This window comes from Bufo bufo, chromosome 4 (genome assembly GCF_905171765.1).
Source record: "Bufo bufo chromosome 4, aBufBuf1.1, whole genome shotgun sequence".
In the NCBI taxonomy this organism is placed as follows: Eukaryota; Metazoa; Chordata; class Amphibia; order Anura; family Bufonidae; genus Bufo; species Bufo bufo.
In genome coordinates, this window is record NC_053392.1 from 88041113 (window position 1) to 88329470 (window position 288358).

General features: G+C 45.3%; 2 protein-coding genes and 1 long non-coding RNA gene across 4 annotated transcripts; 1 reads left to right on the top strand and 2 right to left on the bottom strand.

Annotated features, from left to right (window-relative positions):
- The first annotated feature begins 5575 nt into the window (after window positions 1–5575).
- KIDINS220 (kinase D interacting substrate 220) lies at window positions 5576–170141 on the top strand. Of its 2 annotated transcripts, XM_040427504.1 has the most exons (30): window positions 5576–5700; window positions 31622–31747; window positions 41490–41588; window positions 48378–48476; window positions 49095–49193; window positions 51124–51225; window positions 59102–59200; window positions 59365–59562; window positions 62794–62892; window positions 62998–63096; window positions 64322–64420; window positions 64594–64771; window positions 64920–65084; window positions 65895–66074; window positions 73188–73353; window positions 74391–74542; window positions 86808–87097; window positions 87736–87876; window positions 91123–91366; window positions 93507–93595; window positions 98534–98678; window positions 99793–99955; window positions 136559–136737; window positions 140666–140889; window positions 142432–142545; window positions 144610–144666; window positions 164872–165009; window positions 165266–165364; window positions 166393–166623; window positions 167567–170141. In XM_040427504.1, the coding sequence occupies exons 2-30, from the start codon at window positions 31655–31657 to the stop codon at window positions 168794–168796; spliced, it is 5271 nt and encodes a 1756-aa protein (XP_040283438.1). In that variant the 5' UTR covers window positions 5576–5700; window positions 31622–31654; the 3' UTR covers window positions 168797–170141. The 2 variants fall into 2 exon arrangements, with proteins under 2 accessions (XP_040283438.1, XP_040283439.1); XM_040427505.1 differs by lacking the exon at window positions 144610–144666.
- On the bottom strand, window positions 153943–161109 carry LOC120997425. Its single transcript, XR_005778170.1, has 2 exons — window positions 157578–161109; window positions 153943–154382 (listed from the first exon to the last, which is right to left on the bottom strand). It is a non-coding gene; the product is annotated as an uncharacterized LOC120997425 (long non-coding RNA).
- Window positions 170142–191480: 21339 nt separating the features above from the next.
- ID2 (inhibitor of DNA binding 2) lies at window positions 191481–193767 on the bottom strand. The gene is made up of 3 exons (XM_040427508.1): window positions 193331–193767; window positions 192795–192859; window positions 191481–192133 (listed from the first exon to the last, which is right to left on the bottom strand). Exons 1-2 carry the CDS (start codon window positions 193676–193678, stop codon window positions 192803–192805), a joined length of 405 nt encoding a protein of 134 aa, XP_040283442.1. The 5' UTR covers window positions 193679–193767; the 3' UTR covers window positions 191481–192133; window positions 192795–192802.
- Window positions 193768–288358: the final 94591 nt, after the last annotated feature.

Consider the following 288358-nt stretch of genomic DNA (forward strand, 5'->3'; position numbering starts at 1 on the left):
AGGGTGTGCACACTTATGCAACCATATTATTTTATTTTTATATTTTTTCTTCCCTCTACCTAAAAGATTTCAGTTTGTTTTTCAATTGAGTTGTACAGTTTATAGGTCACATTAAAGGTGTAAAAAGTTCTGAAATGATTTATCTTTGTCTCATTTTTTACATCACAAAAACCTGACATTTTGGGGTGTGTAGACTTTTTATATCCACTGTATATGTAGAGAGCTAAAATGTGTCTATTGTTATAAGAAGAGGGCTGGGACACAGCTGCCACAGGACAGCCCGGGTGGCCACAGTAGGTGACAACGCCACAGACTCGCTGTGGGTGCCCTGTAACTGAGGCAAATCCACTGCTCTCTCCTATTCCAGTAAATGGGGTGCAGTACTCGATACTGGGGGTGATTTATCAAACTGGTGTAAAGTAGAACTGGCTTAGTTGCCCATAGCAACCAATCAGATTCCACCTTTCATTTTCTAAAGGCGTTCTGAAAAATGAAAGTTGCTATGGGCACAGGGCCATCTTTAACGCAGGGCAAAAGGGGCAGCTGCCTCTTGAGCCCCGCTGGCCACTGGTGACGTGGGGGGCTGCGGCAGGGCACAGGGAGATGAGCACTTCCATTGTGGAAGCACTCGTCTTCATAGTCATCTGTATCGCCGTCCTCAGGACAGCGATACAGATGGAAGAGCTGCGGCGGGGCAGGGGAGGAAGAGGCGTCTCCCTTCCCCATTCCTCTGATAGGCTGCAGGCACTATCCGAAGCTGGTGCAGGCGGTATCGCGCTGCCTGAGCTGTACAGCACGGGAAACAGGCCGGAAGAGGACTGCATCGCATCACTGCCAGCCTGATGGAGGTAAGTATAAGTGTTTATTTTTTTTATATGGTACTACTACTTGCACATGATTGGGGGGCATCAATGGGGGCACCTAGTACTGGCACATGATTGGGGGGCATCTATGGGGGTACTTGTTACTGGCACATGATTGGGGCATCTATGGGGGCACTTGTTACTGGCACATGATTGGGGGGCATCTATGGGGGCACATCTTACTGGCACATTATTGGGGGGGCACTGTGGGGGCATCTATGAGGGCACTTACTGGCACATTATTGGTGGCACTTTTTACTGGCACATGATTGGGGGGCATCTATGTGGGCACTTGTTACTGGCACATTATTGGGGGGCATATCTTACTGGCACACTATTGGGGGGCACTGTGGGGGCATCTATGGGGGCACTTGGCACATTATTGGTGGCACTTTTTACTGGCACATTATTGGGTGGCACTATGAGTGCATCTACTGGGGCCACAAAGAAGGGGTATTTTATATGGGGGGGCTCTGTATAGGGTTATTTTATACTGGGGCACATTATAGTGGGTAGTATGGGGAAAGGCAGAGAGGAGTACTATGGGCTCATCTATAGGGGGCAATAAGAAGGGGTATCTTATACTTGCAAATTATGGGGGACACTGAGGGCATCTACTGGGGCACTATATATGGGGCATTGTATACTGGCACATTATGGGGGCACTAGGAAGAAGGCGGAGAGGAGCACTATAGGGCATTTACTGGAGGCACTATATAGGGGTATTTTATACTGGCACATTATTGGGGCACTATGGAGACATTAGCTCAACCTGGGGGCATTAAAAGGGGGTATAAAAGAATTATTACTACTGGGGGGGCATTATGATGGGCTTTATTACTACTGGGGGTCTATGAGGAACATGATTACTAGTATGGGCACTATGGGAGCATTATTAATTTTGGGGAACAGTGGGGACATGTTGGGGGCACTGTAGAAGCACTATTACTACCATATGTACTCTAGCAGAGAATTATTACTACTGGTGGGACTTTTGGGAGCACTATTACTGTGGGGGCACCTTGGCACAGTATCAGCTTACCACAATTATTTTTGGGGGACATTGTGTTTACACTATTAGTGTCAGGGGCACTATTTGTTGGGCACAGTCATTTTAGGGCACTGTGTGCCAATAATTATTGAGGGGCACTATCTGCATGGTACTACTATTATAAGGGGGTTTATCTCTTTCTGCAGTATAGTATTGGGGAGCACCGCGGCACAGTATTGGGGGTGGTAGGATGATTTGTCCAGAAGATGGGAGGATGATGGAAAAGTAGTAAACTAAGATTTTGTTTGTCAAACTGCAGAGACGAGAAATGGCTGAAAAATGGTAGTCTGGTCTGAAAGGAGAAGATGAGGAAAGAGAACGTCTACATCAAAGAGATGTCACTGGATGTAAGAGGTATGGGGCGCTGTATTACCCTGTATGTAGGAGTGGATGGAGGGGTTAGTAGTACAGTACTATCTGCACATTGTAAAAATAAATAAAAGTAATCTGCAAAATACTATATATTTGTGTCAGAAGTTGTGCTTTTTTTAATTTTTTGAATAATGATACAGCCATTTTATTTGATACTTTTGTGCTTATTCTTTATTTTTTCTCTATATTAAGGGACACTATAGTCACCAGAACCACAACAGCTAAACGTAGTAGTTCTGGTGTCTATAGCATGTCTCTGCAAGCTTATTCAGAAAAAAAGGCAGTATTTACATTACTGCCAAGGAACACCTCTAGTGGCCACTCATCATTGTAACGGAACGCCTAGCACCCCGAGGGTACCTCCGTCGATAGATGCTCCTAGTGCTTCCAGAGGACTCCAAGCACTCCACTCGACACCATCAGCACTGCAGACCCCACGAACCGCCGAAGCTTGGTGGAGGTCTCGCCGTCTCCTACCCACCCTGGACCTACGACAAGGCTCTAGTGGGTGAACCTCTCCTAAATCCAGAGACAGGAACCAAGAGCAAGCTCTTACAAGAGCTTATACTCAGGGGAGTATTATGATATAGCAATCCCCAAGAGTGTAGTTATCCCATGAGCCAAACATGAGCCAAGACTTCATGAAGGTATAAAACAGGAACTCACTGTACTTCACGTACAGCCTCTTTTATTCACAAACCAAAAACATAGTACTGCCCACAGGGTTTTGAAATACAACCAATCAATATATTACAACACATACAATGTAAGTACAGCAACCAATCGTTCACGCCCCTAGGGGACCAGAAGGGAGACTGCGACACAGGACAGATATGTAGCAATTCAGGATACAGACACAACACATCCCCACAATGCATCATGGTTTCCTCCTCTCTGTCCTGGAGACAACCGGGGAGTAATCCAATTATCTCTCAGGACAAAGGGAAATCGCCAATACACATGTGGAACAACAGGACAGGAATCCCCACCCAAACACACAAAATCCTCCCTTCTGTCTGTGATATAATTATGGATTAACATAACTATCACAGACAGTAAAAATACAGTTTTTAAACATACTCTATAACTTTAAAACCATACATTCCATCTCCATAAAAATTACATATTTAAACTCAGCATACATCAAATATAACCACTATCAAAAAATAAAACACAAATTCCTCCAGCGGATCAAAAGTTAAGTGGAAGTCCTTTATGACCGACCGCAAGCACAATTTCCTGCCCAAAACAGTTCCATAGATTTGGGCTGTGCGGTCGGTCAATTTCATGCAGGAAAACGACTAAGTCCCATCTTCGAACGGGACTTAGTCTCTGGAGCTGAAAGTTCCGTATGGAAGAAGGTAAGGGTCAGCGGTGTTCGTGTATTTGCGCATCCGATTTTAGTTCCACAGAATCTTTAGTATACACCGCTGACCGCGTTCGGTCCTATTAACAGTCCAGACATGCGGCATAGTTCTGTTACACTGTTCTTGAAGGGTAATATGTCCCGGGGCCATAGTCGTAGGGCAAGAGGCTGGTAAACAGGCCTCTCCCAAACCCAGTGGCGAGGTTGGTTTCGCCACAATCATTATTAACGTTTACTACTCTACGAGGTGTGTGGATTTGTTTTTTTGCGTTTGTGTTGTGGTTGGAGGTCTTGATTGCATGCTAGGGTGTGGGAAGGCGGGATCCAGGGGGCCCAAGTAAATTCTCACCCAATCCAATCAATATTAAAGACGGCCCTGTATGGGCAACTATGCCAGTTATAGACTCCTCCATTGTTCCTATGGTCACAACGGAGGGGACGTAGGCAGGGGCGTAGCGTGGGGGGGCCCGTTGCCCCGGGCTCCAAATTGCCTATGGCTCCCGTCCCCTCCATTATGCCTCATAGGCTTCAGGCCACTAGACCTGAAGCCTATAAGGCAGTAGAGCGACGCAGGACTCGGTCACGAATCGATTACCTCACTGTGACCTCCTGCGTCAGATCTTGCGAGATGACGTGGTGCGGGAAGGCACAGTGAGGCGTTCGTGACCGCCTGCGCCGGGACGCCACAAACTGTGATGGAGACAGGTAAGTATTTTTTTTTATGTACCCTACCCTAATTGCAGAGGCACTGGGGGCACTATGGGGGTGGGGGAGGAGCAGAAAGAGGAGGAGTACTGAATGGCATAGTAATAAGAGTGGAGAGGCGGCCATTATATTAATAATAAAAAGGGGGACATTATAATATACAGGGGGAATAATATTATGGGGAATGGGGGACTATCTGTATGGCTCTAGCACAGTATTGGGGGGCAGCAGGATGACAGTGTTGAGACACCAGGAAGGAGAGGATGATAGTAAAGTGAGGAACCTAAAAAAAAATTCTGTGAAACTCTGCAGAGACGAGAAGCGGCTGAAAGAAGGTATCATGGCGGTCTTATCTCTGAATGATGACGTGGAGGAAAGTCTACATCACAGGAGACGTCACTGGATGTAACCGTTATGGTGCGGTATTCTACTGTAATAATAATGTCCATCCACATATCTGTTTCATGGTAGGGTTGGGGGAGGAGATTGAGAATTTTGGCCCACCCTGCTGCATCCTGGCTATGTGCTCTGAATTCTGGGGCCCCACACCCATCTACTACGTTATCTGTACTCAGAGAGTTATTACTGTGTTATCTGTGGCGTTACATAGGACTGCTAGTGATCTACTACATTATCTGTTAAAAGGGGTGTGCTCGGGGTAGGGGGGGGGGGGGGGGGGCGCAATTTTTGGCTTGCCCCGGGTGCTGGCAACCCACTCTACGCCACTGGACGTAGGTCTCGCAAGAATGTAGCAGTCACGTCCCCTAACCAATCAATGACATCACAGGAGACCCCTGTTATCTGGCCCAGCCTCATATGGGTTCCCTATGTATGTCATCTTTACGGGTCACGTCGGTGGCCATATGTTACCTCCATTTTGATACCAAAAGTCGGATTTCAGCAGACTGTCAATATGGCAGTGTGAATGGGACCTAGGCGTGGTCCTATAAGCACAATAGGAAGAAGAAATACAAAGTAGAATGAGCACCCCCCAGACCACCCTCACACACTGTGACAGAGCACCAGCGTGCAGCAATGGCAGCTCTATCCCAATGTTACACCCCGGACTCCCTTACACAAAACCCTCAACTGTTACCATGGTAACCAGCTCACGCTCTGACCGGGCAACTAGCCCAGTAATCCCACCCTGAGACCACGCCCCCTTCAGCCATTGGCCTTTCCCTCCACCAAGAACACGCCCTCCCCGCTGCTGAACGTCTCGCTCACTGCCGGGTCACGTGATCTATTGGGCTAGTGAATCGGGGAGAGAAGATGGCTTCCTGCTTGTGAGCTCGGCTGTGACGTTTTGTAGCTGAGGACCGCGACGGAGCCCGGTGTGCTCGGTGAGGGGGAGGGTGACCGGCAGAGGGGTCCTGTGAATAGTGGGCGGGTCCATTGGTGTTTACAGGGGAAGCCTGGCTGACTGACACTGTCCGCTATGGCTGACGGATTGGTGATATATTGTGTTGTGTTTCTCCATGTATCGTGTATTTATATGTGACTGTGTGTGTATATATTACACATTATATGTGTGACTATAGGATATGACTATGTATGTGTGTATATATATCTCTCTGATTCTATAGCTGACTTCAGACTTACTGCTGGTTGTCACCCTGATGCTCTCCCCATGTACTGACTGATGCAGGGCCGTGTTTAAAGGGTTTGTCTAGATCAGAGAATGTATCTGGGGCCCTCACCTATCTCTAGATTGCCCCCCTCATCCGGCCTGTAGTGGTGGTAACTATGGAAACAGCTGATCGGGCTGCACTGTGACATCTATAGGAGAGGATGGAGGGTCTGTGAGGGAGCTGCCTCCTCTGGCAGTGAGGGCCAGGGCCGTCTGTAATATTGACTGGACCCTGGGCAAGAATTTACTTGGGCCCCCTGGATCTCTCCTTCCCACATAAAACATGTAATACATATAATATAGCTTACAGTTCTGAAGACTCCAGCTGGAAGTGGGCACCGCTCTGGAGATCAGGGCTCTGGGCTGGAAGTGGGCACCGCTCTGGAGATCAGGGCTCTGGGCTGGAAGTGGGCACCGCTCTGGAGATCAGGGCTCTGGGCTGGAAGTGGGCACCGCTCTGGAGATCAGGGCTCTGGGCTGGAAGTGGGCACCGCTCTGGAGATCAGGGCTCACCCTAGCGTTGCAGTGTGTCCGCGTAACGTCACGGCGCGTCATACGCAAAGGGCAGGGGAGGTCGGGAGGAGGAGCAAGTACCGTATTTTTCGCTTTTTATAAGACGCACCTGATGATAAGGGGCACCAAGGTTTTTGAGAAGGAAAATAAGAAAAAATAAATATTTTGAACAAAAAGGTGTGCTTTTGGTGGGTTTTGAACTAATGGTGGTCTGTGGATGTCACTCTTTTAGGGATATCTGTGGATTTACATACAGTGGGATGCGAAAGTTTGGGCAACCTTGTTAATGGTCATGATTTTCCTGTATAAATCGTTGGTTGTTACGATAAAAAATGTCAGTTAAATATATCATATAGGAGACACACACAGTGATATTTGAGAAGTGAAATGAAGTTTATTGGATTTACAGAAAGTGCGCTATAATTGTTTAAACAAAATTAGGCAGGTGCATAAATTTGGGCACCACAAAAAAGAAATGAAATCAATATTTAGTAGATCCTCCTTTTGCAGAAATTACAGCCTCTAAACGCTTCCTGTAGGTTCCAATGAAAGTCTGGATTCTGGTTGAAGGTATTTTGGACCATTCCTCTTTACAAAACATCTTTAGTTCATTCAGGTTTGATGGCTTTCGAGCATGGACAGCTCTCTTTAAGTCACACCACAGATTTTCAATGATATTCAGGTCTGGGGACTGAGATGGCCATTCCAGAACGTTGTACTTGTTCCTCTGCATAAATGCCTTAGTGGATTTTGAGCAGTGTTTAGGGTCGTTGTCTTGTTGAAAGATCCAGCCCCGGCGCAGCTTCAGCTTTGTCACTGATTCCTGGACATTGGTCTCCAGAATCTGCTGATACTGAGTGGAATCCATGCGTCCCTCAACTTTGACAAGATTCCCAGTCCCTGCACTGGCCACACAGCCCCACAGCATGATGGAACCACCACCATATTTTACTGTAGGTAGCAGGTGTTTTTCTTGGAATGCTGTGTTCTTTTTCCTCCATGCATAACGCCCCTTGTTATGGCCAAATAACTAAATTTTATTTTTTATCAGTCCACAGCACCTTATTCCAAAATGAAGCCAGCTTGTCCAAATCTGCTTTAGCCCACCTCAAGCGGCACTTTTTGTGCTTCCTCTGCATCACTCTCGCATACAGCATCTCCTTGTGTAAAGTGCGCCGAATGGTTGAACGATGCACAGTGACTCCATCTGCAGCAAGATGATGTTGTAGGTCTTTGGTGGTGGTCTGTGGGCTGACTCTGACTGTTCTCACCATTCGTCGCTTCTGTCTATCCGAGATTTTTCTTGGTCTGCCACTTCGAGCCTTAACTTGAACTGAGCCTGTGGTCTTCCATTTCCTCAATATGTTCCTAACTGTGGAAACAGACAGCTGAAATCTCTGAGACATCTTTCTGTATCTTCCCCTAAACCATGATGGTGAACAATCTTTGTCTTCAGGTCATTTGAGAGTTGTTTTGAGACCCCCATGTTGCTACTCTTCAGAGAAAATTAAAAGAGGAGGGAAACTTACAATTGACCCCCTTAAATACTCTTTCTCATAATTGGATTCACCTGTGTATGTAGGTCAGGGGTCACTGAGCTTACCAAGCCAATTTGAGTTCCAATAATTAGTTCTAAAGGTTTTGGAATCAATAAAATGACAACAGTGCCCAAATTTATGCACCTGCCTAATTTTGTTTAAACAATTATAGCGCACTTTCTGTAAATCCAATAAACTTCATTTCACTTCTCAAATATCACTGTGTGTGTCTCCTATATGATATATTTAACTGACATTTTTTATAGTAACAACCAACGATTTATACAGGAAAATCATGACGATTAACAAGGTTGCCCAAACTTTCGCATCCCACTGTATATAGCATCTTATGCTATATATGTATCATCCACAGATTCCCCCCCCCCATAAGTGTCCCTGTGTAAATAGTGATCCCCAATACAGGCTGGCAACTAATCGCAGCGGGGTCTTTATATGTAAAGGCTAGTACTCACTATCAAACATTCAAACTACCGTAGCAGGCCGGCCGGCAGCGTGACGTCACTCACTCCGTTACGGTCTGCTACGGTAGTTTTCGCCGTGACACGGAGCCGGCGGAGCAGATCATGTCATTGTGGCTGTGGGCAGTGTCCAGCGGGGCTCAAGAGGCAGCTGCCCCTTTTGCACCGCGTTAAAGATGGCCCTGGGTGGGGGTCTGTACTAGAAATGTCTGAGAAGGGAATACGCCTTCACTTGGATTTGACTGTAATATCTCCCCGCGTTTCCTCTTTATCTGACATGTTTAGGAGGGTTCATATCACGTTTTTGCCATCCGTTTAATGTATACGTTGTGGAAAAAACGGATTCAAAAGCATAGCACACCGCACTTTTTTTTTTTTTTCTTTTCCAGTCAAACTCTATGGTGAACATGTGCCACTGTATGACACCAGTCTGAGGAATCCGTGTACGTTTTTGTATATGTTATGTGGATGGGAAAAACGTGATGTGAATCCAGCCTTAAGCATTTTATGAGAATAATTCCACAGTATCTATCTATCTATCTATCTATCTATCTATGACCGTTTTTGTATACAGTATGTCTCTCTATATATGTCCCATGTGGTTCACTTTGGGTGTTTGATGTAGTTTACAGTCCACTGCCTCACAATGTAAGGGGTTAATTGACGACTTCAGCTCTGCTACGTCTGTGTAGTCCTGCATTGGCTGTTGTGGTGTCTGGTCCTGGGTGTGTCCTCTCTGTATTTTGTATATATTGGATTATATTTAGATTTTGGGTTCTTTGGTACCCTTAGTAATGAGAGCGGAGGCGGCCGCCGTACCCCGGGCTCAGGTCACGACGTTCAGAGCTGGGGGTCTTTGTGCATCTGACGCATTTCAATATTATCGTAGACAAAGGCAGAGGAATGGCCGCTGACTGCTTTGTCTCGGAGGTGACATTGCTAATCCTGTATTCCTCGGTCTATTAGCTGCTCCATGGCCGGCGTCCCGGGGGAGGCAGAGCCTCGTGTCCCATCTGAAAAAGCCGTCCTTGACAGAGGAGAAGGGGGAGCAGCCATGGTGGGTGTACTGGGTGGGAGGCAGTGTCTTCTTCATACCTCCCGGTGTCCTCTATGTTCTGCCCAGAGTTACGGCATTTACAGGGTTTTTTCTTTTGTTCTCGGGGGGTGGGGGGGGGGCGGCTACTGCCAGAGCTTACTACAATCTTCCTATTAAGATAGTTATATGCTTGGCTGTGCTGAGCCTGTCTGTGGGTGGGGGTCGGAGAGGATAGCTGTTGGCTGAACAAATCTATGGTGTATGGCCGACCTTGTACATGTATGCTGGGGACCCCCTCCAAAGCCGGCCATACACATGAGATAAGCTATGTCTCCCGATTATCCCATACGTTTGCATGCCCTGCTTGGCCAAGGATGCATCAGGGGAGAAAGCCGCTGTTTATCGAGTGCCCCCCGTCCTTTTCTCCCTGGCATCAGTCAGTATGTCACCGTCAGATGGCTGGCCAGGGCCACCGAAATAAGATAGGTCATTAATTGCAAATCCCACACAAGCATTTTAAAGGGATATTGGCTCTTGCAGGGTGGAGGGCCCATATAGATGTGTGTGGCTCCCAGTCACGCGAGTGATCTTGATGTGTGCTCTCCTCTGTGTACACATGGAGGAACTAAGTGAAGAGCATCCATGGCCGCAGCAGCGGTATTGCAGCCCCCTCAACAAATACATTCCCATAATAGGGTGGAGTTAAAGCAATTTTTAGATACCCCATTAGAGAATTCTGATTTTAGGCCTCCTGCACATGACAGTATCAGTTTTGAAGTCCATGTCAATCCCGCAATTTTCACGAGACCCACTTTAAAAAAGCGTATTCTTGTCCGCAAAACAGACAAGAATAGGACAGGTTCTATAATTTGCGGTCAGCTCACGGATGACAATCGTGTGTGGTTGTGTGCAGGAGGCCTCAGTGTGCATTTACATGACCGTATTTTCGTTCCGCATCCAATCCGTGAAAAATACGGACAGCACATGGATGTCATATCTTGTATGTTCTGGCGCAGTAGCCGGATTACTTGGCACTGGTAGGTGGGCACAGATGTGTTTTGATCAAAATATATTGGCTGAGAGTATCAGATTTTATCATATCAGAGTGAGGGCTTAGTCTATCTATTGTGTTAGTGCATTATTTAATTAAAACATTTTTTGTATTTTTTTTTTTTTTTTAGAAACCATAAAAAGCACCAAAAAGTCCACTTGTGAAACCAACTTTAAAGCGGGTCGGCCACCACCGTGGTGCGTTTTAAACAGTCCCCAGTGCGCTGTAGTACATACTACCTTTCCCATACATACTTTTATGTGCCGGTCCTCCTGGTTTTTGTGCCTGATTAAAAACGTTTTAATCAATATGTAAATTGGTATAAAAGGGGCAAAGGCTACTTTCACACTTGCGTTGTTATTTTCCGGTATTGGTATCTAGCAGAGGATCTCAGTACCGGGAAAAAAACATTTACGTTTAGTTCTCATGCATTCTGATTGGTAACATCCGCTCAGGATGTCTTCAGTTCCGTCAGAATTACGGACACAAAACTGCTGCAAGCTGCGGTTTTGCGTCCAGTCATAAGAACGGAAAAAAACTGATCCGGCGCTGAAAACTATGTAAGTCAATGGTGACAGAGCCATTTTATTAGGAGCCTACAAAAACGGATCCGTCACCCTTTGACTTTCAATGTATTTAGTGACTGATCCGTTTTTTTCTGTTTTGATTTCACATAACCGCATCCTATCGGAACTGATGCATCCTGATGTGAAAATCAAAACGGATCCGTTTAGTTCCAGTATTGAGATCCTCTGATTTGATTTGACTTAATACTGGAAATAACAACGCAAGTGTGAAAGTAGCTTAAAGGGGTTCTGCAGTTTGTTTAAACTGATGATCTATCTTCTGGATAGATCAGCATCTGATCGGCGGGGGTCTCCAGCAGCGCCGCGGCCTTCTCACTGTTTACCGCAAGCCCAGTGACGTCACGACTAGTATCAACTGGCCTGGGCGGGGCTAAGCTCCATTTAAGTGAACAGAGCTTAGCCCCGCCTAGTCGTGATGTCACTGGGCCGGCGGTAAACAGTAAGAAGGCAGCGGCGCTCCAGGAGCGCCGCTGCTTTCTCAAAGCGGATCGGCAGGGGTACCGGGTGTCGGACCACCGCCGATCAGATGCTGATCTATCCAGAGGATAGATCATCTGTTTAAACAAACTGCAGAACCCCTTTAAGCCTATTTACAGCAGAGCACAGCCGCACCCATTCGAATCGAGCCCTGCCCCTCCCTTCCTCGGCTTTTCTCCACCTCCCTCCAATTCCACGGTCATCAGGTCTCCATCAGAAATTTTGTGCAGGCGCACATCTCATCCCGTCTGTGCTCTTCGTCAGCTGAACTGTAGATCCTTCCTGCTCACGTGCAGTTCAGTTGATGAAGCTGCTGCCCACCGAAGGGCGCAGATATGAGATGCGCGCCTGGCGAGTTTTCCAGTGGAGCTCTGAGGGCATTGGGCGCGAAGGGTGGAGAAAAGTTAAGGGAGGAGTGGGGCTCAATTCAAAAGGGCATGGCTGGACAGCTCCTTGGGTTCTTTACACAGCCGTTGCCCGGGCCATTCAAGTTGAATAGGTCTCGATCTGTCCCGGCCGCCGCACGGATGTTGCCCGTGCATTGGGGACCGCAAATTGGCGTGTGTGTGAGGGCTTACGCTAATTTTCACATTGATTAAAAGCTGTATTTCTGGGGCAGCAACCAGGGAACCAGCACATAAAGGTCCGCGCTGCCCGAGGTGATCGCCTCACCTCGCCTGCACCCATTTGTCAAACTATACATTTCCAGGAGGCATAAGAGGTGAACGGCACAATGCAAAGTTCTAAGAAACCATGCTGCAGAAGTGTCAATGGGAATACAGTAACAGACATGTCCGGAGGGGTGACCGATCCTTTCATTCTCTAGTGCAGCAGAGGGTAATGGGAGGGGTACGTGTATGTGAGTATATACAGTGGATATAAAAAGTCTACACGCCCCTGTTAAAAAGTCAGGTTTCTGTGATGTAAAACAATGAGACAAAGATAAATCATTTCAGAACTTTTTCCACCTTTTACTGTGACCTATACACTGTACACCCTCTTATAACTGGGGATGTAGCTGTGTTCAGAATTAAGCAATCACATTCAAAATCCTGTTAAATAGGAGTCAGCATACACCGGCCATCATTTAAAGTGCCTCTGATTAACCCAAAATAAAGTTCAGCTGCTCTAGTTGGTCTTTCCTGACATTTTCTTAGTCGCATCTCACAGCAAAAGCCATGGTCCACAGAGAGATTCCAAAGCATCAGAGGGATCTCATTGTTAAAAGGTATCAGTCAGGAGAAGGGTACAAAATAATTTCCAGGGCATTAGATATACCATGGAACACAGTGAAGACCGTCATCATCAAGTGGAGAAAATATGGCACAACAGTTACATTACCAAGAACTGGACATCCCTCCGAAATGGATGAAAAGACGAGAAGAAAACTGGTCTGGGAGGCGACCAAGAGGCCTACAGCAACATTAAAGGAGCTGCAGGAATATCTGGCAAGTACTGGCTGTGTGGTACATGTAACAACAATCTCCCGTATTCTTCATATGTCTGGGCTATGGGGTAGAGTGGCAAGACGAAAGCCTTTTCTTACAAAGAAAAACATCCAAGCCAGGCTACATTTTGCAAAAACACATCTGAAGTCTCCCAAAAGCATGTGGGAAAAGGTGTTATGGTCTGATGAAACCAAGGTTGAACTTTTTGGCCATAATTCCAAAAGATATGTTTGGCGCAAAAACAACACTGCACATCACCAAAAGAACACCATACCCACAGTGAAGCATGGTGGTGGCAGCATCATGCCAAGGGGCTGTTTTTCTTCAGCTGGAACTGGGGCCTTAGTTAAAGGGGTTCTGCACTTTGTTTAAACTGATGATCTATTCTCTGGATAGATCATCAGCATCTGATCGGCAGGGGTCCGACATCGGGGACCCCCGCCGATCAGCTGTTTGAGAAGGCAGCGGCGCTCCAGCAGTGCTGCGGACTTCTCACTGTTTACCGCAGGCCCAGTGATGTCACGACTAGTGTCATTGGCCTGGGCGCGGCTAAGCTCCGTTCCCTTGAATGGAGCTTAGCCCCGCCCAGGCCAGTTGATACAAGTCGTGACGTCACTCGGCCAGTGGTAAACAATGAGAAGGCCGCGGCACTGCTGGAGCGCCGCTGCCTTCTCAAACAGCTGAACATGCTAGGAAGCTGAACATGAAGAGGAACTTCATCTTTCAGCATGACAACGACCCAAAGCATATATCCAAATCTACAAAGGAATGGCTTCACCAGAAGAAGATTAAAGTTTTGGAATGGCCCAGCCAGAGCCCAGACCTGAATCTGATTGAAAATCAGTGGGGTGATCTGAAGAGGGCTGTGCACAGGAGATGCCCTCGCAATCTGACAGATTTGGAGTGTTTTTGCCAAGAAGAGTGGGCAAATCTTGCCAAGTCAAAATGTGCCATGCTATTAGACTCATACCCAAAAATACTGAGTGCTGTAATAAGATCAAAAGGTGCTTCTACAAATTATTAGTTTAAGGGTGTGCACACTTATGCAACCATATTATTTTATTTTTATATTTTTTCTTCCCTCCACCTAAAAGATTTCAGTTTGTTTTTCAATTGAGTTGTACAGTTTATAGGTCACATTACAGGTGGAAAAAGGTCTGAAATGATTTATCTTTGTCTCATTTTTTTTACATCACAGAAACCTGACATTTTAACAGGGGTGTGTAGAGTTTTTATATCCACTGTGTGTGTGTGTATGTATGTGTATATATATAAGTGGCAGAACCGTCTATTAAGAAAACAGGGGGGTGCAACTGGCCCAGTTAGGATCAAGCAAATCCAATGTATAAAAGTCAAAAAAGTGGGCAGCACTCCATAAGATAAAAAAGTACAAAAATCTTTATTTACCCAGACAGGACATGCAACGTTTTGGCTCTTTGCTGGAGCCTTTCTGCAGTATAGAGCCAAAACGTCACATGTCCTGTCTGGGTAAATAAAGATTTTTGTATATATAAAAATTTAGACTAGCACATTCATAGTCACAGGTGCATAACCATCAAGCAAACATGGTTGATAAAAAAAATGGCTGCACACCATTATACATACAAACAATAGAGCTGAGAAATGGTGATCATTCTAAATGAAAGTGTTATTATACCTACTATAAATGGAAAAATAGAAGCTCTTTGCACACATTTTTGATCAAACGTGTGTCTGGCCCATCTACCAGGCGTCAAGGTGGCTTCCGCAGATGGGTACCTAAAACTAATATACCGCCTCTCTTGGACTTACCTAAGCTTACAATATTCAGGGCAGTGTAGGAACCAGCTACATTTATACTCTGCTCAGAATATATATATATTTCCCCAGTCGTCTCCATGACGGCACATCCTGAGACTGACTTCCTCTGATAGGGCAGGAAAAAGCTGGAGAGGTTTAAAAACCCCACCCCTTCCCCTCATCGCCAGTGGTTTTTCCTGTCCTGTCAAGGACCAAAATACCCCATTTTTTAGGTTGGTCTCTTTGAGCCACCAATTCAGGGAATTCTTCACTTTTTGATCTAAAAATATTCGTTTTTCTAGAGTCGTTTGGGATCTGTTCCACCTGCTTAAAATGAATTTTTGAAGTGGTCTTAGGTGAAATGGTGCCCAGGCCGCTGCTGGGATACATGCGGAAAGGCTTCCTAACACCTTCATTGCCTGTCAGATGGAACAGAATTTTACTTTCTTGAAGTTCCTCAGCGTTGTTTGAAGTTTCTTTACTTTTTGAGGCGGAAGAAAGGATTTTTGGGAGACTGTATTTAGAGTTATGCCTAGGAATATCTTTTGCCTGTTCGGGATTAAATCAGACTTTTCCCAGTTGATTATCCAACCTAGGCCCTGGAGATGGTTCAAAACTATCCGGAGGTGGACTTCTAGAATAGCTTTGTTGTCTGCAACTACTAACAGGTCGTCCAGATAAGGGATCACGCAGATTGCTTTTTCTCTTAGACTTGCTATAGCTTCCGCCATTACCTTTTGTAAAGGTTCTTAGAGCTGAGGAGATCCTAAAAGGGAGACACTTGAATTGAAAATGTTGAATGTGTCCCTTAACCACCTCCGGACCGCTGTACGCACAGACGCGTCCTGGAGGTGGTTGATTCATTCCTCCTGGACGCATATACGCGTCCTCTCGCGAGACGCGAGATTTCCTGTGAACGCGCGCACACAGGCGCGCGCGCTCACAGGAACGGAAGGTAAGAGAGTTGATCTCCAGCCTGCCAGCGGCGATCGTTCGCTGGCAGGCTGGAGATGTGTTTTTTTTAACCCCTAACAGGTATATTAGACGCTGTTTTGATAACAGCGTCTAATATACCTGCTACCTGGTCCTCTGGTGGTCCCATTTGTTTGGATCGACCACCAGAGGACACAGGTAGCTCAGTAAAGTCCCACCAAGCACCACTACACTACACTACCCCCCCCCCCCCGTCACTTATTAACCCCTTATTAGCCCCTGATCACCCCTGATCACCCCATATAGACTCCCTGATCACCCCCCTGTCATTGATTACCCCCCTGTCATTGATCAACCCCCTGTAAAGCTCCATTCAGATGTCCGCATGATTTTTACGGATCCACTGATAGATGGATCGGATCCGCAAAACGCATCCGGACGTCTGAATGAAGCCTTACAGGGGCATGATCAATGACTGTGGTTATCACCCCATATAGACTCCCTGATCACCCCCCTGTCATTGATCACCCCCCTGTCATTGATTACCCCCCTGTAAAGCTCCATTCAGACGTCCGCATGATTTTTACGGATCCACTGATAGATGGATCGGATCCGCAAAACGCATCCGGACGTCTGAATGAAGCCTTACAGGGGCATGATCAATGACTGTGGTGATCACCCCATATAGACTCCCTGATCACCCCCCTGTAAAGCTCCATTCAGATGTCCGCATGATTTTTACGGATCCACTGATAGATGGATCGGATCCGCAAAACGCATCCGGACGTCTGAATGAAGCCTTACAGGGGCATGATCAATGACTGTGGTTATCACCCCATATAGACTCCCTGATCACCCCCCTGTCATTGATTACCCCCCTGTCATTGATCACCCCCCTGTAAAGCTCCATTCAGACGTCCGCATGATTTTTACGGATCCACTGATAGATGGATCGGATCCGCAAAACGCATCCGGACGTCTGAATGAAGCCTTACAGGGGCATGATCAATGACTGTGGTGATCACCCCATATAGACTCCCTGATCACCCCCCTGTCATTGATTACCCCCCTGTCATTGATCACCCCCCTGTAAAGCTCCATTCAGACGTCCGCATGATTTTTACGGATCCACTGATAGATGGATCGGATCCGCAAAACGCATCCGGACGTCTGAATGAAGCCTTACACGGGCGTGATCAATGACTGTGGTTATCACCCCATATAGACTCCCTGATCACCCCCCTGTCATTGATCACCACCCCTGTCATTGATCACCCCCCCTGTCATTGATCACCCCCCCTGTCATTGATCACCCCCCCTGTCATTGATCACCCCCCCTGTCATTGATCACCCCCCCTGTCATTGATCACCCCCCTGTCATTGATCACCCCCCTGTCATTGATCACCCCCCTGTCATTGATCACCCCCCTGTCATTGATCACCCCCCTGTAAGGCTCCATTCAGACATTTTTTTGGCCCAAGTTAGCGGAATTATTATTATTTTTTTCTTACAAAGTCTCATATTCCACTAACTTGTGACAAAAAATTAAATCTCACATGAACTCACCATACCCCTCACGGAATCCAAATGCGTAAAATTTTTTAGACATTTATATTCCAGACTTCTTCTCACGCTTTAGGGCCCCTAGAATGCCAGGGCAGTATAAATACCCCACATGTGACCCCATTTCGGAAAGAAGACACCCCCAGGTATTCAGTGAGGGGCATATTGAGTCCATGAAAGATTGAAATTTTTGTCCCAAGTTAGCGGAATGGGAGACTTTGTGAGAAAAAAATAAAAAATATCAATTTCCGCTAACTTGTGCCAAAAAAAAAAAATTTCTATGAACTCGCCATGCCCCTCATTGAATACCTTGGGGTGTCTTCTTTCCAAAATGGGGTCACATGTGGGGTATTTATACTGCCCTGGCATTCTAGGGGCCCCAAAGCGTGAGAAGAAGTCTGGTATCCAAATGTCTAAAAATGCCCTCCTAAAAGGAATTTGGGCCCCTTTGCGCATCTAGGCTGCAAAAAAGTGTCACACATCTGGTATCGCCGTACTCAGGAGAAGTTGGGGAATGTGTTTTGGGGTGTCATTTTACATATACCCATGCTGGGTGAGATAAATATCTTGGTCAAATGCCAACTTTGTATAAAAAAATGGGAAAAGTTGTCTTTTGCCAAGATATTTCTCTCACCCAGCATGGGTATATGTAAAAAGACACCCCAAAACACATTCCCCAACTTCTCCCGAGTACGGAGATACCAGATGTGTGACACTTTTTTGCAGCCTAGGTGGGCAAAGGGGCCCATATTCCAAAGAGCACCTTTCTGATTTCACTGGTCATTTACCTACTTACCACACATTAGGGCCCCTGGAAAATGCCAGGGCAGTATAACTACCCCACAAGTGACCCCATTTTGGAAAGAAGACACCCCAAGGTATTCCGTGAGGGGCATGGCGAGTTCCTAGAATTTTTTATTTTTTGTCACAAGTTAGTGGAAAATGATTTTTTTTTTTTTTTTTTTTTCATACAAAGTCTCATATTCCACTAACTTGTGACAAAAAATAAAAACTTCCATGAACTCACTATGCCCATCAGCGAATACCTTGGGGTCTATTCTTTCCAAAATGGGGTCACTTGTGGGGTAGGTATAATGCCCTGGTATTTTAGGGGCCCAAATGTGTGGTAAGGAGTTTGAAATCAAATTCTGTAAAAAATGACGAGTGAAATCCGAAAGGTGCTCTTTGGAATATGGGCCCCTTTGCCCACCTAGGCTGCAAAAAAATGTCACACATCTGGTATCTCCGTACTCAGGAGAAGGTGGGGAATGTGTTTTGGGGTGTCATTTTACATATACCCATGCTGGGTGAGATAAATATCTTGGTCAAATGCCAACTTTGTATAAAAAAATGGGAAAAGTTGTCTTTTGCCAAGATATTTCTCTCACCCAGCATGGGTATATGTAAAAAGACACCCCAAAACACATTCCCCAACTTCTCCCGAGTACGGAGATACCAGATGTGTGACACTTTTTTGCAGCCTAGGTGGGCAAAGGGGCCCATATTCCAAAGAGCACCTTTCGGATTTCACTGGTCATTTACCTACTTACCACACATTAGGGCCCCTGGAAAATGCCAGGGCAGTATAACTACCCCACAAGTGACCCCATTTTGGAAAGAAGACACCCCAAGGTATTCCGTGAGGGGCATGGCGAGTTCCTAGAATTTTTTATTTTTTGTCACAAGTTAGTGGAAAATGATGATTTTTTTTTTTTTTTTTTTTTTTTCATACAAAGTCTCATATTCCACTAACTTGTGACAAAAAATAAAAACTTCCATGAACTCACTATGCCCATCAGCGAATACCTTGGGGTCTCTTCTTTCCAAAATGGGGTCACTTGTGGGGTAGTTATACTGCCCTGGCATTCTAGGGGCCCAAATGTGTGGTAAGGAGTTTGAAATCAAATTCTGTAAAAAATGACGAGTGAAATCCGAAAGGTGCTCTTTGGAATATGGGCCCCTTTGCCCACCTAGGCTGCAAAAAAGTGTCACACATCTGGTATCTCCGTATTCAGGAGAAGTTGGGGAATGTGTTTTGGGGTGTCTTTTTACATATACCCATGCTGGGTGAGAGAAATATCTTGGCAAAAGACAACTTTTCCCATTTTTTTATACAAAGTTGGCATTTGACCAAGATATTTATCTCACCCAGCATGGGTATATGTAAAATGACACCCCAAAACACATTCCCCAACTTCTACTGAATACGGAGATACCAGATGTGTGACACTTTTTTGCAGCCTAGGTGGGCAAAGGGGCCCACATTCCAAAGAGCACCTTTCGGATTTCACTGGTCAGTTTTTACAGAATTTGATTTCAAACTCCTTACCACACATTTGGGCCCCTAGAATGCCAGGGCAGTATAACTACCCCACAAGTGACCCCATTTTGGAAAGAAGAGACCCCAAGGTATTTCGTGATGGGCATAGTGAGTTCATGGAAGTTTTTATTTTTTGTCACAAGTTAGTGGAATATGAGACTTTGTAAGAAAAAAAAAAAAAAAAAAAAAAATCATCATTTTCCGCTAACTTGTGACAAAAAATAAAAAGTTCTATGAACTCACTATGCCCATCAGCGAATACCTTAGGGTGTGTACTTTCCGAAATGGGGTCATTTGTGGGGTGTTTGTACTGTCTGGGCATTGTAGAACCTCAGGAAACATGACAGGTGCTCAGAAAGTCAGAGCTGCTTCAAAAAGCGGAAATTCACATTTTTGTACCATAGTTTGTAAACGCTATAACTTTTACCCAAACCATTTTTTTTTTACCCAAACATTTTTTTTTTATCAAAGACATGTAGAACAATAAATTTAGAGCAAAATTTATATATGGATGTCATTTTTTTTGCAAAATTTTACAACTGAAAGTGAAAAATGTCATTTTTTTGCAAAAAAAAACGTTAAATTTCGATTAATAACAAAAAAAGTAAAAATGTCAGCAGCAATGAAATACCACCAAATGAAAGCTCTATTAGTGAGAAGAAAAGGAGGTAAAATTCATTTGGGTGGTAAGTTGCATGACCGAGCAATAAATGGTGAAAGTAGTGTAGGTCAGAAGTGTAAAAAGTGGCCTGGTCTTTCAGGGTGTTTAAGCACTGGGGGCTGAGGTGGTTAAAGGGACACTGACAGGCCAAAACAGCATATATAGTTAGATATATCACATTACAGGTCTTATACAGTCTTTTTAAAAGCATATAACTATCCCCCCTGTCCACCTTATAAAGAGCGAAATATAAAGTTTTATAACCTGCTTCTCCTGTCAGCAATCTGCCCAAGGGGCGGCGTTTCATGTGAAAATGCGCCCAGCCAGCCTTCCCAACTGCCGTTCTTAAGCCCCGCCCCCTGCCGTTCTTAAGCCCCGCCCAGCTCATCATTATTCACTTCGCTGGGCGGCGGCTAGAACTCTCCCCAGTCCCGATCCTGCGCAATTCAATCCTCCGGGCATCATTCATGCCTCGAAGACGCAGGCTGGTGTGTGTACGCAGGCGCGATCTAACGGCACGGCGGGGCGCAGGCGCAGAAGATTGGGCATGAACGATGCCCGGAGTATTGAATTGCGCAGGCGCAGGATCGGGACTGGGGAGAGTTCTAGCCGCCGCCCAGCGAAGTGAATAATGATGAGCTGGGCGGGGCTTAAGAACGGCAGTTGGGAAGGCTGGCTGGGCGCATTTTCACATGAAACGCCGCCCCTTGGGCAGATTGCTGACAGGAGAAGCAGGTTATAAAACTTTATATTTCGCTCTTTATAAGGTGGACAGGGGGGATAGTTATATGCTTTTAAAAGACTGTATAAGACCTGTAATGTGATATATCTAACTATATATGCTGTTTTGGCCTGTCAGTGTCCCTTTAAGACTATTGTGGCCATTACCGCGTCTTTTTTTTATAAGCTTTACTGCTGACTTACATTTAGAATTTTTGGTACTTGACGAATCTGTTTAGGTATTTTAAGTTTATTATAACTCTGGATTTCCCGTTCGGTTTTTTTTATAATAAAGAGACGGGAATAGAATCCTAGTCCTATCTGGTCTTCTGGGACAGGTTCTATTGCGGCCAAGCTTAACAAATCTTTAATGTCGTTTTTTAAGGTACCAATTTGACATGTAGGAAGGGTAGTAATAACAAATTTTTGTGGAGGGGGAGAGAGTAGCTCTATTCTGTAACCCTCTTCTACAATGTTTAATATCCACGCATTGTTTGTTATGTGCTCCCAAGATTTTTGACAGGAGCTGAGCCTTCCCCCTACTGGTATGGCGTCATTGTTTGTATTGGTGGAGAAGGATTCTGCTCGATTCGGGTTGAAAAGGAAATTTCTTCCCCTGCCTCCCTTTGCATAGCTCCACCTTCCGGACTTCCCTTTATCTTTCTTATTTTCGGGTTGATAGTGTCGGTCACGAAAAAACTGCCTTTTTTGTTTGTATCTTTCTTCTGGGAATCCCCTTTTTCTATTAGTAGCATTCTCTAAGATTTTGTCAAGGTCCGCTCCAAAGACGTATTGACCGTGGAAGGGGAGCGCGATTAGTTTAGTTTATTTTTGGAAGTAATGTCTCCTGACCAAGCTTTAAGCCATAAAGCCCGTCTCGCCGTGTTGGATAAAACCGCTGTCCGGGCGGACAGTTTGACAGACTCTGCTGCTGCGTCTGCTAAAAAAGAGGTTGCCATCTTCAGTAAGGGCAAGCTCTCCAATATCTGGTTGCGTGGCGTTTTATTGACTAGGTGGATTTTTAGTAGCTCTAGCCATAAGTTTAATGTTCTAGCTACGCAAGTTGAAGCTACTCCTGGTTTGAGAAGGGCCGCTGTTGTCTCCCAGGTCTTTCTTAAAAGACTTTCTGCTTTCCTATCTAGCGGATCTTTTAGTTGTGCTGAATCCTCAAAGGGTAGAGCTGTATGTTTAGCCACCTTAGCTACTGGTGCGTCTACTTTAGGGATGGTTTCCCAGTCAGTGCAGTCATCTGGGCTAAACGGGTAACGCCTTTTAATCCCCCTTGGAATAAAGGATCCTTTGTCTGGTTTCTCCCACTCAGAACGTATCATCTTCTGGACACTATCTGGAACTGGAAAGACCGCGTTTTTCCTTTCTCCTAGGCCCCCAAAAATCTCTTCTTGTGTTGACCTAGGTGTCTTTGGCATTTCCATTTGAATGGTAGCTCTGATAGCTTTGATCAGCTCGTCAATGGCGTCCGAATTGAACAAAAACCGTTTGTATTCGCTATCTTCATCTGAGGATGCGAATTGTTTTTGTACTGATTCAGAGTCCGAAACTGCCAGACCTTCGGAGTCTGAGTCAGAAATAGGTAAACGACTACTGCGGATGTCTTGAGAAGGAGTAATTTTTGGGGGTGTTGGTTCCTTAGATGTTAAGGCCAGCTGAGCGTCCTCTTTAACTACTTTTCTAATATCTTCAAGGAAGCTGAAAGATTCTGATTTAACGACATTGGATGTGCATTCCTTACAAAGGGGTTTAGACCCTGTATTGGACAGTCGTTTATAGCAGATACCACATTTTCTGACTTTCTTAGTGGTAGTAGCTGAATCCTTTTCTTCCTGAAAGGTAAGGGAGGGAAGGATGAGCAGACCAACTCAGCATTATATAAACATGTGCCTGAGATCAGGCTACTCACAGTCCCTGGATTTGTTGCAGGCTCGGTTCCAGAGCCCGGCGTGAGGTGGGTGCTTATCTTGACTCCCGACCGCTTCCAGGGGTGCACTTCTAATAGGAAAAAGCCACGCTGTGCAGGGCGCCATTCTGCAGGTCCTGTGGGTTTTTATAGTCTCCTTTGCCCTTCCAGGACCTGCGGCGCATGTTGATGTCAGGACGCTTTGCTCCGCCCCCATCGTCTGACGTCACCCACCTGCCGGCCGGAAGGGACACATCCTAGTGCCGATCCGCCATAATCTTCTTTCCCCTCTGCATTAAGTCCCCCTGGACCGCCGCAGAGGGGGGTCTTCGCAGGGGGGCATATCGCAATGCGCCCGAGCCCAGGCCTAACCCGGAGGAGGGAGAGCTGCCCTGCAGATCCGACCTCGGCCTGGAAGAAAACAGGGGAGCCCAGCTAGAGCTCCATGCACCTCTCCGGCTTCCTATCCTGATGGGACAGGAAAAACACTGGCGATGGAGGGAGGGGGTGGGGTTTTTAACCTCTCTGTGTTTTTCCTGTCCAATCAGAAGGAAGTCAATCTCAGGATGTGGTGTCATGGAGACGACTGGGGAAAATCAAATTACCGGTAAGTAATCATCATTATTCCCCATTGTTCCTGGTTCGGAAATTGAACGGCAAATTCCAGACCATTATAAATCTGAAGCCACTAAACGGACACATAACTTATTGCAAGTTCAAAATGGAAACTGTCAAATCCGCCGTGAAACTCATCAAAAGGGGGCTATGATGGCCACAATAGACCTCAAGGACGCCTATTTTCATGTTCCAATCCATCCCCTATCCAGAAAATATCTGAGGTTTGCAGTGAAGCTGAAAGAGATGATTCATCACTTTCAATTCAACTGTCTCCCTTTCGGAATATATTCTGCTCCTCGCTTCTTCTCCAAGATTATGGCAGAAGTAGTGGCCTCCCTAAGCCAAAAAGGAATATTAATTATTCCATATCTGGACGATCTGTTAGTTATAACAGAAACCTCGGATCTCCTACAAGCTCATCTTCAGGTGGTCCTCTCTCACATTCATAACCTGGGCTGGATAGTAAACTGGGAGAAATCCAATCTTATCCCAAACCATCAAAAAATATTTTTAGGCATCCTCTTGGATTCTGTCCTCCAAAAATCCTTTCTTCCATCTCCAAAGGTCCAGGATCTAAAGTTAGAGATCCAACAATTCTTAAGAAAGCCTATTTGTTAGATCAGACAAGCCATGAAGATTTTAGGTCGCCTATCTTCTTGCATTCCAGCTGTCGCCTGGGCCCAATTCCACATGAGGCCTCTAGAGGACCTCATCCTCAGGAAATAGAACAGATCTCAGTTAACCCTAGACCAGAGGATGTCCGTAACCAAAGAGATAAAGACCTCCTTACAGTGGTGGCTCAGAGACAGGAATCTGGAGTCAGGAGTCTCTTGGAGCCAGGAGGAAGTGCTATCGTTAACGACGGACGCCAGTTCCTGGGGCTGGGGTGCCCTTACTGCCACAGGTTCCTTTCAGGGGACTTGGTCCGAAGCTCAGAGGAGGATGTCGTCCAACTACAAAAAACTTCGGGATATATGGGAACGCCTCAAAGCAACTCAGACCCAATTTAAGAACGGTCATGTACTAGTCCACTCGGACAATTCCACAGCTGTAGCCTTCATCCAGCATCAGAGAGGTACAAGGCATGGAATCTCTCCAAATAGATTTTTCTATGGGCAGAGAAGAACCTAAAATCTCTGGCTGCGGTACACCTGAAGGGTTCTCTCAATCTTCAGGCAGACTTTCTCAGTCGTCAGAGACTGGATCCAGTCGAGTGGTCCCTATCCCAGTCGGCCTTTTTAGAGGATCCAAAATTATTGGAGCGTTCCGAGTCTAGATCTGTTCGCCTCAAGAAGAAACCAAAAAGTACTGCATTACTTCTCGCTCAATCCAAGGGATCCCTGTGTCGCAGTAGACACCTTAACTCAGGTCTCTGGACATTGGGACTGGTTTCCGCCTTTCCCCCAATCCCGATTATACCAAAAGTTCTGCAAAAATTCCAATCCGAAAGATGTGTCCTAATCCTGGTCGTCCCCTTTTGGCCCAGAAGGGGCTGGTTCGGTCTCTTAAAATCTCTCAGCCATGAAGATCCAATCCTGTTCTCCCCAAGGAAAGATCTTCTAATGCAGGGTCCAATCTCTCATCCGAACCCCAGTCTTCTTAAGCTGTCAGCTTGGTTACTGAGGAATCCATCCTCTTAGGTCTAGGTCTATCACAGAGGGTTGTAAATACCATTTTGCTCAGTAGAAAATCCAATACCTCAATGACCTGGTGTGGTGTTAGGTTTAACCAATCTACCCCCAATATTCCTCTCATCCTGGAACGTCTCCAGGATGGTTTGGATATGGGTCTCTCCCTGAATACCCTTAAGGTACAGGTTTCCGCATTAGGTGCCCTATTTAACACTAGTCTTTATGAGGTCTCCTGGTTGTCTAGGTTTTTAAAAGTGGCTGATAGATTGAAACCCAGAATTAAAAATATGGTCGCTCCATGGAACCTCAATACTGTTCTTACAGGTTTGTCAGATTCTCCATTTGAGCCTCGACTCCCTGACTATTAAGTGGCTTACTCTTAACACCATTTTCTTAGTGGCAATATCCTCTGCGAGAAGAATTTGTGAGCTTCAGGCTTTATCTATCCAGGAGCCCTTCCTTAGAGTGTTTAAAGATAAGCTCATATTCAAATTAGATCTCAATTTTCTCCGTAAGGTGGTTTCTATACTCCACAGGTCACAAGACATTGTTATTCCCTTGTTTTGTGCCAACCCCAAAAACGAGCAGGAAACAAGATAATTCATAAATTCATATGTTAAAAGAAGTGTACTTCATTCTCTAGATGTCACCAGAGATTGGCATATAGATAAAAACTTATTTATTCAGTTTTCAGGCCCAAATAAGGGTAAAAAAAGCGGCAAAAAGCTCTATATCCCGCTGGATTAGGTGTGCCATTTCTGAGGCCTATAGAGCCTCTGGTAAGGAGGCTCCTCCGTCCCTCAGAGCCCATTCAGTAAGATCCGTGTCTACTTCCCGGGCCGAGAGAGCCTCTGCGTCTTTAGAACAAATTTGCAGAGCGGCCACTTGGAAGAGGGCTCACTCCTTCACCAAGCATTATAGGGTTGATGTATTTGCCAATGAGGACATGGCCTTTAGACGCAAGGTCCTAGGTGCTGTTGCGCACCCCTAAAGTTTACTTTGTTAGTTCTCAGGATGTGCTGTCATGGAGACGACTGGGGAAATGAGTATTACACTCACTGGTAATCCGGTGTCCTGGAAGTCTCCATGACAGCACATATATTCCCACCCTTTTGTTGATAATTTTACTTTAATTTCTGTTCTACCCCTTTTTCCTGGTTCCGTTAATATACACTGGCATGGAGACTTCCAGGAAACAGGATTACCGGTCGGTGAGTGAAATAAATAAATAAATAAATATATATATATATAATATATATAATATATATATATATATATATATATATATATATATATATATATATACTGCTCAAAAAAATAAAGGGAACACAAAAATAACACATCCTAGATCTGAATTAATTAAATATTCTTCTGAAATACTTTGTTCTTTACATAGTTGAATGTGCTGACAACAAAATCACACAAAAATTTAAAAATGGAAATCAAATTTTTTAACCCGTGGAGGTCTGGATTTGGAGTCACACTCAAAATTAAAGTGGAAAAACACACTACAGGCTGATCCAACTTTGATGTAATGTCCTTAAAACAAGTCAAAATGAGGCTCAGTAGTGTGTCAGGCCTCCACGTGCCTGTATGACCTCCCTACAATGCCTGTGCATGCTCCTGATGAGGTGGCGGACGGTCTCCTGAGGGATCTCCTCCCAGACCTGGACTAAAGCATCTGCCAACTCCTGGACAGTCTGTGGTGCAACGTGACGTTGGTGGATAGAGTGAGACATGATGTCCCAGATGTGCTCAATTGGATTCAGGTCTGGGGAACGGGCGGGCCAGTCCATAGCATCAATGCCTTCGTCTTGCAGGAACTGCTGACACACTCCAGCCACATGAGGTCTAGCATTGTCTTGCATTAGGAGGAACCCAGGGCCAACCGCACCAGCATATGGTCTGACAAGGGGTCTGAGGATCTCATCTCGGTACCTAATGGCAGTCAGGCTACCTCTGGCAAGCACATGGAGGGCTGTGCGGCCCTCCAAAGAAATGCCACCCCACACCATTACTGACCCAATGCCAAACCGGTCATGCTGGAGGATGTTGCAGGCAGCAGAACGTTCTCCATGGCGTCTCAAGACTCTGTCATGTCTGTCACATGTGCTCAGTGTGAACCTGCTTTCATCTGTGAAGAGCACAGGGCGCCAGTGGCGAATTTGCCAAACGTCCTGCACGGTGTTGGGCTGTAAGCACAACCCTTACCTGTGGACGTCGGGCTCTCATATCACCCTCATGGAGTCTGTTTCTGACCGTTTGAGCTGACACATGCACATTTGTGGCCTGCTGGAGGTCATTTTGCAGGGCTCTGGCAGTGCTCCTCCTGTTCCTCCTTGCACAAAGGCGGAGGTAGCGGTCCTGCTGCTGGGTTGTTTCCCTCCTACGGCCTCCGCCACGTCTCCTGATGTACTGGCCTGTCTCCTGGTAGCGCCTCCATGCTCTGGACACTACGCTGACAGACACAGCAAACCTTCTTGCCACAGCTCGCATTGATGTGCCATCCTGGATAAGCTGCACTACCTGAGCCACTTGTGTGGGTTGTAGACTCCGTCTCATGCTACCACTAGAGTGAAAGCACCGCCAGCATTCAAAAGTGACCAAAACATCAGCCAGGAAGCATAGGAACTGAGAATTGGTCTGTGATCTCCACCTGCAGAACCACTCCTTTATTGGGGGGGTCTTGCTAATTGCCTATAATTTCCACCTGTTGTCTATCCCATTTGCACAACAGCATGTGAAATTGATTGTCACTCAGTGTTGCTTCCTAAGTGGACAGTTTGATTTCACAGAAGTGTGATTGACTTGGAGTTACATTGTGTTGTTTAAGTGTTCCCTTTATTTTTTTGAGCAGTGTATATATCTATCACACACACACACACCCATTGAGACCTCTCGCCCCGTGACCAGCCTGTCCTTTTCAACACATGCTGATTTATAGAGGAGCATTTCCAGGTTCGTGAGTCTCATGCTCATTGATGGACAGCTGTTCCTATAAGACATATTCCTCTTATCAGTTCACCCGGTATAGGGCTGCAACGAGTACTCGATTAAATCCTGCATTGAGGATTCGTTTGTGTCACGTGACCACGGAGCGGGAGTGAAGAGCTTGCTATTACTCCCGCTGGCCCGCAATACTCACCTTTCCAGCAGGGGGCTTCCGGACACTCCACGACACGTCCATTGTCCCACACTGCACTGACCTCCTGACGTACACACGCCGTGACCTGACGCGCTGTGTGACGTCAGGCCCAGAGCAGTGCGGAACAACGGAGTGTCAGCGGCGCCCCTGCTGGAAAGGTAAGTTGGTGACAGCGAGGGGGTGGGGGCGCGACTAAGGCCGCGCGCCCCGGAGTGCACAGCGTCATAGCAACCAATGACGCTGTGCACTCCGGGTGTCAGGAGGAGGGCAGGCTGCATGGACAGGCACAGCTCTGGGTGCTGGGACAGAAGCTCTGTGTGGTAGTTGCAGCTCCAGCTTTCCGGGGGCCTGTCCTCGAGATCCCAGAATAATACAAGAAAGGAAGTAAAGGTGCCCATAAATAGTGCCAGCCAGGGTCAGAGTGCTTCTATCACTAGTGCCAGTTTGTGTCACCATATATGATGGCAGCTAGAGCACCCTTCTGTATAGTGCCAACCAGAGTGCTCCCATGACTGGCTCCAACCAGAGAATCGCCATGAATAGGTCCAGTCAAAATGCCACCAGGAACAGAACAGTGCCCCCACAGTAACCTCATCAATAGTGCAAGACAGTGCCCTCATCAATAGTGCCAGTGGCAGAGACGATGGCACAAGGTGGGAGAGGCAATGGCACAAGGGGGGAAAAGCTGATGGCACTGGGTGGGGGAGAGCTGATGGCACTGGGGAAGTGGAGCTGATGGCACTGGGGAAGTGGAGCTGATGGCACTGGGGAAGTGGAGCTGATGGCACTGGGGAAGTGGAGCTGATGGCACTGGGGGAACGGAGCTGATGGCACTGGGGGAACGGAGCTGATGGCACTGGGGTGGGGGGAGAGCTGATGGCACTGGGGGGGAACTGATGAACTTGGTCTGATCGCACAGGGGGGAACGAAGGGTGTTGGGGACTGATGGCAGGGGGTCTGATGAGTTTTTATAAAGGAAAACAGTCTATTAATTCATTTTTTCTTATTAGATTACTCAATTAATCGTAAAAAATAATTGATAGAATACTCGATTTCTAAAATAATGGTTTACTGCAGCCCTAGCCCGGTACAAGCATTACATCCGTGCAGGCAAATGTTGGCCGGCCACTTATCACTCCAGGAAAGTAAAGCTGGCCGGGGCCCAGCACTAAGCCTGCTGTGTGCGGCCTCTGTGTACCTGATGGGTTTGGGTACGGGGGTCCTGTGTGTACAGGTGCAGGGGGCGCATGATGTATCCACCAGATTTGACCAAAGGTTTTCCTATTTTTTTCTTTATGACCTTTTAGAATTTATTTATAGGGCTTATATGAGAGCTTATAGAGTAGGGATCAGCAACCTTCAGCCGCTCCAGCTGCTGTGAAAGTTTGAAACTACAACTCCCAGCATGCAAACTTATTTGGCTGTTTTAGTAACTCCCACAGAAGTGACAGGAGGATTCTGGGAGTTGTAGTTTCAGAACATCTGGAGTGCTGGAGGTTGCTGATCCCTGAGATAGAGGAACCTTTCTGCTTTTACAGCGCCTCTCTTGTGTGTGGTGCCGTCTGGTATTGCAGCCCAGCATTTATAGACTCCCCAGCTCTGTACAGACAATGTCATCCGTCTCCAGTGGGGCTAATAATGTAATTTCCTTACCTGAAGCCAGTCATCCGTCTCCAGTGTGAGAGGTAACTGTAGAACCTGGAGGAACCCCACCCAAACACAGTGAGAACATAGAGACTCCATGCAGAGGAGGGCCATCACCTGCCATTGAAGTATCTGACCCTTATCCATTAAGAGGAGTGTCTAAAATAAAGATGGCCGCTCCTCATTGCTGATGTGAAAAGTGCTACCTGAATGACGTTATAACCCTTCCTTTCCTTCCTCTAGGAGGAAATACTATGCCCACCCTCCCTGCTTGCTGAATAGGAGTTGTAGTACTCCTGACATTTATTTTAGTACATGTATTCTTGCAGGAACAATTGTGGAGCAGCTTAGAACTCTTCATTGTGCTGTTCCTCTGTTATCCCTCTTTGAAATGTGTAAATAGGTTCACAGCTGGGGGCATAGCCGTACACCATACAGGTTAAGACCATGTGGTGTGGCGGAACGTACACAGTCGTGCTCCGACCATTGGCCGCCACAGGTGGGTTAGCTGCACCGTGTCCTGACAGTGGCAGAAATTTCCAGGAGAAACGGCGCAGCTCACGGAGGGAGGTTATTAAAACTGGTTTTATATGCAGCCTGGTACTGGGACATGCACAAAAATATGCATGCGATTTTATAAGTTACCCTTATTTAGTTTTTTTAATATATGCAAATGAGCCTCTGGGAGCAATGGGGGCGTTACCATTACACCTAGAGGCTCTGCTCTCTCTGCAACTGCCGGACCCTCTGCACTGTGATTGAAAGGGACATGTGTTATGATGTTTTCACTGCCTGGTCCTGTCAGGTAAAGTGCAGAGGGCTCGGAAGTTGCAGAGAGAGCAGAGCCTCTAGGTGTAACGGCAACGCCCCCGTTGCTCCTAGAGGCTCATTTGCATATATGAAAGCATCATATTTCTCAGCAATGCGGACACATATGAACATGGGACCAACACAGATGCCTTCAGCTGCCAAGCGCACATGTAACAGGTCAGCCAGTGTCATGGGTACAGATCTGCTGACAGATGGCCTTTAAAAGCGTATTCCTATCTGGGACATGTATGGCAGGATGTGCTATGAATGTCCAGCAGGTGTGAGACCCACTCCTGTCTCCAGAACAAGGCCCCATTTTGCCTGGCTGGTAATGGAGAGGTGGCCGGCCACAGTGGGTCTCGTTTTTGAGATAGGTCTGAGTCCCACCCACTCCTATTGGACATTTATGGCATATCCTACTCATCAGTGGCCCAGTTCGGAAAACTTATTTAATTTATATGAAGAAAAATTCTTCCGACTTTGTGACTACGACTAGAAATCAGCAATAAGTCATCCCAGTGTTCCAGGGCTTCTGTATGATGTGACCTTTGGGGAGGGCAACGCCATGGCGGGAGAGGTAGAAACCTCCTGTAGACTACATGCCCACGTGCTGAGGTTTACAGATTCTAGGGGCATCGTAGCCGGCTGCCACTGAAGACCGGTTCTGACCTCTGGGTAATGAATAGAAAGTTGTACCCTGTGGCATTCCTGCGCTGCCCGTTGTGATCCTCCTGTTGACCTATATTCTTCTCCTTCTTGTCTCAGGTTCCCTTTTGATCCTAGACCCACCCGTTCACAATGGCAAGCCTGCTATCCTACGTGGAAGAGGGCAACATAGCCGTCCTGAAAACTCTCCTGGAGAAATACAAGGATGTGGATGAAAGAAACGAGGTATGTCCTTCAGAAAATAAACCGCCTCTAGTCACAGGAGCCATTTTGCAAAATTTGCAGCAGTTAAAAATGGACAAAAGTGTTAATGCCTCCTTTAGGCTAAATGCACACGATCAGGATTGCGTGCGGATTAACATGCGGAGAATCCGCCCTGTAGGTCATGCACATTGTATTCTATGAGAATTCGAAATTCTCATACACGATGCGGATTTTAAAGTCCGCAGCATGTCAATTTATTTTATTTTTCCTGACCAGATTTTCTCCATTCACTTCAATAATGAGAGTAAGATCTGCATGTAAATCCGCACCAATTGATGCGGTTTGTCCGCATGGATTTCCCTGCGAACACCTGCGGATTCTCTGCATATAAATCTTGTCCATTTACCCTGACAAGATGCCGTATGTGGTACCAGGTACTTAGGCAGTTGCTGACTCTCATATTATAGGTGATATTGGCATTTTTCTCTTGCTTGCACGACATTATTAGTAAAGGAAACGCAACCGTATCGCCGTCAGGCTGCTCTACAGTCATCACTTTGTTGCTCACTCATGCTGAACAAATGACAGCAGGGCGTCCCTTTCTGAGAAGCGAATTTAAGGCTGCCTGCACACGCATTTTTTTACGTGCAGATTCTCGTGCGGAATACAGTACCAGCAAATTGCATGAGATTAGTCACATTTCATGTACACTTAGTTTTTGATTTTTTTCCCTGCGAAATTGACCTGCCGTGCAGATTTTCAAATCCACAGCGTGTCAGTAAGATCTGCATCAAATCCTCAAGTAACACATGTGGTTTTTGGTGTGGAAACACACATAAATAAAAAAAAAAACTCGCCCTTGTGAAAGTAACCTATGGGTACATTCACACACTCCATAAAATGCTGCAGAAATTGTAGGTCCATTTATGTTGCAGGTTTTTTTATTTCCAGCACATGGATGAGGTTTCTTAAACTCCCATCCACTTTGCTGTTAGTGTATTTCTAACTCCCAACGTTACCTGTACGTGTGAGCGTAGCATAAAAGTGCAGACCTAAAAGACTGCGCTCCGTGCTGCCACAAAGCAGAAAGCAAGATAATGTAAGCTATAGAGCTAGTTTCTGATTAAAGGCTATATACACCTTCGGAGGCAGTTTTTTGTTTACGATTGCATTTTGCTAATTTTTGGCTAAAAAATCATATTTTCAATTGGCCTTTATTAAAATTATTGAGCCATTCTGTCGCAAAGGGTAACTGTTTTTCTACCTGTGTGACTGGTACTTTCACTTTCATTTTGTGCCTATAAACCAGGCATGTCAAAACTGCGGCCCTCCAGCTGTTGCAAAACTACAACTCCCAGCATGCCCTAATAGCTGTAAGCTGGACTGGAAAAGCCGCCCAGCGCAGTGAATAATAATGAGCTGGGCGGCGCTAGGAAACGACAGTTGGGGCGCGGCTGGGCACAAAGGTAGGAGAAAAACCGCCTCTTAGGCACAAAGGCAAGTGATTGACATATGAATATAAAGTTGTTTTTACATGGTTTGAAATGCGGGCTGGGGGTACTCTTATATGATTGGAATACACTTTAAAAGACCTATGACTGCATAGGAATATCTAAATATGTTTATAGGGCCTGTCAGTGTCCCTTTTAAGGGCGCACGTGGATGACTATATTTTTATTTAGCGTGCTATTCACTGACCCATTCCTTTCTATGGGGCCATGCACACATCCATTTTTTTTTATGCAGGTTAAGGTGTCCAATCTGTAAATCTCAGCACAGAGCCTATTCAGATGAGAACAGCCCTATCTGTTGATGGGAGTGAAGAAATTCGGAATGCAGATGGAAGCGGTCCATATTTTGCGGATCCGTTTTTGCGGACTGCACTAGGAACACAGCTGTGTGCTTGTGGCCTTAGGAGCGGCAAGCACATGGGTTTCTGTAAGCCCCATTCAGGTGAATGGAAGTGATGTTCAGTCTCAGAAAATTCTGCAACAAAATCTGCAGCGTGTGAAGGCGTCATCATGGAGCAGCTGACGGTGTACAAATGATTGTCGCTCACTTAATGGGCCCTTTCACACAGCCTGAGACAAAGTGAATGGCGGGCGAAAGATTGTCATTACAATTGTTTGTTCCCTATTCCCGTTGCATATTATCAGCAGCACGTTCCCGATACAGGGCAATGCGATGCCGACAAATGACGGTCTTTGGTGCTGCAAGAAAAAATACAATCACTCGACAAGTGAGCTTTTTCACTTGTTTGTCGGGTGATCGGCGGCACATTTGCACAGGGCAGTTATTGGGAATGAGCTTCTGTATCCAATAAGGGTACTTTCACACTTACGGCAGAGGATTCTGGCAGGCGGTTCCGTCGCCGGAACTGCCCGTTGGATCCGACAATACGGACGCAAACTGATGGCATTTGTCAGATGAATCAGGATCCTGATCCGTCTGACAAATGCATTGAAATGCTGCATCCGTCTCTCCGGTGTCATCCGGAAAAACGGATCCGGCATTTATTTTTTTCACATTTTTTGCGGTCTGAGCATGCGCAGACCGCAATGCAGGATCTGTTTTGCCGGATCTGGCATTAATGCATGTCAATGGGAAAAAATGCCGGATCCGACATTCCGGCAAGTGTTCCGGAATTTTGGACAGAGATAATACTGCAGCATGCTGCGATATTATCTCCGTCCTGAAAAGGCAAAAAGGGAACGGAAGACATCCTGATGCATCCTGAACTGAATGCTCTCCATTTAGAATGCATTAGGATAAAACTGATCAGTTATTTTCCGGTATAGAGCCCCTAGGACGGAACTCAATGCCGGAAAATAATAACGCTAATGTGAAAGTACCCTAAGTTGCCTATTCACCTACAGGTTTTAAAGGGCCCTTATGTATGGCCATTGTTACCTTTTGAGCAGAAATATTCTTTGTTTCAGACCTCTCGATGGTAAGCAAGGATTTTCAGCTTCTGCCTGTAAGGGTACTTTCACACTAGCGTTTTTCTTTTCCGGCACAGAGTTCCGTCCTGGGGGCTCTATACCGGAAAAGAACTGATCAGTTTTATCCCCATGCATTCTGAATAGAGAGCATTCAGTTCAGGATGTCTTCAGTTCAGTCTTTTTGACTGATCAGGACGGAGATAATACCGCAGCATGCTACGGTTTTGTCTCCGGCCCAAAAAACTGTACACTTGCCTGAATGCTGGATCCGGCATTTTTTTCAATAGGAATGTATCAGTGCCGTATCCGTCCTTCCGGTCTGCGCATGCACAGACGGGTAAAAATGTGAAAAAAAAAACAAAACTGATCCATTTGTCCTGATCAGTCTTAAAATGCATTCAGTTGGCATACATTTTGCCGGATGACTCTGCCGCAAGTGTGAAAGTACCCCAAGCTAGAAACGTTCCATTCACCAGCTGCAATCAAAGGTCTTGAAAATGTTGAGAAATCCAAAATACATTAGAATAACATCTGCTTGTGATTTGAATGGGGATGAGCTGTAGTGCCAGGCACAGCCCATAGATAAGAGAGGCGCTTTTCCTGGAATAATAAAAAAAAAAAAAAAATTATTTTTTTCTAAACCAGGACAAATGGATTAATTGTCCCTTGTTTTACAGGTCACACAGCTTGTGCTTACGAGTACATTATAGTGATGTTCCATATGGCGCAGGCTGTATGTGCTCTTATGTATCAGATTCTGTTTTAGCTGTAGGGTAAAACTGCTCGCATGAAATAATCTTACCCGAAGTGAGTAAGAATATTTCCATGTGAGTGTGGTCAGTCTGACTGTCATGTGGCACCGTGCACCCAGCGCCAGTCATCCTGTGACCTCAGCCACACTTGCTGCTGCTAGGAAGTCGAAAATAATATTTAGTGTTTGCCAGTTTGAATGGAGGAAAATACATATAAATGTTATATTTTTCCATGTGAGGGCATCTTGGGAAGCTTGTACACGACAGATAATAATCTGATTGAGCATAGCTGCAGTGTAAAGCATAAGTAGTAATCTTCGGCCTCAGTGATTTGGTCGGTGCTATCCATCAGTGATTGTGAACCAAAACCAGGTGCAGGTTCAAAAACCCAGGAAGTGTGCAAATATTTCCATTACGTCTCGTGCCCACGACCGTGTCCGTTTTTCGGTGCACGAAATACAGATCCCCTCTGTGTGCAATCCGCGTTTTTCTCACTAAAAATGACTGTTCTTGAATACAGACAAGAATACGACATGTTCTGTAATTTGCGGAGCAGCTGTACGAATGTGGACAGCACCCAGATGGCATCCATGTTTCTCGCCCATTTTCCTTGAGGGACAAAGAAGACCTTGGTATAGCTCAGCTCCCTAGGAGGCGTGACACTAAATGAAAGCTGTTAAGCCCCTCCTCTAACAGCTATACCCTCAGCCTGGAGAGAGAGACTGCCAGTTTTTGCTTAGTGTCCAAGGAGGCAAGACACTCCCTGCTCTGCAGGGCTGTTTTTCTCCTTGTTTAAATTTTTCTTTTTCTTCCAGACCATCAGGGACAACAGACGCACTAGACCTCTCTGTTTCTTCCGGGGTTGAGCTGCGCCAGTGCCTGTCACCAGCACTGCTGCCTCCCCTGCAGAAGGCAAGTTGGACCAGGGCAGCCTAGCTCCCCTACATCTCGCCAGCGCAAGGGTCGCCCGCACGCCAAGTCCCTCTTCCAGTGTCCTGTCACTACGGTGCCAGTAGCTGAAGGGGTGACCCTGCTGGAACGGACAGAGGGTGAAGACGGCTGATGGTGAGAGAGTGGTTTCTCCAGCCCTACGTCTGTATGCATGCCCCCTTCCATAGGCGGCATGTCGCGCTTCCCGGCTGCGGCGCTGGTCAGGTGCATGTCCCCCCTTCTAGGCGGTTTTCTTGCTCTCTTCCAGGATACGGCGCTGGCCAAGTGCATGCGGCCCTTTCTATAGGCAGAATTCATCAACCTCTCCAGTTATGGTGCCTGCCATGTGCATGACCCTCCTTCCTAGGCGGAATACGGCACTCTCCCTGGCTGCGGGCTGGCCTTGTGCATGACCCCCTTCCATAGGCGGAACGCGGCATTCTCACTGGATTCTCTGCCGGCCATGTGCACGACCCCCTTCCATAGGCGGAACGCTGCACTCTCACTGGATTCGCTGCCGGCCATGTGCATGAACCCTTCCATAAGCGGTATGCTGCACTCTTATTGGTTTCGCTGCCGGCCTTGGGCATGCCTCCTTCCCTCAGGCGGCATACATACACTCTCACTGACTGGGGTTGTTCTCTCGCCGGTAGGTTGCTGGCCATGTGCATGACCCCCTTCCATGGCGGGGTGCTTGCACTCTCACTGGATCCGTTGCTGGCCATGTGCATGACCCCCATCCATGGCGGGGTGCTCGCACTCTCCCTGGTTGCGATGCTGGCCATGTGCATGACCCCCCTTTTTGGGCGGCATATTGCACTCTCACCGGATACGTTGCTGGCCCTCTAACATGGGTGGAATGCTTGCACTCCCATTGGATACGGCGCTGGCCTTGTATATGACCACCCCTCATTCCATGGGCGGAATTTTGCACGCTCCCGAGATTCACGGCTGTCCTTGTATATGCGGTGCTGGACTGGTAGACGTCCCCCTTCATTGGCGGAGTAGTTGCACGCTCACGAAATTAAATTCGGTGTTGGGTGGATTATTTCACAATCTCTTAATGCTAGGATAACCCTGTGCATGCCCCCCTTTCACTAGGTGGACCTCCTGCGTTCCTGCCGGATACTGTGCGGCCATGTGCATGGCCCCCTTCTGGGCGAAATATGGTATGTCCTACTTCTCTGAAGTGGGTACTGGCCTTGGGCGTTTCCCCCCCCCCCCCCCCTTTTTTGGGCGGGCCTTTGCACTCTTGCCGACTGCAGTGTTTGCCAGGTACCTTCTTCCCCCTTTCTGGGTGGACTGCTTGCGTTCCATCGCATGCCTGTACTAGTCTTGTGCATAACTCCCTTTCGGGTTGCACTTTGCACTTCCGTAGATACTGTGGGACTCTGTGGCTGGCCCTCTTCGCTGAGTGACTATTTTTGCAGTGAGCGGACGTTCTTGTGCGCTCTGTGCGTTGTTTGGGCCGTGTATGCCTTCTCCTCCCGTAGGTGGGTTGGCCTTCTCACTTCCTACGGGGCTGCTAGTACGTATGCCTCCCTTCCTCCTGCGACATACTTTTTTCTCTTGGGATACGATGCTTGTCGCAAGCCTTGCACTCTTCTCTGAAGAGATCATTCTGTCCACCTGTATAATCCTAAGGTGTTTTCAAACAAACAACAAATGAATGCCCAATGTATTCAAAAATATATACTTTATATATCAGTAGACGGGCTCTACTTGCTCTCTACTGCACCGAGCTGGGTGGTACTCATTCTCTGGTTTGGATTGTATATTGTGGTCCCGTTGTGACGGCATCCACCATGTTCGTTGCCCCTTCCACCTGGGGAGTGTTCGTTGTTCCTAGATGCGTACCCATTCGTCCTCCCGCGACATTGCTTCCCTGCGCAAGCGGTCACGGTCGAGAGCTCTTCTCGGGTAGGTCACCCAACTTCTCTTGGGTGCTCGATTATCCAGGTCCGGGGGACCTCCACTTTGGGTTCTTCAGGGTATTCGCCTTCTGCGAGGCGGTGAGCAGGGCGTCTCACAGAGTAGTGGGGATTCTGCTTTTGAGCTGTCCTATGGCTTCCCTGTTGCCCACTCCTCCTTTCGGTTGGAGGGTGTTATGCCGGCCTCTGTCTCGACAGCTTTTCCTCGCCGGCTCTGTTTTGGCTCCCGCTCGGGGTATGTCACTCCGATGTGGCTTCTGCCCGGGCCAGGCTTCAGAGGCTGTTCCTTCATTACCCCCCTCCCCTCGGGGGAGAGCATGGTTGTTCCGGTGTTCATTGTGGTCTCGTACCATCTCCCTCGTTCTCACTGGCAGTACTAGCTATGTGCCTATTTACCGGGTCTACCGCGTTCTGTCCTCCCGCTGGGTGCAGATTGCGTTTTCCATTCTGGGCAATGGTCCTGCTGCGGACTTACCTTCTCGGTAACTTGGGAGGACTATCCTTCGGTCAAGATTGTCCTTAGATCTCCCACACCGGGACTGTAGAACACCTTCCTGTGGTGGCTATGTCGACATGGACTTTAGCCTGTCTTGTCCTGGCATCTGTCGGATGCTGGCCGGACCCTTTCGGTTCCTTCCGTCTGTCCTTCTGCTCCCCCACTCCGGGCTAGTGTTCGCCCCCCCCCCCCCCCCCCCCGGCCGTGATTCGTCCAGGATCTGTTGTTGGACTTAGGGTTCTTACCTAGGGTTCTGTGTGAAGCGGGGCATTCCCCCACTCTGCCTTTCTCTCCCCATGGTTCTGTCTTTCTCCAGTCCGGCCTGGACCTGGGACTGGGACTCTGTTACTTGAAGTGTCAAGTGTCGGCGCTGTCCTTTCTCTTCCAGCGTTCCCTGGCCCTCCTGGGCTTGTCAAGACCTTCTTCCACGGAGTGGCTCTTTGGTTCCTCTGTACCGTTTCACGGTACCGCCCTGGGAACTGCATACTGAGCTCTCGGCGCTCCAATCTTTCCCTTGGAGCCGTTACAGAAGTTCTCCCTACTCCTTCTGTCCTGTACAGTTGTGTTTCTTTTGCCATCGTGTCTCTGACTGGTGTCTGAATGGCGGCCCTTCTCGTTCCGAGCCTCCTGTCCTTTCCCAGGACAGGGCTGTTCTCCATCCCGTCCCTTCCTTCCTTCTGAAGGTGGTATCTGCCTTCATTTCAGCAAGGCTATCGTCCTCCCCTTCCCATCCCCGGGAACGGACACTTCACCGATTGGACGTTGTTTGGGCCTTGCAGTTTTACTTGGAGATCTCCGACTCTTGTCGACGTTCTGTCTCTTGTGTTTCCAGAAGGGTCGCGCAACGGTTTGACGGCCCTCAGGGTGGCTTTCCTCCACTTCATCAGAATGGCTATTACTGAGGTTACCGCACCAAGGGCAGGGATCTGCTTTTGGTGTCACCGTTCATTTCACCAGAGCGGTCGGTGCCTCCTGGGCCGGAAGCATTGGGCTTCGGCCATGCAATTGTGCAAGGCGGCCACCGGTCTTCCTTGCACGCCTTACCATGTTCTACAGGGTGCATGTTTGGGCTTCGGCGGATGCTGCTTGGGCCGCCTGGTTTTGCAGGCGGCGGTTCCTTGATGCCTTCGGGTGCTCTCGAACGTCCCAAGGTCTCCTGTGTCCCCCAAGAAAAATGGGCGAGAAAACAAGATTTTTGTATAACTTACCAGTAAAATCTCTTTCTCGCTCTTCCTTGGGGGACACAGCACCCACCCATTCGTTGTTTTTTTGTACACTGTTTCCGGACTTGGTTTTACCCCGTTGGGTAGTTGGCTTGTTGGTTCCTCTTTTTGGACATTGCCTTTCTCACTACTTGGACACGCAACTGGCAGTCTCTCTCTCCAGGCTGAGGGTATAGCTGCTGGAGGAGGGGCTTAACAGTTTTCACTTAGTGTCACGCCTCCTAGGGAGCTGAGCTATACCCAAGGTCTTCTGTGTCCCCCAAGGAAGAGCGAGAAAGAGATTTTACTGGTAAGTTATACAAAAATCTTTTTTTTTTTTTTTTGTGGACCCATGGGTCCATGTGCAACCCGCAAAAAGTGTGGATCAGCCACCGATGCAAAATACGGTCATGTGCATGGATACGACTGTATGTACCCGTGGGTCTATGGTCCATGCTATTGTCCAAGATGCCGGGAGAAGAGTCCAGGACTGTGCTGAGAAAGCGGAGGACGGTTTTCTCACTGCGCATATGCCTGATGTGCGATCCATGATGCGACAAGGATGTGTCCTGGACTCTTTCCCCGTTAAGTTCAAATTTCATTTACTATTTTTCGGGGCACGGATGGATTTGCTATTTGGGACCCTAAACTCCAGCGACATAATAATAGGCTGATGGTTAAAGAGGACTTTTCACTAGAATAAAACATCTAAACTAAGTATACAGACATGTAGAGCGGCGCCCAGGGATCTCCCTGCGCCGCTCCGTTCTCCCGTTATAGGCTCCGGTATCTTCATAGTTAGGCTCCACCCAGGGGAACCTCCAGGCATCTTATTCTCCCATGCTGTAGCGCTGGCCAATCGCAGCGCTCAGCTCATAGCCTGAGAGGCTTTTTTTTTCTCTCAGGCTATGATCTGAGCGCTGTGATTTACCAGCGCTTCAGCATGGGAGAATGAGACGCCTGGACGTTCCCCTGGGTGGAGACTAACTATGAAGATACCGGAGGCTATAACGGGAGAACGGAGCGGCGCCCAGGTATAACAGTAAGTGCAGGGGGATCCCTGGGCGCCGCTCTCCATGTCTGTATAGTTAGTTTAGATGTTTTATTCTAGTGAAAGGTCCTCTTTAAGTGACCCCCAAACCAGGTGACAGGTTACCTATAAAGGGATATCCTAAAATATGCCATATGTCATCATAAGTAATCCACGGGAGTGGGTGGTGCCGGAAGCATAAAGGCGCCCTTGGTCATACACTTTACAGGGAGATATGCAGCTCAAGTCTTGTGAGTGATTGTATTTTAGCCCCCAGTGCGGCGGGTGGCCAGGAACATCCGGGTGCTGGAAAATTGAGTTGCAGTTCCTTAGCATTGCTACCCCTTCATTCTGAGGATTGTCAGGATCCTGGAAATCACATCCCCTCTTATGAAGAAGTGGTGGCATATCCAAGCAGTATGTGATCCCTTACTGTCATGGCAGTACCCTCTCTACTGATGTGTGGCATTTGTCTTTCAGAACGGGCAGACTGCCCTGATGCTGGCAGCAGAACAGGGCAACCTGGAGATTGTGCAGGAGCTACTTCAGAAAAGAGCCAACTGCAACCTAGATGATGTGGTGAGTGCCTCCCAGCGTTATGTGGTAGATTTACTATGTCTGCGGCTTCATCTCTCGTCATGACTCCCATCGTTTCTCTCTTCAGAAAAGCTTTAATCATGGCTGATATCAGGATCTATGGGGAACTGACTGCTGTTAGACTATCCACTTTTTAGGTGGCAGTTGGTGGAAAACAGTAGAGCGTAATTTGCCGCTCTGCCCAGGGCAGGGGGCAAATAATTTCCTGGAAAATTATAAAGCTATTGAAGCAACGTTTTAAGGATGGATGAGCCCAAAACCTAAGGTTACTTTCACACTAGCGTTTTTCTTTTCCGGCACTGAGTTCCGTGCTAGGGACTCTATACAGGAAAAGAATGATCAGTTTTATCCCCATGCATTCTGAATAGAGAGTAAGGCTAGTTTCACACTTGCGGCAGGACGGATCCGACATGCTGTTCACCATGTCGGATCCGTCCTGCGGCTATTTCGCCGTGCCCCCGGGCCGCCGCTCCGTCCCCATTGACTATAATGGGGACGGGGGCGGAGCTCCGGCGCAGCACGGAGGTGCACGGCGAAAGCCGCCGGACTAAAAAACCTGACATGCAGTAATTTTAGTCCGGCGGCCTTAAGCCGTGCACTGCCGTGCTGCGCCGGAGCTCCGCCCCCGTCCCCATTATAGTCAATGGGGACGGAGCGGCGGCCCGGGGGCACGGCGAAATAGCCGCAGGACGGATCCGACATGGTGAACAGCATGTCGGATCCGTCCTGCCGCAAGTGTGAAAGTACCCTAATCCGTTCAGGATGTCTTCAGTTCAGTCTTTTCGACTGATCAGAACAAAGATAAAACCGCAGCATGCTACGGTTTTATCTGCGGTGAAAAAAACAGAAGACTTGCCGGATCCGGCATTCAAAATACCGGAATGCCACATGCACAGACCGAAAATAAGGTGAAAAAAAGAAATGCCGGATGACACCGGAAAGATGGATTCGGCATTTCAATGCATTTTTTTGACTGATCAGGCATTTTTAAGACTGATAATTATCCTGATCAGTCTTACTAATGCGATCTGCATATGTTTTGCCGGATCCGACAGGCAGTTCCAGCGACGGAATGCTTGCCAGCTCACTCTGCCGCAAATGTGAAAGTAGCCTAAGCCTTTTTGTTTAATCCCTTAAAGGGGTTGTCTGGGTTCAGAGCTGAACCCGGACATCCCTCCATTTTCACCCCGGCAGCCCCCCTGACAGGAGCATCGGAGCAGTTCATGCTCCGATGCTCTCCTTTGCCCTGCGCTAAATTGCGCAGGGCAAAGGCATTTTTAGGAGTTCCGGTGACGTACCGTGGCTCTCAATGGGGCTGACAGGAACCCCGGTGACGTCACCGGCACTGATGGGCGGGATTTAGCTCTGCCCTAGCCAGTAAAACGGCTAGGGCCGAGCTAAAGCCCGCCCCTCAGAGCCGGTGACGTCACCGAACACACTGCCAGGCGGAAGTTACCGCCCGGCAGTGTGTTATTGAAAACAAAAAAGCCTGTGCCCTGCGCGATTTAGCGCAAGGCACGGGAGCGCATCGGCGCATGAGATGCTCCGATGCTAGCAGCCTCAGGGGGCCTGTCTGGGTGAAAAAAAGGGTATGTCCGAGTTCAGCTCTAAACCCGGACAACCCCTTTAAGGACCTTGCCATTTTTCACCTTAAAGGGGTTGTCCGAGTTATTAAAAAAAAATTATATAGCACAGAAAATCTGATCGGCAGCAATATATAACTAAGCTAAGCAAGTTTTATGCAAAAAATATATATATATTTCCTCATTTCCCTGGTTCTTTTCTGGCCCTTTGTTTACATGCAATGAGGGAGTGCTTTACTGCTAAGGGAGTGGATACAAATGCTGCCCTGAGTGACATGTCTTCCTGCTAGGGAGAATCAGCAGCATCTTGTATGTGTAGAACTACAAGTCCCAGCTGTACAATGACACTGCTAAGGGAGTGGATACAAGAGCTGCGCTGAGTGCTGGGAGAATCAACAGCAACTTGTAAGTGTAGAACTACAAGTCCCACCTGTATAATGACACTGCTAATACACACAGGAGCTTCCCCCTACCTTCTTGTGCAATGCTCTCTCTAGTCTGTCAGCTCCTGTGCCCAGAATTGTCACTGCTGCAGCTACCCAGTCTGTGCAGCGGAAGGGGTTAAGAATCCTAGGAGAGCAGACAGCCCGGCAGTGAAGGGGGGCGTGGCCAGCACAGTGACTCTCGTTTACAGTCTTGTAAACAAACTTTATCAGAGCAGGGAGAGAAGCTGACATCACAGGTCATGTGACCCTCAGTAAAATCTGAGAAACCAGGCACTGGAGATAAAGTGAGTTAATTGGAAAGCTGTTACATTTGCTTAGTTAGGAACATAGAAAGAACAAAAAAATAACTCTGACAACCACTTTAAGGACCAGGCCATTTTTTGCAAATCTGATATGTCACTTTAAAACACTTTTTCTTATCCAGGCCATTCTGAGATTTTTTTCTCGTCATGTATTGTACTTCATGACAGTGGTAAATTTGATTCAAAATATTTCATTTTTATTTATAAAAAAAATACCAAATTGACAAAAATTTTGAAAAATTTGAACTTTCAAAATTTCAATTTCTCTGCTTTTAAAACAGATAGTAATACCTCCTAAAATAGTTATTACTTTACATTTCCCATATGTCTACTTCATGTTTGAAGCATTTTGTAAATTACATTTTCTTTTTTTGAGACGTTAGAAGTTTAGAAGGAAATCTTAAAATTTTTCCAAAAATTTCCAAAACCCACTTTTTAAGGACCAGTTCAGGTCTGAAGTCACTTGGTGGGGCTTAAATAATAGAAACCACCCATAAATGGCTCCATTTTAGAAACTGCACCCCTCAGGGTATTCAAAACTGATTTTAAAAACTGTTAACCGTTTAGGTGTTCCACAAGAATTAAAGGAAAATGGAGATGACATTTCAGAATTTCACTTTTTTTGGCAGATTTTCCATTTTAATCCATTTTTTTCCAGTAACAAAGCAAGGGTTAACAGCCAAACAAAACTCAATATTTATTGCCCTGATTCTGTAGTTTACAGAAACACCCCATATGTGGTCATAAACTGCTGTACAGACACATGGCAGGGCGCAGAAGGAAAGGAATCCCATATGGTTTTTGGAAGGCAGATTTTACAAAGTTGCCATGTCACATTTGAAGCCCCCCTGATGCACCCCTAGAGTAGAAACTCCAAAAAAAGACCCTATTTTGAAAACTACCAGATAAGGTGGCAGTTTTGTTGGTACTAGTTTAGGGTACATATGATTTTTGGTTGCTCTATATTACACTTTTTGTGAGGCAAGGTAACAAAAATAGCTGTTTTGGCACCGTTTTTATTTTTTGTTATTTACAACAGGGCTCGACAAATCCCAGGCGCCAGGTCGCCATGGCGACCAGGAATTTAGTCCTGGCGCTTGGGTATTTGTCAGCCCGTTTTCAAAGGTGCCCGGGCGATGGGTGCGGAGCTGCCGTTCTGTCCGGAGGCAGCACTGTGTGAAACAGCTCCGTCACAGCACACAATAGCAGAGACGCTGGCAGCAGGGAGGGGAGGGGCTCGGGAGGAGTGTAATCTGATCCTAGAGTGGAAGCTGCTTCTGCCAGTCCCTCCCCTCCCCGCCCACCAACCAATCAGAGCTGAGGCAATGCAAGCACTAGCAGCTCTGAGTCACTGACACAAGTACAGGGAGAAAGAATCGAATGAGTCTCAGGTTAGAATCTAAAGCTCCTTAGTGACTCATTCGATTCTTTTTGAGTTAAAAGAACCGTCAGTCAGACTCTAGAACTGATGCTTTTGCAGCAGTGATAAGATTAAGGGACAGGAGCAGAGAGATGAGAGAAGTGACAGGACAGAGTTTAGATTAGTTTGAATTAACCCTTTAGGATCAAATTGGCTTCTCAAGGAGATCTATATGTTAAAAGGCACCCCTTCTTCTGTCTCATTCAGTAGCTATATAACTAAGGCTACTTTCACACTTGCGGCAGGACGGATACGGCTGTTCACCCTGTCGGATCCGTCCTTCCGCTGTTTCGCCGGACCACCGCTCCGTCCCCATTGACTATAATGGGGGCAGAGCTCCGGCGCAGCACGGCAGTGCATGGTGAAAGGCCGCCGGACTAAAAGTACTGCATGTCCAACTTTTTAGTCCGGCGGCCTTTCACCGCGAACTGCCGTGCTGCGCCGGAGCTCAACCCCCGTCCCCATTATAGTCAATAGGGTCCAGGAACGGAGCGGCGGTATATGTAACATGGTATACAGCATTATTGGGGGGCTCTATGGGGGCACCTACTGGGGGCTTTATGACGCGGCTCCGCCTGGCTCCTAACTTTTTTAGCTGGCTCCTAGATTCCAAGGAAATTTGTCAAGCCCTGATTTACAACGTTCATTTGACAGGTTAGATCATGTGGTATTTTTAAAGAGCAGGTTGTTATGGACTCGACAATACCAAATATGTCTACTTTCTTTGGTTGTTTGTTTCAGTTTTACATAAAGCATTTTTGAAAAAAAGATTTTTTTTAGTGTCTCCATATTCTGAAAGCCATATTTTTTTTTTTTTTTGGGCGACTGTCTTATGTAGGGCTAATTTTATTCTGTATGAAATGACTGGTACTATTTTAGGGTGCATATGACTTTTTGATCGCTTGGTATTACACTTTTTGTGACCTTTTTATTAAATTCTTTTTTTACGGAGTTCACCTGAGGGGTTAGTTCATTTGATTTTTATACAACAGGTTCTTACGGATGTGGCGATACCTAACGTGTACTTTTTTATATTTATTTAAGTTTTACACAATAACAGCATTTTTTAAACAAAAGAAAATAATGTTTTAGGGTCTCCATATTCTGAGAGCCATAGTGTTTTTTCTGAACAGCCCCATTGAAGTGATATGGTCCGGATTCAGTGCGGGTGCAATGCGTTCACCTGACGCATTGCACCCGTGCGGAATTCTCGCCCGTGTGAAAGGGGCCTTAGAGTTCTGAAATCTATTGTATTACATTGACATGATACTGTCGGTGTAATACCAAAGACTCCAGAACTCTAAAGGCCCTTGCAGACGAGCGTTGGTCACTCTGCGAGTCCACAGCGCAGCACCCGGCCTGAACTCCCAAAACTGCTGGGGGTCACTTAGCATTATATTAATTTATGATGCTATGTAACCCTTACAGTTCTGGAATGTATTGGATAACACTGGCAGCATTATGTCAGTGTCATTTAATGCATTTCAGAACTGTAAGGGTTACATTGCATCACTATGTGACCCCCGCCAGTGCTGGGAGTTCAGGCAAGGTGCTGCAGGTCCGCGCAGCGTGACCAACGCTTGTCTCCGAGGGCCTTTAGAGTTCTGGAATCTTTGGTATTACACAGACAGTATCAGATCAATGTAATACAATAGATTTCAGAACTCTTAGGGTCCATTCACACGTCCGTTTTTTCTTTCCTGATCTGTTCGGTTTTTTCAGGAACAGATCTGGACCAGATCTGGACCCATTCATTTTCAATGGGTCCTGGAAAAAAACGGACAGCTCAATGTCTGATTTTTTTTCAGGACCCATTGAAAATGAATGGGTCCAGATCTGGTCCAGATCTGTTCCTGAAAAAACGGAACAGATCAGGAAAGAAAAAACGGACGTGTGAATGGACCCTAAGGCCCCATTCACAAGTCCGCAATTTCGTTCCGCATTTTGCGGAACGGAATTGCGACCCATTCATTTCTCGGGGCCGCACCATGTGCTGCCCGGATACGGAATTGCGGAACCGCACTTCCGAGTCCGCAATTCCGTTCCCGAAAAAAATAGAACATGTCCTATTCTTGTCCGCAAGTGCGGTGTGATGTGTGGTGTCTTTTTTTAAAAAATTTTTTAAATTTTTTTTTTTTTTAGATTTCATTCTGGTTTCTCCTGCAACTGGGGCTCACATAGTAGCCTCAATTACAGGGGTAGGCTGTACAGCATCACTGAAGAGCTGATCTGGGTCTGCTAAGACTCAGCAGCTCGTGCAGACTCCTGTCCCCTGTTGGTCACATGACCTCTGTGATATTGCCACTTCCTGATCTTTATAAACTGTGCTCCCTGAGAGCTATGTATGCAGAGATAGAGAAGGCTGGAACAGTGAAAAAGTATAGGGAGCCCCGCTGTCACTGGCAGCCGACTAGCCTGAAGCTGCAAACTTTGTGCAGAGAGATGTACTGACTGCCCAAATGTGTATAGCATTTTTGGTGAATCTGCACAAGGAGAATCAGAACCTTTTTAAGACCTAAAAATGATTCCTGGAATGCAGCCATAGGCCCCATTGACCTGACAGATGGTAAACCAGTGCTCTTTTGGCCTTCATCTGGGTGAAATGCGGTGAAGTGCAGTATATCTTTCTCTTTAGTATGCCACTGTAAAATATGTATACTGTGTGGTATAGTTTTTTTTTAAAACCATTTTTACCTAATGACTGATGTATGCCCCTGCATGGGTATACAGTGGTGTACGGCGAGTGATGCCACCCCAAACGAGATGTGAACAGAGCTCTCAGTTGCTCCTACACAGGGCATCAGGTTTGTAGAACCTATAATGTTCTCAATAAATATGAATACGTGTTTCCCCTTTTTAAATAATGGAGATTATGTAAGAGTGCCCGCACCCTGTAATTGAATGCCAGAGGTTTTAATTTGCACAGTTCTCCTGTGGAGACATCTACAAACCCCCCTGGTAGGTTGCCATGTGTTGTATGGCTTCATCTCCTAACCTTGGGTCTTTTTTTTTTCTTCTAGGATAACTGGACTGCGCTCATTTCTGCTTCCAAAGAAGGGCACGTGGAGATTGTTAAGGAGCTACTGGACTCCGATGCCAACCTGGAGCACCGTGACATGGTACAGTCACCCAACGTTCCCAATGTCGATAGATGTGACACCTATCTACGTGTTTGTTCAGGTTTTGTGTAATTGTAGGTCCGTCAGCTTGGAGTATCCTTGAAATATACAGATTTGATTCTACATGTTTTCCTTCACTTTTTATCTGGAACTTGCCCCAACCAGCCCATAAAAAGACATAGGGATAACTGTTAGACCGGTGTGGGTCCTGGGACCCCCACTGATCACGTGGGCCTGCGGGGCCCCCTCGAAAAGAATGGAGCAGCAGGTTCAGCCAGAAATAGCCAAGTCCAAAGCTTACCTGTTTCTGGCAGGTCCCATAGAGATGAATAGAGTGGCAGTGCGCATGCTTGATCTGCTGCTCCGTTGATTTTGTAGGGCCCAGCTGGGCACAGGGCCCCCGTGGCTAGGTACCGAAATACCCCTTTGTGTTCTGAAGGGGGAAGTGTGCCCTAGAGATATTTCCTTGGCGGACACCTAGCTATTTGCCATCTTTGCCCCAGTTTCCTGAATGGCTGAGAAGTCTTGATCCTGCTTGTTCTTGAACATCATAGTCTTGTATATGTAAAACGTCTTGATTCCTGTCTGTGATTAACTCGGATATTTTCCCTTTTCCAGGGAGGATGGACTGCCCTTATGTGGGCTTCATACAAAGGGTCCACCGAGGTTGCGGAGCTGCTACTCTCTAAGGGAGCAAACCCAAACATAACCGGCCTGGTAAGATGTTCACATGTCAGCATTAAATCTAATGTGTATTTCCTCAGCAGACATCTTGGGATTATACTCTGATTTCTGCTACGGATCTGTTGCTATGCAGAAGATCTGCATTGGGATTCAGTGGGGCTAATCCGCAGCTTTTCCGTGCAGTATGCGTATCATGCTACTTAATTTCATGACGATTGTTTTCTGCAGTGCAGACAAAAATCCATGTGGAAATTTTCCTTTGCGTGTGAATGGGGCTGCGGAAACCTCATTCACATGCATTGGATGCAGATTGTTGCTGCATTTGACATCATGTGAATGGACCCTTATTGTGGGGTGTGATGTTTTTTAGTTTTTTACTATACTTGAATATTCTATAAATGGAGTACAACACAAGGTATTCTGACATAACTGCTTTTACCACCATAGACATTCATAGCACACAAATCTGATCAGCTGTTATCTCGTAGAACTACAGAACTACACCGCTCTGTGTACTGGACAAAGCTGGTAACGGGAGCGCTGTTTCACTGACCATAGACAGTAGCCATGGACAACCCCTTTTAATGCAAACGATGGCGTCGGTGCACCAAGGGACAAAGTCCCTAATGTCCCCATCTGTAGAGGATATGTGAAACCCAGGCATAACTAGTCTCGTTGGGACTCCTGGGTGGGTGATATTTCTAGCCTCATTTAAAGGATAACTGTCATATTTTCACTCAAGATTCAATTTTTATATATGGTGCTGCTGTGGCGTTAATCCATAATCACTAATTATTGTGTTCACATACCACTTGTTTAATAAGATTCCACCCATAGCAACCGCTCCTCACAAGACTTCTTTCTGACTATCTTCTCAAGATGGCCGCCGATGCCCTTACCCTGAGGCTAAGACCTCCCTCCCTAACTACCCAGAATTCATTCGGCTCATCTCGGGAACGCGCAGCCTCACCCCAACCAATCGGCTTTCTCCAGACTTAAACACATCCTCTTCCTCCTGAGTAATCACAAATTTTTATCGCGAATATCGGCACTATCCCGGTCCGACGGGAGCGCGCACGCAGCGTTCGGGACTGCCCACTACTACATCCTCCGTCTTCTGTATATAGAAGATAGGAGACGGAGGACACCTAGCAACGCTGTTTTAGCCACACCACTGAAATGCAGCATGTTCTTTCCTCCCCCAGGCAATTACTAGGTAATTCAATACCTATACAATAGTATTAACTAGGGAACTAAGGTAAACTTAGTCAGACCAATCCAATTACATTTAAAAAAAAGACAGTTACCCTTTAAGGAATGCTCTGCTACTGCGACAGGAACTCTCTCATAGAAGTCAATGAGGCCCCTCCAGACCATTGTGTCTGTGGACCATGTGTCTGCTGTAAAGCAATTTTCTTTATGCTTTCTAAATGCTGTTAAGAACAGCTCAGGCAAGATGGCCGCCCCCGTAATCATGTTCAGAAAATAAAAACAGTCAGAAAATAAAAACAGATTATACAAAAGGAGATGTGCTGCTGCCTGCTTTTAACTGGCAGAGGAAAGTGGTAGCACAGAATTATACCAAATTATTATTATTATTTTTTTTTTATTAATGGGTTCCCTTTTCTGTCTCTTTGAAATTACGTGGTGCTGGGTAGTGTTCCCAGGACCACACTTTGGGTTGGTGGTTATAATTTTTAATCTACATTATGCATTTACTGGTTTTCTTATAACATGGCTTTCCATTATCCCTTTCTCTTGTACTAATAGAACCTGGTGATTATGTGACTGAGTAACTCGAATTATTAAACCGTTTAAATGGGGAAACACTTTTGGGTAAACTTTAATAATTCTCATAAGGTAGACAGACTGCCTTTGTTTAATTATAGGTTTCCATCAGGATGCGATATTTGTGGTTGAGCTGCTTTTAAATATTGTTTTACTTTCTTCTCTCCTGTTTTAGCAATACAGCGTGTATCCGATTATTTGGGCGGCTGGGAGAGGTCACTCTGAGATTGTCAAGCTTTTACTGCAGTATAGAGCCAAGGTCAACTGTTCAGACAAGGTGGGTACTTCAGCTGAAAGACTGTAAAAATTGTCATTGAGATTGACCAGTGTGGACATTTAGTGGACCATTCCTACTGAAGGTAGGCAGCAGGGAGGTTAAATGGGGTTATCCAATAGTATAAATACCCCCCACAATGTCTGGCCACGCCTATAGACAATACTTACCCGGTCCCCGGAATCCACGTCCCTCTGTATCACTGCACGGCCACTGCTGCATCTCCCTTTAACATCTGGCGACGGGGGAGTGTAGCCAATAGCAGGCCGCGATGGTGACCAGCCTCTCTAGCGTCACCCAAAATGACGGTTGAATCACAGTTGTGGCTTGTCACGTGCCACACCACAACCGCATTGACACTCATTAAAGGCAGTGTCGCCATGTAGGCCCAGAGTGGAAGGTCACTTACAGCCTGGTGGCCTGTCCATGGCCTGTTTATATTTTTTACAGCTGACCTTAGGATCTCCCGCTGTATACCTCCAAACAGTGCAATATGTTCCTACTAGTCTCCCACTGGGAACAACAATATTGATTTTTCGTAATAAGATATTCCCCTGGTGGTAGCCTCAAACTGTTTGTTCAGGGCTCTTTCATAATAATTTTTTATTTTTTTTTAATCTATAATCTGTCCCTGCATAATGCCTCTCTGGAAAAGAGAAGGCAATCTAATCTCCTTTCAAAAAGGAAAGGAAAACAGACAGACAGGAACCCAGCTCTTTCTGAGTAACTACCCTTTAACAGAGCTGAGCAAAGAAAATTTGCTTGGCTGCCTGAGAGGCCTTGGTTGGGGTACTATTTCTCCTTATGTAGGGTACTGAGTATGCATGAGGAGTATCAAAAGCCAGTCGATGCTCCTCTGGGCTTCTGGGAAAAATCTATGAAAATTAGCACATCTTATATCTAGGGTTGCACTGGGTATCGATACCCAATCAATACTTTTAGACTTGAATCGATACAATACTAGGCTGCGCTACTGCGCGGCCTAGTATCAGTTAGAGAACATGGCACAGGCAGCTCTTGGCGCACGCCATGTTCTCTTCACTAGCACAGTGGAGAAGGAGGGAGTCCCCCCCCCTCCCGACTGTGATGCGGCTGCCGCTGCCACCAATGGGAGGATAGAAGGGAGCAGGAGGGGAGGGGCTGTGGCCACTGCTCCACCAATGAATAAAAAACACATTCAAGTATAGGCAGTGGGTGCTGGCGGCGGTATCACAGACCCGGCACCCGGCCTCAATAACAGGGCATGTAATCCGCCGAACCGCGGCAATTAACCCCTCAGGTGCAGGTGTTATTGAGGCCGGGTCTGTGATACCGCTGCCTCCTATACTTGAATTAATGTGTTAATTACATTCATTGGTGGCGTAGTGCGCGCCCCAGTATTATAAATTAGAATCATTGGTGGCGCATTGGCCACAGGTGCTCCCCCATTTTTATATTCATTGGTGGCAGTGGCCACAGGGTCCCCTCCTCTTTATTGGTGGCAGTTCCGATCGGAGCCCTAGCAGTGTAATCGCGGGGCTCCGGTCAGTTACCATGGCAGCCAGGATGCTGCTGAAGCCCTGGCTGCCTTGGTAATCTCCCTGCTGCTGTGTGTACTATGCACAGGGCAGCAGGGACAGTGTGAAGTCCTATTCACCCTAATAGAGCTCTATCAGGGTGAATAGGACAAGGGTTCTAGCCCCTGTAATGCCGTGGGCTCCTATGACCAGTTGTAAAGACAGGCAGGGACACAACAAAGTCACTTCTTCAATACAGTTTATTGCTTGTTCCAGCCAACTTACAGTTCATTTCAGCCTGATCGCAGCCAGTTCAAGTCATCCACAATAAAGTCAAGCAGTCTCGGGGCTCCTTTAGAAGCATCCACAGGCCAGTGTTTGCTTCACACGCACCTTGCAGGGTGTGTTTTTCAGCCTCTCACACAAGACACACCCTGCCTCGTGCTGCTGACTTTTAAATGCAATCGTGGACATGGGCCACGTATAATGGATTGTGGATTGTGGGGAGTAAGCACCCACCCAACTCTTTGCTTACTCCCAGTAAAAGCAAGGCCCGGATCAGCTGTTACCAGCTAGACTAGGTAACAACAGTGTCCACTATCTATCTTAGTGGACACTCTAGCTTCTGGCTTCCACTCCACCAAGGTGGGTACCTTGGTGGCACGTCTCAGGTGCACCACAGCAAATGACGATATGCATCTCCTTAATAGGTTTCCTGCACCATTCTGGGAGATACATACCTTCCTTCATATATGAGGCCTGTCACTGCCTCACAACCCTAAGGGGGCTAATATTTAGTAACTAAAAAGTAAAAAACAAAAAACAAAAAAAACACCAAAATACTAAGTTTAAATCGCCCCCTTTCCCAATTTTACATATAAAATTTACAAACAATAAAAAATAAACATATTACATATAGCCACTCCTGAAAAAGTGTGAACTAGTAAAATATTGTAAAAGATTTCCTATGCGGTGAACACCGTAACAGGAAAAAGAAAAAAAAAACCGTGCATTTTTAGTCACCTTCTTTCCCCCAAAAATAGGATAGGACTATTCTATTATGGGCTGGATGTTCCATAAAATATGGGATGCACACTGCTTTTTTTGTGTGTGTGTTTTTTTTTTTTCACATGGTATCGAGTATTACAATACTTTGTTATCGAAATTGAATCAAAATTTCTCTTTCTTTGACCGCCTTTGTGTGCATACCCTTTTTTGTAGCCTTTTGGAGCTTTTTTCGCTTCCCAGCATCCTGCAGCTTCAGTCCGCCGGGGGTGCCTCATTTTTGGCTACACTATCTACTGTAGCCTCTGACTTCTGCTGGGTTTAGGCCAAACTCTTTCCTGACATTTTTTCTGGCTTCCTGTTTTTTTTTTCTAGGGGTGTTGCCTCCCTCATGGCCTTCTAGAGGTCTCTGCAGGGAATTTCCGGTGGGGGGATGAGATGTCCTTCTTCCCAGAGGGTGCTTTCCCCATCTTCACAGTGCCCCCCGCCCGCATGTAGCGTCATTGGTGGGACGTATTATCTTTGGCCCCTGTTCAGTGGTTCGTGTTGTGGCAGGTCCCCTTGCCCTCCATCCCTCCCCCTGTGTTGCATCTGCTCCTGTGGTGGCTGGGGGCTGCTGTGCTATCGGCCTGCCTGGCCTGCATGCGGTGACTGGATCCTGGGCTCAGTCGGGTTACCCTAAACTCTGTTCAGGGGTCACCTTCTCATGTGGGTCCCTCACCTCCACCGTAGCCTGCATCCATTCTCCGCTATGAGGATATTATGGCGTTCTTCCTTGCCCTCATACGGCAGCATCGGGCCCCCCGGCAGTCGTTTGCTTCCTGCCTCGGTCCATTTCAGGGTTCAGAGTCCAATCCCCTGCATCCTGGTTTTCTCCCAGGACGGGACTAGCACTGAGGGAAACACCTCAGGTTTCTTCTGCCTCATCGGGGGACTCCTGCACCGATTCTGACTCGGAACAGAGCATCAGGCGGTCTTCCACCATACAGAATCTCTTTGGGTGGTCAAAGACAAATGTCCACTGAGGAACCTCTCCTCTCCAGGGTTGGTGCCCCCTTTAGTGGATTTTCAGATGGCACTCCCCTGGTTGCACAGGTGATTATCCACACAGGTAACTGAGCTTGCCGCCTTTCCAGTAGGTGGTGTTTTACCCGCCACCGTGTTTAGCACGCCGGCACACCTATGTGGTGTCCCAGGTACGTATGCCTTCCCCTTCACAGGGGGGTACTGGTACCACTGCCAAATGCTGTATCCGGCAGACTTTCCTGGTTCCAATGTATCTCCTTTTCAGCTGGAGTAATTTCACTATTACCAAGGGCTATATTCAACACACCCTCCTAGTCCGAGAGTGGTCCAGTCCACCGTATTACTTCTCCAGAGGCTGTAGCCAATGCACCATCCTGATGCTAGTTTGCACCACGCAACCATATTGCTCCCTTATCGAGCGGAGTACCTATACCGTCTTCACATGCTATAGCCATTTCACCTGTCTGGTTCTAGTGTGCACCATGCAGCCACATTACTCCTTTAGCAAGCGGAGTACCTATACCATTTCCAGATGCTGTAGCCATGTCTCCGCTCTCATTATAGTGTGCACTATTAAGCCAGATTACTCCCATTCTCAGGTGGAGTATTTGTGGTATCTCCAAGTGCTGTGCCCTATTGGTACAATCTGAGGCCCATACTGCTCCTGCATTGCTCTTTCCTGGCTCTAATGTGTGCTATGCAATCATGTGGCCCCTCTTCATGCCGAGTGATGGTGCCATCCCCAGACGCTGTATTCATCATTTTATTCTCGTATGCATCTGGCACCCCATTACCCAAGTCCTCGGCGGTGTACTTGTACTATCTCAAGGCGCTGTATCCGACAAACCATCCGGGTTGTAGTATGTACCTGGTAACCATATGTTCCACCCCTTCTTGGCGGAGTAGAGCTGCCAGTATATGGCTGGCCTGGTCAGATCTGAAACCCGGTGCAGTACCTCCTGAACCAGGCCCTCTGAGTGCACCAAGTCTTCTCATTGCCCCTGAACTAGGCATTATTTTTACTGTATTGCTTGACGCACTATTTAACAAGACTTCTCAATCCTGTTATGCTCCAGACAACCACACTTCATCCTCCATGGGCAGGTTGTTGGCTATCATTCTAGGTTTGTTCTTTGTCAACCCTATAAAGTACTACTGTATTCTGCACCGCCACTTTACACCATTTCATGGATGGAGTACTTGTGTTGTTGTTACTGCCTTTTTGCTTTGTTTTCACAGAGTTACATGGCCCAGTCCTGGCAGAGTACCTGGATCTCCACTGGATGTTCTATCCTGCAGGGATACGAAGCATTGTGAGCACCAGCCGCTGCTGCAGTTTTCGGGTCATTGCTGGGCGTCCTCTCTGATATGGCTGTGACAGGACTAGTGAGCGCCACACACCTACTTGGTGGGTGGAATTTTCCGCTGCTCGCTCTGGTATCGGACATGGTTCCGTAGTTCTTCCGTGGTCTGGGCGTTCTGGGTACTCCCTTATGTTTTCTGATTAGTTGTGCTACATGCCGTTCACTTGGGCCTGTCAGTTTCTTCCCCCTTCCTTGGGGGTTTCATTGTGCTCTGCTGGTAGCTGGTTTGTACATGTCAGTGTAGTCTCTCTGGGCTTCCCCAGGCGAATTCTGCATCCTCTTCTGACATACAGTATGGATGTCTGGCAATTCTTTTACAAAATCCAGGGTGCTGTAATTGCCCCTTCTGGAGCAGTGTTATACAGTATGCTAGTCACTACACTTGGGATGGTTGGTTAACCATGGCTGATGTGTTTTTTTTCATATGGTTGCTACATTTCATTTTTCCTTTGATAATCTGGCTATTATTGTCCTCATGTGGTCCAGTTCTGTGGACTCTACTTGAGCCTCTGACTGGGTAATCCTGCTTCGGAGTCCCTGCCCCAATGATTCTTTGACCATCTAGCTGGCTGGTTCCCTCTGGGGAAGCTACTCATGGCATCTCTGACCACACATGCTCAGTATTTTCACAGCTGCTTCTTTGGGCCCGGTTTGGTTCTTTCCCTCCTGGGTTCCCATAGGCTTGTTTCCCTCTTGAGATTCTAACCTCTGTTCCCGTCTCCCCAGGTTCAGGTCCTGGTACCTGGGAGTTTGTGCTCTGGTTTGCAATTCATTTTGGCCACTTCTGGGATGGAGCTTTCCCTCGATTTGAGAACTGTTCCTCATTAGGCTGTTGGGAGTCCTCTCTCTTCACTTGTATTACCAGGGCCTGTGACTTGTTCCTTTTTTCCTGAGAGTTCATGTGGCCAGGGATTTCTATGGTCTTGCATTTCACAGTGATATTTTGTTCCAGTTTTTCTGAGGCTCGATTCTCGCCTCCTTTGTGTGGGAACCATGTCTTTACGTTCCCTTCTCCTGGCCATTACCAAGGACCTCCTTCTCCCCCAGAGGTTGGCTGCTTTCTCTGGCAGCATGGTGTTTCCACCTTCTTTAGGGTGTTTCTCTTTTCCCACCTGCCTTGCAGTGGAAGGAGGCTTGCTTCTCTTCCCATAGTGAGTCTTTGCTATTCTTTCTCTCAATTGTTTAGCCTCCATTGCCTCCTGTTTTTTTTTCTGTATCCTGGCCTTCACATGGTGTTTGCCACGGACAGGCAATGTTTTTGGTCTGAGACAATTTAGAGTTTTTTCCTTGCCGGGTCTTACTGGTCGGGTTCCTTTGCTTACAAGCCTTATGGAATCACCTTCCTTTTGCCGAAGGGTGGTCCACAGGGTCTTCCTTTAGCTTGTCTCCAGGAAGTTTTTTCTTTGGTTCAGGACTGCTCCTGTCCTTTCCCAAGCACTTTCTCTCCTGCCAGGTTCCCTTATAGTCTAATTTTTATTGTTGGGTCTGTCCTATTATAGATTCTCCTCCTGGAGCATCCTTCTATATGCAGAGCACTAGGCCATTACCAACAGATGCCTTCCGGTTGTGCTGCTCTCCTGTTTCTTCAGGGGGAGCCCTGGTTCTTCCAGATCCTTCCTCGGGCTCTCTAGTGCACACTTGTTCAACTCTCTGTTCTTGCGCAGGACATCTAGCCCTGCTCCCTATTCTCTAGCTTCTTTATTTTTCCCACCTTGGGTGGAGCTGGATGTTTCTCTTTGTTCCTTTCTTGCATATGGCCTTTTTTCCCAGGCACTTGTCCTTGGGATCCTGGCCCATAATTTTTTTTCTTTGGACTCTTCCTGGTCCTGGAGCCTCTCGGCTCACTTCCTTAGTTTTCTATCTACCATTTCATGCTATGGCCTCTCCTGGTCCTGTTGGGTCACATGGTTCTCCTGCACCTATGCGCCCAACTTTTTACATGACATTTCCTTCCCACCCTCTGGGACTGCTTTGGGACGTCCCATGATGCTGTGTCCCCCCAAAGAAAAATTTGATTTTTGTACTTACTGTAAAATCCCTTTCTCGTTCAATTCATTGGGGGACACAGATCCCACCCTCTGTTTTCATTTCTCTGTCACCGGGCTGCTGTTCTTCCTTCCCCGGTCCAGGACATGTTGGTTCTTTGCTTTTGTTTTTCTCTCCTACTGCTATTGGTACAAACTGAATAGCCTAGTGCAGGGATGCTCAACCTGCGGCCCTCCAGCTGTTGTAAAACTACAAATCCCACGATGCCCTTCTGTAGGATGATGGCTGTAGGCTGTCAGGGAATCATGGGAGTTGTAGTTTTGCAACAGCTGGAGGGCCACAGGTTGAGCATGCCTGGCCTAATGTCTGGGTGGAGCCAACCTTTTTAATATCTAGTGTCACCTCCTAGTGGTAACTGGGCGTATACCCATGGTGCTGTGTCCCCCAATGAATTGAACGAGAAAGGGATTTTACGGTAAGTACAAAAATCATATTTTTGGTATCGTGACAACCCTACTTACATCTGCTAGCATCATATAGGCTTAGAAAGGCTGCCTGGCCTACAATACTGCGCACACGTATTACACATACTAGCCGCTCTCTATAATGAGAGAGCACCCCTATACAATGCTACACTCTGTCTCTTTTTGGGAAATTTGGGACAAATTAGGATCCGGTAGAATTAATTTGTGCATCCCTTAAATAAAAAAAGAAACTGTATATATTTTAGTCTATGCAGTGGTATTCTATACTGCAAAAAAATGGTATAGTGACATATACTGGTCTGACTAGGGCTAAAAGGGCCCTCGTTTGGTCTCTGTTATGTGAATAGAGCCCTATGTATTGGGTATATGCCGGGAGCTTCTCCCTTCTTATAAACGGAGGCTCTTTATAGATCTAGGATACTACACTTTTATACAGGAATTCTCACTACCCTCACTTGACCGCCGTCGGCTGCTCTAACATTGGGAATATCCATGATTTTATTTTCTCCCTCTGTAGTATGGCACCACTCCTCTTATCTGGGCTGCAAGAAAAGGCCACCTGGAAAGTGTGAAGTCCCTGCTGCAGAAGGGAGCTGACGTTGACCAAGAAGGAGCTGTAAGTTTCTTCCATCCCCCCCTTTTCTTGTGTGTTTTAGATTAAAAGACAGCAGATTTTCCCATAATTCTGCTGGTTTCCAGGAATCTCTTGTGGAGCTTTTCATCCATTCACTTAAAAAAACCCCTATAACAATAGGTTGATGACGCCAATTCTTGTTGCAGAATTCTATGACTGCTCTGATTGTGGCAGTCAAAGGCGGATACACCGACACGGTCAAGGAGATTCTGAAGAGGAATCCCAATGTCAATCTGACGGATAAAGATGGCAATACCGCCCTCGCTATTGCAGCCAAAGAGGGTCACACTGAGATTGTGCAGGATTTGCTGGATGCCGGTACCTACGTCAACATCCCTGACCGGGTAAGGTGCTTTCTTCTTTTTCTTAAACAATAGGAATGCAGAATATAAAACGCTTGAAATACAACCCATAGGTGCAAAATATGTCGATTTAGAATATGTTTCTCCCAGTTTCATTAAGTTACTGATTTAACATTCCATGCTAATGTCTGGCCAATTAGTGTCATCATCCTGTTACTTGTGGATGCGCGCTGGAGTTGATTTTATGGCCTGTACATGGTGTAGCGCGCATGCGGGCTACAGCTAATTGCTGGGCCGCCCCTGTATTTGCATTTAACGGGGATCCACATGAGGATCCCCCGTCTGGGCCCTTTGTACGTGCTAGCGTGGAAAATAACACAGACATGGTGAGAACATTGTGAGGACTATTTATTTGTGTATGTGCCTAATTACCTGTCAGCAGATTTGTATCTATCACACTGGCTGACCTGTTACATGTGCGCTTGGCAGCTGAAGGCATCTGTGTTGGTCCCATGTTCATACGTGCTCGCATTACTGAGAAATATGATGTTTTACTATATGCAAATGAGCCTCTAGGAGCAACGGGGGCGTTACCATTACACCTAGAAGCTCAGCTCGTTCTGCAACTGCTGCGTCCTCTGCACTTTGACAGGGCCAGGCAATGAAAACATGATAATGCTTGGCCCTGTCAATCAAACTGCAGAGGGTTCGGCATTTTCAGAGAGAGCAGAGCCTATAAGTGTAATGGCAACGCCCCCATTGCTTTTAGAGGCTCATTTGCATATATTAAAGCTTTGTTTTTCTCAGTAATGCAGACAAATATGAACATGGGACCAACACAATGTCTTCAGCTGCCAAGCGCACATGTAACAGGTCAGCCAGTGTCATAGGTACAGATCTGCCGACAGATGCCCTTTAATAAAGGGGATTATTTCACTAAAAGTATGTATCACCTATCCACAGTATGGCTTCTAAATGTTAAATCGCATGTGGTCTGACTACTGGCACCCCAAGCCATCTTGAGAACAGAGGGTCCCCAAGTTCCCCCTCTGAATGTAGGTATAGTGCAGATTGGTCCACCTCTCCTGTGGGAAATTAAATATCGTAGGAGGTTTTGCTGTTTTCTGCCCATATAACATTTCTGTTTGCTTTGAGCCATATTGTCTGAGACGTAGCTGAACCCATCCATGTTCAGTACTGAGGGAAGTACATACTGCATGACATTGGGCAGACTCCCAATGTGAGAGGACTGAAGTATCTGTTTACTAGCACATTAAAGCCCTGTTATCGCATATGTCTCGCCCATCTGCTCGCGTCACCTAGCCAAAGCCCTGGTGTGGCAGCACTGGACAGGAGCAGATGGACACTTTGCTCTATGGGATTTGGTGTAAAATCTTCCAAGTTTAGCTATTAAATTTGGGTGCCCCTGGGCCTGGTTTTAGAGAGAAAATTGTCCTTCTGCAGTAAACATGCAGTGAGGTTCAAAGTAATTTTGTGGGAATATTTTGGGGAAAAAAAGTTTTTTAGCTGGAGAAAAATTTCCTATGGAGACATTTCAGAAAGGGTGGCTCTGTGACAAAGTCAATAAAAAAATAAAAATAAATTCTATGTACCGATTAAGGGTGCATTTACACAACCGTATGTATTTTGTGGTCCGCAAAAAATACGGATGCCGTCTGTGTTGCATCCGTGTATTTTGTGCATCCATTGTGACAATTCCTATCCTTGTCTGCAAAACGGACAAGAATGGGACATGTTCTATCTTTTTTTGCGGGGCTACAGACATACGGATGCGGACAGCACACGGTGTGTTGTCTGTATTCTTTGTGGACCCATTAAAATAAATGGGTCCACATCCTATCTGCATTTATTTTTTTACAAAGGTTTATGTACCTGCGGGGGTATACTTGCGGCAAAGTACTGTTTGTCATTCTGATCACATGGGCACAGGATCTGACTTCCTGCAGCTACCACCAGGGGGAGCATAGTACATAATGTGATATGTTGGACTCACTTATTACTAATATTATTTATTTGAAAGCACCATTAATTCCATAAAAGTACAATAAATAGGAAAGTATTAACAGACTGGTACAGAGGGGTAGAGGACCCTGCCTGCAAGAGCTTACAATCTATAAGGGAAGGGGAGCCACAGTAGGTGAGGGTATAGGCTGCCCATGTGGCTGAGGGGGCAGCATGCCCATTACAGATGGTAGGCTTTCCTGAAAAGGTGGGTTTTCAGGTTACTCTTGAAGCTTTGGGTGTTGGGGGGAGAGTCTGCGGTGTTGGAAGCGAGTTCCAGAGTAGAGGAGAGGAACACATGAAATCTAGTAGGCGAGTGTGTGAGGAACAGATGAGACCAGAGGAGGAGGTCCTGTTTGGAGATGTAAGGGGGGACATGTTGCGGACAGCCTTATAGGTAGTAGTAAGCATTTTGAACTGAATTCTCTGGACAATGGGGAGGCAGTGAAGGGAAATGACTGAGGGGCAGGCATTAACCGGGCAGCGAAGTTGAGAATAGATTGGAGGGGAGCAAGAGTGTCAGATGTGAGGCCACAAAGGAGGCTTGTAGTCCAGGCGGGAGATGACGAGCGCACTAATAAAACCTAATGTAATGTGCTCCTCCTAGTGGTGACTGCAGGCAGCCATAATGCTGTGCTTTACATCCGTGTCTATGAAGGTCTAAATCAGATTTTCCAATGGCTAACGAGATATTAACGGATTAAGCCAGACAGGATTTTTTGACCTACACTGGCCTTATGCTTCCTATGATGATAGGCCATCATTGCGTAATCCAGGAAAACCTCTGTAAGGCTACTTTCACACTGGCGTTTTGGCTTTCCACTTGTGAGATCCGTTCAGGGCTCTCACAAGCGGTCCAAAGCGGATCAGTTTTGCCCTAATGCATTCTGAATGGAAAAGGATCCGCTCAGATTGCCTCAGTTCCTTCTCCATTCCGCTCTGGAGGCGGACACCACAACGCTGCTTGCAGCGAAACTGAGCCAAACGGATTGTGTGTCAGGACGGATCCGTTTTCTCTGGCACAATAGAAAACGCATCCGTCCTCCACTGACTTTCAATGGTGTTCAAGACGGATCTGTCTTGGCTATGTTAAAGAGAATACAAACGGATCCGTTCTGAACGGATGCAGACGGTCATATTATCTGAATGGATCCGTCTGTGCAGATCCTTGACGGATCCGCGCCAAATGCGAGTGTGAAAGTAGCCTAATATAAAAGTCGGTATTACAGCACTTCTTTCTTTGTGTTACAGAATGGAGACACTGTTCTGATTGGAGCTGTCCGCGGTGGCCACGTTGAGATTGTCCGCGCCTTACTGCATAAATACGCTGATATAGACATCCGGGGGCAGGTAAACCATTTTCTTATTTTCGCGTGCTTCAATTGTGACCTGACGCCTGTGCCTATATACATATCAAGAGTTTCTATCCTAACTTAATATTCTTCTGGTCCTCAGGATAACAAGACTGCTTTGTACTGGGCTGTGGAGAAGGGAAACGCCTCTATGGTTCGGGACATCTTGCAGTGTAACCCGGACACCGAAGTCTCTACTAAGGTAAATGCCACCAGTCAATAAGGTCTTATATTCAAAATAGGAGTTTACCAAAAAAGTATTAGGGTATCATAGTTTTATCTCCATGAAGAATTTTCATTATTTATTTATTTGAAATTTTAAATTTTTTTGCTTTTTTTTTCCATTTATTTTTCAGTTCATTTTTATTTTGTCTGAAACCACATCCAACCGGTATCTTTTGGCATTATGGGTTTTGATTGATTCTTTGTTAAAGAGGGCCTTTCACCGGTCCTGACATTACAATATAAGGTCCTGGCAGTGTAGGGCATGTTGAGGCGATGTCCTCCCGCTTTTTTTTTTGTTTCTGATGGGCTGCTCCGTTACACGGAGGATGAGACGGCTGCGTTTCTCAGGGGCAGTCTCCTTCTCTCTGGCTGTGCCGCGGTCTCAGTGGTGCACGTCACAGCCAGGGAGTAAAAGTAGCTCGCCTTCTCTCTGGCTGTGCCGCGCTTGGCTGCGATTGGACCGCTCACATGTGTAAGCATCCGAGGAATCCCCTATAATGCAACCTTTGCCCATAGAACATACAATGGGCAGAGAGTTCAGCATCCATTGATGTCCCCTAGGACAGTCTTTTTAGAATAGCCATTTGCTGGGGCATACTTATGAAAGCCGTAGAAGCTGCCTGTGCATTTAAATGGGCTGTCTCACATCAGCAAGTGGCATTTATCATGTAAAGTTAGTACAAGGCAGTTACTAATGTATTGTGATTGTCCATAATGCCTCTTTTCATGGATTGATTCATTTTTTCCATCACATTATACACTGCTCGTTTCCATAGTTACGACCACCCTGCAATCCATCAATGGTGGTCGTGCTTGCACACTATTGGAAGAAGCGTTGGCCTCTCTAGTGGTTGGGACCGTGGGACCGCACATAGGCTGGCGCTTTTTCCTATAGTGTGCAAGCACGACCACCACTGCTGGATTGCAGGGTGGTCATAACCGTGGAAACACGCAGTGCATAATGTGATGGAAAAATGAATGAAGCCATCAAAGGAAGCAATATGGACAATCATTTGTATTAACTTTCTGTACATAATAAATGCTATTTGCTGAAGTTAGACAATCCATTTAACACAAAAGGGTAATATAATATAAATTGGCAAGTGTGTATATGGCAGTATAATATAAAGTAGATAATAATAAAAAATAGACGGCTCCCTGAATTCCAAAACTAAAAAGTAACATATGGTATTTGCCTTAAGGATGGAGACACCCCATTGATTAAAGCGACCAAGATGAGAAATATAGAAGTGGTGGAGCTCTTGCTTGACAAAGGAGCAAAGGTTTCTGCAGTGGACAAGGTAAGAGGATTGTTTAACCCCTGCTTTACTGTGCGACATGTGGATAGTTTTCATTTTTGCTAGTCTGTCTACCCTATTTTTCAGGAGAAGGTGACTTTTGTCCACCTTACTCGTTAGGGCTGTCATTTCCTTTTATTTGTTCAGTATGTGGTTTGTGCTCTGGATCTTTTCAGAAAGGAGACACTCCGCTTCACATCGCGATCAGAGGCAGAAGCCGGAAACTTGCAGAACTGCTCCTGAGAAACCCGAAAGATGGCCGATTGCTGTACAGGCCCAACAAATCTGGAGAGACCCCCTACAACATAGACTGCAGCCACCAGAAGAGTATTCTTACCCAGATATTTGGTGCCAGTAAGTGACTTGGTTGGTTATTGTATGTCTGTCTCCATACCAATCCCACCTGCAATATACACGTGCTTTGCTATTCATTCTTTTTGCTCTTCTTAATTGAATTTGTTTTATATTTAATGTTCATTTTATTACCTGCGGTCTTTTGCAGGGCATCTTTCTCCGACCGAGTCTGATGGTGATATGCTGGGATATGACCTGTACAGTAGTGCTCTAGCTGATATACTCAGCGAGCCCACAATGCAACCCCCCATCTGCGTCGGACTGTATGCTCAGTGGGGGAGTGGGAAGTCCTTTTTGCTCAAAAAGCTTGAAGGTAAGGTTACTACCAATTGTGTCACAGCATGTTTATGACCTCTGTACAACATATATACCTATACAGTAAATGGATGACTCTGATGCCATGCTGTGAAAATTGCCTGGAGGCTTTCATTGCAAAAAAAAATGTGTGTTTTAATGCACACATTTCTTTACTATATGCTACTGCGTAGAACAATGCGGTCTACTTCGCTATTCCAACCAGTATGTTATACAGTATAGTGACACATACCAGCCAGAGGGAGGTCAGGAGGACACTTGCATCTATGGGCTGATGCACACGACCGTTGGTGACCCGTGCCCGTGCTGTGGACTGCAAATTGCGGTCCGCAAGGCACGAGCACCTTCCGTGGGGCAGGCGCATGGGGATCGCAGAGCCATTCACTTAAATGGGTCCGCGATCCCTCCGTTCTGCAAATAGAGCATGCTCTATCTTTTTGCGGTGTGGAGGCACGGAACGGAACCCCAGGAAGCACTCCGTAGTGTTCCGATCCATGCTTCCGTTCCACATCTCCGGATTTGCGGACCCGTTGAAATGAATGGGTCCGCATCCATGATGCGGAATGACAACGGAACGGTGCCCGTGTATTGCGGATCCGCAAATGCGGTCTGCAATATGGGCACGGGACACCAACGGTCCTGGACATGAGCCCTATCTCTGCAGACATGTCTGTAAGTGCTGTACGTGATGTGACCATAGCCTTAGTATTTAGTAGATCTGTAGGGGGTATATAGATGACTAAATGATATTTGCATTGCACATCCTCCAAAGCTTTTCTAAGACTTTTGCTTTCCTCCTTTTCCGTAGATGAGATGAAGACCTTTGCTGGCCAGCAGATTGAGCCGCTCTTCCAGCTCTCCTGGGTTATTGTGTTCCTCATTTTCATGATGTGCAGCACTGTTGGTGTGCTTCTCTCATTCACCGTGAATGTCAAGCTGGGGATATCTGTGTCACTCAGTTTGCTGGCCGTTCTCTACATATTCTTCAGTGAGTAAAGTCTTAGTGTGAAGTAGAAACAAATCTCAAGTTTTTTATGTATAATGAATAGAGTGCAACCGCTTTAATGACCCCTGTGCCCCAAAATGGACACTAATTTTACTGCTAATTAATTTTTTTTATAGCATGCTAGACATGAAGGTAAGATCAGTCGGTGTCCGAAAAAACTGATCCTTTTAACACAGAGGTCCCAGTCACGGTTCTTGCTGAAGCGTTGGCTGCATGTGCTCTTTTATTTTCCCTCGAGATGAATGGGAGAATCAGAAATCGCTCACTCAGTGCAGCTGAGCATTCAGAAACGGAGGGGACTCTGACTCCCGCCGAATTGTTATTGATGACCTATCCTGTGGATAGGTTATCAATATTGTTTACCGGATAACCCCTTTATGGACTACTATCTGCAGTACTGCAGCAGTCTGGACAGTTTATTTCAGAGGAGCTCTGCCAGGGCACAGCGGCAAAATGAGGGGCAGTATGGAAATGAGAAGTACCAATCTTGACTCCTTACCTGTAGTACTTCTCGTGTATGATGACAAACATTTGCATTGTGCTTTCTCGCCCATATTCATTGGGGGACACAGAGACTGTGGGTATAGCTATGTCCTCTAGGAGGCGTTGACACTAGATAAAGCTGTTGGCTCCTCCCCTGGCACCTATACCCCCTCCAGCCTGGAGAGAGAGCTTCAGTTTTTCTAGTGTCAATAGGAGGCAAGACCTCCCTGCTCTGCAGGGATCTCCTGAAGATTTTTTATTTCCTTCTGTTTCAGATGGGAAAACAGTGGACGCCTCGCCTCCCTGTTCTCCCGGGGTCGAGTTGCGCCAGTGCCGGTCGTCCGCACTGCTGCCTCCCCCACAGAAGAAAGGTGGACCAGGCAGCCTCGCTCTCCTGCATCCCGCCAGCCAAGGGGTCACCCATCCAAGCCCCCCTTTTCCAGCGTCCTGCCACTACGGTGCCATTAGCTAAAGGGGTGACCCTGCTGGACCAGAGGAGGGATGAAGGTGGCGGCAAGTCAGAAGATGAGGTGAGTACACGGGACTAGGTAAGTATGTCCATTCTGACGTGGATTAACCCTCCTGGGTCGTCTGGTCTTCTCCCTCCCTCTTGGTGGCAATAGATTCTACAGGCACAGGGTTTTTAGCAAGCCCAGCACCTCACTCCCCCTCTGGTTCTAACCCCTGGCACAGGTGCTCATTGTTGTCCTCCAGGCGGGACAACTGCACATGAGGGGTTAATACAGGCATCGCGCTTCGGCTCTCAAAATTGCAGGAACATGCTGAGAAGGGAGCTCAGAAGGCTCCCGATCTCTTCCTGGGGCCGTCATCTTCCGCCATTATGCACCCCTTTCGGAGCGGACACCGGGCGCGCCGCTCTGGAGGGGGTTAACCGCCATGCGATTCGGCTGGCACCGCATCGGTGCCGGCCACAATGTTATTTGCCACCCGCGCTGTGTTCGCCCACGGGATGGAGACGCCGCTTCCACCCCCACAGGAATCTTCCTGAGCGGCACCTAACACATTACCACCCCTTTCGGGAGCGGACGCCGGCGCGCCGCTCCGGAGGGGGGTTAACTGCCATGCGTTCGGTGTTCCGGACGCGATGTTGTTTGTCCAGCCCGCACTGGTGTCCGCCCGGCCCGCGGGTGCAGTCGCCGTCCGTTTTTCGTGCTGCTCCGGTCTCTGTGGCCGGCCGATGCAGGAGCTAGCAATGCCCTAATCGGCTGTGCGCAGGGGCTCCGTTCGCCACTTTGCGGCCTGCTAGGCCGCAAACTTCGTCCCCTGGGGGGGGCACTCTGGCACAAATTCTTCCCGCCCTGCTCCCCCTCCCCCAGAAGCATGCTGAGCCCGCCCCGGTCCTAAAAATGGCCTTAACCCTTTCATGCACAGCCACCTCTTTAGGCCGGCATATCTGGGGATCCACCCCTGTGCATGCTGGTAATGCAGAGGATTTTAACCCTTTCCTGCCTCTTGTGCGCTTGAGGCCAGCATCATTTTTAAAATAAAATAAATAAATAAATGTGCACCATACGGGTCCCCCTCCTCAGCCCTCACTACCGCGGGACCAACCTGTCTGTCTCGGATAAGGAGGACCTCTCATATTCCCAATCCGCCCTCCAGGGCCGTTTGGTTGATAATTCTCCACCTTCGTAAATCCTGTGGAGGACAGTTGAAGTATTCCCAATCCATCCTCCAGGTCGTTTGGTTGATGATTCTCCACCTGCGCAATCCAGTGAAGGACCACTGCAGGATCCCATCCATCCTCCGGGGCCGTTTTGGTTGATGATTCTCCACCTGCGCAATCCAGTGAAGGACCACTGCAGGATCCCATCCATCCTCCGGGGCCGTTTTGGTTGATGATTCTCCACCTGCGCAATCCAGTGAAGGACCACTGCAGGATCCCATCCGTCCTCCGGGGCCGTTTGGTTGATAATTCTCCACCTGCTCAATATAGCGGAGAACCTCTGGAATTCCCGATCCACCCTCCGGGGTCGTTTGGTTGATAATTCTCCACCTTCGTACATCATGTGGAGGACAGCTGAAGCATTCCAAACCCACCTTCCGGGTCGTTTGGTTGCTAATTCTCCACCTGCGAAATTCAGCGTAGGATCTCTGCAGGATTCCCAATCCGTCCTCCGGGGCCGTTTGGTTGATAATTCTCCACCTGCGCCATACAGTGAGAACCTCTGGATTCCCAATCCACCCTCCTGGGTCGTTTGGTTGATGATTCCCCACCTGCACAATTCCAGTGGGTGACAACTGGAACTTCCCAATCCCCTCTGGGGTCGTTTGGTTCATCATTCTCTGCTGGCGCAATTTTATACAGGACCCCTGTTCCCAATCCACCCTCCCGGGTAGTTTGGTTGATGATTCTCAGCCGGCGCAATTTTATACAGGACCTCTGTTCCCATGCCACCCCCTGGGTAGTTTGGTTGCTAAGCCCCCTCCTGCGCAGCCCGCATCTGCCAGGGGCGAGATTCTGAGGGGCAGACCTGCGCGCTAGAGGACCACAGCAGGTCATCTTCTCCTCGAACATCTCCGCACCCCCTCCCTCCCACCCCGGGTCACGCTCGGGCGCACCCTCTCTCACAGGAGCTGGTCCGTCCGAGGGGGGGGGGGGGGGGAGAGAATCACTGATTCAGACCCTGACATGAATCTGACTGAAGCAATCTCCTAAGATTGCGTCTACGGTGGCCAGCAGCACTTGTCGTAGGCATTACCCTCTTCCTTAGGCGGAGTAATTGCACTACTTTGGGATGCAGTACTGACTTTTATACATATGCACTAGTTCTCGCTGTGGGCATTAACCCTCCTTTATAGGTGGGATATTTTCCCTACCACTGGCTTAAGTATTCAGTACGCATTCCACCTTCCATAGGTAGGGTAATTGCACCACCTTTGGATACGGTCCGACTGTCGCGCTATCCTCCCATAGCCGGAGTGTTACACATGACTGTGCTTCCTGCCTGCCTTGCTCCCTTTCGCAAGTGATCCACTAGCGGGGGAATAACTGAATATCTTCAGATACGGCAATTCAACAGTCGGTACTCGACGGTGCCCGGTACTCTTACTCTAGTGCTATATGAGTGCCGCCAGTGGATACGGTGGCTATGCTCATTGTGTTCTTTTTGGTACTGGTTTTGGCCATGATTATAACTCCTCTGTCTTCTCAGGGGGTTTACTAGCATCACTTGTGTCCTAGAGACTCCCATCTCCATGGGTCTTCATTGATCCAGTCGGTCATGATATTGTCCGCATCAGTAGTAGTGCGTACACCATTGCACATATATGGTGAGTACGTTCCAACGAGTCGAGTGCTTCACTGACCGTATTCTCTATCCACCACTCCTCCTTCTCTGGGACAGTGGTTATGCTGGCGCTCTGGTAGCAGCTACAGCGTGTTTTTCCTCCACAGGTGCAGCCTTTCGCTAATGCTTGAGTTCATGGTCGCTGCAGTGGGACATCCCCTCAGGTAGGGGCCCTACCCTGGCGCCAGCTTGGCAGTTGCTCCCGTTCAGCGCCTTTCCAGGTAGAGTTCTTAAGGTTGCTCTACTTAAACTGGGGCAGTATGGTACGTGGCTTCTACGGATAGTCTCAGGCCTCCCTCTCAGTTTTTTGCGCTGATGGGGCGAGCACTGGCTACTACTGTGGGAGCGGTATTGCATACCACTACATACTTGGGGTCTGTCTGTTTAGTTTTTTCGTCAGGTCATGGACTCTTCTACAACTGAATTCCTTGGCTACTTCTGTATAGCGCCAGTCTCTATGGGAAATGGGCTTGGACCTAGCCTATTCTTCCCCTGTCCCTTGCCTCCTCTTGATCATGATTCATAGACACCCCGCATGCCTTGGTAGTTCCTATGTTACTACCTTCCCTCATCTGCATCTGCACGGGGTATTCTTTTAGTGGCCTTTCATTCCAGGCACGCTCCGGTCCCAACTGGTGGGCTGTGGCGCCCTCCACCTCCCTCCTTCTATAGGGACTCCTTCCATTGGTCTGGGTGTGCTAACTGTATACTACACGAAAGCTTCCCACCTTCTCTCCCGAGCAGGAGTTCCGGAAACATACGACATGGATGCCCTGACATCTCCATGGCGGTAGTTTCTCCCTCCTTACGTGTTTCTTCTCTCCTACCCAGGGTTCTACGGAGGATCAGATGGAGGGCATTCCGACAAATCCTAGTCGCTCTGGATTGGCTTCGTCGCGCGTGGTACGCCGATCTCGTTCTCCTTCTAGGAGATGTCTCTTGTCACTGCCACTCAGAGACGACCTTCCTTTAGGGTCTTGGTTGACGGCGTGGCCTCCCCTGGTGCCCATGGAAACCTTCTTTCAGGGAGTGGCACATACGGTTCCTCCGTACCGCCTTGGGATCTGAATATAGTTCTCTCAGAGTTCCAGTCTTATCCCTTTGAGCCCTTGGGGAGATATCTCTCTCAGGCTCCTGTCCTAGAAGGTAGTTTTTTTCTTGTGGCTCTCATCCATCAGATGGGTGTTTCGAGTTGGGGGTGCTTTCTTGCAGAGAACCCTTCCTGGGTCTTCACAAGGATAAGGCGGTTCTCTGGGCCATTCCTTTTTTCTCCCGAAGGTGGTCTCTGTCTTCCACTTCAATGTAGGAATTGTCCTTCCTTCACTGTCCCTCTCCTTCACGCCCTAAGGCAGGGAGCTACGTCATTATTGGCAGCCTCCAGTCCCTTCCGGCGTACGGAACCCCTTTTTTTTTGTCATCCGGAGGTTCCACGGAAAGGATTGGCGGCCTCCGAGGGGCAATTGCACGATTGATTCGGTCTGCAAATGCCTTACCGTTCCGCCCTTAAGTGTCACCGCTCGCTCCCCTGAGCAGTGGACGCTTCTTGGGCTCTGAGGCATCGCGCCTCGGCTGCGCAGTTGTGTAACGCGGCTTCCGGTCCTCCTTACGCACATTCAAAAAAATTTCCAGGTGCATTCTTATCCATCTGCGGCCGCTGCTTAGCCCGCAAGGTCTTGCAGGCGGCAGTTTCTTAGCTACCAGCAGGGACGCTTGCTTCCATGGGTCTGTGGTTTTTCCCTCCCCGTGGACTGCTCTGGAACGTCCCACGGTTCCTGTGTCCCCCAATGAATATGGGCGAGAAAAGGAGATTTTTGTATAACTTACCAGTAAAATCTCTTTCTCGCTCTTCATTGGGGGACACAGCACACACCCAGTATTGTCGTTCGGCCACAGTGTGGCAGTTGCTGGTTTGAACCCCGTTGGGTTTTTGGCATGGTTGGTGTTCCATGTTTTTTCGTTGGTTTACTTGCTTCTCCTACTGCTTCTCACAAACTGAAGCTCTCTCTCCAGGCTGGAGGGGGTATAGCTGCCGGGGGAGGAGCTAACGGCTTTATCTAGTGTCAACGCCTCCTAGAGGACATAGCTATCTATACCCACGGTTTCCGGTGCCCCCCAATGAAGAGCGAGAAAGAGATTTTACTGGTGAGTTATACAAAAATCTCCTTTTTCTCAAAGGGACTCAAAGCGCAGGGGTAGTTGTGTGACTGGGGCGACTCCCTGGGAAGTCAGTGGCTGCCATGTAGGTGCTCGGCCCCAACAGACACTAGGATTCATTTCATGGGAGCCACTTTGCCCATTAGTATATTATTTGGAGTGTGGAAGGAAACCGGAGTATAAACTCACACAAACACGGGGAGAACATGCCAACTCCATGCAGATGTTGTCCTTGGTCGGATTCAAACCCAGGACCCCAGTGCTGCAAGGCACCAGTGCTAACCACTAAGCCACCGTGCTGCCTGTAGTACTGCAGACAACAGTCCTCACTCCGGCTGACGGACTTCCTTTAGTCTTTATAGATTTACAGGGGTTTTCCAATGAAATAGCCTTAAAATAGGTGACAAATATTGGATCCACTTCTATGGGACTGAAATGTGCATTACTTCATTCAGAGAGGAAACTTTCTGAGCCCTTGTTCTCTCAATTGTGGGGGGTTCCAGTGGTTGAACCCCCACGATCTGACATCTTGTGGATAGCCGATACAATTTATAACCCATATAAAACGTGAAATCTCTTTCTACGCAGTATCGCACAGTCAGTGATGTTCTCCTTACGTTTGTCCCTACAGCTGTTTTTGAGACTGAAATCCAATTTTGCTGACAAGTCTAGTCTTATTGCTTTGACCATGTATTCACAACCAAACTTCACACTTGTAATCTTAGGCCAGTTGCAGAACGTCATTTATTTAGCAAGCCTGCTTCATTGGCATACAACAACCTTGGACTGTACGTTTCCAGTAACTAACATGTTGCGCCAGTCTCCTAGGTTGACCGCAATTCTCTCCACCGTTCCTGCATCCACACACTCGAGGCTCCTTCTGAACAAGGCTGTATAGTGATTGCATTCCTTAAATGTTCTTATTCCTTGCCGGGTAAAAGTAAAACATCTCAACCAGGGAGGTTAGCTGAATTTGATTTTCTCCACTGTCTGGTTCTTAAAAAGGTTTCCTTTGGAAAATTGGTGGTAGGGATTTTTCGGAAACCAGAAGAATGACCATGGTCAACACAGCTGGGTTGTTAAAAGGAAAATGATCTGTAAGTGATCTAATGTGGGACCTTGCTGAAAGCTCTTTTCCTATTTACAGCTGTGGTGTATTTTGGTGGCCGCCAGGAAGGAGAGAATTGGAACTGGGCCTGGGTGCTGAGTACAAGGCTGGCCCGACATATTGGCTACCTGGAATTGCTATTGAAGTTGATGTTCGTGAATCCTCCTGAGCTCCCAGAGCAGACCACCAAGGCACTGCCAGTAAGGTGAGGTTTTTGTAGAAAAAGTAAATTAAAATCGATATATCCTGAAGGATTTGTCCTGGTTTTTAAATATAGAGTAATTTATTAAGAAATATATGCCACTTTTTGGCGTAGTTCTTGCAAAGATTTTGTCGCAATGGGGGCATGGTGTGGATGGAGAAGAGGGCGGGCCCGGCCTGTCTCATTTACCATTTTCTACGCCAGTTTATGGGGTGGACAATGGTCTTAAACTACGCTGGCAAGGACGCTGGCGTAGTTTAAACCATGTCGCACAGCTGGTGTAACCAAGCGCCAAAGCTATGTAAAGACTAGTACCTGGGGAAAGTTTCTTGTCTATCTCCCTTTTTGCAAGAGGTAGTCTACAATGTAAGTAATATGTAATATTTCAATGCTCATATGCAGATATTGGTAATAAATTTAACTGGTTTCTGACCAGTGCCGAAAATGTGCGTTGCAGCCGGGAGCTATTTCCCGCTCTGCAACATACAGTTTTAGTTGCACTGACCCTATGGATGCGGTAAGTGCGCACACCATGGCAGCAGCAGATCACTCCGATTCCAGCAGTTCTGACCACATGAGCCTATTAGGCACTGGAACAGGCAGGTAGACTGCTTACCATTACAGTCTATGGGAAAATCGTTGTGTTCCAATTTAGCACTGCTTGTGGGGATAGGATTTTCTTAGAATTAACAATCACAGGCCAGGGAACCCTCAGATATCCCAATGGGTGGAGGGGAGGTTGGGGGAAATGTTTGGTCAGCACGAGCAGCTTGCTCCAGGTCAATGCCCACTGAGATGCCGTGGTCACAGTTGACCATGCAGCCTGAGAGGTTAAAAGTCTGTGATCAAAGTTTTCTACTGTCTAAAAGAGGAGACGCCCGTCGGCCGTTTTTGGAGACTCTACAACCACTTATTTTTACCTTTTGAATAACACACTGCTGAAATGAGCTTGTCTGTGCGGCAGCATAAAGTCAATGACCGGTTCCCTTTATGCTTTGATTATTGTCGTACTGATTTTGTGTTGATTTCTCTCTGTTCAGGTTCATGTTTACAGACTACAATAGATTATCCAGTGTTGGGGGAGAGACCTCCATGGCAGAGATGATAGCCACGTTGTCTGACGCTTGTGAGAGAGAGTTTGGTTTTCTAGCAACTCGACTCTTCAGAGTGTTCAAAACTGAAGAAACACAAGGTACCTGTTCACATTGCCTTCTTCTCTAGAGATAGAAAGGTGATTTAACACCTTTGTGCTGTAAACCGTTTTCATTTTATTCTCACTCCCTTTCAAGAGCCATAACTTAGTTATTTTATCATTCTTGTAGCCATATGTGAGTTTGTTCTTTATGGGACAAGTTGTACTTTCCAGTGGCACCATTTAAAGGGCTTCTGTCACCCCCCTAAAGTCATTATTTTTTTTGGGGCTCCTTAAAATCCTTATGCTGCGATTTATCAATATATAGTGCTCTTACTCATTTTCGTTCAGTAGTTTCTTAAAAAAACGGACTTTTATAATATGTAAATGACCTCTCTACCAGCAAGTAGGGCGGCTACTTGCTGGTAGCAGCCGCATCCTCCTTTCGTAATGACGCCCCCTCCTCATGTTGATTGCCAGGGCCAGCGAACGCGCTCGTCCTCTGGCTGGCCCTGTCTGCGTTTTAAATCTCGCGCCTTCGCCGTACCGGTCTTCAATGCGCCTGCGCCGGGTGTAGATGTGACGTCATCGGCGCAGGCGCATTGAGGATGGAGCGACCGAGCGAGCGTCCTCCTCTCAGTGCGCCTGCGCCGACTGAAGACAGGTACAGCGCAGGCGCCAGATTTTGAACGCGGACAGGGCCAGCCAGAGGACGAGCGAGTTCGCTGGCCCTGTCAATCAACATGAGGAGGGGGCGTCATTATGAAAGGAGGATGCGGCTGCTACCAGCAAGTAGCCGCCCTACTTGCTGGTAGAGAGGTAATTTACATATTATAAAAGTCAATTTTTTGAAGAAACTACTGAACGAAAATGAGTAAGAGCACTATATATTGATAAATCGCAGCATAAGGATTTTAAGGAGCCCAAAAAAAATAATGACTTTAGGGGGGTGACAGAAGCCCTTTAATGTTTCATACAGTGAATTGGGAAGCTGGAAAAACATTATTAGTATAGTACCCAAATAGGGTTCCATACAGTTGCCTAAATTTGCACCACTACTAGGCACTGCAGAAAATAAGTAAATGTGATAGAAGTTGTCTCAAAGGGGTTGTCTGCTTTTTACCATTGATGATCTATCCTTGGGATAGGCATCAATATCAGATCGTCAGGGTCCTGGATCCCGGCACCCCCGCTGATCAGCTGTTTAAATAGAAAGCACTGCCTCATAAGAGCACTGCCTTCTATTTAAATAGCTGATCGTGGGGGTGCCGGGTGTTGGACCCCCGCCGATCTTATATTGATGACCTATCCTGAGGATAGGTCATCAATAGTAAAAAGCAGAGAATCCCTTTAAATTAACAGCACCACAATGCACTACTAAAAATAAGTAACTGTGATGCACAATGTAAATATCACCATACAGTGATCATACAACAACCCAGTATATACAGTGATATACTGCTGTGCAGTAAGATCATGCCATCTTACTCTTTCCTTTCAGCAGGGGTATCTAATGTTCCCTGCCCAGGTCATACACCCGTGTGTTGCTATTTAGAGCATTACGTTCTGTAAGCTGGAACATTGCTCCTGGTTACTAAACTGTAATACTCCGGATGTAGTTTTGGATTTAAACCCAGGATGTAACTTACAACCAATAGAAGATAAGTAAAGCTATGTATTGGCAAATGCTCTATATAAGAATTACTTCATGTGGCAGTAAATACACCAAGGATGCGCGGAATTCTGATTTGGGTCAAAAATAAAAATGTCTCCATCAGTGTTGAGCTCTCTTTTGACATGGGAGCACTATCTGTTGGAAGTCGTAGCTTGGTCTTCACAGGTCTTCTTGCATGGGTCTAGTCAGACTGTGCCAAAGCAGTGGCATACCTGAACCATCAGGGGCCAACTCTAGTTCTGCCTGGTTTGGAAGTAAATTAGGTTTTCACTTCAGGTCACTGCATTTGAGAATAACATTGGGCATCAAAGAGGGGGGTTCTTTACTTTGGACCCAATTTAGAGTCCAGAACCAGAGATCCGCTCTGTAAGGGTCGAAAAAACAAAACAAAACTGAAAGCAGACCGCATTGTAAAACAATTTGCATGCCTTTAAAAATTAACTGCTAAGGGAACTTTCACACTAGCGTTTTTCTTTTCCGGTATTGAGTTCCGTCACAGGAGCTTAATACCGGAAAAAAAAACTGATCAGTTTTATCCGAATGCATTCTGAATGGAGAGTATTCCGTTGAGGATGCATCAGTTCAGTCCCTCTTACGTTTTTTGGATGGAGAAAATACCGCAGCATGCTGCAGTTTTCTCTCCGGCCAAAAATACTGAACACTTGCCGAAATGCCGGCATTAATTTACAATGAAGTGTATTAGTGCCGAATCCGGCATTAAGTGTTCTGGCAAAACCCATCCGGCATGCGCAGACCTTTTAAAAATGCAAAAAAAATGAATACCGTTTTTTACGGGAGAGACGGATCCGGTATTTCAATGCATTTGTCAGACTGATCCGGATCCGTCTGACAAATGCCATCCGTTTACGTCCGGATTGCCGGATCTGCCAGCCAGAATCCTCTGCCGCAAGTGGGAAAGTAGCCTAATTATGCCCATAAGTCACGCCCTGCACTTTTTGCTTTCTCCCTTCATGTCAATGGGATAAAACTGCTTGATAAAAACATGGGAAAATTGTGTCATGATCCCAAAAGCAGCGGGAAAACTGCGTTTTGGCTACTTTTGCTAAAATCGTATGAATTTAATTTTTATTTGCATTTTCCATGGCATCAGACACAACAAACTAACTAAAACCTCAACATATGAGTACAACTTAAAGGAGTTATGCCATGATTAAAGTAAAAAAGTGAAAATCAGACATCATATAGTACATGACGATCTCTTTCTAACAAAGCTAGAACCAGTCCTGCTCCTCACATGGATCCAGAGATCTCCACATTCGTTGCTCCAATTGTTCTGCTAGATTTATTTCAGGCTGGCAACTCAGGGGCTGTGTCCTTTCTGCTGCAGCTCTCTGCCTATTACAGCGCAGGCGGAGGGGGGTCTTTCCCTGTACCTGCCACAGCTTCTAACAGACGATATGGCTGGTGATGATTGAAAATTTAAGCTGAGCATGTGTGACCACCTCAATTAAGGACTCTTTCACACTTGCGTTGTTATGTTCCGGCATAGAGTTCCGTCGTCGGGGCTCTATGCCGGAAGAATCCTGATCAGGACTATCCCCATGCATTCTGAATGGAGAGAAATCCGTTCAGGATGCATCAGGATGTCTTCAGTTCCGGACCGGAACGTTTTTTGGCCGGAGAAAATACCGCAGCATGCTGCGCTTTTTGCTCCGGTCAAAAATCCTGAACACTTGCCGCAAGGCCGGATCCGGAATTAATGCCCATTGAAAGGCATTGATCCGGATCCGGCCTTAAGCTAAACGTCGTTTCGGCGCATTGCCGGATCCGACGTTTAGCTTTTTCTGAATGGTTACCATGGCTGCCAAGACGCTAAAGTCCTGTTTGCCATGGTAAAGTGTAGTGGGGAGCGGGGGAGCAGTATACTTACAGTCCGTGCGGCTCCCAGGGCGCTTCAGAGTGACACACGCGCCACACGCGCATGGATGACGTGATCACATGGACACGAAATCCATGCGCATGGGGCGCTCTGACGTCATTCTGGAGCGCCCCGGGAGCCGCACGGACTGTAAGTATACTGCTCCTGTGTCTTCTTTGTGTCACTCAGTCATGATGATTAAGCTGTGCGGCCGGGGCTGGCAGGAGGCGCAGCACAGCGGTGTGATTAGGCCATACCCGGCACACCCACTCGAGCCCTGAGGCGGCCGCGCTGAGGCGGCCCGGCCCACTGGGCAAATGCCCGGTCTGCCCTATGGCCAGTCCGGCCCTGGCTCCCCCGCTCCCCACTACTACTATGGCAGCCAGGACTTTAATAGTAACACTGAACGCATTTTGAAGACTGATCCGTCTTCAAATGCTTTCAGTTCACTTGCGTTTTTCCGGATCCAGCGGGCACCTCCGGCAAATGGAGTGCACGCCGGATCCGGACAACGCAAGTGTGAAAGAGCCCTAAGTGGACAAGAAATAAGGAAAAGAACAAACAGGAAGTGGTACTATACATTAAATAGCTCAGTGGCTAATATTCCCTGTGTTAAAACTAGTAAATATTTGGGGATTAGCATCTCACCTCGTCTGGAGGACCTTGAGGAGCTGAATTTAACACTGATGCTTGCTAAGTTTAGACACAAGACCAGTGTGTGGTGGGGAGAGTTAACCTTCTAAAAATGGTCATGATGCTTCCACTACTGTATGTTCTACATAAATCCCTGGTCTGGCTATCACTAGATAGGTTCAGAAAATCAACTCCATTTTCAGGGAATTGGTATGGAGGAGAGGTCACCCTAGAATTAAACTGGAAACTGTACAGCGTGCGAAGTCAGCGGGTGGTTTGGCACTGCCCAATCCCTGGATATATTACTTGGCAGCACAATGTCAACACTTTATGGGTTGGATAGATCCTGACACAACGGACATGACTGGCCAAATATTACGTCATAAAATGGGTGGAAGGGAGCTCCTGCGGGTGCTAGAGGGGTCTGGAATACTGCTAGTGGATGAGCGTAATCCACTTGTGTGGCTGATGAGGAAAGTATGGGAAAAGTCTAAACAGTTGAGAGGAGCTATCAGAGTCAAGGAATAACCACATGCTTCCTGAATTTATCCCTTTTGAAGGGCTTCCAAATTTTGCAAAACAAAGGAGTGACCAGATTGGGCGACCTGTTAGACAAGGGGATGCTTACCAACCAACAGGAGGTCTATGGTCTGCCAAGAGGAAGCTTCTATCAATACTTGCAAATAAGGCACGCGTTTAATGCTATGGTCAAAAACGGTAGTGTTGTGATCCATAGAGACACCACCTTACAGTTAATGGTCGGGAGAGTAGATAAAAGGGGACTAATATCCACAATTTATCAAATGCTCTTAGATATATTCCTGGAGTCACATCCATTATCCAGAATGAGAGGGTGGGAGAAAGATGTAGGTGAGATACCCAAAGAGCAATGGGAGGACATCTTGGAGGCCATACCAAAAACATCACTGAGTGAAAGTGGGAAATTAACGCAATTATTTATCATACATAGGGTTTATAAAGCCCCCAGTGTTTTTACATCGTTTACGTATCAGAGCGGATGCAAAATGTCCCAGATGTCAGATGGAACCAGCAGATTTATTACACATGCTGTGGCAGTGCCCAAGACTGGATACTTTCTGGATGGGTGTACTAGATCTAATTCACAGAGCCTTCTTAATACGAGTCCCTCGGGAGCCTAAAATATATGTATTTTAGGATATATGACTGAGATTGGAGAGGATGAGACAGATAGGATAGCAGTGGAAAGGCTATTATATGTAGCCAGAAAACTTATAGCATTACATTGGATTCAAGCATGTTCCCCGAAGTTGGATGAGTTCCGAAATAGAGTAAAACAGGATGCTGACGTATGAGAAAATAATCTTTCTCGCCCATATTCATTGGGGGACACAGAGACCGTGGGTATAGCTATGTCCTCTAGGAGGCGTTGACACTAGATAAAGCTGTTAGCTCCTCCCCCGGAAGCTATACCCCCTCGAGTCTGGAGAGAGAGCTTCAGTTTTTTCTAGTGTCAATAGGAGGCAAGACCTCTCTGCTCTGCAGGGATCTCCTGAAGATTTTTTATTTTAGTTTATTTTTTACCTTCTTTTTCAGATGGGAAAACAGTGGACGCCTCGCCTCCCTGTTCTCCCGGGGTCGAGTTGCACCAGTGCCGGTCACCCGCACTGCTGCCTCCCCCACAGGAGACGAGGTGGACCAGGGCAGCCTCACTCCCCTGCATCCCGCCAGCCAAGGGGTCACCTAGGTCCGCCAAAGATAAGACCCTCCCGCCATACCAGACTCCTTCCACTCCGGTGCCAGCTGCTGAGGAGGTGACCCTGCTGGAGAAGGTGACCTTATGGGCCCACTTAGGGAGGTTGAAGAGAAGAGAAGGAACATGAGGTGAGTACACGGGACGGCGGCTTCGGTCTGGCGCAAATTCTTCCCGCCTTACTTCCCCCCCTCCCACAGTAGCCCGCAGAGCCCCGCCCCCGGTTTTTCAAGGCAGTTAACCCTTCCTGGCCAGCTATCTCTTGAGGCTGGCGCAGGATTATGCCTAGCTGCAGGGCAATGGGTTTAATGCCGCTGATTTAACCCCTTCCTGCCCTTTTTCACCTAAGGCTGGACATCCCAGTTTTATTTAAAAATAAATAAAGTTCATAAAAGATTCGGGTCCTGCCCCATCAGGCCTCATTGCCGTAGGACTGCCCTGTCTGTGTCAGACTGGGCCCGTGTCCTAGCACGGACAGAGGAGGACCTCTCAGTTCCCAATCCACCCTCCGGGGTCGCTTGATTGGTATTCTCCACCTGCGTAATCCAATGGTGGACCTCCGGACCTTCCCAATCACCCTCCTAGGTCGTTGGGTGGTATGGCACTACCTGCGCAATCCACTGGTGGACGCCTGGACCTTCCCAATCACCCTCCGAGGTAATTTGGTTGATAAATCACTATCTGCAAAATCCACTGATGGACCTTTGGACCTTCCCAATCACCCTCCAGGGTCGTTTGGTTGATGAGCACTGCCTGCTCACTTCAATGGTGGATCTCCAGACTTCCCTATCTCCCTCCGGGGTCCTTTGATTGATAAAGCACTGCCTGCTCAATCCAGTGTGTGAACCTCTAGAAGTTCCCATTCCACCCCCGGGTAGTTTGGTTGATAACTTCCATCGGCGAGCCTGTGACTGCCATGGCAAGATTCTGGGAGGTAAGACTACACACAGCGGGCCAGAGCAGGATATTTTCCTCCTCGGTCGCCTCCACACCCCCACCCTTCCTCCCTAGCGTCACGCTCAGACGCACCCTCCCTCCCTGGAGAGGTACGGTCCGAAGGGGGTATCAGTGGTTCGGTCTCTGCCATGATTCCAGTGCGATCTTCCAGGATGGTGTCCGAGGTAGACAGCAGTACTTGTATGCATTACCCCCTTCGTTAGGCGGGGTATTTGCACTACTACTGGATGCAGTACTCCCTTGGATATTACCTCCCTCCATTGGGGTCTACTACACTAGAACTTTTCAGTGCCGGCAGTAGGCGTTTCCCCTTTTAGTAGGTGGCGGAACTGCATTCCCACTGGGGACAGTAATATGTGGATTAGCCTCTTCCATAGGTGGCGCTATGGCATTATCCCTGGTTCAGTGTTTACTGTATTTCTTACCCCCTTACGTAGGTGTGGACTCTCCATAGGCCTTGCCCTTTCCGTAAGAGGCGTATTCTCTCTACTTGGATTCGGTTCCTGCTAGATGCATTACTGCATTGCCACACTTCATGGGGGGCATGACAATGACAACCTCTCTCCTCGGGGGTTGCCCAGCGTCACTCATGTGTCCTAGCGTCCCCCATCTCCATGGTCCTCCACTGTTCCAATATGTGTCTTCAACAATATGTAGTGCGTACACCATGGCACGTAATATTGTGATTACGTTCCAGTAGGTCGAGTGTTACACTGACTCTATATTCTCTTTCCACCATTCCTGATGTGGGAAGTGGTTGTGCTGGCACTCTGGTTTAGCTTTGCAGCCTGTTCTCCTCCGCTGGTGCAGATTTTACACTACACTGGTACTAGCGTCGCAGTCACTGCAGTGGGGCATTCCCTCAGGTAGCGGTTCTACCCTGACGCTGGCTTGGCGGTTGTTCCTGTTCAACGCCCTTCCCAGGTGGAGTGTTTAAGGTTAGCTCTCCTTCCCTGGGGCAGTATGATACCATGGCCTCTACCGGATTCCTCTACTCTGCCCCTCAATTTTAGCTGGTGGGGCACGCTGCAGCTCCTACGGTATGGGGGTCCTGGAGTAGCAATTACATACTCTGGCTCCTTCTGCACAGCTCCTTCATCCGCTATCATCCGTTATCTACTTCTGTGTAGTGCCAGTCTCGGATTGGGAATGGGCCAGCTCCTTGGTAGCTCCTACGTTACTACTTCCCCTCATCTGCGTTGATGCAGGGTATTGGTTCTGTGTTTTTTTTCTTGCAGTCTTGTTCCGGACCGACTGTTGGGCTGCGACGTTTTCCGTATTCCTCCTTCTACAGGTGAATCCTACCCATTGGTCCTGGGTGTACTACCCGTATCTACAACTACCTCTCTTGAGACTTGACTAGTGACTGCCATGTCAGTCCGATGTAGTCATGCTTTTTCACTGCAGATTCCGTGGCTAGACTACGAGACTCCCCACGCCAGTCTGAGCAGGGGTGCTGTCACGACTGTTGATGGAGTTTCGTTCCTGTAACGGAACACCCCTTCTATTCTTCCTCTTCGAGACAGGAGTTTTTTTCTCTCATCTTGGTCTGGTTGAAATTTCCATCGAGCAGTGTTGCTACACCGTCAATACACGGTCGCTGACGGAACGCCACCGCCGGTGATTCTCATATCTTCTCTACTCTTACCTATCCAATGAGTTGATTCCTTGGCTTGCGGTTGGACATGCCTCATTCAGGCGTTCTTTTCTCGGTAGTTTATCAGCCAGCTTCTCAGTCTCCCCACAAACCTCTTTGGCTCGGGGGACATTGGTGGACCACTTACCGTTTTCCGTGGAGCATTTACCTTTAGCAGGGGTGGATGCTGCGGTCCTGGGTTTTTGGTTGGCCACTAGTTCCTTGATGGGTCAGGTTCGGCGCTGTATCCTTTCCAGCGTCCTCTGACTCACCCGGGGCCCATAATACCTTCCTTCAGGGAATGGCACATAAGGTTCCTCCATGCCGTCCTCCTTTACCGCCTTGGGATCTGACCTTGGTCCTTTCAGCTCTCCGGAATTCTCTCCTTGAACCCTTGCGGGAGATGTCACTCCGACTCCGGTCCTGGAAGGTGTTTTTTTCTTGTGGCTATCACATCCATCAGACGGGTGTCGGGGTTGGGGCGCTCTCTTGCAGAGAACCTCCTGGTTCTGACAGGGATAAGCGGTTCCCCGCCCCGTTCATTCCTTTTTCCCGACGGTGGTCTCTGATTTCCATTTCAATGAAGAAACTGTCCTTCCATCACTGTGTCCCTCCCCTTCACACCCTAGGGGAAGGGAGTTAGGTCATTTGGACGGTGTCAGGGCTCTGACTATTTATTTGCCAGCCTCCAGTTCCTTCCGGCGTACGGACTCTCCTTTTTTGTCATCCCGGAGGGTCCTCGTAAGGCATTGGTGGCCTCCAGGGTGGCAATTGCACGTCTGCATTTGCTTAAGCATGCTGCACCCGGGGCAGGTTTCCGCCCTTCGGTGTCACGGCTGACTCCACCAGAGCGGTGGGTGCTCTTGGGCTCGGAGGATTCAAGGTTCGGCCGCGCAGTTGTACAGAGCGGCTACTATCCTCCTTATGCACATTCACTAAATTTTGCCAGGTGCATACTTATGCATCGGCGGGCGCCGCCTTTGGGCTGCATGGTCTTGCAGGCGGCAGTTCTTAGTTGCCTGCAGGGGCGCTTGCTCCATGGGTCTGTGGTTTTCCCTCCCTGTGGACTGCTCTCGGACGTCCCACGGTCTCTGTGTCCCCCAATGGATATGGGCGAGAAAACAAGATTTTTGTAAAACTTACCTGTAAAATCTCTTTCTCGCTCTTCATTGGGGGACACAGCACCCACCCAGTATTGTTGTTCGGCCACGGTTGTGGCTGTTGCTGTTTGGAACCTGGTTCGGTTCTTGGCATTGTTGCTGTTCCACATTTTTTTTTGTTGGTTTACTTGCTTCTCCTACTGCTTCTCACAAACTGAAGCTCTCTCTCCAGGCTGAAGGGGGTATAGCTGCCAGGGGAGGCGCCAACAGCTTTTACTAGTGTCAACGCCTCCTAGAGGACATAGCTATACCCACGGTCTCTGTGTCCCCCAATGAAGAGCGAGAAAGAGATTTTACTGGTAAGTTTTACAAAAATCTTGTTTTCTTGAACGGGGTTGTCTTCAAAATTTTGAAAAGCTCTGTAATCGATGGCTGAACCATATTGGTAAATTCTCAAATGGTCGATCAATGCTGGTGTGGGGGAGGGGGGGGGGGTGTTCAGGTGCTTTGGGAGTTGGGTTTTAGGGCTCTGCGATAATATATTTGTAATTGTGTACACATTCTGAAGGAGGTTTATTCTTGGTATTCATATGAAAACAATATGTAGACACAATTTGTACTTGATTGTATAAAACGTACTTTAATGGTATATATCAAAAGCTATTAATAAAAATGATTGGATTTTTAAAAAAAATAGCTCAATGGCTATACTAAATGTTTAATTACATGCAATTACAAAAGTATTTAGATCCAGGTGCTTGTTTGAAAAATGAAGAATATGTTTCGTGGCAAAACCTCCTCGCATTCACAATAGAATTAGAATTAGAAATAATCTCCCAAAAATGCTGCTTTTTTTTTGTTGTTGTAGATTTTTAATGTGACTGGAGTAAATCTTGTTGGCGCACAACTCGGGGGACACAATTGCATTTTTAATCCCTTAGTAACATACCAGTAATTAATTTTAGCCTAAAGGACCAGTAATATGTTACTTGTTTGTGTTCCAGCAGTCATAACTTTTTAATTTTTCCTTCTAATCTTTTTATTTTTATTTTGCGGGATTAGTTGTAGGTTTTTAGGAACCATTTTGGGGTGTATATATAGTGCACTAAATAACTATTATTATTTAATTTTAGGGGGATAGATAACACAGCAATTATGGAGTTCACTATGTGGTGTAACTAACATAACTTTATTATGTGGGTCATTACTGATGATGCCACAATTCTATATATTTTTGCTATTTTTCCTTTCCTCCTGCAGGCTGTCAGCTCTGCAACTGCGCCCCTCCCCCCTCCTTCTCCGGACTGAAGGGGAGGGGGGAGCAGCTGCTCACATCTCTGGTTCTGTAGCAGCTAGAGGGATGGCATTCAAAGCTTTCACACAATGCCAAAATCACAGCATTATCTTGGGAAGAAATCACTGTTCAAATCGAGATGCACATGGGAAGAAATCACTGTTCAAATCGAGATGCAGTGAATGCAGCTTAAAGTGAAAGTAAAAGCAGGTTTTACCGCAATTCCTGATCAACATCTCTAACAGCGATATCTCCTGCTGATGTTCTGCTAATGCTGTTTGGTCTTGTGTGAAAGCTTGGAATGCCAACTTTCAAACAAGACCAGGCACATGTCTCTAGCTGCTACTAATCAGGAGATATGAGCAGCTAAAGCAGCCCCCCCTCCTCTTCACTTCTGCCCGAGCTGGACTCGGCCAAAACAGAGCACCTGGCTCCAATCTGTGGCATGTCAGAAGGATATAAAAGCTAGATTGAAATTAAAGTTTTTATAGCCACATGAAACCTCAGAAATTGGATTGTCATTTTCAATGCCTCCTGTTTGTGGACGTGTCAGTTATCACCACTTGTCTCAGTCTGAGAGGGACAGAATCCTTGACCTTAGAGACCTTGGTTTATCACTCCTGCAGATCACTACACATCTAGGCTGAGATTTCTGTTCTGTTCATTGTTGCATGTCCTGGTGCTTGGGAGAACTGAACATGACAGCAAGAGGTGCACAACGGGGAACACCTGCATGGACGGATCGTCTGATTAGAAGAATGGCGTCTAGTGATCCATTATGTACTGCAGTTGAAATTAGACGTAACATCCCAAGCCTAGGGTGACAGTGTCTACACCAACCATCAGAAGGCGTTTTTACGACATTGGACTTCACGTCAGACATCCAACTATAGGTGTTCCATTAACCTCACACCATGCTAATTTTGCACAGCAAGACAGCAATGGAGGTCTTTCCTCTTCAGCGATGAGTCCCACTTTTGTCTCAGACACAATGATAGCCAGAGATTGGTCTGGAGGGTTTGAAGAGGCCTTCAAAAAGGAATGTCATACTTGTCCTTCTCCTGGGATTATTGTGTAGGGTGGCATAATGTTTGGTAGCCGGACCCGTCTAGTCTTCATCTCCGATTCACTAACAACTTGCCGTTAGAATGATTTGATTGTGTAACCAGTGGTACAGCTATTTCTCCAAAGTGTCCCAGGAGGCATAACATTCCACAGACAACCAGTAATAACCTCACTGATAGCATGCCAAGGTGTATTTCTGTGCGTGGCGCTCATACTGGATAAATCAAGTTTTTTTTAATATTTTGTTTCCATTTCTTTTATCATTTGCATATGATTTAAACATTTTATATATATCGGCATGTCTCTGGTGAGACATATAATATTAACCTTTTTTTTTTATTTTATTTTATTTAGGCAAAAATAAATGGAAGAAGACTTGTTGCTTCCCATCATTTGTGATCTTTATCTTTATAATGGTGTGCATCTTTGCTGGAGTTATTTTGCTGGCCATCTTCAAAGTAGATCCTAAGAACATGACAGTGAATGCTGTCCTCATCTCTGTTGCCTGCGTGGTCGGCCTGGTCCTAATCCTCAACTGTCTTACGTGGTGGCAAATCATGGACTCCATACTGAACTCTCAGAGGAAGCGTCTTCACAGTGCAGCTTCCAGATTGCACAGGCTAAAGAGTGAGGGGTTCATGAAGGTAACTACCAGAGGGGACCAGTGTGGGTATCTTCTCGATACCAGCTTTCATTAAGCAACCTTCCCTCACCAGTGCTGAACTGAGACTGCAGACGTGAGAGGAAGAACTGGTGTAATGAAGGAAGATGTTCTGCCTGTTCTCATTGAAGTCTAGGTGAATCATTGGGACAAACTAAGGATTGTATACTGAAAGCAATTCAGATTTGCACTCCTTTTAGTGGCTAGGCTTTACTTTCCTGCTTTCCCAATGCAGACATAGAAATGGGGGGAAACAACTTCTGCAGGCATTTGCCTCTTTTGACAGGTCTTCTGGTACATACAGATTTCAGTGTGAGAAGATATCGGAACAGCGCTGTAAAGCCAAGACCGCACCAAGAAGGGACATGTCTCTTCTCGGCGCGGCTGCTCCGCATTCTTCAGCGTTGCCTCCCATTCAAAAGATTGTGAGGCGGAAACATAGCCGCCAGCAGAATTTTAGCGTTGGTGTCCATGCCAAAATTCTGTGGGACAGAGTGAATGCCGAGTGAACGGGTGCTAAAGTAGAGGATATTTGTTTTCCTCTTTCAGTAGATGCATAGTAGTTGGCTCTTTTATGTCTTTCACCGTTTTATAAAACATCTATTATTATATTTGTTTCAGGTTCTGAAGTGGGAAGTGGAACTGATGGCAAAAATGGCCAAGACCATTGACAGCTTTACACAGAACCAGACAAGATTGGTTGTGATCATAGATGGCCTGGACGCCTGTGAGCAGGACAAGGTTCTCCATATGCTGGACACAGTACGTATTCCTTTTATGCGTTTACATGGGATACTAATCATTATTGGGGTAAGACTGCATCTTCTAGATTCCTCAAATTGTCACCGATGCAGCGTAAACATGAGAAGTGATTAGCTCTGTTAGCCGGGAGAATTTTCACACTTTTTTGACATGTAAAATCATGTTATGCTCTTTGTACCTATAGTGTCCATATATAAAATGCCACACACTCTACCTTTCTAATCAAAGAGGTGGTAAATCTGGTTTTATTGGGAACCTAACAGCTCATTTACAGTCAGGTCCATAAATATTGGGACATCTACACAATTTGTAACATTTTTGGCTCTATACACCACCACAATGGATTTGAAATGAAACGAACAAGATGTGCTTTAACTGCAGACTGTCAGCTTCAATTCGAGGGTATTTACATCCAAATCAGGTGAACGGTGTAGGAATTACAACAGTTTGCATATGTGCCTCCCACTTGTTAAGGGATCAAATGTAATGGGACAATTGGCTTCTCAGCTGTTCCATGGCCAGGTGTGTGTTATTCCCTCATTATCCCAATTACAATGAGCCGATAAAAGGTCCAGAGTTCATTTCAAGTGTGTTATTTGCATGTGGAATCTGTTGCTGTCAACTCTCAAGATGAGATCCAAAGAGCTGTCACTATCAGTGAAGCAAGCCATCATTAGGCTGAAAAAACAAAACAAACCCATCAGAGAGATAGTAAAAACATTAGGCATGGCCAAAACAACTGTTTGGAACATTCTTAAAAAGAAGGAACGCACAGGTGAGCTAAGCAACACCAAAAGACCCGGAAGACCACGGAAAACCACTGTGGTGGATGACCGAAGAATTCTTTCCCTAGTGAAGAAAACACCCTTCACAACAGTTGGCCAGATCAAGAACACTCTCCAGGAGGTAGGTGTATGTGTGTCAAAGTCAACAATCAAGAGAAGACTTCACCAGAGTGAATACAGAGGGTTCACCACAAGATGTAAACCATTGGTGAGCCTCAAAAACAGGAAGGCCAGATTAGAGTTTGCTAAACGACATCTAAAAAAGCCTTCACAGTTCTGGAACAACATCCTATGGACAGATGAGACCAAGATCAAATTGTACCAGAGTGATGGGAAGAGAAGAGAATGGAGAAGGAAAGGAACTGCTCATGATCCTAAGCATACCACCTCATCAGTGAAGCATGGTGGTGGTAGTGTCATGGCGTGGGCATGTATGGCTGCCAATGGAACTGGTTCTCTTGTATTTATTGATGATGTGACTGCTGACAAAAGCAGCAGGATGAATTCTGAAGTGTTTCGGGGAATATTATCTGATCATATTCAGCCAAATGCTTCAGAACTCATTGGACGGCGCTTCACAGTGCAGATGGACAATGACCCAAAGCATACTGCAAAAGCAACCAAAGAGTTTTTTAAGGGAAAGAAGTGGAATGTTATGCAATGGCCAAGTCAATCACCGGACCTGAATCCGATTGAGCATGTATTTCACTTACTGAAGACAAAACTGAAGGGAAAATGCCCCAACAACAAGCAGGAACTGAAGACAGTTGCAGTAGAGGCCTGGCAGAGCATCACCAGGGATGAAACCCAGCGTCTGGTGATGTCTATGGGTTCCAGACTTCAGGCTGTAATTGACTGCAAAGGATTTGCAACCAAGTATTAAAAAGTGAAAGTTTGGTTTATGATTATTATTATGTCCCATTACTTTTGGTCCCTTAACAAGTGGAAGGCACATATGCAGACTGTTGTAATTCCTACACCGTTCACCTGATTTGGATGTAAATACCCTCAAATTAAAGCTGACAGTCTGCAGTTATAGCACATATTGTTTGTTTCATTTCAAATCCATGATGGTGGTGTATAGAGCCAAAAATGTTAGAATTGTGTCGATGTCCCAATATTTTTGGACCTGACTGTATGTTATAGAAACTGCCCGCAGTACCTTTTCCATTTGGTTATGTTGCTCCATTATATGCGGTCACTGATGGCCTTCATTAGGCCCCCAGCTGTCATATAACACACTTGCACTCTGCAATCTCATTCGTGGCAGTGCCGTTGCCTGTGAGAGGGAGCCCCTCCTTCTAATCTACTTTGATGGTGCTGTCGCTATTGACTGCAGCATCAAAGGGGTTAAACAGCCTGGATCGGCGGTTTTTGCCGATCTGGGCCGTTAGAGCAGGAGCCAGGCTGTCATGTGAGTGCCGCGCTTCTGCTCTCTGCTGCATCGGAGGACTTTGCAGCGCTTGGACAAGGCCAATTAGCCTAAGGCCCCTCAGTGACCACCATAAAAAGGGGCATTGGCGGTCACTGAGGGGTTTGCAGAAAGTGGAGTATTTATGAATGTATGGTTGTGGATTTATTCTGTGTCATTGATCCCGCTTTATCCGCTGTATTAAATGTGTAGCTCTTGCTGGTATCTACCTCCTTTGTAAATTCACTAAACAATAAATTATACGTTACACCCTTGATATAGGATGATCTGAAGACTTTGTAGGTAACACGCGAGCCCCCATTGTCTTTTAATTACAATCTGTGAAATCCAGTTTGTAGCTGTTGCTGGATACATCATATTACGCCTGTTTTACAGCCGTAATTAACAGCACTGGAAGTTCTGCAAACGATCTACACGACTATTAATTCTATAATGATAGCCGATTGCTGGGGATTTTACAACCAGCTTGTGAATTTGTGCCCAGAGGGCTGTCAGAGAGAGTAGCAGAACCTGTAAGCACAATAGAAGAGAAATAAATCTCTCGGTGGCTATCTGTGAGCTGGCTGTTCCCCGAGTATGGCAAAAAAATTGCATTGCTGCAGATACTACCCTTGCATGAGTGGTCATTGTGCTATATCGCCACCTGCTGGAAAGTTCTAAATGTGCGGTTGAAATCCAATTTATTCACGGCACCACTTGTTTTATTTCATGTGATTTATGCAAATTGCTGCCATTACTAAAATGGCTCATTAATGAACAAATAAAACAAGTTCTGCCGTTCATCTTTGTGTCAGTCTAACAATAAACGTATGACATGTAATTTTCCTATTACAGCCTCCGTTCTTAACCTACGATAATGTGTTTACTGGAATGAGAGTGAGAGAACATATTATTTTTGTCCTGCTTCCTTATTAAATTCACAGGCAGATTGTCACGGAGAATAATTAGCCAGGAAAATAATCAGCAACAGACTAAAGGAAGCTAATTAATTTTCAGCGTTTTTTTTTATTTTATTTTATTTTATTTTAGGTGCGGATCTTGTTTTCGAAAGGCCCTTTCATCGCCATCTTTGCTAGTGACCCTCACATTATTATCAAGGCAATTAACCAGAATCTCAATAGTGTTCTAAGAGATTCCAACATTAACGGACACGATTACATGCGCAATATAGTGCACCTTCCCGTCTTCCTGAACAGCCGCGGATTAAGCAGCGCTAAAAAGATGTGCGCGGCAGGAACTACAAATGGCGATGTGCCGGGGGTAGATAATCCAGGTGGGTGAGGTTTCTGAACAGGAATGGACCTACATATTTATGACACATGTAGGTTAGTGAATCGTCTCCCAGTGTTCTCATGGGTGGAAATGTTCATTGATTACTTGCTGTCCTGGTCGTTTGCTGATCACAGGGGTTCATGGCTTGTTACAATAAGGTTATCTGGACTGTGTCCTGTAACAAAACCTGCGCCTGTGTCCATCAAATGAGAGGACAGGTTATAATAGCAAATGACTGCAAGCAGATATTTTGAAAACTGAGATGGTAATAGAGACAGGACATTTATAACCTTTAGCTGGAAGTCGCTCTGTGCCCCACATAGAATAATTGGTAGCTTTATATATCTTTTCTTTGGGCCTTGCCGCTGTGGTGGAGTAAGCAGTGATGTCAGCAGCCCATGCCCTAGGAAAAGCTGCTGATGTTTTTGATTAGGCCCCAGCACTTGTCAATAAGAAGCGTTCCTATGCATTCTTAGGCTATTTTCACCCCCGTCATGGACGGATCCGTTCAGATAATACAGCCGTCTGCATCTGTTCAGAACGGATCCGTTTGTATTATCTTTAACATAGCCAAAACGGATCCGTCTTGAACACCATTGAAAGTGAATGGAGGACGGATCAGTTTTCTATTGTGTCCGAGAAAACGGATCCGTCCCCATTGACTTTTGGCTCCGTTTCATCAGACGGACACCAAAACACTGCAAGCAGAGTTTTGGTGTCCGCTTCCAAAACGGAATGGAGACTGATCTGATGCATTCTGAGCGGATCCTTTTCCATTCAGAATGCATTAGAATGCAAACTGATCCGTTTTGGACCGCTTGTAAGAGCCCTGAACGCATCTCACAAACGGAAAGCCAAAACGCGAGTGTGAAAGTAGCCTTACACTGCCAGCACTGATTGGGCATGTGTAGGGACACACCCCATTGACCAGGAGGAATTGTCAAATTGTCAAATCTGTTCATACGTTTCCAGGAGGAATAACTGAACTGTCCCTCTGAGTAGTTAAAAACAATGGCGGTCCAGATTTGTTTCATGGGGAATACAAGAATTAATAAGACAGTGGTTGGAGAGAGTACAGATCCTTTTCAAAGGGGTTAACCCAAGAATAGCATTTCTCACCTATCCGCCGGATAGGTGATACATTTACAGTATGATTGGTGGGGTCTTACTGGGACCTTGACTGGTCACCAGAATGGGAATATTCTATGTGAGTGGGGTTGTCTGTGTGACCACTGCTGCAAGCTCCTCTATACCACTATAGGAGATAGCCAAGTTGTACCATAGGCTGGGCATTGAGCAGTGGTCTTCATTCACACAAGGGACTCTGGGACTCTCGTGATCCGTGGGGGTCCCAGGGGTTGGATTCCTAGCAGTCATCATTGTATCTACTATCCTGTGAATTGGTGATAAAGGTTATCCCTGAGCCGACCCCTTTCAGTGTCTTAAAGCTGTTGTTCACCCCTGGGGCCCCTTTCTGCAGACCCACCTCCCCATGCATGACCGGACTTGCAGTGGGAATCAGACCTACCTGATCCCCACCACTGTGTTCTGGCTCCATCACTCCCCCTCGGGCGTCATCGGGCTCTATTCTCTTGTTCACGTGACGCATGGGGGACACGTCATTGGCTGCAGCGGCCATGTGACCCATGTCAAGATCTGAGACCTGCGGCGCCCAAGGGGAAATGATGGAGCCGGAACACGGTGGTGGGGATCAGGTAAGTATGATTCCCGCCGCAGGTCTGCCCATTCTGGGGGGGGCGGTCTGCAGAAAAGTACCCAGGGGTTAACAAGCCCTTTAAGTTAATACTTATTGTTTTGTGATGGAAGTAAAAATAGTGTACATTCACCAGTACATGAAGCAGAAGCCTGTGGTAACAGGGTGAGGGCGGTGTATGCTGTAACCGCATTACTCAGACTTGCTCCCCAGATGGCTGATGGGTTGTCGCAGTATAACTTGGCTTCCATTCCATCCTTTTTATATATATTTTCAGAATATAAGGATTTGCAATTAGCAGCTCTGCATATGGAGTGTTCCTTGTTTGCAGCAAAGCGGCGTACTGAGTAGATGCAGAGAGGTGCACGCGTATGTTTCATGGAGGAATGTGTGTGTGACTTCTGTGTATATTTTGTTCCCTCCATAGGAGGCCATGAAGATACGGATCGTCGAGTCTCTCAGCACAGTCTTGCAGATACGGCAAAACTTGGCAGCAAAACCGCCTTGAACAGACGGGTAAGAGGGAAAGGATAAGTCTTACAATTAGATGACATGACTTTTAGAAGCCCTCAGATACTGTGCTGGATGTATGCGCCGTGTAGAGATGGAGAAGTGAACAGAAGTAAAGAATCTCCAGCTTGGCACCACACGTTGTCTCGCTCATATTCCAGCAGAATTGGAGGGGTGGTCCTCTTCTGACGTGTCTCACAATGCCTGGTTTACCACCCAAGTTTAGAGAATGTTGTCCCTAATAAGCACCCGGCTCTTTTCTTCTCCACCCAGTGGCCATGCGTTACGGATTGTAATCTGGTTTGTATATGTCACATTTGGTGAATTCCGAGATCTGTCAACTCACGAAAGCTGACACTGGTAGGTAAACTGCCTGTGTCCAGAGATTTCTAGCTGCCCAGGGATGACTAATATTGGTAATCGATTTCAACATGTCTTAGGCCTCTTTCACACGGGCGAGATTTCCGCGCGGGTGCAATGCGTGAGGTAAACGCGTTGCACCCGCACTGAATCCGGACCCATTCACTTCAATGGGGCTGTGCAGATAAGCAGTGATTTTCACGCATCACTTGTTCGTTGCGTGAAAATCGCAGCATGCTCTATATTGTGCGTTTTCCATGCAACGCAGGCCCCATAGAAGTGAATGGGGCTGTGTGAAAATTGCAAGCAAGTGCGGATGCGGTGCGATTTTCACGCACGGTTGCTAGGAGACGATCGGGATGGGGACCCGATCATTATTATTTTCCCTTATAACATGGTTCTTAATACAGAATGCATAGTACAATAGGGCTGGAGGGGTTAAAAAAAATTAACTCGCCTTAATCCACTTGTTTGCGCAGCCCGGCATCTCTTCTGTCTTCATCTTTGCTGTGCACAGGAAAAGGACCTGTAGTGATGTCACTGCGCTCATCACATGGTTTGTCACATGATCCATCACCATGGTAAAAAGGTCATGTGATGGACCATGTGATGAGCGCAGTGACGTCATCAAAGGTCCTATTCCTCAAAGAAGAAGACAGAAGAGAAGCCGGGCTGCGCGAGCAAGTGGATTAAGGTGAGTTAAATTATTACTATTATTTTTTTAACCCCTCCAGCCCTATTGTGCTATGCATTCTGTATTAAGAATGCTATTATTTTCCCTTATAACCATGTTATAAGGGAAAATAATACAATATACACAACACCTAACCCAAACCCGAACTTCTGTGAAGAAGTTCGGGTTTGGGTACCAAACATGCCGATTTTTCTCACGCGCGTGCAAAACGCATTACAATGTTTTGCACTCGCGCGGAAAAATCGTGCATGTTCCCGCAACGCACCAGCATCTTTTTCTGCAACACCCGTGTGAAACCAGCCTTAAGTTTTTGTAACCACTAGACTCTGGGGGGGAAAAAGGAGCACTGTCTGCCTAGTTTCCAAAGTTTCTTATTTAAAGGGATTTCTTTGTAGTCGCAAGTAAATATAAATATTAAATTATGAAGGAGAGCATGAACTGGCTGCATGTTCTGATTCTCAAAACCACTGAACACTACACTTTACATATAATATGAAATGTAGGATCATTTGGAAATCCATTGCTTGTATTGCTGATTTAGATTTCTTTTTGCATGCTCTGACATTCCCTAACGCTGCTTGTTCAGTGTCTGGATAGGACATGCTTACCATTTGTATTCTTTGACGTGTAGTCTACTCATCTGGCTCTGTATAGCAACCACGGTTGTGGAGTCTGTAAGCCAAAGTGTCTAATCTGACTCGGGCTTCTTCATAAATGGCCAATAATTTTAGTAATAACAAATTTCCTGTAGTAAAATGGTAACATTGGTCTTTTTCTCAACATTATATAATCAATCAGGCTACTTAGGTAGAACATAAAGAAGATTTATTGGAATACAATAATAACAAATGACTTAAATCCCTGTAAGTAACTATACAATGGAAAACTTTCCTATGCACTTAATAATAAGAAATCTCCTCTACTTTCTGTGTGCAGTGGACCGCAGCTAGTCTGCTCCCACCATGTCTGAGAGAACTGCAGACTAGATATTCAGCAAGCACTGAGAAAAACTTCTAAAATCTGCCAGATACTAGTGATATAGTGGCCAGAGTTTTATTCCTCATATACACACTGTACTACTGATTAATGCAAAGTTTGTTGAAAGGTTAATACTTACTGTCTTTCTATCCTGTCTAGCACTTATCGGGTGCCTGCAGGCATGCCCAGTTGTGAACCTTCTTCCTCTGCTCCTTAGAGGAAGAACTTGCTACTGAGCATGGGCTGGACAGTTTCAGGCATTATAACTAGGGGCCTAGGGGCAGCATGTAGATAGCTAGTATAAGGGACAGGGGAGATCACTACTAGAACACCCTGCTGATCACTGATTATAGTATAAGGGCAGGAGAGGACATAGGAGAGGTGAGAACTAATTATCTATCCCCACTAGAACACCCTGCTTATCACACTATATTATAAGGGACAGGAGAGAACACATGAGAGATGAGACAGGAGAGAACACATGAGAGGTGAGAACTGATTTTCTATCACCACTAGAACACCCTGCTTATCACTTTTCATAGTATAAGACCAGGAGAGAACACAAGAGAGATGAGTAGTGATTATCACCACTAGAACATCCGGATTATCACAGGTTATAGTATAAGGGCAGGAGAGAACACTGGAGAGGTGAGAGCTGATTATCTATCACCACTAGAACACCCTGATTATCACAGTTTTTTTTTATAAATAAGGGCCTTAGATTGACAGAACATAAAATATATACTTAAGATTAACATTTCTAAGATTCCTATGAAAGTTACATTAATTATACAATATTAATAAGAGATTTTTTTCTAAGCTGGAGTCTGTAAATGGAGACTGCAGCTAAAACCAGCTCCGACTCCAGGACTCCCTACTCCACAGCCCTAATAGCAACGTGTAAAAACATGACAGTGTGAGGATAAATTTTTTTGCAGGGAGATCTATAAGTGCTATTGATACGATTTTGAAGTGTGTATGACTTTTTGATCCCTTTTTATAAATTGAAGTTTTTTGGGATTTGAAACTGTGAATCGGCCATTTTTTCTATTACACCTTCCATTGTATAGGTTAAATACAGGGTGGGCCATTTATATGGATACACCTTAATAAAATGGGAATGGTTGGTGATATTAACTTCCTGTTTGTGGCACATTAATATATGTGAGGGGGGAAACTTTTCAAGATGGGTGGTGACCATGGCGGCCATTTTGAAGTCGGCCATTTTGAATCTAACTTTTGTTTTTTTCAATAGAAAGAGGGTCATGTGACACATCAAACTTATTGGGAATTTCACAAGAAAAACAATGGTGTGCTTGGTTTTAACATAACTTTATTCTTTCATGAGTTATTTACAAGTTTCTGACCACTTATAAAATGTGTTCAATGTGCTGCCCATTGTGTTGGATTGTCAATGCAACCCTCTTCTCCCACTCTTCACACACTGATAGCAACACCGCAGGAGAAATGCTAGCATAGGCTTCCAGTATCCGTAGTTTCAGGTGCTGCACATCTCGTATCTTCACAGCATAGACGATTGCCTTCAGATGATACGAGATGTGCAGCACCTGAAACTACGGATACTGGAAGCCTGTGCTAGCATTTCTCCTGCGGTGTTGCTATCAGTGTGTGAAGAGTGGGAGAAGAGGGTTGCATTGACAATCCAACACAATGGGCAGCACATTGAACACATTTTGTAAGTGGTCAGAAACTTGTAAATAACTCATGAAATAATAAAGTTACGTTAAAACCAAGCACACCATTGTTTTTCTTGTGAAATTCCCAATAAGTTTGATGTGTCAAATGACCCTCTTCCTATTGAAAAAACTAAAGTTGGATTCAAAATGGCCACCATGGTCACCGCCCATCTTGAAAAGTTTCCCCCCTCACATATACTAATGTGCCACAAACAGGAAGTTAATATCACCAACCATTCCCATTTTATTAAGGTGTATCCATATAAATGGCCCACCCTGTAGATTTATATTTTAATAGCCTTTTGGGACATGGCGGTGCAAATTATCTTTATTGTTTTTTAATGTTTATGGAGAAAGGAGGATTATTTGAAATATATAATATATAACAATATGAATGAGCAAGTGGATTGTTTTGTGACTTGTGGCTAATAGTTTTTTTTATTAGCCACAAGTCAAAAAAGATGCTGAAAGTGGTCCCCGTTCATGTCTGTGCATCTTTGGGCACGTCCGATTATGTTGGCTGATAATATTTGCAGCTCTTCAGCAATGATTCTGCAGAAGGAAAAATGTCCTGCTTTTTCCAACAAGATGGGGCAACATACCACACGTCACTGAACTCACTGGCACGGGTTCATGAACTGTTTACAGAGGAGCAAACTGTAAGCAAAGGGTTATGGCCACCACGTTCCCCAGACTTGTCCACTTGCGACTTTTTTTTTATCTGTAGGGAAATTTAAAACAGAAAGTGTCCGCTAACAATCCCCATCCCCTGGATGAACTCAAGGAGAACATCACAACTAGTATCAGCCAACAGAATCCGACGTGCCTAAAGATGCAGAGGCCTGAACGGGGACCACTTTCTGCATCTTTTGTGACTTGTGGCTAATAAAATAAATAAAAAAAAGAATCCACTTACTTGTTCCTCTTGTTATACTATCGCTGGAGACAGGCTACTTTTTCGTGGGCCACTGTGTATATATATTTACATTTTTAGAAACTTTTTTTGTTTACGCTTATATTAAGTCCCATTAATCATTAGATTGCTTGTCCCATGGACTGCAATGAATTAACATTGCAGCCTATGGAAGTCTCTTTATGCTCTCATGGAGGGTTTCATAAGAACATCACTGTGGTAAGCAGAGGTCGGGAAGGGGTTAAAGCAGATATTTCAACCTATAATGTTCGATTTTAAATTTAGTAATTTTCATTCTCCAGGATACATATAGAAGGCGGCAGCTGCAGCGTACGATCACCCGTCAGATGTCATTTGACCTCACCAAACTGCTGGTGACTGAAGACTGGTTCAGTGACATTAGTCCACAGACCATGAGAAGACTACTAAACATCGTGTCCGTAACAGGTAAGTCTTCATTAACACTGGCGTTTTGGCTTTCCGTTTGTGAGATCCGTTCAGGGCTCTCACACGCGGTCCAAACGGATCAGTTTTGCCCTAATGCATTCTGAATGGAAAAGGATCCGCTCAGAATGCCTTAGTTTGCCTCTGTTCCATCTCCAAAGTCCGCCTCCAAAGCGGAATGGAGACGGAACAGAGGCAAACTGATGCATTCTGAGCGGATCCTTTTCCTGAACAGATCTCACGCTGCTTGCATCTGACTAAACTGAGCCAAACGGATCCGTCCTGGCACACAATGTAAGTCAATGGGGACAGATGCGTTTTCTATGACCCATCTGGCACAATAGAAAACGGATCCGTCCTCAATTGACCTTCAATGGTGTTCAAGACGGATCCGTCTTGGCTATGTTACAGATAATACAAACTGATCCGTTCTGAATGGATGCAGACGGATGTATTATCTGAACAGATCCGTCTGTGCAGATCCATGACGGATCCGCATCAAACGCAAGTGTGAAAGTAGCCTAAAGGAGTTGGTGGTAAACATGAGGTTAAATCAGCCCATACGGACTATAAGCCACTACTAGATGCCTCTGACGGCAGCTTATCTTCCCAGAGATTTGAAGGATCCCATACACCCCACACCCCATGTCTTCTGGGACTTGAACATTGAGGGCATGACCTCGATGGGTGGGGGTTGGACCACTGGCACGCCCAACCATAAGAATAAGAGCTCATGCACACGATCGTATTTTCTTTCCGTGTCCGTTCCATTTTTTTTGTGGACCGTGTGCGGAACCATTCACTTCAATGGATCCACTGGGCTGCAGTACAGTGAGATTGAGCTGCATTGTAGGTCACCGTTGTCTCCTTTTATACGGTACTGTGCGTGTGTGCGGAATGAAGAAGCCGTAGGTTTGATTTGATCCTGACCCAACAAGTATTACTGACCTCCTCCTATAGGACGTAGTACCGTCCTATGGCGGTCTATGTATGTTTCGCTGTATAGTCTTTATTCTCATTGCTCTGTATGACTGTTCTCCTGAAGTATAATGTAAGATCATTTCTGTGGCTGCTCTTTTACTCATCAGTATTTTTTTTTTGTCTATGCCATTTGTAGGACGGTTACTAAGAGCCAATCTGATTGCTTTTAATTGGGATAGATTGGCATCTTGGATCAACCTCACAGAGCAGTGGCCGTATAGGACTTCATGGCTGATCCTGTACCTGGAGGAGACGGAGACTGTCCACGATCAAACCAACCTGAAGACTATTTATGAGAGGTTGGTTCATCTTTATAAGTATTAGTGAAGATGTCCAGAATGGATTCTTTTTAGTTTAAAGGGAGGGTTGTCAACAGAATAGGGGATACGTGTTTGATCACGAGAATGGGGGGGGCTCCATGTTGTCTTGCTATGTTCTGTACAGTTGAATGGAGCAGCAGCGCACATGCATTACTGCTGCTCCATTCATACAGGGGGACATGGGTCCCCATTCTCGTGATCAGAAACTTAAACAATATCCTGTGGACAGACCCTAAAGCAGCCCCCAGCAGATAGCGGATATGTGTTTGTGATGGGACAATCCCTTTAATAAGGCATACCCAGACAGAAATGTTTTGTGTCCCTGTTTGTGTGAGAGCTGGTATACATAATAATGTGTTCACCAAGCATACATAGCGATTTATTGCTGCATGTTCAGCCTCCGTTACTTTCGGCAGTCAGATCATGTGACCCCGGAGGAGGCTCGTTTGGATCCCACAGCGTCTGCCATGTGGGCAGGAAGTCATTTCCTCCATTCATTCCTATGAAACGGACGTCGAGGCTGTCATAGGAATGAATACAAATAAATGACTTCCGCCCGACCACACGGCAGATGCTGTTTGATCCAGCAAGTCTCCTCAAGGGTCACATGATCTGACTGCCGAAAATAATAGACGCTAAATATGCGGCAATACATTGATCTAGAAGCTTGTTCAGCAAACTATTGTGTGTACTAGCTCACTTACAGGGGACAAAATGCAACCAATACAGTAATATTCCCATAATCCGGGATCCAGTAAACGGACAGTCCACAATTTATGACTTGTTTCAGGGTCTGCGGGATGAACCTCTCTAACATAAATGATTAGAATTGAACATTTAGGGGCACGTTTATTAAGGCCCGCGGTTTAGACGCCGGTTTTAATAAACCCCTAAGCTAGCGGTGGATCCGCCGAAGTTATGAAGAGGCGCCAGTTCTAAATGTACGACAGCTGTATGGGAGTTCTGGAGATAGTGGAGCGCTGTACTAGGCTGTCTCCAGAACTCCCATAGAAATGAATGTAACTGCAGTGCCCATGCCTGACCAGCTGGTCTGTTCATTTCGGGGGGCTCCATGGGGTACGGGGTCCCCGATCTTGTGATCGGTGGGGGTCCCAGGGGATAGTTATCCCCAATCCTGTGGATAGAGGATAACTTCACGCAGCTGGAGTATCCCTTTAAGACTACTGGAGGTCACTTTGTTCACATCTGCATCGGCATTCTGTTCTTCTGTCATAGGAACAGAAAAACGAAATGCAAGCCAAAGACGGATTCATCATGATGGGCACCATCCGCACCCGACGGGGTCTGTTGTGCTTCTGTCCTTTTACCAGACAAAATGGTGCAATAGACTGTGCTGTTTTGTCCGGCATTCTTAATGGGATCTGATACTGACGCCCCAAACAGAGCCTCTAAATCAGATGTGAGCGAAGCTTAAAAGAGGGAGAAACGGGAAACAAATTCTCTTGATAGAAGATGATAGAGGTGACAGCAAATGTTCCTGTTCGGGCATGTTATCTAGTACAGTGGCTGTGCCTGGGGTTGTAGCTCGCTGCCGGTATACGTACCAGATGTATTGCTGAGAGCCTGCGGCAGTGATGTACCATTCGTGCACACATGACTCAGCGCCCAGTAATTGGCTGCATCGATTGGGTCCCTGTCACTTCTGGTCCAGGAGCCGTGGTGCTGAAATGGAAGGTATTTTTTTTTGTTTTGTTTTTTTAGCGCACTCCTACCTACCATTGATGTTTGACTTATGTCGGACAACCCATTTACTAAGTATTACATTTCAAATCTGTACATAGGAGGATCACTGTTAAACATTCTCACTGATCACAGCCCGCCACCAATTTAGTAAAGAAAAAAAATCTAGGGCACAGTTGTTGTTTTAAAATTTTTTAACGATAGAGTGAATATTAAAACCTGTTAGAATCTGGTGAAGTGACTGTAGGTTTCCAGCAGATGGCAGCATTGTACAGTTCTGGGTTTTCTCAGCGTAGCTCCTAGCCATAGGAGTTTTCCTGGAGTTAAAGTGACCCTCCGGATCAAGAAAAAAAAAATCACATTAACTGGGAAACAAACAGAACACTTACCTAGTGAAATCCTTCTCATCTCTTCAGCTGCAGAGCCATGAACTCACCTTCCGCCATCCAAGATGGCTGCCCTGCTTCTCAGTAAAAAAAAAACTTTTGGAAAACCCATTTTAATAAGAAGCTCACTGCATCAGACCCATGGCATTTGGGTCATGGTGACATCTATTCCTGCAGCAGTACTGACATCATCAGAGTGTGATATGTGATGCTGCCACAGCAGTACCAGAGCCTGCTGGTTGTTTTTGCTTGTCCGTTCTGTACAGCAAGTATGTTTGGTGGGGTTAAAGGGGTTTTCTTAAATTTTGATACTGATGACCGATCCTCAGCATAGATCATCAGTATCTGATCGGTGGGGGTCCGACACCCGGGATCCCTGCGGATCAGCTGTTTGAGAAGGCACCAGCGCTCCTGTGAGCGCCGCGGCCTTCAGGCAGCTTACCAAGCACAGTGCCCTACATTGTATAGCGGCTGTGCTCAGTATTGTGCTCAGCCCCAGTCACTTCAATACCAAGCACAGCCGCTATACAATGTATGGCACTGTGTTTGGTAAGCTGCGAGAGAACCACAGCACTTACAGGAGCACCGGTGCCTTCTCAAACAGCTGATTGGTAGGGGTCCTAGGTGTCTGTCCCCCACCGATCAGATACTGATGACCTATCCTTAGTATAGCTCATCAGTATCAAAGTCTCGGAAAACCCCTTTAATAGTTGTACGCCCATGCCCCCCTAGCAGTTTCTTCCACATGGCACATATACCTGGTCTCCTGAATGCAGAGCTGTGGCATGAAAATGCTTGTGGGAAGGTATCGCTCCATCAGGGCTCTTTAGGAACCATTACAGGTTTCTCCCACTGAAGATGCTTCGGTAGAAACGTTATCAGTTTTCAGAATAATCTCCATACCTTTTCTGGATGTTTTTCTCTGCGCACGGCTCACCTTGGCCCTTTCGCTGTGTGCTGTTGCTGGGGCTCCCTGGAATCTCAATATCCCGTGAGTTACTTTAATGAGTGAGTAAGAGGTTTAGCCTGGATTTTCTTGTGGATTTCTGGCCTGAGAGGCATTAGTGAAATAAATAAATATAAACTCTCCGTCTGCTGCGCTCCTCCTCGCCTCTTGCCTGCAGCAGATGGGAAATGACAGCGTTTAAAGTGGATAGTTAAATCCTGCTGCAGCCGCTGTCATCTCTTTGCCTGCCCTGCCCTTCACTCTGGGGCTTTGAATTCTCAGTTCCCTCGTCCTTCAGGCGAAACACTCGGAAAATTTGTAAAAGATTGCAGACAAATACGATGGCATCTCAGTATATAAAGCGTGTGCCTGGAGCTGCGCTAGTACTGGGGCTGCTCTTGATTTAGGAACGTCACTGCCATATTTACTTGCTCCATATTTGCGCAGCCGCCCTCTATTCATTTCTATGGGGCCGCCGAAAATACCCGAGCACTGGCTCGGCTATTTCCGTCTGCCCCATAGATATGAATGGGAGCAGGGGCCGCGTGTGCGCGGTGCTCTCCCATTCACTTCTATGGGAACAGCGCTTGGTAGTGTATGGACCCCGGGAAATCCGGGGTCCTCCAGCCACAGCTCTCCCTGCTCCGTTCTCGTTGTAGGTGCGGGTCCCAGAGGGACCAGCACCTATCGGACAATGGGGGCATATCCTAGCGATATACCTCAATTGTATGTGATGGGAGTACCCCTTTAACAGGGGTTATGTTATGGATGATGTAAAAAATTAAAATCTATATAGAACATATCGAGGAGGATGGCAGCATGCATCTTGAATAGCCAGTGAAAAGATTTAATCCATTAATATCCAGTGGTACATTAAGGCTCAAAGGGGTGTTCCGAGACTTTATTGCTGATGACCTATCTTCTGGATAGGTCATCCGTATTTGATTGGACTCCCGGGACCCGATGATCAGCTGTTTGAGAAGGCACTGATGCTTGCACTAGCGCCACGGCCCCCTGTGTACAGCTATCTGTGACTGATCGCTATCTCTGTATACACACTTACACAGGGAATACTATCAATTACTAAGAACACCTTCCTAGTGTACAGCTATCAGTGACTGACCGCTATCTCTGTATACACACACTTACACTGAGAATACTATCAATCACTGATAACACCTCCCTCCTGTACAGCTATCAGTGACTGACAGCTATCTCTGTATACACACTTACACAGGGAATGCTATCAATCACTGATAACACCTCCCCCGTGTACAGCTATCTGTGACTGACAGTTATCTCTGTATACACACTTACACAGGGAATGCTATCAATCACTGATAACACCTCCCCTGTGTACAGCTATCAGTGACTGACAGCTATCTCTGTATACACACTTACACAGGGAATACTATCAATCACTAAGACCACCTTCCTAGTGTACAGCTATCAGTGACTGACAGCTATCTCTGTATACACACTTATGCCTCATGCAGACGTCTGTGGAACACGTTCCGTGAGATACCGGACTGGCATTGCAGGAGCGCACGGTGTCATTGGTTGCTATGATGCCGTGCGCACCTGCAATGCCAGTCCGCTATCTCACGGACCGTGTTCCACGGACGTCTGCATGAGGCTTTAAGCTGCATTTACACAGGCCGATGAGCAGCAGAACGCTTCCTTCCTGACAGTCGACTACTCGTTAAGTGGAGGTGAAGTGCTGCATTTACATGCAACGATCACCTCCACAGTATGAGGACAAGCGATTGCTACTTCTGTCGCTCAACGCTGTACAAAATTCCATCCCTAGAGCTAATTGATGCCGCTCTGGCTGTCTGTAGCCACCACTAGGGGGAGCTTTTGGCAGACATATCTTACACTGAACGCTGTACTAAGTTTGTTTACAGTAAGCTGGAGCAGCTCCAGGCAGCCAGGTTTGTCCATTACAGGACTATGCAGGTATGGAGCCCAGTATCCTCACCCAGCAAAGCTCCATCCACCATGTAGCTATGTAATTAAATATTAGACCTAAAAGACAATGTTAAAAGTGCACACAGACTTTAAAGTAAATGCTGCTTTGCACACAGACATACTGTATATACGTGTACACGATGTCCACGATGACACTGGTACCAGACAGTGATGATACCTGACTTTCTGTAGGATTTACCCTTGTGATTGGTTATAGATTCGTCCAAGCACAATAACCGCTGCTTATAAATAGCACTTGTTTGTCCTGCAGATTTCTACAAAGCCCCATTTTTGTGGTCGTCCTCAGACTGTCCCCGCAGCACCGTCGTCAGTCACTCAGTCTGAGGAATCCAAGTTACGAGAACAAAATTGTTGCATAATGGAAACCACAGTCTCAAGGCCTTAGACTCCCAAGAAGTAAATGTAGCAGCAAGTGGTATGAAAGCTGAGGGAAGACGAAACGCTGTGGTAAATCTATGACAAAAACAATCCGGACAGAAAGATGACAAAAGCAGGGAAATAGGAATCAGTATGACCACTTCACATAGACACAGCATCATTGGACAGGTATGACTGAAGGCTCAGAGAAAATCCAGATGTCTTATTCTCCACCCCTGTGTTTCTCCAGTATCTTCCCATTGTGTTTGAGGGGCCTTCCAAACCCAGGACATTTTTTTAAAAGGTGTACAATGGTAGAAAATACAAACTCCCTTCCACTACCCTACCGGTCTTTGTTTGCAGGGCTCCAGACTGGACATTGTGTAATTAACATGGATGTAGCGGTGACTTGTTGACACCACTAAGGTCACCACTGTGGCCACTGATAGGATGCAGTGGTCGCATGACATCGCTGGGAGTGGGTAAACACAGTAAGGTGAGCATTGGCATGGGAGTGGATTGGGTAAAGGGAGTATTACAAAGTATGAAATACTGATTTTATGTCATTGACAGATGTTTTTGAAGAATTGAATGTGGTTGGAAATCCCCTTTAAGACCTCATTTCTTAACTTGTTACCCAAAGCTTCTACCACACCTTTGGCCATTGCATGGCTCTATTGAGCTACTTACTGCAGTTCTTTAGATGTAACCTGATAATGTTGGGCTGAGGTCAAAAGAAAAAAAGCGAAATAAGAAAAGAATCCTAGGAAAGAGAGAAAAGACAGTTGTTCTTTCAAAAGTACATGGTCCCTGTAAAATGTACTGAATGTCCCCGTATTGCGCTTCTCTACATAACACGTGCCAGTTAGTTCTCTTTCCAAAAAGAAGATGAAACCGAATGTCTCAAGAGAAAATTGCTCTGGTTAGCTGAGTAGCCTGTGTGGTGGTCTTGGTCTTGGACAAATTCCACATCGATTCGCTGATCTCTGATATTGGACATCATAGACTGAGGTCTCCTACTTGGGGGCCCCACTTTATAATACAGCGTGAAGAACCAGTATTAAGCAGCATCCCATGTTCTGGTGGACTTAAGCCATCACATGGATAACTGCTCTCTGAATGGCTGCCATATAATACTACATTTCCCAAGGAGAAATTATTAGCGGACATAACCTTTCCCCGGCAAACCAGCTTATATCGCAGCAGCTCCCAGTACAACCGCCCATAACAGGTGCACCTAGAGTGTAGACTAGCGGGCAGTGGAGTGCTGCAAACAGGGTTGGGCAGGTATTGAGCGGCAAATGCTTCTAAGATAGTTTTGCATGCTGTTGGGTACTGCATCTGCACCTTTACATATGTGTATATGCATTAAAGGCAGTTTAGTTGTAAGTAGTTGCACAGTAAACTGTGGTTTAGCTATAAACTGTATGGTGGGTATTACCAATAAGACTACTTTAAGCTGCATTCACGTGAGAACCGCAGCTCTTTGCATGTTGGCACGGTTTTGGCTGCATCAAAGTAGGTATGTGTGACCACAGCCTAATGTGTATAGTGATAGGAATCCACACACAGTCTCCATGAGAACACTGAACCTGACAGACATCAAGGATTTTAAGAACTATTTTTTTTATTTTATTTTTACCATGATCAATATCTTAAAAGGGTTTTCTGTAGGGAGGTCACAAGGCTCACCAGATGGCCACGGCCTCAAACAACTGATCGGTGGCATTGCCGAGAGTCTGACCCCTGCCGATCAGATATTGATGACCTGGATAGGGCTTCATTATTGTACTGCTGGAAAACTCCTTTAAGACCCTCATCCGAACTGAGCGTGTGTATGAGAGTTAGGAGGAACAGCTGTCGGCTAATTCGAATGTGTATGGGGGAGTTGTGAGGAATATCTGTCGGCTGAACGATTAAAGAATCCCTGTCAGCATGATCAATCCTATTAAACCAGGTGTACTGGCAAATTTCAGTGGGATCTGGATAAAAATGAGCGAATCAGTGACAGTTTCTTCCGATCCGCAAAATTCTTGTTACAGAGCCATTATGTAACATATCTACATGCTAGGACACAGCTCTGCCCTCTGCATGCTGATGTCTGACCCTGTCAATCAAGGTGAGGGGGGGAGTGTACAGAGCACAGGGGGTGTTACAAAGCAGTGCTCCAAGGATGCAGCCCTGCTCCCTGGTGCTCGAATGTGCTAATTTGCATATGAATATGCATATCTCTGCAGCTATTTAGCATACAGACAAAAGAAAGGTGAAGGTGCAGTTTTGTTTGGGCTTCCCTAAAGTCTCTTTCGGCCATATTATTGCCTGTTTCAGCTGCACAGCTAGATGCATTTCTCTCACATGTTCTGGATTTCTCCCTTTTGCCAGTATTGTATGCAGTGACCTCACTTCCTTTACTTCCCACTATGTTTGTTTTCTTCTAGGGAGCTCAAAAAGCTGATAAGGCGGGAGAGATCAGACTTACAGAAAGGCAGGACGCTCCTGTGATGTTTTTACGCAGTTGTTTTATCAGGCTCAAGATCTCTGCTTGCTCTGACTTCCTCTAAGCCATCCTCTGAGTCTTTGTTACCAGGGAAGGCTCTTGCAGTGGACTGCAGCTTAGGCATCATGCACACAGGCCGTTGCCTGGCCGTGCCCGCATTGCGACCCGCAAACAGCAGGTCCGCAATATACGGGCATCGGATGTTTGTGCACTGCATCGCGGATGCGGACCCATTTACTTGGTTGGGTCCGCAATCCACAAGGTGCGGTGTGGAACGGAGGCACGGAACACCATGGAAGCATTACGGAGTGCTTCCATGGGGTTTCTCTCCGTTCCTCAGCACCGCAAAAAAAATTGAACATGGGTCTGGATCAGTCTGCGGCAGATGCACGGAGGTTGCCAGTCTGTTCCCCGCTGCAGGATCATAAGGAACATCGCCAGGGCACTATTTTTTTTTAGGCGGCTGGAGAGCCGTGTTCATGTTCTCTTTTATCCCTCCGGCAGCTCGGCCAGGCTCAGGTTCTGCAGAACATACAGCTTTGAAATAAACATAGCTATTCACAACCAATTTTCCACATGGACCTTGACAAAATGAAGCCTCCGTTCTGTTAGATTTAATAGCGACGGATGGTTAATGCCTCCATTTTTAGTCGAGCACTTTGTAACGCACACAAATGGCCCAGCTGCGGCCCAGGACGTATAGCGCCATTCAGAAGGTACTACCCTACACCTTCCTCTATGACTGCGGGGGGAGGGACATCTTGTATTTACAGCAGCAGGAGATAAATGGTACATGTTTATTTTTTATTATTAAGAAATTCCGATTGGGTAAAACAATTTGGAAAATGTTTTTTTTTTTTTTTCTTCTTTTTCTTTGCAAGTAGTAAAATTTATTTTTTCCATAAAAAGCCTCATTTGTTTTTATAGTAATTTGATGACACATCTGCTTGCTTTATTCAGCTGAAAAAGGGAAACGTTCCTTCTTGGTGTTTTGTGAAATTGCTCGGTTAAATTATTTTCTAAATCGTTCAACTTTTAACAAATGACATTTGATACCAACACTGGAAAGTAATTTCAGCTAATTAAGTAGATCCTTCTATAAACCATTGGAACATTAAGATGACAAACTGTTCATTCAGGATTATTTTAATTGGTACAATTATTGTAATTTCGATGCAATTATGTGTTGAGTTAAAAGCTTTTGTCTAAATCATTTGAGTTTTTTTTTTCCCCGTATCATACGAGATAAGAGTGATGTAAAAATGTAGATTATTGCATGTTTTTCAACCCCACCACCGTTTACCACATAAAGCCTAATATTGTGAAATGATGGACAATATATGAATTAGTTTGCCCCGTTAGTCACATGTATTATACTGGTAATTATGTAATGCAGAATGTTTTGATATTTATTGGCTCCTTAAAGGGGTTTTCCATTAATATTGACTTGTAAAGAGCATCTGTCAGCAGTTTTGTACCTATGACGCTGGCTGACCTGTTACATGTGCGCTTGGCAGCTGAAGGCATCTGGTCCCATGTTCTTATGTGTCCGCCTTGCTGAGAAAAACGATGTTTTATTATATGTAAATGAGCCTCTTGGAGCAACAGGGGCGTTACCATTACACCTAGAGGCTCTGCTCTCTCTGCAACTGCTGCACCCTCTGCACTCTGATTGACAGGGCCAGGGGTGATGTTTATGGATAGGCGAATCGACTTCGGATGTCGATTCGCACAAAACTTTGTTTAAAAACTGTACGGAGCAGTCGCTCCGAACAGTATTAGAATGTATTGGCTCTGATGAGCCAACGTTATTACTTTGCGAAGTCTCACGAGACTTTGTGTAATAACTTTGGAAATTAATTTCTACTGTAAACAACCTTTGTACCGAACTCGGACAATGCGGACACATAGGAACATAGGACCAACACAGATGCCTTCAGCTGCCAAGCGCACATGTAACAGGTCAGACAGTGTCATGGGTACAGATCTGCTGACAAGCAAGTGCCCGCAGCCCAGGCCCCTGAAATATAAGATTTATACTTACCTACTTCACGCCGCTCTGGTCCTCCTCGCTTCCTCCGCCTTATGGTCCCCGCACTGTTTACATCCGGCAGTATTGTCACATGCCAACGACTTGCTGCTTGAGGCCACATCACTACTGCACCCAGTCACTGAATGGAGAGAGTGGGAGCGGCGTGGAGGACCGAAGCAGGTAAGTATGAGTCTTCTATTTCAGAAGGCAGACTGCGGGCGCTTGCTTGAAAATCAGTAGTTGTCCTTAGAGATGAAATACTCTGATCGTGGGGAATGGGTGGATATCCCGTATCTTCCATTTTAATGATGTAGCGGTTGAACATGTGCACTGCCACCCCATTGAAAGTCTATAGGGCCGTTTGAGAAAGAGGGTACAGCGCCATTGTGGCTGAGTGGAGAGGGAAAGTACATGTGCTGCCGCTGCTCCATTCGTACAGATGACATGGGACTGCCATTCTTGAGATTGGAAGGGCTCCCAGTAATTGGACCTCTGTCAATTTAAGACTTAAAACCTATTGCGGAATGGTTAGAAGTTGTCGATATGGGACAGCCCCTTTAACCCATAACGCCGTATATATACGGCGTTATGCATCTGTGCGTGTATGAAGCGGGCCCACTCTATACGCAGCTGGTGCTGGCTGTATCATATAGACGGCACCCGCCCGCTCTAACGGGAAGTGGTGATTGTGTCGCCCCTGTCATTTAACCCCTCAGGTGCCGTGATCAACTCTAATCTCGGCACCTGTGAGTGAAGGCAGAGGGATACAGCTACCTCTTCCTTCCGATCGGAGCCCCAGCAGTGAAATTGCGGGGTTCTGATCAGTTGCCATGGCAGCCTAGACACTGCTGAAGCCATCCAGGCATGCCATGGCGTTCTCCTTGCTGAGCTATGCACGAGGCACAGCTCAGAATGGGCAGTGTGAAAATCCTATTCACCCTAATAGATCTGTATTAGAAGAGGGGATGAAAAGATCCCATGTACTAGGCTAATAGTTATTTAAAATAAAAGTGAAAAAATGGTTTTACAAATAAAATAAAAAAACACCAATATATTAAAAGTTTAAATCACCCCCCTTTTCCAATTTTACATAAAAAAATAAACATATTTGTTACACAAAAAACAAGCCCTCATACAGCTCTGTAGACCGAAATGTTATGGAAGTTATGGTTGTCAGAATATAGCATATGCAAAGAAACTTTTGATTTTTCCAAAGGTTTTTTTTTTTTTTTAAAGTAGTAAAAAAAAAAAACTATTCAAGTTTAGTATTGCCGCATTTGTATTGAGCCACAGAATAAGGATGTCGGGTCATTTCTAGTACATTGTGAATGCTGTGATGTTAAAACTCCAAAAACCTTTGCGGAATTCTTTTATTTTTTTTATTTTGCCACGCAAAAAATGTTTTTCCCGTTTTCTAATACAAGACATGGTAAATTAAATGATGGCATTAAAAAATGCATCTTGTCCCGCAAAAATAATCCATCATATAGCGGAAAAATAAAAAAAAGTTATGGCTATTGGAACGTGGGGAGAAAAAATCCAAAATGGAAATAGGCCTGGTCTTTAAGGGGTTATTAATATATAGCTTGTTTTCCATGGGGGAATGTTGTTCTTTGGCTATATGGATATAAAAGTATTTTGGACGGTGTTGAGCATGCTTTCTGGATAGCATTGGAGCATGCAGAGTACATACGAATCTGTAATACTGTGCCTTAGGCCTCATGCACACGACAGTTTTTTTGCGGCTCGGATGCGGACCCATTCACTTCAATGGGGCCGCAAAAGATGCGGACAGCACTCCGTGTGCTGTCCGCATCCGTTGCCCCGCAAAAAAAATAAAACATGTCCTATTCTTGTCTGTTTTACGGACAAGAATAGGCATGTCTACAATGGGCCGCCCGTTCCGTTCCGCAAATTGCGGAAGGCACACGGGCAGCTTCCGTTTTTTGCGGATCAGTGGTTTGCGGACCGCAAAAAACGGCACGGTCGTGTGCATGTAGCCTTAGACATAGCGTGGCATGTGATGAAGCATGCTGCGATTTTCCTTCTCAGTTCACCTCTGAATAAAATTGAAGGCACGCCAAAGTACAGCATGGGCGACTAGTCGTCAGTGGGCCCCGTAATACACCATCTCCATGAAGCCTTAGTTCAATAAAATGTAGAACATAAAAAATGTTTTGTCACATGACCTACATGTCTCCTTTTCATGCAGATGTTTTTGACTCTGTGGAGCACTTACTGCTGATAGGTGGACTTGTAGATGGTAAATGCACCCACTGATGGGCATTGAGGATATGAAGCACTTTGCCAGGGTTCATGTTACCTTCGGCACATCTGTAAAATGCTGATCCCTCTCACTGCTTCGTGTTAGAACACTTGGCCTTGGCTTGAGGTTTGGACCCCACCAGTTGCCTTTTTTCTGGGAGCATTTATGACTTTTGGAAAATACAAGAACAGAACAAAAATTTTGCACAGATTTTTAATTTGGTCACTGATGATAACAGCAGGGGTAAAAAGAGCCACGTTCTCTTCAGGAGCTGGTCCCTCTTCTTTCCCCCTTCTCACCTAGGACTCTTAAAGGACCATGTTTAATTGCCAATTTCTGGAGACAGCACTCCCACTATTTGTCCCATAAGGTAGAAAATGGTGATTGTTGGAGGCCGGGTTATACACTGTGGTTGTAACCCAGAGTCCTGACTCCAAGACACGGTCACTTCCATTTGGCTCGTGAGCCGGAGCAGATGGACATTTTATTCAGCATATGTGAACAGATTAATTTTGTTTACCCTGAAACCAGTCCTTTTTTTTTTTTTTACTAGATGTAAAATGCTCGTTTTATATTTTCTTCCTGAGTGTATCTATATGGTCTGTTTTTTTAAAAAAATTTATAAATATTTATTTATTTTGTTTTCTTTTTCATAATACAATTATAACAATTATAACAATTGTAACAATCTTTTAATTTCATAACATTGTAATTATCATTTCAAAAAAAAAAATTTATTGCCCCCCCTCCCTCCACCCCGAATCTTTTCCCACCTGGTAGAAAAAAATAAAAAAAAATAATAATAATAAATAAATAAATTCCTCCTCTCTCTCTCCAACTCCCCCACAGCACCAGCGCACCTCTTGCCGTTTTCACATATGGAGGCCACTTTATTAACCATTTCTGCCGTATTCTAGTGAATTTCTGTTTTTTCTTAATGTTTACCAGATGAAACTCCTCTATGGCAAGTGAGATTCTAGTGGCCCTCTCCCATTCCCTGACCGTGGGCACAGCACTACCTCCCCAATGCCGAACAATGCATTTCCTTGCCTGAAACAAAAGTTTGGAGATGACTTCTCGATGTTGAGGGGTGTACCCATTTTTTCCATCACCCCCAATATACATATCTCAAGTTTCCTGGGGAATTTAATCCTATGATATTGTTCTATCCTATCATTTACCTTTGCCCAAAACGCTTGGGTTTTTATACATAACCAAAGTATATGAACATCGTCCACCCCACATTTTGGACAGCTAAAGGTTTTAGGTTTATAGCATTTCATTAATATCCTTGGGGAATAATATAACCGGTATAGTATATTGAATTGGGTAATCCTATATGAAAAGTTCTTTGAAATCCTATATTTTTCTTGTATAGCCATACCCCAAAACTCTTCTCGCTGAGAGCTTATAGCATCTTTCCATTTATGCATTAAACTAATACCTGCTCTCTTCTTCGTCTTTTGCAGTAATAAGCATTGATATATTTTAGATACTAATCTTCCCCCTGTTGTTAATTTAGAGATATTTAGTAATGGCTGTGGAAAAATATCAATTTGAGTATCTTTTCCTGGCACTACTCGTAGGTAATAGAACCTCAGGTCTATATTACCGAATCCATGCTCCTTTTTAAGATCCTCATATAGTCTTACATCCCCCTGTCTCCATACCTGCCCTAATTTATGAACTCCATGTTTCCACCATATTTTCTAAGAGTTGGGTATTCCCCCACAACAAAGTATCGGCATGGAGTCCGGGCTGATTCCATAGTGCTCTTGCCTGTCCCCAGACTCTGTCCATCAGCTGAAATAGCGGTATCTTACTACCCTGTTGTGTCAGAATACCCGCTTCTAGTATTTGGAAGATAGTACAGTTCTTTAGCCTAGGATTTATCCCTTCAATCATCGTGTTTTCTATATGTCCCGACATAAAGTAGAGTTCCAGGTCTGGCACTGATAGTCCACCCTCCTTCTCATGAATACACAAGATTTCTGCTTTTATCCTTGGTTTTTTCCCTCGCCATATCGGATCCATTAGGAGGCTGGCTAGTATTTAAAATATTTTTGGGGGGATTATTACAGGTGAGTTCCATAAAGTATAGTTCAGGGAGGGCAATAGGCACATTTTTACCAGGGATATGCGACCTGCCATTGAGACGTATAATCTTTTCCACACCTCTATTTTCTTTCCTAATCTTTTGTATTTTAGGGATCACATTCAGTTTAACATATCCATTGGGGTTTGGAGTTATTTGAATACCCAGATATTTAACGGGTTCCTACATTCTCTTAATTTCCAGTGATCCTGGTAGAAAATTGTTCAGAGGATCAATCGGGACGCAGGCCGATTTAGACCAGTTTATATTTAACCCCGCATGTTTGCCATACTGATCAAATACCTGAAGAATTTTCGTAAGTGATCCATGTGAGCCTACAAATAACATAATGTCATCTGCATATAAAGCAATCTTTTTTTTATATGGTCTATGGTTATTATCTTCCGAAGCAGGCTTACACAATCTTAGCTCGACCTTCTTTTCATATTACTGTAACAGCTAGCATTTGTTTTCATTTTGTAACTTCTTTAAAAAAAAAAAGTCTTACAAAAGCGCCTTCCCACCCTACTGTTATCTTACGTGCCCCCCTTCCAAAAAAATAAACCCAAAAATCAAAATAAATTTAAGGAGGTTAAACCACAAAGTGCGCTTAATCACGGCGCTCGCAACTGCAGCACTGCACCAATTCACTTCAATCTGGAGGATAGGCTATCACTTAAAGATTCCCTGTACTTTCACACAAATTTCTTTTGTTTAAAAGGGTTATCCGGTAATTACTATTGGTGACCGATCCTCTTCAACACCAGGGGCCCCTGCCTATCAGCTGTTTGAAGAGGCCAGCACTCCATGGGCGCTACGGCCACTTACTAGGCCATATGATGTCACCGTACATCAGTCACATGGCCTAGTTGGATCCCCATTGAAGTGAGTGGGGCTGAGCTACTATGTACTGTGGCAGGGCTCCATAGAAACATAATGTAATCCTCCTAGACTCCAATGCAATCCGATGATATTCAAATAAAAAAACGGAAAAAAATTGAAATGGCCAATTTTCCATTTTTAGGTCGCCTCACCTCCCACAAAAAACGGAATAAAAAGTGATCCAAAAGTCATACACACCCCAAAATGATATCAGTGAAACGTACAGATCGCCCTAAAAAAATGAGCCATCAAACAGCTCCGTACACATCATAATCATAACTACAAAAAAATTAAATGGTTCAAGGTTTTTTCTTTTTTTTTCTAGTATTTAACCGAAAGAAAACTATACATATAAATAAACATAAGAATGAAAGTAATAGCTCAGTTTTACCTCAGGGAACACTGTAAAAACAGAACTCGTAAAACTGTTGTGGAATTGCGTGTGTTTTTTTCAATTTCACCCCATTTGGATTTTTTTTTCCAGCAACCTACATTGAATGCAATAGTGGCAATCGAACGTGCAACTTGTGTCGCAAAAAACAAGCCCTCATACGGCTATGTGAACAGAAAAAGTTATGGCCCCAGAAAGGCAGGGAGTGAAAAACGAAAGCAAAAAAAAAGAATAAACCTCTGAGGTTGAAAGAGTTAAAAAAAAAAAAAAAAAAAAGACAACCCCTTTAATGCCTTATCACGTTCACAAAGAGCATGATATCACAGTACAGCGCTCACCCATCTCCAGAACTCCCATAGAAATGAATGGAGCGGCCGCTCCAATGTGTGATTGCCCTTTCCGGGGAGCAGCAAGGGGCCTGAGGGGGTACGGTGCCTCTGTCCTCGTGTTTGGATCAGAAGAACAGAAAGCTAAACGGTGATGTGAACTCACCCTTAGGGGATAACTTTTACCTACCGGAATACCCCTTTAAGTATTACAGAGGTTGCTGCTGTCAGGTTATGGAAAGCAGGCTGGGGAAAGCCACCGCGCTGCGTGCAATTTTCCGATCAGCCATGAGAGAGAGCCTAGTTTCTAGGAGTCGCATTTGACCCTTCAATTTCTGTAAATGTTAACTCTGCAGAAAACACACTTGTGGGTCATACTTAGCCTTCATAAGGGTTACATTCTCTTCTCAGGCTAAAAATGTAAATGTTCTGCCAATTTGCGCATTGCTAAAAAGAGGCCTTCTTTCCCTCAAGCTGGCTGAAGTATCTGTGGTGGTTTCTGCACAGAAAGCTTTTCAGGGCCCCTTAGCCTAATAGTCTTTAGCATTTCAACAGCTGGTGAGGCCTTTCAGTGCGGCCTTTGTATCAGAAGAAACGCATCGAGTGGCAATCATTTTTGTCTAGATGGCTCTATTTATCAAAATATAGCTTTCCTTTGTTGGCCCTTATTGAGATGAAACATGAATTCTTTATATTTCTCGATCCCAGGCATATGATGGCATTCTCGCTCTTCCTGTTTCTCATGCTAAATTATACATCCGCAACAAACACTTGTTGTACGCCTTCCAGAGCTGCCGGTGACAGACTTTGTGGCGAGCTCGAGCGCGGCCACTGAAGAGCGCTACAGCACAGTTCTTGTATTGTGCCTGTCGCCTTCACATGGCGGAGGAGGCTTCAGACGATGTGTGACACTGGCTCCATATTGTCAGACCAAACAGAAGTATTTTTGGATTTTGGAGTGTGTTGGATCGTGTGCAGAGGGCTTTGGCTCATAACCCCCCGGCTAATGAGGCTAAGAGTAGTTCTGTCCAATTCGGGACGCCACCAGATCTATCATCTAATGTCAAGATCTGCTCGGCTGCCGATTATCTAATGGGTGTCTGTGCAAGTCTTAAAGGGCATCTGTCAGCAGATCTGTACCTATGACACTGGCTGACCTGTTACATGTGTGCTTGGCAGCTAAAAGCATCTGTGTTGGTCCCATGTTCATATGTGTCCGCATTGCTGAGAAATATGTTGACCTATCCTTAGGAAACAGATTGTTGGACTCTCTGCAATTGTTGTGCTTTCTGCACTTTGCTTGACAGTGTCATAGGTACAAATCTGCGGACAGTAGTCCGTTAAAAGAGTGTTCTGAGATTTTAATACTTATGACCTATCCGCTGTATAGTTCGTCAATATCTGATTGGTGGGTGTCCGACACCCAGGACTCCTGCCGATCAGCTGTTTGAGAAGACACCGGAGCGCCTTCTCCCTGTTTACCAAGCACAGCGCCGTACATTATATAGCGCCTGGGCTTGGTATCACAGCTCAGCCCCATTCACTTCAATGGGGCTGAGCTACTCCTAAGCCATATGACTGATGAATGTGTCTTCACTCGGCCTAGGGAAAGCAGCGCGAAGGCCGGGGCGCTACTGCCTTCTCAAACAGCTGATCGGCGGGGGTCCCTGGTGTCAAACCCCCACTGATCAGATACGGATGACCTATCAGGTCATCAGTATTAAAATTTTGGAAAACCCCTTTAAGCCATCATGTACACAACAAAGTGGTTTGCAAGTGGCTTTATGGTGGCAGATTGAGTCCCTGTAGATACCGCTTGGTGCTCTGTCTTGATATTTTCCCATGAACCGATGCTTCCATGGAAGAATAACTCTGTAATATGATTTCCAATTAAAGAACTAAAAGCTTTGTGTGTGTGTGTTCTTAAGAGATGGGAGGCATGTGAAGGCACAATGGATGCCCTGGGGTGGCGCCATATGACTCTGAGGATGTACGATTGCGTAGGGCGGTCATGTGCTCCTAGGAAGACATCAGAGTTTGTTCCACTTAATGCTTTCTGTATCTGATTCTTGTTTTCCTTGGTCACACATCAGGAAGTGGACAACTCCTAAGTTTAATACGCATTTTATAGAATTACACTGCTCAAAAAAATAAAGGGAACACTTAAACAACACAATGTAACTCCAAGTCAATCACACTTCTGTGAAATCAAACTGTCCACTTAGGAAGCAACAATCAATGACAATCAATTTCACATGCTGTTGTGCAAATGGGATAGACAACAGGTGGAAATTATAGGCAATTAGCAAGACACCCCCAATAAAGGAGTGGTTCTGCAGTGGTGACCACAGACCACTTCTCAGTTCCTATGCTTCCTGGCTGATGTTTTGGTCACTTTTGAATGCTGGCGGTGCTTTCACTCTAGTGGTAGCATGAGACGGAGTCTACAACCCACACAAGTGGCTCAGGTAGTGCAGCTTATCCAGGATGTCACATCAATGCGAGCTGTGGCAAGAAGGTTTGCTGTGTCTGTCAGCGTAGTGTCCAGAGCATGGAGGCGCTACCAGGAGACAGGCCAGTACATCAGGAGACGTGGGTAAGGCCGTAGGAGGGCAACAACCCAGCAGCAGGACCGCTACCTCCGCCTTTGTGCAAGGATAATCAGGAGGAGCACTGCCAGAGCCCTGCAAAATGACCTCCAGCAGGCCACAAATGTGCATGTGTCTACTCAAACGGTCAGAAACAGACTCCATGAGGGTGATATGAGGGCCCGACGTCCACAGGTGGGGGTTGTGCTTACAGCCCAACTCCGTGCAGGACGTTTGGCATTTGCCAGAGAACACCAAGATTGGCAAATTCGCCACTGGCGCCCTGTGCTCTTCACAGATGAAAGCAGGTTCACACTGAGCACATGTGACAGACGTGACAGAGTCTTTAGACGCCGTGGAGAATGTTCTGCTGCCTGCAACATCCTCCAGCATGACCGGTTTGGCGTTGGGTCAGTAATGGTGTGGGGTGGCATTTCTTTGGCGGGCCGCACAGCCCTCCATGTGCTCGCCAGAGGTAGCCTGACTGCCATTAGGTACCGAGATGAGATGCTCAGACCCCTTGTGAGACCATATGCTGGTGCGGTTGGCCCTGGGTTCCTCCTAATGCAAGACAATGCTAGACCTCATGTGGCTGGAGTGTGTCAGCAGTTCCTGCAAGACGAAGGCATTGATGCTATGGACTGGCCCGCCCGTTCCCCAGACCTGAATCCAATTGAGCACATCTGGGACATCATGTCTCGCTCTATCCACCAACGTCACGTTGCACCACAGACTGTCCAGGGGTTGGCAGATGCTTTAGTCCAGGTCTGGGAGGAGATCCTTCAGGAGACCGTCCGCCACCTCATCAGGAGCATGCACAGGCGTTGTAGGGAGGTCAAACAGGCACGTGGAGGCCACACACACACTACTGAGCCTCATTTTGACTTGTTTTAAGGACATTACATCAAAGTTGGATCAGCCTGTAGTGTGTTTTTCCACTTTAATTTTGAGTGTGACTCCAAATCCAGACCTCCATGGGTTGAAAAATTTGATTTACATTTTTGTGTGATTTTGTTGTCAGCACATTCAACTATGTAAAGAACAAAGTATTTCAGAAGAATATTTAATTAACTCAGATCTAGGATGTGTTATTTTTGTGTTCCCTTTATTTTTTTGAGCAGTGTATTAATACGCCGAAGAGAAAATGTATTCTTCCCACCTTGTCCTCCGTATAATGAGTGGTAAACTTCCAGTGGAAATCCCCATGCTTCCCCTTGTGTTGTCCTTGAGAGATTATTTTGATTGGGACATTTGCTTGACTGTGGCTACTAATCAGGAGATCCCCTGAGTTGTGTTTGCCTTCTCTTGGCTTTGTTTGGATTACACTAGTCCATTGTGGTTTACGTTGTCTATGTCGTGAATACAGAAGAGCACCATTTATAACACTATACTTAATACACACGAGAAATTACATCTGTTTTTTGTGTTTTGTTTAGTTTTTTTTTTTGGTTATAATTCAATTTTTGTGTATTAACTATTTGAAGTGATAGAGCTCAGGCGGAGCATTGCAGCAGTCCGTCCAACCAGACGAGGGGGTGTGTGAAACGACACACCTCCTCCTGCTGCCTTGGTGAGCGCCAAGAGCCGGAGGATGTACAGAAAGATACTGTGTACAAAGTGAGTATATTGCGGCTATGAGCTATGTCCTATAGAGGTAAAAAAGACAATTAGGTCTGGGTGATGTTAGTGATCATAATAGTAGACAAAGATCGCATGCCAAAGTGAAAGAAATACTCTGCATTTATAATATATATAGAAATGATTAGTAAAACTCGTGAGACCATCATGTATGTATATCCAACATAGTGGAGAGACCATCCTCAAAGGTGCATCACCCAGAGGGGACATTCCGAGAAGGTGACACTATGTCTGTATCGCCCCAAAAATAACTATGTATGGGCGCAGAAAAAAACGGGATCCCTGTATTGAAGGCATGAATAGGAATATACAACAGCAGTATATCCTGCAAATGATGAAGATATACCAATATAGGCCCCGGGGCCAATATGAGGGGAAGTGCTCGTGGTAGAGGACGCAGGCAGGATATTAATAGGGGGCGTGGGAAATCAGATAGGGGCTATAGAGGAGGTTTTTTAGGGTCAGCACAGCCGATGTCAGGCTACCAATTGAGAAACAGGAAAGAAACGTAAAGCGTATAGACAATAAAGACTAATTACAAATTAATAATTTGTCTAAATGGCCCTTTACGGAAGTGGAAATGGGGCTGTTAAGGAAGGGTCTATCATATGTCCCGAATTACAAATACAATCCATTAAATTGGGTTAAAGACATTAATTTATTCATTAGAAGGCTAAAATGGCGCAAGTTCTTCCTGACACATGACAAAAATGAGTGTCTGAGACTGGGTATTTCGGAGGAAGAACTACCTGATGTCAAGTTGTGGGCCGAACTATTGGAGGAAGGCTCACGTGACACTGGACCCTTCACTGACCTCCGTCTGCCCTCTAAAAAGAACCCCCCGACTAGTGATTATTCGCCACTGGATGCGTTCCTAACAGTGATCACTGAAAAACTTAGAACACTGGATGTGAGGGGCTCCAAAACATCAAATCTCACTCCAAGGGAATATGAGGCTTTTGATACTCTCCAGAATGACCAGACCATTGTTATTAAACCCTCTGACAAAGGGGGCAATATAGTGGTTCTGGAGAGTAAAGGATATATAGAGATGTGCAGACGTATCCTGGATGATAAGACATGTTACAGGAAATTAGACAATAACCCCACTGAGACCTTTAAAAAGGACTTGACACTTATTTTGAAACGGGCCAGGCAGCAACACTTGATTAGTGAAGTTGAATACACCTTGTTGCCAAAAAGCCTCAATGATGTACAGTGTGAGGAGGGCACACTATTATCCAGTCTAGATTTTGAAGCCCTGTATAGTTCTATCCCTTACAAAAAGGGTTGTTAAGTGATCAGAGCCTTCCTGGCGGAGAGAGGTGCACATCTATCAATGCATAATGAGTTTGTGGCGGAGCTACTACAATTTATCCTGAAACGCAACACATTCTCCTTCGATCATGACATCTACCACCAGCTCAGGGGCGTTGCAATGGGGAGCCCATGTGCCCCGACCTATGCCAATTTGTACCTGGGCTGGTGGGAGAGGGAGATTGTGTTTGGTGAGACAATGGAGCATTGAATTATGGATGAGGTTCATAGACAACGTATTCATCCTATGGAGAGGCACTAAAACTGCATTTGAGGGATTTGTGTCCTCGCTGAATGTGAACGACCTAGGATTTTATTTCACATATGAAATCAGCGACACCCATCTCGCATTTCTAGACCTCTCCATAAGCATTGAAGGGGTTGTCCGGGTTCAGAGCTGAACCCGAAAAAACACTATTTTCACCCAGACAGCCCCCTAACTTGAGAATTGGAGCAGTTCATGCTCCAATGCGCTAAATCGCGCAGGGCAAAGGCTCTTTTGTATACAATAACACACTGCCGGGCGGAGGCTTCCGCCCCGGCAGTGTGTTTGGTGACATCACCGGTTCTGATGGGCGGGCTTTAGCGCTGCCCTAACCGTTTTACTGGCTAGAGCAGCGCTAAAGCCTGACCTCACTGGGCTCCCTGAGCAGCCGGAAGAAGAGGCTTTAGCGCTGCTGCAAGGGACCCGGTACGTCACAGAGTCTAAGAAAACAACACTTCCGGCGAAGAATTTCCTGTAAGAAAACGGGGCTTCAGAAATATGTGGAAAAGGTAGGACATGGATGTATGTTATATGTATGTCTGTCTAGTACTAATGGAACAAAGTCCTCAATCCCAGACAACCCCTTTAACTGCTCCAGAAAGATAGTCACCAAAATGTTCCGTAAATCCACCACCACCAATTCCCTTTTGCAATGGGACAGCGGACATCCGGTCCCACTTAAGCGTGGCATTTCCAAGGGCCAGTACTTAAGAGCCTTATGGAATTGCTCTGGGTGGATTTCAAGGTGGTGGCGTGTGACCTCCAAAGAAGGTTTGTGCAAAGAGGCTATCCTATGGCTCCCGTTAAGGAGGCATATCAGCATGCAGCCAGTTGCAATAGGGAGAGCCTACTGTATCCCCAAAAAAGAGATACGGGACAAGAGCAAATGAGAATCATTGGAACATTTGATCTGGCACACAAAAAAAGTACGGGAGATACTACAGGATACTTGGGGTATCCTAAAGTCGCACCTAGTTGTGGGTGATTACCCACAGATCACCTACCGGAGAGGTGGTAATCTGAGGGACAGATTGGTCCACAGTGTTTTTAGGACCCCCACCTGCCATACCTGGCTTTCTAAAAACCCATGCTGCACCTTTAAATGTGGCAACTGTGTTGTTTACCAAGCTATTAAAAAAGGAAACACAGTGACCAGCTCTGTGACGGGGCGTAGTTGCAGAATCAGAACATTCATTAACTGCAAAACAGTGGGGGTGGTATATGTAGCCACGTGTGTGTGTGAGAAGCAGTATGTTGGCAAAACCAAGAGGGAATTTAGGAGACGGATAGGGGAGCATCTTTGCAACATAGCAAAACAGGACGAAACCCCAATAGCACAACATGTGTTGAAGCATCATGTAGGAACATCTAACTGCATAAGTTTCCAAGGCATTGAACATGTTAAGCCAAGAGGAGGGGACACTGATAACCTCCTCTTACGAAAAGAAGCAGAGTGGACATTTAGACTCCACACTGTTAAACCGTATGGACTAAATGGCTTCATTTCTTATACCTGCGTCATATAAAGGTTGTGTTGCACAGAGATATAGGTATATGTACATATATTTTGTTGTATTTCCCTCTGTACTCACTTTGTACACAGTATCTTTCTGTACATCCTCCGACTCTTGGCGCTCACCAAGGCAGCAGGAGGAGGTGTGTCCTTCCACACACCCCCTCGTCTGGTTGGACGGACTGCTGCAATGCTCCGCCTGAGGGAGTGGCTGCCGGCCTCTTAAGGAGCGCACTGTGGCGCCTGCGCTACGGCCATCACAGTGCCGGGGCTACGCTTGCTGCCGCTCGCTATCAGTAGCATGCAGAGCTTATGTGTTTAATACATTTTTGTTATTTTGTTTCACTAGTTATACGCGCCGACTCCTGATGATTTGCTGGCATTGTCCAGCTATGAAACGCGTTGAGTCTCGATCTTGAAACTGAAAATAGTGTTGTAGCCTGTTAGAGTTTAGGGGGATTACGAATGAAAATATATGTAGGGCAAACAGTCTTGACAGACATCTCCAGCTGTAGTACAGTTAGCTCAGGTTATCAGCAGAGCGCTAGGTGTGTGCATGTTACAGGAGTTACTGTGCTCTATATGTTTGCGCCCCTACTCTGTATTCAGGGCGATTACAATAGTGAAATATAGGTAGGGTTCACACAGTCCTTACAGGCAGCTCTAGCTGAGCAATAGCAAGCTCAGGCTATCAGCACAGTGCTAGTATATGTGTGTGTGTGCTGCATGAATCAGGTGTGCGCTACTTGTTTGCACCCCAAATTTAGTGGGAACTATATTACCATACAAAGTTCACACTATTGATGTTTACCCCAAACACAAAATAGGGGTTAAAAAAGTGTGATGGTCATGTGGTTTCCCACTATTTGATCAAGAGACAGACAGCTAGTTTAAATTGATATTTTAATCAGTTTTTGAATAAAGTTTTTTTGTTTTCAATTTTAGCTCTTTCACTTCAAATAGTTACAACTCTAGAGCATGATGGACGCATACCTGCACGGCTCTTTTCTTAGTTAATAATTCAGCTTTTGCACTCAGAAAGATAATTAGTGAATGGACTCCGAGGGGCTGATTGACCCCACCGAGATCGGCCACATCTCCCGGGCCAACCACGGCCCCTTGACCCAAACTGACTGCATTGTGGGGATTTATGATACAGTCAGTTCAAGATGATGTGAGCACAGTGCAATAAGTCCGAGATCACATACGAACTGAATGCACCATAAAATACCATGATGGAGTCTGGGGAACCATGGTTGGCTTAAGAGATGTGTCCGACACCTGGACCATGTTTCCCCGGCCGATCACGGTCACCTGAATCAGCCCTTACACCTACGCAGTGCCACCTTACATTTAGCTGTTAGCCATTTTTATATGTTCCTGCCCTCACTACTTTTTTTTATAGCTTGCCAGTCCTCCCTCATCCACAATTATAGAGTGTTTGGGCCTCCTCTTCCACTTATAGCAGCCATCTTTGAATCTATGGAGTCACACATCAGACATCTCATAGAAATGCATTCTGTGCTCCTAGTCTCTTCTCTCCGCGGCTCGTCTTATTGATACCTATAACGAATCCCACAGGTCTTAGAAAAGACTGGTGTTCAGCTTTCAGGTGCCATACATGTTATCATTACCACTGAAGCCAGTGTTTGGTTGCAGGGCCAGTATGGCATATCATCACTCTAGAAAAATACGAAGACTGACGGGGAACATTGAAACATCAGCACGGGATTGGCGGGAGATGTAGCTGGGAAGTATGGTTAATATAACCAGGTTCAGCACGTGAGTTGTAGAAAAGATTTGCGTCTGTAACTGGAAATATGATTTAGGCTAGTCTACTAAATGGCCACGATCCAGAAACATCCAGAGTTTACACCGCCATAAGAGGTTCTGTCTGGCAGTCTTTGTAGGTTTGATGGGATGAATTTACTCTTTTTTTTTACCTTTTAAACGTTTGACCAAATCGGTCAGACCTCAATGGGGTATATTGGCCGCTGATAATATCCTTTGACCGGCGCACCCGGCAATACATTGGGGTTAGAAGCACCACATCCCTCTACAGACCCCTTCTAGGGACAATTCTTCCCTGCCTGGCTTACTGACATGCTTTCTAAAAGGAGATCTTCATACTCACCCATGCACGGATGAGAACAGCTTGCGATGACTTCCCCCGATTTACCCTCCCCTGCCCCCCATTTCTTTTGTGATTTGAATGCCAGGATAAGCCTATGTAACCAGCCTCATTGGCACTGGTGTTTTGGCTTATTCACATCAGCAGAGAGATAGAAGTCTTGCATGTTCGCAAAGCTGGTGCTTTTAAGGGAGTAATTAAAAGCGCATGTTCCAGTAGCCAGAATTGTAGATGCCAAGTCTGTCATTTAAAAGGGAGCAAGTGATGGGATTCTCCTGGTGAAAGGCTGCGAATTATCCCACACTCCCTCATGACTCACTCCGAATATTTATGGCAGATGGCAGGCAGCACTTTCATGGTCTGACATGAAAGTCCGTCTTAGATGCTGCAGAACATTTCAGTTTTGGAACTTCTCAAACGAGGAACATAGTTTAGAACAAATTTGACCCTTGAGTGCTCAGCAGAATTTCTATTTCAAGTCATTAATGACATTTCCCGTCCACTACTTACAATGGAGTGTAACATGGTGGCTCCAAACCTTCTGCACGATATTCTGCATTGGTTAAATGCCATTTAAGGCTCTAGAGGTTTGGATCCATTGGTTGAATTGCAGGATGATGCGGTCATTTGCACTGATGATCATAGAAAATAAATGCTTTTGTTTTCTTGTTGGATGATTTAGAGAAAATATTAACTGAGAGGTTAAATGAGTTAATTTAAGAAATTAAAGGGAGTCTGTCACCAACTTTTCATGTTTTATTCTGCTTACATTGCGTTCTTGCGCACACACACACACTATAATAACGGCACCTTTCTTGTTTTGGTCCAATTCTGTAAATCTTCTAAAACGAGCTTATAATGGTATACAAATGAGGGCTCGCAAGTGCGCAGGGCTGGTGTTCTTGCTGTTAGTGCCCAGGCCCCTAGGCATTTTGTGTGCCCAACGCCTCCGCAGTGTATCCCCTTTAATGATGTGTGTGCACAGTTCAACACCGGGCATGCACTCTCCGATAACCACCGACGACATGGTCTTCGTTTGCAGTAGTGCGCATGCGCCTGCTTTTGGCAAAGATGGAAGATGTGGAGTGGTAAGAGACGGCAGTGAGCAGTGGCAATGTTGTTATTGGAGTGTGCATGCCCGGGCCCGGCGGTGAACTGTGCACACACACATCATGAAAGGGCTGCCCCCCCCTATCCAGGATGCTGATACCTTCTCCCTGCAAACTGCCTGGTGTGTGCTTTCTCCTTCACTATCTGTGCCTTGTGTGAGCAGCCCTCCTTGATTGCCTCTCCACACATGTACAACCACCTTCTACTATCTCTAACACTAAGGACTCTGCCGCCTGTGCCGTGCATTGGGGACGCCAATGCAAAGGCACCATCCATGTGGCCCGCGCTGACAGATGTAGACCACGGAGGAATGGACCAAAATGCCATGGAATTGCTCCTTAGTGCTTCCGTTTGTCACAGACGTTCCCGTGGCAAGTTCCAGGAGATCGGAGAGACTGGCAACTCGTGGGTTAAATTGACAAGTTCACTGTGGATCTTATTGTGTCTGTAGTTTGGTGAATGCCACACCCCTTGCTTTAGGTGTTGCTTGTTGGTAATTTACTTTTCCCATAAGTAGCCGCTTCTCCTTCTTGGAGGTGCAGTTTATAGATTTTCTTCCTGCCTTCTTACTAGCTGGTCGGTTGTACTCTGTGGTGCTTCTGGAGTTTCCAGTTTTCTACTTTCAGATAAGTCTTGTCTTTTCTTATTGTTTTGTGTTTGTTCTATTCCCTGTTGTTTGTATCTTGGCCTGAGACAGAAACTTCCATTCGTCCATCTGGGGAGGAATGGGTTGTCTCTGGTCCTAACCTCATTCCAGGGCCTTATAGGTAAATAAGGGCCTAGGTATCCAGCATATGAATATTCTTACCTTCAAGGTCTATTCATATTGATAGGTACGGTAGTAAGGGCCCGGATTAGGGTTGTTTAGGAGGTGACCTGTTTCTTCCCTAGTTTCCAGGCCGAGTTACTGTTCCCCTTCCCTCCTGTGTTTAGTGTGGAGTTTTCCCCCACACTGATCGTGACACCGTGCCTCTGCTGTCTATCTTGTGGATTGTGAACCCATGCAAGTGAATAGGCCACAATACGGGCATAGGTGGCACATGTACAAGGTGGTGGCAAATTGCTCACTGTACCTGGAGAAGAACTGTGGGGATAGTCTAGTCATTGACTTGACACCTGGAGGTCCATTTACCACTACTACTAGCGCAGCCTACCAACGGCCAATTTTATTTATTTGTTTTTTTGCTTGGACATACAGCACTGCACATTAATAGTACATACAGCTTCCCTGGGACACACTGCTAAAAAAAAAAATCATTAAATCGGGTCTTGAATGCTGGCAGTTTGCTCGCCATTTCTGGAAAGAGACTTTTCATTTGCACCCGTTCAAAGACGCATCTAAAATCTGTCATCTTGTGCATTGTGCTTTTTCCACTGAACATGGAGTTCGCTGCATTTTCAATTTTGACTTGATTTGTTTTTGCAGCTCAATGTGTGAGCCTTCCATATATTGACGCCAATTGTGGAAACTTCAAATTGAGTCCACAATCTGCTCATTAATTCCTTGTGGCTCCAGATACTGATCTCTCTTCGTGCTTTGAGGCATGACTCTGGCATTGGACTCCTCGTGCTGTCTTTCATTATCTAGGAAAGCATTCCCACTCTGCAAATATTTTTCTTAATGTATTCCAGTTCTGTCCTCCGACTGCGTCTTTCTCCAAAGAAACAAATGGTTAATATTCATTTCTGTCCTTAATGGCTGGCTGCTCAGTGAACTTGATAACATTGTATTAAGCAGAAGCTTTGAGAACCCAAAATAATGTTGTACTAGGAGTTTGTATTAACCTAGATTTAGTAGTGCTGAACGCTGGGGCTAACCCTCTAATGCTTCTTAAAATCCCAATGGTGTTTGCAGGCTTCTTAATTATGATGCATAAAACCATCATCATAGTAACCTACTGTAATTTGTAAAGCTGGCTATACGTTGCTTTGCGCCTGATCTGTTGCCTGTGGGATCGTTCATACAAACCATCCCACCCACAACATGCCATACTAAACTGGCTCCCCAATTCTTGAACAGAATGGCAAATGATCGGCTGAATTTCGCCATATATTCCATAAACATGCAGTTTTGACCGACAGTGGCTGAAATTTTCCAACATGGCCGATTACAATTTTGGCAGACGATGGTGCCTTTGGTCATCGTGAACGATCACTCGTGCTAGTTTTGCAAACAGGTGGATGAAATGACTGAAATCAGCCATTCTAGCCAACTTTTATATCATGTGTATGGCCAGCATAAGACTGGAAGAAGACTATCCAGGTTAGCCTGTTCTATCCATCGAGGCGGTACATTTAAAAAAAAAAAAAAATTTTTGTTTTGTTTTGCAGTATAGAATATATAGTGGATCATGCTGTTCTACGCAGAGGCATGCAGTACAAAAATGTATACCGCATGAGTGATGTGTGCTACTTTTTGCCTACAGTGGCATACGTGGGAACCTTCCTTTGGAGGTGTATGCGGAGATCTACCGAGACAGGAGACTCAGAGATGTAATTTGTGTCACTGTGTCATGTAGATGGCCTTCAGTACATAGATGATTTGTGAGTTTCCGTAAGCAGGGCAGTGTCGTAATCTCATAATGTTACACGAAGACGTGTAAGGAAGAAGGACCTATTTTCTCAGGTTTCATAGAAACCATGCCGTACTGATAAGGGAGCAGAAATGTGCAGGACCCTCCAGGCCAGTTACTATCCAGAAGTTACTTTTAGATGACAGCTAATGAAGTGATATTTCATTGGGATGAGTGGTTTGACTGGAGATATTAATATCCCTTTTAAATGAAAGTCCCGCAGGCTAGGTCTGTTGCAATGCTCTGAGCTGTGAAAAGGCTTCTGTCATGCCTGCCGTAGGACCTGGCTGCCATCTTGTAATAAGGCAAGCTGTCTGTAATAAGCCTGTTTTTCACAGCCATATGCACATCACATTTTGCTTAGCCCGCAGACACAAAAAACTATTTATGTAAATATTCAAGAGTGGTATGGCCTTTTTGGCTTCCATCATTATGTCCACTATGGGACTTGGTGTCTGGGATATGGCGCAATATGAGTATTTATGGATGGCCTGGTTCTACAAGTTCAAGTTTATATTTATTCACCTTTGTTTTTGAGGACAACGTGAAGATAGATTACTATGCCAGTGTTAAATTATGGCCTAAAACCGGTAAAAACGGGAGGTCCCAGGCTGGTAGAAATAGCTACAGATAATAAAGTATGAATACATGTGAAGAGGGTTGGACTGGCCAAACCAGAGATCCAGAAGATCCTCTAATGAGCCCAAGCTCTGCGTGATTATGGGGGTTTTCCAATTTGCATCAACATCCTTTAAAATAGTCCTTTGAAGGTAGCTGTAATTTTGTAATGTGTTCCTTTTACCTTTTATTGCTCCTTTCCCGTTTTGGACTGTCGTCACATGACCATGTCCATGCGGCCCTTTCTTATTTCCTATGGTGATATGTCCAGAGGTGCTGGGTAGGAGGGGCTAGAAACTAGCTAGGCGTTGTTATGGTCACTGTCTGTGACTCACTGGGTGGAAGGAGCTCTAAACTGGATGGGTGTTGGGGGCGGTGCTGGAGGTGTGGCAGAGGAAGGAGAAGTGCATCATGGGTTTGGCTTGATACAGGAAGTGCTACATACAGGATGTAATAAACCAGAGGGATTTGTTTACATGGTGATAACGGGTCAGAAGAGTCCAAATCGGAAACAAAAGCATGGTGTAGATCTACATGAGCTAAGCAACTACATGAGCATGTCTGTTAAAACCATAGTAATCCCGGAAAAAAACCTTTAAAGGGGTTGTCCGAGTTATGAAATAAATAATAATAATCAAGCACTGTAAGTCTGATGGTCAGCAATATATACATAAGATAAGCAAGTTTTAGGCAAAATAACATCTAATTCCTCGTTTCCCCTCATTCTCTTTGGTCCTTTGTTTACCTGCAATAACGACAATCTCTGAGGTTTTCCTCATGAATATTCGTGCCGCTCCCCCTTCTTTGCAAAGGGAGTGAATAAAAGTGCTGCCGTGACTGAAATGTCTGACTGCTGGGATACTCAGCAGCATGATGTATGTGTAGGACTACAAGTCCCAGCTGTACAGTGACACTGCTGATGCACACAGGATCTTTCCCCTACCTGTTCTTGTGCAATGCTCTGCAGAACTCCTCCAGTCTGTCAGTTCCTGTGCCCAGCATTTGTCTCTTCACTGCCTGCAGCTGCTCAGCAAAGCTTCCAGCCCTGAGTCTGTGCTGCAGAAGGGGTTAATCTTTCCTGAAGTATCCAGTAGGAAGAAAGACACAGGGCAGAAGGCAGCAGACTGCAGTTAAGGGGGCTTGGCCAGCACAGTGATGTCTGGTGCACAGACACAGACCTGCTTCTCAGGCTTGTGTACCTCATCAGAGCAGGTAGAGAAGCTGACATCACAGGTCATGTGACCCTCAGTGAAATCTGAGAAAGGAGCCACTGCAGATGAAGTAAGTGAATTGTAAACCCCTTACATTTGATTAGTTAGAAACATAAAAAGAACAAAAAAATAACTCTGACAAACCCTTTAAAGGTCCATCATCCGGCGAACCCCTTTGGAGCTACGGAGCTGTGTCTACAGTTCTGCTGATTGTCGACAGTCACATCCCTAACTGCACAGCTGAGCACTTATAATATAGGAGACAGCTAAAGCAAATCTGTCAATGCCATTTACTACATACAACTATTCACAGCTCCAAATAGGACATTAGCATACATATCTTTACTGATGTGCACTGTGGTCAAATTATGCAGAAATAAAAGTATTAATCAATATGCAAATGAGGCGTCAAGTGTCTAATGGGCAGTACCCGTCACTGCAAGTGCTCAGGCTCGCATCCATGGCTCTGACAAACGTCCTTGTCCTGCGCTTAGTCTCTGCAGCGTCCATGTGTTTTCAATAAGGAGAAGAGACTTTACGCTTAAAGAACACTTGTACTAATATAGTCTCAGTTACGACACAGTCCCTGAACACTTCTCTCATGTCACAGGAGGACGGGCAGAGGGAATGTGACTAGTCCATGGGCATGTGATGTGTCCATAGACCTCTGTACGTGCAGCTTCTCAAATATCTATAAACTGTTATTTAGTCAGATTTTTACATGGTCGTGCTGCGATTTTACAGCTAACTTCGGGGCAACTCCTTCCCGCCTTTGGGCTTTTAAAGAGGAAGGTGATGAAGTCTCTTCCTTCAGCCCCTAAAAAATGTCCCTTTGCAATCAGCCATTGGCAAGTAGCTGTAAGTAGACCCAGCAGTCCGCAGGCCGTCCGCAGTACTTCACTAGGACTCACCGCTGGTTTTACCGCAGGTTTATTACTACATACGTACGTGATCTCACTGTGACATTAATTATTGCATAAGATATTCTTCTCAAAGGGGAGAATTTTCTGCTGTGCTAAAAAATATTTAGTGCGGCCTTTGATTCTAACGTGGAGTTTAGATGGTTGTCTGTTTGACTCAGTCTCTCCTAAGGCCATACATATGCGTTCTCAACAGTTGCATATCTACTGTGAGAGGATAGGATTGGCCATGTAGAAATCCAATATAACCGATTCTTCTTTCCCTCTGACATCTATTGGGGAAGCGTCAGGACATCTCCTTCTCATTAGATGTTCAGTGGTTAAGCCGCAACAGCGGGTTTGACCAAAATTCATCTAATGTCTAGGGGCTGTGATGGCTAACCTCCGGCACTCCAGCTGTGGTAAAACTACAACTCCCAAGATGCACACTTGCTTGGCTGTTCTCAGAACGCCACAGAAATGAATGGAGCATGCTGGGAGTCGTAGTTTCACCACAGCTGGAGTGCCGGAGATTAGCCATCACTGCTCTAGGGCCACCTTTAGAGTAAATTTCATGCTGGTGAAGCCATCATCCCTCGCAGATGTTTTTGACCCATCTGGCCACACTGATAGGTAGTTTGGCTGGGGAAATGCCAACGTGCTAGCAGGCACATATTTCAGGTCCTAAAATTAAGATGATTATAGTAATTAGATGATAATACATTTTTTTGTACACACGTGGCTTTTTGGGAAATGTTCCAAAGCTGGCGTGAAGCTGAACTTTCTTCTACAGCAGATAGAACCTCCTGTCACTACTTATGTAAGTACAGCTGCTCTGGAGGGTGTTGGTTCTCCTTGAAGAGAACCAGCGTTGTGTGGAGACTTATTTCTTGGGGAATGTTCTTGGGGAGCAAAAATATGCAAATTAGTTTTCCTCCACCTAGATAGAGAACCTGTCTCTCCTATGTTATTTGGTGAATTAGATGGGAAGACACACGGTTGACCCTGCTGAATGCACTTGGAGGTTAGACCACGTGTTAAAGAGAGACCTTGCGGTGGCCTGGCCTGTAATGATCTAGTGATGAAAATGGTTTTCTCCTTCCATGTAGCATCTTAGCTGCAGACAGAACAGCCCTGCCTGTAATGAAGCCCGTTCGCTGCCTGTTTTCTTACTGTATGGTATTTAGTTCCTACAGAGCATTTAGATGCTTGTGACCTTCGTAAATCAGTTCATTTTCGGCCTTCCTCACAATGGCTGCATTGTGCTCATAATAAAGCTTTGTACGAACAGGTTTTAGCAGAACTGGAATTAGAGGGAAACTAATACACTTCATGTGACTTGTCAGCTGGGGCTTTTCAGTCCAGTCTTTCACATCTTATCGCGCTTGGATTTTATGCCTTGTAGATGCCAGATAGGAAAGACTTTTTATGCTTTTAGCCATTACTTTCAGCTGAAGGACGACTGCTTTGTGAAACCTAATGAATAAAATCATGAAAAACGTGCAGGATATGGACAGCTTTGCACTGATTTGTTGTTCATTTGCTTCCTAAATGTAGAAGTAAGAACTTTCTACAGTCTTCATTAAAATCTTCCTATTGTGTTCCTTGTGCAGAGTGTGTAAATCTTCCATCGTGCTGTTGGTGCTGCTGATGTTAGGGTTGTCTGGTGTTTAATGTTGATTACCTATCCTCATCGATGGTGGTCCGACTCCAGACACACCGGACGATCAGCTGTATAAAGAGGCTGCGGTGCTTCATTCATCAGTCATGTGCCCTAGGGGCAGCTCTGTCCCTTTCAGGTGAATGGGGCTGAGCCACAGTACCAAGCACCGCTGCTAACCATTGAATGATGCTGTCCTTCGAAAGCTTTGAGGAGGCTGCGGCGCCTCTTGAAGCTGGTGCAGGCTGTCAGACCACCACCGGTCATGTATTGGAGTTGAGCTGCAATACCAAGCACAGCTGCTATCCAGTATAAGGCACTATGCTTTATAAGTTGTAAGGAGGCACTCACCGGAGCATAGAGGCCTCTTGAAGCAGCTGATCGGTGGGGTTGCTGGGTATTAGACCCACCATTGGTCAGGGATTGATCGTGCTGAACTGCAATACCAAGCACCGATGTTCTCCAATGGATAGCGCAGTGCATGGTAATTTGTGAGGAGGCTGTAGTACTCAGCATAACGCTGTAGTCTCTTGAAGCAGCTGATTGGCGCGGTTGCCGGCTGTCAGACGCCTGCCGATCAGGTATTGATGACCTATCCTCAAAGACCCCTTTCATTTATCAGAGCTCTGTTCTTGTCTATGACATATCTCTCTATGCCCTGCTTCACCCTTCTCAGTGTTAGTGATAGCAGCAGGGTAAGGGGAAGAAGTTGCAGATGGCTGATCTGAGTTTGAAGAGGAGGGAAAGCAGCCAAGGAGGGCAGCTCACACAGGCTGTAGATGGGGAAGAAAGCACATGCAAGGCAGTTTGCAAGGGGAAGACAGCAGCATTCTGGACACGCAGATCCAACATGTATTACTGGGAGGGACATGTCCACTAGAAAAGTCTGGAAACATATATTTATTTATTTTTTACTCAATGTAACCATCAACATATGTAAAAATCATGTTTCTGTGCCAGAGATGTCCATAGCATTTAAAGGGCTATCCATGATTGAAAAAAACTGATTCCTTTAAAAAAAAAGTGCCATACTAGCTCCACTGAGGTTATGTTTACACGTTGCAGTGCTTTTTTGCCGTAGTTTTCTGTATGCAGTTTAGCTGCAATACCACAGACATTCTGTAGACAGGTGTGAATGTGAAGCATGCATTCAAAGAGGTTGTCCGGCTTCAGAGCTGAACCCGGACATAAGCTCCCCTTCACACATTTAGGCCTCCTGCACACGACCGTATGGCTTTTTCAGTGTTTTGCAGTCCGTTTTTCACGGATCCGTTCCGTTTTTTGTTTCCGTTTTTCCGTTCTGTTTTTCTGTATGGCATATACAGTAATTACATAGATAAAATTGGGCTGGGCATAACATTTTCAATAGATGGGTCCGCAAAAAACGGAACAACGTATGTGTTCAGTTTTTTTGCGGACCCATTGACTTGAATAGAGCCACGGAACGTGATTTGGACATGTTCTATCTTTAAACGGAAACGGAATGCATACGGAGTACATTCGGTTTTTTTTGCGGAACCATTGAAATGAATGGTTCCGTATACGGACTGTATATGGAACGCAAAAAACGGCCATTAAACGGGTAAAAAAAACTGTCTTGTGCAGGAGGCCTTAGCCTGTATCAGTGGAGCATCTGAGCGTTTCTTCCTCCGATGCTCCCTCTTGCCCTGCACTGCGTAGCGTAGGACAAGGGCTGTTGGTTTACTGCCGGTGACGCACCCAGTTTTTTCAGTATGCTAGACGGAGGTTTCCGCCTAGCAGTGATCCCGGTGATGTCACAGAACCTGTAAAACACCCCAGGGCAGCGCTAAAGACTGCCCATTTGTGCCAGTGACATCACCGGGCTCACTGCTAAGTGGAAGCTTCCGCCTAGCATACCCATAAGAAGCCTGGTACTTCACCGCTGGTGAAGAAAAAGCCCTTGTCCTGTGCAGTGCAGCATAGGGAGCTTCGGAGCAAGAAATGCTCCAATGATGCAGGCTAAATGTGCGAAGGGGAGCTTATGTCCATTTTCAGCTCTGAACCCAGACAACCCCTTTCATGTGTCCAATTTCAGTTCACACCTGACAGATTTGCAGCAGAAATTTCTGCGACCGGTTTCCTATGTACATGCTGTGGAAATCATCCCATACAGATGTATCAAACAGGTTTTCACAATGTGATAGAAAGTTGTACTACAAATCTGTCAAGTGTGAGCGCACCCTTAGGGGTGGTCCACAAAGAACAATTTCCTTTAAAGTGATCATACGAGATCTGAGCAGAACAGGAAGCGTCGGCCCATCATCAGGCTCGGTGGTCAGAGTGAAAACTGCAAGATTTACTGATTTATTTATTTACAGATAATGACACAGACAATTACAAAATACTAAATTAATTTAAAATAATGTTTAACATCGAAACTGAAACTTTAGGTCATTTCCCTTTAAGTCTCCACAGCACACTGCCAGAGAACTTTTAGTTGCCTCCCCCACTGAAGTGATTTCCTTTTTAATAGGTTTTTTTCCCCCCTAAACGATATTAAGTGACCCTTGTATTATGGCAGGGAATTGAGTGGAATCAGCACTAGTTGACTGCTTATTTTGCACTTTTCCCTAAGCAATATTGTTTTTTTATTCTCTTTAGTAGATCTGTTATTGCTTGGTACTTAAATCTGGATTTACTAGTTTCCTCATAAACATTACGGCTTATTGCTCATAAACTTGTGAAATATTCTTTAATTTTTCATGTGTGCCGATGCTCATTTCTGTGCTGTGATATCCCATATTTCCAGTTTGCTCTGCTCCTGTTCTGTCAGACGATGCAGAACAATATTTTTGTGTTGATTCCTGCATCTGTCTGCGCAATATGTTAGGATTAATAAAGTTGTGTTCATTTGTAAAGTTCGGAGTCGTTTCGGGAATGCTGTAGAACAGGAGATTTAAGGTTTATTGCGTGGATCCTGAGAATGATCTGGGACGGATCCATTTTCGTGTCCAGGTTGATTCTGATGGAGTCCATTCAGTTTGGAGCTCCGCAGCTGTAGAATACACGGTCTGTCAAAAATACCGCCGAAGAAAATGGAGAGCCTTACGAGTAATATTGTAAAGACTGAAAATTGAAAAAGTTAGAGAGAGATCATTATTCTTTGCTTGTGATATAAATGTTTCTGATATTTAGATTTTTCCATAATTTTTTTTTTTTTTAACTAGAATTTCCAAAAATATTCCTACAACCAAGGATGTGGAGCCCTTATTGGAAATTGATGGCGACATTAGGAGTTTTGAAGTGTTCCTGTCCTCCAGAACACCGGTTCTTGTGGCACGAGACGTGAAGACTTTCTTACCCTGTACAGTAAATTTGGATCCAAAACTCTGCGAAATAATTGCAGGTAACATTTTAGATTTTATAACTTTCCGGTATGGATCAGCATATATTTAAAGGGTGTGTCCTTTTTGTAATAAATTAGCTCTGATATGCTCCATGGTCTCTGTGTTACCATTGTTGTCATTGAGCACTGGGGATCTGGGTTTGAATCCGACCTAAGATAGCATGTGCATTGAGTTTGTAATTTCTCCTTGTGTTTGCATAGATTTACTCCCAGGAATCCTGATGCCTTCCAGGCTGCCAAAAAGATAGTGACAGGATAGATAGGTTGTCTAGGGTTGAAAAACTGTACATAAAAACAAAACAAACAAAAAAACAGTTCTCACCAGGTCAATCTCTGCAGCTCTGGATGTGCTGGTCTTTATTTACAATGCCCTACATGAATGTGACTCCTGTAGCCAATCATTGGTTTCAGTAGTGGCTTTTGAGGTCAGTGATTGGCTGGACAAGTAAACGAAGGTCTGCGGGACCACTGGAACGGCAGGGAATTTACCAGGTGAGTAATGATTTTTTTTAAAAAATTTTTTTCTCACATTCTCTGCTTTTAGTTAATCTTTCTCAAATCCTATTACTATATTTTTGGAGATTTCCTTGGTCTATCCAGGGGATAGATCATCAGTTAAAAAATCTCGGCAACCCCTTTTAAATGGGGTTTCTGTCATTTTTATAGAAGCAATTTCCTCAAAATTCAACATACACTGAGCAAAAATATAAACGCAACACTTTCGGTTTTGCTCCCATTTTGCATCAGCTGAACTCAAAGATCTGAAACATTTTCTACATACACAAGAGACCCATTACTCTCAAATATCTTTCATAAATCTGTGTTAGTGAGCACTTCTCCTTTGCCGAGATAATCCATCCCACCTCACAGGTGTGGCATATCAAGGTGCTGATTAGACAGCATGAATATTGCACAGGTGTGCCTTAGACTGTCCACAATAAAAGGCCACTCTGAAATGTGCACAGCCTTACTGGTGGGGGGTCAGAAAACCAGTCAGTATCTTGTGTGGCCACCATCTGCCTCACGCAGTGCAACACATCTCCGTCGTATAGAGTTGATCAGGTTGTTGATTGTGGCCTGTGGAATGTTGGTCCACTCCTCTTCAATAGCTGTGCGAAGTTGCAGAATATTGGCAGGAACTGGAACACGCTGTCGTATACGCCGATCCAGAGCATCCCAAACATGCTCAATGGGTGACATGTCCGATGAGTATGCTGGCCATGCAAGTACTGGGATGTTTTCAGCTTCCAGGAATTGGGGCCGTGCATTATCATGCTGCAACATGAGGTGATGGTCGTGGATGAATGGCACAACAATGGGCCTCAGGATCTTGTCACGGTATCTCTGTGCATTCAAAATGCCCTCAATAAAATGCACCTGTGTTCGCTGTCCATAACATACGCCTGCCTATACCATAACCCCACCGCCACCATGGGCCACTCGATCAACAACGTTGACGTCAGCAAACCGCTCACCCACACAACGCCACCCACGCTGTCTGCCCTGAACAGTGAGAACCGGGACTCATCCATGAACAGAACGCCTCTCCAACGTGCCAGGCGCCATCAAATGTGAGCATTTGCCCACTCAAGTCGGTTACGACGAGGAATTGCAGTCAGGTACAGACCCCGATGAGGATGACGAGCATGCAGAGCAAATGAGTTTGTGAGAAATTCTTTGGTTATTAAAACCGATTGTTGCTGCAGCTGTCCGGGTGGCTGGTCTCAGACGATCATGGAGGTGAATATGCTGGATGTGGAGGTCCTGGGCTGGTGTGGTTACACGTGGTCTGCGGTTGTGAGGCCGGTTAGATGTACTGCCAAATTCTCTGAAACGCCTTTGGAGACGGCTTATGGTAGAGAAATGAACATTCATTGCACGGGCAACAGCTCTGGTAGACATTCCTGCAGTCAGCATGCCAATTGCGCGCTCCCTCCAATGTTGCAACATCTGTGGCATTGTTCTGTGTGATCAAACTGCACATTTCAGAGTGGACTTTTATTGTGGGCAGTCTAAGACACACCTGTGCAATATTCATGCTATCTAATCAGCACCTTGATATGCCACACCTGTGAGGTGGGATGGATTATCTCGGCAAAGGAGAAGTGCTCACTAACACAGATTTGTGAACAATATTTGAGAGTAATGGGTCTTTTGGGAGCAAAACCGAAAGTGTTGCGTTTTATATTTTTGTTCAGTGTACAATCTATGGAAGAAAGTGCTTAACCACTTAGTGACCACCAATACGCCTTTTTACGGTGGTCACTATGGGGCCTTAGAGAGCTTCTGTCTTCCATCGGCACCACATAAATGCGATTGCAGGGTGAAAAACAATTCCAATATAAAAATATATGTTTTTTTTTTTTTTTCATTGAAAATACACTTTCAATTCAATGTTCAAAAATTTCAATGTTTGGTATCGCTGCGTCCGTAACGACCCGCACTACACAAATTTCATGTAAATTATCCACTACAGTGAACACAGTAAAAAAGAAACAAAAAAAATATTGAAGAATTGCTAATTTATTCATAGCCGCCACTGAAAAAACGTAATAACAGGCGATCAAAAAGCGTAATTTACCCCAAAATGATACCAATGAAAACTACAAATTGTCCCTGAAAAATCAAGCCCTCACACAACTCCATAGAAAGAAAAATAAAAAGGTTTTATTGCACAAAAGTAATAAAAGGTTAAAAAACTAAAACAAAAAAAAACTATATTTGGTATCGCTGTAATCGTACTGACCTAGAGAATAAAGATGTTATGTTATTTATACAGAAAAATGAACACTGTAAAGTTTACAATGTAAAAACTCAGTGGCAGTATTGCTGTTTTTTTCCCCCATCTCCCTCCCAGAAAGGGTTAATAAAAGTTAATCAGAAAGTTGTGTGTACCCCAAAATGGCACCATTGTCCCGTAAAAAAACAAGCCGTCATACAGCTACATAGTCTGACAAAAAAAAAAGTTAGAGCTCTTGGAAGACGACATTGAAAAAGGGGAGAAAAATTATTGGTCAGTAAGGCCCAAAACAGGCTGGTCACGAAGGGGTTAAATTAAAAAATGTCACCCAAATTCCTTAGAATATAAAAGGCGTTGTCTGGTTTTAGCAGGAAAATGGACAACGCTGGCAAATGCCCTAGAATTTAAAATAAAGGCTAGATCCAGTGCCACTGCTCCAGTGCACCCGCTGGGCACTGTTCACCAAGCTGCAGCCAGTCACCAGTCTCTGCAGTGATGGACGATTGGTCTATATAGGGGGGTGAAATCCATCCCTACCAGCGGTGAGAAGCTCTCTTTCTGATATCTTCCAAATCATCAATATCATAATCATTACTCTTGAGATCAGTCCTTCATTATTTTCTTCTAGTAAAGGAACAGATAGCGTTTACCACTCATGGCCATAGGGGTGTGCAGAGGCAGATGTCTGACCAACTGTGCCTATAAGATGGGCTGCGGCACTGTAACACAGGACGTTCTCTCTCTTAGGATGTTAGGATTACCGCAAATATGTTCTTTGTATAATTTGAAGTTGTATATTATTTCTTACACTTCCTGTAGTTGTTTCCACACAGTCACAACCTACACGGCCAGGTCCACTGGGTAACAATCTGTCCACACACACGTGCACGGCTCGGTACAAACCGTAGCTCTAATAATGCCCATTAGTCGGCTGATCAGATCGCTTATGTGAGCATGAAATTACTCGCTGGAGTAATTCGTAATCAGGGTATGTGCTGCTGACAGTGTAAAAGTACGGAGGATGAATGATCGTAGTAATGATTGTCTCCCATGCGCTTTATATCAGCCTAAGTAAAAGCAGCAATTGCCTCAAGAAAGTGCTTAAATAAAAAAATGCTTCCTAGGTATTATTTTTGAATACCGTTTGTGCTTTTGGATAAATTTTTATCTATGCCGTTCACTTTTCAGACGTGCGAGCTGCCCGAGACCAGATGAATATTGGAGGCTTTCCCTATCCTCCTTTACCATTGCAAGATGTTCCACCCAGGCCAGTCTCCGTGTTCAGCCAGCCGCCCTCTGTCTGCTCCTCCACATCATTCAACGGTCCGTTCCCCGGCGGTGTTGTGTCTCCACAACCGCCGAGCAGTTATTATAGCGGCATGACAGGACCTCAGCACCCATTCTATAACCGGGTAAGACACCTATTCTTCTTTATAACCTAAATCTAGATGTGCATGAGTGTATAAATATGGAAAACACCAACAATCATTGGGATTTATACTTACTCTGTCACCTATATATCAAAGGGGATTTAGACGGCTAAAGAAAGTGACTTTTAAAAATACCTTGGGTATGGTATATTTATACCATTATATTGTGCAAAGAGACATACAATTCCTTGAATTTCTTACAGGGGATTAGTAACCCCCATGAAGACATTCATAGTGACAGGATAGAGAGAAGGATTCAAAGGAGAGGACCAAGGTCTTATAGAGAGGGCAACGGCAGATAAAGCTCACCCTGGTTGCCCTACAGACTGCTTGGTGGAGGTTCCCTGTCCCCGAACCTAATCCTATCCAGTCCCTGTTGAACCCTAACAAGGGGAAGATAATTACATAAAGAGTGACAACGGTTATCCCAGAGAATGGGTACCGCTGAAGCTCTCCAGATAGAAAAACGAGACCCTATAGGGGAGATTTTATAAATCAGAAACAAACATCTACAGCATTACAAATGACCCAATACATTGTTTAGCATCTATATACTGAAGCTCGAATTAAATACATGACACATTCCTGGGGGCCACATACAGATCACAATGTTATTCTGTGCTGCCACCATCCACATGATCACAAGAAATGCTTCTCCATGTCCGGTGGCTGCTCACATGCCAGAGAAAAGAGGAGTGCGGTATATCATGGGAACAGAGACTGGTAAGTACTAGTGGTGCACTGTTTGCCCATCTCTGGGACACCATACATTGGCAGAATGGGGGTGTCATGGCTTCTCTGCAGCACCTGGTGGCCAGGCTTGCATGCAGCGGTCTATTGTTTTTAGTTTATGGGAGAAATGAAACATTAATGCTAATTCGGCATTTGACATAAACTACAAGAGAGAGTCACATACATGCAGGTGCTCTTCCATCCGCAAGAGAAGGGGACTCCCTATCTCTCACTGTATAGGAGTCCTAGAAGTGCAACTAGCACCTATGAAATACTTCTGTCAAGGGACGATACCCCTTTACATTTTATTGCATTCCTTGGATCTAGTTGAGTCTGACAATGTGGCCCATGAACCGGAAGATATTGCGCATACCTGCTTAAAGGAACAGTCCAGAGAGTGGTGGTAGGATGTTTTTGAACCCCTGTGTCATGTATCTCCTCTGCAGGCCCTGCTCTAGGTATTACACAATTCAGATATTTTATTCATCTGGTGGAGGAGTTTTAGGATAGCGTCCTATTTCCAAGCATCTTTTTGTCCTGTAATTGGCTGTGATTACACTGTAGGATAACAACCGAAGGTCTGTGTGTATGGGCATATCCTATATCAGTTTATTTACCCTTTGCTGATATTATAATTTTCGTTATTTCCTTTGATTAATGTATTATTTTTATCCTTCACTGTTAAGCTTCACTTGTTATCATTATTTTCTTTGTATCATGTTTCCATTTTGTTTTATTCCTTTTTTTTGAATTTTTTTTTTATTCCCACATCTTTTCTGTTCTTTTCCATAGCCATTCTTTGCACCTCATGTTTACATGCCAAGGTATTACTTTGGCAACCCCCAACATCCCATGTCACGTCCACCTGTAAAATACAGTTTATCCAGAGATCAAACCACTGGCCTTGTAAGTATTCAGTAGGATATTCATGTCACTAACTGTGGAAACTGCGCTCAATGTTCGCTCCGGATTAACACACCCTGTTAATGTCTGGGAATGAGCTTCGACTGTGGTGAAGGGTGGCTTTCAGAATTAGTTTTTCTTTTCTTTTTTTTCCATTTATATAAAATATACTGTTGCTAATGGTTGTATGTAATATTTGGAACCATCAATTCAGGTTGTCTGGTTTAGAAAAACTTTTTAAAGAAAAACAATACTCTATTAGTGAATTCAGAGTTAAAAGGGGGTTTCCGAGACCTTACAACTGACGATGTGTCCTTTGGATGGTAAACTATATCTTACTTAAAATTATCCTTTTTGATATTGAGAGGACTATACATACTCATTTGTTACAATTTTGGCCATATTACTGCAGTGTTGCCCAGTTTTAGAAATAATTAAAATATAAAGAACCGCTAACTCTAGGGTAGTGATTATTTTCTTTCGGTTAAAAGGGTTTTCCAAGAGTATAGAAAATCTAGGAAAGTACCTTTTGAGTCTGAATGTTAATGCCACCATAGCTCAGAATTGGTTATTATTTTACTTTCATTATCTTGCCTGTGCTGCACCTTTGTTTTGATGCTGCCAGGGCTTGCTGTAGGATTACCAACGTGACTGCAGTTTCCATGATTCCTCTGTCCTCTCACAGACATTGCCTCTACTACCATGTCTTCGCAGCATGTGAAACACAATCTTTTTGAGAGAGGGAAGTAGGAGGGAGAGCATGGAACAGTAGATATAATATGAACTTTGTGGTCCTGTACTACAGGGAAGGGTGAGAGATATAAACCAGGAGCATGGTGATGTGGCTGCGTTTAAGCCCAGGTTTACATCACCATCATTCTTTTCCGTTAGAGGAGCAGAACAACGAAAATAACAGATGTGCCGGATAGGGCAAATAACTGACCTGAACGGAGCTGAACAGACTCTATTGACTACAATGAAGTCTGTTCAGTTTCCTAATTTTTTAGCGGAATCCACAGTATATCTGACCAAAATCTGCTTTAAATAGTATGGACCTTGCTGCAGATTTTGCTGTTGAAATGGTGCAGATTTTCTGCAGATTTCACCCTCTGCATTGCAAAAGGGGAATTTCGCAACCATAATTAAAATTAAAACGTCTGTGCTGTAAACACTGGATATTTCAGGTCACCTGTTCAGTAATTTAAACATTTTTAATGAAAAAAAAAAAAGAGTAAGATTCTAAGGACTCCCACCAACCCTCCCAGTTAGCCATTTCTGTTATCAACCAGCCCACACCCTCCAAAAAGTCCTAAAGGGAACCTGTCACCACCATAATGATCCCCCCACCGCCCAGAGCACCGCACAATTTTGGTCATCATCTCCCCAGTGATGTTGTGGCTAGTTTGTCCGTTTGATAACTCAGCTGCAAAACCACTTTACCCCCACCCCCCATACGGACTGTTTAATGTCAAGGAGGCAGCGGTCATCGCGCTCCAAGTCAAGCTTTCCTCACCTTGATGGATGTCTCTGAGATGCCCTTTGATTGTGCGCAAGCTCAGAGACTTCGATCAAGAGTGAAGAGGCAGGATAGGGGCACTGCAAGGTTGACTTGGAGCACCCAGACCACTGCCCTCTTGACTTCAATTGGCACAGTTGCATATTGCGTACAGGGGGAATAAAGTGTTTTTTTTTTATCCATTTGATAAATTATGCACTGGATACCCTTAAATATCTTTGTGGACATGATGACCAGAGCTGTGAAGTACTGCGGCTGGCTGGGGTGACAGGTTTCCTTCAATTGTGTTGATATGCTAGTGATATGTGGAATCCAAACTAATGCAGACAGATGGGTGACCACACTCGTGACAAGCCTGACTTTTTCTCCTGTACTCTGCGATTCCGTCTGGTAACACCCGGAAAGTAGTCCTCCCAGATCACCTCTGCTACACAACTATGCAACTAAAATTTCATTATGGTTGTAGCCCCATGTCTCCATGCTCTTTATTGGTAGGATGTCTATCACTGTGGAGGTCTCTTTCAGACTGTGCACATTGTTGTGTTGCTTAGGACATTATTGAAGAAGATTCAGCAGAGACGCTGCCTTCTCCCACACTCTCTCCTCTGGTAAAGCCTGCAGTAGTGTGGTGGTGTGCCGTGCCATCCCATTGCTTTAGGATCAGTCCCATTAATGCTTTCATTACTAACTGTGCATCATGGTTGTCCTACATGAACTAGACTAGAAAACTAATTGTGTGACTCACTAGTGTGTCGTATCTGGTCCTTTCTGGTTTAATACAGTATGAGTTTAATGAACCAATATATGTAATTATAATACACATTTGCATTGTAGTACTTCCAAATGGAGCCTGAAGAAGGGAGGGATTATTTCATCGCTTACATGTCCTGTGTCATATCCTAAGCTCTATTCATACTGCAATGTGCTTTTAGCGTATGCACTGGGAAAGATCCCAGCACTTGTGCCAAACTTATCCATAGGGTCCCATTCAGTGAATGGATGCCAAATGAGTTTGCTTTTGGCATGAGCTGAGCTAGTATACCTTGGTATAGATTTTTCTCAACTAGTAGCCTACACCATTACATACCAAGGCATCCAGTAAAAACGTCCTTCCGACTTAGAGTGCAGAGGCAGTTTGAGCAGATCCTCGTATTGTGGTCTTCTTCCTTTTGTCCTCGTAAGTTGTTGATTCACATTGAATTGTAGATTAGGTTGTAGATCAGAACAGAGGTTGTAGATTAAATTGTAGCAGATAGATCAGATTTTAACTCGTTGATAGATTTCATGGCCATACATCGTCAAATTCTGATATTCAGTCTACCAAGCAAGTGATAGGATGAATTGCTTAGCCATCACATGTTCGGCCACATTGGACAAGGTCCGGCTGTACAACTTCCAGGTGCTTATCCTTTTACGTGTGGAAAGTAGTATCGGCATCCTCATGTTATGGTGCCTTTTTTAGGCAGTACAGTATTGTGATAGGATCCATCAACCATGGTTCTGGCTGTCCCATCTCAAAGAGCGTGACTATGTTATTCAGATACCCGAAGATGGACCAGCATTCTATGAAAGCGATGACCTCCAAGCTCTCAGCACCTCTCTTGCTGCTTTTTGTATTGTTTTAGTACATGGTCTTTACAGAGATTCAGATCATTAGACATTTCTGATAACCGATGAGGGGAGGTGAACTTAAGGTAAGTGTGGTCTTGGAGCTGGCAGATTCCACCACCCCACACACATGGACCTTGTACACGGGGAGATTTTTGTGTGAAATGCTGCAGTGTTGAGTGAAAGTTCTCAGCCTTTGAGTAGAGAAAACGTGTAGAGAGAGATGTTCTCCCGTCGTTGGCCTAACAATTATCATTACAAGATAAATGTGTGTTGTTTGATCGTCAGCGATCGGCACTTGGTTTCACCAATTCACTAATTTATTGAGATATTTATCGAGAATGAATATTCACACAAATGCTCATTCCCGATAACTGGTCTGTGTAAATGCACCGGCGATCACTCGAGAAATGTCGTTTCTCTGGTCATCCATACTTTTTGTAGCACATGAAATCCTAGTTTTTGGGCAGCACATTACCCTCAGTAAACAGGCATGTGCTGCCAACAAACAATGAATCTGTACGAGGATGAATGATCATAGCATTGATCTTTCATTCCCATGCAAAAGAGATGATTCCTGTATGTGAGTAAATCTTTCCTGAGTGGTCAGTGATCGTGAATCGACAGTCCATTCCTGACCACTGTCCTGAGTATGGGGCTTACTCTCTGTGATATATCAATGTGTATGACCCCCAGAATACAACAAATGGGACATATGAATGTAGAAATAGCTAGTTCTCCACATACTTACAGTACTGCATACAGATATTACACTGTGACAATTCTTTAGCTCTGCAGATAAACCCTCTCCCCCACTGCTGAAAAGAAAATGGAAGAGTTAGGAATAGAGTCAGGTCAAGAACAAGATGGCATTCTGGCCATAAGGGTCATTGAGACATCTCACCATGCATGCCTTTCTTTGGAATGAGCTGGGATGGATACATTTTAAGGGCAACGGTCTCCATGTGTCACGTTAACTATTGTGGAACCACAACCTCCATCATGCCCTGACAGCTGGAGGTTGTCACATCTGGAGAGCCACAGGTTGGTAACCTTAAGGCCCCTTTCACACGAGCAAGTATCCCGCGCGGGCGCAATGTGTGATGCGCCCACACGGAATCCGGACCCATTCATTTCAATGTGGCTGTGTACATGTGCGTTGGTTTTCACGCATCACTTATGCGTTGAGTGAAAATCGCAGCATGTTCTATATTCTGCGATTTTTCACACAACGCTGGCCCCGTAGAAGTGAATGGAGTTGCATGAAAATCGCATCGCATCCGCAGCAAGTGCAGATGCGATGCGTTTTTCACGGATGGTTGCTAAGAGATGTTTGTATACATTCAGTTTTTTATCCCGTGCGTGCAAGACTCATCAAAACTGGATGACTTTGCCTGCAAAATTGTGCATTTTTCACTGAATGCATCCGGAGCCAATCCGGACACCCTCGTCTGCAAGGGGCCTTAGGCTGGTTTCACACCTATGTTGTTTCTGTTCTGCTCTGACATAGGAGCTGAACAATGAAAATGATGGCGGTGTTGGATCCGGACACCAATGGCACCCAACGGACCACATTGACCATAATAGGGTCTGTCAGTTTTCTGTTATTGTGTCCGTTCTTTTAATGGACAAGATAGTCAAACGTGCTGCGCTATTTTTTTTCTGGCATTTTTGTTCGAATCTGCAACTTTATGCATTTGGAAGTCGAATTCAAGGTAGTGAACACTCAATTATGAATGATTAAAGGGGTTGTCCTACAATATAAACATATTCCCTATCCCTAAACTTCTGCAACCTCCACCGATCAGGAGAAGAGTACAGTAAGGTGAGAACCAGTGCACCATGGACAAGAAATTTTTGCGATTTAAATACAGCTACTTGACAATTGACTGCACCCGCAGTTCCGCAAAATCCGGATACCGGCCATGCACATGCTGCAACATCTTTGTAAGAACTGCCTATTCTTGTCCGCAAAACGGATAATAATAGGACTTGTTCTATAATTTGCCGAATGGCTGCATGGATGCGGACAGCACACAGATGGCATCCGTGTGCCACCTGCATTTTTTGCGGCCCCCTAGAAATGAATTGGTGTGTGCAGTCAGCAAAAAAATGCAGATCGGACACGGACCGAAATTAGTCGTGTGCTTGAGGCCTTAGGGATAAATACCTGATCCCAGCAGTCAGACCCCCACAGATCACAAGAAAAGGGCATGGGGGGAGTCCCATGTTCCCGTATTAATGTGGCATCAGAGACTGCTGGAGATATCCGAGTAGAATGCTAGGCTATTACTGGCTATCCCATAGAAAATGAATGAATGCCAGCACATGTGCTCGATCTGCTGCTGCTCCTTTCATATTGATCTGTGGGGTTCCACCTGCTGGGGTCAGTCCAGATATTTACCCCTTATCCTTTAAGGCTACTTACACACTAGTGTTGTTAGAATCCGGCAGGCAGTTCCGTATGCAAACGGATCTTTTTTTTTTCGGATCAGTTAGACGGATCTGGTGATATACCGGATCCATCTCATCCGGTTTCAAAAGGAATAACGGATCTGGTATTTACCTTTTTTTTTAAAAAACCGGATCCGGCAAAGCAGCAATTTCCAGAACACTTGGTACCGAATCACCGGCATTAATACATCCCTATGGAAATTAAAGCCGGATACGGCAAGTGCAGTATTGTTCCGGTCAAATACCGTACAAGGGACAGAACGGAAGATATCCTGATGCATACTGAACGGATTGCTTTCCATTCAGAACGCATTAGGACAAAACTGATGTTTTTTTTCCGGTATTGAGACCCTTTACCGGATTTCAATACCGGAAAAGAATAACGCTAGTGTGAAAGTACCCTATGGGAGGTTTTTTCATCTCTTAGATCAACTGTAATAGCTGTATTTGCAAAAATCTCTCGGCCATGGTGCACTGGTTCTCTTCCCACTACCCATTTTGGAAGGTTATGTGGACGTAACATGAGTGCTGGATATTTGGAGTTCCTAATATGTAGACAGGATATTCAAGCCAAGAGAAAACTTCATTGCTTTGGGAAGAACCTGTTAGCATATCCATGCAGGCAAATTGAGTGGTTTTCTTGGGAGCAAATAGTCCTGTGTCAGCCAGTATATTATGATCATGAAATCTGCTCAGCCTTACATTCCTGGTCGCCTAGAGCCTGTTTTCCACATTGAACAAGAACATAACAGCCTGTGCCTCGTGCCAGGATAACCCTCTTACTGCAGTCATTTGAAGCCATACTGTTGCTGAGTCTGTGCCCGAGCAGCTTACAGCCCTCACTGGGCCTTTTCCGTGGTTGGGATTATACTTACAATAATCAAGCGGCAGAAATAGCGTGCAATGCTTTTATGTAGAAACCTGTTCACCCTGGATGGTAGCACTCAGTAATGGATGCCGTAAAGACATCTACTGGGCATTGGGTTACTGCTATTGACTGGTTCTGACTCATGAAGTGATTGATGGAGATTGTGTCCACTAAAGGGATTCTGTCATGAGGTTCTGGGGCTATAGAGATACGGACATGCACGGCTAGATCGCCGCTAGCATGTCCGCAATATATGTGTCCTATAGGGCTGTGTGATTTAAATTTCTTTAAAAAAGGATTTTATAGATATGCAAATGAGTGTTGAATGTGTCCAAGGGGCTGCACTGACCTTACTTGTGCCCAGCCACGCCCGCCTGTAAAGCGGCCCAGCACCGCCTATGTCTCCTCCTTTCATCACTGATAGATTGCAATAATCTCACGATGCGCGAGCTCGCGCATGCGCAGTGCCGGTACAGTGTTCCTTCCCTGTGCTGGCATCAGCCTCAGGGAAAGAACTGCGCATGCGCGAGCATCGCAAGATTACGGCAATCGATCGCTGATGAAAGGAGGAGACATAGGCGGTGCTGGGCTCCTTCACAGGCGGGCACGGCTGGGCACAAGTAAGGTTAGTGCAGCCCCTTGGACACATTCAACACTCATTTGCATATCTATAAAATCCTTTTTTAAAGAAATTAAAACCACACAGCCCTATAGGACAGATATATTGCGGACATGCTAGCGGCGATCTAGCCGTGCATGTCCGTATCTCTATAGCCCCAGAACCTCATGACAGAATCCCTTTAAGCCGATAAATGTTGTTAGAAATTACTGTATCTGCACTGAACATGAGATGCTGAAGGGCTAAGATTGAAAATAAGACATGAAGTATGGCATCACCTTCCTTAAATGGGTGGTATTTGCACGTCACCTCCGTCACAAAATCCTTTTTAAAGGGATGGGTTCAGCTTTTAAACATTTTGTGACTGCTGACATTTCCTGACATAGTGACATTGGTGGGAGACCGTGCAGTGACTGAGAGATGTAAGAAAATAAAGGTGTACACCGCTTGGAGGAATGCCCCGACCCCATCCTTCTAGACAACCCCCCCGTGACATGTCAGAAGTCATGTTTAAAGCTGAACATTCCCTTAAAGGCACTTTCCTGTGTTGAAGAAAGTGAGGCTCCATTAAAGGGGTTGTCCGGCCTAGGAGGCGACCAACCCATTCCTCGGAACCTATGCCCATTCCCAGCCACTTCAGGTCCTCACTATACCAGAAGCGGCTTGGTCCTGTGACTGCTGCGGGGATGTGAACTGACTGGCAATGTCGGGACTGCGGACATGTATTTTTTTTTATTAGGCTCAGGTTTCAAGGATTGGGTTGGTTGGCCCCTAACCTGGACAACTCCTTTAATATATACAAAACCTACAAAGAACGGAGCTCACCACGTACTGTTACCAAAATATATAAATACTTTATTGAATTCATAACATAATATAAATCAGCGACATTGTCATTAAAACCAGGTGGACAGAAAGAAACACCACCCTGATGGGGCATAGCCTGCACATGGATATTATCATATAACTGTATATTTGTCAATGTATACTAAATGAATAAATTAATAGATAAAACAACGGTAGATCTCATGTAAATGTATAGCACATGTTTTTGGGAAACAGCAGGCCTGCTAAGTTGTTAACAGTGATTCTTTAGGAGACACAGAAATAAACACCGTGATTCCGACCCATATAACCTAATATGCATAATAAAACGAGTGGAGACCTACCAGGAAAGATGCCGTATGTCCACAACCAGGATGGCGCTACCCCAACGCGAGTTTCGGCGTGCCTTTGTCAGGGGGTGCTATACATTTACATGAGATCTACCGTTGTTATCTATTAATTTATTAATTTAGTATACATTGACAAATATACAGTTATATGATAATATCCATGTGCAGGCTATGCCCCATCAGGGTGGTGTATTTTTCTGTCCACCTGGTTTTAATGACAATGTCGCTGATTTATATTATGTTATGAATTCAATAAAGTATTTATATATTTTGGTAATAGTACGTGGTGAGCTCCGTTCTTTGTAGGTTTTGTGTATTTAATGGAAGCTGGTACTCAAGATTTTTGATAGGTTGACCGTCGTATTGTTGCCACAATATGCATTGCATGTTCTGACTTCAGCCTGGGCAAGAGGGCCCCTTTTGGTTTTTTGTTTCTTTGTATTTACTCTTTTTAATATTTAATTGCAATATATTTATGGCTTCATGCTCTAGAAACTTGTGTTTGCCTACATGCTTAAATTTCCACACCAGTCGTACATCAATTTCTTTTATGCAGCAGGTCCATAGGGGATGATGTCTATGGAGCCATTTCACAGATTGGTCCTGGCATCTCTCTTCTGCCTAGATTGGTTGTTGTTGGAAGGTGCTGGTTCTACTTGCAGAGATCCAGCTAGTGTAGGGAGTCTTGCAGGTAATGGTTCCTGGGAAAAATATTCAAATTATTTCTCCTCTATTGCCACCTATGGGTAGCTACCCTGTAAATTAGTGGGAGGGGAATTAACACCCTCCCAACCCCCACACCCACTGGATTAATATGCACTTTTTTTTAAATGCTGATAAATCTGGTGTGCACCTAATTAACGTAGCTGACCACACTCACTTTTTCACCAACTTTTCAAAAGTTAGGAGAGTGGTATAAAATTACGAAAATGGTGTGTGACAAAATTAGTGACTTTTTAACACCAGAATTCTGGGGCAATGGTAAATTCCCTCCAGTGCCCAAGATCCATTATAGAGCCTTGAAACAGGACAAGGGATATCTAGTGTCTCAGGTATGGCTGATGTGATGAATACCGTACCTCGACTGACGTAGAGCCAACGAGATATGGTATGGTCACGGGTTACCAAGGCGTGACGTTACGCCCTCCTGGAGGAGCAGGTAAGGTCAGTCTTGGTACAGTTTTCACAGACTCCTCCTGTCCACACAGGCAGAGAGGCAACAAGCTGAGAGAGCCTTTTCACTGCCCCAGTGAAATAGCGCGTTCTCAGTCCGGGAAGACTTCCACCAGCTTCTCGTTTGATATAAGCCCGGTCCGCTAACGGGATTATATAGGGTAAGAAACCAACCTGCGGTAGCGTATTACTAGGCCAAAACACGGACGTTGGGATTCGTGATCGAGATACAACAACAGCACAAGATAAAATTATATATTTAATCGCCTTAAGGGCTCACTAGACAGTACACTATACACACAAAGAATATATACAGTGGTCTGAGGTTACAAATACAGGGGATAGGGTACAAACAGGATTAAACAGAGCAAAAGTCAGTTTACCATAAGGATGAGTCCTTTTGGGTTGTGATGAGTCCTTTTGGGTTGTGATGAGTCCTTTGCTGTAGTCACATGGAGGGCAGTGATGTCAGCAGGTTGGAGGTCCCTCTAAACACATGGCACGATGTGACCCTCCTTCAGAGAAAAGACACGCCCGCTTGCTTGCACAAGCGTTTTAACCTGTAGCTGGCCTCTGGGAGGGGTCCACTCCCCCCTCTGCTGGGCTGGCAGCACATGAGCCACAAAACCGATTAGGGCTTATGGCTCAAGACCTGAATGTTGCAGGGAGGTGGTTCTGGGACCAATGGATCCGCCTGGGTTCCGGCTACTAGTAGAGTCAAAGCATGGTACCATTATTTGGTTTCTGGGAGGAGATATGTATATCTCCCCTCCCTGGCATCCCACCACCAAGCTATGACCACGGGCTTGTTCATCGTGGCCACAGGGACACAAATATGTATCCGGTTTGTGCCTGTGATGGCTGGGCGATTCATATTTCCTTATGAACCGCCGGCTGTAATATGTCTGATAAATTTTGATTGAACTGGGGAATTGCCTAGACCCCTGCAGAGAGGTTTTTCCTGTGCCATTAGCTGGGTTCCTGGCTGGCTGAATGGAGGTGAGAAATTGTAAACAAAGGTGGCCTGCAAGAAGTTCTCTGCCAGTTGGCTGGGCTTTGAAGCAGGGCCCTTCTGTGGAGTTCACTACCTCTGCTATCTGACAGCTGATGGCTGGTGTGGGAACATGGCTGACATAAAATAATAATCCATATTCCTCACAGCTGATATCCCTAGTTTCAAGGCCCTTTAACCCCTTTGCGACCTCCGCTGTACATATACAGTGGAAGTCTGCGCTTTAAAGATGGCGCCTGCTCGCATGTGCAGCAGGTGTCATTGCAGCCGGGTTTCTGCGGCAGAAAAATACATGACCAATATAAAAAATAAATACCATGGGGATCGCTGTGTGCGAAAACACCCGTACAAGTCCCCTTTTTTTTGTCACTTTACCTCCCCCCAAATTTTTTATAAAAAGTGATCAGAAAGTCATACACACTTCAATATGGTATCACTGAAAAGTACAGATCGCCCGGCAAAAAAAATTTGCCCTCACACAGCTCCGTACACATAACTACAAAAAAGTATGGTGATGGAAAAAACTTTTTTTCAATATTTTTTTTTCTTCTTTTCTTTCAGTATTAAAATGCAAGAAGAGCTATACGAGTGTGGTATCGTTATTAGGGATGAGCGAATCGACTTTGGATGAAACATCTGAAGTAGATTTGCAGGCACCACTTGGAACCGAACCAGAGTTCGGGAAATGTTTTTTTACAGTACAAATTAATTTATGAAGTTATGGTGCGACGTCTCACGAGACTTCGCGAAGCAATAACTTCGGCTCATCTGAGCCAATACATTTTAATACTGTACAGAGCTCCTGCAGTACTGGAACAAAGTTTTATGTGAATCGACTTTGGATGTTTCATCCGAAGTCTCTTCGCTCATCCCTAGTAGTTACTTATAGGTGGCAATAGTTTTCTTCCATCTGGAAGAGAGCTAATTTACATAAGTTGACATATACCAACACAAGTGAGCTTGTTGATGTGGGTCTTTTTTCTGTGAAGCTCTAAACTTTATAATCGGGTACCAGAAATCCAATTCCTGGCACATTTAGATGTGACTTTCAGAATACGGCTTTTCATGTTACATGTTGGGTTTAGCCGGTAAAATCCCCATTCATTTCTGTCGACTGCATTCTTGTGTTCTCCATCTTAGTCTGTCCCAGATTATTACAGAGATGATGAACCAGACGTGTGAAGAAGAGGGGAAGGCGTCTTCTTAAGATGTTCCCTTGGATCTTTTATCTTCTCGCTCCTTCCCACGCCGCTATAGTAAATGAAAACAGACAGAGCGGATTCCCTCCATCTGGCAGGGCTGGGTGCGCATGGGCTGCATCACTCTGACGAATGTTCTTTTCGCTGCCACAGTTTTCAGAAATTGCTTTTCAGATTTGTATAGGATTCTTCTTCTTTCTTTTCTCACCTTTTCGTCTGTTAAAAAAAAAAAAAAGTAAGAAAAGAAAAATAACTGTTAGAACAGAGATGGTGAATTGTCGGCTTTGGCTTGTTCTCTTTTGTACTTCATAAAGTGAAGAGGGCCTGTTAAATAAAACATTGCTTGCGGGAAGAGATATCCATCTGCATATTTAAAATGGATGGCACTCAACATAAAATAGTTATACAGCAAATTGTTCACCCTGTGCTAATTTGCAACGGACAAATCTCTGCTTGCATACTAATATACGGAGCTTGCTGAATCAGCAGCTTAACCCTATATACCAGCTTATTTATTACTGAATGAATGATGGCAGGCTTTGTGCCTCTCTGGCTGCAATCTCATGCATGTTCCTCTACCATCTCCTTGATGCAGGTCTGTATTGCTGGGCTTAAAGTAAATTGTGCCCAAGTCCATAATTCCTCAGGTCAATAGCTACAAAGAGGGACCATTGCCACTGACTCAAAATCATGGAATCTATGACACTTAACTTATCATAAATCACCAATTTAATATTTTGGCTCATTATGACAAGCCTTATGGGAGTGATTCCAAATTCCCTGAAATCAGCAAGCAATCCCAAAGGGACCCTGACCCCTTTTTGGAAGGGCTTGGTTTATGGACCCCACTCGGTAGTGATCTGGGGAAGACCAATTGAGGTTGATTTCCCCTTTTACAGAATAACATTTTCATGTAGTGGGTTTTGAAGCTTCTGGTAAGGATCTTGCTTAAATTGCCTCTCTTATGTAAGCTACAGTATTTCTCTGTATTTGTCTCATATTTCTGCTGGTTTTCCGCAGAATGGTGTTGGACAACTCTAAAGGGGAAATTGTAACACTGTTATTGTCTCACTATGATTATCCGGTAGGGTCACATGTGGAACTTTATATTATAAGCCATGTCATGTGTCCTACAGCAGAGCGAAAATGTTGCTTTCATATAGATTATTTGTTTTTGGAACTTTCATTTCCATTTGTGTCCAGTTGAATTAGAGGGGGTTGACTGCCTTTGACCACCAAGAATAATCTGGATGTTTTTTTACTAGTATATCATTTTGACATCTGGAAAACCTCTACAGGTACACTGTGGGGTAACATTATCATGACCACATCCTACTTTCAAGGGTGGTAGCACGTTGCTCATGAAGGAAGTCACGTATGGTGAGCTGGTATGATGGGTATATATGGTATGCGATAGGCTGTCTGCACACATGTCCCTCATTGCTGTCTTAGGTAAAAGGTGTGATTATTGGCTTTCAGGCCAAGGGTGTCAGTATTTCTGAAACTGCGCAGTTTGTGAACTGTTCTCATGCTGCTGTGGAGAAAGTGTATGGTGAGTGGACAAATGGCACCACTCTGAATAAGCGGCGTGGAAACTGTGGACCACCACATGCCATTGATGTGAGAGGTGAACGTCTGCAGGAAGGTGTGCAAGGGAGGACCGACACGCTACAGTGGAGCAACTCACTGCCAAAATGAGCCAGTAGGCTACTGGACGTTTGTCTAAAACAACAGTTTGAGCGAACCCTACTGTGTATGGGGTTTTGAAGCAGATGGATGGTCTCTGCACCTCTGCCAATTAAGTTGCATCCGCAGAAAAGGCTTACATTTTCACTGCAGTATCCGAATTGGATCTCTCCTGACTGGCAAAGAGTAGCCTTCTCCAATGAGTCATGTCTTCTGCTTCTTGAACAGATGGAGGTTGCCATCTCAGACGAGAAACAGCAGAGAAGAAACAGCCTGCAACCAAGAGCACAAGCTGGTGGTGGCAGTGTTATGGTATGGGGAATGTTTTCGTGACATTCTCTGGGCCCCACTCATCCATGTGGAAGGCACGCTTAACCGATTTGAGTATAAATGCATATTTTCAGATTATGTACACCCATACATGCTGATTGTCTTTCCTAGGGTGGATGGGATCTCCTGGCAAGACAATGCAACATGTCACATGGCTATAAATGTCATTGGTGACATTGGTTGGAAGAGCATAACCAAGACTTCTAAGTGCCACACCGGCCACCTTATTCCCCAGACTTGATCGTCGTGTTCGCTCTATGGATGCCCCACACTCCCTCCAGCAGCTGTGGGATGTACTGCACTCAGCATGGCTCCAGATACCTGTGACAACTTACAAGCATTTTAATGAGTCACTCGCAGCCCGTCTAGCTGCTGTCCGTGCTGCACACGGTGGTTACTCTGGATATTAGGTGGTGGTCATAATGATGTGATTTGACTGTCTATATCGTTCATTATGTAAAAGTAACAAGTGCTATCTTCTGGGGACCCTTGACCATGTTCAGAGGAGCCCCAAAGAAGCCTGGTTTGAAACACTATTGTACATCATACCTTTTACATCTCAAACAATTATTAAGCTGATTATCTGTCACTGTGCCCATGCTGACCCTTTCCCACCACCGGAACAATTTGCAATGGGCACGTGAGTAACAGAACTGGGCCATGGTGTAATAACGGAAGTTGGTCTGGTTGATGAATGCTGCTTTCTTGTACATCATGTGGATGGCCAGGTGTGCGTACATCACTTATATGGGGAAGGAATGTTAACAGAGGCAGAATGATGCTCTGAACAACATTCTGCTGGAAAATCTTGGATTCTTGGTACAGTACACCTTCATCTGAGAAGTATTCCCTAATGACAGTGGCTACTTTGAGTAAGATAATGTGTCCTGCCACAATGCAAAAAATGTTCAGGAATGTTAGAGGTCGATGACAAAGAGTTCAAGATGATGACTTGGCTTCCAAAATTTCCCAGCTCTCAATTGGATTATAAATCTGTAGGATGTGCTGGAAAAACAAGTCGTGGAGGCGCCATCTCAAAACTTACCGGAGTTAAAGGATCTTGCTGTCAGATATCACAAGACACATTAAGAGTTCTTGTGAAGGCAATGCCGCAATGGGTCACAGCTTTTGGGTTGCACGAGGGGGACTTGCACAATATTAGGATTTAATATATGGTTCCTTAGTCAAATACATTTTAAGTTAAGTTAAATTTAGCCCAAAATATTAAAGCCAGTTTAACACAATAGTAACAAGGTGCCACAAGTACGTAACCTCAGTATCTAGACACAAGTTATTTTAAGTGGAAATTTTTTAAAATCTCTTAAATGTTCCATTAAGAAAACAGGTACATTTAGAAATCTTAGGTTAGCATAAACACATCACCTGTGTACTTACTAAACAATTTGGAAGGAAGACATCACATCACTAAACAAAACACCAAGTGATTCTGGTAAATCGGTTCCATGTTGCCGTTGAGGAAGTGTCCAGGATCACTGTGCATGGAGATGTGCTCCCTGTCTACATAAAGTCTATCTGGCATCACACTAAACAGGTCAAGCAGATCCATGTAGGACTGTCGGAGATGTGTTTGGCTATCGATGGCTGTGTAATATTTTCTCATTGCATGTCTTGCATTCTCTTGTCTCTCCTCCAATATAAACTAATCTGGAGGAAGTATCCCCAATTATGAAAAGCAAACATTTTCTTAGTAATTTCCTGTTTTACAAAAGTTTATTCTCCTCACTAGAAAATTGTTCATGTAAATGATGTTACTGTGACTATGGACAACATAAAATTCTGCCGAGCACTGTGAGGTCGTTTTGGTTCCTGTAAAGGCCCTTGGTGGTCATCTAAAGCAGTGGTCATCTAAAGCAGTGGTCACCAGCCTTTTTTGTACCAGGGACTGGTTTCACATAAAATAATTTTCCCATTTATGCCACCATTCAGTGACTTACAGGTAATGTCCCCCCCATTCAGTGACTTTCAGGTGAGGTCTCCTCCACTGGAGTCGTTCTTTCCTTTTTTTTCTCAGTCCTGCGCGTATCACTCTGATGACATCTCTTGACCATAACTTCTTTCTGTATAATTGAGTACATCTATTTAGTATTAATGGATCCTTTTATGCACCTACTTAGTAATTATCCCCATTTAGGCACCAGTAGATATAATTCCCCCCCCCAGTAGTGCCCTCTTCACATAAAATACCCCCCAGAAGTGCCCTCTTCACATAAAATGCCCCCCAGTAGTGGCCTCGTTACATAAAGTGCCCCCCAGTTGTGGCCTCTTTAAACATAGTGTCCCCCAGTAGTGGTCTCTTTAAATATGGCTCTCTTCCCCAGTAGTGCCTCTTTAGATATAGTGCCTCAAAGTAAATAATGCACCAACCTCTCCTCCTTGGTGCCCCCAGTAGTGGTCTCTTTACATATAGATCACCTTCTTTACTTATAGTGCCCCCCAGTATATAATGCCTCAACCCCTCCTCCCTAGTGCCCCCAGTAGTGTTCACAACTCAGAAAAAAAAAAGACTGGCGGTCTGCGATACAGGTCTTTTCTAGCCTGCTGCCCCGGCTCCCTGCATTATGGTACAGGAGGTCGCAAATGTTATAGCAACCTCCTGCATTGGGTCTCTGGTGGCGTGATGACATTGTCACGCCACCTGTACTAAACGGCGGGGTGCAGGAGATAATAGTGCCTGTCACCGCCGTTCAACTCCCCATGGACTAGTACTAGCTGATCCATGGCCTGGTACTGGTCTGCGGCCTGGTGGTTGGGGATCGCTGATCTAAAGTAAAATTCCTTTAATATAAACCATCAATTAGTGACTTGATGGGTTATCAAATACTTGATTAGCAGTAGGTCATAGAAACTCCCTTCCAAGGGTAGAGAACCTTCAGGAAGATGATCCATAAAAAAAAATTGTTGAATTAAACCCCCATCTTTGTGCCCTATTAGGGAATATGGACATTGTAGAGTGGGGTCCCCCTCTCTCTATGAGCTAGGACAGAGATCTGCTCTGTATCAACATCTGCCATTCTGGTGGACTCAAGCTGCCCTTGTATTCAGGATGGGCTCTCATCTGAATGGCCATCATATGATGATAATGCTTTATTTGTCCTGTAGATTGTGCTTTGCTGGCTGTGACTTTCCCTCAGCAAAATCAGCTATTTGTTGGTGGCACCTGGAGCAGGACCTGGAGCAATCGGCTCATCACGCAGGGAAGAGCATTATGAAAGGGGTTGCCTCATCAGGGACAACCCCGTTAATACGAAATATCTTAAAACGTTGTTCTCTAATAACAATAGTTTCCTGGTCTGTGCAGGATTATGAGACTTTTGGGGTTTTCTGTTTCCGGATAAAGAGTGTACTGTAATTTTAAGATCAGTCACCGCCTCTTTATTATCTCTACTTGGTGGTATATCACAACTATCTGGGTTTTCGCTACCTACTAAGACTCCTGTGGTAAGGAATCTGTTTGTGGACTATCAAGTTTGACTTGAGTACAGTGGGACTAGTATACATCCATGTGCGTACATCTGTTGCTTGCCACTGCATGCACTATTCTATTCTGTATTATGACCCTTCCTTCATTTATTTATTTATTTTAAAAAAATGGGTACACACAGAGACCATATGGACGCCACATACATCTGTTTTTGCTGACGTTAATTGGAACGGCTGTCTGTATCAGGTGCGAGAGTTGTGCTACCAATGTAACTTTCTGTTGCCAGCCAGATGTGGACCTCCCTTTAAAGGGGATCTGTCAGCTCCAAAACACGCCCCAAAGTAAAGTAAACAGTGTATAGTGTAAGTGCCGCCGAATCGGATTATATAATTTTTATCTTCATACTCACTGTCTACGCTGTGCTTCAAAAACCATCAGTAAAGTGCATTGCGAGGACTCCTGAGCTCACTCACATAATAAAGAGGACTCAAGCAGGAATCCACTCAATACATTTTTCTGCTGATTTGTCTAAGCACAGCATCGAAACACAAGTAAGCATGAAGATAAAAATTACATAACCGGACTCTGCATCACTTAGAATATATCTTGCTTACTCTAATTTGGGGAGTTGTTTTGGAGCTGACAGATTCTCTTTAAAAGAGATCCATTCTTTTTGCCAGTCATGCAGGAAATGAAGCCTGATTCTTGGCATCAGGACTGGATTATAGGTTATCTATGGTTCATAGAAGTAGTAGTTTCCAATCAATAAATGTCATGACCTACAGTATATAGCAAGTACTGATATCACAAGCAGTCTTATGTTCTATGATTTTGGGAACGGTCAAAGGTGATGGTTATTTGGTGCCTATAGACCTTTCACATTTAGCGCTTGAACTGGCTTTAGGTAACGTTTATGGGAAGGTTCCTGACAAAGTTCTGAGATTGATGGTTGTATACAAAGCCTTTAGTGTAAGACGCCTCATTTTTAAAGTAATTCTGTAATGATTGTTTTTTTGTTGAACTTGCTATGCACCAGGCAGCTTAATGTTACAAAAGGCGACATGACCAGGGTTTTGCAAAGCCGTGGCAGGGGTATTACAAAATTGTGATCAGGGTTCACTAGCTGGTTCTCTCACTTTATAACATGTGACATTCCTCCTCCTGTCAGTCTGCTTCACTCATAGCTGTACTTCTATGAGGAAGTGTGTATCGGGAATAAATTGGAATCTGTATGTTTTATAGCAGTAAAGATTGCATATGTGTATAGGTCAAGTAGTTCGTACAGGGCCGCACGTAGGTCTGTGAGTCATCAAATGCAGGACATTCATAGCATGTGTTTATATTTATAGTCGTGGACAAACTGGGACTAGTACTATTAGTGCCCTTCGTGTACAACACATATAGTTACATAGTTTATACGGTTGAAAAAAGTCCATCTAGTTCAACCAAAGGGATAGGTGGGGATGCGAATCCCAGAAGGAAGTGAGACTCAGATTTCTACACGTTTTCATCTAAACCCTTTTAAAACTGTCCACTGTTCCTGCTGTGACCCCGTCCTGAGGAAGTCTATTCCACAGATTCACAGTTCTTACAGTAAAGAAGCTTTGACGCTTCCGGAGACTAAACTTTTTCCTCTCCAATCGGAGGCAGTGCCCCCTTGTCTTTTGAGGGCATTTTACATGGAACAGTTTTTCACCGTATTTTTTTGTATGGCCCATTTATATATTCGTATAGGTTAATCATGTTCCCCCTCAAGACTAAATAAAATGTATTTTAATCTTTCTTCATAACTAAGACCCTCCATGCCCCTTATCATTTTAGTCGCTCTCCTCTGTACTTTTTCCAGCTGCAGAGCGTCCTTTCTATGTACTGGTGCCCAGAACTGAACTGCATATTCCAGATGAGGCCGCACATTTATCCACATTGAACCTCATTTGCCATTTGCCAATCACACAGTGTTCAAGTCAGCTTGTAGTTTATGGACATCTTCCATAGACTGTACAGTATTACATAGCTTAGTGTCATCTGCAAAAATAGAAATGGTGCTATTAATCCCGTCCCCCTCGATATCATTAATGAATTAAATAATAGAGGGTCCAGCACTGAACCTTGGGGTACACAACTTATAACCCGGGACCATTCTGAATAGGAATCATTGACCACAACTCTCTGGTCCTTCAGACAGTTTTCAATCCAATTACAAACTATACTTTCCAAGCAAATAGACCTTACTTTACTTATTAAGCGTCTATGAGGGACAGTATCAAAAACCTTTGCAAAATCCAGAAACACTACATCCACAGCCGCCCCTCTGTCCAGGCTACTACTCACCTCCTCATAAAAACAAATCGTTAGTCTGACAACTTCTGTCCTTGGTAAACCCATGTTGGTTATCACTTATAATATTATTTACAGTCACATACTCCTGTATATAGTCCCTTAAGATTCCTTCAAACATTTTTCCCACAACAGAAGTTAAACTAACTGGTCTATAACTTCCTGTGGAGGACATTGATCCTTTTTTGAATATAGGCACCACATTTGCCTTGCGCCTATCACTTGGCACTGTACCAGTACCTAGAAAGTCTTTAAAAATTATAAACAGGGGCACAGCAATGACTCAACAGAGCTCTTTAAGCACTCTTGGGTGTAATCCATCTGGACCCAGAGCCTTGTTCATATTCACGTTATTTAACTTCTCTTGGACCATATCTACAGTTAGCCAACTGAGTATATTACTGTATATACTAACAGCCCCAGCACCACAGATATCAGCTCCTTTCTCTTCTTTTGTATATACAGAGCTAGAAAAAAACATTTAGGAACTCTGCCTTTTCCTTATCTTCAGTGACTACCCCCCCCCCCCCCCCCCCCCCTTTACCATTATTTAGGGGACCTACCTGTCTGGACCTAGGTTTTTAGCATTTATATATTTAAAGATTTTTTGAGTTTTTGGGGATTTGTTTTGCTCTCTTTTGCCACCTGCTGGGCCTGAACGGCGGTGGGTGCGGCGGGCACCTTGCATCACTTGACATCCCCTTGGGCACCTTATTTCTTTGAGTGACAGGTTAGTAAAACCAGTTTTTTTGCAAAATAAGGCTACGGATCACATTTAGAAGCCCACATTAGGAATCCTGATGAGGCCCTGAACATTAGCATATGTTTAGCTGACAGGGGTGAAACCTGGTGACAGAATCCCTTTAAAGCTCTTCCATTTATCCTCTGTATTATCTGACAGTAGCTGCTCCCAGTCTATGCTCTGAAATGCTGCCCTCGACCCAGGGAAATTAGTTTAGGGGGAATATAATTATATTGTGGTCACTATTACCTAGTGTTTTTACTCTAACAGTAAAATTTCCAACAAGTTCTGCATCATTAGAGATTTCCAGATCCAACAGAGCATTGCCCCTAGTGGGAGCTTCTACAAACTGGCCCATAAAGTGGTCCTGCAGCAAGTTGAGGAATTTTCTCCTCTTTGTGATTGAGGCAGAACCATGACCCGAGTCAATGTCTGGGAAGTTAAAATCTCCCATTATGACCACTGTACCAGCCTGTGCAGCCCGCTCTATTTGGTTATACAGTTGTGTTTCTATCTCCTCTGTAAATCCATTTAATTTACAGAAGGCGTGCAGTAATCTCCAGATCTTAGCCAGAATTGTATAATTTACAAGGTGCTATAAAAGGGTTGTCCAGGCTATAGATATTGATCAGGATAGGTCATTAATATCCGGTCGAGGGGGGGGTTTGACTTCCAGCTCCCCTGCTGATTGAAGAGGCCGCATCACTCGTGCAACTGTTTCGTCGTCCTCAATATCTACCTGCACGCTGTCTACATTATGCAGTGTAATTACATCTGTTTCTCCCATTCAAGAGAACAGGAGAGGAAGCTGTAATTACCCGGCACGCTGTCTAGACTGTAGCAGCGGTAGACATTGAAGAGGACGAAGCGCTCACACGACTGATCAGACCCCCACTGATCTGATGACTGATCCTAAGGATATGTATTATGTAGAGCAGCACAACAGTACCTTTGCATGGAAATTTAGGAATGCATCAGCCAATCCAAGGCCCCAGATCCATAGGGGTCAACACGAAGATATTCAAAATGAAGGTGATGGCAGCATCTCCAATCCAACAAGGTTTATTCACAAGTGGTGCATGAGACAGTACAAAAGGTCCAAAAACAGCAACGTTTTGGCTACATAGTAGCCTTTTTCAAGCTACTTCTGAACTAGCTTGAAAAAGGCTACTATGTAGCCGAAACGTTGCTGTTTTTGGACCTTTTGTACTGTCTCATGCACCACTTGTGAATAAACCTTGTTGGATTGGAGATGCTGCCATCACCTTCATTTTGAATATGATCCTAAGGATAGGTCATCAGTACCTGTAGCTTGGACAACCCCTTTCATATGTTGAACTTGCACACGAGAGAACCCATGGTGTCTGTCTAAGCTGCCCATACACGCCTGCCTGCAGAAGCTATTCCTCCCCACTGCCACACACACAGGCATGCTCAAATTGTTTCTCCTTGGCAGAGGGGAATAAGACTTCTCTGGCAGTAGCGAATGGATTGGGCATGTTGGGTTTCCACTTTTTCAGCCAGTCTCTCCAAAATTTGCACTTGTAGACAGTACTGTAGACTTATAGTCCTGCAGAATAGGTGCCATGGGTCTGCTACCAAAAAGTGAAAACCCCCAAGTGATGGTTCTTCCTGGCATTTCCACACAAGAAGCAGAGCTAGATTCATGGTTTCAGACTGGGACCCTACTTGGACTCATGAATATAAGTTTTATATCCTATCCATACTAGTAGGATAATAATACTACTACTACTTTATTGGACTTGCTGTGTTGAGTTATTAACACCAACTAATGTCAGACCCATCCAGCATACTAGAAATCTTTGATGCTTTGGTTTATCTATTTCTATTAACCATGTGGAATATGGTATTTGGCGGATTTGGACGACATTTTAGCATAAGTACCAAGATAACAAGACCTGAACCTAACTTGGATCACCATAGAGGCCTATAGTAATATAACGAGGCTTCTGCTTTGCTTCAATAACACAGACATAACAAGACGGCTGCATTATGACCCTCTAAACCTTTCATTGGGCTGAGCTCTCAAGTATGAGGGAACAGTCCACAGTGTGCCATATTCTGTGTGTCCACAGAGCAGGCAGGTCTTTAGGGGTTATCACCAGAAAATAGTTGTCAATGACTTACACCATCTTGTCCTCACGCAGGTTGTGGGCAGCAGTGTTGTCGGACCGCACCCTTCTGCTCTGGGATCCATGAACGTAGATGCCGTGTGTGAAAAACTCAAACAGATTGAAGGCATTGACCAGAGCATGCTCGCTCAGTACATTGCAACCATCCGGAAGGTATGCAGATTATCGGGTATTGCACAAAAAATTGCAGTAAAAAATAAAATAAAAATCCAAAACTTCTGTCCAGACTCATCTCATCGGTGGCACCATGTGATGGGTCAAGACCCCCGCTGTAATATGCAGCAGTGTAAGTTCTTATTATGCAGCACCGCTTGCATTGAGGTTGGGGTATCCTGCTTGTCTCTTGTAAGCACATTAGCTGTGGTTCGTACACTTTGCTGATTTCTCAGTTGCTTGTTTCCTCACCCAGGCAAACATCAATGGACGTGTCCTGATCCAGTGCAGCATGGATGAGCTGAGGAAAGAGATGAACATGAACTTTGGTGACTGGCATCTTTTTAAGAGCGCGGTAAGGGAGCCGAGTTTGAAATGGGTATTCCGGTTATGACACGTTATCCCCTATCAACAGGACTATTAGATTGGTGGGGGTACTACCACTGGGACCCCCACCAATCACATGAACAGGGACCTTTGTACCCCCTGGGCACTCCCCAAGTGAACCAGGTGGCAGGTCGAGCATGTGCAGATATTGATTGAATTCAGTAAAGAGCATGTGTCTGAAATAATTTAATCAGCTTCAGTGCTCGCTATAAAGAGATTTAGTATTTAAAACATTACAGACAACGGCCATGAATTGTTTTCCTGGAGCCTTTTCTCAATATCTTCCCTTCAGAACACAGATTACAGTTGGAAACTAGTCTCTTCTGTTTCACCTTCTCTCTTTGTCAGGTTCTTGTTTTTGGAGCAAGGTGGGGAGGAGTGCAGTTCGCATTCTTAGGGTACTTTCACACTTGCGGCAGAGAGATCCTGCCGGATCAGGCAAAACGTATGCCAACTGATGGCATTAGTAAGACTGATCAGGATCCTGATCCGTCTTACAAATGCATTGAAATGCCGGATCCGTCTTTCCAGTGTCATCCGGCAAAACGGATCCGGCATTTATTTTTTCCACCTTTTTTTCAGTCTGCGCATGCGCAGACCGGAAGGGGCGGATCCGGCATTCCGGTATTCTGAATGCCTGATCCGGCACTAATACATTCCTTTGAGATAAAATGCCGGATCCGGCATTCAGGCAAGTCTTCAGTTTTTTTCGCCGGAGATAAAACCGTAGCATGCTACGGTTTTCTCTTTTGCCTGATCAGTCAAAATGACTGAACTGAAGAAGACATCCTGATGCATCCTGAACGGATTGCTCTCCATTCAGAATGCATGGGGATAAAACTGATCAGTTCATTTTACGGTATTGAGCCCCGAGGACGGAACTGTATGCCGGAAAAGAAAAACGCTAGTGTGAAAGTACCCTTAGAAAGATTTGGGCTGGAACAGGTCTGCTTTGTGTAAAATAATGATAGTAATGCTGTCCTCCTCCTGCAAAAGGTTCAAGAAATGAGAAGCTCTGAAGCTCTGCAGATTCATCCCGACGAAGCTCGAATGCAGGAGCCAGTCAGAAACATGGGTCACAGTGACATTGGCCGGCGTCCAGTGCCAAATCCAGACATGCCTCACGCCAACCTTGCTGGCCAGAGCTATGATTTTGGCTTCAGCTTTGAAGAACTTAACACAATTGGTTTTGAAGAGCCTCCACGGCCTAATTCCATGTCCTGGCAGGTACATATGTGGTTGACTTATGGAGGGTTTATGTGATATAAGTGATCAAGCGAAAGAAACAGCAGGATTTTCTACAGTAGCAAACCAAAGGATTTCCTTGTGTAGCCTTCACCTGCAAAATGGCAGCTGATATCTGAAGTTGTAGTTTGGCTAAATGAATCCCTTGATGATTTCTTCCATTTAAGGGCTCATGCACACAACAGTTGTTTTGCGGTCCGTTTTTCAAGGATCCGTTGTTCTGTATCTGAGGTTTTTTTCACCCTCTGATTTAAATCCTCTTCCATTCCGTTATTGCACAAAACATATCCGTTATTGCACAATATGGGCTGGGCACAGTATTTCTACAGTATGGATCCACAAAATACGGATGACATACGGATGTGTTCTGTGTGGGTTCCGTATTTTTTGCGGACCCATTGACTTGAATGGGGCCTCGGATCGTGGTTTGCGGACAATAATAGGACATGCACTACTTTTTTGCGGAACGGCCATGCGGACAAACTGAAACGGAATGCACACGGAGTAACTTCCGTATTTTCTACACCCCCATTGAAGTAAATGGTTCCGCATACGGTCTGCAAAAAAAACGGAAAGGAAGCGGAAAGAAAATACGTTTGTGTGCATGAGCCCTAAGGGTTATTCCGTACAGAAGGTGATGGTGTATTGTGTTAGAGGATTGGTGGGTTCAGAATATCAGGATTCTGAGTTTGAAGGGGGCGCAGTGCTGTCTTCTTAGTTGCAACAAGTCTCCATTTGAGTCAGTGGGGCCATATAATACTGAATAGAGAACATTACACGAGTTCTTTGGAAAATAAGGGACACCATCTTGATGTCATTGCTCCTTGCGATATATACATCTATGAGTGACTTTAATCCAGTCATTGATTACACAGTGGGAGAATGGTTCAGCATTAATGTTTGTGTTACACATTTTGTATTTCAGGGAAGAGCACCAAGTTTATCCAGTCTTAATTCTCAAGAATCCAGCAATGATATCTCAAAGCTGACTGACAAAGTGCAGGCCGAATATAGAGATGCCTACAGAGAGTACATTGCTCAGATGGCTCAAATCGAAGGGGTAATGGGTCCCTCAACTGTAAGTGGCAGATCTTCTCCCATGAGCTCCAGTGCATACTACATGGGGCAGAGTACATCTGTCAGCTCCTTGCACTCTACCTTGGAGCAAGAGAAAGCGAAAGACGTGGAGCCAAAGCAAGAAGACGGAAGGAAGCCTTTCTTGTTAAAGAGAAATGACGTAGTTGATTATACATCCTCAACCACATCCACCACAGATGCTTCTCCCTTGGACCCAATCACTGAAGAAGATGAGAAGTCTGATCAGTCTGGTTCCAAACTCCTTCCAAGCAAGAAGAATGCTGAGAGATCAAGCCTCTTCCAAACTGCAGATATAAAGCTTAAGGGAAGTGGAATGCGCTATCAGAAGCTCCCAAGTGATGAAGATGAGTCAGGGCCAGAGGAATCTGATAACACTCCTCTTCTTAAAGATGGCAAAGACAAAAAGCCAGATTCATCTGCAGACAGGAGAGGAACAGATCATGCAGCAGAGCCCGTAAGAACATTCATCAAGACCAAGGAATATCTGTCTGATGCTATACTTGACAAGAAAGATTCTTCTGACTCAGGGGTCAGGTCCAATGAAAGTTCACCTAATCATTCCCTTAACAATGAAGGCTCGGATGACTCCCAACTGGAAAAAGCCAACCTAATAGAACTTGAGGATGATCGCTTGCGAAGTAGGCGGGGAATACCCAATAGTCTGAGCGGCCTTCAAGACCCCTCCATAGCACGCATGTCAATCTGCTCTGAAGACAAGAAAAGCCCATCGGAGAGCAGCCTTATAGCCAGCAGTCCAGAGGAGAACTGGCCAACTTGCCAGAAGGGCTTCAATCTCAACCGCACTCCCAGTACAGTGACCCTCAACAATAACACCGGGAACCAAAACTTCGATGAAACAGAAGTTGCAAAAGAAGAGTCTCCAATAATTGTGGTCCCAGGGTCCAGCCCAGTACACAATGAAAACTTGAAGCGCATGACCCACAAGAGAGGTCAACGTACTGGGTACAGCCGGCTGGCCAAAGATGCGTCAGAGCTGCACACAGTGACCTCCTCTGACTCTGCCAGCTTTGCAGAAGAGCGAGAGAGTATCCTTTAAACTCAGTCTCCCATCTATTCCGCCTGTTCATGTACTCATTCCATCCTTTTCAGCATCCTTTTCATCATTCGCCCCTAAAAGCCTCCAACAGATTGTGGTCCTTAACATTGCTTCCTTAAAATGACCTGGAAAATATTTAAGTGCAAAAACCAGCAAGTAACTTAGTAAAGAGCACAGAATCCCATCATCAACGACCGTAGTCCCAACACTGCAGTTTTTTTCTCTTGTGAGACAAGAAGATCTGTTTTTCACTTAAAAGGGACACTGTCTTCTTTTTATTTGCTATGTATGTTTGTCTTGGGCATGGGGGGAGATCTAAATCCACCCACCACATCGGGAGAATTCATTCAGCATGTTAGTGATTTGCCTTCACGCAATCCATTTGTTTATCATATTCTGATGGTTGGTGGATTAGGGGGAATTGGTCACTCATCTCTAACCAGGACTAATAAGAGAGGACTTGTCAACATTCATGTCGGTGGAACTGGACAATGACTTTGGGATCTAAAGGTCTCTTAGTTATTAGCATTACTGGAGACTTGAGGGAACCACATAAAAGCAGAGCGCTGACGTATAGGGCATCATATCTATGTGTCATTATCCCACCAGGAGAACCTCAGGCTTGTGTCCCTCCCCCCATTCATTATTGACATGGTCTGAGAAAGATGTGTTGTATACCGGAGAACAACAGTCCATCTAATCAATGTTAGATGCCTATATAGAAACAACCGAGGCCGTTCTGCAAAGAAAAGTTTTTATTTTATTGATAGTGTCCCTTTAAGGCAGTAAGATTTTTTGTGCACTATATATTCTATTTTATTGTTCCATCGCATGCTCAACTCAGATTGACTATTGTATACACTGTCTGTATGGCCATGTCTACAGTCTGCAGAATTTAGTTGCTCCATTTATTGTAATTGAATCCAGTGCCTTGTAAAGGTCTTCACACAACCACGTACCTGACATGGGGCAAATGGCCATACTGGGTAGAGAGGAAATTGGGTGACTGCGCTTTTTGGCATCATGCACACTACCATATTATGGCTTTCTATAGTTGTATGGAGCAGTTATTAGGCACCCATAGATGTCTGCATGGCCCAACTGTACCTTCATAGGCCTCTGATTTACAGATTTCTTTGTATGTATGAATCCAACACAAAAACTACCCACAATGTAGTATGATGAATTAAAACAGTGAATGGGTGTCCTCATGACTGTAGCAGTGTGGCTCGCACATCCCTAAGGCAATAGTCTCCGACCTGTAGCTCTCCAGCTGTAGCGGGACTACAACTCTCAGCATGCTGGGAGATGGCTGAAGGGCCACAGGTTGAAGATCACTAACCTAGTGGACATGAATACTGTTCCTTTCCCCCCCCATCAACACAATGTGGAAACCAAGTTTTGAAATAAAGTATTGGAAATATTAATAGTAATGCCTCAGCCTTTTGCACAGTGTATCAGGGTGTGAAGAATTTTACAAGGCCTCCTCAATGCTCCACCATTCTCTCTATAAATGTGTTGTAGTTACTCTTTGGTCTTAGTCTTTCCCTTGTTCCTAAATATTTTCCAGGGTCAATTGTGTGGGTTTTTCCTGCTGCTCATCATGTTTAATGTGTAACCGTATAGAATAGAGTCCCAATGCGTAACAATAGTGACCTGTATACGCCAGTACAAAGTTGTGATGTCCTCATACCATATGGTTTCTTATAGGACTGCATGTTGTAGGCGTGTTCATGTCCTGACCACAGTTGGTGTCCCTTTGTCCAGTGGTCCGTTCCCCTAATCAATGGTCTCGGTATCTATCAGAATTTATATACGGTAATCTAAATGTGCTTTACTATGGATGTGATTCACAGAAAGTAGATGTCTATAGACAATTAGTGACAGACTAAACCAAGTCAGTTGTCTTAAGGTGCCCATAGACCACCTTCTCAGATGCCACCTTGTCTGACCGATCAGGAAATCGCTGTCCTGTACGACTTTCATTTCTTAAAGTTTGGAATGGATCATAGTACAAATGAGAAAGGAAATGTTATCTTTAGGGTATGCCACAAACCTGTCCGGGAACACCCACTTCTGGGTAGGTAGCCAAATTTGCCGTAATTGTCTCTGAAAATTAGGGACAATTTAGGCAAATTCAGGACTGTTGGCTACTATAGTAAAAGCAACCCTTTACCATGATTCCTTGGATGCATGTATCGCAACTTGTCTCTTGTGTAGTTGTGATGTTTCGTATCGCTTTCTATTGGTCATTGTGTGCCATGGTGTTATCTTGATGTACAATGCTCCTATGATGCAATATCTTACAGAATTTGTAGAACACCCCGCAGTCAACAATGCGTGGTCACCCAGACTAGCGGATATTATTTATGAAGTCTACTGTTGAAGGAAGGGTTGTCCAGGGCTAGAGAAACATGGCTGCTTTCTTCCAAAACCAGCGCCACCCTTGTATATGGGTTGTGTCTGGTATTGCAGCTTGGCTCCATTGAAGAGAATTGAGCTAAGCTTCAATACCCCACACACAGCCCGTCTTCAGGCGTGATGCAGTTTGCAAAAATAAGCAGCCATGTTTTTCTAATATAGGACAACCCCTTTGACTTTTAATTGGTGACATAGATGTCTGTGGAGCTTGCATGACAGTATTGTAATTTCTCTATCACAGTGATGTAAATGGTTTGATGTTGTGAAAATTGGAAATAAACCCTCCGACTTACACTGATGTCTTCTGTCTTTACTGGATACTCTGGTGGTGCCTTCCTTTAGACCTTTTACCGCATAGACTGAATGTAGGTCCCCGGGGTATTACCGTGGTAATTTAGCTGTGCCCAGCTGTCTAGTGCAGCACCCTCCATCACCCCCAGATGTCCCCTCTACCTGAAGATTGTCACTGCCTGACTCCTTATCCACACCTTATCCACTTGCTCGCGCTGCAGCAGTCTCTTCTCTGTTCACAGAACGGGACCTGCCGAAGGTGCGCGATGATGTCACTGCGCGCTCCTACGTAGTTACGTCACCATGCAGATCGCAGGTCCTTCGGCAGGTCCTGCTCAATGAAGAGAGAAGAGACTGCCGCTCCGCGAGCAAGAGGATGAGGTGAGGTTTTTTTTAACCCCTAAATGGCCTGTGTACCCGTTTTTAACGGCCGTTAGACGGGTGCACTCCTGTCAATTGGCCGTTAAAAACGGTCCCATTGATTTCAATGGGGTCCGTCCGTCCGTCCGGCGGTGAAAATGGCCAAAGATAGGACATGTCCTATTTTTGGACGGACGCTATTCACAGGTCGTTAAAAGAACGGCCATGTTAATAGCCCCATAGACTTTCACTGGTGCTAAAAATTGCCGTTACTTAGCCGGCCGTCACACGGCGATTTTTCACTGTCGTGTGCATGTAGCCTAAGGATCTGTTTTCAGATTGTCTTGCAATCTCTGGATTTAAAAGGGTTTTCTGAGACTTTTCTACTGATAGATCCATCAGTTTCTGATCGGTGGGTGTCCGACAACCAGGACCCCCGCTGATCATCTGTTTGACAAGGCACTGAAGCTCGCAGTAGTGACGCAGCCTTCTCTCGGCTCACTGTATAGCGGCTGTGCTTGGTATTGCAGCTCAGCCTCATTCACTGAAATGGAGCTGCACCCAGGCCACGTGACCGATGAACATGACGTCACTTGGCCTAGGGAAAGATGCTAGAAGACTGCAGCACTACTGAAAGCATCGGTGCCTTCTCAAACAGGTGATCGTCGGGGGTCCCAGGTGTCAGACCCCCATAGATCAGATACTGATGACCTATCCAGAGAATAGGTCATCAGTTAAAATATCTCGGGAAAGCCCCTTTAAGGATGGATTAATAAAGATCGCATTGAATTTTAATCGGATGCCGGATTTCTCCTCTTGGTAATTCATGGACTGCATGTTGCCCTAACACTTCTGTGTGTGCCTCAGCTGGACAACTACTACTTTTCTATCGTGCTTTGATAGGAGAGATGAATCCTAAATTGTTCGCCAGTGTTAAGAATGGTGAAGGAAACAATTACATTGAGTGGCAGCTGATTGGCTACTCGCACGTATGCAAACTGTTGTAATTCCTACATCGTTCACCTGATTTGGATGTAAATACCCTCAAATTAAAGCTGACAGTCTGCAGTTAAAGCACATCTTGTTCGTTTCATTTCAAATCCATTGTGGTGGTGTATAGAGCCAAAAATGTTAGAATTGTGTCGATGTCCCAATATTTCTGGACCTGACTGTATATCAGTTGCTAGCAGAAGATGATTAGAGAGTAGTACCGAGACACTGGGACAGATGCAAGAATACGGTCTAAAAGTAAGACAGACTTAAACTGAACCACATTTATCACAGGGGCTGATTCTGGATAAGTCTGGCGCATCTTTAGGCTTCATTCTGATGACTTTATTTTGCATCCGTGTCCTTTCCACATTTTTGGCGGATTAAAAAACAGAGGTGTCTGCTGTCCGCATCTGTATGTACCGAAAATTGTAGAACTTGCCCTTTTCTGGTCCGCATTGCAGATAAGAATAGTTGTGGATTACCCATGGAAGGTATCTGATTTTACAGGTCTGTGGACAGAAATACGGCCATGCACATGACTATATAGTCTGCTTAGTTTAAGTTCACATCCCTTTCCACTTCGCCATGACTACTTGTTGGATGTGTCACAAAAAGTATAGAAAAGTGTGTAAAACAGTTAATAAACATGGTGCAAAGCATAAATGCCAATTTTTCTAGGGGCAATTTGCACAAGAATTTGGGGGCATTTTGTACAGTAAGCCTCCTCCTGTGTGTTATAGGAGCACTGCTGTGGCAGAAACCTCTCTAGGTGATACCGCTATATGGCTTCTGTTATTCTGTGAGGGGGGCACACTGGTACTGGTGGCCGCTGCCACTTAGCCTTGAGTACTGTACTGTAGGGTAGAATACCTGAAAGAGGACATCACTGTACAGGTAACTGGTGGCCGCAGTTTGGGGATAATCTGCTGATGCATGACTGGCGTTGCTAGGTCAGGGCACATGGAACACGATATTGAGAATACTACAAAGATGGATTTTAAAGGTGAGGCCAGGATAAGGGGTTGGGTTATAATAAGAGTTGCCTAATTGAGGCACCAGAATGGAAGCTAGGCATTGTATAACTGGTCGATGTCCACATTTTCTGGTAACAAGGGTAAAGTTATCACTCATTCGCAACCATTCTTATATTTACAGGAGGAATAACAGAGGGACGGCACAATGCAGACTTTTTAAAAAGACATTCCAGAATTGTAATTTTATGGGCTCTTTTTATAGGAATTGTCCCATGATTAATATTACATCTTACGCTAGGTTCTGGCAGGCTGTTCCGCCATAAATGCTGGCTGGCGGTTGGACAGCAATGCAGTGAAGTCCAGCAGGTTTCCGAACGGAGATGAGAACGTACCTTTTATAGATCACTCAAAACATAATTTATTAATTTTTTTGGTATTTTTATAATTTGGCGTTTTTTAAAATGGAATCCTTTGGATAAATGCTCTGACAGCAATGTACGACTGGAGCTCCACAAAGCCTTTCAGTAGCCTGTGTCCTGACCTCAATGCGCTTCTGTGGGGGACAGAATTCTTGTGATTGTCGCAAGGCGTCCATGACTTTCTCTTGAGAAACATGGAGGTTGTGCTGCTAAGGCCTTATGCATACGACCGTATGTATTTTGTGGTCCGCAAACCGTGGATGTTCAACATACAGATACCGTCTGTCTGCATCCAACAATTTTCGCGGGCTTCGATGCCTATTCTTGTCCGCAAAACAGGCAAGAGTAGGACATGCGGACGTGGACAGTACACGGTGTGCTGTCTGCATTTTCTTCAGCCCCATTAAAATGAATGGGGCCGCATTCGATCTGCAAAAAATGTACGGTTGTGTGCATGAGGCCTTGGGCTGCCATTTTACTCCAACTCCCCCCAAAGGCCCTAAGGCTACTTTCACACTCGCGTTTGGTGCGGATCCATCATGGATCTACACAAACGCATCTGTTCAGATAATACAACCGCCTGCATCCGTTCAGAACGGATCCGTTTGTATTATCTTTAACATAGCCAAGACGGATCCGTCTTGACCACCATTGAAAGTCAATGGGGGACGGATCCGTTTTCTATTGTGTCATAGAAAACGGATCCATCCCCATTAACTTACATTGTGTCAGGACGGATCCGTTTGGTTCAGTTTCGTCAGACGGACACCAAAACGCAGCTAAACGATGCATTCTGAGCGGATCCTGATCCATTCAGAATGCATTAGGGCAAAACTGATCCGTTTTGGACCGCTTGTGAGAGCCCTGAACGGATCTCACAAACGGAAAGCCAAAACGCCAGTGTGAAAGTAGCCTTAGCTAAAAGGAACTGTGTGGTTATTCCTACAGTCGGCCTGGTGCTATGGTGTCCTGTCATCACTATACGTTTTTTGAGCAGCTCACAGTTGAATTTTGGACGGCACCTCCTAATCCCCCCACCCGTTACTACCGTCCGCACCGCACAGAGGACAACTCTCCAGAATAAAGCCACACTTCTCCTTGTCACCGATAACCCTCCGCAAGTCATGTAATGTTTTTCCTGCAATCTAAGCTTCCAAATTGTGTATCGAATGATGATGGGGCTTCTCTGTGAAAATAATTAAGTTCATTCCTCATGTCACGCTGTGGGATTCGCCGCCGCCGTGCACTGTGATCACATTTTAGTTTATTTATTAGCAGCCCCGGGTCATTTTCCATTACACTGCTTCCTTTTCTCGCTTATTATTGTTTGATGTCTGATGTATTGCTTACATTAGCCCACATCACAATGTCTCCACCGTCTTTCTATTCAGTGTAGCACTTGTCTAGGTCACTGGAGTAATTAAATGGCTGACCTTCATCCCATGTCTCTGCATTACATGCTTTGATGGACAGGAAAGGCAGAGCGGCATGCATTGAAGCGAGTCTGCGCTGTATATATGTCTTGGGTGTAGACCTATCATTTATAGAGCCATGGATGGAGGACATAGTCACCCCTAAGGGTACTTTCACATCTGCGGCAGCGGATAAGGCAGGATGTTCAGGGAGAGAGCTTGCCGGATTTCAGTCCACCGCCGGATCAGGCATGCCGGACATGTAAATGTCGCCTAAGACATAAAAATGGAAGGATTTTTACACGGGGAATAAATCCATACAAAATCTACTTTGATTGCAGTTCTTAAAGCCGTAGCGACATGGCAGAGATTTCATCGTCCAGGTGCTACAATGAGGGGCAGAAGTGTCCACCTGAGCGCTGCACACTTCTTTTAGTTTCATTGAAGTCTATTAACCGCTCACTCAGCGAGCCAAAAAACCCCGAAGGGGGAACAGTGCGTCTGCCGCCTCGTAACAGTCAGTGGAAGTATCAGGAGCCGGACCCCCACCGATCAAAAATAACTACCCTTTAAATTAAAGTAATTGAACACATGACTAGTCATCCCTGTTTCTATGACGCATCTAATTCATCACTGGAACAGTTGACTGGTTTTAGATGCTACATAAGGCCCCTTTCACACAGTCAGTGTTTGATCAGGGATTTCCATCAGTGTGTGGTCGGAAACACATCTTTCCTTTGTACCTTATCTCGGTGTAGGCTGGCTGTGTGAAAGCGGCCTAAAGCCTGTATTACACCAGGCGATTGTCAGGCCAATCATCGCTAACGAGCGTTCTGGCAGTGTAACACTGTCACCGGTTAACCGATGAACAATTTTAAAAATTATCGTTTGCCGGCGGCAGATCGTGGTGTCTAATCATGATCTGCCGCCGGCAAACAACTAGACAGCACAGGGATGAGTGATGGTAGAAAGATCACTCCTCACCCCACAGTGGAGGAGATCGCTGCATATAATAGCTGTGGTCTCCTCTGCTAGCGAGCAGGCGACTGCAGGGAAGGAACGCTTCCCTCCCGGCAATCACAGACAGAATTGGGCTGTCTAATACAGCCTTAGGGCTCATGCACACGACCATGTGCTGGCCGTTCCGTGCATTGGGGACTGCAATTTGCGGTCCCCAACGCACGGCAACATCCGTGCGGCGGCCGCAGACAGATCCAGACCTATTCAACTTGAATGGGTCCGTGATCTGTCCGCACCGTAGTGCTTCCGTGGGCTTCTGTTCCGCACCTCCCGGATTGCGGACCCATTAATATAAATGGGTCCATGATGCGAGAGGCACACGGCTGGTGGCGGTGTATTGCAGACCCGCCGTATGCGGACCGCAATACGACCACGGGCAGCATGAGCCCTTAACTGGTGAAATGGTGAGCACCTCGGTGCAGTGATGTTTGAAGTGACTGTAGATCAAATAAAAAGACTAGGAAGTAGAAAAGTTTTCCAAATTTTTATTTAAAAAGGTAATAAAACGTTCCAGTCCAGCTATGGATGAGTCACTGAATATCCCCAGATTACAGGCTTTGTATGATCTAGAAGTCACATAATTGGTCATCGTCATGTAGTGAAAACGTTTCAATTGATTGACGTACAAATAATATCGTGAAAGCAAAAGAACATTCAAAATAACTGAAAAAGGTAACAAAAAGTGCCAGTCAGGGGATGGATGGGTCACTGAATATCCTTAGATTAAAAAGTGTTCTGTAAACTAGAAAAACCTGCTCCCCCCCCCTGCTCAGGTGAATAGGACTAAACTGCGATACCAGATGGACGTGCCTTTCGGTTATATGTTATATATAAATATTTTATGTAATTTCTTTTATAAACAGGTACGTGTTTTTCTGGGTGCAATTTTTGAAGTCACTTCATGTATTCAACTTCCTGCCCTGGCTCTTTATCTTCCTCTTTATTTGGACTTTTAGCACAGCAAACAGCTTCGCTTAAGGCCTCATGCACACAACCGTAACAGCTGGCCCCTAATAGAACAGTCCTATCCTTGTCCGTGATGCAGACAATAATAGGACAAAAAATGCGGAACAAAAAATACGGAAACGGAATGCACACAGAGCACCTTCTGTTTTTTTTTTCGTTTGCGGACCCATTGAAATGAATGGTTCCATATACGGTCTGCAAAAAAAACGGAATGGACACTGAAAGAAAATATGTTCGTGTGCATGAGCCCTAACTCTGTTAGACCACCACTGCGGCCAGAGAGAGCCCCCTGTGCTGAGCCTCACACACTACGCTAATAAATCCAATGCTTTTCTGTGGCCATCTGTCTTTACCTAAAAAACTATACAGGGAGTGCAGAATTATTAGGCAAATGAGTATTTTGACCACATCATCCTCTTTATGCATGTTGTCTTACTCCAAGCTGTATAGGCCCAAAAGCACAAGGTGTGCAATACTCAGAGACATGGCCAAGGTAAGAAAGGCTGAAAGACGACCACCACTGAACAAGACACACAAGCTGAAACGTCAAGACTGGGCCAAGAAATATCTCAAGACTGATTTTTCTAAGGTTTTATGGACTGATGAAATGAGAGTGAGTCTTGATGGGCCAGATGGATGGGCCCGTGGCTGGATTGGTAAAGGGCAGAGAGCTCCAGTCCGACTCAGACGCCAGCAAGGTGGAGGTGGAGTACTGGTTTGGGCTGGTATCATCAAAGATGAGCTTGTGGGGCCTTTTCGGGTTGAGGATGGAGTCAAGCTCAACTCCCAGTCCTACTGCCAGTTTCTGGAAGACACCTTCTTCAAGCAGTGGTACAGGAAGAAGTCTGCATCCTTCAAGAAAAACATGATTTTCATGCAGGACAATGCTCCATCACACGCGTCCAAGTACTCCACAGCGTGGCTGGCAAGAAAGGGTATAAAAGAAGAAAATCTAATGACATGGCCTCCTTGTTCACCTGATCTGAACCCCATTGAGAACCTGTGGTCCATCATCAAATGTGAGATTTACAAGGAGGGAAAAGAGTACACCTCTCTGAACAGTGTCTGGGAGGCTGTGGTTGCTGCTGCACGCAATGTTGATGGTGAACAGATCAAAACACTGACAGAATCCATGGATGGCAGGCTTTTGAGTGTCCTTGCAAAGAAAGGTGGCTATATTGGTCACTGATTTGTTTTTGTTTTGTTTTTGAATGTCAGAAATGTATATTTGTGAATGTTGAGATGTTATATTGGTTTCACTGGTAAAAATAAATAATTGAAATGGGTATATATTTGTTTTTTGTTAAGTTGCCTAATAATTATGCACAGTAATAGTCACCTGCACACACAGATATCCCCCTAAAATAGCTAAAACTAAAAACAAACTAAAAACTACTTCCAAAAATATTCAGCTTTGATATTAATGAGTTTTTTGGGTTCATTGAGAACATGGTTGTTGTTCAATAATAAAATTAATCCTCAAAAATACAACTTGCCTAATAATTCTGCACTCCCTGTAGAGCCTGCCATACTGGTGATGGGTCCTGTCCCTTCTGGCAACAGCCTGTTTATTACCTCGTACATCCCAAGTGGAAATGGCTGCCAGAAGTAACCCGGTGCTGAGGCATTGAAGACTGCAGGTGTCCACGTGGTGGCCAGGTCTAATGTTCACGTCACTGTCCTCATTCGAACAATAGTTGCTTTATACTCAGGGGAGGTGGCATAACGGGCACTTTCACAGCATTTACCACCTGTTTATTGTATCACTTACATGGTCACAGGGACTACACTGTCAGAGCATGCTAGGAGTTGTAGTTTCACGATGCCTGGAGACCACTGATTTAGCCTGTGCACCACCTGGTACCTGCAGTATATTCTCCATTTCATACTTTCAACTCCATACTCTGCTGCCCATATAAATAAACTACATGTAACTCGTCTCAGCCCTGGCAGCGTGAAATGTAGACTTGGCGTAGGTTCTAATGTGTATCAATGAGCTTATCCATCACCCACTCCACCTGCAAGTTAAAGTAACCTATAAAGCTTTATGACGCTAGTTCCGCTATCATAATGAAAAACCTACATAAAAGATTTTACTACAGGTAAATGGAAGTTGTCCGCATTAAATTATTATGCGTTTGCAGGCGGGTTCCAAGGATATTATTCCATTTCCATCTCCAACACAGCCCTTAAAATGCCATCTAAACGACCTCCTCATGGGGGTGCAGCCTGTGGTGCCATAACACTCTGCACACCAGGTCCACAAGAATGAAGAGAAACAAGTCACGTGAGGGCCAAATGAATGAAGTAGAGGGTGTTTAACCCTGTGAGTGATGGGAGGTGACTAGTCTACTGTAAGTCCTCTACAGCTAAGTAGACATGGGAACGCCCTCATTCTAGAAGGATGGATACAACAGGACCTCCCTGTTAGACACAAACTAAGTGTCTAAAGAAATCTGGAGGCTATAAAGTTCTCCCTACTTTGATGTCTGTAGAATGAGGTTGCCCAGTGGAACTTAAAGTAGCCTTGGAAAAAAACTAAAATGGGTCCAAATTGCCAGAAGGTGGGGCAATAGAAGTAGGTGTGGTCGGCAATACCATAGTGCAGAACAAAATACCGCCCCTGCAGAACAAAATACTGCCTATATCAATGAATGCTGAGAGCATCAGATCTTTATGTACCTGGTAGCCAAGAAAAGGGCTTGGACGGCCCACCAGGAAATTTCCCGCCCAAGGGGATTTAGTAATAATCATAATTGTCTACGGGATCGCTTGCACAGGAGAGACAATGGAGGTCTTTTATCAAGGGACTTGCAACTTTTTTAGTCGTAAAAAAAAAAAATGTCTTTTTTTGTGTCACATGGCTGGTTTTACCCCGTGTTCATCAGTTGGGTGGGACGGGGGCATGTTCTGGGGCCCTCCGGGGTCAGTAAATTTACTAAAATTTACGCCTAGAGTAGTTTTTACTCTAAGCGCACGCCTCCTCATAAATTAGCCGAATCTTACAGCAGAGTTAGAAGGAATCTAACACCGGTGTAAAAAGCCTAGGCTTAGTAAATGACCCCCAATGTTTCTGGAGGGTCCATATTGCAGCCCGAAATCCTGACCCAGCTGCCGGTTTGACTCAAGCTAATGTCATCATAGGGATCTCTGTTCAAATTATTAGACCCACAATCAAATCGGGATTTGTGACTGTATCATGGGCAATAAAATGCACTCATGTTAGGCCAAGCAAACCTTGGGCTTAGTAGGGGACATGGGATGGAAGGTCATGACTGCAACATCACACCCACTAGACACAAAGGAGGTCAATTATCATGGCCCCTTACTCCAATTTTAGGCAAAAGAAAAGTCACACGTCCCTGATGTCCAACTTTTTAAACACCTGTGAGACAAAATTTTGGCGCACGCAATGTTTTTTATGTCGTCCATGCCATTGCGGGCTGGGCTATTGGTAAATTCACTAACGTTTACGCGTGTTTCCAAGCATAAAAGACCATTTATATCTACTCCAGTCAGGGACTGGAGTAGATTTCAATCTAGGCGCATGGGATGTGCCCAATTTATGATGAAGCCTCTGCCTCGCCATAAATTAGGCACATCCTCCAGCAGCGCAGGGGCTATCAAAGACCGGTGTGAAATGCTGGCCTTTGATTAATGACCCCAACATTTTATGGTATGGAGGGTCAAGATAACCCAAACTGGAGGATTCTCTATTGCTGAAGGTTTTTCATGCTTCTGTGGTTTTAGATTAGATTGATGTAATTTTATTTGTTTTTTAACTTCCTCACATCCCAGCAATTTGTAGTAACCCTTTCCCTACCTGCTGGATGTTCACAAACCGCCTCAGTCATCAATAACCTTGTCTAGCGTAAAGCATTAACTAGAAGGTGGGGAGAGGGGGTATGCAGCTGCAGGTTTCTGATCTCTTTAGTCTGTAAGACTGTATACTGTGAGAAAGGAAGGGTAGCAGAAGCGTGGAGACATCTAGCTGGCTCATGAAGCAGGGGGTCACACCAAGAGCCCCTGAAAATGCTGGTTCCATACAACACTTCTGGCTGCACTTCATTTAATATAAATCTCCAGCTGCCTAAAGCTGGCGGTACAATAGACCAGGCTGGCGTTTTCTGAGTGAATTGTTGCTCACAATCTGTGGAGGTTGTCGTTCTCTGTGACCTGGTTTGGGCTCCCATTCATGGGGGCACATCTGTTGCTTGGCATTAACCACTTCCTAAATAATGCCAATGACTGCACATGACAATGAATAAAAACACAGAATTCATCCGAAATAAAAGGTGGCATCCTCCACTGGATGACATTGGTAGGGAATGTTTCTCCTGAAGAAGCATAAGATTTAGGGGAGGATAGCTCTGTACAATACAGCACTTGAAGGAACCCGCACAGAAGCATATGGAGGACATAGGTCTACGAAAAGAAACTGGAGAAAACATACAAATGATCAGGTCGTGAGCATACGAAGAGTGAAAATCATGGGCAATGTAAGTTAAAGGCTATGAACACATTCGGGGGCAGTTTTTTATTATTGTATTTTACTCATTTTGGGCTAAAAAAAAAAATCTTATTTTCAGTTGCTCCTTGTTAAAAACCCTTCAACAGTTTTTGCTCTACCGGGTTAAGTTTCAGACTATCTGCAAAGTTTCTTACTTCTAGTTTCACACTGAACTATCAGGTTGCTGGTCTGAGGGCTCAATCTAACCTTATCTCTGAACTCCTGACAGCTCATAAACACCTGTTTATACATATTCTTACCAGTTTGATAAGAATTTAGCTGTAATGGGTGTTTATGAGCTGTGAGGAGTTCATAGATAAGGGCTATACAACCAGCCTCAGAGCTGCAACCAATGTCTGTGTCAAACTAAAAGTATAATACCCTGCAGATATGCTGAGACTTAACCATGTAGGACAAAAAAAATGAAAATTTTTAAATAGACTAATTGAAAAAAGATTTTTTTAGCTCAAAATGAGTAAAATGCAATAATAAAATAAATGCCCCTTTAAAGCATAGTCCAGTGCTACAATTTTTTTTTTATTTCTTCTAGAAACAGCGTCACATCTGTCCATGGGTTGTGTCTAGCCTTGAATCTCATCTGCAGTACCAAACACATGTTGGACAAATGTGACGCTGTTTTTGGAACAATGCAGCCATTTTTTCTAACCTTTTTAACGTGTTTGGCCAGCACTGAAATCATTAAACAGAGAATATTCAGCATCAAGTATTTCACATGGCTTGGATAAGAAGCTGAGGAGTGAAGCTCCATCATGAACATTAGAGTATGGCAGTTTGGAGGTATTTTGTTGGAAGACTCCTTCAGGCAGAGAGTCTATATGCAGGTAGTCCCTCAGGCACTGAGCATAGCAGCTGTCAGGCTGCGTTCACACGGGCGAGATTTCCGCGCGGGTGCAATGCGGGAGGTGAATGTATTGCACCCGCACTGAATCCCGACCCATTCATTTCAATGGGGCTGTTCAGATGAGCGGTGATTTTCACTCATCACTTGTGCGTTGCGTGAAAATCGCAGCATGCTCTATATTCTGCGTTTTTCACGCAACGCAGGCCCCATAGAAGTGAATGGGGTTGTGTGAAAATCGCAAGCATCGCAAGTGCGGATGCGGTGCGATTTTCACGCACGGTTGCTAGGAGACGATCGGGATGGAGACCCGATCATTATTATTTTCCCTTATAACATGGTTATAAGGGAAAATAATAGCATTCTGAATACAGAATGCATAGTAAAACAGCGCTGGAGGGGTTAAAATTTTTTTTAAAAAAAATTAACTCACCTTAGTCCACTTGATCGCGCAGACCGGCATCTCCTTCTGTCTCCTTTGCTGAACAGGACCTGTGGTGAGCATTCATTACATGAACAGGACCTTTGGTGATGTCACTCTTGTCATCACATGATCTTTTACCATGGTGATGGATCATGTGATGACCAGAGTGACGTCACCAAAGGTCCTGTTCATGTAATGAATGCTCACCACAGGTCCTGTTCAGCAAAGGAGACAGAAGGAGATGCCGGTCTGCGCGATCAAGTGGACTAAGGTGAGTTAAATTGTTTTTAATTTTTTTTTTAACCCCTCCAGCGCTGTTTTACTATGCATTCTGTATTCAGAATGCTATTATTTTCCCTTATAACCATGTTATAAGGGAAAATAATACAATTGAATCTACAGAACACCGATCTCAAGCCCGAACTTCTGTGAAGAAGTTCGGGTTTGGGTACCAAACATGCGAGATTTTTCTCACGCGAGTGCAAAACGCATTACAATGTTTTGCACTCGCGCAGAAAAATTGCGGGTGTTCCCGTAACGCACCCGCACATTTTCCCGCAACGCCCGTGTGAACCCAGCCTCATGGTGGTAGTTCTGCTCCTGGATTCATTAGTTACCTTTCTCATTGAACAAGGGAATGCCCATACACACCTATACATGCATACACCCTATATGGACAGAAGTTTTTGGACACACCGCTTATCAATGCATACAGGTGTATAAAATCCAGCCCCTAGCCATGCAGTCTGCCGTTTCAGATATTTGTGAAAGAATGTCTCATTCTAAAGAGCTCACTGAATTCCAGCGTGGTACTACAGCAACTTCACGTAAACTTACAGAGCGGGGTCACTGAGTGCTGAGGTATATAGTGTATAATAATCGCCAACATTCTGCTGACTCCATAACTCCTCACATGACGTTTTTGTCATCCGTTCGTTTAATGTACACGTTGGGAAAAAAGGATTAAAAAAAAAAGCATAGCACACCACACTTTTCTATCCTGAAGACAGTCCGGTAAAAAAAAAAGTTGACTTTTTTTTTTTGTTTACAGTGGAACTCTATGGTGAATGGAAGCCACTGTATAAAATCCATACGTATATGTTAAATGGATGGGAAAAACGTGACGTGAACCAGCCTTAACATCAGCACCAAACCTTCACGGCATGGGTTTCCATGGCCGAGGAGCTTTATGCAAACCTTACACCAAGCACAATGCCAAGTGTGGTATGGAGTAGGGGTGGGCGATATGGCCTAAAATCTATATTGCAATATAATTTTAAGCATGTGCGATATGCGATATATATCGCGATATATAATTTTAAACCCCCCCCCCCCCCAATATAGAAAACAATATATTTTTTTTCTTTTTATTTGATAACTATTAGCCTCCTTAAGGGCTAGAACCCTTGTCATATTCACCCTAATAGAGCTCTATTAGGGTGAATAGGACTTTAAACTCTCCCTGCTGCCCTGTGCATAGTACACACAGCAGGGAGCTGACCATGGCAGCCAGCCTCTCATGTGCCCCCCAGCCACTGATCCTCTTCCCCAGCCTCTCATGTGCCCCCCAGCCCCTGATCCACCCCCCAGCCTCTCATGTGCCCCCCAGCCCCTGATCCGCCCCCCAGCCTCTCATGTGCCCCCCAGCCCCTGATCCGCCCTCCAGCCTCTCCCTCTTAGCCCCCTCTGGTAACTCAAACCCACCCCCCCTCCCTCCCTAGTATTAATCATTGGTGGCAGTGGCCACAGGGTCCCCCTCCTCCCCCCCATCATTGGTGGCAGTGGGCAGTTCCGATCGGAGTCCCAGCAGTGTAATGCTGGGGCTCCGATCGGTTACCATGGCAGCCAGGACGCTACTGAAGTCCTGGCTGCCATGGTATGTTAGTGAGCAGCATTATACTCACGTGCGCCGTGGCCGCTCCTTCTTCTCATAGGTCTGTGCGGCGCATTGCTAATGCTATAAGCATTAGCAATGCGCCGCACAGACAGAAGAAGGAGCGACCGGCGGCCACGGCGCACATGAGTATAATGCTGCTCACTAACATACTATGGCAGCCAGGACTTCAGTAGCGTCCTGGCTGCCATGGTAACCGATCGGAGCCCCAGCATTACACTGCTGGGACTCCGATCGGAACTGCCCACTGCCACCAATGCAGAGACTGAAGAACATTCCCGGGACCCGACCTCTGACAGGACGCTGTGAGCCGCGCGATTAACCCCTCAACTGAGGGGTTAATTGCGGCAGATCGCAGCGTGCAGTCATAGGGGCCGGGATATGGCCGGCACATGAACGCTACGTTGGTATTCAGGCATTCATTGGTGGCGCAGTGGCCACAGTCCCTCCCCTCCTCCTCCGTTCTTATTAGTGGCCAGTGGCAGCCGCGCACAGTGGGGAGGGAGGGACTCCCTCCTTCTCCACTGTGCCGGCTCAGGAGAACATGGTCATTCACTACCGCTTCGTGGTCATATCGCGGTCCGGCGATATGCACAAAATCCATATTGTGGCACAAATTTATATCGCCTATAGCCTATATCGCCCACCCCTAGTATGGAGTGGTGGAAAGCATGGCGCCACTAGATTATGGAGTGGTGGAAATGTGTTCTGTGGAGTGATGAATCACACCTCTCTATGTAAGGGTACTTTCACATTCGCATTTTGTGTGGATCCGTCATGGATGGATCAGTTCAGATAATACAGCCGTCTGCATCCGTTCAGAACGGATCCGTTTGTATTATCTTTAACATAGCCAAGACGGATCCGTCTTGAACACCATTGAAAGTCAATGGAAGACGGATCCGTTTTCTATTGTGCCAGATTGTGTCAATGAAAACGTATCTGTCCCCATTGACTGACATTGTGTGTCAGGACGGATCCGTTTGGCTCAGTTTCATCAGGCGGACACCAAAACGCTGCAAGCAGCGTTTTGGTGTCCATCTCCAGAGCGGAATGGAGACGGAACGGAGGCAAACTGAGCAGATCCTTATCCATTCAGAATGCAAACTGATCCGTTTTGGACCCTGTGTGAGAGCCCTGAACGGATCTCACAAACGGAAAGCCAAAACGCGAGTGTGAAAGTAGAATAATCTGTCTAATTTATCTATCTATCTACACTACTCACAAAAAGTTAGGGATATTTGTTTTTTGGGTGAAATTTATGGAAAATGCTACAGTGATATTATATGAAAGTAGGACAATAGAAGCAGCAATGGTGATTTCCTCATCTCAAACAATTTATTGAAACAAAAGCCAACACTAATGTCTGACTAAGACGTCTTGTGCCTTATAGATGCTTGTGTCCAAAATGTTTATACTTGGCTAGGTGAAGCATTTTAACATTTCCATGATAATGTGGCCAGTAGGTGGCACTGTTCTGCTACAAATAGAGAGCGTGCAGAGTAACATATGGAGGCAGAGACAGCGCTCTCAGCAGACTATGCACAGCAGGTGACTGATATCCCCACCAGATAGAAGTCAGAGGATGGAGGAATCCCCTCTTAGTTATAATGCACAGTATAACATCGCTATGACTTCCCCTTTGAGTTTTACAATTAGATCTAGACTCTACAATGACTGAACCTGGGGAAGAACCCACCACATTAGACAGATGATCTACAGGAGTCGGACATCTGAGGCCTCACCATAAGTGAACATAAATCCAAGCATCAGTGTGATATCGTATTGCCCATAGCAGCCAATCACAGAACTGTGCTTATTCTTCCAGAAATAAAAGCGGAGTTCTGATTGGGTGCCATGGGCAACAAGACGACTTTGATGACTATGTACTACACCCAGTTCTGATGCGTTTTAGGCCCTAAAGGAACAGCTCCTGGTGGAAGCGTGTACTTGAGGAAACCAAGTCCACCATCATCAGGAAAAAACTCGCTCCTTGGCATTCTCAGAGTCCATAGATTTGACAGATTCTTGACTCCCTAGAACTTTACTTGTTGTTACCGAACCCTGAAGGTTCTAGAAGAATTTACTCAAAATTATTCACGATGAGGAAAGTTCTTCTGAAAGTTTAGAAACCAACCAGACAGAAAGAGTGCAGTATGCTGTGTACTGCAGTGATCTGTGACTGTCCAGTGCCTGCAAAACTACTACTCCCAGCATGCTCTGACAGCTGCAGGTTATTAGAGAATGCTGGGAGTTGCCTGAGCAACCCCTTTAAGGTGCATTGTCTCGAGACTCTTCTACCGAGAGGATCAGGTCCCAGATGAAGTCTTCTCATATTTCATGCTCTGCCCTTCTGGACATTTAGAGTCCAAATTAAAAGAGTCCTTCGCTTTGGACAACTTTTACCCACCAATCAGCTGGGAAACATTGCAGTAAGTGTTCAATTTCCCTGCAGCGCCACCCCAGGGGAAAATGAGCATTACACTTGGTCCATTCCACCTGTGTCATCTCATCTTGAGACCTGGTTATATGGGCCACATCTCCTCTCTCGGTGCACACAGTTTTGCATGAGACACTTTCACAACAGCAGTATAGGAAGTGCAGCTTTACTTTTTCCTATCCAGGAAATGTCTGCCTAAAAATACCCTGACTGCAGTGCAGTGATCTGCTGCGTCTAAACAAGAGATCAGCGGCGTGGCTCTGCTCAGCAGCCTACTCGGATACTCCGGGGGCCTGCTTTAAGATTAGCAGAACAGGAAGGAGACCAAAGTGTTTATCAGCAGGAAGAGACTTCAACTACTCCCCAGAACAGACACCCCATATACTACAGATACAAGAACATGCAATAAATCCCTCAGCCACTAGAGGGAACCAGAGAGCTGCTGATCTGCTGCTTCCAGACTCCCAGTGACTATAAAAGGAGCAAGTCAAGAGCAAAAATCTAGAATACATACAGGGCGAAGGGACAGGATTATAATCAGGAAACCTACCTTGTAGGTTGGTCACTCTGGAGCATCCATTTTAGTATTAACATTTATATTTGCCTTTATACAGACTTATGTAATTAGTTCCAATGCCTTAAAAAAACTGAAATCTTAGGCCTCATGCACACAACCGTTGTGTGTTTTGCGGTCTGCAAATCACGGATCCGCAAAACACGGATAGTGTCCGTTCCGTAATTTGCGGAACGACACGGACAGCCTTTAATATAACAGCCTATTCTTTTGCAGCACCATTGAATTGAATGGGTCCGCATCCGAGCCGCCAAAACGGCGGCTCGGATGCGGACCAAAACAACGTCCGAGTGCATGAGGCCTTAGAGGAACACTCCAAGAAAAAACTTGGTTATGCCTAGCACGGGCTAGGTATGATTTAGGAGACCACCAGGAGAGGTGAAGCAAAGACCCCTGCACTAAGCATAACACAATCTACAAGGCTTTTCCTGAAGCGTTCCTTTAAGTTATCAGATTTTTATTTTTTATTTTTTTGGATCAAACTGGCAGCTGCGCTAGAAAAAAAATATTGCAGGAAATAATGATTTTATATAATGGAGTTGATACTTGGACTACAGCAATGGCTCATTCAAATAGTATAGTAATAGGCCAATGACATTTTACTTTGGTCCAGATTTATAGGCTTCAATCTCCCATCATCCACAGTGGCCTGGAGTGTCAGCTCTGCCATGGGTATGATTCATATCCAGAGTGAAGGCTTTTTTTTTTTTTTGCAGGTCCACAGTATGGGCACAAAACTTGGACCTCTTACTGGTCTACTGAAGATTAGAAGTTCACTTTACTGAGGTCCTGGTCACAGATACAGCCAAAGAAAAGTTTATTAAAAAGGGGGGGGGAAACTAGTTCAATGTGATGCCCTGACAGATACTACTCCTCTTTCGGTTCCTTTACTCTCATAACTCCGTGTCCTCCAAACTGTGGCTCTCCAGCTGTTCTGAAACACTAAATTACAACATGCTAGGAGTTGCACTTTCACATGGTGGTAAGATAATGGCTGGCTTCTGTAATGAACATAACAAACCTTAACGTAAACTGGGCATAGGTGTGGACAACCTGATCCCACCTTTCCATGTGTCCTTGCTTATCTCTTGGCTTAAGATATCCCAAGATGACCAGCTTTGAAAAAATTAAACTTCAACACCTGACAGTAATGCAAAAGTGTCCCCCCCCCCCCCCCCCCAAAGCTGGTCATCTTAGGATCTCTAGAGCAAAAGGTTAGAAGGACACATCTGCACAAGCTTCAATGGTTGTATTGACCATTAAACAGGCATCCGAGACCCTCCAGCCTCCCTGGTTATAGCTTTGTCCATGCAGCATGTCATGACAAGGGTCATACATCTACTCAAGTACTCCATTGTCTGCTACGATACAAGTTTTTTGTGCCAGTCATGATTGAATTACTCAAGAGTGTGGGAGAAAAAGAAACCGCCAAGAAGTCTCCAAGATCTATGATAGGAGATGACAAGTCTCCTCCTGGCTGCCTCTAAGCAGTAGAGCTTTATGTGTGGTCAGCAGACAAGTCTCATGGATTTTCTTATCTGATCCATGCATTGCTTGTCTTAGGTTTACCCATAATCATGACAGCCCCCTGGCCGCCTTCCTGGCTGCTAACCTGTCGGTGCACTGTTTGTATTAGATGAGGACTTCTCTGGCTTCCAGGCCTGAGAGAGATGGATTTTGTGTCAAGGGCAAGGAAGGGCAGCTGCTCCAGACTGCTCGGCGCCTCCCAAACACCTGTTTAACTCAGGTTAAAGTATCACCACATACAGGTGAGGAGGCTTCCTTTTACAGCGAGATTCCTTCAAGCAAGACCTAATCTTAACCCTTTGTAGTCACCAGACTTCAAAGTCTAGGACTAAATGGCCAACCTTTACCTGCAAGCAGCAGTAAAATAGACATGTTTACTGCACCCTCCCTGGTACTGTTCTTTAGATGGTCCAACAACTCCACTATGGTCCTGTTTAGTAACACCGGTGGGATGACCTACCAGCACCACCCATTTTAGGTTTGGAATATCTTCTAGTATTCCCAAATAATGGGAGAAACCTCCAATCCTTCCAGGAGAAAACTTTAAAGTGCAATATAAGTCACGTCAGACTGTAGGGTCGTCTGCCTAGAAGAGGTTGGAAAATTATAAAACTATAATATATATTTTCTCCAATATTAATGTAGTCAACAAGACCATATAGGGTTGAATAAAGTATAACCCTGACCTAGAACGTAAGGTAGGTGCAATGAAGTACCTAAAACTTCTCACCATGACCATATAGATGTAGCAGAGCTTAATTTGTTGCTTCATTCAATTAACATATCAAGTCCCCAGATGACCACAAGATGCACCAAATTCTGCTCTACTACATTGTCAGGTAAGGCTACTTTAACATTAGCGTTTTTGCGGAACAGTCATGGATCTGCAAAAAAGCTTTTGTTACAATAATACAACCACATGCATCCGTCATGACGGATCCGGTTGTATTAGGTCTTCTATAGCCATAACGGATCAGTCAGGAACACCATTGAAAGTCAATAGGGGACGGATCAGTTTTCTATTATGTCAGAGAACAGATCCGTTCCCATTGACTTATATTGTTTGTCAGGACGGATCAATCTTGCTCCACACCACATCGGACAGAAAACGCTGCTTGCAGCGCTATTCTGTCCGCGATGGGAGCGCAGCCAAATGGAACGGAATGCATTTTGGTGCATTCCGTTTCGTTCAGTCTTGTCCCCATTGTACAATGAATGGGGACAAAACTGAAGCGGAATTGAAAACGCTAATGTGAAAGTAGCCTCACACAACTACCAGCATGAGGGAGCCCCTTTGACCATCTTTAGACAGCGCCAAGACTTATCGCACCGCCGCCCAAGATGGCCATAAAGCAGAGGGCTTGAGTATTTCTGCAGGAGCCGCTTGCACTGATTTCTGATGACTAGCGTTGTTGGTCTTCTCACCCTTGATCCAAGTAAAGCTTCTTTAGTGTTCAAAGTCTCCTAGATAAATCATTTACAGGTACGGGTCAAGGAATGTGAATCATATGGCGTCTTGGCACGGGCTAGCAATAGACATGGTGGGAAGAAGTTTGCACATTGACCATCACAAGATTAAAAGGCACAGCACTAAAAGGAGTCATTTCAATAAACACCATTGATTTATTTTGTATAAAAAGCTTACAACCAAACTTTTATAAAAAGTTCAGCATGATTAAGTCTCATTACACATTTGCAGAAATCGGACATCTCTGCTACTGTACAGGGGGGAGTAAGGAGGGGGGACGGGGGGGACTTGGAATAAAGAGTTCACAACGTCTTCATTATCTATATACAACGTAATCATTGAGTCCAATCTGATAAAATCTCTATAGCCGATATCCCGCTCTTGTTGCCTCCGCGCTTCAAACCTTTTTATTTAATAAAAGGCTTTAAAAAAAAAAAAAAAGCTGATGGTAAAAGTGGCAAATCCCTTGTGGTACGACGTTCCACTCCCCATGTAGGAGAGAATAAGTAAAGAATTAAGCCTTCCGCCTTAGGAAAGGTCTATCAGTTTATTTTTTCATAAATAACTAAAAACAGCAGTCCAAAGCTTGGCTGGGAATGCAAAGAAAATAAAAAAAAAAAATTTAGGGCAAAAAATAAAATAAAAAATATTGGATGCGAGTCTCTCTTCATAGCCACATTGAATCCCCTTGTTCCACAAGCTTCTGTACAAATGCCGTACTCAAATAATGAAATAGAGAAGTCTTGTAGCCATGTTGTGCAAAGAAAAACAGTCAATGTGAACACCTGCAAGAGATTGAGAAGGAGGGTTTCAGTGGAAGAGATCAGTAGACAGACTGGCGCCAGTGAGGAAGCCACCACTGCACATTTAACCAAACACTCATGCTCCAGATGTACACAGGAGCTGGAGGTTAACCCTTCCCGCCCTGGAAGCCAGGTCCATCCACGAGACCCCCACCCGACAACCCGATTAACCCTTTAACGCCCCCACAGACACTCTGCGTAGACCAATTTAAACCCCCTCCCTCCCCAGATCATACAATCACAGTGCAATGAGAGAACGCGGCGACCTCTTTAAGGGCGTCAAGAAATGAATACAACCAGTCAGGGTTCCCAGGCATAACACAGGTTAAACGGTAACATATGATCCGGGAAGGGGGGGGGGGCATCCTCAAACCCGTTCTGTTTGGATCCATTTAACTGCAATAAATGTAGGCGCCAGTCGGCTGCTTGCACCAATTATTTGATTAAATGGAGCCACTTTAGGATGATGACAGGAGCCCACAAGACGTTCAGGGAGAATTCCCAGCATGTCACATAGGGGCGGGTTGGGGGGGGGGGGGGGGTACATAAAGGGAAATGCCATTATAACGATTAATAAACGGAACCCATGCAGTCAGCAGATCTCTATAGGAACGGCACAAGCTACGCGGAGGGGGACACTCACCATTTTGCTTAAGGACAAAGAGCTTTGCTGTCATTCGTGACGAACTCTGTTGATAAATCAGACGCCTGGAGAGAGAGAGAGAGAGAGAGAAAAAGCAGCACGTGTTACTAGAAGGCAATGGGATGCGGATGGGCGCACAGGGGCAATGGGGAGCACACCAGGGGATGGGTGAACAGCCTCCTGGCATTGGGCTCACTGAAGACCAGGCAGGGGGAGCAGCATGCAAGTCCTGAGAGGATGGGCCATGCATCACAGCGCAAGTGCCAACATGGCCACAGACAGGGCAATTTTTAATATCCAGATGATCCGCCATAACAGCAACAATTTAATGTTGTGCACATTTACCATGACCGCTAAATACAAGATGCAATAACCCAAATATGAAGCTATGACATCAGAAATACAAACACACCAGGGAAATCCTAATCTACCAAATGGGGAGCTGCATCAAAGGGGTTAAGGGGTGCAGCACAGCCTTTACCCCATTATCTGCCGGGTCTATCAGAGGAGGTGGGTGCTGGGGACAGGGGCAGTACCTGCAGGGTCAGGATGCTGATGTCTGTGTTGAGGGTGGTCAGGGGGCTTCTGTTGGAGGAAGGGCTGGACAGCCTCGGGTGGTGCAGGCTGACGATGCTGGGGTGAGAGTCCAGGGCGATCTGCAGGTCCAGGATGTAATCGATGACATGCTGGAGGATTTCCATCTTGCTGACCTTCTTGTTCTGCGGGATGCTGGGCACCAGCTCCTTCAGCTTGGAGTAGCAGTCGTTCATGTTGTACAGGAGGCTCATGGGGTCATCCACTGGCGTTTTGCTCCGGGAGATGCTCAGGTTATGCTCCGTTAGGCTAGTTTTCCGGACGGATCGTACAGGGCTGAAAGCTTTCATGTTTACCGGACTATACAGAGCCGTGACTTCCGATCAAAACCACAAAAAACTACCGCACGACACTGTCAACCTCAGAGTGAGCGCAGCAGTAAGGAGCACCGCCTTATATACCCCAGAACGGAGCGGCTGACAGGTGGGTGGGCCATTGCGTCCGGATTGGCTGGAAGCGGCGACCGCGCTTTACTATTGGCTGGGAGCGTAGACTCACGGAATGTGAATTCCTTCCGCATTCTAAACCAATGACAGGCGCGGTGGGCGTGGCCTGTGTCATCACAGCTGTGCTAGTAAATAGTCGGCCTCGCTATGTGACATCACATAGCGCGGGCTGCGGCGAGCGGACCACACCGGCAGTGCAGCGCCCGATACTACAGTGTGTGACCGGTGTACTGCAGCGCCCGGTACTACAGTGTGTGACCGGGTGTACTGCACCGCCCGATACTACAGTGTGTGACCGGTGTACTGCAGCGCCCGGTACTACAGTGTGTGACCGGGTGTACTGCAGCGCCCGATACTACAGTGTGTGACCGGTGTACTGCAGCGCCCGGTACTACAGTGTGTGACCGGGTGTACTGCAGCGCCCGATACTACAGTGTGTGACCGGGTGTACTGCAGCGCCCGATACTACAGTGTGTGACCGGTGTACTGCAGCGCCCGATACTACAGTGTGTGACCGGTGTACTGCAGCGCCCGATACTACAGTGTGTGACCGGTGTACTGCAGCGCCCGGTACTACAGTGTGTGACCGGGTGTACTGCAGCGCCCGATACTACAGTGTGTGACCGGGTGTACTGCACTGCCCGATACTACAGTGTGTGACCGGTGTACTGCAGCATCCGATACTACAGTGTGTGACCGGGTGTACTGCAGCGCCCGGTACTACAGTGTGTGACCGGGTGTACTGCAGCGCCCGGTACTACAGTGTGTGACCGTGTGTACTGCAGCATCCGATACTACAGTGTGTGACCGGGTGTACTGCAGCGCCCGGTACTACAGTGTGTGACCGGGTGTACTGCAGCGCCCGATACTACAGTGTGTGACCGGGTGTACTGCAGCGCCCGGTACTACAGTGTGTGACCGGGTGTACTGCACCGTCCGATACTACAGTGTGTGACCGGGTCTACTGCACCGCCCGATACTACAGTGTGTGACCGGGTGTACTGCACCGTCCGATACTACAGTGTGTGACCGGGTGTACTGCACCGTCCGATACTACAGTGTGTGACCGGGTGTACTGCAGCGCCCGATACTACAGTGTGCGACCGGGTGTACTGCACCGTCCGATACTACAGTGTGTGACCGGGTGTACTGCGCCGCCCGATACTACAGTGTGTGACCGGGTGTACTGCAGCGCCCGATACTACAATGTGTGACCGGGTGTACTGCAGCGCCCGATACTACAGTGTGTGACCGGTGTACTGCAGCGCCCGATACTACAGTGTGTGACCGGGTGTACTGCAGCGCCCGATACTACAGTGTGTGACCGGGTGTACTGCAGCGCCCGATACTACAGTGTGTGACCGGGTGTACTGCACTGCCCGATACTACAGTGTGTGACCGTGTGTACTGCACCGCCAGATACTACAGTGTGTGACCAGGTGTACTGCACCGCCCGGTACTACAGTGTGTGACCGGGTGTACTGCACCGCCCGATACTACAGTGTGTGACCGGGTGTACTGCACCGTCCGATACTACAGTGTGTGACCGGGTCTACTGCACCGCCCGATACTACAGTGTGTGACCGGGTATACTGCACCGTCCGATACTACAGTGTGTGACCGGGTGTACTGCAGCGCCCGATACTACAGTGTGTGACCGGGTGTACTGCACCGCCCGATACTACAGTGTGTGACCGGGTGTACTGCACCGTTCGATACTACAGTGTGTGACCGGGTGTACTGCACCGCCCGATACTACAGTGTGTGACCGGGTGTACTGCACCGTCCGATACTACAGTGTGTGACCGGGTGTACTGCAGCGCCCGATACTACAGTGTATGACCGGGTGTACTGCACCGTCCGATACTACAGTGTGTGACCGGGTGTACTGCAGCGCCCGATACTACAGTGTGTGACCGGGTGTACTGCACCGTCCGATACTACAGTGTGTGACCGGGTGTACTGCAGCGCCCGATACTACAGTGTGTGACCGGGTGTACTGCAGCGCCCGATACTACAGTGTGTGACCGGTGTACTGCAGCGCCCGATACTACAGTGTGTGACCGGGTGTACTGCAGCGCCCGATACTACAGTGTGTGACCGGGTGTACTGCAGCGCCCGATACTACAGTGTGTGACCGGGTGTACTGCAGCGCCCGATACTACAGTGTGTGACCGGTGTACTGCAGCGCCCGATACTACAGTGTGTGACCGGTGTACTGCAGCGCCCGGTACTACAGTGTGTGACCGGGTGTACTGCAGCGCCCGATACTACAGTGTGTGACCGGGTGTACTGCACCGTCCGATACTACAGTGTGTGACCGGGTGTACTGCACCGTCCGATACTACAGTGTGTGACCGGGTGTACTGCACAGCCCGATACTACAGTGTGTGACCGGTGTACTGCAGCGCCCGATACTACAGTGTGTGACCGGTGTACTGCAGCGCCCGATACTACAGTGTGTGACCGGTGTACTGCAGCACCCGGTACTACAGTGTGTGACCGGGTGTACTGCAGCGCCCGATACTACAGTGTGTGACCGGGTGTACTGCACCGTCCGATACTACAGTGTGTGACCGGGTGTACTGCAGCGCCCGATACTACAGTGTGTGACCGGGTGTACTGCACCGTCCGATACTACAGTGTGTGACCGGGTGTACTGCAGCGCCCGATACTACAGTGTGTGACCGGGTGTACTGCAGCGCCCGATACTACAGTGTGTGACCGGGTGTACTGCAGCGCCCGATACTACAGTGTGTGACCGGGTGTACTGCACCGCCCGATACTACAGTGTGTGACCGGTGTACTGCAGCGCCCGATACTACAGTGTATGACCGGTGTACTGCAGCGCCCGATACTACAGTGTGTGACCGGTGTACTGCACCGTCCGATACTACAGTGTATGACCGGTGTACTGCAGCGCCCGATACTACAGTGTGTGACCGGGTGTACTGCAGCGCCCGGTACTACAGTGTGTGACCGGGTGTACTGCAGCGCCCGATACTACAGTGTGTGACCGGGTGTACTGCAGCGCCCGATACTACAGTGTGTGACCGGGTGTACTGCACCGTCCGATACTACAGTGTGTGACCGGGTGTACTGCAGCGCCCGATACTACAGTGTATGACCGGTGTACTGCAGCGCCCGGTACTACAGTGTGTGACCGGGTGTACTGCACCGCCCGATACTACAGTGTGTGACCGGGTGTACTGCACCGTCCGATACTACAGTGTGTGACCGGGTGTACTGCACCGCCCGATACTACAGTGTGTGACCGGGTGTACTGCAGCGCCTGATACTACAGTGTGTATTTTGGTGTTGCTGAGCTCACCGGTGCGTTCCTTCTTTTTAAGAATGTTCCAAACAGTTGTTTTGACCACGCCTAATGTTTTTGCTATCTCTCTGATGGATTTGTTTTGTTTTTTCAGCCTAATGATGGCTTGCTTCACTAATAGTGACAGCTCTTTGGATCTCATCTTGAGAGTTGACAGCAACAGATTCCAAATGCAAATAGCACACTTGAAATGAACTCTGGACCTTGTACTGCACCGTATATTTCATATAATACTCTGTATAACAGTATATAGCACATGATATATTCTATACGGGACTATATACTTCCATAGATACATGACGGTTCTATATTGTTTTATATACATTCTTTTATACATTTCATATGACAGTATATGACTCTACGGGACTATATATGACATTTTATAGGAAAATATACATATACTGTCAGTACTATATTGTATTGATCAATGTTACATATATTACATTCATTTATACATTGCCTCATATTTCATATGATATATTCTACAGTATCTATTGCATAATATATTCTCTAGGACAGTGGACAGTCTATATATGACAATATTCTATATATTACATTATACAGTATTAATATCACATAATACATTAATTTATAGCAAAAAATGTATTTTATATATTACATCATATATTTTACATGACAGTATATTCTATATCACAGGGCTCATTATTATTATTACAATATTATATATTGTAGGGCAGCATTCTACAGCCAGGTCCATAAATATTGGGACATCGACACAATTCTAACATTTTTGGCTCTATACACCACCACAATGGATTTGAAATGAAACAAACAAGATGTGCTATAACTGCAGACTGTCAGCTTTAATTTGAGGGTATTTACATCCAAATCAGGTGAACGGTGTAGGAATTACAACAGTTTGCATATGTGCCTCCCACTTGTTAAGGGACCAAAAGTAATAGGACAGAATAATAATCATAAATCAAACTTTCACTTTTTAATACTTGGTTGCAAATCCTTTGCAGTCAATTACAGCCTGAAGTCTGGAACGCATAGACATCACCAGACGCTGGGTTTCATCCCTGGTGATGCTCTGCCAGGCCTCTACTGCAACTGTCTTCAGTTCCTGCTTGTTCTTGGGGCATTTTCCCTTCAGTTTTGTCTTCAGCAAGTGAAATGCATGCTCAATCGGATTCAGGTCAGGTGATTGACTTGGCCATTGCGTAACATTTCACTTCTTTCCCTTAAAAAACTCTTTGGCTGCTTTTGCAGTATGCTTTGGGTCATTGTCCATCTGCACTGTGGAGCGCCGTCCAATGAGTTCTGAAGCATTTGGCTGAATATGAGCAGATAATATTGCCCGAAACACTTCAGAATTCATCCTGCTGCTTTTGTCAGCAGTCACATCATGGATAAATACAAGAGAACCAGTTCCATTGGCAGCCATACATGCCCACACCATGACACTACCACCACTATGCTTTACTGATGAGGTGGTATGCTTAGGATCATGAGCAGTTCCTTTCCTTCTCCATACTCTTCTCTTCCCATCACTCTGGTACAAGTTGATCTTGGTCTCATCTGTCCATAGGATGTTCCAGAACTGTGAAGGCTTTTTTAGATGTCGTTTGGCAAACTCTAATCTGGCCTTCCTGTTTTTCAGGCTCACCAATGGTTTACATCTTGTGGTGAACCCTCTGTATTCACTCTGGTGAAGTCTTCTCTTGATTGTTGACTTTGACACACATACACCTACCTCCTGGAGAGTGTTCTTGATCTGGCCAACTGTTGTGAAGGGTGTTTTCTTCACCAGGGAAAGAATTCTTTGGTCATCCACCACAGTTGTTTTCCGTGGTTTTCCGGGTCTTTTGGTGTTGCTGAGCTCACCGATGCGTTCCTTCTTTTTAAGAATGTTCCAAACAGTTGTTTTGACCACTCCTAATGTTTTTGCTATCTCTCTGATGGATTTGTTTTGTTTTTTCAGCCTAATGATGGCTTGCTTTACTGATAGTGACAGCTCTTTGGATCTCATCTTGAGAGTTGACAGCAACAGATTCCAAATGCAAATAGCAGACTTGAAATGAACTCTGGACCTTTTATCTGCTCATTGTAATTGGGATAATGAGGGAATAACACACACCTGGCCATGGAACAGCTGAGAAGCCAATTATCCCATTACTTTTGGTCCCTTAACAAGTGGGAGGCACATATGCAAACTGTTGTAATTCCTACACCGTTCACCTGATTTGGATGTAAATACCCTCAAATTAAAGCTGACAGTCTGCAGTTAAAGCACATCTTGTTCGTTTCATTTCAAATCCATTGTGGTGGTGTATAGAGCCAAAAATTTTAGAATTGTGTAGATGTCCCAATATTTATGGACCTGGACCTGTATATGCTTTATCAGGGGTCAGAAACCTCCGGCACTCCAGGTTTTTGTGAAACTACATCTCCTATCATGCACACTTGCATGGCTGTTTTCTGAACTCCCACAGAAGTGAAAGGAGCATGCTGGGGGTTGTAGCTTCACAACAGCTGGAGTGCCGAAGGTTGCTGATCCCTGTCCTATATTGTTATATGATACCATATGATGGTATACAGTGAGGTTACAGCTGACGCATACTGTATTACATGATTTTATATTGATAGGGTTCAATCTTAGGCTGGCCGCACACATTACATCAGCTGAGCGCTGTCTCTTCCATCCACCTCGTACACATACATGTTCGGCTCGGCTCAGCATGCATGTGTTCTCAGGTTAGAAGCAGCTCTGGCAGCAGCTTATCTCCCAGAAAAAAAATGGATCGGGAAGTTTAAATGGAGCTTCCCAATCCTTATCTCTCTTAAAATCTGATGTCAGGGCAGAGCTGGGAGGCCCCGTACATATTGGATAGTCAGCTGGTGCTGCTGAAATTGACATTTGTCTAATGCAGGGATGCCCAACCTGCGGCCCTCCAGCTGTTGCAAAACTACAGCCTACAGCCATTAGGGCATGCTGGGAGTTATAGTTTTCCAGAAGCTGGAGGGCCGCAGGTGAGGCATCCCTGGTCTAATGTGCCAGCTTCTGTCGGACCCTCTTAACAAAGTGAATACGTCTGCTGTGACCACAATGCAAAATCAAAACAAGATTTATTCAAACCCAGAACAGGGGTCTATATTGTATCATATAATGCACCGCATAATATCTCACTTTACAATACAGCTATCACAAAGCGGCAAGCACACGGATTTCTGCAAGCTCCACTCAGGTGAAAGGAACTGATTTTCAGTCGTGGAAAATTCTGCAACAAAATCCTCAGTGTGTGAAGGCGCCCTAAGGCCTCATGCACATGACCGTGTGCATTCCGTATTTTGCGTAACAGAACAGCTGGCCCCTAATAGGACAGTACTATCCTTGTCCGTAATGCGGACAATAATAGGACATGTTCTATTTTTTTGCGGAACGGAAATACGACATATGGAGACGGAATGCACACGGAGTAATTTCCGTTTTTTTTTGAGGACCCATTGAAATGAATGGTTCCTTATACGGTCCGCATAAAAAACGGAACAGACACAAAAAGAGAATATGTTTGTGTGCATGAGCCCTAAGGCTGACTGATTAGCTGCGGATTTGCTGTTGCAGATTTTTGTACAGCTGATGCGCCGCGTTGTACAGAATTTCAGAATTCTCATCCACACGCTGTGTAAAAAAAAAACGCTGCACAAAACCTGCGGTATTGCGGATTTGATATCTGCAGCATGTCAATTTATCCCGCGGATTTCACCCATTTCAATGTAAAGAATGACACTTTTCTGCGACAAATTCCGCAGCGTGCGCACGTACCCTTTGGTGCGTTTTTTTTTTCTGCTGCAGAGTAGAAGCAGAAATGCTCCAGATTTTCTGCTGCGGAAAATCTGCAGCTAAATCATTCACGTGTGAACCCAGCCTTAGGCCTCATGCACACGACCGTTGTTGTGTTCCGTGTCCGTTGTTCCGTTTTCCGTGATTTTCTGCGGACCCATTGACTTTCAATGGGTCCGTTGAAAACTCGGATAATGCACCGTTTGTCATCCGCGTCCGTGATCCGTGTTTCCAGTCCGTCAAAACAATATGACCTGTCCTATTTTTTTCACGGACAACGGTTTGCGGACCCATTCAAGTCAATGGGTGCGTGAAAAAACACGGAGGCACACAAGATTGTCATCCGCATCCGCGTCCGTTTTTTTCCTATCATTTGCAAGGCAAACTTAAGCCTCCTGCACACGACCGTTGTGTGCACCCGTGGCCGTTGTGCCGTTTTCCGTTTTTTTTTCGCGGACACATTGACTTTCAATGGGTCCGTGGAAAAATCGGAAAATGCACCGTTTTGCAGCCGCATCCGTGATACGTGTTTCCTAGCCGTGAAAAAAATATGACCTGTCCTATTTTTTTCAAGGCCAACGGTTCACGGACCCATTCAAGTCAATGGGTCCGTGAAAGAACACGGATGCACACAAGATTGGCATCCGTGTCCGTGATCCGTGGCCGTAGGTTACTTTTTATACAGACGGATCCGAAGATCCGTCTGCATAAAAGCTTTTTCATAGCTGAGTTTTCACTTCGTGAAAACTCAGAACCGACAGTATATTCTAACACAGAGGCGTCCCCATGGTGATGGGGACGCTTCAGGTTAGAATATACTAAAAGAACTGTGTACGTGACTGCCCCCTGCTGCCTGGCAGGTGCTGCCAGGCAGCAGGGGGCAGCCCCCCCCCTGTAGTTAACACATTGGTTAACTAGGGGGAGGGAGGGGAGAGGGAGGGGAGAGGGCCCACTGGCCACCAACGAGTTAACTACAGGGGAGGGAGGGGGGGCCCACTGGCCACCAACGAGTTAACTACAGGGGAGGGAGGGGCCCACTGGCCACCAACGAGTTAACTACAGGGGAGGGAGGGGGGCCCACTGGCCACCAACGAGTTAACTACAGGGGAGGGAGGGGGGGCCCACTGGCCACCAACGAGTTAACTACAGGGGAGGGAGGGGGGTCCACTGGCCACCAACGAGTTAACTACAGGGGAGGGAGGGGGGGGCCACTGGCCACCAACGAGTTAACTACAGGGGAGGGAGGGGGGCCCACTGGCCACCAATGAGTTAACTACAGGGGAGGGGGGGCGGACGCATGTACACAGTTATTTTAGTATATTCTAACCTGAAGCGTCCCCATCACCATGGGAACGCCTCTGTGTTAGAATATACTGTCGGATTTGAGTTTCACGATGTAACTCAAATCCGACGGTATATTCTAACATAGAGGCGTTCCCATGGTGATGGGGACGCTTCAAGTTAAAATATACCATCGGATTGGAGAAAACTCCGATCCTATGGTATATTAACTCCTGACTTTACATTGAAAGTCAATGGGGGACGGATCCGTTTGAAATTGCACCATATTGTGTCAACGTCAAACGGATCCGTCCCCATTGACTTGCATTGTAATTCAGGACTGATCCGTTTGGCTCCGCACGGCCAGGCGGACACCAAAACAACTTTTTTTTCATGTCCGTGGATCCTCCAAAAATCAAGGAAGACCCACGGACGAAAAAACGGTCACGGATCACGGAAAAACAGGACCCGTTTTTGCGGACCGCAAAAAAATACGGTCGTGTGCAGGAGGCCTTACTTAGATTTTGTTTTCACTTTTCATGTCTGGTGATCCTCCAAAAATCAAGGAAGACACACGGAAACAAAAACGGAAACGGATCACGGAACAGCTTTTTGCGGACCGCAAAAAAATACTGTCGTGTGCATGAGGCCTTACAGTACCGATCCACTGAACAGTGTGGTCTTCATTAGTTTAATTAGTGACCACGGCACAACTGCGCCGCGTGGTCGTACGCTAACCATCGCTGACTGTGTGAAAGTAGATCCATATAACGTGTGGTGTGAAGCGTGGATCCCTTCTCGCCGTGTATCCACACGTATCGACGTTGCAAGTTTTCCTTGTGCGGCTTCCTCATAGCAGAGTCGTGTTTGGAAATAAACAGAGATATTTAGTAATCATTCTATAAACACAGATAATGAGGAGCCTTTACCCTGGAAGGAATGCCAGGCCCGGGCCCCGTGTTATGGGTAAATAAAGGTGGCCCTGGAGCTGTTTGAAGGCAGGCAGCTCACTTGCTGAGTAATAGAGCAAGCATTTCCACTTCAAGGTCTGCAGAAGTGAAAGCAGGCAGGAGTCTGCGTTCTTCCCTCCGCTCTGTGTGAGGTTAATCTCCTTCCATTTATCTCATGCTGGCACTATGGGATGACATTGAGTGTCTTTAAAGTGTAACAAATTGATCCAGTAATAGTGGTGGTTCAGGACCTTACACCGGGAGGACGCAGAGCCGCCTGCGCTGGATTCTCCACTCCTGCTCCTCAGAAGCCTGATGAGTGGTTTGGTGGAAAAACAGCAGGAGGTATCAGTGAATTGTCACAACATATTAGAGACATAGGCTGGCCTGGACCCCCCCATATGGACTCAACTGCTCGGGTTTCGCTGAGATTCTGCCACATCCGACAAGCTGGAGCACACAACGCATCTATTCATTCCAGCCTATAGCACCAATATACGGTAAAATACAGCCCCGATACCATATAGTCCAGAATTACCTGGAATTCACACAGATGGAGTATATATCACTGCAAACCTCCCAACCGCCCCGGATCCGGCGGGACAGTCGCGAATTTCAGTAGATGTCCTGGTACGAGTGAGATATGCCCCGCTTTCTGGCAGCTGTCCCTGTGTCCATAGGAAGCAGAGACAGCTGCCTGTGTATTATGATGAGGCAGAGAGCCAGCATCAGCTCCCTGCTCCATCATTCCTCCCCCCTGCCGTCTCTCCACACTGCAGGTCTGTGCGGGGGGCGGGGCCAGCAGTCAGCCTCGGCTCCTCCTTCTCCACAGACCAGAGCAGCCGATGTCCTGCTGCTGCTGCTAGGAACAAGGTGAGTATGTGGTGTTTATTTTTTTTAACTTTCTGTGAGGGGCACAAAACTGGGCATATTACTGGGGGCACAGCTGGACATATTAATAGGGGCACATAGGGCATATAATTCTGTGAGGGGGCATAAATACTGTTTAATGGCATGAAGGGGGAATAATTACTATGTGGGGGCATTAAGAGGACTGGTTGGGATTAGGTGCATAGTTATGTTTTGGGTGGAGTTGGAAAAAATTTGCCGTGCCGCACGATGTGTCCCTCTTTGTTCATTTAGAAAGTTGGGAGGTATGCTACTGTACTGCTGCAACCCCCGGACCCCCAGCATTCTGCTCAACTTGGTGATCTAAGACCGGTTCAGTACAGGGCCGTCTTTAACGCGGGGCAAAAGGCCCCGGGTCCAGTTGCTCCTGGGGGGCCCAAGGCAGCTGCCTCTTAAGGCCCCGCTGGCCACTGGTGACGTGGGGGGCGGCGGCAGGGCACAGGGAGATGAGCGCTTCCATCCTCAGGACAGCGATACAGATGGAAGTGCTGCGGCGGGGCAGGGGAGGAAGAGGCGTCTCCCTTCCCCGTTCCTTTGATAGGCTGCAGGCACTAGGCCTGCAGCTATCAGAGGCCAGTGCAGGCGGCGCAATGATGTCATCGCGCCGCCTGAGCCGTACAGTGTGGGACACAGGCCAGAAGAGGCCTGCATCGCATCGCTGACAGCCTGATGGAGGTAAGTATAAGTGTTTATTTTTTTTATATGATACTACTACTGGCGGGTGATTGGGGGGCATCTGTGGGGGCACCTGTTACTGGCACATGATTGGGGGGCATCTATAGGGGCACCTGTTACTGGCACATGATTGGGGGGCATCTATAGGGTCACCTGTTACTGGCACATGATTGGGGGGCATCTATAGGGTCACCTGTTACTGGCACATGATTGGGTGGCATCTATGGGGGCACCTGTTACTGACACATGATTGGGGGGCACCTGTTACTAGCACATGATTGGGTGGCCTCAATGGTGGCACTTGTTACTGGCACATGATTGGGGGGCATCTATTGGGGCACTTGTTACTGGCACATGATTGGGGGGCATCTATGGGAGCACTTGTTACTGGCACATGATGAGGGGGTATCTATGGGGGTACTTGTTACTGGCACATGATTGGGGGCATCTATGGGGGCACTTGTTACTGGCACATGATTGGGGGGCATTTGTTACTGGCACAAGATTGGGGGCATCTATGGGGGCACTTGATATTGGCACATGATTGGGGTCATCTATGGGGTACTTGTTACTGGCACATGATTGGGGGGCATCTATGGGGGTACTTGTTACTGGCACATGATTGGTGTGAATCTATGGGGGCACTTGTTACTGGCACATGATTGGGGGCCATCTATAGGGGCACTTGTTACTGGCACATGATTAGGGGGCATCTTTGGGGGTACTTTTTACGGCACATGATTGGGGGCATCTATGGGGGCACTTGTTACTGGCATATGATTGGGGGCATATATGGGGGCACTTGTTACTGGCACATGATTGGGGCATCTATGGGGGCACTTGATATTGGCACATGATTGGGGGCATCTATGGGGGTACTTGTTACTGGCACATGATTGGGGGGCATCTATGGGGGTACTTGTTACTGGCACATGATTGGTGGGCATCTATGGGGGTACTTGATACTGGCACATGATTGAGGGGCATCTATGGGGGCACTTGTTACTGGCACATGATTGGGGGGCATCTACGGGGGCACTTTTTACTGGCACATTATTGGGTGGCACTATGGGGGCACTTCTTACTGGCACAATATTGTGGGCACTATGGGGGCATCTACTGAGACCACAAAAAAGGGGTATTTATATGGGGGAGGGGAGAGAGAGGAACACTATAGGGGGTTCTACTGATGCCACAAAGAAGGGGTATTTTATAAGGGGGGCTCTGTATAGGGGCATTTTATACTGGGGCACATTATGGTCGGTACTATGGGGAAAGGGAGAGAGGAGTACTATGGGCTCATCTATGGGGCTCACTAAGAAGGGACACTGAGAGCATCTACTGGGGCACTATATATGGGGCATGTTATACTGGTACATTATGGGGGCACTAGGAAGAAGGGGGGAGAGGAGCACTATGGGGCTTTTACTGGGGGCACTATATAGGGGTATTTTATACTGGCACATTATTGGGGCACTATGGAGACATTAGCTCAACCTGGGGGCATTAAAAAGGGGTAGTTTTTGCATTGGCACATTATAAGGAGAATTATTACTACTGGGGGGCACTATAATGGGCTTTATTACTACTGGGGGTCTATGGGGAACATGATTACTAGTATGGGCACTATGGGAACATTATTACTTCTGGGGCACAGTGGGGACATGTTGGGGCACTGTAGGAGCACTATTACTACCATGTGTGCTCTAGCAGAGAATTATTCCTATTAGTGTGGGACTTTTGGGAGCACTGTTACTGTGGGGCACCTTGGCACAGTATTAGCTTACCACAATTATTTACACTATTAGTGTCAGGGGCACTATTTGCTAGACACAGTTATTTTAGGGCACTGTGTGCCAATAATTATTGAAGGGCACTATCTGGATGGTACTACTATTATCAGTGTTTTTTTCTGTTTCTGCAGTATAGTATTGGGGAGCACAGCGGCACAGTATTGGGGGTGGTAGGATGATTTGTCCAGAAGATGGGAGGATGATGGAAAAGTAGTAAACTAAGATTTTGTTTGTCAAACTGCAAAGACGAGAAATGGCTGAAAAATGGTGGTCTGGTCTGAAGGTCTGAATGAAGAAGATGAGGAAAGAGAACAGTGATCGCCAGTTCGCAGTGTTTCTCCGACGAACACATGCGATCTGCCATCTTTATTCCAAGTCCCGCGATGCAGAGGTAAGTCCTTACCTGTGCCTGCGCCGCGAGCCGCTCTGAAACACATGCGGTCACCGTGAGCAGGCAGTTCCGAGAACAGCCCGATGAAGGCTGTTCTCAGAACTGCCTGCTCCCGGTGACCGCATGTGTTTCAGAGCAGCTCGCGGCGCAGGCACAGGTAAGGACTTACCTCGGCATCGCCGGACTTGGGAATAAAGATGGCAGATCGCATGTGTTTGTCGGAGAAACACTGCGAACTGGCCATCACTGAAAGAGAACATCTACATCAAAGAGACGTCACTGGATGTAAGAGGTATGCGGCGCTGTATTACCCTGTATGTAGGAGTGGATGGAGGGGTTAGTAGTACAGTACTATCTGCACATTGTAAAAAAAATAAAGTAATCTGCAAAATACTATAAATTTGTGTCAGAAGTTGTGCTTTTTTAATTTTTAGTATAATGATACAGCCATTTTATTGGAAACTTTCGTGCTGCTTCTTTTTTTCCCCTCTATATTAAGGGACACAATAGTCACCAGAACCACAATAGCTAAATGTAGTAGTTCTGGTGTCTATAGCATGTCTCTGCAAGCTCATTCAGAAAAAAAGGCAGTATTTACATTACTGCCAAGGAACACCTCTAGTGGCCACTCATCATTATTAAAGTTTACTATTCTACGAGGTGTGTGGATATTTTTTGTGTGTGTGGAGGTCGTGATTGCATGCTAGGGTGTGGAAAGGCGGAATCCAGCGGGCCCAAGTAAATTCTTGTTCAGGGTCCAATCAATATTAAAGACGGCCCTGGTTTAGTAGGATAATTTGGGGTCCAGTGTTGCAGCTTTAATACACCCTAAAATTTGGTTATATAAGGTTTTGGTGAGGGTTGTATTGAAATATTATTCCGATATAAAGTGCAGAAGGTAAATATTATCGCTTTTAATCAAATTAGTCTACAGTTTAAAGGGTATTCCACCCAAGGATCTTTGATCGTGGCCGTCAACTCCACACTATTTATTATACTCACTTACTGTATATAGCGCTGACATATTCCGCAGCGCTTTATAGACATTATCATCACTCACTGTCCCCAATGGGGCTCACAATCTAAGTTCCCTGTCAGTATGTCTTTGGAGTGTGGGAGGAAACCAGAGGAAACCCACCCAAACACGGGGAGAACATACAAACTCCATGCAGATGTTGTCCTTTGTCAGATTCAAACCTTGGACCCCAGCGCTGCAAGGCACCAGTGCTAACCACTGAGTCACCAAACACATTTTATATATCCATAAAGTATAATGGAGAAAGATTCTCATGTGTCCAATACAAGAAACTGGATCCCTTCTGTAATGATCAGCTGGACTGCTTCCAATCAAACAGTTATGGCATATGCTGTGGATGAGACATAGATGTTTATGTGTGGAATACCTCTTTAAAAGTTTCGCTTTCGGTGAATCTATTAGATTATGGGGGTACCTAAGGACCTGCACAAATCACAAGGACGGGTCCTTCAAAATGAATGGAGCGGCAGGTCAAGCATACACACTGCCACACACGGAGCGTGATTTCCGGACTGTGCGCACTCGTGTGAAACCGCCCTAAGGCCTCTTTCACACGGGCGTCATGTTTTTTGCCCGGATAAGATGCGGGTGCGTTGCGGGAAAATGCACGATTTTTCCGCGCGAGTGCAAAACATTGTAATGTGCTTTGCACGCGCGTGAGAAAAATCTGCATGTTTGGTACCCAAACGCGAACTTCTTCACAGAAGTTCAGGTTTGGGTTAGGTGTTCTGTAGATTGTATTATTTTCCCTTAGAACATGGTTATAAGGGAAAATAATAGCATTCCTAATACAGAATGCATAGTACAATAGGGCTGGAGGGGTTAAAAAAAATGTAAAAAAATTTAACTCACCTTAATCCACTTGTTCGCGCAGCCTGGCTTCTCTTCTGTCTTCTTTCTTCAGGACCTGGGTAAAGGACCTGTGGTGACGTCACTGCGCTCATCACATGATCTTTTACCATGGTGATGGATCATGTGACGGGCCATGTGATGAGCGCAGTGACATCATCACAGGTCCTTTACCCAGGTCCTGAAGAAAGAAGACAGAAGAGAAGCCGGGATGCGCGAACAAGTGGATTAAGGTGAGTTATATTATTATTATTATTATTTTTTTAACCCCTCCAGCCCTATTGTACTATGCATTCTGTATTCAGAATGCTATTATTTTCCATTATAACCATGTTATAAGGGAACATAATAAAGATCGGGTCCCCACCCCGATCGTCTCCTAGCAACCATGCGTGAAAATCGCACCGCATCCGCACTTGCTTGCGGATGCTCGCGATTTTCACGCAGCCCCATTCACTTCTATGGGGCCTGCGTTGCGTGAAAAACGCACACAAAATAGAGCATGCTGCCATTTTCACGCAACGCACAAGTGATGCGTGAAAATCACCGCTCATGTGCACAGCCCCATAGAAATGAATGGGTCCGGATTCAGTGCGGGTGCAATGCGTTCAACTCACGCATCGCATCCGCGTGGAATACTCGCCCGTGTGAAAGGGGCCTAAGGGTACGGCCATACAGAGTTTTTGAGGCAGATCTGATCGGAAACAGAAATATAAAGGAACGATTTACAATTCTCTTTACTGGCCTTGGCTGAAAATCCTGCAGACAGATCTGCCTCAAAACCTCTTCCAAAAAACTCTGTGTGAACCTACCCTATTAATGCCCCATGATTCTGGCTGCAGGGAGCAGACCAGCCCTGGAAACAAAGCTGCAGTATCCATGGCTATGTGATGGCATTCTGATCTTAGTTTACAGAGCTGACTTTAAGGAGCCTGTGACCTCTACTGCACACCTGCTGGGCCGAGATTATCTTCTTTACTATAATTAACACATATCAGTAGCTAAGTAAAAGCTTCTCAGTGTTTCCTGATTTACATATCAGGTAACACAGGCTGAGGAGCTCTGGATGAAGTATGTTTGCGGAGCGGTTCAGCAGTCCAGATCTGTCCGGGAATCGGGGCAGCGCAGATAATTCCACCTCATTCCAGCCTTCCTGTGTGCTGTAGGTGACTTCTGCACCTGTACGTCTTCCACCCGCAGCATCAAGACCGTGCGCCTGCCTGTTTATGGCTTCTGCAGGTGTACACGCAGCATGTAACAGAACATCACATGTCACCAGGTGACCTTTACATAGAGTGGCATTAAAGCCCAGTCCACAGCTCTCTGGATCCAGCATTGCCGGATGGTACCTGAATGCCCGCCGGCCCCATTAACTATATGAGGTCTGGCAGAGATCCAGCCGCAACCCGCCAAATATGCAGAAAATCGGCCAGACAAAAGCTGCTGCGTGCAGCATTTTTTGTCTGGCTGGTAAATTCGCAGAGTTCTGCCAGACCCATATAGTTAATAGGGCCGGTGGGCATTTAAGTACCATCCGGCAATTCCGGATTCAGAGAGCTCCGTCAAGCTGCTCCCTGCCGAAACAGCCTGACGGATCACTTACCACGAGTGTGAAACCTGCCTTAGGGAGAGTTCACATCTCCGTTTCATTTTCTGTTCTTCTGATCCGTCAGATGAGCAGAAAATTAAACGGATCCTGTTGCACAGTTGGCATCCGTTTGAGCGATTTCCGCAGTACTTTTTATTCCATCTAAAAAAAAAATGGGTCTCAGGCGGAAATGCCAAACGCTCAACAGGATCCTGTTGTTTTTCTCTTCTTCTGACAGATCAGAAGAACGGAAAATGAAACGGAGAAGTAAACTATCCCTTAGGCCTCATGCACATGACCGCGCCGTGTTTTGTGGTCCGCAAATTGCGGAAGCCAGCCATGTGCGTTCCGAATTTGCGCAACTGAACGGGCTGCCTATTATAGAAATGCCTATTCTTGTCTGCAAGACGGACAAGAATAGGACATGTTCTGTTTTAATTTTTTCTGCGGGGCCACGGATGCGCACAGCACACGGAGTGTTGTCCGCATCTTTTGCGGCCCCATTGAAGTGAATGTGTCCACCTCTGAGCCATAAAAAGTGCGGCTCGGATGCGGACCCAAACAACGGTCGTGTGCATAAGGCCTTAGTCATATATTTCCAAGAGCAATAATAGAGGAACAGTATAACTCCAAACCACCGTTTTCCTTGAATGTATCAAAGGACGTCTCCATGCACTTCTATATTAACACCAAGGTGCTGAGGATGATAAATGATTCTCCATAACCAGTTGTTTTTTGAATTTTTATTTTTTTAAACCTGAAAAAAATCTCCGCCGTTAATCTGCTCTTGTTATAGCAGCCACGTTACCTACATACTTAATTTGAATAAAGAAACAGTCCCAGGGAACATATGTGCGCAGGATTTATTCTAATCTATAGCTTTGACACTTAATCGTGTTACAGTAGAAAACGCTTTATAAATGACCATGATGGATTGTTCTCACTTCTAACTGGATATTAACCAAATTGCCGCCTCACTTGTCCTATCTGTGGCCAGAACACCGAGGGGAAGAGCAATTGTGATCACATATTAGTTTATTTTCATGCACCCCCTCACTGGTACTTGTCATACATTTTGGCATCGTAGCAACACAATTGTGAATATACGGCAAAGTGCATATAGAGTTTACTATTATACACCATGGAAGAATATCTCTTCTGCAGCTCCATATTGTGTGCCCAGCAGGCACTGTGAGTTCCTGTCGCCTAGCAACCACTTGTCTTACAGGTGGGTGACCACCATGTGAGGAGCTGTCGCTATGTTTACAGAAGCACAAAAGAAAAAGTCCAAGAACAAGAATTATTTAAAGTTATGTGCTCACTGTTTACTGCAATAATTCCCGATTTCATGGGCTAACCCCTAAAAAAATCGTGCCCTTGAAAAAGTGACAGTGCTGTTTCTGTCTTCAGGAGAACCAGTACACTGGTGTATTGTGAGGGGAGCCTGTGGGTAATGCTGTGCAGATGTAAAAATATTGTTAAAATGGGTGGTTGTATTGGAAATAATAAAAAAAAAATGCATACTCACCTCGCCGATTCGCTGCTGCCCATTTCTGAGGATGCCTTGTTTATTTTATTTTCAACATGCTGACTGACCTTTTTTACCCTGGATAACCCTTTAAAAAAACTTTAACGCAAAAATATCCGACTTAGGCCTCCTGCACACGACCGTTGTGTGCACCCGTGGCCGTTGTGCCGTTTTCCGTTTTTTTTCGCGGACCCATTGACTTTCAATGGGTCCGTGGAAAAAATCGGAAAATGCACCGTTTTGCAGCCGCATCCGTGATCCGTGTTTCCTGGCCGTGAAAAAAATATGACCTGTCCTATTTTTTTCACGGCCAACGGTTCACGGACCCATTCAAGTCAATGGGTTCGTGAAAGAACACGGATGCACACAAGATTGGCATCCGTGTCCGTGATCCGTGGCCGTAGGTTAGTTTTTATACAGACGGATCCGAAGATCCGTCTGCATAAAAGCTTTTTCAAAGCTGAGTTTTCACTTCGTGAAAACTCAGAACCGACAGTATATTCTAACACAGAAGCGTTCCCATGGTGATGGGGACGCTTCTAGTTAGAATACACTACAAACTGTGTACAAGACTGCCCCCTGCTGCCTGGCAGCACCCGATCTCTTACAGGGGCCCGTGATCAGCACAATTAACCCCTTCAGGTGCGGCACCTGAAGGGGTTAATTGTGCTGATCACGGCCCCCTGTAAGAGATCAGGGCTGCCAGGCAGCAGGGGGCAGACCCTCCCCCCCCTCCCCAGTTTGAATATCATTGGTGGCCAGTGCGGCCCCCCCCCCTCTATTGTAATAATAGGTTGGTGGCCAGTGCGGCCCCCCCCCTCCCTCTATTGTAATAATTCGTTGGTGGCACAGTGTGCGCCCCCCCCCTCCCTCCCTCTATTGTAATAATTCGTTGGTGGCACAGTGTGCGCCCCCCATCGGCCCCCCCTCCCTCTATAGCATTAACACCATTGGTGGCCAGTGTGCGGCCTCCCATCTCCCCCCCCCCCCCATCATTGGTGGCAGCGGAGTTCCGATCGGAGTCCCAGTTTAATCGCTGGGGCTCCGATCGGTAACCATGGCAACCAGGACGCTACTACAGTCCTGGTTGCCATGGTTACTTAGCAATAGTACAATAGTAGAAGATTCATACTTACCGGCTGCTGCGATGTTCGTGTCCGGCCGGGAGCTCCACCTACTGGTAAGTGTCATTGCTAAATGAACTGTCACTTACCAGTAGGAGGAGCTCCCGGCCGGAAGCAGACATCGCAGCTCCCAGGTAAGTATGAATCTTTTACTATTGTACTATTGCTAGTAACCCGCTGCCACCAATGATCGGGGGGGGGGGTAGATGGGAGGCCGCACACTGGCCACCAATGTTGTTAATGCTATAGAGGGAGGGGGGGCCAATGGGGGGCGCACACTGTGCCACCAACAATTACAATAGAGGGAGGAAGGGGGGGGGGGGCGCACACTGTGCCACCAACAAATTATTACAATAGAGGGAGGAAGGGGGGGGGGGGGCCGCACTGGCCACCAATGATATTCAAACTGGGGAGGGGGGGGGTCTGCCCCCTGCTGCCTGGCAGCCCTGATCTCTTACAGGGGGATATGATAGCACAATTAACCCCTTCAGGTGCGGCACCTGAAGGGTTAATTGTGCTGATCACAGCCCCCTGTAAGAGATCGGATGCTGCTAGGCAGCAGGGGGCAGTCATGTACACAGTTTGTAGTATATTCTAACTAGAAGCGTCCCCATCACCATGGGAACGCCTCTGTGTTAGAATATACTGTCGGAAATGAGGTTTCACGATCTAACTCATATCCGACAGTATATTCTAACATAGAGGCGTTCCCATGGTGATGGGGACGCTTCAAGTTAAAATATACCATCGGATTGGAGAAAACTCCGATCCGATGGTATAAAAGGGACTCCAGACTTTACATTGAAAGTCAATGGGGACGGATCCGTTTGAAATGGCACCATATTGTGTCAACGTCAAACGGATCCGTCCCCATTGACTTGCATTGTAATTCAGGACGGATCCGTTTGGCTCCGCACGGCCAGGCGGACACCAAAACAACTTTTTTTTCATGTCCGTGGATCCTCCAAAAATCAAGGAAGACCCACGGACGAAAAAACGGTCACGGATCACGGAAAAACGGGACCCGTTTTTGCGGACCGCAAAAAAATACGTTCGTGTGCAGGAGGCCTTAGTAAGTAAGGGCATTTCCGAAGGCAGATACACTTATTCAGCAATAATAGAGCATCTGTATACAGAAAGCTCCCCCTAGTGGTGCCGGCAAGCAGCCATAGTTTTACAATTTAACTTTATGGCTATAAAAGGGGTTAGGAAGCTAGGCACCAGAAAAAGATAGATCCATCCTCTATACAGATATAATATAAAATACATTTTTAAGCTAAAAAACAGGAAGATAGTTAAAGTACCAAGTACACTTTAAGATTTTGTAAGTTGTTCCTCAACAACAGACTGCAAGCTGCCGACAAAAACGGTCTGTGATGCTTTGCTAAACCCTAGAAAAAACATTTGGGTTGAGCTGCAACACTAGACACAGCCCATGGACAAAACTGGCACTGTTGCTGGAAGAACACAGGTATGTCTTCCATACAACCCCATGAATGATTTACTAGCACATCTTTTGGTCACCTTAAGGGGGTTGTCTAGGATTCTGATATTGACAGCCTATCCTAAGTATAGACCATCAATATCAGATTAGCAGAGGTCTGACACCCGTTGATAAGTTGTAGTGTTGGAAGCCGTCGCCGAAACTATGACGCTCTGTCCATTGTCTAGTGGATGGAGCTAGTACTGCAGTGCTGCTCCACTGAAGTAAATGCGGCCAGTGCTGCTGTTACCAGCTCTGTCTACTAAACATTGGAAGGAGCTATCTTTGAACATCTGAATGGCGAGCGTGCAGGGAGTCGGATCCACTGCAAACTGATACTACTGATAGCCTATCCAGAGGATAGGGCATCAATATCAAAATCATGGACCACCCCTTTAGGTCCATTTTAAATCAGCCAGTGTTTTCACTGCCCATTGAATGACACTCAAAATGCAAAATTAACATTTCTATATTGGCCTATGCGTCCCAGCTAGCGATGAGCGAAGCAAGCTTCAGGTGCTACATGTGAAGTTGCTTCATTCAAAACTTCGGATTAATACTGTACAGAGATACGTCTCCGTACAGTATTCCGGCCATGTTTGCCGCACTGCGCCCAGACCTCCAGCCCGCCCCCATTATAGTGACTGGGGCCGGAGCGGACTTCCGGTGGGACGGTGCACTAGTGGTAGCATGGATCGAGCAGGCTGTTCCCCTGCCGGAGAAGGCTGCCGCTAGTGTGAAAGTAGCCTTAAAGTGGAAAACTTTAAAACTTGAAACCGAACTCTGCTTTGGTTCCAAGATACCAGTTTTCTACTTTAAAAATCAACTACCAAAGTTATTCACAAAAGTCACGCGAGACTTCGTGAATAACTTACTTCGGCTCATCGGAGCCCATAAATTCTAATACTGTACTGAGACAGATCTCCGTACAGTATTAATCCGAAGTTTTGAACGAAGCGACTTCGGATGTAGCATCAGAAGCTCGCTTCGCTCATCACTAGTCCCAGCCATCCTTCCTGTTCAGTGAGTGAGTCCTTTCTTAAACTGATTGATTCTCAGGGCCACTTAGAGATTCCTCTTTCCCTTCTTGCTCCATGCTTGCTTCTTTCTCACCAGATGTTTCCTGTCTCCTTTACTCCTGTCTTAATTCCCAGCCTTTAGCTTCTGTTCTCAGCCATAGCTATTTGGTGATTGACCCTGAATTCCCTGTGATTGCAGTCAGATAGAAGTGGCATGTGTTGTCCTGCATATACCAGTATACACTATAATAGAAGCAAAATACTTCTCATACCTGCCAGGTGCAGCGCTATCCATGTGTGCAGTATGTAGGCTATGCTGAACAGCAATCTGGTTTTACCCTTTAATCTCAGCCACGCAGGCAACTATTTGTCTGCCATGTTAAATATATGGTGGAGCTGCAGTCCAGTCACTCTTTCTACATGTTTGCTACGTGTCCTTACACTTGCAACTCCCCTTTCCTCCCCCTAGTTCATACTACTTGTCTCAGTGCCTATGCTGCTGTAACTACAGGACTTTATTAACTAGCAAAGTCCATGTATGGACAAAAAGAGTATTTGCAATTTCCAGTTGAGTTTAGATATCCAATTTATTCTAAGTATATTAAAACCTATCTTATCTGGTCTATCTGTTCCTTTTGTTGACAACAGCAGGGGGAAAGTAAAGGGCTCCAGTAATGTACGTCTCCTCCTAGCCTCCACCATACTGAAAGAAACAGAAACCTACAAGTGGTGATGCCAGCAAACATTATAGAGGTCTTGTCTTTTTATTCTAAATTAGAAACATGAATTTCTACAGCGAGATACACATTCTAGGTATGCTTTAATAAAGTATAATATATCATTTGTTAACATTTGATTTAATATAAATTCTACTATGTTCTGAAGATGTAATCTAGTGCTATGGTGATGAATGTTTCTCTGTATTATGCTCTGAAATCCCTTTAATAAGATCATCTATTTTTAAATGTTTCAATAAGCAAACACTGCAGAATATTTAATTTAAGATGGCAGAAAAAAATGACAAATTCTATAATGCTATGCTTGGAAAGCTGTTGTATAACCAGCTGACGGACAATTTCTTCTAAATCCACCGCCAGTAAAATATGCCCCTTTGGCAGGTACTGTACATTTTTCTGAGATGTTAAAATAGAATGGCGGTTTTTCATGAAGACGAAGTTAAAGTGGGCTATACTGCAATAAGAAATAGTCAATGAGACGCACTGGGATTTATCTATAGAAAATCCACTGTAATCATGAATTGAATGACGTGCATCGCGGTTCATGAAGAATAGGCTGCAAATCCCTGCCTCTTTAAAGGGGTTCTCTGGAACTACATCATTAGAATGTTTAATCGTAGGGGTCCATCCTCTGGGACCCCGGCCGATCTGCATCAAAAGACTGGGATAATCCTGCTTCCGGTCTCTATATACCTGGTATTATTCACCTGAGCAGATAAGGCCTCTTCATTATGTAGATCACTGGGAGTCCCAGAGGTCAGTGTGCCACCGATTGAACATTGATGATGTTAAAGAGGACCTGTCACCCCGCCTGACATATCTTAGTAAGTTCTTGCATTCTGCATGTACTAACAATTCTGAAACATTTATTCTTATGACTGTATGTTGTGCCATTCCTTTATTATTCCTGCTAGACGTTATGAATGAATTACTAGCAGCTAGCACTAAGGGGTGTGTCCCTGCATAGCCTCACACTATTCAATCAGTGCTGCCAGTGTCAGACTGTGCAGGGACACCCCTACAACTGGTAACACTCATCTGGACCTTCATTGGTGACTGCTAGCAATTGTTATTACATGGGGAATGCAAATAATTATTAAATAAGGCATGTCAGGAGAGGTGACAGGCACTCTATTAATGGGTTATCCAACAGTTTGTCACTGATGACCAATCCTCTGGATAGCTCATCAGTATCTGATCGGTGGGGGTCCAACACCCTGGAGCCCCACAGATCAGCAGTTTGAGTAGGCACTGTTACTACTGTGACCGCCACGGCCTTCTCATTGTTCACCTAAGTCCAGTGACATCAAGACCATTGGTCATGTAGCCTAGGCGCAACTCAGCCCCATTCACTTGAGCTGCACGGGTGATTTCACTGGCCTAGGGTAAGCAGCGAAAAGCCACGGCGCTCACAGTAGTGTCGGGGCCTTCTCAAACAGATGATCAGTGGGGGTCCCAAGTATCGATCAGATGCTTGTGACTAGTGATGAGCGAAGTATTCGAAAATTCAATATGGCTGCTTATCTGAATTTACTAAAAAATTTGCTTTGTGACGAATTACTTAGTCATGAAGTGCATTTCTTTGTAAGTAGTGGGTGCAATGATAGGGAACGGCCCCCGTCATTGCAGTGGCGTAGCGTTGGGGGGGGGGGGCGTTGCCCCTTGCGCCAAATTGCAGGCCAATACATTAATAATAAAGAGGGGGCCATTACATTAATAATAAAGAGGGGGCCATTAAAGAGGGGGACGATATGGTGCTGTTTTCTCCTGTATATAATAATGTCCATCCACATATCTGTTTCACGGTAGGGTTGGGGGAGAAGATTGAGAATTTGGCCCACCCTGCCGCATCCTGGCCCTAGACTTCAGGTCACACTGTGTGTGTGTTCTGAATTCTGGGGGCTCACACCCATCTACTACATCATCTGTACACGGAGAGTTATCACTGTTATCTGTGGTGTTACATAGGACTGCAGGTAACATCTACTACATCATCTGTACACGGAGAGTTATCACTGTTATCTGTGGTGTTACATAGGACTGCAGGTAACATCTACTACGTCATCTGTACACGGAGAGTTATCACTGTTATCTGTGGTGTTACATAGGACTGCAGGTCACATCTACTACGTTATCTGTACTCAGAGAGTTATCACTGTGTTATCTGTGGTGTTACATAGGACTGTAAGTGATCTGCTTCATTATCTGTTAAAAGAGGCGTGCCCACAGGCTGGGGGAGGAGGCGCAATTTTTGGCTTGCCCCGGGTGCTGGCAACCCACGCTACGCCACTGCGTCAGTGTACCCCTCAGATGCCGCGTGCATAGCTAATCGCGGCATCCGATAGTAATATTACAGTGTAAAATAAAAATAAATAATTTAAATATCATACTTACCTCATCCATTTGATCGCGATGAGCTGGCCTCCGCCATCTTGATTGAAGATCTATCGTGAAATCTTGTGCGGTCCGTGATGACGTCATAACATCGGCCAGGAGGAGAAACCAGGAGGCAATCGGCTGATAACTATGAGCCTGGCTTCTGCCAATTAAGTGTTATTAATGATGGAAGCAATACCTTGCCAGACATTTGTCCTCAAATGAACGGCAAACGGATAATGCATGGAGGGGCTGGTTCCGCCATGACAAGAGCCGCTTTTTGTTATAGAGGTACCTTCTCTATGATGTCCATATGTTCTAAGGGGCTATCTTCATGACAATTATGGACGTAAAAAATATACATAAACCTCCTAACTGTATGTATACTAATGCCCGAAGCCTGACTAATAAAACTGGGGAAGTGGAATTAGTGATGTGTGAGGAGGACTATGACATAGTGGGAATAACTGAGACATGGCTGGATGATAACTATGACTGGGCAGTTAATGTACAGGGTTACAGTCTGTTTAGAAAGGATCGTCAAAACCGGAGAGGGGGAGGGGTTTGCCTTTATGTAAAGGTCCTGTCTAAAGCCCACAGTCCAAGAAGATATAAGTGAGGGACATGAACATGTGGAGTCACTGTGGGTAGAAATACATGGAGGCAAAAATAATAATAAATTACTAATTTTTTAGTTTATTTAGAGTTTATTATAAACCACCTAATATACCAGAGTCCACAGAAAATCTACTTCTAAACGAGATAGACGAGACGGCAAATCATAATGAGGTGGTTATTATGGGGACTTCAACTACCCAGATATAGACTGGGAAACTGAAACCTGTACATCTCATAAATGAAACAGGTTCTTGGCAAAAACCAAAGACAATTACCTTTCCCTACTGTCACGGACGTACCGAGACATACGGATGTCCCCGCGATAGTGAGTGGCAGGAGATCTTTGAGACTGGCAACACGTGGTTTGATTTGACATGTTTACCTTGTGGATCAATAGGTGTCTGTGTTGTTTCTGGTACTGGCCACACCCTTAACTTCCAGGTGTTGCTATTGTGGTCATTTAACTTTCCCTATTTATAGTTGTTTCTCCCGCAATGCTGTGAGGCTTATAGCTTCAGTTGGACCTGTGGATAGCTGGTGTTTGGATCTCGGCTGAGTTCCTGGTGCTGCCATAGCTTCTTGGAAGTTAAGTGTTACCTTTCCCTTGTATTTTATTTAGACTTTTCTGTGTGTTGCATTTCCTTGTTGTTTTGTATTAGGCCTCAGAGATACTCCCGTTCATCCTTCCTTTTGGAGGAATGGGTTGTCTCATTTCTGTCATTAGTACCAGGGTCCTTTAGGGTTAGATAGGACTTCATGTATTCCTGTGTATGAACTAACCAACCTTTGGGGTCTGTTCATACTGGTAATATGTAAAAGACAAAAGCAGCCAAACTAGAGACCAAGAGATTAATTGCCAAAGAGAGTAAAACTAACCCTAAAATGTTCTTCAATTATATAAATTGTATAAAGTATAAATCTGAAGGCCCTTCACAGAATGATGATGGGGGAGTTGCAAAAAGCGATAAGGAGAAAGCAAAGCTATTAAATATTTTTCTCTCCACTGTATTCACTGAAGAAAATAAACTGTCAGATGAAATGCAGAATGTAAAAGTAAATTCCCCATTTAAAGTACTGTATGACCCATGAAGAAGTACAGCGGCATCTTAAAAAGATTAAAATAGACAAATTACCAGGACCAGATGGCATACACCCCCGTATCCTAAGAGAATTAAGTAATGTCATAGCGAGACCCTTATTTCTGATATTTAAGGACTCTATACTGACAGCGAGTGTTCCACAGGATTAGTGCATAGCAAATGTGGTGCCAATATTCAAAAAGGGTCCAAAAACAGAGACAGGAAACTATAGGCCGGCAAGTTTAACATCTGTTGTGGGTAAACTGTTTGAAGGTTTTCTAAGAGATGCTATCTTGGAGTACTTCAATGAAAATAAACAAATAACGCCATATCAGCATGGCTTCATGAGGATCGGCCATGTCAAACTAATTTAATCAGTTTCTATGAGGAGGTAAGTTCTAGACTTGTCCTTGGCAAATCAATGGATGTCGTATATCTGGACTTCTCCAAAGCATTTGACACTGTACCACATAAAAAGTTAGTATATAAAATGAGAATGCTCGGACTGGGAGAAAATGTCTGTATGTGGGTAAGTAACTGGCTCAGTGATAGAAAACAGAGGGTGGTTATTAACAATACACACTTAGATTGGGTCACTGTCACTAGTGGAGTACCTCAGGGGTCAGTATTGGGCCCTATTCTCATTAAAATATTTATTAATGATCTTGTAGAAGGCTTGCACAGTAAAATATACATTTTTGCAGATGACACTTATTAAAGTAATTAACATCGAAGAGGACAGTCTACTGCTACAGAGGGATCTGGATAGACTAGAGGCTTGGGCAGATAAGTGGCAGATGAGGTTTTACACTGACAAATGTAAGGTTATGCACATGGGAAGGAATAATGCAAGTCACCAGTACATACTAAATGGTAAAACACTGGGTAACACTGACATGGAAAAGGACCTAGGAATTTTATTGAACAGCATACTAAGTTGTAGAAACCAGTGTCAGGCAGCTGCTGCCAAGGCCAATAAGATAATGGGTTGCATCAGAAGGGGCATAGATGCCCGTGATAAGAACATAGTCCTACCACTTTACAAATCACTAGTCAGACCACACATGGAGTACTGTGTACAGTTCTGGGCTCCTGTGAACAAGGCAGACATAGCAGAGCTGGAGAGGGTTCAGAGGAGGGCAACTAAAGTAATAACTGGAATGGGTGGACTCCAGGACCCAGAAAGATTATCAAAATTAGGGTTATTCACTTTAGAAAAAAGACGACTGAGGGGCGATCTAATTACTATGTATAAATATATCAGGGGTCAGTACAGAGATCTCTCCCATCATCTATTTATCCCCAGGACTGTTACTGTGACGAGGGGACATCCTCTGCATTTGGAGGAAAGAAGGTTTGTACACAAACATAGAAGAGGATTCTTTACGGTAAGAGCAGTGAGACTATGGAACTATCTGCCTGAGGAGGTGGTGATGGTGAGTTCACTAAAAGAGTTCAAGAGGGGCCTGGATGTATTTCTGGAGTGTAATAATATTACAAGCTATAGCTACTAGAGAGGGGTCGTTGATCCAGGGAGTTATTCTGATTGCATGATTGGAGTCGGGAAGGAATTTTTTCCCCTAAAGTGAAGAAAATTGGCTTCTACCTCACAGTTTGCCTTCCTCTGGATCAACTTACAGGATAACAGGCCGAACTGGATGGACAAATGTCTTTTTTCACCCTTATAAACTATGTTACTATGTTTAAAAGAACTGCATAAGTCTCAGACATTAAGAACATGTTATACGTTTGGCCCGTGTATTAGGCTTTTCAGCATTGTTTAGTAACACGACTACTTACCCCACGTGTCTACTGTGAAAAAGACCATGATTAAACTTTATCAACGTCCTGAATGCTGGTGTTTTTTCTTGCCCACATGGATGTGGCTCATGACAGATCCTTATCACAATATGCACTGCCTGTTTTGTCTCTTTCAGTTGCTGATAACAATGCTCCTCGCTTCCACTCACGGGTGGTCACAATCACAGACAGCGCTGGGGAATGGCAGTAGGTGATAAGAGTCTGCTGCAACCCATCACTTTTGAAACCCATAGAGTGGAGATACATTGTTTTATTTGTGGCTCAGCATGCCCGTGTGTAAAGCCTACTCAAATCACAAAGACCTACGCTTATTAAAGAGCATCTATCAGCAGGATCGACCCTATTAAACCAGACATACTGCCTGGTAGGCCTAATCCTGCTGATTAAAACGATACCTGTCTCGGTTGTGGTGTTCCCGAGAAAAAAAAAAAAAAAGACTTATTCTTTATGCAGATGTGGGCTTCAGTGCACTGGGGGCGTGGCCTATCCCCTCCTTGTGTTTTCAGTGTTGGCCACGCCCCCTCAGTGCGCCCGAAGCCCTAGTTTACATAAAGAATAAAAGTATTTTTTTCTCTGGAATGCCACAACTGTTTTTCACAAGACAGGTATCATTTTAATCAGCAGGATTAAGTGTACTATGCAATATTCCTGTTTTAATAGGGTTAATCCTGCTTAAACAGATACAGTACACCAAAATAAAATTGCTGGTGTGGTTTGCAGGAAATGTATTTAAAAGTGTATGTGTCTTAATAAATATAGCGCACGTTGGACTTTATGAAAATGAAATCTATGCCTGAAAATTAAATCTATGTCTGCTATGAATAAGGTTTATTAGTTGTATTTTCTCATTATTGGAAATGTCTTTTGTACGTGGTGTAGAATATTTTTTTTCCTCTTTTTTATGCTTCATTGACTGCACGACCCAGTTACCATTTACATGGCAGTAAACATCTGCAGAGGAAACATCACCAACACATGTTCAATACATTTCATGAACGATGGGCCAGATGTAATGTATATCACTCAAAAACGACAAAAAACGGGGACACGATCACTGAGTTGTTACAAAAAAAACCTCATGATATTGTCTTCGAGGCTTCCATGTGTGGTGGTCGCTGGAATAGTTCTCTCCTGTGGAGGCACAGCTTGCTGCCATATTGTCATAGGATGGTGTGCAGGCGTCTGAGGTCATGATCGGCCTCAGAATGTCTCTGGCATGTCACGTATGCACATGTCTCTTTGCTCTCTCCCCACTGTTTGCCGTCACCGCTCAATGAGACAGATTTTGTTGTGACAGTATCTGGAGGCATGATGCCTGACTGCTAAAGGATGGACTCAGCATAAACAAACATCTTACGATTCCTAGAAATGTCGTTCATAGAAGCGTGCCAGTACCAAGCAAGTCCCATTTAGTGCAGAGTGTGATATCCTATTAACTCAGCTTCCATAGTATAACCCTGTAGAGCGAGTGGGAGAAAGGTGGCGTCCACTGTCTGATACCTCTTATGATGTATCACAATCGGTATATGTAATAAAAATAATTCTAAATGTGATTAAGGGCCTATTCACACGACTGTATTTTTCTGTCCGCATCCGTAACGCAATTTTGCAAATTGGATGTGGACCATTCATTTCAATAGGGCCACAAAAGATGCGGACAGCACACCGTGTACTGTCCACATCTGTACTTCCGTTCCGTGGCCCGGCAAAAAAGATAGAACGTGTATTTGTGGACAAGGATAGGCATTTCTACACTGAACAAAAATATAAACGCAACACTTTAGGTTTTGCTCCCATTTTGCATGAGCTTACCTCAAAGATCTGAAACATTTTCTACATACACAGAAGACCCATTACCCCTAAAATATTGTTCACAAATTTGTCTAAATCTCTGTTAGTGAGCACTTCTCCTTTGCCGAGATAATCCATCCCACCTCACAGGGGTGGCATATCAAGGTGCTGATTAGACAGCATGAATATTACACAGGTGTGCCTTAGACTGCCCACAATAAAAGCCCACTCTGAAATGTGCAGTTTGATCACACAGCACAATGCCACAGATGTCGCAACGTTTGAGGGAGCGTGCAATTGGCATGCTGACTGCAGGAATGTCTACCAGAGCTGTTGCCCGTGCAATGATCGTTCATTTCTCTACCATAAGCCGTCTCCAAAGGCGTTTCAGAGAATTTGGCAGTACATCCAACCGGCCTCACAACCCACCAGCCCAGGAGCTCCACGTCCAGCATGTTCACCTCCATGATCGTCTGAGACCAGCCACCCGGACAGCTGCAGCAACAATCAGTTTGCATAACCAAAGAATTTCTGCACAAACTGTCAGAAACCGTCTCAGGGAAGCTCATCTGCATGCTCGTCGTCCTCATCGGGGTCTGGACCTGACTGCAGTTCGTCGTCATAACCGACTTGAGTGGGCAAATGCTCACATTTCATGGCATCTGGCACGTTGGAGAGGCGTTCTGTTCACGGATTAATCCCGGTTTTCACTGTTCAGGGTAGATGGCAGACAGTGTGTGTGGCGTCGTGTGGGTGAGCGGTTTGCTGACGTCAACGTTGTGGATCGAGTGGCCATGGTGTTATGGTATGGGTGTCCTGGCCTTTGTTGTGTGCCGTGACACGGTTTCCGTGCATGCTTTTGCCAGTGTCAACCTGTTGTGGTTACAGCTGGTAGGTGCCTCCTCCTTTCTCCTTGGGCCTTCCCTGTCTGGTGCCCGTAGTGTTAATTATCTAGCTGGTGGGGATTTAGGTGTGTCCTGGGTGTGGCCATGAGGTTTATATTACCTGTGGCTTCCAGGCTGGTGATGGAGCTCTGCTCCTTTCCTGGGTGAACCTGCCTAGTCCTTGAGGGCCACCTTGTTGCACATAAATTGTCTTCCCATTCTATCCTCCATGTTCCCTTTCCTTACCTGTGTGGGTTTATGTTCAGGGTGTGGTGTCTCGGCTGGTTGTTGTTTCATGTCTGGTCAGTTGGTGTTTTATGTCCGGCATGTATGAAAGTCGTACCCTGTTTGTTGTGCCTCCGGAAGGGGGCTCCATGGTTTCCTGGAGGGGTGAACCAAAAGTCAAGTCTGTGAACTGTTGCTGGAGTGCTGGTTCCTGTGTGTCAGTACGTACTGCATCAGTTTGGTATTTGGATTGCAGTACGCTTGTATGGGTTCCAGTTTACCTAGGTGCGGACTTCAGTTGTGCCGTCCAGCAGCTGCGGCAGGTAAGTTACCATGCCTTCCTGGGTTTTTGGTTCAGTGGTTATCACCGCCACTGGATACTTACCTGCCGTTCCACTTGGTGTTTCTCTGCAACTAGGCCGGTTGAGACTCATGTTCATCTGTGTCTTGGAAGAACAGGTCATCTCTCTCCCCTGCTCCTATGTGAGGGATTATCAGGGCGACTCAGGGTCCTAGGAATCCTGGGTGTGAGCCGTCCTACCATCCAGGTCCGCTCATACGATGAGGAGTTAGGGCGAGGATTAGGGACGCTTTAGGAGGTGACCTGCTCCCTGATCCCGGCATCCTGGCCTAGCTACTTCCCCTCCCACCCCTTTACTATAGGGTGGGGGGTTTCCTACACTCCCTACTGTGACAATAGGCAGGCGTATGTTATGGACAACGAACATAGGTGCATTTTATTGATGGCATTTTGAATGCACAGAGATACCGTGATGAGATCCTGAGGCCCACTGTTGTGCCATTCATCCACGACCTTCACCCTATGTTGCAGCATGATAATGCACGGCCCCATATTGCAAGGATCTGTACACAATTCCTGGAAGCTGAAAACATCCCAGTTCTTGCATGACCAGCATACTCACCGGACATGTCACCCATTGAGCATGTTTGGGATGCTCTGGATCGGCGTATACGACAGCGTGTTCTAGTTCCTAACAATATTCTGCAACTTCGCACAGCTATTGAAGAGGAGTGGACCAACATTCCACAGGCCACAATCAACAACCTGATCAACTCTATGCGACGGAGATGTGTTGCACTGCATGAGGCAAATGTTTCAGATCTTTGAGTTCAGCTCATGCAAAATGGGAGCAAAACCGAAAGTGTTGAGTTTATATTTTTGTTCAGTGTATCAAGGAGAAGGACGTTCCGATCTGCAAAACGCGGAACGCACATGGCCTGGATCCGCAATTATTGATATGGTCGTGTGAATAAGCCCTTGCTATGACATATAATGGTCACCACAAGAATATCCAATTGTAACGAAGTCAGGAAGACACTGGACGTCAGAACTGGACCTCATCTAGAGAAGTAACCTTCATGGGTACAAACAGTATCTCCTAGTTCTCAGATACCCCCGGCTTACAGTGGCATAAAAATGCCCGACAGTCGCATGAACAATAATACAAAGCATATATTGAAATACAGTGGTATGCAAAAGTTTAGGCACCCCTGGCCCTAGTTAATGTTACTGAGCAAGTTGAAGATGAAATGATCTCCAAAAGGCATAAAGTTAAAGATGACACATTCTTTTTGTATTTTAAGCAAAAAATTTATTTCCCATCTTTAAAAATAACAAAAAACTAAAAGGGCAAGAAGAAAAAGTTTAAGTATCATAGCTTGTAAACACTTATTGTAGCCAGACAAGAGTCTTTCAATTCTTGTTTAAGGGATTTTCATCCATTTTTCCTTGCAAAAGTCTTCCAGTTCTGTGAGATTCCTGGGCCGTCTTGCATGCACTGCTCTTTTGAGGTCTATCCACAGGTTTATCAATAATGTTCAGATCAGGGGACTGTGAGGGCCATGGTAAAACCTTCAGCTTGCACCTTTTGCGGTAGTTTATTGTGGATTTTGAGGTGTGTTTATGTTTAGGATTATTATCCATTTGTAGAAGCCATCCTCTTTTCAACTACAGCTTTAGTTGGTGTTATGTTTGCGTCCAGAATTTTCTGGAATTTCATTAAATCCAGTCTTCCCTCTTCCCGTGAAATGTTCCCCGTGTCATTGGCTGCAACACAACCCCAAAGTATGATTGACCCACCCCCATGCTTAATGGTTAGAGAGGTGTTCTTTTCATAAAATTCTGTGCCCTTTCTTCTCCAAACATACACTTTGCTCATTGTGGCCCAAAAATTAGTTTTTAACTTCATCTGTCCATAGGACACGTTTCCAAAATGCATCAAGCTTGTTTAGATGTTCTTCTGCAAACGTCTGACACAGAATTTTGTGGTGAGGACACAGGAGAGGTTTTCTTCTGATGACTTTTCCATGAAGGTCATATTTGTGCAGGTGTCGCTGAACAGTAGAACAATGTACCACAACTACAGAATCCAGTCCATTTTCAGAATGTTAGGCAGCTGTTTAGAAGAACCAATGGCTGCTGTTTTTTGGGACAAGGTTAGAAGAGTCTGGTTATTTGAAAAGCCTTGAAATTTGCATCACCTGACATTTCTTAACGATGATTGTGACCAAGCCTTAAAGGGGTATTCCCATCTTAGACAATGGGGGCATATCGCTAGGTTATGCCCCCATTGTCTGAACGGAGCAGGGAGCGCTGTGGCTGGAGGACCCCAGATTTCCCGGGGTCCGTCCACCACCAAGCGCTAATCCCCGCCTCTCCCATAGAAGTGAATGGGAGCGTGCCGCGCATGCGCGGCCAATGCTCCCATTCATTTCTATGGGGCAGATGGCAATAGTTCGGCTATATTCGGCGGCCCCATAGAAATAAATGGAGGGCGGCTGCGCATGCGCAGTGCGCTCTCCTTCACTTTTGTGGCTTCGTTCTCGATATAGGTGCGGGTCCTAGCGGTGGGACCTGCACCTATAAGACAATGGGGGCATATCCAAGCGATATGCCCCCATTGTCTGAGATGAGAAAACCCCTTTAACCATAACAGGCTTTTTGAGGTCTGAGACCTCGGCCAAAGTTATCTGAGCGCTCAAATCTCCTTGGGTTCCCCATTGCAAGGTACTCCTTTCCTTTTTTCAAAACCAAAATAATACACTGATATCTCTTAAAATATTGAAAAGTGTGATTCATCTTTAACCTTATGCCATTTAGAGATAATTTCATCTTCAACTTGCTTAACTGTTCACAGTAACAGTAATGTTGACCAGGGGTGCCTAAACCTTTACATGTCACTATAGGTATGCAAGAAAATTAGAACTTGACAATAGAATAGATGACTAGAAAAGGATGATGGTAATAAGATGGTGGAACAAAAGGAAGATGGTGATGATATGGTAAACATGATTGAATAGACAATAACTGACTCTAGCCTTTCCTACATCTTTACCTAAATCTGTCCCTAAACACTGACCCCCAATACTATGCACCGTCACTGTGCTTAATGGAAATCCTAATCTACAATACTAACCCTAAGACAATCAACAGGAGGACACAATTTTGACATGAAAGCCAAAATTGAGCAGAGCTGAACTAGAAGCAAGGCAAGGCAGATTCAGTAATAGAATAAACACAAGAGCAAATCTACACTGACAAGAAGCAAACTAGGCAAGGAAGAAGATGCTAGAAATACACAAGGATTACTGGATTACATAGAGTTTAAACTATAACCTGCAGTCCATTGCAAAAGTCAGGAATATTTAAAGAGAGTTCAACCAATCAGGAACTCTGAGCTGCTGCAGTGATCAGCTGACCCACACTAATGGATCAGCTGTGAGACAGCTGCATAGAAACTGTCTGAAAACAAACTAATAGACAGGAGAAGAGGAGGCAGCAGGAAAATTCCTGCAGGAAACTGGCGTAGATTATACCGGAAATCCACACTAGCTTCCTTGCTCATGTAGATTTTGGTTTTGTGGCACGGACTTGCACAGAGGCGCCATAATAATTAAGAAAAATTGTAAGGCAACCGATGCCAGCGGGGGACAGATTAAGACCAGCATGTAATACCCCGGTCTTAATGAATGTCCCCAATTGAGGCAGATTTATTAATTGTCTCTTAATTGTAGACAGTAGATGAAACAGGCAGAAGATACACTAAGTGAGGCAGCGAGCAAAATGTAATGAATTTATCGCATTTTGCTATAGATTAAATACTTTTCTGTTTCTTACCATTTTTATACTGCAAAAGTATGGCGCACACCGTTAGTAAATTACAAATTGTCTAAGGCAGGACTCCTGTTTAAAACGGAATGTACGTCAGCCATCCGGCTCAATGTGAGCCTGAATTTGATCTGCCGAACACTGATCACATGGCCTGAAATAACGTGGATAAACCCTGGTCACATTAACTTGTTCACCTGCAGAGAAGTTATTTCAAGACTTCTGCCTGCCAAGAAAACTGCAGGCAGAATCCCACGGCGCAAAGAACCAATCTTTGGTGACGACAGAAACTTGATTTAATGGTTTAGCAGGTGGTACAACGCGTTTTCGGGGCAGAAAACACCCCTTCATCAGGTACAGACTGCACATGCTCGTATGAGCAGTCTGTACCTGATGAAGGGGTGTTTTCTGCCCCGAAACGCGTTGTACCACCTGCTAAACCATTAAATCAAGTTTGTGTCGTCACCAAAGATTGGATCTTTGCGCCGTGGGATTCTTCTCTTTCTTTTTGGATCTATCTGCCTTCTTGGGGAATCCAGGCATCCCTACGTGGAAGTGCGTACATCCCTGGCTACATGACCATCTGCTTCGGGGGTCGATTGCACCCCTTTTAAGCCTTCAGTAGTGTTAAGGTGAGCCTTCAATTTGGAGTAATTCATGTTTGCTTATTGATCTGGACTGTACTACCCTATGGTGCGCCTATTGTGTTTTTCATATAGAAACACCGCCTGTTACGCTACATACAAACATCCGATACTATGGGCCTTCGGACTGACCTGCACTAGAGAGAGCAGAATCTTAGAAAACATCTAGTGGTAACAATTGCTTTAGCCATATTTCTTTATTCTACTCATAGGGTATCTGTCAGCAGATTTGTACCTATGAAACTGCTGACCTGTTACATGTGCGATTGGCGGCTGAAGACATCTGTGTTGGTCCCATGCTCATATGTGCCCGCATTGCTGAGAAAAATTAAGTTTTAACATATACAAATGAGCCTCTAGGAGCAACGGGGGCGTTGCCATTACACCTAGATCCGCTGCTCTTTCTGCAACTGCCGAGCCCTCTGCACTTTGATTGACAGGGCCAGGAGGTGAAAACGTCATCATTCCTGGCCCTTTTAATCACAGCGGAGAGGGTGCAGAAGTTGCAGAGAGAGCACAGCCTCAAGGTGTAATGTTAACGCCCCCATTGCTCCTAGAGGCTCATTTGCATATATCAATTAATAATATATAATAATAATTCTCAGCAGTGCGGGCACATATGGACAGGGGACCAACACAGATGCCTTCAGCTGCCAAGCGCACATGTAACAGGTCAGCCAGTGTCATAGGTACAAATGCCCTTTAACCCCCCTCCCCCCCCCCCAGCTATATAAGATAATACTGGGCGTATCAGTACCACCTGCACCTTTTCCAGCCCTATTAGCTTTGTCCATATGGTTAGAAAATGCTAATGGACCCTTATGCTGCTAGTCTTCAGATTAGCATTTGGCAATTACCAGTATCACCCAGGGCTGTGCCATAAATGATGCCATGCTGGAACCTAGGAGCTGGCGAGGCAGTATGCGGAAACCTCTATGTACCTCCCTGTGAAAACATAGATAAAGTAGGGCCCAAAAGGATATCATGGGTTGATAATTTGGGATCCATGGGACACGAATCCTGAATGTGCTCAGATGTATCATCAAGTTCCCAGCTCAATCCGCCGATCATTTTTTCAAATGATGACCGACCCATCATGCCCCTGGATGCTCAAAATTTGTTTTTCACATTCAGCATTAATTTAGTTGTATTCAGATGTCCCCGGAGATCCCATATAAAGCTATTTCTTCTTATCATGGCCACCTGCACCTCTCCCACCACTTAAACCTATGACCAGGGCAGAGAAAGGAGTAACCAGGGACACTAAAGGCATGTGAGAAATCTCGGTGGGAAAAGGCTCCGGATTCTCTCCTGCTTTGTACTCTTTCATTATTCTCTGAAGGAACTTATGGAGCCCAGAGAGGAACATCTGCTGACTTGGGCTGGATGTGCTCGCCTCAGAAGTGCAGCAGAGGGGGCACAAGCTGCTCAAACATGGCCGAAAAGCAGTATATGGAGGAGGGGGAGCAAAGGCAGGTCATACATGTATTATATAGAGAGGAGGGGGAGCAAAGGCCGGTCATACATGTATTATATAGAGAGGAGGAGGAGCAAAGGCAGGTCATACATGTATTATATAGAGAGGAGGGGGAGCAAAGGCAGGTCATACATGTATAATATAGAGAGGAGGGGGAGCAAAGGCAGGTCATACATGTATTATATAGAGAGGAGGGAGAGCAAAGGCAGGTCATACATGTATTATATAGAGAGGAGGGGGAGCAAAGGCCGGTCATACATGTATTATATAGAGAGGAGGGGGAGTAAAGGCAGGTCATACATGTATTATATAGAGAGGAGGGAGAGCAAAGGCAGGTCATACATGTATTATATAGAGAGGAGGGGGAGCAAAGGCAGGTCATACATGTATTATATAGAGAGGAGGGAGAGCAAAGGCAGGTCATACATGTATTATATAGAGAGGAGGGAGAGCAAAGTCAGGTCATACATGTATTATATAGAGAGGAGGGGGAGCAAAGGCAGGTCATACATGTATTATATAGAGAGGAGGGAGAGCAAAGGCAGGTCATATATGTATTATATAGAGAGGAGGGAGAGCAAAGGCAGGTCATATATGTATTATATAGAGAGGAGGGAGAGCAAAGGCAGGTCATACATGTATTATATAGAGAGGAGGGAGCGCAAAGGCAGGTCATACATGTATTATATAGAGAGGAGGGAGAGCAAAGGCAGGTCATACATGTATTATATAGAGAGGAGGGAGCGCAAAGTCAGGTCATACATGTATAATATAGAGAGGAGGGGGAGCAAAGGCAGGTCATACATGTATTATATAGAGAGGAGGGAGAGCAAAGGCAGGTCATACATGTATTATATAGAGAGGAGGGAGAGCAAAGGCAGGTCATACATGTATTATATAGAGAGGAGGGAGAGCAAAGGCAGGTCATACATGTATTATATAGAGAGGAGGGAGCGCAAAGTCAGGTCATACATGTATTATATAGAGAGGAGGGAGCGCAAAGGCAGGTCATACATGTATTATATACAGAGGAGGGGGAGCAAAGGAAGGTCATACATGTATTATATAGAGAGGAGGGAAAGCAAAGTCAGGTCATACATGTTTTATATAGAGAGGAGGGAAAGCAAAGGCAGGTCATACATGTATTATATAGAGAGGAGGGGGAGCAAAGGCAGGTCATACATGTATTATATAGAGAGGAGGGGGAGTAAAGGCAGGTCATACATGTATTATATAGAGAGGAGGGGGAGTAAAGTCAGGTCATACATGTATTATATAGAGCTGAGGGAAAGCAAAGGCAGGTCATACATGTATTATATAGAGAGGAGGGGGAGCAAAGAAAGGTAATACATGTATTATATAGAGAGGAGGGGGAGCAAAGGCAGGTCATACATGTATTATATAGAGAGGAGGGGGAGCAAAGTCAGGTCATACATGTATTATATAGAGAGGAGGGGGAGCAAAGGCAGGTCATACATGTATTATATAGAGAGGAGGGGGAGCAAAGGCAGGTCATACATGTATTATATAGAGAGGAGGGAGCGCAAAGGCAGGTCATACATGTATTATATAGAAAGGAGGGAGCGCAAAGGCAGGTCATACATGTATTATATAGAGAGGAGGGGGAGTAAAGGCAGGTCATACATGTATTATATACAGAGGAGGGGGAGCAAAGGCAGGTCATATATGTATTATATAGAGAGGAGGGAGAGCAAAGGCAGGTCATACATGTATTATATAGAGAGGAGGGAGAGCAAAGGCAGGTCATACATGTATTATATAGAAAGGAGGGGGAGCAAAGGCAGGTCATACATGTATTATATAGAGAGGAGGGGGAGTAAAGTCAGGTCATACATGTATTATATAGAGCTGAGGGAAAGCAAAGGCAGGTCATACATGTATTATATAGAGAGGAGGGGGAGCAAAGAAAGGTAATACATGTATTATATAGAGAGGAGGGGGAGTAAAGGCAGGTCATACATGTATTATATAGAGAGGAGGGGGAGCAAAGTCAGGTCATACATGTATTATATAGAGAGGAGGGGGAGCAAAGGCAGGTCATACATGTATTATATAGAGAGGAGGGGGAGCAAAGGCAGGTCATACATGTATTATATAGAGAGGAGGGAGCGCAAAGGCAGGTCATACATGTATTATATAGAAAGGAGGGGGAGTAAAGGCAGGTCATACATGTATTATATACAGAGGAGGGGGAGCAAAGGCAGGTCATATATGTATTATATAGAGAGGAGGGAGAGCAAAGGCAGATCATACATGTATTATATAGAGAGAAGGGGGAGCAAAGGCAGGTCATACATGTATTACAGTGGGGGAAATAATTATTTGACCCCTCACTGATTTTGTAAGTTTGTCCAATGACAAAGAAATGAAAAGTCTCAGAACAGTATCATTTCAATGGTAGGTTTATTGTAACAGTGGCAGATAGCACATCAAAAGGAAAATCGAAAAAAAAACTTTAAATAAAAGATAGCAACTGATTTGCATTTCATTGAGTGAAATAAGTATTTGAACCCCTACCAACCATTAAGAGTTCTGGCTCCCACAGAGTGGTTAGACACTTCTACTCAATTAATCACCCTCATTAAGGACACCTGTCTTAACTAGTCACCTGTATAAAAGACACCTGTCCACAGAATCAATCAATCAAGCAGACTCCAAACTCTCCAACATGGGAAAGACCAAAGAGCTGTCCAAGGATGTCAGAGACAAAATTGTAGACCTGCACAAGGCTGGAATGGGCTACAAAACCATTAGCAAGAAGCTGGGAGAGAAGGTGACAACTGTTGGTGCGATTGTTCGAAAATGGAAGGAGCACAAAACGACCATCAATCGACCTCGCTCTGGGGCTCCACGCAAGATCTCACCTCGTGGGGTGTCAATGGTTCTGAGAAAGGTGAAAAAGCATCCTAGAACTACACGGGAGGAGTTAGTTAATGACCTCAAATTAGCAGGGACCACAGTCACCAAGAAAACCATTGGAAACACATTACACCGCAATGGATTAAAATCCTGCAGGGCTCGCAAGGTCCCCCTGCTCAGGAAGGCACATGTGCAGGCCCGTCTGAAGTTTGCCAATGAACACCTGAATGATTCAGAGAGTGACTGGGAGAAGGTGCTGTGGTCTGATGAGACCAAAATAGAGCTCTTTGGCATTAACTCAACTCGCTGTGTTTGGAGGAAGAAAAATGCTGCCTATGACCCCCAAAACACCGTCCCCACCGTCAAGCATGGGGGTGGAAACATTTTGCTTTGGGGGTGTTTTTCTGCTAAGGGCACAGGACAACTTATTCGCATAAACGGGAAAATGGACGGAGCCATGTATCGTGAAATCCTGAGCGACAACCTCCTTCCCTCTGCCAGGAAACTGAAAATGGGTCGTGGATGGGTGTTCCAGCACGACAATGACCCAAAACATACAGCAAAGGCAACAAAGGAGTGGCTCAAGAAGAAGCACATTAAGGTCATGGAGTGGCCTAGTCAGTCTCCGGACCTTAATCCAATCGAAAACCTATGGAGGGAGCTCAAGCTCAGAGTTGCACAGAGACAGCCTCGAAACCTTAGGGATTTAGAGATGATCTGCAAAGAGGAGTGGACCAACATTCCTCCTAAAATGTGCGCAAACTTGGTCATCAATTACAAGAAACGTTTGACCTCTGTGCTTGCAAACAAGGGTTTTTCCACCAAGTATTAAGTCTTTTTTTGTTAGAGGGTTCAAATACTTATTTCACTCAATGAAATGCAAATCAGTTGCTATCTTTTATTTAAAGTTATTTTTTCGATTTTCCTTTTGATGTGCTATCTGCCACTGTTACAATAAACCTACCATTGAAATGATACTGTTCTGAGACTTTTCATTTCTTTGTCATTGGACAAACTTACAAAATCAGTGAGGGGTCAAATAATTATTTCCCCCACTGTATATAGAGAGGAGGGGGAGTAAAGGCAGGTCATACATGTATTATATAGAGAGGAGGGAGCGCAAAGGCAGGTCATACATGTATTATATAGAAAGGAGGGGAAGTAAAGGCAGGTCATACATGTATTATATACAGAGGAGGGGGAGCAAAGGCAGGTCATACATGTATTATATAGAGAGGAGGGAGAGCAAAGGCAGGTCATACATGTATTATATAGAGAGGAGGGAGCGCAAAGTCAGGTCATACATGTATAATATAGAGAGGAGGGGGAGCAAAGGCAGGTCATACATGTATTATATAGAGAGGAGGGAGAGCAAAGGCAGGTCATACATGTATTATATAGCGAAGAGGGAGAGCAAAGGCAGGTCATACATGTATTATATAGAGAGGAGGGAGCGCAAAGTCAGGTCATACATGTATTATATAGAAAGGAGGGGGAGTAAAGGCAGGTCATACATGTATTATATACAGAGGAGGGGGAGCAAAGGAAGGTCATACATGTATTATATAGAGAGGAGGGGGAGCAAAGTCAGGTCATACATGTATTATATAGAGAGGAGGGGGAGCAAAGTCAGGTCATACATGTATTATATAAAGAGGAGGGGGAGCAAAGGCAGGTCATACATGTATTATATAGAGAGGAGGGAAAGCAAAGGCAGGTCATACATATATTATATACAGAGGAGGGGGAGCAAAGTCAGGTCATACATGTTTTATATAGAGAGGAGGGGGAGCAAAGGCAGGTCATACATGTATTATATAGAGGAGGGAAAGCAAAGGCAGGTCATACATGTATTATATAGAGAGGAGGGGGAGCAAAGGCAGGTCATACATGTATTATATAGAGAGGAGGGGGAGTAAAGGCAGGTCATACATGTATTATATAGAGAGGAGGGGGAGTAAAGGCAGGTCATACATGTATTATATAGAGCTGAGGGAAAGCAAAGGCAGGTCATACATGTATTATATAGAGAGGAGGGAGAGCAAAGGCAGGTCATACATGTATTATATAGAGAGGAGGGGGAGCAAAGGAAGGTAATACATGTATTATATAGAGAGGAGGGGGAGTAAAGGCAGGTCATACATGTATTATATAGAGAGGAGGGGGAGCAAAGGAAGGTCATACATGTATTATATAGAGAGGAGGGGGAGCAAAGGCAGGTCATACATGTATTATATAGAGAGGAGGGGGAGTAAAGGCAGATCATACATATATTATATAGAGAGAAGGGGGAGCAAAGGCAGGTCATACATGTATTATATAGAGAGGAGGGGGAGCAAAGGCAGGTCATACATGTATTATATAGAGAGGAGGGAGCGCAGAGGCAGGTCATACATGTATTATATAAAGAGGAGGGGGAGCAAAGGCAGTTCATACATGTATTATGTTGAATGAGGCATTGGTGTACATTTTGGCCAAAGCGTAATAAGCCACTCACCACGTCAAGGTCGCCTCTATGAGTGGTCCCTAACACTAGTACCTACCTGTTATGGGCCATGATAGCCACACAAAGTCCAGGGAGCGCAGGTACAGCATGCACGCCAGGCACACTCTGCTTTTAACCCAGTCTGGTGCCGTGACGGCTTTCATCGGATCCAGGGATGCAAGTACCAACATGCATTCTGAGCCCACTATATACTTCTCCTGGAGCCAAATGGCTACTGGTAGGCGCTGTAAAAGCAGACTCAGTTTAGTACCTACCTGTTATGGGCCATGATAGCCACACAAAGTCCAGGGAGCGCAGGTACAGCATGCACGCCAGGCACACTCTGCTTTTAACCCCGTCCGGTGCCGTGGCGGCTTTCATCAGATCCAGGGATGCAAGTACCAACATGCATGCTGAGCCCACTATATACTTCTCCTATATAGCACCCGATGACACGTGTTCGGCTCAGTCTTAGTCAGGGAGAGCTGGAGAGCAGAGGGGAGAGATAGTGTAGGGAGTGAAATAGGAATATTTTCGTTTTTATACTTGTTATAGACCCAAAAGTCCTTTTAAGGACTATTGTGTGTGGCAGCAATATATATATTTAGCGCAACCTGTGCTAAATTACTAAAACTTGTTAGAGACCCAAAAGTCCTTTTAAGGATTATAGTTGTATCTGGCAGCAATATATATGTTTAGTGCAACCTGTGCTAAATAGCTTGCAATTGTTTGGCCGCTGGAGACAGCGACTATCTGCGCTACATCTCCTGTCTAACGTTTGCATATTTACGAAATATCAGTGACATTAGGTCTAATTTGTTTGCTGCTGGTGGCAGCGACATTCCCTGCGCTACATCTCTAGTGTAACGTTAGCACATCCGAAATATCAGGGACGGTCAGTGTAATTTTTTTCGCAGCTGGTGACAGCGACATTATCTGCGCTACATCTCCTGTGTAACGTGTGCGCAGCCTACAAATATCTGTGACATCCAGTGTATTTTTTCTGTAGACGGTGTCCGTGGGGACAGTTACATTACCTGCGCTACATCTCCTGTATAACGTTTACGTATCCAAAATATCAGTGACATTCATTCAGTGTCATTTTTTATTAGCCGCTGGTGACAGCGACATTACTTGCGCTATACCTCCTGTATAACGTTTGTGCATCATAAATATCAGTGACATTAATTCAGTGTAATTTTGTATTATGCGGTGGTGACAGCGACATTACTTGCGCTATACCTCCTGTTTAACATGTGCGCATCCTAAAAATATCTGTGACATTCAGTTTAATTTATTTGCGCATACACTTACAAAACCTGCGCTACTGTATGTGTGACATACTTGCAAGCATATATACCATTTAATATGCGCAAGGCGAGCAGTAAGGGACGGGGAAGTGGCCGTGCTGCTGATGGTGCACGCAGAGGCCGTGGCCCTGAGCGTGGTGAAACTGTGCCTGCTGCCAAAACACAAGAAACACACTCATCCACGATACCTAGCTTCATGTCCCAGTTTGCAGGGCGGCGCAGGACACCACTCTCAAAGTCACACCAGTGCGACCAGGTGGTCAGTTGGATTGAAGCAGATAATGCTTCCAGTCGGTTAAGCACCACCCTGTCTTCCACAAAGTCCAGTCTCAGTAGCCAAGAGTCTGGTCAACAGAATCCTCACCCTGATCCTCCTTCCACCCACCATGGAGAGTCTTGGCAAACAAGTGATCCCACACTCGGATATTCCGAGGAGCTGTTTTCATCGCCATTCCTTAATTTGGGCCTCTCGCCAAGCCCGCTTGAAGAGGGACATGAGGAGATCTTGTGTCCTGATTCCCAAACTCTGGAGCATCCACAGTCAGAAGAAGATGACGGTGGGGAACGGCAATTAGTGTTTCACAAGGTGGATTATGATGAAAAGACACAGTTGCCAATAAGTCAACCGCAATTGCGCATGCAATTGCCAGCTCACCGACTGTTGTGCGACGTGAGCACGCGCTGGAACTCGACGTTCCACTTGCTAGCCAGGCTTTGTGAGCAGCAGAGGGCAGTAGTGGAAGACCAGCTGCAACATGGTCGTTGCCTTTCTAGTCAGCTTCCGCTCTTCACAAGCGACGAGTGGGCATTGATGTCTGACCTCTGTGAGGTTTTACGCAACTTTGAGGAATCAACACAGATGGTGAGCGGCGATAATGCTATTATCAGCATAACCATCCCACTTCTGTGTCTACTCAAATGCTCGCTGCTCACAATTAAGGCGGACGCTTTGCATGTGGAAGAGGTGGAAATGGGGGAAGACATTACACAGGGTGATAGCCAGACCACCCTCAGTTCGTCTTCTCATCGCGAATTGGATGATAATGAGTAGGAGTACAAGACGGTTGCCTCCGCTACAGAAGGTAGTACCCATGGAAGTTTTATTCCATCTGTTCAGCATGGATGGGTAGAAGAGGATGAGGAGATTGAGAGTCATCCTCCTGATGAGGACAGCGAAGACTTGTCTGATGGGACTCTGGCACACATGGCTGACTTTATGTTAGGCTGTCTTTCCCGTGACCCTTGCGTTGTACGCATTTTGGCCAACACCGATTACTGGTTGTTCACCCTTCTCGACGCCCGCTATAAAGAGAACTTCTCATTTCTCATTCCTGTAGTGGAGAGGACGAGAAAAATGGTGCAATACCAGAAGGTCTTTTTTTGAAAAATTGCTCCAAAAATTTCCAGCTGACAAAGGTCCCGCCGCCAGCGTTTTGTCAGAGCGTGTATTTAGTGCTGCTGGTGGCATTATAACTGAAAATGCTGAACATAAAGGCACTCTAAATATGGCTTTTATGGTGTATTAAATACACTGCATTCCCATGCACCCCTTCCACCACTAAAAAGGGTATATGGTTCAATCTCTCCTTTCTCGTCCTCCTCCTACATCATATCAACATGCTTATTAGGCTGTCCTCGCTCCTAATGTTTTAGAGGGTCAGCTCACCAGCAGGCCCTCACCCATAATGTTTTTAAGGGTCAGCTCAGCAGCAGACCCTCCTTCCTAAAATTTTAGATGGTCAGCTCGGCAGCAGGCTCTCGCCGAGCATCCTGAGGTGTTCGGCCTGAGCATTTTGGTGCTCGACTAACACTAAAGGTTATACATGTATTATATACAGAGCAGGGGGAGCAAAGGCAGGTCATACATGTATTATGTCTATATACAGGTATATTATATACAGTGGTGGGGATATGTATAGGCAGTCTATATACAGGTATATTATATACAGTGGTAGGGCCGGGTATGTACAGGCAGTCTCTATACAGGTATATTATATACAGTGGAAGGGGGGTATGTACAGGCAGTCTATATACAGGTATATTATATACAGTGGTGGGGGGGACAGGCAGTCTATATACAGGTATACTATATACCAGTGATGGCAAACCTTTTACAGACCGAGTGCCCAAACTGCAACATAAACCCACTTATTTATCGCAAAGTGCCGTCACTGTAATTTACCTTGAATACTACAGTCCAATATAGTATATCTTCCATGTTCTTTATCATTTATTTACAATATCCTGCCTACATTCAGTGCGCTGCCTGTGCTGTTCATAGTGCGCCCTGCGCTGCTGAATGGCAGGAAAAGTCTAAGGCATATTGGTACACCATAGACTTTTTCCAGGGTGTGGGTGCCCACAGAGAGGGCTCTGAGTGCCGCCTCTGGCACCCGTGCCATAGGTTCGCCATCACTGCTATATACAGTGGTGGGGGGTATGTACAGGCAGTCTATATACAGGTATATTATATACAGTGGTGGGGGGTATGTACAGGCAGTCTATATACAGGTATATTATATACAGTGGTGGGGGGAATGTACAAGCAGTCTATATACAGGTATATTATATACAGTGGTGGGGGTATGTACAGGCAGTCTATATACAGGTATATTATATACAGTGGTGGGGGTATGTACAGGCAGTCTATATACAGGTATATTATATACAGTGGTGGGGGGAATGTACAAGCAGTCTATATACAGGTATATTATATACAGTGGTAGGGGGTATGTACAGGCAGTATCTATACAGGTATATTATATACAGTGGTAGGGGGTATGTACAGGCAGTATCTATACAGGTATATTATATACAGTGGGGGGTATGTACAGGCAGTATCTATACAGGTATATTATATACAGTGGTAGGGGGTATGTACAGGCAGTCTATATACATACAGTTGCAAGAAAAAGTATGTGAACCCTTTGGAATGATATGGATTTCTGCACAAATTGGTCATAAAATGTGATCTGATCTTCATCTAAGTCACAACAATAGACAATCACAGTCTGCCTAAACTAATTACATACAAAGAATTAAAAGTTACCATATTTTTATTGAACACACCATGTAAACATTCACAGCGCAGGTGGAAAAAGTATGTGAACCCTTGGATTTAATAACTGGTTGAACCTCCTTTGGCAGCAATAACTTCAACCAAACGTTTTCTGTAGTTGCAGATCAGACGTGCACAACGGTCAGGAGTAATTCTTGACCATTCCTCTTTACAGAACTGTTTCAGTTCAACAATATTCTTGGTTGTCTGGTGTGAATCGCTTTCTTGAGGTCATGCCACAGCATCTCCATCGGGTTGAGGTCAGGACTCTGACTGGGCCACTCCAGAAGGCGTATTTTCTTCTGTTTAACCCATTTACTTCTATGCTTTGGGTCGTTGTACCCTGCTAGATGTTATGGTTCCATTTGGACTTTATATATTTTGACTACATCTGCAGGTTTGACTGTTGTTACTATCCTTGGTAATGACTCTTATGTTCCATGGAGAGATATTGACTGCTATATAGGAGACTGCCTTATGTTATAGAGATCCATTTGTGACTATCATCATGTTATCATTTTTAGTGTAGTGTACCACTGGAATGGTGTTTTTTTCCTGCTGCTACTTCTTTGTTATATAACGTCTATTATGTATGTAATCATGTAATTTAATAAAGTATATACATTTCTTGCATTTGTACCTTCTGGCTTCGCTTCTTGTAGGTCGTCGTTTCCTGTAGTTGCAGATCAGACGTGCACAACGGTCAGGAGTAATTCTTGACCATTCCTCTTTACAGAACTATTTCAGTTCAGCAATATTCTTGGGATGTCTGGTGTGAATCGCTTTCTTGAGGTCATGCCACAGCATCTCAATCGGGTTGAGGTCAGGACTCTGACTGGGCCACTCCAGAAGGCATATTTTCTTCTGTTTAAGCCATTCTGTTGTTGATTTACTTCTATGCTTTGGGTCGTTGTCCTGTTGCAACACCCAGCTTCTGTTGAGCTTCAGCTGGTTGACAGATGGCCTTAAGTTCTATTAAACTTGGGAAATCATTTTTCCTTCGATGATAGCAATCCGTCCAGGCCGTGACGCAGCAAAGCAGCCCTAAACATGATGCCCCCACCACCATACTTCACAGTTGCGATGAGGTTTTGATGTTGGTGTGCTGTGCCTCTTTTTCTCCACACATAGTGTTGTGTGCTTCTTCCAAACAACTCAACTTTGGTTTCATCTGTTCACAGAATATTTTGCCAGTACTGCTGTGGAACATCCAGGTGCTCTTGTGCAAACTGTAAACATGCAGCAATTTTTTTTTGGACAGCAGTGGCTTCCTCTGTGGTATCCTCCCATGAAATCCATTCTTGTTTAGTGTTTTACGTATCGTAAATTCGCTAACAGGGATGTTAGCATATGCCAGAGACTTTTGTAAGTCTTTAGCTGACACTCTAGGATTCTTCTTCACCTCATTGAGCAGTCTGCGCTGTGCTCTTGCAGTCATCTTTACAGGACGGCCACTCCTAGGGAGAGTAGCAGCAGTGCTGAACTTTCTCCATTTATAGACAATTTCTCTTACTGTGGACTGATGAACAGCAAGGCTTTTGGAGATACTTTTATAACCCTTTCCAGCTTTATGCAAGGCAAAAATTCTTAATCGTAGGTCTTCTGAGAGCTCTTTTGTGCGAGACATCATTCACATCAGGCAATGCTTCTTGTGAAATGCAAACCCAGAACTGCTGTGTGTTTTTTATAGGGCAGGGCAGCTGTAACCAACACCTTCAATCTCATCTCATTGATTGGACTCCAGTTGGCTGACACCTCACTCCAATTAACTCTTGGAGATGTCATTAGTCTAGGGGTTCACATACTTTTTCCACCTGCACTGTGAATGTTTGCATGGTGTGTTCAATAAAAACATGGTAACATTTTAATCTTTGTGTGTTATTACCGGTAGTTTAAGCAGACTGTGATTATCTATTGTTGTGACTTAGATGAAGATCAGATCACATTTTATGACCAATTTGTGCAGAAATCCATATCATTCCAAAGGGTTCACATATTTTTTCTTGCAACTGTAAATATTATATACAGTGGTGGGGGGAATGTACAGGCAGTCTATATACAGGTATATTATATACAGTGGTGGGGGGAATGTACAGGAAGTCTATATACAGGTATATTATATACAGTGGTGGGGGGAATGTACAGGCAGTCTATATACAGGTATATTATATACAGTGGTGGGGGGTATGTACAGGCAGTCTATATACAGGTATATTATATACAGTGGTGGGGGGTATGTACAGGCAGTCTATATACAGGTATATTATATACAGTGGTGGAGGTATGTACAGGCAGTCTATATACAGGTATATTATATACAGTGGTGGGGGTATGTACAGGCAGTCTATATACAGGTATATTATATACAGTGGTGGGGGTATGTACAGGCAGTCTATATACAGGTATATTATATACAGTGGTGGGGGGTATGTACAGGCAGTCTATATACAGGTATATTATATACAGTAGTAGGGGGAATGTATAGGCAGTCTATATACAGGTATGTTATATACAGTGGTGGGGGGTATGTACAGGCAGTCTATATACAGGTATATTATATACAGTGGTGGGGGGTATGTACAGGCAGTCTATATACAGGTATATTATATACAGTGGGGGTATGTACAGGCAGTCTATATACAGGTATATTATATACAGTGGTGGGGGGTATGTACAGGCAGTCTATATACAGGTATATTATATACAGTGGTGGGGGGTATGTACAGGCAGTCTATATACAGGTATGTTATATACAGTGGTGGGGGGTATGTACAGGCAGTCTATATACAGGTATATTATATACAGTGGGGGTATGTACAGGCAGTCTATATACAGGTATATTATATACAGTGGTGGGGGGTATGTACAGGCAGTCTATATACAGGTATATTATATACAGTGGGGGGGATGTACAGGCAGTCTATATACAGGTATATTATATACAGTGGGGGGATGTACAGGCAGTCTACATACAGGTATATTATATACAGTGGTGGGGGGTATGTACAGGCAGTCTATATACAGGTATATTATATACAGTGGTGGGGGGTATGTACAGGCAGTCTATATACAGGTATATTATATACAGTGGGGGGGTATGTACAGGCAGTCTATATACAGGTATATTATATACAGTGGGGGGTATGTACAGGCAGTCTATATACAGGTATATTATATACAGTGGTGGGGGGTATGTACAGGCAGTCTATATACAGGTATATTATATACAGTGGTGGGGGGTATGTACAGGCAGTCTATATACAGGTATATTATATACAGTGGTGGGGGGTATGTACAGGCAGTCTATATACAGGTATATTATATACAGTGGTGGGGGGTATGTACAGGCAGTCTATATACAGGTATATTATATACAGTGGGGGGTATGTACAGGCAGTCTATATACAGGTATATTATATACAGTGGTGGGGGGTATGTACAGGCAGTCTATATACAGGTATATTATATACAGTGGTGGGGGATATGTACAGGCAGTCTATATACAGGTATATTATATACAGTGGGGATATGTACAGGCAGTCTATATACAGGTATATTATATACAGTGGTGGGGATATGTACAGGCAGTCTATATACAGGTATATTATATACAGTGGTGGGGATATGTACAGGCAGTCTATATACAGGTATATTATATACAGTGGTGGGGGGTATGTACAGGCAGTCTATATACAGGTATATTATATACAGTGGGGGGTATGTACAGGCAGTCTATATACAGGTATATTATATACAGTGGTGGGGGATATGTACAGGCAGTCTATATACAGGTATATTATATACAGTGGGGGGTATGTACAGGCAGTCTATATACAGGTATATTATATACAGTGGTGGGGATATGTACAGGCAGTCTATATACAGGTATATTATATACAGTGGTGGGGGGTATGTACAGGCAGTCTATATACAGGTATATTATATACAGTGGGGGGTATGTACAGGCAGTCTATATACAGGTATATTATATACAGTGGTGGGGGATATGTACAGGCAGTCTATATACAGGTATATTATATACAGTGGGGATATGTACAGGCAGTCTATATACAGGTATATTATATACAGTGGTGGGGGATATGTACAGGCAGTCTATATACAGGTATATTATATACAGTGGGGATATGTACAGGCAGTCTATATACAGGTATATTATATACAGTGGTGGGGATATGTACAGGCAGTCTATATACAGGTATATTATATACAGTGGTGGGGGGTATGTACAGGCAGTCTATATACAGGTATATTATATACAGTGGGGATATGTACAGGCAGTCTATATACAGGTATATTATATACAGTGGTGGGGATATGTACAGGCAGTCTATATACAGGTATATTATATACAGTGGTGGGGGGTATGTACAGGCAGACTATATACAGGTATATTATATACAGTGGTGGGGGATATGTACAGGCAGTCTATATACAGGTATATTATATACAGTGGTGGGGGGTATGTACAGGCAGTCTATATACAGGTATATTATATACAGTGGTGGGGGTATGTACAGGCAGTCTATATACAGGTATATTATATACAGTGGTAGGGGGTATGTACAGGCAGTATCTATACAGGTATATTATATACAGTGGGGGGGGGGGGGTATGTACAGCCTGTCAATACACGGTTATATGATATACATAGTCCGGGGTTTGTACAGGCAGTTTGCTCTCCCCCCACACTGCACTATACAGAGTTCAGGGCACAGGGACTTCTCCATGTGATGTAATGCAGTTTGGGATTCTCCCCCTCCCCTCTCTTTCTTGTTTCACTTCTCTCCCCCACACACACACACACATCTGGCCCAATTGCGAGTGCTCGTCTCTTCCCTCCTCTTTTTTGTCCTCGCAGCTGTGTACATGACACCCCCTGAGTGATCCCCCCCTGACAGGTGATGAATTGGCACCACAGAAAGGAGCAGGGGCCGCGGCCGCTGCAGACTCTCTGGCGCCAGCCCCCGTGACGTCACCGCCCCCTCCCTCCTCCCGCTCTAGTCTCAGCTCCATTCATGTCCGTCCCACTCCCAGAGCTCGCTGTCCTCGGGTCGGCGCCGCCGAGGCGGTTGCCATGGAGAGGCGGCCTGTCAATCACAGGCGGAGAAGGGAGAAATGAGCCTTCACATTCCGTCACCTCGGCCCCTGTGTGTGGAGGCGCTCCGGGGCCCGCACACCTGCACACATTTGCATTTCTTAGGTTACCATGTATAATCTGGAGAGAGAGAGGGAATGAACTCGAGCGCTGACATCCCAGCCCTAGTCAGCCATTATTACCCGGGTGCACATGCATCTATCTGTGCCCCATGTACATGTGTGTGCTATGTTACTATGCAGGCCTCCCAACTTATTACACATTCATAGGTTCATTGTGTGAAAGATCCAGTTTTCCTGCATATATACACACGTCAATAGTTCTCTCTTCTGAAAAAATAATCTGAATGTAGAAATTTCCAAATATAAAAATATAATAATAATGGAATAATATGGAAAGAGGGCTCTAATATGCACATGGGGACCAGCCAAACGCTCCCTGGATCAGTATTGTAAATGCAATAATTAAAATCTATCCCTCAGATCAAAAAGAGCGACATTTATGGAGCAAAGAGGGACTTGGGTCATAAAGAGGGACAATAGAGGGACACTTGGGAGGTCTAAGGGTCCATTCAGACGTCTGTAACGTGTTTTGCGGATCTATGGATTCGCGGATCCGCAAAACACGGGCAGCGGCAATGTGCGTTCCGCATTTTTTGCTGACCGCACATTGCCGACACTAATAGAATACCGGTATGTCTTTTCTTGTCCGCAATTGCGGACAAGAATAGGACATGTTCTATTTTGTTCGGGAACGCAAAATGCGTAACGAAATTGCGGACGTGTGAATGTGGCCTAAGTATGAATTACATTTTTATATACACTATAGGGGGAGAGTTATCAAACTGGTGTAAAGTAGAACTGGCTTAGTTGCCCATAGCAACCAATCAGATTCCACCTTTCATTTTTCACAGCTCCTTTGGAAAATGAAGGGAGGAATCTGATTGGTTGCTATGGGCAACTGAGCCAGTTCTACTTTACACCAATTTGATGAATGACCCTATATATGGCTGCAAATTTTTGCTTTGCTAAGCCAACAGCTATCCCCCACCCAGTCCCTTATAATTTACATTCTGCCCCAACACAGTAATAGTGCCCCACAAATAGTAAGAGTACCCCTTAGTGTCCTGACACTGTAAGAATGTACCCTTCAGATAGTAATGGTGCCCCCCCTCATGCAGTATGATACCCCTAAGTGCCCACTCACAGTAAAAAGTCCCCCCCCCCCCCCACACACACACACATAGTATGATGCCAGGGCATCTGTCAGCAGATTTGTACCTATGACACTGGCTGACCTGTTACATGTGCGCTTGGCAGCTGAAGGCATCTGTGTTGGTCCCATGTTCATATGTGCCTGCAGCGCTGAGAAATATGATGTTTTAGTATATGCAAATGAGCCTCTGGGAGCAACGGGGGAGTGTCCATTACACCGAGAGGCTCTGCTGTCTTTGCAACTGCCGTGCCCTCTGCAGACAGGACCAGGCAGTATTAAAGTGATTACACCTGATCCTGTCAATCAGAGTGCCGAGGGCGTGGTAGTTGTAGAGAGCAGAGCCTCTAGGTGTAATGGTAACGCCTCCGTTGCTCCTAGAGACTCATTTGCATATATTAAAACATCATTTTTCTCAGCAATGCGGACACATATGAACATGGGACCAACACAGATGTTTTCCGCTGCCAAGCGCACATGGAACAGGTCAGCCAGCGTCATAGGTACAAACCTGCTGACAGATGCCCTTTAAATCATGCCCCCACTTTCCCTTCTTTCCTCAAGGCTGTAGAGATGAATGGGGTTATTTATTAAAACCAACGTTTTAGACGTCAGTCTTAATACCCCTGGCGCTGGCGCAAGATACGCCTAAATTATATATAGGTGCCGGCCTCTACAGTCGTGGCCAAAAGTTTTGAGAATGACACAAATATTAGTTTTCACAGAGTTTGCTGCTAAACTGCTTTTAGATCTTTGTTTCAGTTGTTTCTGTGATGTAGTGAAATATAATTACACGCACTTCACACGTTTCAAAGGCTTTTATCGACAATTACATGAAAAGAATCAGTATTTGCAGTGTTGGCCCTTCTTTTTCAGGACCTCTGCAATTCGACTGGGCATGCTCTCAATCAACTTCTGGGCCAATTCCTGACTGATAGCAACCCATTCTTTCATAATCACTTCTTGGAGTTTGTCAGAATTAGTGGGTTTTTGTTTGTCCACCCGCCTCTTGAGGATTGACCACAAATTCTCAATGGGATTAAGATCTGGGGAGTTTCCAGGCCATGGACCCAAAATGTCAACGTTTTGGTCCCCGAGCCACTTAGTTATCACTTTTGCCTTATGGCACGGTGCTCCATCGTGCTGGAAAATGCATTGTTCTTCACCAAACTGTTGTTGGATTGTTGGAAGAAGTTGCTGTTGGAGGGTGTTTTGGTACCATTCTTTATTCATGGCTAAGTTTTTGGCCAAAATTGTGAGTGAGCCCACTCCCTTGGATGAGAAGCAACCACACACATGAATGGTCTCAGGATGCTTTACTGTTGGCATGACACAGGACTGATGGTAGCGCTCACCTTTTCTTCTCCGGACAAGCCTTTTTCCAGATGCCCCAAACAATCGGAAAGAGGCTTCATCGGAGAATATGACTTTGCCCCAGTCCTCAGCAGTCCATTCACCATACTTTCTGCAGAAGATCAATCTGTCCCTGATGTTTTTTTTGGAGAGAAGTGGCTTCTTTGCTGGCCTTCTTGACACCAGGCCATCTTCCAAAAGTCTTCGCCTCACTGTGCGTGCAGATGCGCTCACACCTGCCTGCTGCCATTCCTGAGCAAGCTCTGCACTGGTGGCACTCCGATCCCGCAGCTGAATCCTCTTTAGGAGACGATCCTGGCGCTTGCTGGACTTTCTTGGACACCCTGAAGCCTTCTTAACAAGAATTGAACCTCTTTCCTTGAAGTTCTTGATGATCCTATAAATTGTTGATTGAGGTGCAATCTTAGTACTTAGTAGCCACAATATCCTTGCCTGTGAAGCCATTTTTATGCAACGCAATGATGGCTGCACGCGTTTCTTTGCAGGTCACCATGGTTAACAATGGAAGAACAATGATTTCAAGCATCACCCTCCTTTTAACATGTCAAGTCTGCCATTTTAACCCAATCAGCCTGACATAATGATCTCCAGCCTTGTGCTCGTCAACATTCTCACCTGAGTTAACAAGACGATTACTGAAATGATCTCAGCAGGTCCTTTAATGACAGCAATGAAATGCAGTGGAAAGGTTTTTTTGGGATTAAATTAATTTTCATGGCAAAGAAGGACTATGCAATTCATCTGATCACTCTTCATAACATTCTGGAGTATATGCAAATTGCTATTATAAAAACTTAAGCAGCAACTTTTCCAATTTCCAATATTTATGTAATTCTCAAAACTTTTGGCCACGACTGTACATAACTAAGGCGCTTCCACTGTCCACCTAAATCTATGCCAGCTTCCTTGCTGTCTTACATTCAGATCATTTTGTACACCTAAAATAGGCGTAGAAAATGATAAATGAGATGGGCCTGCTGACCCGCCCCTTCCCCGCTCATGCCATGCCCCCTTTCTTGACCTGGCATGAGCATGGAAAACTCGCACATTCGGATGTAAATCCCCTTAGTGACCGAATCTGCGACAGATATACGCCAAAAAATAGCGTATATCTGATAATAAATGACCCGCTAAGTTCTTGCGTTTTATGCTGTAGACCCACCACCACCTTTGCACCGATTCCATTTTGTCTATATCTTTTTGTCGGTGAGGTCTCTAGAACTGGACATAGTGCTCCAGATGTGGTCTCACTAGCTCTCTATACAGCGGGGTCATCTCCTTTGTGGTTATACCTCTAGCTATACGGCCAAGCATCCCACTTCCTCTCCTAGCTTCCACCTGCCCATGCTGTCACTCATTTTGAAACTGTCTGACATCAGAACCTGTAGATCCTTCTCTTCTGAAGTCTTGGCTAACACAGAACTGCCAATATATACGTGGATGGAGGGTTCCTTCTCCCTAAAGTGCATTATTTTACACGTGGACACATTGAACTGCAGTTTCCATTGTTTGGACCATTTGTCAGTAGAAGCTAAATCTTTTTCCATGTTACTAATCCCTCCAGGAATATCCACTCTTTTTGGGGTCCACACTTTTGTGTCACCCCAATCTGACAAACCTTGCCTACTAAACCTTCTCAAATGTCGCCTAAAAAAGTATTAAAAAGAATAGGACCCAGGACAGTCCCCTAAGGTCCACCACTTAGACTCATCTCTCCTCGGATGGCACACCATTTACAGCAACCCTCTGGTGTCTATCCATCAGTCAACTGCCTATCCATTGAATTGTCCAATCTTTAATTATATTTAATCTATCAGTTTATGTGGCACTGTATCAAAGCCTTTGCTGAAGTCCAGGTTGGCAATATCCATGGTGTCACGGTGCCACCTTCATCCAGCACAGATTTTGCACGCTGGATTATAACTCTTTCCCGTTACTGGCTGGAGTAAAATCCAGCAAGCTGCATGTAACAAGGAGTACGGACGCACTCGTAATCTCAAATTCAATTAATCTGATGAATAAGCACTTTCAGTGGGTAAAGGGCGCTGCTCTTGGCTATAAGGAAACTTTATGGAGATAATGGAGAAGAATGTGGAAAATTCAATGTTCACACAAGAACTACTGGAAAGTCTACTTGTATCATGAGGGCCAGGCACGTCTCCGAAAAACATCTGTGTTTTCAGTGTCCTGTTGGAATGAACTCACTCCCAGGTGCCAGTTCCCGGAGTGTACTCAGCTTACTATTTCTACTCCAGCCATGACAGCTGAAGATAGCAATGATTTATAGCTCTATAGAAACCACATTATAGTATTAGCCTGGATCTCCACTCTCTCTGTATATTTGATGGACTTGATAATACCAGAACCATTCCAGATAAAGTTATATCTCTGAAGAAGAAAAAGATAAATGCTGTATGATTGGAGTGCAGCCGGTGGGCTTCACAGGTGTTTACCCAAGCGGCCTGGTTTCTGGCCAGAAAACCTGTTGAAATAGGTACAACCTGCTGTTCTTCGGTCCCTTGGGTCCTCAACTACTAGTATACTAATATTGTGAGTGATCCCAGAGGAGAATAACACTTAAAAGTTTTTTCTTGGGAAAGATTTAAACCTGAAAGAAGACAGAAATGAAAAAAATAAATAAAAAAAATCAACCATACGCACCCAGCCCCTGCAGTTCCGTCACTGGTCGGGTCTCTGCTGCATTCCCTCTACATGCTGAAGATGCTAGGAAAGGCTTGCCAAGGCTGTGATTAGGCACTGTGAGCCAGAGGATTGTTACCTTCCTGATCCATATGTTCAGGTGCCCATTCTTTAGCATCAGCATTCTGCATTTCCCCTTATGAACCAGAAAACCTGGAGGAAAACGTGAATATAGGGATTTAGTAGGGTGCACCAGGGTGAGGGTCTAGGATGGGATTGTGTCAAGGCGGCTGTTCTGTGGATTTAGGGCATCTAGGGTGTGATAGGGTGAGTTTTAGTACCCCCAGTTTACCGCTCCACCACCTGATTATTGCTGTGTCTTGTGGGCATTACTTTTTTCCTGGAACAGCACGGTGGCTCAGTGGTTAGCACTGGTGCCTAGCAGTGCTGGGGTCCTAGGTTTGAATCCGACCAAGGACAACATCTGCATGGAGTTTGTATGTTCTCCCTGTGTTTATGTGGGTTTCCTCCCACACTCCAAAGACATACTGATAGGGAATTTAGATTGTGAGCCCCATTGGGGACAGTTGGATGCTAATGTCTGTGAAATAAGTGCATCAAATAAATTTGATGCTACTATTCTACTTGTACTACGGACCTTTCTGACATAATAGTCGTATCTTGTTGATTTTTTTCCTCTTATGTTTTTTAAAGGTTGTGTTTTTGTAGCCGTGATCTTTCAGTGATAGCATAGTGGAGATCCCCTACCAAAGAGTCGCTGGGCTCAGGTGGACCCACCCTGTGCATTTTAATGGTCAATATGTAATACTGTATTTCTCCTGAAAAGTATGGCAGTTTCTTAAGTGGGACCCATTGTGACCAACTTCTCAGCCGATTATAATAAAAAGCTGCTTTAAAGGGGTTAGCTGGTAGTTAAAGGGTCTGTCCAGCCTTGGAGCCAATAACCACTTTAGTACTGGCCTGTGCCCCTGAACATGACAAAGGAACACTCACATGTCTGCAATGCTCCATTCCCAGCTGCTTCCGGTCCCACAGGAATAGACTGGATGCCATCACTATTTAAGCTCTTTGTGACCGTTGTGGCCTGTAATTGGCTGCAGCAATGGGACCAAGACATTTCCTGGTCTTGTGGGGACCAGAAGAGGGAGAGAACGAAGCAGCGATGGGACCCCATAGTCTTTCTTCTTTCATGGGCATAGGAGTGTACTAAATGTTGTCGGCTCCAAGGGAACATTTTAAATATTGATGCCCTGTCCAGTGGGGATCTGACTCCTAGCACCCCTGCCGATCGGCTGTTGAAGAGGCCATGGCGCTTGGGCAAGCACTGTAGCCTCTTCCTTGGCCTGGGATATCACGTTCATCGATGACATGGCCTATGTGCAGCTCAATTGAATTCAAGCGAATGGGATTGAACTGCGATATCAAGCACAGCCAATATACTATGGATGGCCCTGTTCTTGGCATACAAGGAAGAGGTCACAGTGTTAGTCCAAGTGCCACAGCCCCTTCCTGGAGCTAGACCTCCACTGATCTGACATTGATGACCTATCCTATCTTGAGGATACATCATAAATATGTAAGTCCTGGACAACCCCTTAAACTGTTGCAATGTGCTACTGTATCTGAAGTCACTTATTTTCCTTGGTAACTGTCCCCGATAGGGCTCATAATCCAATTTTGCTATATTAAGCACTCACTTCTAGGATCAATTTTGTAGGAAGCCAATTAACCCATCAGTATGTTATTGGTGTGGGAAGAAACTGGAGAAGCCAGAAGCGACTGATGCAAACATGGGCAGATGTTGCCCCTGGTCAGATTCGTTTGGCAGACCCCAGTGCATGCAAGAATGCACAGAGTCCCTGTATTATTACAGCTGGAGACACCTGCGTTTCTCGCTATAATTGCAAGGCCTAATCGGACGCCACCATCTAAACCGTGATATTTTATTTTTAACATGTAATAGCACGAGGGAATTTCCCTTCTGACTTAAATTTTTTTTTTTGCTCGGCAATTGCCAAAAGATTGTTCAGCAGAGGATGGAGTAACATCATGACCTCTGCACTGTTTGCTTGAGGTGTAAAAAGTTGCAGGACTCTAAAGAAGAACATCTATTTACATCTCAAACACAACAAATTATCTGGCTTCAAATCAGCTAATGTGGCGCAGAAGCTGCTTATTTCCTCTCTCTTAAGTGTTCAGCAATTATTTCCTAATCTGTACATTGTTGCTTTGTGAGTTCTTCAAGAAAAGAGACACTAGATGACCAAGTATATAACAGTCAAACCAGCCCTGTCTCCATAGGTGCTCAGACAGACTGGGAACACAATGGAAACCACCGAAGGCTATATTGATTTAGCAGCGTCTGATAAGAACTGAGGCACCATGGACACCTTAAATTGCATGTACATTAGAGGTTAGTATGCCTTATCAGCCCCAGCCTTGACAAGTCTGACAATGAAGGATCTCACTCTGGAACATCAATGCTATGGATTAGCTCTCCATGAGGCTTGTCAACTACTGCCAAGTTGTTAAGTGTGAACAAATTTAGAGAATGTTAAGGTGTCTATAGTCATTTAGTGGTTGTCTCAGGAAGGCTATGGGGTCCTGCTGATACTAACTGAGCCATGAAGGTTTGCAGGGAAATACTGAAGGATGGGGTCTCTATAGAGGGTGTCCTTACAGATCAGAGAGTGTATGCAAGGCACGTGTATGCTTATGGGCAAGGATTCGGCTTAAAGGGAACCTGTCATCAACTTTATCCTGACCTCACTGAGGGCAGCATAAAATAGTGACAGAAATGCTGATTTCAGCGGGGTGTCACTCATGGAAGTGGTTGCCGAGAACCAGCATCATAATCATTGGAGCACAGGCCTTGAAAAGAGTCAAACCTACTTGAGAAGAGTCATGGTTATTCATAATCTCCTGCTCTCTCACCCATCTGCTGATGATTGGCAGTTCTCTCCTAGAGAGAAAGGGAGAAAACTAGGTAGAAGACTGTCAATCATCAGCAGGTGGGAAGGGAGAGCAGGACTTCATGAATCACCATGACTCTTCTCAGGTGGCCATGAATCTCTTCGCAATGATTGTGATGTCAGTTCTCGGCAACCACTTACTCTTAACTTTTAAATGACAGACCGCTGAAATAAACTCACCTGTCTCTACGTTATGCTGCCATTAGTATGGACAACATAAAGTTGATGACATGTTCCCTTTAAGCAGGGACCTGAATCTCCTTAAAGGGTTTCTATCACTTCATATCACATATTTAGGTGTCAGACACTAGCGATCCGCTAGTGTCTGCTCTAACAAACCATCCTAATATGATAGGTTTTGGGGCAGCCGTTTTGCTAAAATAACAACTTATATCTATATGCTAATGAGCCTCTAGGTGCTATGGGGGCTTCCCTGCTCAGACATCTCCACTGCGCCTGCGCCGATGACATCATAGTGCTCCGAGGAACAGGCGCAGTGGAGATGTCTGAGCAGGGAAGCGGTCAGACATTCACTGCGCATGCGCAGAACAGAGACGCGCACGGAGAGGATCGCATTCAGCAGGAGATGGGCGGGCTGGAGGGACGCGCTGGGCGGCGACAGTTTAGGAAGGTAGACGGAGCCTCTAGGTGCTAATGACGCCCCCATAGCACCTAGAGGCTCATTAGCATATAGATATAAGTTGTTATTTTAGCAAAACGGCTGCCCCAAAACCTGTTATATTAGGATGGTTTGTTAGAGCAGACACTAGCGGATCGCTAGTGTCTGACACCTAAATATGTGATATGAAGTGATAGAAACCCTTTAAATACATCAGTCCTGCAAGGAGACTTACTGGAAGTACTCCATGGTATGGATACTTATTGACAATGCTCCACTGGAAACTAATAGGTAAGAGGTATTTCACAAGAAAGAGAACCATCTTGCCAGCGCCTCGCACTCGAAGTCAAGATCCAACTTTCCGACAAGCCTTGGGGTTTGATAACGGAATGTGACCAAGCCAGATATCTATCCGTAGACAGCTGTTTCGGGTGCTTGCCCCTCATCAGCACGGAGTAGGAATCTGGCTTGGCTATATTCTCTGGTCAAATCCCAAGGCTTGTAGGAATCTGGCTTGGCTATATTCTCTGGTCAAATCCCAAGGCTTGTTGGAAAGTTGGATCTTGACTCATAGGGAGCCACTTCTAATAGGTGGCACTGGCGAGATGGTCCTCTTTCTTGAGACAAGGATTCGCCTTTGAAATCAATGGGAATTACTAAGAATTGTAATGATAGAGACAGCAAATTACAGTCAGGTCTTGACAAGAGCTAAAACTCCTTTACACAGGCCGACAGAGCAGTCAATTTGGGAACAAGCTGCTCATTTCTGATAATTACCTGCTCATCAGGGGAGGTGAGAACTGCATTTACATGCAGCAATCACCTCCGCTGTGTGGAGACGAGGGATCGCTGCTGAGATAACTTTTTCCTATGGAGAATCATTGTTTCTGGGCAACAGGTCAGTAAATTGCAAGTTTTACTGAATCTTTTCCTGTAAAACTTTATATCAATCTGCTTAGCTCCTACTGCTCTCCAAAATGGTTCTGCTAGATTAAGCAGCATTTTCAGGGTGACAGGTTCCTTTTAAAGGACTTTCTGTCACCATCTGCTAAGCACCAACCTCCCCCTCATAGTTTAGAACAAGGTAGAAAAGCATTTGCAATATGTCAATTGAAGGTCTCACTGATTGACCATAATACAGCCTCATGTACAAGGTCTTAGGCCTAGTTCACACATTAGTGTTTTGGTCACTGATTTCCATTAGTGAGTTTGAGCCAAAACTTGGTGTGCGTTGAAAACACAAAAGAAGGGCAAACCTTTCCATTATACCTTATCTCTGTGTAGGCGCCGCTCTCAATTGTGCCTCATAATCACTGATGGAAATCACTGGTAAAACACTGACATGTGAACGAGGCCTTAGTTCGGTGAAATATGTTAAAGGTCTTCTTTCATCAGAAACATCGTTATTAAACCAGCTGACTTTAGACATGTGCTAATGTCAGCTGAAGCTAACAGTCTTTGTCCCTTTTTTCTGTATGCCTCCGTTTTTGTGAAAAATAAATTTTTATTTTATGCAAATGAGCCTCTAGGGGCAATGGAGGTGTTGCCCCTACTCCTAGAGGCTTAGCTCAACCTCCTCTAGCCACGCCCTTATCATGTTGAGCTACCAAAAAAAACTACAGTTTGTCCCACAAAAAACAAGCCCTCTACAGCTCTACAGAAATCTAAAAAAGTTATGGCTGTAAGAAAATGGTGATGCAAAGAAAATGTTTTTTGTTTTTAAAAGTAATAAAGCAAATAAAAACTATACAAATTGCCATAATCGTACTGACCCGTCTAATATGGACATCATGTCATTTTTAGTGTACGGTGAATGTCGTAATATGAAAACCCCAAAAACCTTTGCGTAATTTATTTTTTTCAATTTTACAGACATGGTAAACTATATGGTACCATTAAAAAAATGCATCTTGTCCCACATAAAACAAGCACTTATTTGGCTATGTGAACGCAAAATTAAAAAAAGTTATGGCTACTGGAATGTGGGGAGGAAAAATAAAAAATGCAAAAATGAAAAATGGGCCCAGTCTTTAAGGGGTTAATGCTCACCTCTCCAGGTAGGTGATGTGTGCAGAAACTGTTCACAACCTGAGCTACAAAATGTCAAACAAAAGATCCTTATTGATTCGACATCCTGGTTTATTGGGCAGTGAGCCTTCAACGCTGAGATAAAGTTCTGTTTTCTTTGGACAGTTCTATATTGTTCATGGAAACAGAAAACTTCCTTATATTTTGACTGCATCCTTATTAAATCTCAGATCATTTTCTCCAGTAGGTTTCCTTAAAGAAACACCCATGTGCAGAAGCGTTGCCCTTAAAATGCAATATGAATATGAGAGGCCCACCCACTGCAGACAGTACCCTTATCCTGAGACCCTTGGTCTAATAGTACATTTTAACCTTTTCTGGTTGGGGGCCACATTGTCAGATTGAACCAATCACAAGGGCCAGAAAATAGAACTTATAGGGGTATTACGGACTGAAACACTGTATTTATGGCATATTGAACATACCGTATGTAACATAAATGTCTGGTTACACCTCCAGGACTCCCATCTAATGGAAGAATACATGAAAAAATGCATGTGAGTAGCCACAAGACATAGACATATATGTCTGTTACCAGATGGTTGGGGGCCGCACAAAATAGTATTGAGGACCACCAGTGGCGTACATGGAGAAGTAAGGGCACCATAGCAAGGATCTAACCAGGCCCCCCACATAGGACAGAAGGGTTTCTGCCTAAACACCTTTCAATGACCCTTGGGCCATTTTTCCATTGCCTCATTTGCTAACAGTTGCTCCTTTAGAGGTTAGAGTCCTGACCAGGTTTTCATCTCCAGTAGAAGAGGAGATAATCCAACTAAGACTGGGCCCACTCTTTCCCTGGGCCCCATAGCAGTCGCATGGTCTGCCGCTATGGTAGTTACGCCCCTGAGGACCACATGTGGCCCCCAGGCCGCAGTTTATGCACTCATGCAATAGGGGATATCTGGGAAATACTTATTCACAACATTGTGTAACTTAAAGGGGTTGTCTGGGCTTTTTCTATTGATGAGCTATCCTCAGGATAGGTCATCAATATCAGATCGGCGGGGGTCCGACACCCAACACCCACACCGATCAGCTGTATGAGGAGACAGAGCGCGCAGTATGCATGCGCCGTCTCCCTTCTCTCTTCCTGCACTCCGCTGTATGTCTATGGGACAGCAGCAGCGGACAGGAAGAGAGAAGGGAGACGGCATGTGTGCACTTCGCACGCCGTCTCCGCAAACAGCTGATCGGCGGGGGTACCGGGTGTAAGACCCCCACCGATCTGATATTGATGACCTATCCTGAAGATAGGTCATCAATACAAAAAGCCCAGGCAACCCCTTTAAAGGGGTTTTACAAGATTTAAATATGGATGACCTATCCTCTGATCAGTAGGGGTCCAACAGCCGAGACCCCGCCTATAAGCTGCGCTCGCAGTAGCGCCACAGCCTTTTCTCAGTTTTCCCTAGGCCAGGGATGCTCAACCTGCGGACCTCCAGCTGTTGTAAAACTACACCTCCCACGATGCCCTTCTGTAGGATGATAGCTGTAGGCTGTCAGGGAATGATGGGAGTTGAAGTTTTGCAACAGCTGGAGGGCCGCAGGTTGAGCATGCCTGCCCTAGGCCATGTGATGTCACATTCATCGGTCACATGGCCTAGGCGCAGCTCAGTCCCTTTGAAGTGAATGGGGTTGAGCTGTGATACCAAGCACAGCCGCTATACAATGGACAGCGTTGTGCTTGGTGAGCTGAGAGAAGGCTGTTGCGCTCACCGGAAAACCATGCCTTCTCAAAACAGCTGATCATCGGGGATCCTGGGTATCGGATCCCCACCGTTTGGATACTGATGACCTATCCAGAAGATAGGTCATCGGTATTTAAACCTCGGAAAACCCTTTCAAGGTGGCCTTACACACTCAATAGTTGTCAACTTATTCCCTCAATAAACCTATGAGTATTTGAGGGGCAGTTATCTTATATATGGTTGGCTTTGGAAGAAGATGACATACCATTTACCAGCATGTCTGATAATGGTACTCTATAATGTCTGATGATATATACAGGGGTTGCCCCATGAACAATATTCTACATTTTTCAGACCAGCACCTTGATCTGAAAACTTTTGTAATGGCATGTCATTAAATGTAGTATAGTCACTGAGTTATTCAGTAAAATTTATCTGCATAGTGCCACCTGCTCTTTTTTATTTTCCTTATTTGTTCGCCATGTACTGTATGTGTGCCCTCATGTAACCACTTCTACCAACACTTCCTTAACAGCTAGGTCAGAACGGCCTAGATGGCGGGAAATTTGTGGAAATGACCCTCCTGCTTCTCTCAGTCCAATGATATGCCGTCTCTCAAAGTCTGTCAACTGAGCAAAATGTCTTTGAGGAGGTACACTACCCAAAAGTAGCCTCTGAGAGTCTTTTTATAGGGTAGCAGGGGAAGCACTTTTGCGCCCTTGTGGCAAGAGCCAGTGTCTATTCAGACCGCACCTGTAATCATTTACATATCTCGGTGAGACATAACTGCATGCTGAGTTTTGCAGCAATCCGACATATCTATCTGGGTGCATTATTTTTTCTGTCAATGACTGTAATACGAAAGGAAAATAGTTGTAATGACACCAGTATTAGGGATGAGCAGACCCTTGGATGTTTGGGTTCGGCCGAACTTCGGGTCAAAGTTCGAGTTCAGGACCCGAACTTGACCTGAACCCCATTGAAGTCAATGGGGACGCGAACTTTGGTGCACTAAAATGGCTGTAAAATAGTCATAGTAAGGGCTAGAGGGCTGCAAAAGGAAGCAAAATGGGGGTTAGAGCAGGACAATTGCCCTGCAAAAAATGTGGATAGGGAAATGACCTAAAATAACATAGAATATAAAAAAATAAAAAAATAATAATCTTGAACTAGTAGGCAGTGGTCAAAGTGGAGTAGGAGGTTGAGGAGGCGGTAGATGTGGCGGTGTAGGTGGAAGCAGCGGAGGAGGTGTAGATAGCCAAGATGTTTCTCCCCCCCCCCTTTATTTATTTATTTATTTATTTATTTTTTGCAAATTTGGAAGGCCCCAAAACATTGGGAAATGGAAAAGAAAACAAAGAGAAAGTGCTCTGGAGTATAACAATGGCTGGGTGCGGCCGGTATACTTGTCTACTCAGCACAAGGTACGGACAAGGCCCGAGGGATCCATACCTGGTTCATTTTAATGAACGTGAGCTTGTCCACATTGGCTGTGGACAGGCGGCTGCGCTTGTCTGTGTTCACCCCCCCTGCTGTGCTAAACACACGTTCGGACAATACACTGGCTGCAGGGCAAGCCAGCACCTCCAAGGCGTAAAGGGCAAGCTCAGGCCATGTGCCCAATTTGGAGACCCAGAAGTTGAATGGGGCAGACCCATCAGTCAGTACGTGTAGGCATATGCACATGTACTGTTCCACCATGTTGCTGAAATACTGCCTCCTGCTAAGACGTTCCGTATCAGCTGGTGGTGCTGGTTGTTGTGGCATGCTGACAAAACTTTTCCACATTTCAGCTATGCTAACCCTCCCTTCTGAGGTGCTGGCAGTGCCCCAGCTGTGTCGGTGACTTCTTCCTCCTCCTGCTCTGCCTTCGCCTTGTGCTTCCACTGAGCCCCCGGTGTCAGGTGGGAATAATACCATCAGCAGCGCGTCTAACAGCATGCACTTGTACTCGCGCATCTCCTGATCACGCTCCAGTGACGGAATTAAGGATGGCATGTTGTCCTTGTAGTGGGGATCCAGCAGCGTGGCCACCCAGTAATCAGCACTGGTTAGAATGTGGGCAACTCGGCAGTCGTTGCGCAGGAACTGCAGCATGTAGTCGCTCATGTGTGCCAGGCTGCCCAGAGGTAACGACAAGCTGTCCTCTGTGGGAGGTGTATCGTCTGTGTCCTCTATATCCCCCCAGCCACGCTCCAGTGATGCCCATGAGCTGCTTTGGGTGCCACCCTGCTGTGGACACGGTTCCTCCTCCTCATCCTCCAGAACTGTGTCCTGGCTGGACAGTTGTGTACCTGGCCTCTGTTGGTGCAGGAACCCACCCTCCGAGCCACTTGTGAATGACTGGCCTGATAACCGTGGAAATGATCCCTCTTCCTCCTCTTCTTCCACCTGTGCCACATCCTCTTCCATCATTGCCCAAAGCGTTTTTTCAAGGAGACATAGAAGTGGTATAGTAACGCTGAGGACGGCGTCATTGGCACTGGCCATGTTGGTGGAGTACTCGAAACAGTGAAACACGGCACACACGTCCAGCATGGAGGCCCACTCGTTGGTGGTGAAGTGGTGCTGTTCCGCAGAGTGACTTAACTGTGCGTGCTGCAGCTGAAAATCCACTATTGCCTGCTGCTACTCGCACAGTCTCTCCAGCATGTGCAAGGTGGTGTTCCACCTTGTGGATATGTCGCATATAAGGCGGTGAGTGGGAAGGCCGAAGTTACGCTGCAGTGCAGACAGGCGAGCAGCAGCAGGGTGAGAACGCCGAAAGTGCGCACAGACGGCCCACACTTTCTGCAGCAGCTCTGACATAATCGGGGTAATTTTCAGGAACCTCTGCACCACCAACTTCAGCACATGCGCCAGGCAAGGGATTTGTTTCAAACCAACTAGGCCCAGAGCTGCTGCGAGATTTCGCACATTATGGCACCAACCACTCATCGGTCTGTTGTTCTATGCCCGTCCACAGCTCCTGCGCGGTGTCGGGTTTTTCCCCCAAACAGATGAGTTTCAAAACAGCCTGCTGTCGTTTCCCCCTGGCTGTGCTGAAGTTGGTGGTGAAGGTGTTACGCTGACTGGATGAGGAGGTGGTAGAAGAGGAAGCGGAGGATGAGGCAACAGGAGGCAACGAGAAACGTCCTGCAATCCTCGGTGGCGGAAGGACATTTGCCAAACTGCTATCCGCCTCAGGCCCAGCCGCCACTGCATTTACCCAGTGTGCAGTTAGGGAGATATAATGTCCCTGCCCGTGCTTACTGGTCCATGTATCAGTGGTTATGTGGACCTTGCCACAGATGGTGTTGCGCAGCGCATACCTGATTCCGCCACTTGGTTGTGCAGGGCAGGAATGGCTCGCCTGGAAAAGTAGTGGCGGCTCGGAACCACGTACTGTGGGACAGCCACCGCCATAAGGTTTTTAAAAGTCTCTGTCTCCACCAGACGGATTGACAGTATTTCAAAGGCCAGGAATTTTGAAAGGCTGGCATTCAGGGCCAGGGATCGCTGGTGGGTAGGGGGGTACTTCCTCTTTGTGTCCAGTGTTTGGGGGATGGACAGCTGAACCCTTTCATGGGACAGTGTGGAGATGCTTGGTGACGGTGGTCGAGGTGGTGGTGTCGCTGCCACATCCCCTGTTTGCGGGGTGGCAGGTGCCACTGTCACTCCAGAGGGGGAGGAAGAGGCCGAGACTGCAGCAGAAGAGGGAGCAGGAGGAGCCTGAGATCTTTAGTGGTTTTTGAGGTGTGTACTCCACTGCAGCTCGTGCTTTGCATTTAGATGCCTGGTCATGCAGGTGGTGCTCAGGTTTAGAACATTTATGCCTCGCTTCAGGCTCCGACTGCACAGCGTGCAAACAACTCGCGTCTTGTCGTCAGCACATTGTCTGAAGAACTGCCATGCCAGGGAACTCTTTGGAGCTGGCTTTGGTGTGCTCAGTCCCTGGGTGTGGTGGGCAGTAGCAAGCGTACTGGCTAGGGGACGGCCACTCTGCTTTTGCACCCTGCTCCCTCTTTTGCTATGCGGCTGGCGCTGTGTGACCACCAGCTCTTCCTCCGAACTGCACAGATCACTCGCATGACCTTGATTCCATGTGGGGTCTAGGACCTCGTCATCCTCCACATCATCTTCCACCCACTCTTCACCTCTAGTGGCGTGCCTAGGGTGTTTGGCACCCAGGGCAGGTCCTTTCTCTGGCACCCCCCCCCCCCCAAATACTTTAAAAAAATTGTACCCCCTCACAGTAGTATTGCCCTCATTATACAACCTTCACAGTAGTTTTGTACAGATGTGTGCCCACTCACAGTAGTTATGCCCACATTGTGCCCTCTCAGAGTAGTTATGCCATCTCTGTGCGCCTTTCACAGTTGTAATGCCCTCTTTGTGCCCCCTTTATAGTAATAATCCCCATTGTGCCCCTTCACAGTAATAATGCCCATTGTGTCCCCTTCATAGTAATAATCCTCATTGTGCCCCCTTTATAGTAATAATGCCCACTGTGCCCCTTCACAGTAATAATGCCCACTGTGCTAGTAATGCCCTCTGAGCCCCCTCGATAGTAGAAATCCCCATTGTGCCCCTTTCACAGTAATAATGCCCACTTTGCCCCCTTCACAGTAATAATGCCCATTGTGCCCCCTTAACAGTAATAATGCCCATTGTGCCCTCTTCACAGTAATAGTGCCCATTGTGCCCCTTCACAGTAATAATGCCCATTGTGCCCCTTCACAGTAATGATGCCCATTGTGTCCTCTTCACAGTAATAATACCCACTGTGCTAGTAATGCCCTCTGTGCCCCTCCATAGTAGAAATCCCCATTGTGCCCCTTCACAGTAATAATGCCCACTGTGCCCCCTTCACAGTAAGAATGCCCACTTTGCCCCCTTCACAGTAATAATACGCACTGTGCCCCCTTCATTGTAGTAATGCCCTCTGGCTCTGTGCCTCCTCCATAGTAGAAATGCCCATTGTGCCCCCTTCACATTAGTAATGGCCTCTGTGCCCCCTTCATAGTAGTAATGCCCTCTGTGCCCCCAGCTGTTTGAAGAGAGGGCAGCGCTGATATGAGAGCTGCTTTCTCTGTTCTGTTCACCTGCTCATCGTAGTATTTGCAGTGATGAGCAGGTAAACAGAGCAGAGAAGTCAGCGCTCATGCCCAAAAAAAGCTGACAACCCCTTTAAAGACATACTTGGAAAACATTACATACAGTGCTACAGAACATACAGGGTAATACAGCGCCACATATGTACCGCTTACATCCAGTGACTTCTCTTTTCTGATGTAGATATTCTCTTTCCTCTTCTTCTCCTATTAGACCAGACCACCGTGGTGACTTCTTTCAGCCGCGCCTCATCTCTGCAGAGTTTAACAAACAGACATCTTATTTTCCTACTTTTCCATCATCCTCCCACCTTGTCAACACCCCATCCTGCCACCGATACTGTGTCCGCTGTGCTCCCCAATACTTTCCTGCAGAAACAGTCTCCCTGAAAATACTGGTACCACACAGAAGCGTCAATACAAAAACACCACTTTATATTGTGTGCTAGTAATAAAAAAAAAAACACCTACTTTTCAGATCAGACCCCCATATAAAACCCTAAATGAGATCCCCCAATCTCAGACCAAATCCCTTTAGACCCCATATAAGACCCCAGTTTTAAATTTCAGATCAGACCCCCATTAGACCTCCATGTAAGACCCCGACTCAATATCAGACCTCAGATAAGACCCCCATATAAGACCCCCATTAGACTTCCAGACCCACATATCAGACCTCAGACCAGACCCTTATATCAGACCTCCAGACCCCCATTATACCTCCAGACCCCCACTAGACCTCCAGACCCCCATTAGACCTCCAGACCCCCACATCTTAGCCCCATTAGACCCCCAGACCCCCAATCAGACCCCCATACCCCCAATCAGACCCCCCTAGACCCCACAGTCAGACCTCCAGACCCCCAATCAGACCCCCATTAGACCTCTAAACCCCCCCCCAGTCAAATTTCCAGACCCCCAATCAGACTCGCATTAGACCTCCAGATCCCCAATCAAACCACCATTAGACCTCCAGACCCCCAATCACACACCCATTAGACCTCCAGACCCCCAATCAGACCCCCATTAGACCTCAAGACCCCAGTCAGACCTCCATACCCCCAATCAGACCCCCATTAGACCTCTAGACCCCCAGTCAGACCTCCAGACCCCCAATCAGACCCCATAAGACCTCTAGAATCCCCAGTCAGACCTCCAGACCCCCATTAGACCTCCAGACCCCAATTCAGACCTCCAGACCCCCAATCAGAACTCCAGACCCCCAAACAGACCTCTAGACTTCCCAGTCAGACCTCCAGACACCCAATCAGACCCCAATTAGACCTCCAGACCCCCAATCAGACCTCCATTAGACCACTACAGACCCCCCAGTCACACCTCCAGACCCACCCAGTCAGACTTCCAAACCCCCCCAGTCAGACCTCCAGACCCCCCATAGACCGCTCCAGACCCCCATTAGACCTCTCCAGACCCCCCATTAAACCTCCATATCAGACCTTAGATCAGACTGTAAAATAATAAAGTCACTCACCCCTCCGGCCACCACTCTCCCTGTTCTGGCTCTCTTCTCTTCTTAGGGCCCGCTCTTCAGTTACCTGAACTCTTGCAGCATCAGGTCAGAGTGTGCTCTGAATGCATCAGTTTGCCTCCATTCAGCCTCCATTCCGCTCTGGAGGCGAACACCAAAACGCTGCTTGCAGCGCTTTGATGTCTGCCTGACGATGCGGAGCCAAACGGATCCGTCCTGACTTACAATGTAAGTCAATGGGGATGGATCTGTTTTCACTGACACAATATGGTGCAATTAAAAACGGATCCGCCTCCTATTGACTTTCAATGTAAGTCAAAACGGATCCGTTTGCATTATCATGAACAAAAAAAAATTAAAATTTTTTTTTTTTTTGTTCATGGAAATGCAAACGAATCTGTTCTGAACGGATACAAGCATTTGCATTATAGTTGCGGATCCGTCTGTGCAGGTACCAGACGGATCCGCACCTAACGCAGGTGTAAAAGTAGCCTTAACTACAGTATATTAATTTCCCTGTCACGGATGCTGTGCAGGTGTACCTCACACCAAAAATGGTGCATTGCACCCACAAAATAATCACAAAAAATTGCTATAGGTCACCCACAGAATTAGCAGCCAGATGAATTATTACATTTATGTGTCAGGGGTGTAAAGCTGGTGTATTGCACCCACAATAAAATCACTATAGGTCACCCACAGAATGAGATTCCTAACACTCTCCCTCACTTCAGCTGCCTGCTTCCTGTCCCTGCACTACTTAGAGCTGATGGGCGGTGCTACACGTGATCCAGCTTGTATAGAGGCTGGGTCACATGATGCACCAGCCAATCACAGCCATGCCATTACTAGGCCCTGCAGCCTTTCAACAAGCTTTATTAAATGCCCGAACACCAAACTTGAACCCTAACTTTTGCTGCAGTTCTGGTTCGCTCAAGACAAACCAGTATTAAAGAAAGCACATGGTAGATGAGGGCCCTGTTAAAGATTTAGCACTGGGGCCCAGGTTCTTAAAGTTACACCTCTTCTATAACATGTAAGTAAAAGTGGCCCATGCACCTTCAGTAGCTGTGGGTCGAACGGTCATTTGGCTGAGATTTATTCTTTGCAACTCCCTGGTTCACATGGACGCTTTGCTTGGTGCTTTGCATCCGACGGGGAACCACTCCCTGGAACAGGCTTCTGGAGTTCACAACACGTATGTGAACCTAGTCTAATTCCTCTACAACAACTGATCTCTATCTGCATCCTATCCCCTTGTAAGATTGTAGTCTCAACTTAGCCCAGGACTGGCTACATCTTCCATAGCTGCTTCTAGCTTCATAGGTAGCCTTCCTGCCCTATTCTTTACTAGGCCCCCTATTTTAAAAGGGGTTTCCCACTAATAATGGTTATCCCCTGTCCACAGGATACGATCACTGAGGTCTTACTGCTAGGATCCCCATTGATCACAAGAACAGGGGTCCCAGAGTCCCCTATGAGCATGTTTGACCAATTTTCTAAAGGGCTGCCGTGTACAGTTGTCTCCACCAGTCCCATAGAAGTGAATGGAGATATGGTCAACATAAACGCCACAGCTTCATTCACATAGGGAACTCTGGGACCCCCATTCTTTTGATCACTGGAGGACCCAACGGCCAGAATCCCCCCCCCCCCCTTCACCAGCGATCAGACATTAATCCCCTTGGGTTGACAGATGCAGATATCATTTGGAGCAGAAGGGGACATCACAGAGGAAGATGGCTGTAATCATGTTACATAGCAAGTTGTATGTCTTATAAAAGTCACATTTTGTTTTGAACTTCAATATTGTACCATATCTACCCCTATGTAGCCATAACCCGCAGGATGCAACCGATGGTTTATGGGTTGTATTTTGTGTTCATGTTCAGTACTGAAATTACCAAAGAGCCATCATAACCATAGAACATGCTGATAACTGGATGCTCATAGATAGGCATCTGTGCTACACTTCTATGTTACACGTACATACCTAGATATATGATTAAATACCTAAAATTCCGATAACGTGTTGAGCAAAGGTGCTATGTTTTTTTGTAAGCTGTTGTTTCCTGTCTTGTCTTTGCAAGTGGAAAATTCTGTGTCATATTGTACTATATAAGATAAGATGCCTCAGAGAGGAAGTGACCTAGACTTTCATGTCCCATTTTGCTTGGGGATAATGGAGGAAGTCTAAGAGGTTTCGACCACCAATGTATGGTGTTTGCTTGCATAGAAGTGGATATTTAGTGTCAGCATTAGCAAGAGAAATAACACGGAGAGGTCTTCGTATAACGCTCCAGTTTAATGTCAAAAAGGTGCTATTGTTCATTAGGGTGGCCTGGCTATGGCTAGTAATCTCATTTTGGCAATACCGCCACTGTACACTGGTAACATAGCATCACTAAAGTCACTGTGCCAAGACTAGAAGAGAGAATTCAATACTGTCCTCAATTGCGTCGGAGCATGGAGACATTGTTTGACATCAAGAGATTCAGTGAGTTCAGTGCATCTGAGAACATCCAGTGCAACTCTGTTTTCCTTTTGTTATAACTCTTGACTTTCCCTTAAAATGTACCTTAAATTATGAGGAATAAATAATTGATACTAGAGGTCAAGGAAAGGAGTAGTAAAGGCAACATAAAGTGGTGACAGACATCTGATTTTAGTGATATGTCGCTTGTGAGCTAAAAGTAAGTGATTCCCGAGAATCAGCATTGCAATCATCGCAGCCCAGGCCTAGAAAAGAGTCATGGCTGCCTGAGCCATGATTCCTAGGTATTCATGATTTCCTACTCTCCCCACCCACTTGCTGATAATTGACAGCCTTCTTAGTTTTCTCCAATCATCAGCAGGTGGGCATCGAGAGCAGGAGATCATGAATAACTATGACTCTTCTCAGGCAGTTGTGTGACTCTTTAATAAAGTTGATGACAGGTTCCCTTTAACGTTTTCCGTAAGCACTTTACTGGTTGAAGGAGTTGAGAAGGTTTAAGAGGGTGGGATGGAATTGGAAGGGAGTTTCTCAAAGACAGAGGAAGCACAAGAGAAGTCGTGTATGTGAGGAGGTGATTCGAATGGAGTTTATCCACCTATCTTTAGGATAGGTTATGTTTATGGTGGTATTTGTAAAAAATAACTCCAATCTATTACATATTCTGAAAGATACCCACATTTCCTTGGTGGTTCATCTCAATTACTCCATACTGCACACCTATAGCTGCTGTCGGTGATGGCTTAGTATTGTACAAGATTTTCCTAAACTTTCTGGTGATGGTGATAAAAAAGGGTGCAAATCCCACTCCCTCAGTATTCAAGAACTGCCAGATGTCTCACTTACCATGGGCCATCTGTCCCTGCATGGTTGCCTTATGGCAACCTCAAGAAGCTGATCTGGAGACTGTCAGAAGGTTATTGGTGTGTCTGGCCAGTGGCAAATTGAATTGGCCCCAGAATTTAGCTAAATACCATTTGTCTTAACATCAATTTCTATTTATTTAAGTCTATTAGCAGAGTCTAATTGTGAATTGCTCATCCAATATCGTCGGATCTGTGCACAGGCTGCTTTTTGTTAGTCACCGTTTACCACCTCGTTCTCAGCTGAGGAAACAGTGCTGGAGGTTGGTAAATAGCTTGTGACAGTCCTTCTGAACAGACGTATAAAAAGCATTTGCTTATACCCAGGGATGAGCAAGCCTCAGCGCACCAGCTGGTGTAAAAATGACAGAATGTATGGATCTCAGCTTGGTACATCAGATTTTAATATAGTATGATAAGCTTTTTAATTAATTAATTTATTTTATGCACTTATATAGCGCTGACATATTCCACAGCACTTTACAGACATTAGCATCAAGCTGTCCCCAATGGGACTCGCAATTTAAATTCCCTATTAGTATGTTGTGGAGTGTGGGAGGAAACCGGAGTATCTGGAGGAAACTCGCGCAAACACGGGGAGAACACACTCCATGCAGATGTTGTCCTTGGTCGGATTCGAACCCAGGAACCCAGCTCTATCAGATATAACTGTATTATGTTACATTAATTTTTACTCAGCATGAAGCATAGCACAACTTACAATGGCCCAGTTTTACTAAACAGTGGCACAAATTGGAGCAAATAGGGTCTCTACAATGTTTTCTGACTTGCTCAAAAGGAGATTAGCCGGGGTTTTACTTGGCTTAAGATGTGATGTTTTGCGTTAAAATCGTGCCACTATTCTGGCATAAAATTCTGTCTCAAACTAACTAACCAATAGTTGGTATAGAGTCAGATAAAAGTGTTTATCCATGCACCAAATTTATCATCCAGCCTAAGCCGCTGTGATAAAACTGTAGTAGAGCTTCTTCAGACGTCTAGGTGCTTGTCCCAGGAGTCCCACTGTCCAAGACCCAGCAATAGTCTATGACTGGAGTCTTACAGGGGTATTCCCAGATTTTACTATTGATGTCCTATCCTCAGGATAGGCCATCAATATCTGCAGGGCTCTGATACCCGGCAACCTTGCCGATTAGCAATTCCAAAGTAGCTCCAGTGGCAGAACTACACAGATCCATCCACTGTGTAATGGATGGAACTGGTTACTGCCGCACTACTCCCATTGAAGTGAATGGGAGCAGCAGCTCCGTCCACTAAACTTCCAGCACTGGTGCTACTTTGAAACTTGTGATTGGCGGGGGTGCAGGTTGTCTGATCCTTGCAGATCAGATATTGATAGTCTATTCTGAGGACGAGCCATCAATAGTAAAATCCTGCACTACACCTTTGATTAAATTTCTGCATCGCATCAACGACACTATTGGCTGTCCTACTTGGTACATTGTGGTCTAGCCATCCATTGACATACAGATAATTGGGAAGATATAACCAATAACGAGTACTTGATATACTTATTGGTAGGACTAATTATCTCAAGTACTGTACTCTATCTCCATCAGTCCCGTGAACTTTGAAGGAGAACAAAGAGTTTGGGATCACTGTTTTTGTGCTTGATGGAAGTTCTAGCAGTCAGACATTCATCATGTCGATAGACGATGTGTCAATTGTAGGAAAATCCCTGAAAGCTGTGGAATATTCTAAATTTGTTCTATAAAAGGCGAGTTTTACTTTGAATGGATTGTTCTGCATGGACAACTCCATCTGCGAATGTGGTCACACTAACCATTAACTAATTACAGCAGGTCCAATAAATGGCCAACCATGTAATACATGATTGTATTGTGTCTGCCACAGTGGGAGCCTCTCTTTACATGCGATGGGAGTTGTAGTTTCAGCTGAGAAGCACTACATTTTACATAATCCTTTACTGGACATACCAAATAAGGGTCAGTAGGTCAGTAGAGGGTTCCATTAATTAAAATGATATTACAGTTTTAGCAAACATCTACTGTAGTGACGTCTCCTCTGACGTAGATGATCTATTTTCTCATCTTTTCCTTTCATACCAGACCACCATGGTGATTTCTTTCAGTCATCTCTTCTCTCTGCAGAGTTTGACAAACAGATATCTTAGTTTCCTACTTTTCCATCATCCTACCACCTTCTAAACACCCCAGCCTTCCACCTCTAATAGTGTACTCACTGTGATCCCCAATACTATACTGTGGAAAGTCCCCTTAAAGATACTAGTACAACACTGACAGTGCCCCTTTTAATAATTATTGACACGCAGTGCCTTACAAAATAACTGCACCCAGCATATAGTGTCCAACACTAATAGCGTAACCATAATGTCCCCCAAAAATAATTGTACCAAGCTGTGCTAGATGCCCCCCACAGTAACAGTGCTCCCCAAAGTCCCACCAATAGAAATAATTATCTGCCAGAGTGCATATTGTTAACAGTGCCCTCAGTAGTAATAATGCCCCCATTGTGCCCATACTAGTAATTATGTTCCCAATAGCCCCAAAGTAGTAATACTTGACCTTATAAAGTGTGCCAGTAGAAAAATACCCCATAGTGTGAGCCAGTACAAAAATATCTCCTTATAATGTGTGCCAGTACAAAAACTACCCCCTTATAATGTGCCTCAGTGAAAATACCCCCTAATAATGTGCACCAGTACCAAAAATACCCCCTTACCTTTCAGATCAGACCTCCATATCAAACCTCAGATGAGACCCCCTGTAGACTTCTATGTCAGACCCCATATCAGACCTCAGATCAGATTCCCATTAGCCCTCCATGTCAGAAACTCCCATATCAGAACTCAGACCAGACCCCCATTAGACCTCTCAGACCCCCCATGTATCAGACCTCAGATCAGACTTTAAAATAAATGAAGTAACTTACCTCTCATGCTCTTCCGCAACTCTCCAGGTCTGGTGGTCTCTCCAGTTCTCTTTTCTTCTCGGGGCCCATGCTGCACAGTCACCTGACTACCATGCCGCGTCAGGTCATAGGGCGCTGACTACTTCCTGACGCTGTAGTCAGTCAGGACAGAGCAGCGCGGCACCCAGAGAAGAACAAGCAGGGAGTGGTAAGTACACCGCTTACAGCGCTTCACTCCTCCTACCCCTGACTTAGGGGACCAGTGGCAACTGCGACCCCAATATCTATGCCACTGCTTTTTAACATGGGGTTATAGAGCTGAAGCTTCTGTATTTTTATGACCTCAGCCAACTGGCTGGAGCAGAAAATGGCTGCTAAGAGCACCAATCCGGTTACAGTACAATGATCTGATCTTTGTAATACTTCATTTTCCCTGTGGTGGCGCTGCAGTGGAACTGAACACTTGCTGCCAGGTTCCCCACAGCAACAGATCGCTGGGGATCTGATAGGATTGACTGGCAATAGGCTAATGATATGGTCCTCATGTGGACATTGAACGGCGAGGACCACCCAGGTACCATACAGGAAACTCAGGGGCATGCTCTGGATGACTGGGCCTAGAGATGCCACTAATTATCACAGGATAGTGACGCCATCTCATTGTGTTTCCTCCTATCTACCTGTTCTGCGTCTGCTGTTATGTTCCATCTCCTTTTCCTGTTGAAACAAAGACGCAATTATGGAAGCACACAGGAATTTAAACATCTTTTATAATTTTCTATAATTGATACTTGCAAGCCAGCCTTGTATTGTTATATCACTCGTGTTCATGCATGTACTGCTTTTGATTTGCTATGATAATTTTTAAGCCACAAAGCAACAGAAAAATGCATTTGTAACTGAGGAAGTGTTCTGCTGGCGGCAGACTGTAGACATTGCTCCACAAAGCATTCTTATAATGTCACCTATGCAAACATGGAGGAAAACTCTTGCCTCAATGAGTAGCTCGGGACCTTCAAAACTTTTGTTGTCTACAGATATAACCAACATAAAAATTTAATATAATAATTTACATCTTTATGGAAAGAAAACAATTCATTGGAGTTGACTGTGTTTTTCCGAAACCTCATACAGCATTGTAGAAGACTACTGCTTTCCTGGAGGACTCTCCAGGTGGAAGAGGTAGATGAAAGAATGCAATAAGTAGGATATGCGGCCTCCAAGAAGAGAATGGGAAAGGTAGTATACCTAAACCTAGAAATGAGTGATAAAAGTAAACAATAAATATAGTTGCCCCCAATGAATGTTAGTCTTCATCACTTTCTCCTGACACAAAAAGTCTTCTAGTAATCTACTTCTGATCTCTTCCATTTTTGGCTGTTAGATCTCTGAGGTGTGGGGATTAGCAAAGGGGGTGTATAATGTGCTACCACAGAGAAGACAAAGGATGGGCTGCTGCTCCAACCAGTTGTCTTACTTCCAGACACAGGACAGTGAGGAGGAGCAGAGGGGACATGGCTGAGCTCCTGGGACACAGAGATGTCTTTATATATTAAGAGTTGGCCAACCTGAGATTAGCCCTATACTAAACAAGCCATTTTATATCAAATATAATGGTGGTTGTCTGTTGCTGTAAATGTAGGTGCTCATTGGATTGCTCCTTCCCTTTTCTCCCAATGAGCTTCAGAGTTTCCACAGTCAAACCTCCGCAAGAATACACTACTGAGATGCCTTTATAATATGTCTGAAGTTTTCAGTGATATGCACCCTTTAATATAAAGGTGTTTGTTTTAGTTTTTTTGGATAGTGGTACCAAACCTTTTTCTTAACCCTCCTATCAACACAGCCCATACTACAGTAAATCGGCTAAGTATTATTGAGTATTCTTACCTTAAAGGGGATGTCCAGGCTTTAGCTATTGATGGCCTATACTCAGGATAGGTCATCCACATTGGATCAGTTGTGGTCTGACACTTGCTACTTCTTGATCAACTGTTTCCAGCAACTAGTGACACTGGGAATAACACAGGTGATGGAGCCATGGCCGTGTGGCTGTGACGGGGGTACTGCAGCTCAGCTCCCATTCAATGGGGTCATGCACATGGGCATGTTATGCCTTCTTATGGAAATATGACAACTGTAGCAGTCTATGTGAATATTCTCCCCTTAGGGAAATAGCTCTATTTTACGAAGCTCTACAGATGCACCATGCAGTGGCACATAAATTGCCTACGTCTCGCCTAGATTTATATTCTATTATTAACATTTAGATTGCCCACATAATTCGGACTTGCCTTCACCTTCCTCTGTTCTTGATATATAAAATAATTAATTTACATGACAGGTTTGGTAACAGTTGGCAGATTACATTTGATCTTATCCAAACTTCTGAGAAACGACTATGAAGAACTGCACACAAGAAGAAATATAGATGAACAGTGGTCAAAAAGTTGCCTCCTTGTGTTGGCAGTCCCCCTATTGTTCTTTTACATTTGTATAGATCTGTATCTGCATCGTAGTGAGCTAACCACAGGATGAGGAAACATGCATGCGAACTGCTTGCGCCTACTTTATGGTTTGACCTTTTGAAGGTGCTGTTCTCTTTAAACGTGTCATATACTGAATGTCCGGAATATGATGTATCTATTAGATCTAGGTCACCGTATACTAAGGAGGGAGCTTTCAAGAGGGAGATGACTGATGCAGTACAGTCAATTCTCCAATTAAATTCACTGACAATATATACACTCACCTAAATAATTATTAGGAACACCATACTAATACGGTGTTGGACCCCCTTTTGCCTTCAGAACTGCCTTAATTCTACGTGGCATTGATTCAACAAGGTGCTGATAGCATTCTTTAGAAATGTTGGCCCATATTGATAGGATAGCATCTTGCAGTTGATGGAGATTTGAGGGATGCACATCCAGGGCATGAAGCTCCCGTTCCACCATATCCCAAAGATGCTCTATTGGGTTGAGATCTGGTGACTGTGGGGGCCATTTTAGTACAGTGAACTCATTGTCATGTTCAAGAAACCAATTTGAATTGATTCGAGCTTTGTGACATGGTGCATTATCCTGCTGGAAGTAGCCATCAGAGGATGGGTACATGGTGGTCATGAAGGGATGGACATGGTCAGAAACAATGCTCAGGTAGCACGTGGCATTTAAACGATGCCCAATTGGCACTAAGGGGCCTAAAGTGTGCCCAGAAAACATCCCCCACACCATTACACCACCACCACCAGCCTGCACAGTGGTAACAAGGCATGATGGATACATGTTCTCATTCTGTTTACGCCAAATTCGGACTCTACCATTTGAATGTCTCAACAGAAATCGAGACTCATCAGATCAGGCAACATTTTTCCAGTCTTCAACAGTCCAATTTTGGTGAGCTCGTGCAAATTGTAGCCTCTTTTTCCTATTTGTAGTGGAGATGAGTGGTACCCAGTGGGGTCTTCTGCTGTTGTAGCCCATCCGCCTCAAGGTTGTGTGTGTTGTGGCTTCACAAATGCTTTGCTGCATACCTCGGTTGTAACGAGTGGTTATTTCAGTCAACGTTGCTCTTCTATCAGCTTGAATCAGTCGGCCCATTCTCCTCTGACCTCTAGCATCCACAAGGTATTTTTGCCCACAGGACTGCCGCATACTGGATGTTTTTCCCTTTTCACACCATTCTTTGTAAACCCTAGAAATGGTTGTGCGTGAAAATCCCAGTAACTGAGCAGATTGTGAAATACTCAGACCGGCCCGTCTGGCACCAACAACCATGCCACGCTCAAAATTGCTTAAATCACCTTTCTTTCCCATTCAGTTTGGAGTTCAGGAGATTGTCTTGACCAGGACCACCCCCCTAAATGCATTGAAGCAACTGCCATGTGATTGGTTGACTAGATAATTGCATTAATGAGAAATAGAACAGGTGTTCCTAATAATTCTTTAGGTGAGTGTATTTCCAAAAACAGTCAAATATCTGCTGTTTATAACATCTAAAGCAGGAGTCTCAAACACAGGGCTGCGGGCAATACCTCTAGGGAGGGTGCGATATTAACTAATGAGCGCTTCCATTGTGGAAGTGCTCATTATTACAGGACAGGAGGCCCAGGAAGAGGTGAGTATAGCACTACTAACGCTGCACGGGTAGTACTCACTGCTCCCTGGTCCTCTTCACATGGTCCTGCTGCCCTATGTCCTGACAGCATACAGCTTCAGTATGTAGTGCGCATACGCAGGACATAGTGCAGTGTTGGCCAAGGACACAGTGATGAGCTGCTCGAAGAGTTTGAGTGGTGGTGGCACCCGGAGCAGAAGAGGAGAGGTGAGTATTTTTTTTTTGTCTGCTCTGAGGTCTGCATTTTTGGAAGGAGGGGTTGAGTGGAAGTTATAGCAGCAGCAGTGGTTTGATTTGTGGTCTGTATGAATTTGGGGGCTGATCTGGGGTGTAATCTGGAGTCTGTATAAATTTGGGGGCTGATGCTGGGTATGTATAAATTTGGGTACCAGATTTGGAGTGTTGTTTGGGGTCTGTAGAAATTTGGCATCTGATATGGGGTTGGTTTAATTTGAGGTCTGATCTGAGGACTGATCTGTATGAATTTGGGGGTTGATTTGGGGAGTAATCTGGGGTCTGCATAAATTTGGGGTCTGTTTAAACTTGGTGTCTGATCTGGGGTCGGTATAATTTGGGGTCTGATCTAATTTCAATATAATTTTGGGCACTGAGAAGGTATCTGTATGAATTTGGAGGCGGATTTGGGATGTAATCTGGGGTCTGTAAAATTTGCGGTCTGTATGAATCTGAGGGTTTATCTATGGTCTGTCTGAATTTGGGGGCTAATTTGAGGTTTAATCCAGAGTCTGTATGAATTTGGGGCTGATCTGGGGTACACATAAATTTGGGGTCTGTAAGAATTTGGGAGTCTGTATTAGTTGTAGGGTCTGGTCTCGGGGTCTGTATTAATTCTGGGATCTGAGAGTCTGTATTAATTTTGAGGTCTCATCTGGGGTCTGTATTAAGATGTGGTTGTCCAGCCATGTGAAACGTATGTTTGAAAACTGATTAGAATGCCACAAAAAAGTAATGATACATGGCACATAGTAACTGGGGATTCTGCTACAGATTTTGCATTGGGGCCTAAAACATTCACGTTACATTAGATCTGGGATTCTCAGAGCCAATAGTTTTACTGGATCCGACAGGGTTCAGCAAAAACGCTTCAGTTACTGATAATACAACCATCTGCATCCGTTATGAACGGATCCGGTTGTATTATCTTTAACATACCCAAGACCGATCCGTCATGCAGACCATTGAACGTCAATGGTGGACGGATTAGTTTTCTATTGTGATAGATTGTGTCAGAGAAAACTGATCCATCCCTATTGACTCGCATTTTGAGTCATGCCGTATACGTCTTGCTCCGCATCCCAGGACGGAAAGCAAACTACAACATGCTACGGTTTGGTCTCCGGTATGGGAACGGAACGGAATGCATTTTGACAATGAATGGGGACAAAACGGAAGCGTTTTTTCCCGGTATTGAGCCCCTATGACGGATCTCAATATCGGAAAACTAAAACGCTAGTGTGAAAGTAGCCTAAGGAGCACAGGGCACATTGCCTACAGCCTTCACATTCTAATGATCATGTGGACCTAAATCTATGGTAGATAATTTGACTGGTTTCTTCAAATTTCAGATCATTTTAATGACTTGTTGTCACTATTTCTTGTCCCATTAGTTTTAACTAGGTAACTAGTTCTAGCAGAACGGCAAGAAGGAAGTGTGTGGGTCACACATTAGAACACATCTGCAAGACGTAAAGATCTACAGTGTTTTCTGGAGAGTCTAAAAACTTGTGTCTGGTGCTTCCAAGATGAAAGCATTGATTCCTGAAGCCATGTCGCCATCCTCATCAAGAATCCCCAGGAACACATGGGGGCCATTTGTTAAGGGGCCACAGCTGGACCAAAACAGATTATAAAGTCAGGCAAACAACTAACACAGAAGACGCGTCGTCTCTATAAACAACCCCAAGCATACAAAGTAACACCAACTATGTGACAGGACTATCATGGATCAATCCCGTCACAGAGCCCCAGTAACACTTCTGTGTTGACTTGTTTATACACTATGGACATTAATGGACGGTTCTTTACAGTTGTGCTAATGATGTCCACACACGGGTGGAAAGTGGGATGGCTATGGGCGACAAAAGTACAAACATCTGTTATAGGTAAAAATGAGCGTAGGATACTGCTGCCAATACACAAATCATTGGCCTCTAGGAGCTTATGCAAAAGATTGAAAAAAAAAGCAATGGCCAAGAAATCCAATACGGCCAAGAAAGCTGCTATGTTTGGGATATCTACAGGGTTACAGGAATAGTCAACGAAAAGTACAGATTGTACATCAGGCTTCTATGCATTTCTGCATTTAAATCAATACACACATAGGGATAGATTTATCAAAACTGGTTTAGTTGCCCATAGCAACCAATCAGATTCCACCTTTCATTTTTCAGAGCTTCTTTAGAAAATGAAAGACACAATCTGATTGTTGGCTAGGGACAAGTAAGCCAATTTTCCTTTACACCAGTTTCCTCCATAGTGCTCAATTGGGGATAGCCATGAACACGACGAGAGTGATAGGTGATTGGAAGCTATGCCTTATTACCCCACATTTGGTTTGCACCAGCTTTGATGAGAGTTGTGTATACCCGTGCACAATGGCTGCCTCTGTCGGATGCCATAACATGGACACCAGGAGACTGACCCATCTGACTGTGATACAAAAAAGAAAAAGAATGAGCCCAGTCACCTACATGTAAATCCCGAGCCCTGATAAAGTAATCGGTGGACAATGGTGGACACAAATATAAATTCTATTTCAATTTTCTACTTGAATAAAAAATAGTTTGAACTAATCTAATAATCTAATCTATCTATAGATCAATCCATCAGTCCGTCTGTCTCTCTCATATCTATCTATCTATCTATTATCTATCTATCTCTTATCTATCTATTTATCTATCTATCTATCTATCTATCTATCTATTTATCTATCTGATATCTATTTATTATCTATCTATCTATCTATTATCTATCTATTTATCTATCTATCTATCTATCTATCTATCTCATATCTATCTATCTATCTATCTATCTATCTATCTATCTATCTATCTATTATCTATCTATCTATTTATCTATTTATCTATCTATCTATCTCATATCTATCTATCTATTATCTATCTATCTGATATCTATCTATTATCTATCTATCTGATATCTATCTATTATCTATCTATCTATCTATCTATCTATCTATTATCTATCTATTATCTATCTATCTATCTATCTATCTATCTATCTATCTATCTATCTATCTATTATCTATCTGATATCTATTTATTATCTATCTATCTATCTCATATCTATCTATCTATCTATCTATCTATCTATCTATCTATCTATTATCTATCTATTTATCTATCTATCTATCTATCTCATATCTATCTATCTATCTATCTATCTATCTATCTATCTGATATCTATCTATTATCTATCTATCTATCTATCTATCTATCTATCTATCTGATATCTATCTATTATCTATCTATCTATCTATCTATCTATCTATCTATCTACCTACTATCTATCTGATATCTATCTATTATCTATCTATCTATCTATTTATCTATCTATCTATCTATCTATCTATCTATCTATCTATCTATCTATCTATCTATTATCTATCTGATATCTATTTATTATCTATCTATCTATCTATCTATCTATCTATCTATCTATCTATCTATTATCTATCTATCTATTTATCTATCTATCTATCTATCTATCTCATATCTATCTATCTATCTATCTATCTATCTATCTATCTGATATCTATCTATTATCTATCTATCTATCTATCTATCTATCTATCTATCTATCTATTATCTATCTGATATCTATCTATTATCTATCTATCTATCTATCTATCTATCTGATATCTATCTATTATCTATCTATCTATCTATTATCTATCTGATATCTATCTATTATCTATCTATCTATCTATCTATCTATCTATCTATCTGATATCTATCTATTATCTATCTATCTATCTATCTATCTATCTATCTATCTATTTATCTATCTATCTATTATCTATCTGATATCTATCTATTATCTATCTATCTATTTATCTATCTATCTATTATCTATCTATCTATCTATCTACAGGGAGTGCAGAATTATTAGGCAAGTTGTATTTTTGAGGATTAATTTTATTATTGAACAACAACCATGTTCTCAATGAACCCAAAAAACTCATTAATATCAAAGCTGAATATTTTTGGAAGTAGTTTTTAGTTTGTTTTTAGTTTTAGCTATTTTAGGGGGATATCTGTGTGTGCAGGTGACTATTACTGTGCATAATTATTAGGCAACTTAACAAAAAACAAATATATACCCATTTCAATTATTTATTTTTACCAGTGAAACCAATATAACATCTCAACATTCACAAATATACATTTCTGACATTCAAAAACAAAACAAAAACAAATCAGTGACCAATATAGCCACCTTTCTTTGCAAGGACACTCAAAAGCCTGCCATCCATGGATTCTGTCAGTGTTTTGATCTGTTCACCATCAACATTGTGTGCAGCAGCAACCACAGCCTCCCAGACACTGTTCAGAGAGGTGTACTGTTTTCCCTCCTTGTAAATCTCACATTTGATGATGGACCACAGGTTCTCAATGGGGTTCAGATCAGGTGAACAAGGAGGCCATGTCATTAGATTTTCTTCTTTTATACCCTTTCTTGCCAGCCACGCTGTGGAGTACTTGGACGCGTGTGATGGAGCATTGTCCTGCATGAAAATCATGTTTTTCTTGAAGGATGCAGACTTCTTCCTGTACCACTGCTTGAAGAAGGTGTCTTCCAGAAACTGGCAGTAGGACTGGGAGTTGAGCTTGACTCCATCCTCAACCCGAAAAGGCCCCACAAGCTCATCTTTGATGATACCAGCCCAAACCAGTACTCCACCTCCACCTTGCTGGCGTCTGAGTCGGACTGGAGTTTTCTGCCCTTTACCAATCCAGCCACGGGCCCATCCATCTGGCCCATCAAGACTCACTCTCATTTCATCAGTCCATAAAACCTTAGAAAAATCAGTCTTGAGATATTTCTTGGCCCAGTCTTGACGTTTCAGCTTGTGTGTCTTGTTCAGTGGTGGTCGTCTTTCAGCCTTTCTTACCTTGGCCATGTCTCTGAGTATTGCACACCTTGTGCTTTTGGGCACTCCAGTGATGTTGCAGCTCTGAAATATGGCCAAACTGGTGGCAAGTGGCATCTTGGCAGCTGCACGCTTGACTTTTCTCAGTTCATGGGCAGTTATTTTGCACCTTGGTTTTTCCACACGCTTCTTGCGACCCTGTTGACTATTTTGAATGAAACGCTTGATTGTTCGATGATCACGCTTCAGAAGCTTTGCAATTTTAAGAGTGCTGCATCCCTCTGCAAGATATCTCACTATTTTTGACTTTTCTGAGCCTGTCAAGTCCTTCTTTTGACCCATTTTGCCAAAGGAAAGGAAGTTGCCTAATAATTATGCACACCTAATATAGGGTGTTGATGTCATTAGACCACACCCCTTCTCATTACAGAGATGCACATCACCTAATATGCTTAATTGGTAGTAGGCTTTCGAGCCTATACAGCTTGGAGTAAGACAACATGCATAAAGAGGATGATGTGGTCAAAATACTCATTTGCCTAATAATTCTGCACTCCCTGTATTATCTATCTATAGATCAATTCATCAGTCTCTCTCTCATATGTATTATCTATCTATCTATCTGGACTATAGATTTTAAAAGTCTGAAGGGAAAGATCTACCAGATATCGAAAATAATATTATTACTACTATAAAACTCCATTGATATGACAGGTAATCTCTAGTATTCCCATTAGTTCATATAACAGTAATAACAGAATAGGGCTACTTTTACATCTGAAAGTGATGGATCCAGCAAAACCACTTCCGTTACTGATAATACAACCGTCTGCATCCGTTATGAACGGATCCAGTTGTATTATCTTTAAAATAGCCATGACGGATCCGGCACTAAAACTCTTGTAAGTCAATGGGTGCCGGCTCCGTTTTCTTTTGTGTCCGAGAAAACGGATCCGGCACCATTGACTTGCATTGTGTTTCACGCCAGATCCGTCTTGCTCCATATTCCATGACGCTCTCAAAAACGCTGCTTGCAGCAGTTTTGTGTCCGGTATGGGAATGCAACCAAATGGACCAGAATGCATTCTGGTGCACTCTGTTCCGTTCAGTTTTGTGCCCATTGACAATGAATGGAGACAAAACGGAAGCGTTTTCCTCCGGTTTTGAGAACCTATGACGGATCTCAATACCGGAAAGGAAAACGCAGATGTGAAAGTAGTCTAAATTTGCTCAGTAGCCAAGAGTGGAGGTCTGAAAGGTGAAAAACCAAGTGATGGGAAAGGAAAGGCTTGTGGTCTGGTTGTAGGTGAGCAGCAGGAAGAATCAATAATTGTAGGCTGAATTATAGGATGGACTGCGCAGAAGTGACTTAGTGATCTACCTCGTCTTTTTGTAGGGTTTCCACCCAAATATAATTCCTTCATTACCTCTTTTTTTTATTTTTTATAAAGTAATAACATAGCCTTCAAACAGTACACAGAGAACATCAGCTGCTGTCTCTGCCTTGACCCATAACACAGCCCTTGGCAGGTCCCACGTGTGACACATCCACGTGCCCATGGAGGAATTTTTTATGCTTTACTAAATCATATCTGAAATAAAAAATGTAAACAGTTGTTAAAATTCTTCTTATTCTATGTATGGGTCTTCTTCCTATGTCAGCCAGTTATGCTTTTGACGACTTCTTTCTTTTGTAGCTGGATCCAGGGAGAAGTTAGCTTCCAGCAGCCATTTTTAGTAGCAATGGAGTGATCATGCAGTCATAGAATCACCTGTGTCTTAGAATAATGCTAGATCTTGCTGTCTTCCCGTTCCTTTCCATGTTCTTTCGGTATGGCAATGACATTATCCCCTGTGCCCTATTTAAAGTGGAATTGGCCCTTCTCCTGAACATCAGGTTAGTGATACCTATTTAGAGTGGTCTAACCATTCCTCTGACCCAGGGGCCATAGACCCTACAGGGAATTTTCCCAGTGGGCTGATGCCACATAGGGTCAACCGAGCCCTCCTCACTGCCGCTCGCTGGATGGATACTACTATGGGAACTATAGGGGTCAATATTAGAGGAAGTCCAGGCTGCATGCTAAAGGTAGGAGTGGCTTGGTGCTGTGGTCAAACATCTCACATCCTAAGCCCCCTGTGCCCCATTTCCATAATAGAGACAATTGGAGGAGGAGGACAGAACATGGCAGCTATTGATGGCCACCACAGAGGGACAACTTCTGGGGAGGTATTTTGTGCTGCACTGCGGTATTAGGTTCTGTGGGATAGTATTCTGTGCTGCACTATGGTATTACTGACCCTGCCAACTTGTATTGGCTCCATCTACTTGTGTTGCCCCACCTTTTGTCAATTTGGACTTGCCTACAACATTGGGGCCACCTTTAGGTTTTTTGAAGGGCCATTTTAGGTTCCCAGTCTGCCCCTGTTCTGACTATTAGCTTAGTGATTTCTATGTCTTTCTGGTTAAATTTAAAAGTGCAAGTGGGCACCCCAAATATCTTCGATAATGCCCCAAGACATTGGGGGAAATTTATCAAATGGGGTGTAAACGAAAACTGGTTTAGTTGCCCATAGCAACCAATCTGATTGATCCTTTCATTTTCCAAAGGAGCTCTGAAAAATAAAAGGTGGAATCTGATTGGTTGCTAAGCCAGTTTTCCTTTACACCAGTTTTGAGCGTCTCACAGATCTGGGGAAACAGAGCAGGACCCCGACCCTTGTGAGAAGCTTTTTGGGTCCCTTCTTCCAGGTAGAGTTTTGTATAGGACTGCATATGGATTTTGGGCACACTTACATGGATATGGAAGCACGCACTGAGGAACCATACTTCATGGTTAAGAAATTTCTGAGCTAGCCTTCAAGAAAAGATATAATAAGTCAGTCTAGTCCACCCGCCTCTACAACATATCCAAATATTTTTTTAGTCTTAGTTCCTCTATAACTACGCCTTATTATAGAAATGCAGAACATGTGTGGATTATTGTCACAAGAAGCTCAGGCTCCATTTCCGTAGTTACATGCAATTAAACACCTGGTTTCATTAATAATGTGTATAATTAGTTTGGGGATAAGCTACTGCTGGTTCATTTGAAATATATGACTGTGAAGTGGCGGCTCTGCTTCTGTGCGCTCTGCTTCGCTCTTCGATTCCAGTTGTTTCAAAAGGAAAACTCAAAACTGAGAATATTTTATTTGCTGTTGTGAATATGTCACTTTTGACATTTTTTTTCTCCTGTTGAGAAGGAGTGATGTGGGTAAGATCTCCGCGTGAAGAACCTTAAAAGCGCAGGTGTGATGTCGCTATCACTGCCTGGTCCTATCAAAGTGCAGAGGAGGCGGTAGTAGCAGAGAGAGTGGACCCTCCTATCCTTAGATACACCACTGCCAAATAGCACAAAAGGCTAAAATCCTAAGTAAAATGTGAGCTTTAGAATCAAGGAAATAATGTGGATTTGAGACAATCTCTGTACAGCACTGCGGAATATGTCAGCACTATAACCGCAACAGTAGAGTAGGAAATCTAGAAATCCAACCTGCCTGAGCCTTGTTTTCTCCAGTGACACCAGGGAACTGTCTGTTGAGGACACTACAGAAATGGGACTGAACTAGCCAAAATAATCCAAAGCTGGAAGTCTACTATAGGTTACAGAGCGCTGAAAAATAACTAGTTTAGGCCTCATGCACACGACCGTTGTTCTGGTCCGCATCCGAGCCACAGTTTTTGCAGCTCGGGTGCGGACCCATTCACTTCAATGGGGCTGCAATAGATGCGGACAGCACTCCGTGTGCTGTACGCATCCGTTGCTCCGTTCCGTGGCCCCGCAAAAAAAAATATAACATGTCCTATTCTTATCCGTTTTGCGAACAAGAATAGGCATTTCTACAAAGGGCCGCCTGTTCCGTTCCGCAAATTGTGGAAGGCACACAGACGGCTTCCGTGTTTTGCGGTCATGTGCATGAACCCTTAGACTACAGAATTTCTGCCAACCATAGACACATTTCCGTGATAACATCTTGTGTCTTAGGCTACTTTCACACTCGCGTTTGGTGCGGATCCGTCATGGATCTCCACAAACGCATCCGTTCAGATAATACGACCGTCTGCATCCGTTCAGAACGGATCCGTTTGTATTATCTTTAACATCGCCAAGACGGATCCATCTTGAACACCACTGAAAGTCAACGGGGGACGGATCCGTTTTCTATTGCACCATATTGTGTCATAGAAAACTGATCCGTCCCCATTGACATACATCGTGTGTCAGGACGGATCCGTTTGGCTCAGTTTCATCAGACGGACACCAAAACTGATCCGTTTGGACCGCGTGTGAGAGCCCTGAACTGATCTCACAAACGGAAAGCCAAAACGCCAGTGTGAAAGTAGCCTAATATCTATTTCAAAACTATCCGTCTCATTCTTTCTATCTATCTATCTATCTATCTATCTATCTATCTATCTATCTATCTATCTATCTCATTTTATCTATCTATCCATCCATCCCGATTCTCCTGTAGCTTTCATCACAAGCACTCAGACGGTGGATGTGCACACAGTCGTGTAATCCTGGCGCTCTGCTCTATTTGTATTCTACTTACACCCTAAGCTGTTTGTTGAAGGGTGTCTATTTTCTCCACTTTCATGTGGCGCTCTCAGAACCGGCTCTTGGTATTGTGCTCGCCTGTACAACGCCACGTTTATTTCCTTCTCTTCACTGTCAACAATAATGCAATACAAAAGCACCGGGAACCGTCCTTACAGATCCTGTCGAGCTGGATAGGGCAGTAACCGACCTAGAAAAAACATGCTCATTTCCCATCCAGCCAGATGCTGACTCTATGGAGATAATTACACATTGCTCTCCTTTCCGAGACATCCAGGCTCAGTGTAATCGTGGGGGCATTTATCAAAGACCTCATGCTGCACAGATTCTGGAAATCGGAAGTAACCAGATTCACCAATGGGATAATCGCAATTAACAGCAACTAATTTATGATGTGATTGATAACTTAATAGAATTTATCTGTTCCTTATTGTCATCGTTAAACAGTTCTCAGAAATCTCTGGCTCTTCCTTGAAGGATCATGTGAATGGTATTTTTCATTGAGGAAGTCCCCTGGGACTTTCTGGATGTCTTCACATCAGTCATTGATAATAGGATTGGTGGGCATGCTCTTTAGGGGTCACGCTTTGTGTGCTAAAACAAAAATCACATGAAAGACTATAATGACCTTTTGTAATTGAGGTAAGAAAATGGCTTAATTATACATGATCAACGATAAACAGGGAACTGTAATAGGGGTTAGGCCAGGACATGACACTGTCATTGAGGTCCTAGAGTCGGGTATCATGAGGGGTCAAATCTTCCAGCTACATGAACACCCAGGGGCAGACTGGCCATAGACCCTACAGGGAATCTTCTCGGTGGGCCAGAGCCCTACTATTGGCTGCCAGCCAGGGAAGTAATGATCTTAAGCTCTCAGAGTTAATTAATGCTGGCAGGGTCAAGTACTTATGGACCTGACCACCAGTCACAGGTGACCTCCCAACTCCTGAATTCAACTGTATTGCCATCCTGAGGCAACTGGAGTAGGAGGACTTAACATGGCAGCTGCTGCTGGCCACCACAGAAGATCTGGGGAGGTATTTTGTAATGCACTGTGGTATATGGTTCTGCTCGGACAGTATATTGTGCTGCAATATGTTATTGCTGGCACCACCAACTTCTGCTGGCCTGTCATCTATCAATGTGGACCTAACTACAACAAGGGGTGCACTTAGCCTTTCTGCTGCCTGAGGCGAAAACTGAAACGGCACCCCCTTCCTCCCCAATGCAAATTTCTTAACCTAACCCCTTCCCTTCAGCCCATGGCCTTTCGGCTGCCCCCCTCTTGTCCCTACCTGGTGCTGCCTGAGGCGATCACCTCACCTGGCCTCATTGGTGGTGCACCCTTGACTACAACATGGGCCACTTTTTGTTTTTTTTCCAGGTCAGTTTTAAGCTTCTAGACCACCTCTGAGAACAAGATAGGTATGAAAAGAGTCACATCACTCTTCTGATCCTAGCATCACATTTGAGGTTTATAATTGGCACCATTTGCTCCACTTCACCCTCATGAAGTTATCCTCAGGAGGACAACAGCAGGTGGACCTCTGGCTGGTTTGTCAGGGCCACTTATCTGTAGGGGGACATGAGCTGGTAGGTCAGGCCTCCATTGATTGGTCTGGGACATTTACAGAGGTCAATCAGGGGTACCACCAATGGTAAAGCCAGCTTGATGCAGGCATGGGACCATCTTGCTTGCAGAAGATGGCAGCCTGGGTGGGCATGCCTGACTGCAGGATCAATGGGATGGGTGGCAGGTGTGCCCCATCAGGGGCCAGCTGGACAGCAACCATACAATATGAGGATAACAGATAATGTTGACTAGAGCACACTGCCCATATGAGTTTACAGTCTAAAACCATCCTAAATCTTAAAGGAGGTTATCCAAAATTGGGCATAGTTTGCCCAAGTGTGGAAAATAGCACAAAATAAATAAAGGCACAGTACTGAACTTCAAAATCCCCCTGCTGTTCCAGGGTTACAGCTCCAAAACTAACTGGGCCAGGAGGTACAGCCATTTTCCCCATCTTGAACAAATTTTATAGTTTGACCTTACAAAAGGTAAATGTTGGCCAAGTTGGGGAAAGAGATATAGCTGAGGCCACCACCAGTCCCTGAGGGAACAAAGGAACAGCATGTTAAAACCACCTGCCTTCAGTAGTCCTCCATTTAACTTGTTGGTTAAAATTGGGCCCAGTAGACTTTGATCTAAGGCATTTGGCCAACTTTAGGAAAAACTGGGACAAAAATTGCCTTACCCCTAGCAAGCACAGGTCTAGCCCCATCATGACACATAATAATCTCTCTTTTTCCGCTATTACCATTAGGCCATGTGACTAAACCTCCTGTCACATGTTATGTAGGCACGGTTCTGAGAAAATCGAAGCATATAAATGGTTAAAATGTGCCTGCTATTATTACATTGGACCTTTTTCCTACTTTTTTTCACTGCCAAAAAGAGTTGTCAGAGAGAAAACAGCTGTAAAATTTTACATAACATTTTTGCTGGAATATACAAAGGGGGCTGGTGGACAGAAACTGAGGAAAGTGGATTCAGTCAGGCTGCATTATCGTACCTAGTTTTTGGAAAAACAGGTTGTACTTGACAAAACCTAGGTCAGACAGGTGCCTATATTTTATTATGGAGGGACTAAAAGGCATTATAAGTCCCTCTATTAGCTAGAGAGGAAAATGCTGCCCCCTCTGGAGGACTAAAGGGTTGTTCATACTGCAACTTTTCAGTCGAATTTTGGCTTGGACAGCTGCGCTGAGATTTCACTGAAAATTCGCTGGCGGCCACATC

Excerpts from the sequence above, each read along its gene's own strand:
- KIDINS220 (XM_040427504.1), top strand. The coding sequence starts at position 31,655 with ATGGCAAGCCTGCTATCCTACGTGGAAGAGGGCAACATAGCCGTCCTG. Across the intron at positions 51,226-59,101 it reads AGGTCAACTGTTCAGACAAG|TATGGCACCACTCCTCTTAT; the intron begins GTGGGTACTTCA and ends CTCCCTCTGTAG. Across the intron at positions 87,877-91,122 it reads TTCTCCATATGCTGGACACA|GTGCGGATCTTGTTTTCGAA; the intron begins GTACGTATTCCT and ends ATTTTATTTTAG.
- ID2 (XM_040427508.1), bottom strand. The coding sequence starts at position 193,678 with ATGAAAGCTTTCAGCCCTGTACGATCCGTCCGGAAAACTAGCCTAACG. Across the intron at positions 192,860-193,330 it reads TCAGCATCCTGACCCTGCAG|GCGTCTGATTTATCAACAGA; the intron begins GTACTGCCCCTG and ends CTCTCTCTCCAG.